Source organism: Lacerta agilis, chromosome 2 (genome assembly GCF_009819535.1).
Source record: "Lacerta agilis isolate rLacAgi1 chromosome 2, rLacAgi1.pri, whole genome shotgun sequence".
Taxonomy (NCBI): domain Eukaryota; kingdom Metazoa; phylum Chordata; class Lepidosauria; order Squamata; family Lacertidae; genus Lacerta; species Lacerta agilis.
In genome coordinates, this window is record NC_046313.1 from 1,465,271 (window position 1) to 1,728,060 (window position 262,790).

Here is a 262,790-nt window from a genome sequence, read left to right on the forward strand (position 1 = left end):
AATCCAGCCTCCTGGTACATCAGCTTTCATGCACAGGGGTGGGTGCATATTTTTTTTTAAATGGGGAAAGTTTCTAGTCCTTATGATTTCACTGATATGTTTGAGAGCATGTGGACAGTACCTGACAGAATCTTGGAAGCCTGATATGCTTTTGAATCCTATTTTCTGTTCAGAAAACAAGAGTGCCACAGAAACAATCAGTGTCCCTGGATGACATGCTAAGTATAGAGGAAGTGCAAAGGGGTCCCTTCTCTCACTTTTCAATGTGATTGTCCTGCTGTCATCTTCTTCCACAGCCACTATTGAGCTAGATGGACCAATGGTCTGATGTGGGAGAAGATAGCTCCCATGAACAGAGAGCTAGTTGGGGAGACAGAGAGCTGGGAAAGGAGCTGAGGGCGTTGAAGCTGACCAGGTCAGATGAAAGAGGCTGTCAAAGAACTTTCTGTGCATTCCCTGCAAGTTCACTGTTAATGGTGGGAGTGGAGCACATGGTGGAGCAGAGACACCCTCATGAAGCCAATGGGGCAGAAGAAGACAAGAAGATCCCTGCTGGATTAGGCCAAAGGTCCATCTAGTCCAGCATATGTTTCTGACAGTGGCCAGCCAGACCCATACGGGACCTAAGAGCAACAGTCACTCTCCCCTCCTGCAGTTTCCAGCAACTAGCATTCAGATGCACACAGCAGAGCCATCAAGATTCAGGTGGCCTTTCCCTCCTTACCCTCCATGATGGGATAGGAAGGGTTGGGGTTAGGGACACGCCTTTATAGTGCCACGGCCACTGCATTGGCTTGCCAGCATTCTGCCCCAGGCCTGTTCAGGAGAGCAGCTCCTCTACTCTGCCCCTGCTAGTTAGAGCCAAGCCCCACCATGTTTGAGGGAACAGGGAAGGATGCAAAAGTCTGGAGCCTGAATCTCAGTCTCTTCAACAAAATGGTTCAGCCGGCACCAACAACAGAGGTCTGGGGTCCCAGAACAAGCAGGAGGGGCCCCAAATGCAGCAGAACTGACTTCCCACATATTGGAGGAAGTGAAGTAATACACATTACCACCTAAATAGCACCCACCCACCAGGGTAAGACCATTCTGCCCAGTCTAAAATTATTGAACTATGCCATTGTGAAGACTCCTTAGAAGTGGTCAACCTGAAGATGGGTTTGCACACTAGAGGAGAGGACAGGAAGATGCAAGGACTCTCCCTTCCATGCCCCTCTTATCTCCTTAGGCTGAAAGAAGCCCCTTCTTTCCTCTCTCCCTCCCTTTCCACCTCCTGTCCCAGCTGCTTCTTGGAGGGCTCATCCACACGGCTGCTTATCCAGTGCAAAGGAAGCATAGGGCCCAGCTCAGAAGTGGCATGGGGCTTCTGCCCTGCACCGCTTCTGAAGCAAGTTCTCAGGACGCAGCAGCAGCCGCATCCCCCCAAGCTGAACAGAGCACACCTCATCTGAGGGTTCATCCAGGCTTCCTTTGGTGCCATGCTTTTCAGGCTCTGTGTCCAAGCAGTTTTCTTTTTTGTCCCATGACGTTGATGAGATATAGTCCGCTTGGGAAAGGGACCTTAGCACTGTGGGTGATCATAAGCTCTTTAGTCCTTGCCAAAGAGCCCAGGTTCAGTCCCTGCTATTCCCAGGTGTGTGTTTTCAACAGGGTCTCAGGTAGACGGTGATGTGAACAACCTCTGCTTAAGACCTTGGTGGAGAGCCTCTGCAAGACAGAATAGGCGAGATGGGTTGAATGGACAAATAGCCTGATAAAGTTGTTAGGACCTGTGCCAGAGGACTCTGGGACATATTTTACTCCAGTACAGCAGGTGTGGAGAACCTGTGGCCCTCTAGATGTAGCTAAACTAAAACTCCCAGCACCCCTAACCATTGGGCCATGCTGGCTGGGGCTGATGGGAGTTGGAGTACAACATCTGGGAGACCCACAGGTGTGGGCCCCTCCCGATCCTTGCTTCAGGTCACATCTTCTCAAATGCTGTGGTATTGAGTCTTCCAAAACCTTAGGGAATTGACTTTTGATCCTCAGCTTCCTTACGTGCACTAGCTACAGTACAGAGGTGTGTGAGGGCTTAGCACACATTCCCAGGTAGCCATTTTGAGATGTTCCTTCTTCAGCCAAGGCTTGCCTGTGGTGTAGCTCTACTTTAACCACAAAAGCTCTTCTCCACCAAGCTCGTAAGGTAAACATGAGGCGGAATCAGCTGATAAGACTACCCCCCCCTCTATAAAAAAAATGGAACAAACACAGAAACAAAGATAATGGCAGAGAGGCTCAGTAAATTGACCTCAAAAACACAGCTCCTGGATATCTGCTTGTGTCCGCCGTCTGTCAGGCGCACAGCCTCCCCCATCTTGCACGTCCACATGCAGATTTTGAAGAGATCCCAAAGTGTCCTGGTTCCTTATCTGCAGAAGCAAAGCTTTCCTCACCCTCCGTGATTAAGGAGACATTCAACTGTCTTCCAACCGCTGTGATAAAAAGAAGGTGGAGTGTTGGTGGGTGGGGTGAGGCAAGCAGGCAGAGAACATGGCTTGGCAGAAATAAATCCCTCCCTTGCCTTTTTAGATATGATGGATCAGCAAGGATGGATGAACTGCTGCCATCAGGGGGTGAGTTTGCACGTTGCCTGCTTTCATCCCTCAACGGCTATGATATTTTTGTCAATTAAAAAGCCTTCGATTGATCCATCAACCAGTTGACTCTTGCTGATTTGAAAGAGTAGGAGTAAGATCCGCAAAAGAGGGATCCTGGCACACCGGGAAGGAAGTTCCACAGCTGTGGCAGCAGATCTGATAGCTCATGTGTCTCTTAGACCTGTCTGCCTGACGCTGTATGTCACTTTCCATAACATGTTGTTTACTGGGCATAAAACAGAGAAGAGGCATCTGCACCCTACTAGATGCTGCTCAACTACGACTCCCATCATGATCTGTAGACCTGCTGGTCAGGGACTGATGGGAGCTGAGGCTACCATCGTTATATTTCAAATTTATGAAGTGCTTCACAGCCTGAAGCCATTAAAGCAGGGGCCAAAAATGATAAAAATGAAATACAGCCATACCTTGGTTGTCTTGGTACTCAGACATTTTGGCTCCTGAACGCTGCAAACCCAGAAGTGAGTGTTCCCATTTGTGAACTTTTTTGGAAGCCAAACGTCCAATGTGGCTTCCGCGGCTTCCGGTTGAGTGCAGGAAGCTCCTGCAGCCAATCAGAAGACGTGCCTTGGTTTTCGAACCATTCTAGATTATTGTATTTAAACATTTTGTTGGAAGCCGCCCAGAGTGGCTGGGGAAACGCAGCCAGATGTGCTTGGTATAAATAATAAATTGTTGTTGTTGTTGTTGTTGTTGTTGTTGTTGTTGTTGTTGTTGTTGTTGTTGTTGTTGTTGTTGTTGTTATTCTTGGAGTCAAATGGACTCCCAGAACAGAATAAGTTCGACAACCAAGGTACAAGTCCTAAAGAAATCCCAACAAACTCTAAACACAATAAAGCCATTTGTATGAAGTCTAAAAACAAGGAAACCATTTCTATAGGTGTAAAATCAATATCCCATAAATAAATGGGCCACATGTCATGAAAAGCCTTCTAAAAACGGTCTTCAAGTGAATGCCTAAACATCCTGATGCAGCTGGTAATTGTTTCCAGACTTGGAGACCAGCAACGTCTGGAGGGCCACAGGTCCTCCCCTCCTGGCATAAAGACTTCCACAACTATTACAGTTTAGCTCTCAAGTGCTACATGCCTGTCACTCATCCCAGGGCCTGGAGTCCCGGAAGGCGGGAGTAAGTTTTCTTCTTAATGGACAAGAGGGTCAAATGGAGCTTGCAGAGTCAGTCTCACCAGGCAGCTGCCACGGCTCATCGCTTTGGAAGGGGCCCCTGCTGCTGACTGCTTGGATCCTGTAACTCCTGTCTCTGCTCCTCCTGCCGCTGGCTCACCTGCTCTGAGCACCAGAAAGCCATGGGCATAAGCAGAAGGATCAGCAGCTGCTCCTGCATGCTTGCTCATCTGCCTTTTCCCTATGGGCGGTTGGTGGCAGACTTTGGGCTCTCAGATTTCAGTGGAAACTTGTGCGATGCTGAAATTCGGAGCCCTCCTCCACTCACACTCCATTTTACGGCACTGCAGCATTGCAGCCGGGGCAGCCACAGTGGTCGTGCTACCCTAAAACTGCCTCTGGACACAGTGGTGGGGCTTAGGACCAGAGGGAGATTGCAATATGCCTGAGGGAGCCAGCCCTCCCTCTGGGCTTCGTTACATGAAAAAATGGTCCTTACTGACGATCTGGTTTATAACAACAGAGGCCAGGGAGGAGCTGCAGCTTACTGATGGAGTATGTGTGTTCCCCGGTCAGAGCCAAGCTGAGCAATTCTTGGTGAAGTAATGGCCCAATCCTCATGCAGTCAAAAAGACGACTTTCTCAGATGTGTGCATTGGGACGTTCCACCGTTTCAGCCTGAGGTTCCCAGTGGCCGCATCAGGGCAGGACTTTGGAGCAGAGATCTGGGGGGCCACTGAATAGAATGAGGAAGAGGGCCCTGGAAAACACCATTTAACATGTATCCTTTAATCCAGAGTCGAAAAACACTGTACATACCCCGCTCTTAAGGCGGGACCTTTTCATCTCTGGATTGAACATGGGGACATGGGAAACTGGCTTATTCCAAATCAGACAGTTGGTCCACCTACCTCAGTATTGTCTACACTGACTGGCAGCTGTTCTCCAGAGTTTCAGGCAGGAAGACTCTCACAGCCCTAACTGGTGGTGCCGGGGATCGAACCTGGGACATTCAGCATGCAAAGCTGATGCTCTACCACTGAGCTACTGCCCTTGCCCAAGGAACCTCCGCTTCGTGTCAGGCTTCATTTGCAGCTCAGGCTGGTTTATGGTGCATTCCTCCCCCCCCTCCACCTTTGCTTCTGGAAAGAGGGAGTGATGCTGCAGATTATGAAGCAGAGCTGGGATGAGCCCAAGATCAGGCCGTGGGAAAGTGCACAGGGATTTGCAATGTTTGCGATTAACTAATCCAACTCAGAGCATGACTAGAAACCAGATCCTCTGGGCCTTGTGGGCAATTGGGTATCATCCCGGCCTTGCAAAGTGAGCTGCAGACCACAGATGGCTGTAAGCCATCGACACACCCAGGCCGCTACGCAGGACAGCAGGAGCCAAGATAGAAATATGTGCACACACAAACACACGCATTTCAAGAGGACTGTGTCAGTCAACACACAAACTTGAGCATGTGATATGACCACACACACAATGTACTTCCACTTACTCTCTAAGGGAGAAAAGGGGAACCTTGGTGCCTCTGCCTCCAGATGTTGGTGGATTGCAACTTCCGCTATCCAACAACATCTGGGGGCATCAGGCTTCCTCACCCTGGCATACATGGCTCTCCTCCCCTATTTTATCATCACAGCAGCCCTGTGAGGTAGGTTAGACTGAGAGTGCAGCTGGCCCAAGGTCACCCAATGAGCTTCGTGATGGAGTGAGGATTTGAATCTGGGTCTCCTCATCTTCAGAGGATCCCAAGTAGCTGGGCTGGCAAAGGTTGATAATCCTAGGACAGATTAGTGTGTGAGGGGTTAGACTTTGACCTGGGAGACTGGGGTTCGAGCCTCCCCACTCCCACATGAATGTCACTGGGTTGTGTGAGTTGTGTGGGAGGAGCTTCTGGGAGGCTATCACATGGGGCATCAGTGAAATAATAAAAAGTTCAGGTTGGCAAACCCCTTGCGCTAAGTCTTTTAATTTGGGCTCACTTTGGAGTAAGGGAGCAGAGACACCCGCTTTCCACCCCCACCAATTCCCAGGTTCTGCGTGTGTCTTTTTCCTTTTGTCTGCAGAAGGATCAGAACAGCACTAATGATTTATTAAAGGATGCCTTCTCCAGCGGAAATTAGAATGCAGTTTGGAAAAGATTTGCCATGCTTTGAGGAAGCCTTTGCTTTCCCTTTCACCGTGTACACACATTAATTTTGTTCCACAGGTTTTAGAGCAGCCCAGGAGGAGACAGAGTCTGTGACCCTGAAGGCGTTCTTGGGCTCCAGCTCTCATCAGCCCCAGCCAGCCTGGCCAATGGTCAGGAATATGGGAGTTTTAGTCCAACAAACATCTAGAGGGCCAGCAGTCCCACATCCCAGCCAGTAGGGCCAGAGGTGAGCCTCAGATGAGCGCAGGCCAGCCTTCTTTCAAACTGCCTTCATTCCTTTCAGTTGTTCAGTCGGAACAACTATGGGCAAAGAAGACATTGCAAAAAAAAAAATGAAAAATAAAAATAGAGAGAGCTCACAGCGGCTCTTTCAGTGGAGTGACCTTTAGCTTTGGCAACTGAAATGTTTATTGTTTTAAGAAAGAAAGGTAGGATAAAACTGATCAGGCTCTACCTAGAGTCCAGCCCTGGGAAACCCTAGATCATATTACATCCCTGTTGGAAATTTAAGAAGCTGCTTTATGCCACCTGTCTGTCTAGCTCTGTATTGTCCTACTCTGACTGGCAGCTGCTCTCCAGGGTATTGTGCAGACAGGGCGGTTTTCCCCATCACCTGCTACCTGATCCTTCTTGCTAGAGACGCCAGGGGCTGAGTCTGGGACCTTCTGCATGAAAGTATCATCTGCTCCATACTAATTCAGCTATGGCCCCTGACCCAAACGTTGGGGTAAACAGAACATCTCTGAACAGCTGAACAGCTGAATTGGGCAAAGGATTCTGTGTAGAGATAATTCTCTCCAAATCAGACTCCCCAGTTTGTCTGTGATCAGCATCTACACTTGGTCATGACAAAAGCCTTTGAGCAAGACTTCCTGCTGGGGGAAAAGAGTTTTCTTTTTGTTTTGTTTGGCCAAAGTCCTATCCAGAAAAGGGAAATGCTCTCTATGTCAATGGTTTATCTGAGATTCCTGTCTTTGTGGCCCAGGATCTCAACAATCCCTGGCTTTGCTAAGTCCCATTTCTTTTCTGGATTCACTTATACACACAAACGGAATAATCATCATCATCATCATCATCATACCACAAAGCAACTATGCAAAGCCTGAGTAAGGGCTGCTGCAATCCTCCTGTGTCCTTGTGCCAAATCCCCAAACCCAGGAATGGAAATTCACTTAAGGCTCCGGCATTCTCTTGAAACAAGCTGGCCAAATAAATTGTGATCCTCCTTGCCAGCTCATATGTTCCCCTATAATCCCACATACATTAGCTGCCACTTTTATCATCACAAACTACACCACAGTTATTTGCTCTGATCAGGCCTCTAAATCAGAGAGTCTGAGTTCAACCGAAAGAGCTTCCCAGAGTCAAGAGAACTGTTCAGCTGAAGCTGCCCAGTACCCAAGGCCTGGGGCATCTGAGGCAGAAAACCTCACAAGCAACTGTCCCAGGGAGTAAAAGGGAGTAAATTAAATGAATAATGAACTATTTGCTACCCTTTCTGCATACTCAAAATCAGCTGCATTGAGGGGGTCACAAGGAATGACAGAGGGATTTATCAAATTTTATTTGGCAGGGGGGAAATCCCAGGATAAAGCATAAATTATTAATTGATATTAAGGACAGAGGGGGCTTTGCGTTGCTAGACTTGAAACTTTACTATGAAGCATCCTGCCTATGTTGGATAAAAGAGTGGATAATCTTGCAGAATACAGATTTATTGGATTTGGAGGGATGGGACAATAGATTTGGATGGCATGCTTACTTAGGCTATGAAAAAGTCAAAGTACACAGGAGCTTATATAATCATATAATGATATTATATGATTATATAATATTATATAATCATATAATAAGGAAATCATTATATACAGTGTGGGATAGGTATAAAAACCTATTAGAACAAAAAACACCTTGGTGGTTATCCCCCCTAGAGGCCATTTTAGTAAAGAGGAAAAATATGGGGGAAAACTTGGCAACCTATAAAGAAATATTAGAGGAGGAAGAAAACCAATTAAAATAGAGAAAGTTTGAAGAAATCAGACATCATTTCACAACTTGGCTGCAGTAAAATCAAATAAATGACATTTTAAAATTAGATAGAAGAAAATGATTTGTGACAGAAGTTTCAAGGTTGGAAAAAGACTTAATACAAAATAAAAGGAAACTATTTTCAAAAATGTATAGACTCCTGCTAGATTGGGAAGTAAAGGGGAAGAAGTCAAGGAAGCAATGATTAAATGGTCAAAGGATTTTGGGTATACCATTCAGATGGATGCTTGGGAAAAATTATGGACTAAATTTCTAAAGTTTACTGCTTGTTACACATTAAAGGAAAACTTCATGAAAATGTTTTATAGATGTTACATGACCCCAAACAAATTGGCAAAAAAACATACAAAACAAATTTAAACATATGCTGGAGGTGCAAACAGGCTGAGGGAACAATGTAACACATGCGGTGAGGAATTTTAAAAAATGTTCAAACAAACATTTGTGAAAAGAACAGAAGCCCTTCTTCTAGGCATTTTGACAACATGTATTCCAAGTGATAAGAGAAGGAAGGGTATTCCTACAGTATACGCAACGGCAGCAAGAATGTTGATTGCTAAAGATTGGAAGGGAGAGAAAACTCCAACGAGAGAAGAATGGCAGATAAAACTCTTTGAGTATTTGGAACTTGCAAAGATGTCAGAAATAATCAGGAATCAAATAAACAAAAAGTTTATAAATGAGTGGGAGTGCTATAGAGGGTACTTTAAAAAACATTGCTCCCAAATAAAATATTTAGTGTGCTTTGATTAAGTTCTGCAAATTGCATGAAAGATGGATACTGTATTTTATTTGATGATGATAATGATTATTGATAAGGTGAAAAAGGATCCAGTTAAAAAAGGAAGAAAAGTCCCGCAGTGAGGTAGATGGAAGTCACATTAGAAAAGTAGAAGATTATTTATTTATGATTTAAAGTTATAGAGATGTTGAATATTTTTAATAAATAGGCCTAGGGATGTTTTTTCATGATTTTTTTTTCTTTTCTGTACTCTATGATATTTTTGATGATGAATGGAATAGATGTAATATCTAATGAAACCAATAAAGAGCCATGACAAGAGAGAGGGGGGGTCACACCACCCTGTCAAACAGTACAGCTGGACTCGTCCACCTTCCCCCCACCCTGAATCAACAAGAAGTCGCATGATGCATCAAATGTGTTGTGTCACATAAGCTTCTGTGAGCCAGAGCCCACTCAGGGGTCAGCAAATTTACCACACCTCGGGCCAGTGACTCCAGCGCCAATCGCACGCTGGCCAGAGGGTGGGGGATACACGTGCGCACACGGTTTCCAGTGCAATTCTGGGTCAGAGCAGCACTGGAAATAGTTTGTGCACATGTCCACGGGCCTCTTCCGACCCGGATGTGCTCTTTCTCAGAGTATACCACCTCAAGCACCCCCACTTTGACTCCTTGACAACTCGTTCAGTCGCATCGCTCCTTTTGAAGAGCTGGCAGGTTGAAATGTCGTATCCTGTTCCTTCCCTCAGCATCCTTCCACCAGTACGGTAGATATGAATCAGCCATTTAGCTTCAACTGGCAAGGCGCACCATATTTCACAGGGTTTCATAGCTACCACACTGAGAATTTTGGACAGGCAGTATTGAATGCACCAGTTAAATAATAGGTCTCTCTGGAGGGATTTGTTGGCACCCTAGAGCCAGGGACAGGCAAATATCAGGCTTATTAGATCTGCTTTGTTTTTCAGTCAGACCTTCACTTCCACTGCATGATCTACCAGCCAGAGCCACACCAGACATTTAAAGCACATTGCTTCCCCCAAAGAATTGTGCCCCTCACAGTGCTACAGTTCCTAGAACCCTTAACAAGCTATGGTTCCCGGGATTCTATGGGAGAGTGGTTATGCACTGGCGGAGGAAGTGGAGTGCGGGGGGAGTGCACCGCCCCCGGCAGGATGCCACCGCGGCTGCCCCCCAGCCCGCACTGGGTCCCCCGCCCCCGCAGGCAGCGCACCCCACCCCCAGGATGCGTGCCAGCCCTGCCCCCCTCTCCACCCCCACCCTGGTGCCAGAGCATGAAGCTCCACCACTGGTGGTATGTGCTTTAAATGTACTCCAAATGTATGGTGTGAACTGAGTCAGAGTTAGAATTAAAGGGTAGAGTGCCTCTGAGCACATTCTCAGCCCAGAAATTTGCTTTCAGTGCCTAAACTGATCCAGTTTTATAGTCCTGTCATGCAAAAGTCCACTCCTGGTTAGTTTTCTCATTCCAGCAACCTAATAATGAAAAAAAGTCATTGCATTGTTGCCATTGTTAAACATTTGGGAGCCAAAAATCCTTACCAATCCACTGCAGCCCAATCGCCTTCTCAATCTGGCCTGCGGACAGTCCAGGAATCAGTGAGTTTTTACATGAGTAGAATGTGTGCTTTTATTTAAAATGCATCTCTGGGTTATTTGTGGGGCATAGGAATTCATTCATTCCCCCCCCCTATAGTCCAGCCCACCACTGAGGAACGGTGGACCGGCCCACGGCTGAAAAAGGTTGCTGACCCCTGTGATAGACCCATCTGCTCAGCCCCGTCCTGGAGAGCATTGCAACCTAACCAGGAAAACAAAACCATTCTGGCTAGGTTCTCTGCCCCCATCCCCACCCCGCTGCCTCCACTTTGGGGGTCAGTTGCCTGAGAAGTAAAAGGTGATGTCATTACCCCTTACACTTTTGAATAGGCAGCTTGTGAACTGGGTTCCTCTCTCAAGCTCACCCCCAATAATCTCCCACAAGGAGTTCAAGGCAGTACACTTAGCTCCCCCCTCCACATTTTATCGCTGCAACAGCAACCCTGTGAGGTAGGTTGGGCTCAGAAGGAGCGAGTGGCTCAGTGAGCTTCATAGCTAAGTGGGAATTTGAGCCCTGTCCAATGCTCTGGCCACTCTGCCCCAGACTAGCAAAAACGAACAAATGGTTAGAGCTCTCTGGCCTTTGCCCACAGACCCTCCCAGCAGCCACAAGTCCCTCTCCTTAGCTATTTTTTTATTTCAAGAGTTAGCAACCCTAATTCTAGAGCTTGGCTCACTGGCATAGCCATTGGGGCTGGGGTTCCTGTGGTTCTCTAGATGTCGTTGGATTACTATTTCTGTCATTCATATCACTGGCAGCCTGGCTGTGGCCAAAGCCTCCTCTTTTGACACCAGAGAGAGAGAGGGAGAGAGAGAGAGAGAGAGATTTTAGGATGCACCTTTCTGTGACTGTAAGTTGTTTTCAACTGTTCTCATCATTGTGCTTTGAAACACCTGCAGGGCCACCCTCTGATTTAAGGCATTTCTTACTTGAAATTAAAGAGCTCAATGTTTGTTTGCTTGCTTCCCTCTCCCTCCTCCTCCCTCCCCAGCCCCACCACCGCTGCCACCTTCAACCTGGACCTTTCTTCTCTGGTTGTCTCCAAAATAAGATGTTCAACGGACAAGCCACCTCCTTCTGCAGGAGCGGACTTCAGGTGTCAAAAGCCTGGAGAGAAGGAAGGCGCCAGCAGGCAGGCACTGTCTGCACCTGCGAGTGACATGGGAAACGTGGTTTGCCTTTTGATCTGATAAGCACCCACACTGCAGGTGCAGAGCGGGAAAAGTGAGAGGCAGGCTTGGGGTTTTTGCACTTTCTCCTCCATGTAACTGCTTCCTGCCATCAGTGCTTTCCTTTAACCCTCACAGCACCAAGCAGGTAAGGGATGTAGGCTGTACACTGCATGGACTACAGGTCAGGGTTAAAAACGCAAGAACAAAGCTGTTGGATCAGTTGTAGGGCCATCTAGTCCAGAAACCTCTTTCCCATCTCGGCTGACCAGATAAAGCCCACAGACAGGGCACAAAGGCAAACAGCCCTTCCCTATGCTTTGTCCTCAGCATTTGGTATCAGGTATACTACCTTTGAGCAAGGAAGATCCATTTGGAATAGAGTTATCGTTCAGCATTTTGTCCAATTTTTGTTTTATTTTGTTAAAGCCGTCTGGGCTAGAGGTGATCAGGAAATCTTGTGGCAGAAAATTCCACCAGCTAATTATTTATTTAGTTATTTTATTTCTTAAATTTGTACACCGCCCTTCATCCAACGATCTCAGGGCATAAAAACACAAGATAAAATGCAAAGTGCATCTTTTGCCAACCTGGTGCCCTCTAGATATTCTGGACTACAACTCTCATCAACTCCAGCCAGCATGGCTGGGGCTGTTTTGCAGGGGGTTGGAAGATGACCCTTTGGGTCCCTTCCAGCTCCACAGTTTCATGACTGGCAAAGCCTGATCTCCTGCCTATGAAGTCCTGCTGTCAGGCAAGACACTCTCAACAGGTCCCATCCACCAGCCTACCCCCTTCTGGCCATTGTTGCTAGCGGTTGCTGCTCCTCTCCCCCCCCCCACTTCTTGCCAGGTGCAGCCACTGAGCAAGCAGGTCCAGTGGTTAGCTCCTCCCCCAGCTGTTGTTTGTTAGCAAGAGTGAGAGGCAAGTGAACAAGAGGTTGCAATGGAGAAGACAAAGTCCAGCGGGCTGAGTCGTCTCAATGGTGCCCCTGCTCAGATATGGACCTTTGGCAGGTGCCCAATCAGACCAACCTTTGATGCTGGCCCTGCCTGTTGTTTGCAATGAGAAACATTCCTCTCTATCGACTTTCTCCCCACCATTCATGATTTTGGAGATCTGTATCACCTCTACCCACTGGCCGTCTTCTTCTTTTCTTCCCAGATTGGGAGATTTGCCAGGGATGCTGTGAGGCAGAAGGGCCTGGCAACACAATCCTAGGCACATTTGCTTAGAAGTGTGTCCCACTAACGTCAGGGAAATTTGCCCCTCAGCAAGTGGGTTCAGGATTGCAGCCTTCCTATGTCTATGACCACTCTTTGAGCTTCTGGAATTGGTCAAGTGGTCATCCTAGCCTGAAGCCTTCAGATTCCTTCACCTCTTTTTGTGCGGGTGAGCAAGAATTGCCACTATTTTCCTGGCCCTGTTCCAAAACCTTTAATGGCAGCTTGAGACACAGAAATGTAGGAAGTGTGAGAAGCATTTCCCACAACATAATGGGGTGGCCAGGTTGGTTTCTAGAGCCCACTTTGTGTATTGTTCCATCAGCCTTAGCCACAACGTGGTGTCATCTGCACCAGCTTCTAACTCATTTCCAAACACAGTTCAAAGTGCTGGTTATGACCTTAAAAGCACCAAATGGTTCGGAGACCAGGATGTTTGAAGGAGTCCCTCTTCCCATTGAATCCAGTCCACCCATTGTACTCAACATCAGAGGCTCTGCTCTGCATCCCACCACCATCAGAGGTATGATGGGCTGGCACCTGAGACAGATTTTTTCTTTGGCGGCCCCAAGGTTACAGAACTTCCTCTGCACAGAAGCTTGGTAGGCTTCCTCTTAAGCTGTAGGTGAGTTGAGAAGACTAAACAACTTCTAGTGGTTTCATGTAGATGTTAAACAATATGAAAATGGGGGAAGAGCCCAGAATTTGTGACCCTCCAGATTTTTTTGGGGGGGGAGGGGGGCTCCAACTCCTATCAGCCCCAGCCAGCATGGCTAATGGTCAGGGGTGATTGGAGTTGTAGTCCAACAACATCTGGAGGACTCCAGATTTCCTATCCCAGCAGTGGGGGGGGGGTCTCCTGGTGCTCATGGCTCTGCAGTAAGCATCCAACCAACTCCCCAGGTTTCCCTCTCCATCTGCACACAGACACGGTCACCTTGCAGATGTCAGTGCACAACTCAGAAGATTTTGTGGGTTGTTTTATTTGTTGGTGGGGGGGGCGGCAGCACAGGGAAAGCAGAAACTGAATAGGAGAGAAAGGAAAGTCATTTAGAAGAAACACACTCAAAATGTGCTGGGTACTATTGAAATGGTGGGGTAGAAAAGATACAGATGAGAAGCACTGGGCAAAAGCACTTGGCGGGGGGGGGGGGGGGGAGGCACTGAACCAACCAGGCTTGTTCCTGTACCTTTAAACAGCCACTTAAGATGTACAGACATCAGCAGGGGAGCACTGCACATTTCCCCTTGCTGATATTTGCTTGCTTAGCTGCGGCTAAATGCCCAGCTGCAGGAACAGGTAGAAAAGTTGGCAACCCTACCCCAAACTAATGCTTCCCAATATGCCATGGGTAAGACTAGCCGTGGCACCATTCACCAGTAGAAATCCAATGAGGGAGATCTTGTGCTCTGCCTTGGCCCGTTTCCTAAGGCATACTTAAAAGAAAAAGGAAATTTCTAGAACTCTGTTATGGCCTTTATGAAACACACCCAAGCGCACACTGTGGGAAACCATTTTTCCTCTGGGGTCTGTGGGGTGGGGGGGTGAGTATGGTTGTAACTCAGGGGTGGAGAGAACGAAGCCATCAGGTCCAAGCTGCCTCTCCCTGCTGAGTCTCTGTTTAGTTTGCAAAAGTCCATCCATTTCCAGCTTAGTGTGATTTCATAGAATCATAGAGCTGTAGTGTTGGAAGCCCCCCTTTTAGCACCAGGGTGGGGAGGCTCTGGCTGGCTCTCCCCTAAATCCCTAGGTGGAATTCTAATAAAGTCTCTTTTTGTTTTTATTTTTTAAAAGCATCTGTGGACCGTTGTCTATTTCCTGAAGTCTGCTGGGCTTTCCCTATAGGGTGCATTTCTTTCCTCCCCTTTAGCAGCTGTTCCTCATTCAACCCCCCCTTCCTGTTTTGTTGGAATATTTGAATCTCCCCTCCAGGGGCTGCGACAGGAAAGGGGAGCAAACAGCTGCACATGTTCTTCGCAGCCTCCTCCTCATGCCCCTCTTTTTTCCTATTTGGAGCAGCTATAAATAGCTCCAGGCAGACCGAAAAATCGTGGATTCTAACTGGGGTTACTAGTCATAAAATGGAGATCAGCTGTCGCTGCCACACATTACAGCTGCTTCGGCTGCTTTGGAGCCAAGCTGTGTTTTGGCAGAGGGTGGCAAGAGGTGCCAGGCAAATGCATTCTTGTGCCCCATCTCCATAGAGCACATTGTTGCAGAAAATAGGAGGGAGGAAAGTAACCAGGGGCAATAACATCAGCTGCAAACTTCTCAGATACGAAATAAGGCAGTTTACTTCGGTGTAAGCCACCCACACTGAATCAGCAGGCTATGTTTTACTGATTTGATTTCTGCACCACTGCTTGTCGTCTGTGATCCCAGGGCGGTTTACAAATACAGTTGCTTATTTAATTAACAGATTAAAGCCAAACAACAGAGGAGCATTCATCAATTGCAACTGGCCAGAGCAAATCAGCCACAACCAAAAACAGGCACACAGTTGCAGCCTGTGCCACTGCAGTGGGGGGGGGGGGAGATGGGATCCTAGTCCTGCCCCAGGGAAGGTGACAGAGCAGCCCATTGGGTAGCTGCTGCTGCTGCCCAAATATGTCCTGGCAAACCCTATCCCCGGTTCTTTGTCTTTCACTGCCTGCTGCCTGTCTGCTGTCGGGGGTTCCAGGCCGCACCAAGGTTGGCCCCCTTGCAAAATGGCCACCTGGTCAGTGTTTGCTTGCTCCGTGCTTGGCACACCACACTCTCCGGATGGCAGCAGGAGCAGCCCAGGCCCACAGTGAGCAGGCACAGATGGAGGGAGGCGGGCAAGGGGTGACCCCAGTCCTCTCCACGGATGTCAGGAGGTTCATTCACCAAGGGCTGCATCAGCTGACCGGGCTCCCCACTATGCAGCACAGCATGTCCCCACTTGGCTCTGGGGGGGAGGGTGGTCCTGTGGCAGCAGCTTGCCTGCCCCAGGTGCCTGCAACCCATGCCATGCCACTGTGCCAGTGTCGTGGCAGGAAGACACACTCTGAAGAAAAGTGCATCTCATGAAGTGGACTTGAGTCCACGAGAGCTTATGCTGCAATAACATGTGCTGTTCTTTAAGTTGATGTTCATGCATGCAAGTTTTTTTGCAACATCCACAAAATGCCAACCGACAACTCATTTAACCCTGATAATCCTAATCACCATCATTAGATAGAGATAGATGATAGATAGATAGATAGATAGATAGATAGATAGATAGATAGATAGATAGATGATAGATACTTTATTGTCATTGTACGTAGTACAACCAAATTGAATGCCATCCCACATTTACAGCCATATATACACATTTATACATTTACAACCACACATACACATACATACCATCCATCATGACTCCCCAAAGATCATATCATTTGGTTACAGCATTTAAAATAGTTATGTTGTAGTTGTCATCGTTCAGTTGTGTCCACCTCTTCGTGACCCCATGGACCAGAGCACGCCAGGCATGCCTATCTTTCACTGCCTCCCGCAGTTTGGCCAAACTCATGCTAGTCGCGTCGAGAACACTATCCAACCATCTCATCCTCTGTCGTCCCCTTCTCCTTGTGCCCTCCATCTTTCCCAACATCAGGGTCTTTTCCAGGGAGTCTTCTCTTCTCATGAGATGGCCAAAGTACTGGAGCCTCAACTTCAGGATCTGCCCTTCCAGTGAGCACTCAGGGCTGATTTCTTTAAGAATGGATAAGTTTGATCTTTTTGCAGTCCATGGGACTCTCAAGAGTCTCCTCCAGCACCATAATTCAAAAGCATCAATTCTTTGGCAATCAGCCTTCTTTATGGTCCAGCTCTCACTTCCATACATTACTATTGGGAAAACCATAGATTTAACTATACGGACCTTTGTCGGCAAGGTGAAGTCTCTGCTTTTTAAGATGCTGTCTAGGTTTGTCATTGCTTTTCTCCCAAGAAGCAGGCGTCTTTTTAATTTCGTGACTGCTGTCACCATCTGCAGTGATCACGGAGCCCAAGAAAGTAAAATCTCTCACTGCCTCCATTTCTTCCCCTTCTATTTGCCAGGAGGTGATGGCACCAGTGGCCATGATCTTAGTTTTTTTTGATGTTGAGCTTCAGACCATATTTTGCGCTCTCCTCTTTCACCCTCATTAAAAGGTTCTTTAATTCCTCCTCACTTTCTGCCATCAAGGTTGTGTCATCAGCATATCTGAGGTTGTTGATATTTCTTCCGGCAATCTTAATTCCGGTTTGGGATTCATTCAGTCCAGCCTTTTGCATGATGAATTCTGCATATAAGTTAAATAAGCAGGGAGACAATATACAGCCTTGTCGTACCCCTTTCCCAATTTTGAACCAATCAGTTGTTCCATATCCAGTTCTAACTGTAGCTTCTTGTCCCACTATAAAATAATTATAGCTCTTGGATAAAAACTGTTTTTATTATCATTTGTATTTGAACTTTAGTTGCTTGATCTCCAAGCATAAGCATGGGTGAAAGCATATTATAATATAAACACATTTACACAAAAACATGTCCAATTCCTGAGACATACACAAAGCAGCCTTCAACAATAGCAGCAAAAGCTTTGTTTTTCTTCAAGTGAGTGGGCCTTTCTTACACATCAGATTTTCCACAGAAATGGTGCGTTACAGATTAAATCATAAAATAATATGGGATATCATTTTGATGAGGACTGTGCCATGTGGGTATCGTGCAAAACTTGCCATGTATGAGCAGCACGGGGTCCACAATAAACTGCCTTGTAGAACTACATGGGAGACACAGTGGATAGACAGGGGCAGCGGCTCGGGCACACTGCAGGCCCCACGGTGAGTGCTGCCCGGCATTTTGTCACCCCCTCTCAGTGGTGACACATGGGGCGACCCACCACCACCACCCTTCCTCCACCCCTGCTGCCATAAGTCCCGGGTATTGGCCACAAATACCTTCATACTTATCTCTACAATTTAATGTCTGACATGTTCAGTGCCTGCTCTGAATGACACTTCTCAGTGCCACAACTGCTTTGGAAGTGTGTGTGTGTGTGTGTGTGTGTGTTAACACTTGCAAAGGCAGCTAAAGGAAGTTCATACATGCCTATGCATCACATTTGTGTATGGATATTATAATGAATGCCTGGGAGAGACACGGTGGCTTGGGCCACCCTCTGCTTCCCTGTTGTAGGGCAGCTGAGTGAGAGGAGGCAGGCAGACTCCGGAGGCCCCGCGGTGTGCCCCACCCTCACCCCACCCTGGGCACGCTGCCCCAGGTGCCCAAGCGGCTTCCTCCGCTGCTGTATGGGGGTCAGCAGGTGGGATTTCAGAACTTGGCAAACCCTTTTGTTCTTTCCCTTGGTCTAGCATTGGTTTATCTGGCTCCACTGACCACTGGCATGTGGCCCACAGAAGGCTGCCCAGAAGGGAAAGTGGCCCTCAGTCTGAAAAAGGCTCCCCCCCTCCCTGTCCTTGATGAATCAGTGAGTCCTGATTTTGCCCAGAGAGGGGCAAGGAGGGGAGAAGGGCACAAATGCTTATTTCTGAAGCCACTTTGTTTCTGGTGAGTTACTGTAGAAGGAAATGAAAAGAGAAGATATTAAAGATGGTCCTTTCTAACAACGGCAGCTAGTTTTGCTTTATGGTGGTTTCTTTGGTTGTCCGCTACACATCCCTTACCTTTTTCCCAGGATAGAACTCAAAGTACCATACAGAGAATTCCTGACCCATCCTCACTGACCAGATGCAGCCCTGCAAAGGCTTAATATATCTCCATACCAGCCCCTGGGACCTATTAGAACTTAACCTGTTGTGTCACAATGCTCTAGTTCTGCATCAACCACCACACCCACCGCTTCACCTCATTGGCTGCTGAAACATCCCAAGAAGAAAGTTATAGCAGACACTACAGAAGAGGAGCTGGATGTGTGGTGTCATGCTTTGCAGCATCCGTAAGTTTACTCACACGAGTACGGACTCTAAAAATGGCATCTGTGCTGAGGTTTTGGTGATAGGTAAACTGATTTAAACTTAGTTGGTCAAAGGTAAAGGTAAAGGGACCCCTGACCATTAGGTCCAGTCGTGTCTGACTCTGGGGTTGCGGCGTTCATCTCGTGTTACTGGCCGAGGGAACCGGCGTACAGCTTCCAGGTCATGTGGCCAGCATGACAAAGCCGCTTCTGGCAAACCAGAGCAGCGCATGGAAACGCCGTTTACCTTACCGCAAGAGCAATACCTATTTATCTACATACACTTGACGTGCTTTCGAACTTCTAGGTGGGCAGGAGCTGGGACCAAGCAACAGGAGCTCACCCTGTCACGGGGATTCGAACCACCGACCTTGTGATCAGCAAGCTCTAGGCTCTGTAGACAAAAGGTAGACAAAAACAAATATTTTAAGTGGTTGACAGCTTAAATCATTGTAAGGTCTTAGAATTGCTTCCTCCCATCCCCTTGGGATAGAACTTGATAGTGCAGTGTGTATATCTGTTCTTACCTTCCTGCCAACTGTCTCTCTTAGACTCTAGGAGAGTAAATTTCTTGTGCTTGATTGTTCATCCCCAACACTACTGTGTGAGGTCCAACTGAGACATGGCTCTTTGGCTGGAGATGATACAGAGCCTCGCTCACTGCCTGCCATCTGCAGAGAGATGCAGCCCCTGGTGCCAGAACCCCAAATAAGAACTTCATTTCTGCCAGATTGGGTCAAACGCTTTACCGTCTAGCCTCCAGTTTCCTGTGACCAAGAACCAACCCCAGATGCACTAATCCGCTGCGAATCAATCCAAAGGTTTTCCAACCACAGGTAGCCTGCTTCGCTTGGCTGCTCCTCCCGCACTAGCTGGCTCCCCTGGAGTTATTATCATTCCTCCTTTCACTTACCATAGTGTGTCCAGATGATGTCACTGCCAAGCCATCATATTCCAGTGTTTTCCCCATTGGCCTTCCAGCTTTATTTATTTAAAGACCTAGTTTGTGGTGATTGTTCTGGCTTTGAATGCACTTGCAATGCCAATAAAGAGCTATTGCCCTTAGTTGGCCACTGCGAGAACAAAGTGTGAATTTGTAGACAGGACAAGGCCTTTCGGGGTGTAGACTGGTGGCTTCTGTTGCAACTGAGAACATGACCGGTGATATTTGCTCTGCATCTATAGATCTATCTCCTTACGATTCTGCCTTTTTCTTTTTCTTTTTAAAGTCATCTAGGCTAGTGACCTTTCTCACATCTTTTGGTAGAAGAATGACAACGTAACGCTTATTGGGGGTGGGGGGGGGAAAGTGCATCCTATTGTCTGTCCTGAACCAAACAAAACGTAAGGGAATCTCCCTGGGGTGGAAAGCGATATGCAGCTTCTTCCATGTTGTATTCATGGGGTATGCTCAAAGCTTCATTCATCAGCACAAAGTAGCCTGCGCTGGGGGGGAGGGGGGCGGAGTGGAAAGGCGGAGATGGGGGGGTGGATTGTAGGCTCCATATTTAGCACTGCAGCTTCTGTTCTGTGCCTGATTGAATAGGCCCTTTTCCCACGAGGAGATCCAATGACCTGTCTGGGGTGGGGGAAGGGAATGCCAAAGACCTTGCTTTGTACTGCCAGACCTCTTCACAAGAGTGACACCAGAAGTCGCAGTGGCTTCTACAGCTAATAGGGATGACTGATAAAAGCAGCCCTGTTTGCTCAGAGGTGGGCTGCCAGAGCAGCCATAAGCGAGGACCTTGGCCTTCAAACTATGCTTGTGGTCTTCCTGAATGCACCAGGGACACCTTCAGGTTTGAGGAAGCCCTTGGCAACACGCCATCATGTGGACCCTCCCTGACATTAGTGGCGGTTCCTGGAAGTGGCAAGATTGCACCTAGTTTCAGCTGGCCTCCCTCGGACAGCTGTCAGGGCTTCAACACCCCGTAGGCACCTCCCCTGTGCCTGATGATGGCAAAAGCAAGTGGCCATTTCAACTTCCCAGAATTCCTTGGAGCACCTGATTTAGTGTAGCCCTGGGGAAGTGTGGGGACCTAAAATGGTGATCTGAGTAGTCTGGGTTGGTGTCACCATCTGTGACATCCTGGGACAGCTGCCAGTGCTTCAGCAGAGCCTGCTAACACTGACACCAGCCATGGGCCCCTCCCCCCTCCTTGCCAATCAATGCACCACGGCGAGCTGCCATTTTACATTTCCCACAATGTTCCAGAGTTCCTGGCACAGCATCCCTTTGGGGCATCATAGGGAATTTAAAATGGTGTTTGTCTGGACACTGCATGGAGGGCACAGCACCCGCCTGAGGGGTAGCAGTCCCTATGGTTAAGTCTGCTGCAAGAGGGACCCACAGGAGGGGGCTTCCATGGAGGAAGCTATGGGCAAAGGCCTTTTGGGCGGTGATTCCCCATTGGTGGAACTCTCTTCCTAAAGAGGCTTGCCTGGTGCTCAGCCTCCTGTCTCCTCAGCAACAGGTAAATTAATAGGTTTTTATTTGCCCTGCCCTTTTAACGTTTTAATTTCAAATCTTTAATTCTACTGACCCCTTTCATATGATTGCAAGAGTACAGTTTTAGCTATCTTTGTAAGCTGTCCTGGCAGTAGCGTAGGTAGCCGGAGTGGGTGGGTGGGGCAGTCTGTTGGGCGCCACGGAGGTCTGTTGGGTGACATGCTAATCCCTAATGCGGCAACTTTGATTTCCTAATAAAAGTTCAACAACTTTGGTCCCTGCCCCTCTGCAGCTATGCTGCTGTCTCCTGGGAGATTTATTGTAAATTGGAAGGCAGGATACTAAATATTTCTCACTCACAAATGATAGAATAAAGAAATTAACTAATTGCAATACTCATTCTAGTTTCATTTTCTGTATTATGTGATATAATGCTGGGTCCTGCAAATGCTTTAAAGCCAGACTGCGGAACCTCCAGACATTTAGATGTTTCTTGATGCTCATCTTTGTTGCCATCTGTCTGTCTCAGGAGACCATGGAGGAGTGTGCCATTGAGGGCGAAGTCAAGCGGTTGGACGGTTGCAGTTCCTGTTGTGGCTGTAGAGACCAATATGGGAGAGGCATATTTTAGTGCAGCTGATGTGAACGAAGGCATCCAATTGTGCTGCTGCAGATGCACCACGACATTTCTTCTCTCTGTGCTCATCCCAGCAGTCATTCCTCCTCTGGTCACTGCTATGGATGCACAACCTGGCTGTCTGTCTCCAGGCACTGTGGTCCTCTGCAAGAGATTCCCATATGGCAGGGTTAATGTTGCCAGCCTTCACGCTTTGTTTGCAGACATCTTTATAATGCAGAGTTGGTCTGTGTGAAGCCAGCTCCCTGTAGAACATGTCCTTTGGTTCCTTCCAAAGGAAGCAACATTTTATCATATGTGGTGGGAATGCAAATGCATTAAAAATATTGGGAAATGATATACAATGAATTGGAAAAAAAATGTTTAAAATGAATTTTGTTAAACACCCTGAAGCCCTTTTGTTAGGTATCTCAAATCAAGAGCTACCAAAAGAAAAACGGAAATTATTTATGTATGCTACAACAGCAGCAAGAATCTTGATTGCACAATATTGGAAGATGGAAGAAATACCATCAAAGGAATAATGGCAAGAAAATCTGATGAACTATGCAGAATTGGCTAAGCTAATGGACAAACTACAAGAGAAGGACAAAAAGGACTTCAAAAGAGTCTGGGAACCATTTACAGTTTATTTGCAGAAACAACAGAATGGACTGGATTCACTGGCAGGATTTGAATAAACTTTCACAATTTCATTTGAGTAACAGATATTTCAGAGAAATGATAAGGGATTTTATTTTTGTGTAGGAAAAGCAGGATACGATAAGTAAAACTACTGGTAAATAACTCAGCAGAGGGGGAGTTGAGGGAAGTCCAGAGGAGGGGAGGAAGAATAATTGTAAATAACATGATGAATGAGATTTGTATCATTAATTGTTATAAAATTCAATAAATATTCAAAAAAGAAAGAAAAAGCACATGTCCCTTGGGGTCCTGTCATCTTCCACTCTGTGGACATGACCAAGGCAGTGTAGATGTCGCAGAGGAAGGAGTCTGAACATGCTGGGATCACCTGCTGACCATTAGCCAGGCTGGCTTGGGCTGGTGGGAGTTGAAATCCAACAACATCTGGAAGACCCAGTTTCTTCATCCTTATTTTAAAACCTTTCTCTCTCTCTCTCTCTCCCTCTCCCTCTCCCTCTCCCTCTCTCTCACACACATACACATCATATACTTTTTCTTCTTATTTGTAGCTGGTGCTGATTTCAATAAGTATAATCCTAGAGACAAGGCAAGCATCTGGTCTAGATAGTTCCACTAACAGATGTCATATAAGTGAATATAATGCCAGCTATATTCTGGCTTAAACTGGAATTTATTTTATTTTATTCAGAAGGCAGCAACATCATGTTTTCCTCATCTATTAAATCCAATATTACACGTATCTTAGCTTCCACACAGCCCTTCCAAATCACCAGCTTATTCCCAACACACAGTATTGGGTCATCACAAATATTTGGAAACAAATGTGCAAAAGGACCAAATGTTTGCATTGCATGATGAGATCTGCCAATCTTGTCTGGCTGCAGAGATTGTACATGGTAAACTGTTGCTGCTGCTGTGTTTCCAGATACCACTGCTGACATTTCCATTAAACTCTTTGCGTATGACATTTCTAACTGAATCCATCCTAGAGCCCAAAATTACCTGGTGTGTTTCTCTAACAGAGGCTTCCCACCCTGGTGCCTCCAGAAAGTTGGGATACAACTCATACCTTCCCTGGCCATTGGCCATATTTGCCAGGGCTGATGGGAGTTGAAGTCTGATCATTTCTGTGGGGCTCCTCCAGGCTGGAGATGGCTTCTTCAGTGGCCACATCTGCACCATACATATGCAGGGCCGTCTTGTCATAGATGTTGGGTGGCGCGGCGCACCAGGGCGCCGGGCCCCCCAGGGGCGCCCCCGCGAGCCTGCCGGCATACCGGGCGCCCCCTCCCCAGCCCGCCCCAGCCCCCACGGGCGGGCGGGCAAGCTGCAAGCCGACCGCCCTCCAGAGCCCCAGCTGGAGTGCTGGGAAGGGCACGCAAAGCCCCGCGCCGCTCCAGCGCCACGCCCCTCATCCCCCGCTCGCCCACCCCCCTCCCGAGGGGCGGCCAGCGCGGGAGGGAGGCGGGCGGAGAGGCGGCACGCCGGGGGCGCTGAGGGATCGTGCGCCACGGCGGCTGATCCCCTTAAGACAGCCCTGTACATATGACACACTCGGTGTGCATTTAAAGCATGTGAATCCCAGAAACTATAACTTACCCCTCACAGAGATACAATTGCCACCAAACTATAGTTCCCAGGATTATTTGGGGGAAGCCACTGTGTGTTTTAAATGGGCACTGAATGTGCTTTAAGTGGCTGTGTAGGCTCAGTGATAAAAATGCCAAGCCATAGACACATAAATTAGGAAGCCCTTTGGGGTTGGCCGCTGTAGCTACAGTATCAGATCTTCTTCAGTCACCTCCTAGACATGTCCTCAAATCCTGGGGGGCTGTATTTTGGCGAGGGTAGGTGCTGAAAATTCTCTGTTATTTATGTCTCACAGAACTGCAGTTCCCAGGATTATCTGGGAAATGGGATTGGCTGAAGCAGTTCGAGTCTGCTGTGTGTAGAGAAGCCAAAGAACACAACAGTACAGTAGTTTGTTTTTGTAGAGGCAAAAAGAATTCCATAATATCACCTTCATGTTTTTACTAAACTTTATTCTCTAAGAATGCAGGATGTGAAGAGTGTTGTCCTCTACCATTCTTAAAAGATGTGTGTGAACAGCACAGTTGTGAAAATGCCACTTCACACCCAGGCTTAGTTAAGATATTATTATTTCAGCCGGAATTCGCAGGAATTCAGTTCCAGCCCCTCTCAGGTGGGCACCATTGCCATTATAAGAGAGCAAGGGAGGCACTGAGTTCTAGCACCATTTCTCCCCTAGAAAAATAGCACTGATTATTGTTATTATTTATTATTATTTCTAATAATAACTTGGCACTTGTTATCCAAAGATCTCCAAGTGAAAACACATTGAAAAAACAAAACATACATTATGCCACTAGAAAGAATACCAAACATGCCACAAATACACAAAACAATCATTTATACTGTACTCTGCACCTAAATTCAGAAGAATTCACCCAGGGACAGAGAAGCTGTTGACAAAATCGCTCTGAGATACATTCTGAAGTACATTTTGGTGGTGGGGACCTGCCTGGACCACAAACGTGTCATTTGCACAAGTTCTTTCCTTGGAACTGGGCAGCGGTATGTCTTGATGTGTTGTGCCACTTGGGAATCCTCTTCTCTCTCTCCTTCAGCATATGTGTATGTGTTTTATTAGCCATAAATTCTCTCGGATTCTACGTACCACATTGGTAACATTACGGTAACACATTGCTAACATTTGACTCACAAGATCTTGGAAGGATGGAATGGAGTTGGGGAGAGAAAGAGAGGAGGAGGGTGTGTCCGAAAAATGCTGTTCCGATTCTAATGCTCTCTTTCTCTTTCTCATTCCCCACGTCGCGGTTTTTAAAGAAACTACTGTATATCTCATTTTATTCTTTTCGCATTTTTTTTTTAAGAAAGCGGAGTGGATTGTTGCAGATGTTCTCTGCCTTGTGTGTGACATGGTGCTTTTGAGAGGACATCTGCTGCCAAGGGAGGGGACCACAGCAGCTTGGCTAACTTTTTTTCTGTTCTGCAGGATCTCTCTCTCTCTCTCTCTCTCTCTCTCTCTCTCTCTCTCTCTCTCTCTCTGTGTGCCTCTTTTTCTCTCCGCCCCTTGTTCCCAGGGTAGAGTTGGCTGGCTGGTCTTTCTAAGTCTGATAAAGCATTTCCTTCCATTGTCATTCTATACGGCCTCTGGGCCTTTCTTTTTCCCAGCCCCTCCCCTTCTGCCTGCCTGCCCCTCTCTGCCTCTCTCTCATTCTCTGTGAACCTCGGTAAATCTTGTGGTTTAAGAAAACTGCCTCCTTCTTAAAAAGGAAGAGAGAGAGAGAGAGAGAAGTTATCTTCCAACGATGAGACGTTGCCCTCGAGGATTTTACTGAACGCTCCCTGGATGCATGGACTTCACCGGGGTGAGTCGTTGCAGCTCACACAGGTTGCTTTTCTTTGCCTAAGAGAAGAAAATGGGAACAGGCAGCCTTGGGGGTAGCTGGCTGCTCTTGATGTTTTCTGTGCGTCTTGTCTTGTGACTTCCTACTTTCTCACATTCGGCAGACAGATGCACTCGAAGGGTTGGTGGTGGAAACCACTAGCTGGGTAAGCATGGCCTGACACTATGCTGCCCATTGAACGTGGTGGGAGAGAAAGAACTCTGTGGCCTGGCTCCTGTGGCAGGCCTGGCGATGCCATAGCTGTCTTCCGATGCATGCCTCCGCAGCCAAACTCTGGATTTATGGATGTACATTCTTAAAACAAGTCAGTCCCCAGAATGGATAAAATGGGCAAGGCACAGAGCTGTCTAAGCTGTATTAACTGTTTGTTCAGCTATCTTTTATAGTCAGCGTTGTCTGTTGCGGAAAATTGGCAGAGTTCTGAGTTACACAGAATGCTACTATTGGGAGCATGGAAATAGAGTTAAATGCTTGGTTTTGTAACTGTTCCTTGAAGCGCTGAATGCATTGCCCATTGTACCTGACTGAAAAGAAAAGTTGCATGTGAAAGGGTCCATTCCTTTAGGGTGAGTCTGGTGAGCCTGTGGCCCTCCAGATGTTGCTGGACTACAACTCCTATAATCATTGACCATTGCCCCACTGGCTGGGACTGATGGGAGTTGAAGTCCAACAACAGCTGGAGGACCATAGGTTCTACACCTCTGCTTTAGTGAACCAGCCTCTTTTGTGGTTTAACCCTCTTTCAGTGGCACCCCAGCCTGCACAGGCAATGTGTTGTTGTTGTTTTCCTCCTGGCCTTCTCTTCTTGCCCTTCCTGAGTATGAGCTGGAATGCTGTTGCAATGAGCAAGGTGCAATCCTATCTAGAATTTTAAAGGGGATGATAACAGGGAAGGGGACTTTCAGGAGAGAGCCTCAGGCTGGATGAAGGCAGGAAGTTAATAACTTTTAAGCATGGTCAATATGTAGCCTGGCCCTGGGCACCCCCATGACAGGCACAGAGCCTTGGCAACTGAGGCGCAGCAGCGGGTGGGTTTGTCTAATGGGCAGGTGGATGGAGGCAGCGTGTGAGGAGACTGTTGGAGACAGGCTCCGTTTACCCTCCACATGGGCTCCACACATGCCCCTGGCACACGTCCCCATCCCAGCTGTCTAGTCCATTGCGGGCCCGCAATACTTGTACCACCCCAGGCACTAGCAACCTACGCTACGCCACTGGCAGTAAGTCCAGCTAGGGTTGCAATCTATCCATTGAGTTCAAGGGGGCTTACTCACAAGAAACTGGATGTACAATTGCTGCCTAATAGATCCTGAGCAGATCACTTTTTCCTCAGTGATGTGCTGTTTGCTTACTTTTGTTACCAGCTTCTTTCAAGAGCTTCTCATAGTTATTTGTTGCAATTGGCATGCATTGGGTTCAGGGTGTGATGTTTGCTACAAGGGTTTCAGACAGTGAGGCAAAAGCAGCAAAGCAGGGAGATTGAGGAAGCACAAGGAGTTTCGTGAGTGGAACGAATTCTTAGGTTGCTTAGAAGCATGACTGTGTGAAAAAAAAGGAAAGGCATACATATTTACATTTCTGAGAGCGAGAGAGGAAGCATGGTTTGATGAGAACAATAAAGTTGCGTCTGCACTGGCCAATTTAGCCAGTTCTGCTCTGCACTTGGCATTTGTGAATTGTGCTAGAATAGACACACAGGTAAGGCCCCCGCAGAATGGAGGCAGGCAAATGTTGTCCCCATCTTCAAAAGGGGGGGGGGGAGAGAAGACCCAGGTAACTACTGACCGGTGAGCTTAACATTGATACCAGGGAAGAACAGAGGGGGCTCTGAATTTGAATTCCATTTTTGAACATTTGAAAATGTTGTTTTAAAAATGGGTTTTTTTATTTATTTTTAATAAAATATTGTTCGTTAATAAAATATTCAACAACACTTTAGAAATCCAGTACTTTATATCTTTTACTTTTGAAAGTGTACACTTTGTTGTTTTATTTTTTTTGAGTATTTTATATTTTTTTAAAAATTAAATATTGTTGATTAACATGGTAAATCCATTATATATTCAATTGAAAAACTCTCAATGATCACAGCAGCATGAATGTTCAAAAGTACCAGGATGGAAATGAGAATTAGGTGAACATAAATTGTTTTTTATTTGTTCCTAAAAGTTACTGAAGTGTTGCTTGAGAACCCCCCCCCCCCCATTTATTCCAGTCCTCCTAAATGTGCATGCACGGCACTGGGTGCATGTAGAACAGCTTGTAAATGTAAAGGTAAAGGACCCCGACAGTTAAGTCCAGTCGCGGACGACTCTGGGGTTGCGCGCTCATCTCGCTTTACTGGCCGAGGGAGCCGGCGTTTGTCTGCAGGCAGTTTTTCCAGGTCATGTGGCCAGCATGACTAAGCCGCTTCTGGCAAAACCAGAGCAGCGCACAGAAACACAATTTACCTTCCCACCGGAGCGGTACCTATTTATCTACTTGCACTTTGACGTGCTTTTGAACTGCTGGGTTGGCAGGAGCAGGGACCGAGCAATGGGAGCTCACCCTGTTGCGGGGATTCGAACTGCCAACCTTCCTATCTGCAAGCCCTAGGCTCTGTGGTTTAGACCACAGCGCCACCCGTGTCTACAGATTTATTCCAGTCCTCCTAAATGTGCAAGCACTGGACTGGGTGAATGCAAAAGAGCTTGTAGCAAGTGGCAATTTACTCCCGTGTGCATGCAGCCACTCAGGGCCTCTCCCTTTCTGATGCAGTCTTTGTTATTTGGGCTCACACTAATACCAGGACAGTTATTCATGATCCCACTTTCAATACTGTTTGTGCACATGTTCCATAGCTTCTTGCTGAAATCCTGTCTCTCTTTTATATCCCAAATGTTCCAGTCTTATTTTCTGCCCCACTTTTGTTGTGCTCTAGCACAAGAGTGTCCCTCTAGATGACAATAATGCTGCAACATTGGGAGAGCAACTAATAAAGCCGAACGATGTGTCCAGTACGGATCCTTTGCCGGTGCAGTGTGATTGCATCAGTGGCATGTTGTAGCAAAAAACACCAGTCTGGAGAGGCACACCTGCTCAGAGTGGCCAGAGCAGCAATGGTAAATGTTACCTTTTTGTGGTTCCTATACACATTCACACATGTCCAGGCAAGCAGAATATTATTATTGGATATCAATGACACATTCCAACCAGGCAAAAACATTCCAGGATGGTGTGAGGCAGGGCCAGCAGAAGGTGGAGCTGGAAAGACGGTGTGGTCTTGAGAGAGTCCTGAGGGCCAGATAGAGGGACTTGGAGGGGTGCATGCAGCTTCAGCCCAAAGGCTCCTTATCCCTGTCCTACTGTATGGAATAGGTTTTCCTTGACTTTTTTTTAGAAATGCCATTTGAAGTCCAGTCCTATCTATATGTTCTCAGAAGCCCCACTCTGCAGCGCAGTCCTGCACAACTCACTCAGAAGCACATCCCATTGCATTCAATAGGACTCGCTTCCAAGTAAACCTTAAATTGCAATCGTGTGAATTTCCCTGTGGGGAACTTTTGGCTAGAATCACACTGCTAACCTCATCAAACTGTACATGGGACTGTGACCTAAATCATGGCTGACACTTCATATTGCTTCATTTCTAGTTTTCTCAGGCTAAGGATTGTCTTGTGACTTGTGAGATACCCAGCAACCTGGGGGGCAACGAGGCAAGAAGCCTGTGGCAACCAGTTGCTTTCCCTGCTAATGGAAAGGCCATAGCTCAGTGGTAGAGCAAGCACATTTTCTCCTGCTCTGGAGCAGGGGTCAGCAACATTTTTCAGCCATCGGCCGGTCCACCGTCCCTCAGACCTTGTGGGGGGCTGGATTATATTTTGAAAAAAACAAATGAACGAATTCCTTTGCCCCACAAATAACCCAGAGATGCATTTTAAGTAAAAGGACACATTCTACTCATGTAAAAACATGCTGATTCCCAGACCGTCCGCAGGCTGGATTGAGAAGGTGACTGGGCTGCATGGGCCCATGGGCCTTAGGTTGCCTACCCTTGCTCTGGAGGGTAGGACCCGAACCAATGACTTCAAGTACCAAGAAAGGAGATTCCAAGGAATAACTTTCTGATAGTAAGAGCTGTTTGACAGTGGAATGGACTCCCTCAAGAGGTGGTGTACTCTCTTTGCTTGGAGGTTCTTAAGCAGATATTGGATGGCCATCTGTCATGGATGATCTAGTTGAGATTCCTGCTTGCAGGGGGTTGGACTAGATGACCCTTCCCGCTCCACAGTCCCATGATTCTATGATTCTCTCTGCTTTGCATGAAGGAGCAGCCAAGTTCAGTCTCTGGCATCTCCAGGTAGGGCTGGGACTGTCCCTTGTCTGAAACCCTGGAGAGCCTGTGCCAGTTGGGGAAGACATTATGGCAGATTCCTGTGTCCCCTAGCCGTCAGTTGTAGCACGGGTGTTTTTGTTTTTGCTGGGGCAAGAACCTGAGCAGCTTTTCCTGCAGCCCTGGCAAATTCTTTGGGGGTTGACATCCTAGAAAGGAAACTGGACAAAGGGAGGAGGATGTTTACTTCTTTCTTTGTGGTGTGCTTCCTGGTGGGCTCCCTGGCTTGATCTTGCTTTGTCCTTGCAGGAGGAGATCTGAGGCCCAGTTAAGAGGAAAGCAGCCCTTAGCAGGAGAAAGAAAGCCATAGGCAGAAGGCTACACATGGGACAGCGGGGTGGGGTGGGGGCAGGGGGAGTCCTCATCTGTTCACTACCTGGCTGGTCCATTCTTATACACATATCCCGTCGTCGCCGTAGTGGATGGCTAGCTGAGAGGCAAATGCTGCATTACTCAAGGCATCTGGAGTTCATTGTTCAGGTCTGTATGCTCATAACAAAGGAATAGATCAGGGTTGGGGAACCTAAATGTGGCCCTCTGGAACTCTTTATCTGGCCCTTGGCACTCTCCCTAGGCTACACACCCTCCTCAGCCACATACCCTCACCAGCCTTTCTTCACACCCTCATCGAGTGCTGCCACCTGTCTGGATTGTGTCCTTGTACTCCATATCTGTCAAGTGTCCCTATTTTCCCATGACATTCATGGGATTACAGAAGCCATCCCAGCTTCTGATTTCATCCAGGAATGTCCAGTTTTCCCCGCTCCAGCGCTGCCACTGCCGAGCATAGGAGGAGGAGGAGGAGCTGGCACTTACGCTTAGCAGAGGAACCTTTGTAAAGCAGAATCCTTGTGTGCAGGGTGAGATGGGGCATTTTCCCACCAGAGCAGATGTGTGCAATGCTCATGCCAGCCCCTCTCTGCTGCTGCCAAAGCCACTGCTGCTGTCATGGTGGTTTGAGGTGCGGTGCAAGTGGAGGAAGCAAGCAAGGAGGGAAGAGACTGAGCAGCTGCCAGGTAGGGGCTGCAGCAGGGTAGGCAGCCAGCTGACTCGTGCATCTTTGGGTGTCGTGCTCCTGCTCACGCCAGCCGGCACACCAGCTGACACTCATCCCATTTTCTGCTGGAAAACGTTGGAGGGTATGGCACTCTGATAATGCCTCTTGCTTGCCTGCCTGGGGGATAGAAAGAGGGGTGTGTGAGTTTGTGTGGCTCTACTGCAGGGACGCGGGTGGTGCTGTGGGTTAAACCACAGAGCCTAGGGCTTGCTGATCAAAAGTTCAGCAGTTCGAATCCCCACGATGGGGTGAGCTCCTGTTGCTCGGTCCCAGCTCCTGCACGACTGGACCTAATGGTCAGGGGTCCCTTTACCTTTACCTTTACTGCAGATACTGCAGGCTACGGGCAGGTCTGCATCATACATGTAAAGTGCCTGACTTTCCCTCAGAGGATCTTGGGAAGTGTAGTTCCCACCTCAGAGCTGCAATTTCCAGCACCCTTGGCGAAGTACAGCTCCCATAATCCTCTGGGGAAAACCATGCGCTTTAAATTTGTGTTGAATGTGCTTTCAATACAGTATATGTGTCATTCTGTCCTCCGACTCCTATCATCCCTGACCTGGCGGGAGGCTGATGGAAATTGGAGTCCCTCAACAGCTGTAGGGCCACAGCCCCCCCCTAAAGCCTTTCCATGACTGTGCTGAGAAGAACGAGGGCAACATGGGATGCCAGTGTGGTGATGCATTGCTTTATTTTATTTTATTAAGGAGATTTATAAACAGCTTGCTCAGAAATATCTCCAAGTGGCCGACAGATGTGATTATATACAAAGCAAGAGTAAAATAGACACAAACCAATTAAAAACAAATGTACATGAAATCATAAGTTAAAGAAAAAGGTGAAGTCAATAAATATCTAAAACAGAAGTCTCAGGTGGATAGCTTTCAGCTATGTCATGATTACCCTACTGTTTTCTGTATACTTCCTGTGTTTTCCTGACTAGGAAAACCTGTGGGTTCTCCAGATGTTGTTGGAATACAATTCCCATCATCTCTGACCATTGGACATGCTGTAAAACATCTGGAGGGCATTAGGTTGGTGAAGGATGTGTTAATTTTTTGAGGTTTTCTTTTCAGTTTAGTAGGGCTGCCATACATCCAGATTTCCCTGGACGTTACCAGGATTTCAAAGGCAGAAATGGGGGTGGGAATTTCCAAAATGTGGCACTTTATCCTGGATCTTAGGCAAGTCGATCGGATAATCGTGTTGGTGTTTTGGGGTTTTTATAAAAAAAACAACTGAACAACTTTCAGGGTGTCCTGGTTTTTTAGACATGTTTTTAACCAACTACAAATTCTGACTTTTAAACAAATTTGGCAGTTAGCCATAGGCACAAGGACTCAGCTGAGTTGGGGGTTTTTTCTGGTCAGTTGACGATCCAAGCTGAGAAGCAGACTGCAAACAGGCAAAATAAATTAGATTAAAAAGGAAGAGGAGGAGGAGGAGGAAGAGTTGTTAAACTGAATTTGCTGTTTTCACAATCATAGCCCCAAACTTGTGTGAAGAAATGTGTCGCATGTCCAAGGGATCACACAGAATTTTCCAAGACTTCTGGGTAAAAACTCGCTCCTTCTCGTGGTTCTTTGGAGCACCCCCTGGCCTTGAAGCAAAAACAACAAAGAGTCGTGATACCTTCCAGACTGCCAGATTTATCACGGTGTAGTAAACTTTCATGGACTTAATGCACCAGTGGAGTCCAGTCCACAAAAACAACTTATGCCACAATAAATCTGTCTTAAAGTCTTAAAGGTGCCACAAGACTCCTGGTCACTTTTACAGCAACTGGATAACAAGGCTGCCCCTCTGGAAGTGGTTACCCCTTGGAAGTATCCTGCTCTTTAATCTTCTCTCCTATCTCAGCTCCTGCAGCTGCTTGATTGTTTCTGTAGCTCCTCTCTGAACGTCTGCCAGTTTATTTGCCTCTTGATAAAACAGTGCCTACAGCCAAATATTTATTGCAACCATGCTCTGTGCTTAGGACAGAAGCCCGTCTTGCAGGAAGCACGGACATAGAGCAATTCCCCCCTCCCCTCTGATTACTCAGAATAAAAATGGAGTCCTTTGAGAACCTTGTGCAGTGGGGAGCATCACAATATCTGATGTTTAAAATGGAAGCTGAGACATAACTCCCTCTGATTTCAGCAAGAGTGATTCTTCATTGAAAAATAAGTGTAGAATAGCAGTAATTGGGTTCTGCAGAATCGGGGGGGGGGGTCCACATCGCATCACAACTTGAGCGACAGCCATCTTGAACCGGATTGTGTGTGGAAGGGATGGTCTGAGCTTCTTTAGGTAAGAATTGTTAAGTATAATAGATTTAATTCACACAGAAATGAAAATATATGTGCATTAATGATGGTCTAAAATTGAAAATGGCTAAAGGTATATTGCAGAATGTTTAACGTGGTTTTTCCATGGGGCTATATTAAAGCCAAGGAGAGCAAAGCTCCTAATACCTGTGGATTGTTTTCTGTTACTCTAAACTGTTGTAACCTTAGATCATGTGATGAAGGTATTGAGTTGCAAGTCTCTATTTTGAAGGGAGTTGCCTTTGAGCCTTTGTCTCCCAAACTCATTTGGAGTGAGGATGTAAATAAAGGGAGAGTAAATAGTCTAAGGCAATGAAAGCTGGAGTGCAGATTGTGGAAAGAGAGGGACCTTTGTTTATAGGGCTGTTTGGATTATTTCATATTTTCTAAGATACTGAGCCTGTGTACAAGATATTGTATGGATAATTTTGGATGTATCATTTGATGTTCCTGTTTTATTTTGAAGAGTTCTGCTGGTAAAATTTGAGTAATATTTTCATGGGTCTCTAGATAATGCTTCATTGTCAGTTTTTTTAAAAAACATTTTTCCAAAGTTTTAATACATACAAATTTTAATTACCTTCATCTATTTGGTGCGTCTGTACTCCACCCCCACCATCTCTCCATGGTTTCCCAATTCCTCCTTGTCCTGCTGCATATCATTCTTTGCCACCATCTTTCACTCAGCTTAGTATCCTAATTGTTTATTACTGCTGCTCACAGTTCAGGTCCTACTGATAAATTTATCTGACTGTTACACTTCTTCGAATGCTCTGCAAAGGATTTCCATTCCTCCCTTAACAGTGCCTCCTCTTCGTCCCTGCTTGTAGCCCATGCACTAGTAACAGGGTCTTCTTATTTTAAAGTCAACAAACGCAAAAGTGACATGAACCTGTTTGCTAAGGGTGAGTATTTTGTTATCCCTGGCCATAACCTGCCACCTTGCCTCACGTCCCTCTCTGTTGCCTGCTACAGAAAGAGTTGTGGCAATCTGCAGTGGCAGCAAGGCATTTGGGAAGACCATGCCCCACTCCCTTTTCAGAGTGGCCCTCTGGCAAAACTAGTTGCTGACCAAGGTGCTGGTTATTTGGATAGCTCAAAGAGAAAATTATTTTGTGATGTGGATGTAAACCTATATACACACTTACCTGGGGCTTACTTCTGAGTTGGCATGTATGTTGATCTGTTAGTGTGTTGTTTGCTTAGCAGTGCAACTTTGCTATGTTAACAAAGATGGATAATGTCCAGATCTGGAAGCATAATCATAGAATTGGAAGGCACCCCAAGGGTCATCTAGTCCAACCCCCTGCAAAGCAAGAATCACAGCTAAAGAACCCCTTGGCTGATTAGCATTCCATGTCCTTTTAAACGTGTTTGGGGAGGGGGGGTTATGGGTCTATTTTGTTTTGTTCTTGTTTTTATTATACATTTTGTGTTTTTATTTTGTATTTTAATGCTGTGAATCACCCTGAGATCTTCAGGTGAAGGGCAGTATACAAATTTAATTAAAAATTAAAATAAAATAAATTGATCGATGGCCACCCAACCTTTGTCTGAAAACCATCAATGAATAATAGAATTATAAAATGTTTTAGTTTCTTTTAAAGCTCAGAAAATAATTCTGAATTCTAGACAGTTCCCTCAATTTTTGCATGGGCAAATATGGAAGCCCACTTGACCCAATTTGTGGGCATTTTGAGTGAGTTCATGCAGAGGGCAGAGAGTCTGAGGGTTGCTTCGTAGATGTTTAGCTATTAGTTGCCACAGTTTCCCAAGTATGAAGTAACTATTATATACATCTGGCATGTGATGTCAGATAAGAGTGTCAGCCACAAGTGGGAAAGGAGCAGGACCCTGCTTGCATATATTACTTTTAGGATGGGGGAAAACAACCATTTTCAAAAGCGTGGGCCCTTCATATCTGATTGAATGTGCATGCATTTTTGTTTTCAGGTTGTCACCACCCAAGTGCCAATAGTCATGCATGAAAACAGCTCTTAAATTCAAGCATGGCAAAGGAAAAAGTTAGTGGTAAAGCAGGCATATGAGAAAATATTTTGCAAAATGTAGTGGAAAGAGCTGAGAAAGATCAGATTCACTGATGACTTTGTAAAGTGTTTCCAAAGCAGTTTTGAAAATACCAGCAAAGAAAACACAGCATTGCCTAGGAATTAGAACCTTGATTTAGAGTCGTGATAAGATGTTTCAGTAATATGTTTTTAGAAAACCAAGTTAATACAGACAGGTAGATCTTCAGTGAATGACAGATATTAGCATTTCCGTTTGTTTTTTTTTTTTGCATGCATGATCCCCAGTTTAACCTAAGAATGGGAATCTTTTGTTTCATACAATCATAATAGGATTGTGTAGCTAATATGATACGTATTGATTGATAAAACAGCATTGACATAAAAGTGTTAAAGCCTTTGGCCTCGTCTTTGCATGTAGCAGAATGAGATGGCAGAATCTTGAGGGGGCCAGGTGGACTGTACCTGATGATGGTCGTCCAAAGCAACTACGCTATTCCTAACTTAAAAATGGTAAGCATAATGCTGGTGGTCAACAAAAGAGGTTTAATGACTGTCTCAAGGCAAATCTTAAAAAATGTAGTATAAACACTGACAACTGGGAAACACTGGCCTGCAAGCACTCCAGTTGGAGAACAGCCTTTACCAAAGGTGTCATGGGCTTTGAAGACACTCGAACTCAGGACGCAAGGGAGAAATGTGCTAAGAGGAAGGCACACTTGGCAAATCCACACCGTGATCAACTCCCACCTGGAAACCGATGTCCCCACTGTGGAAGGACGTGTGGATCCAGAACCAGCATCCACAGTCACTTAGGGACTCATTGTTAAAACTGTGTTTATGGAAGACAATCTTACTCGGCTACGAGTGATCGCCAAAGAAGAAGAAGAAGACCACTTCAGACCTCAGGAGAGGGATTACCATTTTGGAATGCTCCTTCACATTAATAAGAAAAATTCCCTGCATGTTTTTTAAAAACAAAAAACCAAGAACTATAACTTTGGAGAGAGGTGCGCTAGCTGAGCTTGCAACGTTAGTTTTCTACTTGCAGGGAGACCCCCCCCCCTCATTTGAAAGCAGTAGTCTGAAAGTATTACATTCTCTCATCCACTTCAGTCATCTGCCACTTTTTCTGCTCCAAATATAGCTTAGACCAGTGCTTTTTTCTGGGGGGACGGTCACAGGGGTACACATACCCCTAAACATTTTGTGAATCTAAGTTTGGCCTCATTGAGGGGCAGTATTTCAATATGAGTAGGAAAATGAGAGTACCCCGAAACATTTTTTTAAAAGAAAAAAGCACTGGCTTAGACTAATTAGTTTTTCCCATCTGGAAAACAGCAAGTAGTTTCCCTGGGACAGCAGGGGATGGGGCGGTTTTTGGTTGAAATGAAAAGGGTTTGGCTGACCTATTGACTAGCACAGGGAATTAATGCTGCCCCCTTCTAGGATATAGCAGCCTCCCCCTCCCTTCTGATCCTTTGAACTAGGAACTCTGCTGCAGGCCTGGGTTAGGAGCTCTGCCAGTAGGTTGTAAAGAGCCTTGCAAACAAACCAGTTATGTCACCTAAAACTTGTGTGGAGCTTGAATTCAGAAGGTAAGCTTCATCAGGTGACACAACAGAATTCATGAATCAACCACAGGCGTAGCTAATTCCACGGACCGTTCTTGGGGAGACCCTTGCCAAGCTTTATAAGAGCTTTGGGGGAGTGAAAGCAAACACCTCAATAGTTTTTCTGAATGTCACGAGTCTTCTGCCAGTAAGAAAACAGCTGTGTTGAAGTTCCTGGTACAGCACTTGACTTTTTTTTTTTTGTTAATTACAATGAAGTCCTTCTGTATTCTATATTCGAAAGACAAGCAGCTGCATCTGTAACCACAAGAAGGCCAGGAGGTTAAGTGTCCAAATTCAGCTTCTCTATACGGAAGGCATGTGTCTCAACTCATTTTTTGCTTTCCAAAAATATTAAGTTGATAGCTCAACCTTGGTGTTGCACAATGAGCTATTTATAAATGTATACATTTCTTATGTACATGCAGAGTTGGTACTGTGTTGGAGGCCAGCTGAGACTGACTGGTGTGGCAGTGAGAGCTGTGCCTGAAGTGGTGTTGTGGTGAAAACTGTGCTGAAGACTCCAGCCTGAGGTTGACCATAGGAAGCCCTAGAGCAAGGGTAGCCAACATGGGGCGATCCAGTCATTTTTGACTACAACTCCAATCAGCCCCAGCTAGCATAGCCAATGATCAGGAATAATGGGAGCTGTAGTTCAACAACATTGTTGGCCATCCCTCCCCTAGAGAGACTCAGAAGTGGTTTCTGATCATTTTTTTTAAACTAGAAGTGCCAAGGATTGGTCCTTCGACCTTCTCCTGGCAAAGCATGTGCCCTGCCACTGAGCCCTCTCACTTCTCAAAGTCTTTCTTTAAGAGCTACTTCTGCATAAGTAGAACCAGGTTATGGTGGGAAAGCATATGAAGCCACCACCTTGCTGAAGCTAAGCAGATCTGGATCTGGTCAGTGACTGAATGGGTGGCCTCCTGGGAAGAAAGGTGTGCAAATAAACATATGCAAATAACTAACAGATCAACCCTGAACTGGCCTTTATCTACACCTTGCTAGTCAACAGACTTTCCTCCCCCCTGTTCATTTCGTAATCTTGCCCACTCCTCACAATCCCATCTTGCTTGTCTAGCATGAGTACCGGTAATAGCTTTTTTATGACAAAAGCCCATAACTCAAGAGTCTTCTGTACAACAACTGTTCAAAGCCAGCATTAAAAATAAATGCAAGCTAATAATAGCACTGGCAATTTATGCAAATGATCACTTGCAAACGAGGAGGTAGCTGCAATTTGTTGGCACAGACTTAAAATATACGCACTCACATTGTTCTAAGCTCTGTACAAAAAAAGCAGGAGGAAATGCCATTAATAAAAGTATTGAATGAGAGTACCAGGAGGGCTGTTGCACCCCACCCTGTCTTAGCAGCTAAAAACAAACAAGCAAGCAAGCAAACAAGCAAACAAACAAACAAACAAACACTGTACACATTACAGTCAAAAGAGAAAAAAACAAGTCATGCATATAGAAAAGATTAATATGAACACCCACCCCACTCCCAGGATTCCAGTAAGCTTGAAGCATGCAGAATGTTGTGTCCATGCAAGATCTCTAGTAGTGGAGCACATGCCTTGCATGCAGAACGTAGCCTTGTACTGAATTGGGCTGCTGGTCCATCTAGCTCAGAATTGACTACATTGACTTGCAGCAACTGTGTAGTTCAGAGTCCAACCCAGGACTGCCCCTGAGCTACATGACCCTTGCTGGGGGGGGGGGAGCATGGATGACGACAATGACCTGTTTGAAATTGCACTGCCACTTGCCAGTTAGTTCAGACAGCCGTGTGCAAGGGACCATTGGTCTGACTCTCTATAAGGAAGCTTCATAAGTAACACTGCTGACATGAAGTGTGTTAAAAGACATTTTATCTCCTGCCCCAGGGAACTCTAGGAATTATAGCTCTGTGCCTGAGGGCCAAGGGATTGTTGTGAGAGTTCTCAGCTTCCACAGCCTAGAAACTCCAGGGTTCTTTGGTAAAATCCATAACAGTTAACGTCACATGCAATCATAGAATCACAGAATCATAGAAAATGTAGAGTTGGAAGGGACACATTGAGTCCAACCCCCTGCAATGCAGGAAGCTCAACTAAAGCATCCATGACCGATGACCATCTAACCTCTGCTTAAAAACCTCCAAGGAAGGAGAGTCCATCACCTCTCGTGGGAGTCTGTTCCATTGCCGAACAGCTCTTACTGTCAGAAAGTTTTTCGAATGTTTAGTTGGAATCTCCTTTCTTGCAACTTGAAGCCATTGCCTCAAGTCCTCCTTTCCAGAGCAGGAGAAAACAAGCTTGCTCCCTCTTCCATGTGACAACCCTTGAGATATTTGAAGATGGCTATCATATCTCCTCTCAGTCCCCTCTTTTCCAGGCTAAACATACCCAGCTCCTTCAAGGGCTCCTCATAAGGCTTAGTTTCCAGACCCATGATCATCTTGGTTGCCCTCCTCTGCACACGTTCCAGCTTGTCAACATCCTTCTTAAATTGTGATACCCAGAACTGGACACAGTGTTCCAAGTGTGGTCTGACCAAAGCAGAATAGAGTGGTACTTCCCTTGATCTGGACACTATATTTTTGTTGATGCAGCCTAGAATAACATTAGCTTTTTCTGCTGCTGCATCACTGCTGACTCATGTGAAGCTTGTGGTCCACCAAGACCCCTAGATCCTTTTCACATGTACTGCTAGTAAGCCAGGTGTCCCCCATCTTATATTTGTGCAGCTTCTTCTTGCTGCTTGTGCAGAACCTTACATTTGTCCCTGTTGAAATGAATTTTGTTTGCGCCCAGTTTTCCAATCTGCTAAATTCATATTGAATCTGGAATCTGTCATCGGTAGTGTTAGCTATCCCTCCCAGTTTGGTATCATCAGGGGGTTGGACTAGACAATCCTCAGGGTCCCTTCCGACTCTACAATTCTATGATTCCATAATTCTGTAATCTACACATTTGATGAGTATCCCCTCATCTAAGTCATTTATAAATATGATGAACAACAACAGGCCCAGGACAGAACCCTGCGGCACCCCACTTGTCACTTTTTTCCAGGATGACGAGGAACCATTAATGAGTACTCTTTGGGTTCGGTCAGGCAACCAGCTACGAATCCACCTAACAGTTACCTTGTTCAACCCACATTTTACCAGCTTCTCTGCAAGAATATCATGGGGGATTTTGTCAAAAGCCTTACTGAAAGCAAGCATTCCCCTGATCCACCAAGCTTGTAACTCTATAAAAAGGAAAAGAAAAGAGATTTGTCCGGCATGACTTGTTTTTAAGAAATGCATGCTGGGTTTTAGTAATCACACCATCCTTTTCTAATTGCTCACAGACAAACCAGTTAATTACCTGTTCTAGTGACCTTCCCTGGTATCAGTGTCAAGCTTACAGGTCGGTAGTTACTTTGGTCTTCTTTTCCCCCCTTTTTTGAAGTTGGGGTCAACATTTGCCTGCTTTCAGTCTGCAGGGACCTCACCTATTCTCCAGGAATTCTCAAAGATCATAGGCAAAGACTTTGAGATTACGTCTGCAAAATATTTTAGTCCCCTTGGGTGCAGCTCATCAAGCCCCGGAAACCTGAATTCATTTGAAGGACTACCTCTTTTCCTATCTTCAGTAGAAAGGGTCCCAAGTCAGTGCAAGCACATTCTAGGGCGGAAAGAATGTAACTCAGCAATAGAGCATGGAAACAAGGGGGGGGGGGAGTTGTGTGTGTGCTTTAAATGGCATCAATCGTTTTTATCAAATAGTTGGGTTTTTTTTTAAAAAAAATTTAAACTTTGACCCTCCAGGTGTTACTGAACTACAGCTCCCATTAGCCTTAGCAAGTGTGGCCAGGGTTGATGGGAGTTACAGTTGAACGGTTGAACGGTTGAATGTGTGTGTGTGTGCGTGTGAAGGAGAGAAAGAGAAACTTTTAAGAAGCCATAAAAGAAAAACAAGGAGGAAACGATCAGGAGGGAAGGAACTCTGATAGGATGGGATGCATGGCACAGCTTCGGGAGGGATGGTATTGATAGGACCCACTTGATCTTCACATGCTGATCTGGGGTTGAGCACCTGTATGACCACCAAGGGTGCCCTGGTGATTTTGGTGACCTGGCATCCCCTTAGATATTTTGCTGATGGGAGTTGTAATCCCAAACATCTGGAGGGGGCCGAGTTGGCAAAGGGTGCTGTAGGATGAAGCAGCAAAGAAAACAAACATGAAGGATTGTTCTGCTAACAGCGCTACAAGACTCCCTCCCTCCCTCCCTCGTTTCCCCAACAGTTGTGTTGACCTGGGCAGCAAGTGAGTGCTGGAGAGACTTTGTGGCCCTTTTTGTTTGTTTAATCAAAGCTATGCTTATTTTCTGATTGGAGGCGTCAGAGAGGGTTCTGCGTACTACAAGCAGGAAACAGGGACTTCCTGTTCACTCTCCTCATCGCAGGAAGTAGGGGCTGGCTGTGCTGCGTGTTCATTTTTCAAACAAGCCCTCCCTTCCCTCTCTCCATTGTTATTATTTTTTGGGGGGGGAGTTTTCTATGTTTATGTGCGCGTGTGTTGTTTTTATTTTCTCTTTCATCCACCGTGAACATGGTTTTGCATTGTCAGGCTCCCCAAGGGAATGATAACTGATGACTACAACCAAATAAGCATTTGCGAGGCTTGGAGGGGTCATAGCAACTATCCCCAAATATTTACCGTCCCTCTGGAAACCTCCGGCTGAGATTTATGCCTCCAGTAGACAAGAAAGGCAAGAGGTCTGGAGTTTGCAGAGGTCTCTCTCTCCATTACCTCTAGGCTTCTGCATATGCCGAAGAACAAGACAAACACTGGAAGTTGGCAACAGTATCTTTCATTTGACCCACTAAGAGGAAGATTTCAAGATTCTCCAGGGATTATTATCACCTCCAACAGGGAACCTGTGACCCTCCAGATGTTCCTGGTGGACTGCCGCTCTCATCATCCTTGTCCGTTGGCCAAGCTGGCTGGTGAGCGCTGATGGGAGTTGGGAGCCCAGGAGCATCTGGAGGGCCACGGGTTCCCCATCCCTCACCTACAAAGTGCAGTCAAAACCGCAAATGAGGCTTGTGGTACCTTAGTGACTAAGAAATATATTATGGCACGAGCTTTCATGGATCACAGTCAGTGCTGTCAAGTATCCCGTTTTCCCCGGGATTCTCCCTTATTTTAAGCAGTTTCCCGCTGCTCTCCCTTATTTTTTATTTCCCTTAAATTTCCCATTTTTAATGGAAGCAGCTCCTCCCCTGCTGGCCAGGGACTGGGTGGGAAGACCTCGCCTACTTGGAGAGAAAAGCCTCAGCCCTCAAAGCAAGTGGGAGCCGTTTCCCGTGCTTACAGGGGGGTGTATTCCTCCCCCTGGATCAGCCCCTATCCATTGCCGCCGTGCCCCTCAGCCGGCCAATAGGGTTAGCTGGTGGGCGGAGCCTGGCTGCCCTTGAGCAGCTGCTGCTTCCTGTCCTGTTTTGATGGGATCAGACAAGAAGGCAATGGGGCTCCATTGCGCAGAGCACATGGCTGCCCTCCTCTTTGCTGGCTGCCCTCCTATTTGCTCCGCTCCAAGCTCGAGGCCGCTTGGAGTTTACATTGATGCTCCACCCACTTTTGCTTCTGACTCCGCCCACCACTGACATGTGACTGTCCCCAGGATAGGTGAGACTGCTGATCCCTTATTTTCAAATCCGAAACTTGACAGCTATGATCACAGTCCACTTCAGATGCAGGAAGAAGTGGACTCTGTTCCATGAAAGCTTATATGCCACCATCAGTTTGTTAATCTTTAAAGGTCTCTTTGCTGAAGCAGACTAGCATCTTCCCTCTGGGGAAAAAAACTTACAGTCAAGGGGATGTGTAGATGCTGAATGTAGAATTCAGCTTGTATCGATTTATTGAATGCAATCAAATGCCAACAGTGCCCTTCAGCTCTCTATATTGGACAAACAGGCCAAACCCTACGCCAAAGGATAAATGGACATAAATCTGATATCAGGAATCACAAGACAGAGAAACCAGTAGGAGAACACTTCAGTATCCCAGGACATTCTGTACAAGATCTCAAAGTAGCTGTCTTAATACAAAGGAATTTCAGAAATAGACTGCAAAGAGAAGTTGCTGAATTGCAACTCATTATCAAACTCAAAACCATGGAGAGACCTGGTCTGAACAAAGACATTGGATTCTTATCTCATTATACATGACACCCCTTGCCTTTTCCTGTAAGACCAATTGCAGTCGTTAACAGGCTTTCCACACCTACCTGCCAATCCCCCATTCCCACCACCCTTCTGAGTCATACCCCTCCCTACCCTCTCACTATGTATAAGGGTCTGGTGACTTCTGTTTCAGTGTATCTGAAGAAGTGTGCATGCACACGAAAGCTCATACCAAGAACAAACTCAGTTGGTCTCTAAGGTGCTACTGGAAAGATTTTTATTTTATTTTGTTTTGACTGGCAGACCAACACGGCTACCTACCTGTAACAAAATAAATGAAATTGTGCAAGTCTGCTTGCTTTGCTTGCTTTGTGCAGGCCACAAAATCCAGATTTGCTTGATTTTGGTGCCCTGGGTGCACAGTTGTTGTTGTTGTTGCAGATTTCACAAAGATTTCAGAATATAGTGCAAAACAGAGTCAATATGCAACTGTATAAATAGTTTTCAGTGCCAGGGAGAGTCAAGTCCAGGAGATCTTCTTTGGATTTCTTTAAGCGGAGGCTTGACAGCCATCTGTCAGGAATGCTTTGATGGTGTTTCCTGCTTGGCAGGGGGTTGGACTGGATGGCCCTTGGGGTCTGTCCCAACTCTAGGATTCTATGATTCTAGACATGAAAGAGTACTTCTAAGCATGTACAGAGTGCTTCCACTGAGTCACCTGAAGGGGGAAATGACATCTGCAGGGTTCAGACTGAATACAATTGTTGTCTGATATGAGAACCCAGGTCAGTGTGAAATCCCAGTGTGTGGTTTTAATTGTGGATATTGTGAGACTTTTGCATAACAATTGACATGTGCCTCTCCCATTGTATTGGAGCTCACTCAGAAACCTCCATCTGTGCTGTAATGACTCCTTTGATCCTGCAAGCCTTTTACTTAAGTGTTGCAGTCATCATGCATGCATGTTGCAGGTGAGGAGCAGGCAAGTGTGAATGGCGCTTGTCCTTCAGAGGTATCACCAGCAAATTTATGACGGAATGGTACCATGGGTTCTGCTTGCATAAAAATCAAACCCTCAAGGATACATGATACATTTGCGGTACCTGTGCATCAAAGTACAACTGCTTAATACTGTCCACAAAAATGCTCACCCACAAAAAAATGTTTGCGTGTCTGGCTGCCCCTAGAATCCCCACATGAGTTATTTGTGGTCTAAAAAAGTGGCGGCAGAGGGGGGGCACACACATCAATTTTTAATATGTTTTCCTTTCTGGTCGCTTCTAGGTAAATTTTACTCACTACAGGCAATGAGGTGAATGGTTACTTGAAAGTCTGAGCTATGTTTCTTCTTAAACCAGCAAGCAGGAGACTATCAGTTGTAGTTCAGCAAGGTCTGGGGGCCAGAAAAGGTTTCCCACACCTGGTTTAACCCTTCCAAGGGACACTCTTCTGCTTTCCAACCTTTGGTGGTGGTCAGCCCAGCAGTAGAGCTTGAACCTGGTGGAGTATTCACTCTCACATCTGTGCTGTAAAAAATGGGGAGGGCTCCCCCCCCCGCTTTCTGTGTGGGCAGAGTTGGGGCTAGGGAGTTCCCTGCCAAACTACTGGGGATTGAAACCCCCAGATCCAACCCAAGAACCTCTTTATTTTTTCCCCTTCGGCATGAAGGGGGTGACCCTGGGGCAAGATGCACCAGAGCCAAACTTGGGTTTCTAAGGCAGATTCCGCTGACTCGCTGTAATCACCATGAGTCATGAAACTTGAGACCCTTTTGCGTCACCCCTGCTCTGAATTGTTTAAACCTGCCCCATTCCCAGCCGGAGTGATGTTTTTTGCCTGAGCAGGTTACGCAGCTGGGGCTCCCTCGCCTTCAGGCTGTCCAAAGAAAATATCTATTGGGTTGCGTTTAGGCTGACCACATTCTTGCCCCCACCTCTCTCGCTTCTGAAGTGACTTCCCACTCTTAGGCACCAGTTCTCTCTGGTGGCTGCCTTTTGGCAACATCACCGATGGTTGCTATGGGGAGCCATGATGGTTCAGAAACATGACCCGACCTATGGTTTCATTCCACAAATGTGCATAAAGGTGGGGGTAGGGGATGGTTTTCATAGTACATTTTGTGATGGAGCAGCATAGCTAAGCTGTGGCACACTGGGGTTTAGCCCAGGAATGCAGTTAAAGAACCAGGACTCAACCATGGAATCTGTGAAGCAATTATTCCAAGAAAGCCTCTGAGCATGCAAAGTGTGCTTTCCCCTTAGTGCTGAGGACATACAACAAGAGATGGGTGAACTTCCTTTGGCTTAATTTGAATTCAACTAAGAATACTAAAGTATTCCCCCTCCAAAATAATAATAATGGAAAACAACTTGTCCGTCCACCCCTGTCTCCCCCACTGCCTGAACCCATTCTTAAAATATAGATGCTATTGGGCTTGGTGATACAAATGGGAGCACGAGAAGGCTGGAATGCCTCCTGCTGCCCACATTTGATGCCCAGCAGTGTTACAGGCACAATGAACTTGGGACATGGAGTTTCCAGAGGAAGGACAATGATGGTAAGAACTCAGGTGCCCTGGGAAATGCCATGGGGTTCTGGTGTTGCAGCATTCAGCCACATGGAAGGAGGGGCTCAGTTTAAATCCTGAGTTGGGTAAGAGAGGATTAATGAGGAATGGTGCTTGATTTGTGATGCGGGGTGAACATGAGCTTCCAAGTGACATTGCTGACAACAGTTGACTTGCACATCTGGAATTTGGGAATGCGTTTCCAGGCCAGAGAGTGTGACAGTTACATGCAAGCAGTGTTGTGCCTTTAGAGTGCTTGCCACTGCTTGCATCTGTGTACATCTTTATTTTCCTATTTCATCTGTACCCTTCCCTTCCCTGAGATGCATAGCACTGTTTAGCCTTTCAGCAGCCCTCTGAAAGATATGATAGGGTTTTTTCCCCTGTAGTGTTATCTCTGTAATGACCCATTTCTACATGCAAGTCTTCCCTTGATGTTAGAGGGATGAGCACGCTTGTGTGTGAACAGGGCCTAAGTATTCATTTACCCAGAGATTAGCCAGAGAGAAGGGGAGAAGGAGCATGCAGAGCCGACCCACTATGTTTTGCTGCCTGAAGCAAAGGAGATGATGGTGTCTCCTGTTCCCCGTTCCTATAACATCTGGAGGGCCACAGCTTCCCCACCCCTTGCTTGTAGCACCTAAGCTAGTGCATCTTGCAGGACATCTGCATGACTTTGCAAACTCCCAAAGTGCTCCAGGGGAGTGGGTTGTTCAGGGCTGATGGTATGTTAGCAGGGGGCTCTTATTGCAAAACCAACTTGTAGATTGAACGTCATGGTAACATCCCAGCTGCTCAGAATGGGCTTTGGCTGTTGAATGCCTCCCTCATGGGATGGGTGGAAACCTTCTTCCTCAGCTTGTTTCGGCCTAGGTTGGACAGCGTTTAGGAAACAAGCAGTCAGGAACAACCCTCTTCTTCTTCTCCTTCTGCTTAGATGCTTGTGAAAGTGCTCCCCTCTTGCAGAACAAATCTGAAAAGGTGCTAACTTGTGTGGCCTGTCCCATCTGGAAACTGGGCTGCTATCTCTCTTTCAGACCTTGTATCAAGCGTGGGAACAGTTTTTCCAAAAGGTGGCAAGCTGATCTCAAAAGGTCCAGTCAAATAACAATAAACGGGAAGAAGTGGACTCTCCTTCCTTGGAGGTTTTAAAGCAGAGGCTGAATGGCCATCTGTCATGGGTGCTTCAGCTGAGATTCTTGCATTGCAGAGTTGGACTGGATCCCTTCCAACTCCATGATTCTACAAAACAGCCAGTGCACACAATAGTTGTGCTTCCTGCATTCATGTACAAGATCAGTACAAGCCACAGTCCAGTGCAGCCTTGCTTGAGAGTAAGTCTCACTGAAAGCAGTGGCATGTCTGGGTTAGCCTACAGGGGACCCTCTTGCAAGTTACCTACATTAGGATCCAGAATAGTTTGGATGCATTTCAGTGGCCATTTGGAAAGACAGGGCACAGAATCACAACCCATTTCTAATGCATGCCAATGGCTATTGGGAAATACACAGCATTTCAGAAGGACTTGATGCATTCCAGTGGTTGTTCTCTGTCATTTGTTTTAGATGCATTCCCCCCCCCCTTCCCAGCATAAAATGCTAAATTGAAGGTTCATTTCAGCAACAAGCTCATAATTGAATGAGCCGCATATGACCTACAGATTGCAACGTCATAAAACAAATAATAACTGGCTTATTTTACAGCATGTTTTCCTTTCATTGTCAGGTTAAAATAAGCCAGGTTTTTAAAAATAAATTATGCAGCATTCTTGAAAGTTTATTGCAAACACACACAAACACCTCCCATGCTTGGTTCCTTAGCATCCCTTCCCTTCCCTTCCCTCCCCACTCCCATCCTACCTTAAGCAGAATATCTCTGGTTGTGGGATAGTAGCAGAAAGAAAGAAAGAAAGAAAGAAAGAAAAGGGTAGAATAAAGGGTTGATAACTGGCAAAGATGTCATGATATGGAGGGTGGGTGACTTATTGCAGTTCTTATCATGTCTACTGTACTTTTTGTACCTGTAGAGCAAATGTGGAGAACCTCAGAGCCCAAATGTGGCCTTCCAGTGGATGGAAATAGCAGGAAAACAGTTTGGGGTTAAACGTTAGGAGAATGGTAAGAGCTGTTTGATGGTGAAACAAAGTGGTGGAACCCCATTGCCATTTAAGCAAGAGGTTGTACTAGATGCCCCCACCCCTTGTCTCTTCCAGCTCTATTCTGTGATTCTCTTTAAAAAAAAAATAATCTAAAGAAGAGGGTGCCTATTGGCTCTCTGCATGAGTTACTGTACTGGGTGGGTCTCCTTTCAATGGCAGTATAGCCAGAACAGTGACTCATGCAGAAAGTGGGTTCCTGTGAGTGCAGGTAAAGACTCTAAAGGAAATACTTTCCAGTGCAATTTATAAATCCAGTGATTTCATTTTTTTAAAAAAAGAGGGATGTATTTTGGGTATCAAAAGTCTAAGAGGTGCTGAGATATGGCACATGCAATATATCACCATCGTTGTCATCATCATCATCATTAACTGCCCTTCATCAGCAGGTCCCAGGGGTGGGTTGCAACAATTTGTATAGATATGCCAAGTGCATAGATTTTGGAGGCAGCAGCCACCCCACCAGATCTACTGCAGTGCTGCTCTAGTTGTTATTTGCCCTTGTGAGCAGAAACCGTTGCCAGCCATAGCTGAGAAACTGGCAAACTCCCAACAGAGCAGAGAGAAGAGCAGCCTGCTTGTACTCTCTAGCACAAGGCACACCATGGCGTGGGCGTTCGAGGGTTAAAAATAGACACCAGATTTTTTTTTTTTTCAGTTAGCAAATGTGGAGGAGGAGGGAAAACAGAGCGCTCTTTATCAGACCCAGTGCTTCCCCTGAGAGATTCCGTAATTAGTCAGATCAGAGGAGTGAACATAGCTGTGTGTGTACGTCCTGTGTTTCAATTTTAGGACAGCGATGTGACAGATGTTTCATTGTGTGTTGGACAAAAATTTCAGGGGCAGGCAGCAGAACTTCACTGGGTTGGGTGGAAATAAGTTCACCCCATTTCAGGATCCAGCATGTCTTATAAACGTTCTCCACACCTATTCTTACCATCCACATTCAGAGAAAGAATACAGTGCCAATGTGAGTGTGAAGTGTTTCAATGGCTAAAGGCAACTCATGCTGTTTGTGTACAATACTAACATTTGCAGAATGGTGTCAGGGAGATGTGGCCTTGTAATGTAGGAATGTGGATGGGCCGAGGCAGGATGTTGCAGGAGAAGAAAGTTGACGCAGCTTATGGGCTTCTCAGAGATATCCAGGAATGCATGGATCAGTCTGTTTCTCACACGTCAGTTTTGTATCTTTCCATCCCATCCCATTTCCACATTAATCTGTTAAAAACAGTAAGAACACCCGTGTTTTCTCTCAAAATGCCAATTAAATAGATATATTATCTCAATGTATGCACTTTTATTTCTAATTTACTTTAAAAATTAATATTTTTTATTTTTATTTTTAGCTGAAAACCATATCACAAAGTCTGGAGAATTGCAGCATCTGAAGGATGCTGAATATCATGCCAGCTGCCAGTGCTTTAAACTAGAATGGATCCTTGGTCTGAACTACCATAGGCAGGTGTTGTTGTTGTTGTTGTTGTTGTTATATTTAATTATGAATCACAGATTGAGGTTGAATCCTGACAAGACAGAAGTACTGTTTTTGGGGGACAGGGGGCGGGTGGGTGTGGGGGACTCCCTGGTCCTGAATGGGGTAACTGTGCCCCTGAAGGACCAGGTGCGCTGCCTGGGAGTCATTTTGGACTCACAGCTGTCCATGGAGGCGCAGGTTAATTCTGTGTCCAGGGCAGCTGTCTACCAGCTCCATCTGGTACGCAGGCTGAGACCCTACTTGCCCGCGGATTGTCTCGCCAGAGTGGTGCATGCTCTGGTTATCTCCCGCTTGGACTACTGCAATGCGCTCTATGTGGGGCTACCTTTGAAGGTGACCCGGAAACTACAACTAATCCAGAATGCGGCAGCTAGACTGGTGACTGGAAGTGGCTGCCGAGACCACATAACACCGATCTTGAAAGATCTACATTGGCTCCCAGTACGTTTCCAAGCACAATTCAAAGTGTTGCTGCTGACCTTTAAAGCCCTAAACGGCCTCCATCCAGTATACCTGAAGGAGCGTCTCCACCCCCATCATTCAGCCTGGACACTGAGGTCCAGCGCCGAAGGCCTTCTGGCGGTTCCCTCATTATGAGAAGCCAAGTTACAGGGAACCAGGCAGAGGGCCTTCTCAGTGGTGGCACCCTGCCATCAGATGTCAAAGAAATTAACAACTATCCGACTTTTAGAAGACATCTGAAGGCAGCCCTGTTTAGGGAAGCTTTTAATGTCTGATGAATTATTGTATTTTAATATTGTGTTGGAAGCCGCCCAGAGTAGCTGGGGAGGCCCAGCCAGATGGGCAGGGTATAAATAAATTATTATTATTATTATTATTATTATTATTATTATTATTATTATTATTATTACCTTTCATACAAATGTCAAGGTCTTGGAAGTCATAGAATTGTGGAGCTGGAAGACACCCTGGGGGTCACCTGGTCCAACCCTTTGCAATGCAGGACTCTCAACACACGATTCCCCGTGCAACTGGAAAAGTGATTTACAACCACCAAACAAAAGCAACTAATAACTAGTTTCAAAACAATTTTTAAAAATTAGGTTCAGAACATTACAAATAAACACCAAGGCAGATATCTATAAATGGAAAAGGGGGGGCAGGAAAACACGGTCTTAAGAATGCATGGCTGTGGTACCCTCTTGGGAGCTATAATCGTGTTTCCATATGTGAAGCCAAAATGGTTTTTAAATAAATGGTCAGATCAGTATATCCAGATTGGTGCTGAAGCATTTAGCTCCAAATTCCAGATGTATCTGCTGGCAAACCATCTGACAGTGTTCGCCCTCCGGCCTGTCAAAAACCCTGAGCTGCAACCGTTGCCTGGGCTTGTTTTCTGCTCTCTCTCTCTCTCTCTGCTGCTGCTGCAAGAGGCTTCCTGATTGACTCAACATGCCCCACCGAAACGACTCAGCTCTGTGTTTGTTCGCAACAACTGAATGGGTTCTGTTAGTAATTAAAGCATATGGGCTTCCCAGAAAGTGGCTTAGACCGGATATCCTTCATCAAAATACCCTAGGCATCACTACCTAAAAATAACTCCGGCAGAACAGAAACTAAATAAACAAGAATGAGAAGAGAAGAGGCCGGGAGCCAAGCAGCAAGAACTGGCTTCCTGGGACAGGGTGCGGCTCACAGGGTGCCTCTGCTGACCCTGAGGAGAAGAGGGTTAAAATGGAGTGCAGAAAAAAGGCTTTGAGATGTTGGTTCTAGGATGGCTTCAGGCAGCATCATCTCTTGGGCTGGCGCTGCTTTGAGGAAGTCTTGCAGTGTTTCCCTTAAACTGGGGTGGGGAACCTGGTGCCCTCCGGGTGTTGTTGTTACTCCAGCTCCCATCAGCCCCCTAGACAAAATGGCCGGTGGTCTGGGATGATGGGAGCTGGAGTCATAGAATCATAGAGTCGGGCGGGACCATGAGGGTCATCTAGTCCAACCCCCTGCAATGCAGGAATCTTTTGTGAGTATGATTCCCCCCCAGTATTTATAAAACTTTATAAAAAATTGTTTTGAAAACCAGTGTAATAGAATGCAATGCTGCTCTTTGAACGGAGGGTGGGGAGCCTGTGGTCCTCCAGGTTTTGCTGGACTCCAGCTCCCATCAGGCCCAACCAACAAGGGCAATGGCCAAGCACGATGGGCGTTGCAGTCCAGCAATGTCTGGAGGGCCAAGGTTCCCTATCCTTGCAGCACAGGGAAAACTTTTGACGGCTCAGCTTACACCTTCAGGAGTGAGGTAAGCAGCACAACCTCTCGCTTCCACACAAGGAGAGCTATGGAGGGTCCAGGTGATGCCCTCTTGCGGTTGGCCATCCCAGATACCTTTTGGTCATTTGGTTAATTTGCCTCTGTGTGCTTCAATAGTTTACCAGTTTAGGTTGCAGCACATGACAACAGGGAAGGTGCTGTTCTGTTTTCTTTCCTCCACTTGGTGCAGAATGTCTGAGCATGTGCAGGACACCTGATAGTACTGAGACACCCAAGCCTTCCGTGGTGCCATTAGCTTAATTAACCTAGAAGCAGCCATGATAGAGGCTGGCCTGAGCATGCTTTGTGGACCCGTCTTAAGAGATCACTCATGGATGCTACAATAGGTAAGAGACCTGCAGGGAAAGAGAGAGGTTGTAATGAAAGGGGCCAGTGCTTTTTTCTTCTTCTAAAAATATGTTTAGGGGTACTCTCATTTTCCTACTCATATTGAAATACTGCCCCTCAATGAGGCCAAACTTAGATTCACAAAATGTTTAGGGGTATGCGTACCCCTGCATCCCTCCAGAAAAAAAGCTTTGGAAGGAGCCATGAGATTAACAGGCTGGAGGAGATTTGGGGAAAGAATGCACGGTCCTCAGGTTATTTCCTGTTCTTTCTGCAGAACATTGGGGGAGTTAAATAGACATACAAAGTAATATAGTCAGGAGTAGTTCATACTTTTGCCTTTTGCTCTCTGTCCTTTACTTGGGCTATGGTGTATATGAGAGAAGGGTGAGTGAAAAGACCCCTCTGCTTGAGCTTTAGAAGACTGCGGTGTTCTAGGTGGAATTATTATTTTAGGCAATAAAAATAATAATAATCAGCCACACTGAAATGTTGTAAATCTTCTATATTAAAGTATGGAAGATAAATGTGTTGGCAGCTCTCTCTCTCTCTCTCTCTCTCTCTCTCTCTCTCTCTTTTAATTGTCTTTGCCTTGATAGTTCCCTTTTTGCACATTACATTTGTAAGGTGTATACATAAAGCTTTTAAAAATAACACTAGCAGACCGCTAAAGATGTAAGGCAGGGGTAGGCAACCTAAGGCCCGGGGGCCGGATGCAGCCCAATCGCCTTCTAAATCTGGCTCGTGGATGGTCCGGGAATCAGTGTGTTTTTACATGAGTAGAATGTGTGTTTTTATTTAAAATGCATCTCTGGGTTATTTGTGGGGCATAGGAATTCATTCAACCCCTCCCCCCCAGTATAGTCCAGCCCACCACATGGTCTGAGGGATGGTGGACCGGCCCCCTGCTGGAAAAGGTTGCTGACCCCTGATGTAAGGTGTAGGAGAATTAAGCAGTGCAGGTTCATCCATCAGAGACAAAGGAGTAGCCGTGGCTCCCCAGTGAGTACAGTTAGGGCAAACCAGTGTGTCTGGTGTGCTGTCATGTAGGAACAGCCTGCGCCATGCAGCAGTTTAGCCAGCAACATTTTCCAGATCTGTGTGAAGATAAGCATCACTTGCTTAACTTCTGCAGGCCAGCTTGCTGTTAAAGGCACAGCAGCACGGTCAATGCACATGGGCAACCTTAGGAATTGTATTTGGGATGGAGCAGAGATTTCTTCCCTAGTGATGGCTAGCAGAGGAAAGACTGTAGCTCATTGGTAGAGCACCTGCTTTGCATGCAGAAGGTCCCAAGTTGAGGTCCTGGCATCTCCAGGTTGGACTGCGAAAGACCCTATAAAAAATATGAAACCCGGCAGAATTGCTGCCAATCATTGTAGACCGTAGTCCTCAAATGTTGTTGGACTACGGTGCCCATCAGTCTTGTCCATTGGCTTTGGTGGCTGAGGCTGATGAGATTTTGAGTCCAGCAACACCAGGATGGCCACAGATTCCCCATCCCTGGTGCAGACAGTACTGAACTAGATCTACTGGCTGACTCTGAAGCAGCTTCCGGTGCCCTTGTGCCCTACTGAGGGAGTAAACTCCCCTATGAGGAAAAGCTACATTTGTGGGTTTTTTAGTTTATAGAAAAGGAGAGGCGACATGGTAGAATTGTCAGAAGAGCATAAAAGTATGCATAATATGGAGAAAGTAAGTAGAGAAAAAGTTTTTCTCCCTCTCTTACAACCCTATAACTCATGCTCATCCAATAAAACTAAATGTCGGAAGATGCAGGAAGACAAAAAATATATAATTATTCACACAGCACATAGTTAAATTGTGGAATTAGCTCCCACAAGAGGCAGAGATGGCCACCAATTTGGATAGTTTTAAAAGAAGATTAGACAAATTCCTGGAGGATAAGGCTATTGAGGGTTACTAGGCACAGGAGCCTCTACTGCTGGAGCCCGTCATTTGTTGAAATCTGCCTGTCTTGGAAGCCCACGGAGGAGTGCACCTTTAGGGGTGAAGTCAAACTCAAATTGTTGGAAGGCTGCAGAGACTGATATGGGAGAGACATGTTTTGTTGCAGCTGGGGCAGATGAAGGCATCTGGCTGTGCTGCTGCAGATGCACCATGGTGTTTCTTCTCCCAGTGGTCATTCCTCCTCTGGTCACTGCTGTGAATGTACAACCTGACTGTCTGTCTCCAGGCACTGTGTGGATTCCTGCATGCAGCGTTGATGTCGCCAATCTTCATGCCACATTTTCAGACACCTTTGTAACACAGAGTTGGTCTGCCAACAAGCCTGGTGCCTAAAGCCGACGCCCTTGAGGATCTACCACCTTCCATTCTGTGGACATGACCACATAGATGTTGCTGACACAGGAGTGCAAATGCCTCTGAATAACAGTTGTTGGAAACTGTAGTTGGGGGAGTGCTGTTGTGCTCAGGTCCTGTTTGTGGTCTTCCCATAATGGGCATGGTTGGCCATGGTGAGAACAGGATGCTGGACTAGATGAGCCACTGGCCTAATCCTGCCAGTTCTTCTTATGTTCTGTTGTCCTTATGTGCAGAGCCACTGACAGATAGGTAGAAGGGGACACATTTTTTGTGGGGGGCAGACAAAGTCCAAGTTCCTACATGCTCTAGTTCAAAAGCTATAAGGCAAAAGGTGACACCCCCACCCCCACCAAATTTCTGTGCAATAAACTAGGCTGACTGCTGTTCCTTGCCTTGCAAGGTTTTAGCCTGTCAGAGGAGCTGTGATTGGAAAGTGAAGGACACAAGCTTTAAACAAACAGACAAACAGGCCATTGACAGGTAATCCAGAGGGCAAACAAGGAGGCTGTCAGCAGTAAGGCTGGGTGCTGCTGTCATTCTGAAACTAGTCTTGGAAAATATAGTGGCTCTCACACAATGCAGAATGCAGACCACATGAGAGAACGAGATGAGATATAGACAGGGAGGGAAGCCCCCCTCGGATGGAGAGATGTACTGAATGCAGAGCAGACATTTGAAAGATACTATGCTGCTGACACGCACATGGGCACCAGCCACAGAAATAGCACTAGGTTTCTGTTTCTTGGTTCCCCTGAATTGTTCTGTAACCAGCGCTGTCAGGCTTGACATTTTGGCTGCAACCAGTTTTCCTGTTACTGTACTATCCTATGCTCCAGTGTCTACTGAGAACACTCTGATTTCAAGCATTTGTCCCCTGGTAAAGATGCCTGCTTCTTGGGAGAAAAGCGAGGATAAACCTCGACAGCATCTCAAAAAGCAGAGAACCACCTTGTTGACAAAGATCCGTATAGTTAAAGCTATGGTTTTCCCAGTAGTGATGTATGGAAGTGAGAGCTGGACCACAAAGAAGGCTGATCGTCAAAGAATTGATGCTTTTGAATAATGGTGCTGGAGGAGACTCTTGATAGTCCCATCGACTGCAAGAAGATCAAACCTCTCCATTCTTAAGGAAATCAGCTCTGGGTGCTCACTGGAAGGACAGGTCCTGAAGCTAAGGCTCCAAAACTTTGGCCACCTCATAAGAAGAGAAGACTCCCTGGAAAAAAAACCCTGATGTTGGGAAATATTGAGGGCACAAGGAGAAGGGGACGACAGAGGATGAGATGGTTGGACAGTGTTCTCGAAGCGACTGGCATGAGTCTGACCAAACTGCGGGAAGCAGTGGAAGACAGGGGTGCCTGGCGTGCTCTGGTCCAGGGGGTCACGAAAAGTCGGACATGACTAAACGACTAAACAACAACAACAAATCAGAGGTGGTTTTTTCCTCCTGTTTTTTTTTAAAGAATCCAAATTTGTGTTGCACACCTTCAACATAGTGTTCCCAGGGTGTCTCACAAGAAATATAAAATACAATATGGCATAAACAAAATGTACCTGCAGATCAAACCCTGGTCCCAGGGTACCTATGATTCTATGATGCCGTCTCTTTAAAAACCCACTTGGCACAATGGTCTCGCATCCCCAATGCACAGGAGCCTATCTGTCACATTGCAAGCAGCCTCCATGCACACAAGCTGAAATTCTACCTGCTGGTTCCACCAGGAGTATACTGTAAATCTCTCACCTTTTCCTTTCACCTTTGTGGGTTGCTGAAAGATGTCAGTAGATTCTTTCTCTCTCCATATATCATGGGGGATGGTGGCTATTGGGGTTCCCTCCAGATCCTGTTGGACTCCAACCCCAACTAGCCACAGCCAAAGCATGAAATCCACACTTCTTAGAGTTTTGTTACTCAGTCTTCCAACCCAAATGTGTATGCAAACATACACATTAAGGGGAAAGGATTCATTAGGGGGAATTTTGTACTTTCCAAAATATGATGTGAACCACAATGCAGCTATCCTTTGAAATTCACACTTCTCCAAATTTTGCCATGCAGTTCTCCAACTTGATAATGAGTGCAAAAAAAGCAGTATTGGGGGAAACTGTGCAAAATGCATCCTATTAGCAAAATCTTCTTGCAAACATGGCGAAATGACATGCAAAAATATTCACATTAGGGCAGGGATGAGGAAGCTGTGGGTCTTCCAGGTATTGTTGGAATTACAATTCCCATCATCCGTGACCTTTGGGTCATGTTGGCTGAGCCTGACGGGAGCTGTAGTCCAATAGCACCTGGAGAGCCACAAGTTCTCCATCCATAGGAGAAGCATATGCTAAAATGCTAACAGGTCTTTTATGGTAGGTGGGGGTGTTGCAAAATGACACAGAAGAGTGAATGGAATTCCACAACGGAAAAGGGAGCTTAAGGGCTGCATCCCAGTGATGGGCAGAGCCAGAGGGCCAAACACCGGCTACTGCACACATTCACTCAGCTTTTTTTTTTTTTTTTTAACAAAATTTTATTAGCATTTTCATAATATAACACAAACCCAACCCCACACCTACAAATACAAAAACAAATACAAATACACATAAAGTCAGGATTCTTCTTCTTGTTTATATACCTTACACACAAAAAAAAATTCTAGTTCTGAATCTTGACGTTTGACTTCCCCCGCCTTTTCACCTTCGGTTTTAATTCGATATACTATTTCCTTAACAACTTTTTTCTATAAAAAGATTTAACTTTACTTAAAAAAACAACAACATACTTGTCTCAATCTTTGCATTATAACCTAAATCATAACCAAATATTCTTATAGCTAAACTTATTTCTTCTGTCCTTTATCATGCTGCTTTTAACTTAAAATTCAATATCTCCTTGCTTATTTAAAATAAACTTGTAATTAACAAACTTCACACTCCGATTTCGGATACCATGGCAGACCATTTAAATTATACATTTAATACTTCAACCCACTCCCCCTCTATCCATTGTCTTTTTCTGTCTTTCTCCACAGCCAAATCTCCCTTTGTCTTCCTCTGAGTGTCCACAGATCCAGGCAGCGTCCACAACAAACCCAGCATCGAGCCTCAGGGCGTTCCTCATCTCTGTTCTGGGGTCCTCCGATTCTTTTCCTCCTTCTTCTTGTAAAAATCTTAATTCCATGTCCCTTGCCCCCGAGCTGCCACCTCGGGGTCTGGATATTGTAAATTTTCCCGTTTCAGGTTCCTTTTCCTTTTGGGTTCGCCCAGCCATTTCAGACCATTCTCCAAGCGCCCCTCCCAGCTCTTTGCCAAGGCTTGATTCCATTGTGTAAAACTTTTGAAAGGCCTCCTCTGTGGAAAGTACATCCTTTTTATGAATAATTCCACTCAAGACCTGTAGTTTCCGATTAAGCAATTCCATCTGCAAGATAGTGAGCATTTCCTCATCCCTTAAATCAGAGTTCGATGCCAGTGCAATCACAAAGTCCAGCATTTTAAGAGAGAGGGTGAGTATCAGATTTCAGTTCCTGTCTCTTCCTTCCTTTGTTTCAATTTTTTCCCACGACAAACCAAGTCGCCGCCATTTCTCCGAAGCCGGAGTATAAAGACCAAAACTTCAAACGGAGATATTTTTTCCCCAGTTAACCCCCGAAGGGAGATCTCAACAGACTCAGTTTTCAAATTCCAAGTACTTTCTATTGATTGTTGTAGCAGCAGTCACTTAAAGGGTTAATCTCTTTCCCCACTCGAAGGGAGGGAGGCGGGCTGCCTTTCTTCTTTCCCCCAGAGCGTTCCAGGAATACAAAGAGTCAGTCAATTACTCACAGCCTCTGGGTTCTTATCAGCTCCTTAATGACAGGTAGAACTTAGACGCTCATCACAGGCTTTGTCGCCGCATTTCCATCCCGGTTGAGGCATGTCCCCTATAGCCCGGCTCCGTCATCCCTTCACCCCCACTCCCCCTTTACAGGGGGCGCGGGGGAAGGGTTCGGAGCCACAACGGGCACAGCCGGGGAGCCCAGGGTGCGGGACGCTCTTCCCGCACCCCAACCGGAGCCCCGCTATGCGGCTGCAGGGCTCCTGACCCCCGGGATGAACTGGGTGCTTCGCAGCCGAAGCAACCCACGACCACCCATAATGGCGTCAGCCGCCGGAAGCCTCACTCAGCTTTCTCAGTTCACCATCCAGGCAAGCAAGAGGCATTATTAGAGTTCAAAGACATATCCAAGTCAGGCAAGAACATTTGCAGTTCAAAGCAAGACCAGCGAGGAGGGTGGATTGGGAATGTTTCAAGGGCCAGATAGCAGGACCCAAAGGGCCACATTTGGCCCCTGGTCCTGAAGTTTCCCACCCCTGATTTAGCTACTGAGCTTCATTTTGACCTATTAAGTATGATTACAGATGACATGGGACAATTAGGTTTTTAGAGGGTGTAGCTCCATTTTTGTTTGTGAATTATGTGACCAGATCCAGGCTGTGTCTAAATTGATTCTTATTGCTCTGAACACAAAATGTTGTTCTGCTGCTTTCCCCTATATGCTCTGCACAATTACCCATCCAGAAACTGAATACAGTAATGTTGAGGGTGTTTGAGAGAGCCAGCTATTCTATTTTTTACTAAAGTGATGTCTGCTGTAGTTTCTCCTTCTATCAGCGCCCTAGCTTTGGATAGTTGCAGAGATGGCTTTGGTTGGCTGGGGCTGTGGCCAAAATATCACGAGACAGGGAGCTATACTACCTTCCATTTTAGCAGCTAGAAAGACGTGGTGCATATTGGCTCATTGGTTCAGGAACTTAGAGAAGTGTGGAACAGGGAATGAGAAGGTTTTATACAACCTAAACATTGGAAAATTGCTGGAGGTTCCGTAGAGCTGAAATAGATTTAGCAAAAATTGTTATTTTGAGCATATTGGGATCCACAATGTTTGTATAGAAATATAATATATATAATTTATTATTTATACCCCGCCCATATGGCTGGGTTTCCCAGATGGATGCTCTGAATGTCTTGTTGAGCCATATGATGTGGGCCTGTTCAGTGATACATTCCTTATGTCCTGAAGTTGTAACTCACATCAATTTTGTACTGATGAAGTTAGGTTCTGAAGCCAGGGCATGTGCGTGACGTCATGATGCCACACACACTGGGCACCCATAAACTGGGGCCCAAGTCGGCTCCCCTGCCTCACTCCTCTCCTGCTTTAGCTTCTGCCTCTGATTCTGGACTTCTCTCTGCCACAGATTCTCCTAGCTCATTAAGCCCTGTTAACTCCTTGGCATCTGACACTCCCCTTTCCCAGTCTCCTCGCTCTGGCCACTTATCGTTGTCCCACCACCACTTCCCGGCTTCTGAGCCTTCTACCCTTGGGGGTTCCCCAGCTGCTTCCTTCCACACCACAATTCCCCTGTGTCCAACCAGTCCATGACAGCTAGTTTCTACACCCAATAAATCACACCTCTCTATCTTCTATTCAGACAAGCAAAAGTCACTATCAAAATTCAGGGGCACATTCTGGCCAGGCAGAAACACCCAAGGAGGGGGCAAAGCAAGTCCCGTCTGGGATGTGGCTTTGGAAGAGGTTGTGTGGCTGTGGAGGGTATGCAGCATGGGGAGAGCACCCAGGGCCAGCTAGAGAGGCCACATTTGGCCCCTAAGCCTGAGGTTCCCCACCCCAGGAATACAGGATGGAGCAGGCCAAGTCAAGTCTTGTTTACGGCAGTCCTAAGCTAGGCACACGCAGCCCATTATGTGCAGTGCAGGTTAGCCGAATTTAGCAGTGAGCAAGACTGGAACAAACTTGAGCTGCTGCTGCCTCTGCTTGCTGGAATCTTTGCTACCTTTTCCTTTTTGTTATTTTATTGCCTGTCAATCTGGTTGCCAGACAAAACTGGACTCTCAACATGTTTGGAAGCTACACAGCTCACAACCAATGAAATGATCCGCATCTCTCAGAAAGTGGACTTGTGTCAGTCCCACCCTCTGCCTGAGACAGCTGGCTGTACCGCTCTGATAGCTTTTCATTTGGCAGGTTTTTGATCGATCTGCTTTTCCTTGTCAGAAAGGCGGGAAGATGGAATGGGGCTGTTGAGACAGGCAGGAAATGTGGACAGGTGTCTGAATTTCCAAAAGCTGAACAAGTGGGGCCGCAAGACCAATTTGGAGGCTCTCTTTGGCATTCAGAGGGGTGCCTTTTAATGTGTGGGTGCTGAACAGGGAGTGAAAAGTCACAAGTAGTAATAAGAAGTTGTGTAACTTTTTCCAGGGATTTTTCAAAACACTGGACCCTAGATCTCGAGGCCTGAAATATTGGCCCTGGGTGTGTGTGGGGGGGGGGCAGGCAGAGAGAGAAGCATATGCAGATCCATCTGTGGTGTCTTGAGTACCAGATAGATAGTAGGCTACTCTGGAAACACTGGAGGACAAGGTGGGTGATAGACACAGACCTGGGATCCAAAGTCTCGGCTGATCAACAGCAAAACAGTGAAGGGAGAGGGTTGTGACTTGCAGTAGGGGTGGGGGGTCCCAATTTTTCCCGCTTGTACATTGAAGCCCTCACCATCCCTCACTGCCTTCCCCTTGAAAGTGACAACCATTCCAAGAGAGAAGTGGCTGGGAGGGAGGGGTTGATGGGAGGAGGCAGGAATGCATGCAGGGGGAGGATTAAGCACCCCCCCCCCCAGAACTTCTCACTCCCCTCACCACTTTGCAGCTGTTTGTCCAGAGCCAAGTGTACTGTATTTCCACTTCCAGTAGGAGGTGCTCTCTTTCCATAATTGGCACCACACAAAGCCAGCATAGTGGAAATTGTTTTATAGAATTGTAGAGTTGGAAGGTGTCCCAAGGGCCATCTAGTCCAACCCCTGTGATGCAGGCATCTCAACACATGGTTCCCCGTCCAATTTGAAACCATACCTAGCCCTGCTTAGCTTTGCAAATTTGCTAGTAGTTTTCTTGCAATGCCACTGATGAGACTGTTGTCTCAAATTGGTGTCCGGTGGAGGCTGCCATGAATGCATTCTATGCTGAGATCTCATAAAAATCTCAACAGTGCCTGTCTTATCCATGGAGAAACAGCTTGAACCCAGCACTTCAGATTCCAAAAGTGGATAGTGGTTTCTTACTGTTAATACCTACTGTGTCATTTCTAGAGAAGGGTGCTTTAATCTGGAGCAGGAGGGGGGGGGCATCATTTTAACTTTGGGCTTCGGTGCTGCCCCAGACTCTCAAGCTCTGATCTCTGTTCTTGAAGGCGTTTCTCCATCTCCTATATGCCGTCTCAGCCCCAGGGAAGTCCAGTATCAGACGATTGGAAGTGAAATGGTGCTCACTCCCCCATCTGCAACGGGAGATAGACACCATGCGGCCGGCGGAGGTGGAAATTGTTGTGGGCAACACAAGAGGCAATAATATGTTTGTGTGTGTGAACTTGAAGTGGGGGCACGTCTAGCAACTGCAATATGCTACTTATATTTATGAGATGCTTCGTAAAAATAAATCCCCTGGGCAGTGTACAAATAAAAAGAGAACAAACATGGAACCATGATGCAGTGAAACCACAGTAAGGCTAAGAGACAACCGGCATAAAAACCCAAGCACCATAAAACACTATATATACAGCCCAGAACTAAACCAGGAGTAGGTGGTGGACCAGCTGTGTCAGCCACAACAGCTGCTTGGCTCAGGGAGGAGATCATCTGCTTTGCATACAGAAGGTCCCAGGTTCAATCCCCGGCATCTCCAGGTTGGGCTGGGAATGCCCTCAGTCTGAAACCCTGGAAAGCCACTGCCAGTCAGTGTACTGTAGACAATGCTGAGCTAGAGGTTCCTACTTGGTACAAGGATCTGGGAACTCCACCTGACCTGATTTGGATGGGTCTTGAGTCAAATCAAGTAATTAATTAAGACGAAGGGCTTGTGGCATACCCAAGGATTCTTTGCTGCCTATGACCTGTTGCAAATGTTGAGCTAGTGGCTTGCTCAGCACCCAAGTCCCCTTCTGCGGGCATATTTATCCTTTTATAGTCTACCAGTTTTATATTGGTTTCACTGTCATGGCTTCCCACTACAGAATCCTGGGAAGTGCAGTTTTCCAGGGAGAGGAGAGGGGTTGCAGTTCAGTGGTAGAGCAGCTGCCTTGCATGCAGATGTTCCCAAGTTCTATGCCTGCCTTCTCAAGGTAGGACTGGGAGAGAAACAGGCCTGAAATTGCAGAGAGCCTCGGCCAGTCCGTGTAGGTAGTAGATGGGTTGGTGGCCTTCCTATATTCTGAAATCCATTCAAATCACACCGTGTGACTTTTTCCACAGCCGAAGCTGTGGAAGCTCAGGATCAATGACCTGGGTCTGCACTAAGAAATGGCCAAGATGGTCTCTGGCCTCTTCAGCAGACTCAGCTTTTGTAGCTGGAGTCAGTCAGGGCCCCTCCCTCCCAGGGTAAGGCTCGTGGAGGTCAGGAGAACCCCTATGGGGGGAGGAAGGGAATCATTCATGCACCATAGGGTGACGTTGAATTCCACTCACTGAATCCTTTCCCCAAGCCTGCTACATGATCTTTTTATCCAAAGATGTCAAGGATTGTACTTGAGAGCTCTGGTCTCTTCAACTTTGCGTACAAGCCAAGTGTTGAATAAATGCTATAACATCTTTTAATCTTGCAAAACTTAGCCGTGCAAGTGGGTGGATTTATTGATTTATTTCCTTGCGGCCCATGGAGTAAGCCTTGACTTTTCACATTGTACCCAGTCGATCACTGCTTCGTGGCAAAGATTGTGCAACTCCACGTAGTCCTTTAAATTCCTTTCTGGGATATTTTCAATGTTACCTCAGTGAAACATTATGTGAAAGTGCAAGATCAGTTTATATAAAGCGAGCACAAACTTTGGCGAGAAGCGACTACTCAGGAGCTGGTTCTCCTCGTCAGTTCTTGGAAGAAATCTTTTGGAGGAGACTGAAGTGTTGGTAGTTGCTTTGGCTCCTCCAGATGAAAGATGCAGACCAGATTAAATATCCACATATTTATTGGATGAAGTGTTTGCTTCCAAGGTCATGGACATGTTGAGCTGTTCTTCTTCTGCAGTTCTTGAGCTGTTTAACTCACTTTGTGCAGCAGAAGGGGATACAGAGCTGTGGGAGAAAGAAAGGGTAGAAGAGCTCTGATGGGCTTATAGGTTGGGATGCAGCCAACCTGTCAGGGTTTGTCTCAGGGCCAGCCCTACTATTAAATGGAGTGAGATGGCTGCAACAGACGGCTGGTTTTGGGTGCCAAGACAGGGCAGCAAGTTGTTATTTGTCAATCATCACCACCATCATCCCAATATTATTTTTTCCAATGTGTGAGATGGATGCTGTTGTTTTGGACACTTAACACAACCTGGGCATGACAGTGCTGGTTTTACACCTGTTGTGTGTCCTCAGTATCTGGCAGTCAGGGGTATACAGATTTTGGATGTGGAAATTCTACTTGGCTCTCATAGCTGATAGTTATTGATAGACCTCCCGTCCTCCACAGATTTGTGAAATAAAACTCTTTAAAGATAACTATGCCATTTCTCAAAAGTGAGTGGAATGGGTCTTACTCTTACTGTAGGTAATTGTGTGGGATTGCAACCTTATCCAGTGGTTATCTCCAAATTTTGTGGCAGTGAGTTCCATATGTTAAGTATGTGTTTGTATGTGTGTGCCTGTGAAAAAATACTTCCTCCTGTCAAATTTCATTGGATGGGCCTAAAGAGAACCAGCATGCTATACTGCTAAGAGTGTCACTTTGCCTGGGGTTCAAATCCCTGTTCAGCGGTGAAGGTCGGTCAGTATCACTAAGTCAGCTATAGCATTGCTGTGCAGAGGAAGTGGGAGAGGAGGACTGTATGTACTGCCTTGAGCTCCTCAGAGGAAATGACACAGGTGCAATAAAATAAATAAATATACTGGGGTGGGTGTGTCTGCCTCTCTTTATACCATTCATAATTTTATAAATCCCTGTCACATGCTCCCCTTAGGCTTCAATTCTGTGCACACTAACCTGAGAATAAGTCCCATTGAACTCAATGGATCTTACCTCTGAGTAGAACGACCACCTATCAGGGATGTGGTAGCAGCAGATTCCCTGTATTGACAGGGCGTCGGACTGAATGATCAGTGATTGTATTATTTCCCCCCTAAACAAAGGAACCCCACATGCCTTCGCTTGAGCCAGTTTGGTGTAGTGGTTAAGAGCTGTAGATTCGTAATCTGGTGAACCGGGTTCGTGTCTCCGCTCCTCCACATGCAGCTGCTGGGTGACCTTGGGCTAGTCACACTTCTCTGAAGTCTCTCAGCCCCACTCACCTCACAGAGTGTTTGTTGTGGGGGAGGAAGGGGACGGAGAATGTGAGCCACTTTGAGACTCCTTTGGGTAGTGATAAAGCGGGATATCAAATCCAAACTCTTCTTCTCTTCTTTTCTTGAAGCCAGGGGTATTCCTCCTACAGCATCTGATTAAAGTTTCAGGCTGGTTCACATATAGAGAGGATGACTTTCAAGTGTGAACGAGCCATTGCAGATGGAAAACCACAGAGGCATCGTTGGCATCACCCCATGTCAACCTCAAACAAACCCTTTTTCAGCTCAATCGCTTTACACCTTCAGCTGTCAGTCATCATCAAGGATTGAGTAATCAGGTGACTGTGAAGCAGCTCCCTGTTTCATTTCTTGCACTCCCTGCTGCCCCCAGAAGCTTGATAATCCCCTAATAGGGTGAGTTTCCTTATGCACAATTAGCGCTGAAAACATGCTGAAATTATTTGTCATATTTGTTCATTTACTTTTTATTTACTTAGAAATATTCAAGCTGAGAAGCAGGCAGCAGGCAGGCACTGTCAATCTTTGATGTATTTATGGAATTATTTCTTTCATAAAACATATATACCACTTGATCATAGAAAACCTCAAAGCAGTTTACAAACAGAATAAAGCAGTGCTTTTATTAGTAAAAAAAAATTAAAACTTTTTTTTGGGGGGGCAAATGAGGATCCAACAATAAACTAAAACCACATTGACATTCTAAATATCTAGGTAGGCTTGGTGAAGCAAAAATGCTTTTAGCAAAGGCTGCAAAGAGTAGAGTGAAGGCACACGCCTCCCTGGTGTCAATACTGCCAGTTTCCCTTGAATCCCTTTTTCTTTGGTCTCCTTTCTTGCTAGCCAGACACACATCTCTGTCTCTTAAAAAACTCCCTGTCCCCTTCAGCTCTGCCCCCAAGCAGGTGGAGGGTGTGTGTGTGTGTGTGTGTGTGGTGCAGTCTCCAGGAGCCACGGGGGGGGGGGGGCAAGCATCAATGGTAACTGACAAAGCACATGTGGGACCTGCAAGAAAATGTTGCAGCATGCGGTGCTTCTATTCATTGTTCCAGCCAGCCAGCCGACTCCATTCCACCCCCCCCACCCTATTCTTTATTTCCACACATGCAAACCCCAATAACACCCAGCACTGTCTGACCTCACTGGGCTGTTGGGGATGTGTGTGTTCCTTTCCGTAGTTCTGTTCCCCAAAAGATTTTTTTTCTACTTGGGACTCCTGCAAACTTGGGCGTAGCCAGGATTTTTTGTTAGGGGGCAGAACCTCAGCTAGCTATGTCATTTTACTGATTTTGGGGTGGGGCAGCAGCCCCTCCCTGACCCCCCCCTTGACTACGCCCATGCCTGCAAGTCTACTGGTGCTTCTTGGGCTGGGTGGTGGGTGGTGCATGAGCAAGTGGCAGCTTTCAGCATCCCTACTCTACCCTTTCACAGATGAATTTGCTTGAAATGTGGAAGGATAGAGGAGCCCTGTGGGGGCTTATACTGTATAAGCCCCCTTCCCCACAACTACTTATTTTTAGACATCCAGATTTATGGGTAACCATTTCAGACCAACTATATTATTGATGTTGATTTTGAAACAACAACAATATGGTTCTCTCTCTCTCTCTCTCTCTCTCTCTCTGTGTGTGTGTGTGTGTGTGTGTGTATAAGAATAAGGTTGCATCCTGCCTTGTTATTTTCAAAGGAAATACATAATTTCCAGTTGACATCTGCAAACTCATCTGATTCAGCTCAGAGCCTTCTGCTGAGTCGCTCACTGGGTATTCTGCAAAGGAAGCAGCGCCCAGCGGGTCAACGGCAGAAAGCTAACATGACTGAGGGGTCACAGAGCGAGTTAGTTTTTCCCCTTACGTAGAGGAAAGAAGAATGCTTTCTGTCTCAGAAACCATAGAAGAAAACCACTGAATAATTTTTTTTAAACTACAAGCTTGAAGTTAATAAAAAATTTATTCATAATTTATTAGGTTGTTTTTTTCCTATTTTGAAATGCATTTTGAAGTCTTCTCCACCATTTAAAAGATGTCATTGACATAGTATTACTATTCCCATTTTCTTTTTTTCATTATTACTTTAAATAGCAGTAACATATCTCATTTCAGTATTAAATAAATGGTTTCATGTGAACTACATTGTAGAGAAGCCATTGGAAATTCACCCCTTAGTCCAGCTAAAGGTAAAGGTAAAGGGACCCCACACCGTCAGGTCCAGTTGCGGACGACTCTGGGGTTGTGGCGCTCATCTCGCTTTACTGGCTGAGGGAGCCGGCGTACTGCATGACTAAGCCACTTCTGGCAAACCAGAGCAGCGCACGGAAACGCTGTTTACCTTCCCGCTGGAGTGGTACCTATTTATCTACTTGCACTTTGACGTGCTTTCGAACTGCTAGGTGGGCAGGAGCTGGGACCGAGTAACAGGAGCTCACGCCGTCGTGGGGATTCGAACCACTCTATTTCAAGGTTTTTATTCTGCAAGGTTTGAAATTGGTGTGTTATCTTGTATTGTGTGCCCTACCTACTGAAGCAGTGCTATGTTTCAGGGATGAGGGACCTGTGACCTTCCAGATTTTTCTGGACTAGAACTCGTGCCATGCTGGGTGATGCTGGTCAGGGCAGACAGGAATCCAGTGACTGGACGGCCACAGGTTCTCTCCCTGCTCTTTTGGAACAGAGTTGGCATTAAAGTGGTGCTTCCATGCTGCCCTTATTATTCTAAGAGGAGAAAGGCTTCTCAGGCAATATTTGCTGGTTGTTGATGATAGCAAATGGAAACCAGTGTCCAGTGAGGTCCAGTGCTTTATTTTTCTGCAGAAAAAAAATCTGTTTTTTAAGTTCGTTAGTAGCACTGAATTGATGCCACTTGCAAATAACTAGGCAAGCTTGATGCCACCTACAGTTGTTAGGCAAGCTTTTGGCTTTGTTTTCTACATGCGAGTAAAATAGTCAGCTAAAGTAGATCACTCTCTAAGGCAGGTATCCAGAACCTGAAGCCTGTTTGGGACTACAACTCCCATCATCCTTGACCATTGGCCAGGGCTGACAGGAGTTGGAGCCTGGCAACCTTTAAGTTTAAATTCAGTAAATAATAATACTATGCCCTTTTATAATGTGTTTTTTTTGGGGGGGAGCTATTGAGTTGTCGTTTTTATTTTTATTCTGTATTTTGTGGTTTTATATCTTGATTTTATTCTGTTAACCACCCAGAGTCCCCTGGGTATAGGGCGGGATATCAAGTCAATAAATAACAAATAATAACAATAACCTCTGGAGGCCAGAGGCTCCCCAACCTTGCAGTAGGGCATCACGAAATTTTCCAGCGCAAATTACCTTATCCCTAATTTGCACAGGAAACTTTTGTCCAATTCAAAATTTTCAGTGTCAGTGGTTTGTCTTGCCTAAAACTATATTGGAAGGCACAAAGCCTAGTTTTGTCAGTCTGTCAAAGCTGCTGAAAGATTTCTGGTGAGAGAGGATTGTCTTTTTCTTTTGCATTATGGGTGGAAGAGGTTGCTTTAGGGCTAGACCAGGGGTCCCCAAACTAAGGCCCGGGGGCCAGATGCGGCCCAATCCGGCCGGCGGACGGTCCAGGAACCATAAGTAGAATGTGTCCTTTTATTTAAAATGCATATCTGGGTTATTTATGGGGCATAGGAATTAGTTCATTTCCCCCCCAAAAAAACATAGTCCGCCCCCCCCAAGATCTGAGGGGCAGTGGATTGGCCGCCGTGGGTTCCAGGGGAGGGGGGGTGACACTTGGGCCGCCCCACCCCGCTGGCGGCCCCCGAGCAAGCTGCGGAGTGAGGCCGCCCCACCCCGCGACTCATACAGGGCCCGCCTACCGGCACCGCTATGGGGCTGCCTCACCCCTGCTGCATGAACCGCTGTGGAAGCAGCAGCGCTGGCCCAGACGCAGGTGCGCACGTGCAACATTCGTGCCACTTCCGTGGCGACGTTGTAAGCCCGCCGGGTGAAAAGGCAGCTTGTGGGGAGCTGCCAATCGCGCGCGGCAGCCCCACAAGCTGCCTTTTCACTCAGAGGGCTTGCAACATCACTGCACACTCCGTCCTGACACTGCGGGGGTGCCCCAGGGAGTGCCTCCTCTGCGCTGCCGCCCCGGGCAGTGTGGAGCCTTCCTCCGCCCCTACACCCAGCCCTACTGCGAAAGATATTCTACAAGGAAGCTTAGGAGGTTTAGGGTCAGAGTTTTCCTTCTCTTAGATGGACAAGCCCCATCTGCCCCTCACTTCCCTCTTCAGCACTTGCAGACACTGCCTTCTTGACCATTAGACCCGCTCTTGGTTCTGTCCCCTCAATTCACCAGAGCCTGTCTTCACATGAAGGGGAAGCCCCTAACGCACGGAGGGTCTGAGATCCATCAGCTACCCTGACCTGATTTAGCTGGCCAGTTGAAGCCTCTTCCCAGGGTGTGGCCCGACAGCTTCTAGGAGTCAAACAGGTGAGAGCTGAGTGCAGGGTGGGGACCAAAGGTGGACAAACTACCTCAGAAGAGCACAATGTGTCCCCTACCAGAGGTACTGCCCCCTCAGCACCCCATGTACTTTTATAAATAAATCAAAGGTGGCAAAATGCACCCTCTTCCAAAACATCCCCTATAAATGAGCTTCCCTTTGCTGGAAGAAGAATGAACATTAAAGAGGACGTAATGGTTCACTCTGATCCATTTTCTCACTGTGAGTATGTCTGAAGGGCAGTTTTCTCTTCTTCTCAATTTGGCACGCCAGGATGAGCGTGGGAAGCAGCTTTAAATATGCAAGGTATCTTTTTCAGTCTTGGCACATGCAGCTTAAATTTGCCCACACAGATTGGATGACTGGGGTTGCCTTACAGCCTGGCCCCAAGTGGTGCGAAAAGTTTTCTGTGTTGGATCCACTGCCCTCCTGAAAGAGTTGCGTGGATTCTCATTGGAAGTTCCATTTGCTGGCTTCTGACTAATCAAGACACATTTTGAGCTTATCTGCCAGCCTGGATCTCTCCAAGTGACTCCCATGACTTTACTAATCCTTTATCTTCAGGCACTCATAACTTTACTGTGTTTTGAAATTCTGAAAAACTTGAGAGGGAGGAATGGTATGGTGTAACATTCAGGATGCACAGATCCGATTGGTTACACAAAAAACAGCAACTTAGCAGGTTTAAATTGGGCTCCTCTGTCGTATCTTTACAACTATGCTAGATGCCTTAAGAGGAGGTGGCTGTGACATCATAATGGTTGCTATGTGATGCAGTGGTTGCTTACATGATCTTCTGTGCCCAGGATCAGTCCCTTTTCTGCCTATCGTACAATGAAACCTTTTCCCACTTCTCATAGAAGTAGTGCGTTTGGTGCAGCAGCATGGCTAAGAGACTGAGTTACAAAGTCAGATTTCCCCAGGCTGAATCTTCCAACTCTGTGAGAACTGACAAGGTGGACCTGGGCAAGTTGCGCTCTCTCTCTCTCTCTCTCTCTCTCTCTCTCTCTCTCTCTCTCTCTCTCTCTTCCCCCCCCCCCCCAATATTCACAATGTGAGGACTTTCCGTCCTTGCAAGACTATATTGTAAGGACTACAGCAAGACAATGGGTGTGAAGCATTACTTTCAGGGCCGGCACAAAATGTTGACGATTGAGACAATGACACCACCAACAGCCCCCCTGTTTCATGTTCCAAAGCCAACTGAACCGGCAGTTGCCTCTGACCTGAACACTGCTGGTGCCCTCCATTGTGCTGCTGAAGGCAGTGGGCAAATTTACGGGTGCAGGACAAGCTGTGGCACAATCCTCACCTTCCAGCATTTCCCAACTGAGGAAGCTGCCTCCATCTGCCTAACAGTAAGGCCGGCCATTACCACTTCAGCTCAAATGCTCATTCAGTGCTAAGCATTATTATTTGGCTTCCTTTGTTGAAAAGCAGAGGAATATTTAGCTGATCTTTCATGGCAGTCAGGAGCAACTGGTGTGGTGAGGCAGTGCCACGACGTTTACCAGGATGGTGGGGTGAGGGGCAAGGCTGTGGATCAGCAGAGCCACCCTGATGCTACACAGCCCGACCTTGGCACTGTCCTGCTATGTCCCCACCCTTTTCTGGTAAGTGTTAGCAACACCAATGCTGGAAGGCCGCCTCACTGAACTGGCCTCTCCTGCCACGGAGAAGAGAAGCTCCATTCACCCTCTGCCTCCTCCCCCCCCCCCGCTCTCCACCTAGGGTGTGCACCTGTCTCAGGCGCCAGCCACACACGCTACGCTGCTGCCCGGCTGAAAGTGTGCCTTTCAATTTCCATCCTACCAATTAGAGTTGGGATCGTAAGGGCTAGTGAATTAATCTACATATGAACATTACTATGGTTTGCCTTCTTGAAACACAGAATTGAAGAGTTGGAAGGGACCATGAGGGTCATCTTGTCCAACCCCCTGCAAGGCAGGAATCTCAGCTAAATCATACATGTTACCTTAAATTCAAAGCATGGTTGATGCCAACCCACACCTCATTTGCATATTGTGGCAGTGTCTAGTTCAGGAGTGGGGAGCCTGTGTCCCTCTAATAATAATAATAATAATAATAATAATAATAATAATAATTTATTACTTGTACCCTGCCCAGCCACTCTGGGTGGCTCCCAATCGAGTGTTAAAAACAATACAGCATTAAATATTAAAAACTTCCCTAAACAGGGCTGCCTTCAGTTGTCTTTAAAAAATAGGATAGCTGCTTATTTCCTTGACCTCTGATGGAAGGGCGTTCCACAGGGTGGGCGCCACTACCGAGAAGGCCCTCTCCAAATGCCATTGGACTCCAGCAAGTGTGGCTTAATAATCAGGGATGATGGGAGTTGTAGTTCTGCACCAATTGGGGGGGCCACCAGTTCCCCACTCTTGGTCTAGTCAAAGCAGCACGCAGAATTCACTTGGCTTTTCCCTATCTGTGCCCCAAAATGGCAGCCCGTGAAGCAGGAGAGGACTGCAATGACACCACATTGCACAGCTGCTGCACTGACATGTTTTGGGGGCCAACAGAGTTTGCTTGTGCTGTGTCAGTCGTGACGAAGGTAGCACATAGTTTGGCCTTTAGTTTTGGCAAGTAAAGCTAAGAATTGGTTAAAGGGGTTGAAAATGTTTAGATATTGAGCAGAGCTTACAAGAATGCAAATAACAGCTTAAAGGATTTTGTATAAATGTTTTTGATAGCTACATTTTTACAGCTTGTGTATTTTCATTTATCTGTTTTGGTTATTTTTAAGTATCTGGCAAGGGGAAGAGGGAGCCCATAAAGTGTAGCGAATAATCCGTTGCTGGACCGGTGCCAAGGAAGCTGGTGAGCCTCTCAGACTCAAAACTCACAGCTTAATTGGCAGGCAAATTTTAAGCTGCAATTAAAGCTTTAGCTGATTCATCTACCAATTAAACGGATCCAAAGTTTGTAACACTAGAAAAACAGATGGATGTTTAGCCAAAGATTACATGCTTAAAGTAGGGCAATAGGGATCATAGCCAAGTCTTGGCTTTCCCCCCAGATTACAAATATTATAAATTCATAAACGAAGCTCATAAATTGCAATGTTTTCTCCATGACCATCTAACACATCGTCCTGAAATTTCAGAAAATGTTGTCTCCGTATTTAACTGGCTATTCATTGCTCTAAGGTGCCAACAAGCCAATGCTGATGGGCTCCTGGATTCCGGGCTTCAGAATGTTTTCTGTCCTTTTTACTTTATTGTTACATTGCTCTGTTTATTCAGTTCCCAGGAGACAGGCACTGTCAAGCCCTCTTGGCAGAGGCTGGAGAAACAAATGATTTGAGAGATGTGAAATGCCACTTGCACAGCTGTGATAAATATGCTACCTATAGGGCAGGGGTTGCCAATGTGGTTTCTCTCCAGATGTTGGTGGAGTCCAACTCTCCTCACCCCTCACCATTGGGCATGCTGGCTGAGGCTGATGGGAGAGGTAGCCTGGCAGCATCTGGAGACCCAAGGTTGGGAAAGGCAGCTATAGAGTATCTCACCATGCCAAAATGGAAATTTCTATCATTATTATTATTATTATTATTATTATTATTATTATTATTATTATTGGAATGACTAGTGGTTAAACAATACATTTGTCATTAGAATCTAGTGAGGCAGTGAGGAAGTTGTGTAGCAGCAGCCTCCTTCAGAGGCGTTCCTGCATCTGGCCAGCCCACTGCCTTGAAAGAGGCTGGTAGATGGATGCATTCCTCACAATGCCAGTCATAGGTAGGACCATGTCAAGAGCGAGCCAGCAGTAAATCACACCCTGCAAGTTAGAGTTAACTCCTTATTAGAAAAAACACGATCAACAGAGGAGTGCCACAGGCCAAAGAGCACAGCAACTCATCTCCGGTAGGTCTTGCCCCCATGAGGCAGTTGCAGAGACTCCCCACAGCTGTCTTCATCAGCCTGACTCCTCTCTGCCTCTTGGCCTCCCTCAGCTTCTCCCTCTGATTCTGGGCTTCTCTCTGCCACAGACTCTCCCAGCTCACTAAGCCCTGTTACCTCTTCAGCTTCTGCCACCTCCTCTCCTGTCTCTGAGTCTTCTTCCCTTGGTTGTTCCCCAGCTGCTTCCTCCCACCATTTCTCTGCATCCAGCCAGTCCTTACATCCTATCCATTTGAAGAGATCCCACAGATTGTGGCAGAAGCAATTTGTATCCTCAAGCCTGCGCCAACCGGTGATAAAAGTACCATAGCTGTAACCATATCTATATCTTCTTCACCAACAATGCCAGGTGGCCTTTTTCTCCAAGCATATTTGCTGCTGTTTGTTTCCCCTCTTTTCCATCGCTGCAGCATCTTTGTTGCTGTTTTTCTTGTAAGGGCTTGTTCCTACTTTGCATAAAGAAATAGGAAAATACAAATAGATACACTGCACAGCAAAGGCCGAAAAGGGTCTGATGCTGGCCACAGAAGATCATGTAAGCAAATGCTGCATCACGTAGCAACCATTATGATGTCACAGCCACCTGCTCTTAAGGCATCTAGCATAGTTGTACAGTGGTACCTCGGGTTAAGAACTTAATTCGTTCTGGAGGTCCGTTCTTAACCTGAAACTGTTCTTAACCTGAAGCACCACTTTAGCCAATGGGACCTCCTGCTGCCGCTGCGCCGCCAGAGCACGATTTCTGTTCTTATCCTGAAGCAAAGTTCTTAACCTGAAGCATTATTTCTGGGTTAGCAGAGTCTGTAACCCGAAGCGTATGTAACCTGAGGTACCATTGCAATGATACGACTGAGGAGCCCAATTTAAAGCAAACAGCCCATATATTTCCTGATGTTGCTGTTTTTTGTGTAACCAATCGGATTTGGTTTGTCAGGGACTTATTCAGTCTGAGGGCCACATTGCCTTGTGGACAACCTTGCAGGGGCCGCACGTCAGTGAAAGATGAAGCTAGAGGCAAAAATGGGTGGAGCAACAGGTGTGACTCCAAACTTTGCACCATGAGCTACGTTCCACCCACACAAAAGCTGGAGGTTTCTGCGCACACCTCTTTCCATCCAGGCAAGCAAGAGGCATCAAGAGGGATGCCTCCTGCACTCGTCACCTCACTGTGTGGGGGCAGATACTTTCATCCTCTTTTGATGCAGCAGCTAAATTAAAGAAACAATCCAAAATCACCAACGGGAGGGTGCAAGAGGGTGCTTTTCAGTGCTGCTGAAAATGGTCAATGAAGCATGCACACCATGCGCCCATCTGGGCTTCGGTCTCATCTGACCCCAGAGACAGGGCCGGCTGAGGAGGTTTTGCAGCTTGAGGCAAAACTGAAAATACCTCCTGCCCCCACTGTTGCCACCTTCTCCTCCACAGCCCCCCCTGCATCTGCTGCTACCTGACACAACTGGAGGGGGCCAGGGAATAAATGGAGGCCAGAGAAGAGTGGGTGGTGGTGTGTGGCAGGCAGCAGCGGCAGCAGCAGAGAAGGAGGCCAACAAGCGGGGGAGGTGATCTGCCACCCCTCCCAGTTGTCCAGAGTTTGCCGCCTGAGGCAACCGCCTCACCATGCTTCATGGTTGGGCCATCCCTGCCCAGAGATAACCTACTAATGAAACAATTATTGGCATTTTCATGGGTGTGGCCACCACAGGTTTTGTTGGCTCTGGTTCAGCTTGCTTGCCCTGACCAGGAGCGTGGCTGAAACAGAGTTGAGTGTCCCAGTTCAAGGACTGGGAGCTCCTGGGGTGGGAGTGCACTGAAGGCACTGGGAGTTCAGATGAGAAAGACGGGGTTAGGTTGCTTCGCATCTCTTTCCAGTTATTGGGCGTGTTTTTCACTTAATTTGGCAGCTCCACCTGCAGCTCTCCTTGGCTCTGCACCTTATATGTGTGTTTTCTGTACTGGGAGAGGTCCACAGCCATACAGCCCATTGCAAACCCTGAGAAGCAGAGGATGCGTTGGAAATCCAGTATTTGCTTTGCATGCCTTTCCACCAACCTTTCACATCATACATGTCTCGGCTCGTCAAGGTGCTCCTGAATGAACCTCTATTTAAATTTCCCATGACCAGGAAGTGTGACAAATGCATCTGAGAAAGCAGAGGACGCATTGGAAAGTCAACCCACCTGTCCTCTCCTCACCCTTTCTTACCAGCCCTTCTTTTGGCTCTGCCAGTTTATGCCTGAGAAATTATTTATCACATTCCCTGCCCCCGATTTTCCTCCAAGGAGTTTCAGGCATGGAATAAATTTTTAAGCTATTTTATTTTCACAAAAGCCCTATGAGACAGAAGAGGCTGAGGGCCCGTCCAGTCACTCATGCATTACCTCAAAGTCCCCCTTTCCCCCAAGTTCCTGTACAAGTTTTGAGGGGAAAGAAGAAGAAGAAGAAGAAGAAGAAGAAGAAGAAGAAGAAGAAGAAGAAGAAGAAGAAGAAGAAACCAATTGCAGAATTTTATCTGCAAATGTGTGCAGTCTGTGCTTTAATTTGGCACCTCCATTGTGCCTCTACAGTCTACAGCATGCTAAATAACCCAACAGCATTTGGCTTTGGCCTCCACTATGAGTATAGGGGTAATTTTAGATTTCAGGACATGAAGGGTCTGTGATGACTCTTATTTTTGTCATTTTCTAGATTCGCTCGTCAAGTTAAGGACGGTTAGCAGCACTTGGCAGAAGGCTGTTATGTTGCTCCGGTCCATGCTTCAGTAAACCAGCTAGCCTAGAAGGGCTCAGGAAGCTGGTCAGTGGTCAAGGCAGTTGCAGACCCCTCAGCAGCAGCCAGTTTGTTTCACTTGTCTGCTACCGTTTCCCATCTGGCTCACGGTGGCATTCCAGTTGCTCATTCTCAGACTGGTTTAGACGCAAGTGATTTTTCGCATCCTGCTTCTGCTCAGTTGCTGTTTGCCAGAATTTGTGGTTTTATAATCACATTTTCCTATTTTCAAGGAGGGGGGAGGTGGGGGAAAAGAGAACTTTTTTTTAACTGCTTCCTGTTGCCGTGGGAAGGAGCTGCTTGAGTACCAGGGGAAAAGGTGACAGCAACAGACGTGTCTGGATGTTGGTGCCAAAAGCATCAGCGCCAAAGGCCAAAAAATAAACCTGATGTCCTTTCCCTGCCTTCTCTCTTTGGCATGGGCACACAGTGCCCACTTGGAACAACAGCTTTTAAAGCAAGCATTTACACTGGCCTTCTCCAATCTGGTGCCATGCAGATGCTGCTGGACTACAACTCCCATCATCCCTAACTGGCTGGTACTGATGGGAGTTGTAGTGCAACATCCAGAGCAGGAGGAGCTGATGTTGTGCTCTTCGGGGTGCCCTGCAGAGATGTCAGCTCCAGCCAGCATGGCCGGTGGCAAGAGATGGTGTCGTCCAGCAAAATCCAGGGGTCACCACATCGGCTGACTGATCTAGAGGATGCCAGGTTGGAGAAGGTTGATTTATAGAGGGATGGAGACAGCCAGACCCTCCCCCTTCTTATACCCCCTGCCCTACTCTCTCCATAATGGGATTGGAGTACAGCCTGTCTGGTTGTGACTCATGACCAAGGGCCAAGGGCCATGAGGGAACTGGGGTGGCAGCACCAGGCATTGGATCTCCAGTTCCATCATGCTTCAGCTCAGCTGTGACAAGAAAGGCTTGTGCAAACTGGTTAGCAATCTTCATTGTGTCTTGCCTCACAGCAATCGTGTGAGGTAGAACACTATTTTTCCTTTAAAAAATAATGGCATGATGAATAAGACACAATGGCTTACTCAAGTAAATCTGCCGGTGGTAGATTTGTGATCTTGGCCCTCCCGCATCATTGCCCAGTGCTCTGTTGGATGCATTTACTGTGCCCCCAACTGCTACACTGGATAAATGCATCTTCTTTGCCACCAGGGTGCTGAGATATAAGCCAGATTTTATCATTAGAGCTACACTGAATTTTTGTGAGGTTTGATTTTCCCTTTGGAAAATGATGCTTTGGAACACAGGGGGAGTTTTGTTCTAACTACCAGGACCCACCACCAGCAGGGAGGGGAATCACCTTTTCCTGTGAAATGGTGATTCCTCCCTTGCCAAGAAAGTGGGAGAATTGGGCTGCACATAGCACTAGTGGCAGCCTCCTTCAAAGCGTCTCCGTTGCTTTCTAGAAGTCCAATCTACAGCAATACTAGAGTGTGGTAGGATCAATCAGCTACACATACTGTTGCTGCAGTCTCCCTCTGGAAGGTGACAAATATGGGGAGGGGATCCCCTGCCAGGATGCAAACTGAAGACTTCCTTACACACACACATTTCAGATCAGCGGGGCTTATGGAGTGGGAACAAATACTCCATTCCACTCACGGAAGGAGAATTCCACTCTCAGAATTCCATTCACAAAAGGAGAATTCTGCTCGCAGGAGAATTCCACTCCTCCTGTTCACAGATTGGATGGGTCCTTTGGACCCCAACCAGCTGCTGAAACCTCCATTTGCCTCCTGATCCAGTCTGTACCTGGCTGATGTCAGCAAAATATTTATGGGAATCTGGCTGAGTCTTCATGCTGCACATCTAGAACAAAGTCTGTTCACAGATGGGTTTTGTGTTGCAAATCAAGTGCACTGAAAAGTCCCAGGCTTTGTGTGTGTGTGTGTGAACCCTGTGGCTGCCAAACACACCCAGCCCTGCCCTGCCCTGCGTCCCTGCTCAGCAGAAGCATGGCTTTCCCAGCTTCACTGGTACAGTCTTGTGCAAGGCAGGGCATGAAACCGCTGGTCTGATTCCTCTCCCGAACCATGCATCAGCAGATAATAATAATTAAGAAGAGAGAGGAAGATAGAGAACACCAGCTGTTCCTAGCCACCCCAGCACTCAAGTCAGTAGGTTGGGGGCTGCCCACCACTCTGACAGATAAACTTCTTTTCCTGAGCCGGTTGAGGAAAGCAACCCCCATGCTGGGGAACGGTGAAAAGCTGTACTGGAATAATAGAACAGGTGGGGAAATTGCTGGTCAATGCATGAGAAAGGGTCTCTGCCCGATTTTATCACTAGAGCTACATTGCAGGAACACCCCTGATTTGTAGCTTTTCAAAGTCCTTGAGCCATGAAGCTCACTTCACCAGTTGCAAGCTCTTTGGCCTACCTTGCAGGTTTGTTGTGAAGGTGCCATGGAAACCCCCTTGTGGGCACTGCCCTTAGTTCCTTGGAGGAAGGGCAAGATGCAAGTGTGATTAATAAGTAGGGGGCAATTTCATAAATAAATGTACCGTTGAAGATGGTTTGGAAGAGGACTTGAAGGTGACTTGGAATCACCCAGTTGGTAGAGCATGAGACTCTTAATCTCAGGGTTGTGGGTTTGAGCCCTGCATGAGTCAAGAGATCCCTTCATTGCAGGGAGTGGGACTAGATGACAGTTGTGGTGGCTCCTTCCAACTCTGCAGTTCTGTCATTCTATTATTCTGGTGTGAAGTGAGACTTGCCTGTTTCCTGATGCCTGGGAAACGAATATGCACAGCATACAGTATTGTTATATTGATTGCTGTAGTTGGCAGTTTGCTTCCGAACCCACATCTGTTGTTACTAAAAGTTCTTCATAGCGCAGATCCTGCATATTTCACACTGTAATCTTATGAATGTCTATTCAAAAGTAATGTATACCCGGAGTTCAGAGTGTGTGTATAGAATTGCAGCCTTATGGCTGGTCATTTATTCAGGCCCTGCTTCAAGGCCCAGCTCCTTATGAGATGCAAGCCACCATGGCCACAAGAAGGCTTTTTACACCTGTGCTGTGTAGTGGTTAGAGGGCTGGACTAGGGTTGGAGAATCCTGGGTTCAAATCCTCACTCAGTCATGAAGCTTACTCTCAGCCTAACGTACCCTCACAGGGTTGTTGTGAAGATAAAATGGTGCCTGTGTGGAACCGTGTCTGAATACTTAGAAGAAAAGTGAAGGGTGTGGATTTAATAAGGAAGAAATAAATACGTCAGTTGCCCCCAGGATGCGGAATGTCTGCGCCCCAGAAGTTAATAGTTCCTCCTGCTTCTTTGGCTTGTAAGCAGAGTTCGTAAGGCACATCTTTTCCATCCTGCCTTCAGTCCTGCTGGCTGGTCTTTGAAGATTTTTCAGAGTTATTTCTCTTGGATTTTGTCGTTTGTTTAAATGTGCCTTAACATTTATTTCTTGTAAGCTGCCTTGAGCCTTGGAAAGGTGGCATAGAAATATTGTAAATATATATACATATAAATATTATTTTTTCCCTGGGTTACTCTTGGAAAGTCCCTGGTTCTCAACACATGCTGGGGCTGTGTCTAATGATAAACTTCTGGAGACTTTTGTTGTGTCTGCAGGGCACTGATCCAGCAGCGGCATCCTGGGATTCTGGTTCAGCCCCCTCACAAAAACTGGAGATTTGAAGGCTCCTTGCAGGAAAGCTTCATTTGTTAACTTAAAACCAGTTCAAACTTTGAAACTCTACACACTAAGCACCCTCCCAAGAATTCTGGGGACTGTAGTTTGTTAAGGGTGCTGTGAATTGTAGCTCTGTGAGGAGGTAAACTACAGTTCCCATAATTAGTTTTGGGGGGTGGCGGCAGGGCTGTGATTTAAAATTATGCTAGGTACACAAAGGAAAGCATCAGTCCTGTAACCTTGCTTCTTCCAAGATTGTAGCAAGCTGTACGTCAGGAATGTGGTTGGTCAATGCATGAGAATGGGTCTCTGCCCGAGATTAGGGATAGGCAACATGGTCTCCTCCGGATCTCGTTGGCCTGCCTAAGGATGCCAGCTGCATGGATGAGGGAGAGTCATGGGAGGCATCTCTTACTATGACGAATTTAGCTGACCTATATCTTTCTCTAGCTACTCCCACAAACTCTTTTATCTGGCAATCTTCCCAATGCTTTAATCACATCAGCCAGGAACTGTACTGTATTCCTTCATAAGTGAAGGTGCAAAATGGCAGAGCTGAGGAGTGTATCTTCACAGGTTGACTAGCCCTGCAAATATACCCTAATTCAGATCAGCCAGACTGAGTAGTGTAGGGCCATACTATTTATAGCCTGACTAATACGCTTGTAAATACTCCAAAGTAAATTTGTACTTGTGTGTGGAGATCACCCTGTGGCTTCAGTGATAGGTCTGGTGATTGGCTCTGCTCCCTGACCCCCCCCCCATCTTTTGTGCATCTGGCTCCTCCCACAAGCCACTATTTTGAATTGTGGTTTTCCTCTAGCTCAGTGGTTCTTAACCTTTTTGAGGGTCACACAGACCCATTTCAGAATCTGATGAGGGGTATGGACCCCTCTACAGAAAAAATGCCCATTAACACATTTTTAGCATCCATCTGTCTTGACAATGGAAGAGTGTGCCATTGGGGGCAACGTCACTGTAATTGTTGGAGAGTTACAGTTCCTGCTGTGGCTGTAGAGACTGATACAGGAGAGACATGTTTTATTGCAGCTGGAGCAGATGAAGGCATCCAGTTTCAGATGCATCATGGCGTTTCTTCTCTGTGCTTCTCCTAATGTTCTTTTGTCCTCTGGTCACTGCTGTGGATGTACGACCTGACTGTCTGTCTCCAGGCACTGTGGTCATCTGCAAGGGATTCCCACATGGTGGGGTTGATGTTGCCAGCCTTTGTGCCACATTTTCAGACATCTTTGTAACACAGAGTTGGTCTGCCAATGGGCCTGGTGCCTGAGGCCAGCTCCCCATCAAGCATATCCTTGGAGATCCTGCCATCCATCTTCCATTCTGTGTACGTGACCAAGCCAGGGTAGATGTTGCAGAGAAAGAAGTGCAAACATGGGGGCTTGGGAGAGCACATCTTTGCTTGAAACTCTGTCCTGCAGTGAAATGTCCTAAATCTCCCTGACACAGTGCATATGAAAGGCATTGAGACATTGCTCCTGAGCGGGTGTAAACACATACACAAAAGCTTTTGTATGAGGATTTTTGTTTTTGTTTCCTCCTGAAGCGAAACCATGGACCCCTGCATCTAGTTGGTGGACCTTGGAATCTTAGTAAAATCAATGAATCAATCAAAGTAGACCCTGCAAGCCTGAAATCTGTCCACAGCTGCCTTACTACCATACCTCATTAGGTTCAGTGCTCCAAGGCTTTGCTGACTGAAGAGCCGATCTGTGGATCCATTTTACATCACCATTGACTGAGACTGACACCATAGCCTGGTTGCAGCAGCACCTACAGTATTATTATTATTATTATTATTATTATTATTATTATTATTATTATTATTATTAATATACCGCTCTATACCCGGGATCTCAGGGCAGTTCACAGAATAGAAACACTGATTGCCCATTCACCCTCTTCCTGACTGAAGGAGGGCACGCTCCCCAGGCCTGCCCCCTACTTTGGTCTTAATCTAAGGGCAGAACCTGGTGCCAGCAAGCACAGATTTCCCAACTGGACGGCCTCTTCTTTCCTCTTCATTTGCATCCCTCCTGTGGGTTGCAGCCTGGAGATTGCGCAATGCACTGGGGTGAATCACACTCTATTTTTCCGGATGCTTTCTTTTGCAATCGCGCTGTGAGCAAGGAAGGACTCGGATCTCCGCTTTTCCCTCAGCAGTGCCTTCCTTCCCCAGCTGGTGTTCTAAAAATGGCTTCCCCAAGCAGCCTTCCTTTGAGGTGTGGCGAGAAACCCACTTCTCGTGCCTTTCGAGGAGAGAAGAGGAACTCCACGCTTTGGAAACCTCTCACCAGAATAAACTGGTTTGGGTTCCAAAAATAACTTGTGGTGGTGCCCTGACAATGCAAAGGGTGGAGAGTGGTTTTGTGGAGCAACGTCCTTCCTTCTCCACCAAGGGTTTAGTTGCCAGAGTCACAGCAGTGAGCAATTGTGCTGCTCATGGGCTCAGATATGCTATTTTGTTTGTTTAATAAATTTATATACTGCCCTTCATCCGCAGATCACAGGATGGTTCACAACATAGAAAACACAAAATACAGTATGTAAGAAACCATACCAAACCAATAACCCCACTTCCCTCAGACACATTGAGAATGTTAATCAGTCAAGCGCCTGGTTGAAGAGAAATGTTTTCGCCTGGTGCCTAAAGATATGTAATGAAGATTTGTAATGAAGGCACCCGATCAGCCTCCCTGGGGAAAACATTCCACAAATGAGAAGCCACCACAGAGAAGGCCCGTTCTTGTGTTTCTACCCTCTGGACCTCTCATGGAGGAGGCACATGAAGAAGGACCTCAGTGGATGATCGCGGCATCTGGGTAGGTTCATAAGGGGAGAGGTTTGAGGTATTGTGGTCTTGGGTCATTTAATGCCTTGTAGGTCAAAACCAGCACTTTGAATTGGGTCCAGAAACTAATTGGCAGGCAGTGCAGTTGGGTCATGATCCGTTATATGCTTAAACTGTCTTGAGCATATAGCTGAAGTTTCCAAACCCTCTTCAGAAGCAGCTGCCTGTTTAATGTGTTACAGGAATCTAAACTAGAGGTTGCCAGAGCACAGACGCTGTAAGTTAGGCCATCCATGTCCAGATAGGGGTGCAGCTAAGTCCTGCCAAGGATTACAGGTAGATGTTCTGCAACCTCATTTCCTAGGAATACTCCTGTGCCAGGTACCACAGGGAGGCACTTAACCAGCCAGGCTTTCGTTAAGTTACAGCAAGCGCAAGTTATTTATTTTGTTAAATGTCTACCCTGCCCTTCCAAGAGTTCAGCACAATGGTGGCTGGTGCCCATTGGCACAGCTTTGGTGGGAGTTATTGAGCCAGCAGGAGGCCGGAGCCAGTGACAGGAAGAGCCACCTAAGGCTCCATTTACACTATACATTTAAAGAAGTACTACACCACTGTAAACAATCATGGCTTCCCCCAAAGAATCCTGGCAACGGTGATCTGTTTAGGGTGCTGAGAGTTGTTAAAGGTAAAGGTAAAGGGACCCCTGACCATCAGGTCCAGTCGTGTCCGACTCTGGGGTTGCGGCGCTCATCTCGCTCTATAGGCCGAGGGAGCCGGCGTTTGTCCGCAGACAGCTTCCGGGTCATGTGGCCAGCATGACAAAGCCGCTTCTGGTGAACCAGAGCAGTGCACGGAAACGCCGTTTACCTTCTCGCCGGAGCGGTCCCTATTTATCTATTTGCACTTTGACGTGCTTTCGAACTGCTAGGTGGGCAGGAGCTGGGACCGAGCAACGGGAGCTCACCCCGTGGCAGGGATTCGAACCACCGACCTTCTGATCAGCTAGCCCTAGACTCTGTGGTTTAACCCACAGCGCCACCTGGGTCCCGCTGAGAGTTGTTAGGAGAGCCCTTTTCCTATCACAGAGCTGCAGATCTCAGAGTTTCCTGGGAAGAGGGAACAACCATGCTGGGAATTGTAGCTCAGTGGGGGAAATAAGGGTCTGGGGCAGGGGGGAAGCCATGACTGTTACAGCGGTGCAGTATTGCTTTAAATGTATGGTACAGATGTGGCCAAGTTTTGTCCCCGTCCTCTGCATGCTGAGTTCTACAATGGGCTACAAGACAGAGGCTGCAGCAGAGGAAACTCACATGCTTTGCCACTCCCAGAACTGGTCGTAAGAGAGGAGACAGGAGACAGGCCGATGGGTGGTGGTGGCTGAGGGCAGGTTGAGGTTGGTGGGGCAGTGCCCTACTTGTTCTGATGGACCAGCCTCAGAGGTGGATTAGGGGAGTATGACTGGTTGGCCCACCCTGGGCACTGAGCTGAGAGTGCACAGCAGCTGGTGCAGCAACAGTGACTTAGAAATTTGAAAGCTCAAAGTATGCCACTAGCAGCTCCCCAGGCTCAGTGTGAAGAACGTGGTCCATTGCTCCCACCACCACCACTTTCCACTTTATCCTCTTCATTGGTTCTGCTGCCACATGCTGTGCCAGCCATGCCCCAAAGGCCTTCCAAAGGTCTCATGCCAGGGGTGAGTAGTCATAGGGTCACAGGAGCATGCAGGTGGGCACAGTTAAAAGACGGAGTTAACTCTTCATTAGCAAAAACACAATCTCCACAGACTTGGTTGAGTGCCAGGCCTAATGAGCAGAGCACCACATTCCCAGTGGTCTTCCGCTATGAAAATCAGTTGCCAAGACTGAAAATCCCTGCCTCCTCACAACAGTCTTATGTCTCCTCCTCTCCAGGGCTTTCCCCAAGCAATTGGGGACCAACCTCTCCTCCACCCTTTTCATACCACTTCTAGTTCTGGGAGACAAGCAAAGAGGGGAGGTTGTTGCAGCAGGAGGGGGAAACACCTGTGACTCTTCACCAGCCTGACTCCTCTCTGCCTCTTGGCCTCCCTCATCCCACACTCCTGCTTGAGCTTCTGCCTCTGAGTCTGGACTTCTGTCTGCCACAGACTCTCCCAGCTCACTAAGCCCCATTACCTCTTCAGCTTCTGCCACCTCCTCCTTCCAGTCTTCTCCCTCTTCTGCCTCTGACCGTCACTCCCCAGCCTCTGAACCTTCTTCCCTTGGGGGTTTCCCAGCTGGTCCCTTCCACCATTCCTCTGCATCCAACCAGTCCCCGACATCCAGAGACAAAGATGGGTGGAGCAGCTAATGCGAATTGTACTTGTGTACAGTAGGCCAGTTCCTACACATGCACACACCCTCTTTATCTTCCGCCAAGGCAAGCAAGAGGCACTATCAGGATTCAGGAGCACATTCCAGCTGCAAAAAACTTGGAGAGGTGAAGCAGGGTGAGGGAAGGGGAGAGTTCTAAGAGGCTGGGGGGAGGGGCTGCATTCGGATCTTGGGCCTCAGGTTCCCCACCCCTACAACATGCAGGCTCTCACCACAAGTGATCTGAAGGCACAAGATGGTGCAGCAACTGTGATGAAGCTCAGCTGGTCCAGATCTGGCCCACGATGGGATGGGAGATTGCATGGGAACACCCTGTCCATTGCCCTGCCTGAAGATCCACAAAGGACAGATGGGATAGAGAGATGTACCGGTACTCAATAAATAATTATGGGGAGAGCTTCTCCTGTTAAGTTTTTGCATGTCATACCACTGTGAACTGCACATGCGAACCTGTCAGAAGGAGGATAAAAAGTTGGCAGTCCCAGTCAAGGGAGCTTGCTCTGAACCTCTGTGTGATTGTTGTGTGTTTCTACCTTGGTTATTTATGAGTGTGGCTCCCAAGGCTGGGGGCGGGGGCACATCCACAACATTAGACCTTTTGCTAGAGTGTGGCTATGGTAAATGGGGATGGTTTGTGCAGGCGAGGAAAATCATTCACTTGCCCTGACGCTGCGGGTTCTAGCAACTGAAGCCAGGTTACAATTGCCAAGTCACCCTGGGCAGAGATGAGAAACAAACATATAACAAGGAAACGGGGGAAGCAGGGGCTTCAGTGTGTGGGCACAGCCGCAACCAGAGCTTTGGTCTTGGGGCAAAAATAGTGTCTCTGAGGTGCAAACTCGGGCTGGAGACCCATCAGGCATAGAGCAAGTGCAAGTCACATCGACACCATACATTTAAAACACATTTAAAGTGCATTTGGCTTTCCAGAATCCTGAGAACTGTAGTTTGTTCAGGGTGGTGGGAATTGGAGGGGTAAACTATAGTTCCCAGGATTCCTTAGGAGAAGTCATGCGCATGGGGTAGGTGTGGCAGTAACTACTGGTCAGGGATTCTAAATTTTAAGGGAAGAAATCTAGGGTACAGATGGAATGATAAATACAATTCAGATGCGTAATGTGCTTTACAGGCATTACCTAGTTGGAGTATTTGCAACAGCTCTGTTAGGAAACCAGTGTGGTGTCATTGTTAAAGAGTGTCCGGTGAGGACCTGGGAGGCCAGGATTCAAATCCTCCCACTGGGTCACAAAACTCACCGGGTGACCTTTGACCAGGTCACTCCCTCTTGGCTTAACCTACTGCACAAGGTTGTCGTGAGGATAAAATGGAGAGGAAGACAACTACATTCACCTTGGAGGAAGGGAAATAAGAAGAATGACCCCCCCCCCATACTGCAGGTGGAGGGGCGGGGAGGTGAGTGAGTGAGTGAGAGCAAGAGACTTCGCAAAGGCCATCTAGTGAGTTCACAGCACATTTGAACTGGGGACGCCCTGATCTGCAGCTCCTTCTCTTAGGCATTATGCTCCGCACGGCCCTGTGATGTTTGTGGCAAAACTATAATTGGCGCTGGGAGTGTCTTGCTGCCGAAGACAAGGGTGAGGCTAGCCATGTTTAAATGCTAATTGTGGTGGTTAAGGTCATTTGTTAATGGCGCACAAATGTAGCTTGAAGGAGGAAGGGCAGAGTGGGACTTTTGCCTCTCGCTCTCTCTCCCTCTGTCTCTCTCTGTGTTGACTTTTCTGAGAAAGATCCATTGGCCATAAAATAAAAGGTTGCCATGCCATGGTTTATATTGTTTGGGGCATGGGGAGTATGTTAACATTTCCGTCAGTAAATGATGTAGAAAGTAGGTCAGAGAGGCCCCTAACTATAACCAGACTCTTTCAGAGGAACTGCACTGCTGCTGCTGCACCCAGCTGGTTCTTTCACTTTAATTTCCAACATAGCATTTCTGTCTCTCCTGTTGGAGGAAAGAGGCAATCCTTTTTAAAAAGAAAAGAAAAAGAGTCAAATGATGGTGTTCATTTCTTTACTGCCATCTTTAGCTGAAACAATTTTGCAGGGTTGTTGATTTTTTTAAAAAGCACTGTGAAAATCTGAGAACAGAGACAGACAACTGTTTTTCAGAATGCAGAGAAAGTGGTTGGCAGAAGGCTCCGCTTCCTGTATTTTTGTTTGCCTACTGGTCAAACAGGTTCTGTAGGTTTTGAAACAGCAAAAACCTGCAAAGCCTGTTTTCCAGAGATAAAACTGTAACGGTACTATGTACATTAGGAGCACTGACCCCTTCTTCCAAGCTACCTACAAATCTCAGGTGGGGAGAAAAAACACCCTGTCATCTGTTTCCAAATATAGTGGGGAACTGGTTTTGATGGTTGAAAGAGAGTCAGACTGTGGGCATCAAGGAGTCTGTCACATCACCTTCACCCCTCTGAAAAAGCACCCAGCCCTTCACTTCTGCAGAGTTCCCAGAATGGAGAGGTAATTATAGTAAATCCTAGTCCTCTGTGATGTGGCCATGTCTCCAGGCTGTCCATTTGTACTGGGCTTTTCAAGTTTGTGTGTGTGTGTGTGTGTTAAATCAAAGCGAAGTCATTTAAAGCAAACCTCTCTCCTGTACCACTAGGAGACAGAGCCATAGGGTTGGGGCTGGGAAGGGGTCTCTCTATTCCCCTTAAACAGAAGATGACCCAAACTGTAACACTCCTGAAAGAATTAGAAAGAGGTGCATTTTGATCCATTTCAGCAGAGCAGTTGCTCACAGTCTTGTTTATTTGGAATCAAATGTAGGACACACATGCACTGCAGGCAACCTTTGCTTCTTTCTGGTTTTGATTTAGTTTGGGTGGATCCAGTTGCTTAGGTGCTGCTTTCCTTCTGCTCACTGCAGAGCTGCCTTCCTGAAAGAGGAACCCTGTGTTTCCCCAGCATTTCTTTTATAGTTACCCCAGAACTTTCAAGCATTTAACCTGGGCACATTCAGCTTTATGTGTGTGGCAACAAAACAAAACAAAACAAAACAAAACAAAACAAAACAAAACAAAACAGTGGAGGGGTTCCAGGGGAAATTACAGTTGGCAATCCCACCTGCCACTGAACCCATACACACAATTTTGGCTTTAGGCACAATCTGTGGAACATGACCCCCACCCAAGTTGCTGGCTTACAGAGCCATCCCTCTGTGCTTCTGCATGAGTCACCAGTCACTTCCAGGCAACCTGTTTACTGAGCATTCGTCCTGGTTACATTTACACATAGCTTGTGGGGAGGTTTGACGCTTTGTTGTTGTTCAGTCGTTCAGTCGTGTCCGACTCTTCGTGACCCCATGGACCAGAGTACGCCAGGCACACCTATCCTTCACTGCCTCTCGCAGTTTGGCCAAACTCATGTTAGTAGCTTCGAGAACACTGTCCAACCATCTCATCCTCTGTCGTCCCCTTCTCCTTGTGCCCTCCATCTTTCCCAACATCAGGGTCTTTTCTAGGGATTCTTCTCTTCTCATGAGGTGGCCAAAGTACTGGAGCCTCAACTTCAGGATCTGTCCTTCTAGTGAGTACTCAGGGCTGATTTCTTTGAGAATGGATAGGTTTGATCTTCTTGCAGTCCACGGGACTCTCAAGAGTCTCCTCCAGCACCATAATTCAAAAGCATCAATTCTACGGCGATCAGCCTTCTTTATGGTCCAGCTCTCACTTCCGTACATTACTACTGGGAAAACCATAGCTTTAACTATACGGACTTTTGTCGGCAAGGTGATGTCTTTGCTTTTTAAGATGCTGTCTAGGTTTGTCATTGCTTTTCTCCCAAGAAGCAGGCGTCTTCTGATTTCGTGACTGCTGTCACCATCTGCAGTGATCATGGAACCCAAGAAAGTGAAATCTCTCACTGCCTCCATTTCTTCCCCTTCTATTTGCCAGGAGGTGATGGGACCAGTGGCCATGATCTTAGTTTTTTTGATGTTGAGCTTCAGACCATATTTTGCGCTCTCTTCTTTCACCCTCATTAAAAGGTTCTTCAATTCTTCCTCACTTTCTGCCATCAAGGTAGTATCATCAGCATATCTGAGGTTGTTGATATTTTTTCCGGCAATCTTAATTCCGGTTGGGGATTCATCCAGTCCAGCCTTTCGCATGATGTATTCTGCATATAAGTTAAATAAGCAGGGAGACAATATACAGCCTTGTCGTACTCCTTTCCCAATTTTGAACCAATCAGTTGTTCCATATCCAGTTCTAACTGTAGCTTCTTGTCCCACATAGAGATTTCTCAGGAGGCAAATGAGGTGATCCGGCACTCCCATTTCTTTAAGAACTTGCCATAGTTTGCTGTGGTCGACACAGTCAAATGCTTTTGCATAATCAATGAAGCAGAAGTAGATGTTTTTCTGGAACTCTCTGGCTTTCTCCATAATCCAGCGCATGTTTGCAATTTGGTCTCTGGTTCCTCTGCCCCTTCGAAATCCAGCTTGCACTTCTGGGAGTTCTCGGTCCACATACTGCTTAAGCCTGCCTTGTAGAATTTTAAGCATAACCTTGCTAGCGTGTGAAATGAGTGCAATTGTGCGGTAGTTGGAGCATTCTTTGGCACTGCCCTTCTTTGGGATTGGGATGTAGACTGATCTTCTCCAATCCTCTGGCCACTGCTGAGTTTTCCAAACTTGCTGGCATATTGAGTGCAGCACCTTAACAGCATCCTCTTTTAAAATTTTAAATAGTTCAGCTGGAATATCATCACTTCCACTGGCCTTGTTGTTAGCAAGGCTTTCAGCCTTGACGCTATCAGCCACTAATTGTGCATTTATTCTCATTTGTTTGCAGGGAGGTTAAACAATGTTGCCTCAAGTACCCCACATTTTCAGGTGCATTCACTGTCACTTTCTTTAGCCAAAAAAAGTGAAAAAGTCTGATGGGGTGGGAGAACTCAGTGGGAATTTGTTTTGTCCCACCGAGAGCTGTGTGTGCAAAGCAACAGGCAGGCCAGCAATGACATTGGGGAAGCAGTGTCTCTCTTGCATCCCACTTTGATGTGTGACTTCAGTCTCCAGGACAGATTGAGATGGATACTTCCTGCCCATTTGGGGTGACAAAGATGCCTTCCTTACCTGCCTCCTGGTGTACATAGGTTCTGCATGTGGCCAAGAGAAGGGAGGGGAGCATACTAAGGGCAAACCTTTATTGCACCTCTGAGGAAACAGGTGCTTTTCTTCTTGAACTTCCATGCAGATTCTTGAACATCTTCAAGGACCACATACAGTCCTTAAGCCACAGTTTGCTCCTTCCATTAGCCCAGCCTTGTTGCCCTTTAGACGTTGTTGGGCTGCAGCTCACTTCATCCCTGAGCATTGGCCATGCAGACCAGGCCAGATGGGAGCTGTACTCCAAAACATCTGGAGGTACCATGTTGGGGAAGGCTGAATTGGACCATGCAGGCGGAGGCCTACAAATAGGTTTTTGGGTTGAGGAAAGGGAGTCTTTTAGGAGTCTGCTGAAGAGGGAATCTTTACCTGGTATATCCCTTAGAAAGGCAGATCCTGTATTTGCAGCCAGCGTTCTCTTTTGTGGACCCAGTTGCTTCTCATCTGCTGGCTTGAGCCAGGACGATCTCTTCCAGTCAATGGGGACGTTGAAGGAGACATTGAAGAAAAAAGCCCATGTGCATCCTTCCAGAGGGAGTCAATGGGTTTATTTCTTTCTGTGTTGTTCCTCCTTTGGAAAAGGGAAGTGCAATCCAGTGGCAAGGGAAACCTCATGCAATTCTGTTTGTTAGAAATGCAGTTCCTGGTCTTTCAGAAGAAGCTGAGTTGAAGCTGGTCTGTGTGTCACATCCCTCCTGAGCAAGAAGCTGGAAATTGCCTTTGCCTGGTGGCTTCTCCACTCTGTCACCATAAAGGGTGACTTGGTGGATCATCACCTTTGCACCTGGGTCATCTATACCGTGTTCACTCTGAGTGACCTTGCTGCACTTGCTAGGACCTTAGCATCTTGGGACTTCTTTTTTAGTTTCACATGAATGAGTTCTCTTGATTTGTATAACTCATTTCCCCCACTCCCATGATAGTCATGCTCCCTGGTATATATTTTCCTGTAATGATAATCCAATTAAGCTACCTTTTTGTGTCTTGTTTTTGTCTTGTGGGTATAAATAGCCGCATGAGAGCGGCTTGTGCTAATTTTATGCCTCTTCCCTTGCTGACGTAGTTTTTGGTTTTGGTTTTGATGAGCTGGGTCATATCAAATGTCAGAGAGGCGGCCACTTGAAAGGAAGTGTAACTCATAACTGAGTCCCCTGGAGACCATGCACAGGAAATGACAGCAGTGAAATGAAACACCTTCAGCCTCACTCTCATCAGGATATATGACAGCCTTGTAAAAAAAAAAGCCCAACAAAGGTATCAACCAGCCTACAAACAAACAAACTGGGGGGGGAGGGGCTGGCAGAGAAATATGTTGCTCCTGCAGGCAGTTCGCTGCATTTCTATGCTGGATATAGAAGAGGGGGTTTACCTCTTCTAGCATCCTGATTAGTTTCTGTGTGGAGTGCAGGGGAAGGTAAGGAGTCATCTGTTCCTGCTCCTCCAGTCCTCCCACAAACCTGCATGGAATTTCTGGTTGCTTACCACTTCCAGGCTAGTGCTTAAATGCAAGGTTGGCAGTGATCCAGCAAGACTCTTTTCACATACTTAGATTTTGAAAGTTTCCTCTGACTACAATAGTTTCCTTTTGCTGATGTTTGCTCTCTAGCAACCAGAGTCTGGAACAGGAGATAAAATCTGGCTATACCTGACCCTGAAGAGAAACTCTTCCCTCAACAATCTTACCTGAAAATGAAACATTTGAACTGGGGTAATAACCATTAAATTGCCAGTACCAAGTAGGGTGGACAGATGCAAGAAGCAGACGGGGATTTAATAGCTGACAAACTACATCTGCTAAAAATCCCATCTCTTATGCCACTCTTACAAGCATGCAAGTCCTCTCCTCTTTTGTATCTTTGCACCCAGATTTGGCCATTGGGGTTCATTGCCTTGAGTAGGTAGGGTTGCTAGAGAGACTACACTGGGGTCTTTTCCATGATTCTGTGATACACTAAATGTGGATGCTTATCCCCATCAGCCCAACCCAGTATGGCAAATGGTCTGGGATAATGGCACTTGTAGACCAGCAACATCTGGAGGACACCATTGAAAGAGCAGAGGAAATGGAAGATAACCCACCCAGTTTCTTCATCCACCCCCTGTTCTGCCCCATCCTCTGTACATTACTTTTGCCAATAGGGAAGGAGCAATACAAAAGCTCTAGTAGAGGAACAGGGCTGCAGAAGCTATTGCTTCAACATGTCTCACTTCCAGAAGAATTTTGCAAAACTGTTTTGCAAGGTGTCTGTGTTGAGCTGGCAGTTCTATGAGTGCTGAGATGTTCATATTTGAACAATGATCCAGCTCTATTGATAACCCTTTTCGGTAAGGGAGTTGACCTTTCCCCTGCTAAGATGGGGATCTAGCCCTCAAGGGGCTCTTTATGTATCTCTTGCCTAGACAGAACCCTCTGCATCACCCTGATGCTGGTTTTGATTCAAATACCTGGAATAACACACATGCATAGACACACACAAACACACAGCCTCTGTGTTTGAATAGCAGTCCCAGATCTAGCTGAACTAAAACAATTTTGTCTGCCAGTGAAGTGGCAAACTCATCACATAAGGCAGGCAGTGACTCAACCGCTGGGTAAAGGCTGGCCGGTTCCTTTCTTGAGGTGCCAGGTGATGACTCAGCTGCTGGGTAAATTCACTTCTTGGGACTGCTTTACTTTATCACACTTTGTAAATGCAGTGGCATTAAAGAGAACCCATAAGAAAATGCAATTAATGGAGAGTGTGCTGAAAGAATAGTCCCTTTTACTTTATCTAGAGAGCACCAAAGTTTTGTGACAGAATGCACATCCTTTCCCTAGGGCTCCATGAAGTGGAACTGGTGCCTTTTCTCATTTTCTACAGCAGAAGTGAGGAACCTGCTGCAGAACTCCAATCCCCATCAGTAAGCATCGCCAATAGTCAGAGACAGCAGTTGTTGTAGTCAGCATTGTTATGGTAATGGACGGTTGTTGCTCCTAAGAAAAACAGATATGCACCCTATACACACTTACCTGAGAGTCAGCCTCACTCAACATGATGAGCTTCTTTCTGAGCAGATGTGTATCAGACTGCCATCTTGGAGGCATGCTTTGGGCAGGCAGAGTGGTTCTGCAGCAGTCTCTTATTAGCCCTCTGCCTGCATCGCCCTGTTTGGTGAGGAAGGAGAAGATTGATGATCATCGGACAGCCACCAGCTTTATTTATTTAGAGGCAGTTCTACTGGAGCAGGAAGAACTTGGGATTTCAGAAGTGCACCTTTAAAAGTTCATAGCCAGCCTTAAAGTGCCCTCCTCTGCTGGTCCCTTGGTTGTGGGTGGACATATTTTTGGATGTTTGCACAGGTGTCAAAAATGCTAGTTATGGCACTGGTAGTAACAGAGAGAACTTGAGGCCAAGGGTGTGGCTTGCTGCATGCAGAGTATTGGGCAGGGTAGGAGATGGAGAAGAGGGGCTGCCTAGCTAAACACCTTCTTCCAGTGATACCAAAGGTGTGAAACTTTCAAGTTTTCACTCTGCCAACCATGAGGGCTGTAAACTTACTGAAAGAAGGAAAGAGATTTTATCAAGAATCTGGGACCTGTAAAAATGTATATACAGTGCTACCTTCTGGCAACCAAAGCCAACATTTCTGGCTCACAAGCCCTCAGCTCACCTCACCCTGTTTAAGAATGGGTTTAGTGAGCAAAGTCACAGCTGTAGTTCCTCCATTCTCCAATGAACAGGATTTTTTAAAAAATGGTGTTGGTGCATTATGGAATAGAGAATAACATTTATTTTGTTTGTCTATCCACCATAGTAGAGTTCCAAAGGGTAAAGTGAAGTGTTGCTACCATTCCACCCATAAAACTGCCCATTCCACGACAGCCTCTGTGTCACAAGGCACCACAAATTGATTTCTTTCTCTCTCTCTTTTTAATGTAGCATCTGTTTATTTGAGTTATATACTTGTTGTTGTTGTTGTTTAGTCGTGTCCGACTCTTCGTGACCCCGTGGATCAGAGCAGAGTTATATACTGCCCTTTGTCAAAAGATCTCAGGGCAGTTTGCAAGATAAAAACATAAATAGTTAAAACAGAAACAACAAAAGAATACCCCCAAACTTATTTAAAATGCTGTAGAATATTAATCAACCAAAGTACTCTTTCGCCTTCCTGGGTACATAACACGGCAATCTCTCTTTCTTAATGCTCAAAATCATACTTTGATTAAGCATAGATTGATCTCTCACAAAGATATCTGAAGCCAATTAGGTGTTGTAGTTTTTTAAAAAGAACATCAACAACAACTTGGGATATTATCCTTTTGGTAATAAAGGAATGAGAAATGTGAATTAACAATAGGATACTAAGGAAACAGCTCATCTCTTCAAGGCTGCCTTCCTAAGCATTAAGTGGAAGTAAATGCCATTAAAAACAAGTTTAGATTCAGTTTACGCAGTTTATGCAGTTACCTGTTACTAAGCCCCATGGAATTCAGCAGGACTTACTTCTGAATAAATATACACAAGTGTGCTATCAGTCACATTTAATTAACATTGAAAACAATGGGATTTAAATAATTATTAACCATTTGACTGGGACCCATGTCTGCCCCTCGAGTTCAGTGGGGCACCTCATTGGGTCTCCCCCTCCTCAGGTAAGCAGAGTGTGGCTCAGACTTGCATGTTTCCTTTCCTTGGAATGTGTGGGGAACGGTACCGTAAATGACTTCTATCAGTCTTGACCCTCCAGATGTTTCAACTGCAGCTCACATTAACCCCAGCCAGCAATCCAAAACATCAGGAGAGCACCAGTTTGGGGAAGGTTGCCTCACCTGTATATTTTGTTTGCCCGTTTTGTGTTTTTTTTTGTAGATAATTTCTATTTATTTTAAACAAGGGAATAGAAACCACACAGGTATTGTAAAAAGTTTATGACTTTTTTTTGGGGGGGGGGGGCTAAATGCAGACTTACATAACCAAAGAAATAACTTTAGTTTTACTTGAAGGAGAAAGATGGGGGAGGGTAAACAAGGTAATAACATGCCATACACAAAACAAAGGCTGAAGTAAGTCTGTGAGGGCACCGAGTTGGGAGTATGTATGTATGTGGGAGGCAGTGAAAGATAGGCGTGCCTGGCGTGCTCTGGTCCATGGGGTCACGAAGAGTCGGACACGACTGAACAACAACAACAACATGTATGTATGATGATTATTATTATACTGCCCTATACCTGCAGGTCTCAGGGAGATTCACAGAATAAAATCAGAATATAAAATCACAAATACATGACCAAAATAAAAACAACCCAACTATAACCCAATATTCTTCACCCACTCCTCAATCTCTGGCAGGGAGGGGCATTCTTTTGTCATTCACATCAGGTAGCCAAATGTCTTGGGCTGGCTTTGGTTGCCGTGTGTCCTCTTTTTCCAAGACATGTCCTCTTTTTCGTGAATAGAGTCATCATAGGAGTCCATAGTTCAACGTAGAAGTCAGCAAATGTGTTCTCTTTTTTGCTCTTCAAAATATGGCAACCCTAAATTACTGTAAATGAAGTTAAATTCAATTTGAGAATTCAGTGTGGGAATCAGTGTGCGCTTTGGGTAGCATAGTATAGAATCATATCACATAGTATCAAAATAAATTTTGGGGTATACAACCAGATACAGTATCCATGCCTCTCTCTCATCAGGAGCGTTGGCTATTCTTCTGCAGTTCTCCAAGTTGACATAATGTTGTGAACAGGGAACAAATATGAAAGTTCAGAGAGGCTTCTTTATGTTGACAAGTGTTTGTCTCAAATGGGACCTAATATAGGCTACATGAGATTACCCGGCTAAAGGCAACTTCACAGCTCTCATTGGGATTTTGCATACTTAAGGTCCACATGTAAGAGACTCATCATATATAATAATATTTTGGGAATGATTCGTGTCCTTATGTAGCTGCTTTGTTTTGTACTTTCTGGATGTCCCATGATCGTATTATAAAGCAGATGGGTTAAGTATTATAAATCTAGGAATCCAGTTGCTTCTTTTCCCCGGTGTATTTCTTATCAATAATTAATTCGGTGTGGCTCCAGCAATTTTTTATTCTGAAAGTCCGGCCCAGGACAAGAAAAGCTTTAGAGCCGCTGGCCACGGGGATGCTGCTGGCGACGGGGCTCCGCGCCAGAGATCCCGGCACCAGATGGAGCGCTTGAACAGCAAACTTTCCGTGAGCCCGCCTATTGGCTGCAGTTGCGCCAATCGCGAGCGCCCGTGGCGAACAATGCCGCTCTCCCCCGCCCCCTCCCGTGTGGGTTTATTTCTTTCTGTTGCGCGCCCCCCCCCCCGCCCTTCCCTCCTGCTGTTGTTCCTTGTTTGCCGGCTCCTCCCCCGCCGCCCTCGCTGCGCTCGCCTGCCGTCGAGGGGGTGTGAAGAGAGACGGAGCAGGCGAGCGGGCGGGGAGAATCGGGGCCGGGCGCAGGTGGATCTGGCCGCAGCTGCCGAGGGATGGAGCGGGCCGGTATCGCCGAGCCCCGCCGCTGATCTCGACTTTCTCTCCGCCGCGAAGGACAAAAGCGTCGCGGGCTTGATGGGCGCGGGAGCAGCCGGATCGCTAGTCCGCGCGGAGCCGTGGATGTGAGCTCCCCAGGCGGGCTCGACGGGTCTCCCGGTGCGCTCCCTGCCCGAGGGAGGCGGCCGGCGGAAGGAGAGCCCACCCATGCCCGGACTGCACCCTGCGCTGGGCAGCAGCAGCAGCAGCAGCAGCGCCACTCACGACGCCGATTCTCTTTTCTCCTCCGCAGATGGAATTAAAGGGCGAGCGGCAGACGGCGAGAAGGGCGTGAGCGCCGACGGCGACCGCGGCGCCTCCAGCCAAGGTAAGGAGTGAGCAGCGGCGCGCCGACGGCGACTCTCCGGCCAGGGTGGATCGGCCGGTTGCGCCCTGCAGGGCGGAGGGGTGGCGGCTTCCCGCGCGGCTGCGCTTGCGAAGGGCGCAAAGGGAGACGGCGGTTAGTCGGGGATGCGCGGCAGAAAGGGAAAGGAAGGAGAAGGCGAGGCCCGCCGAAGCTATTTTTTGCATCCCCCCCCCCGCCCGCCGCCGCGTGACTCGGCCTGTGTGTGTGTGTGACACGGCGAGGGACTTGGCCGGACCGCCCGCGAGAAAGAGAAAGGGGAGGCGGAGGCTTGGCTTTCCTTTCTCTTGCTCCGCAGATGGGAGGCGGAGAGGCCGCGAGCTGTTCCGACGGCAAAGATCGAGGGACCGGGATTAAGATCAGGCGGCGCTGGCGCTGGGGACGGTTGGAGAAGCTTTGTTGAGCTTTGCCTGGGGCTGCAGTCCCAATGACCCGTGGACTTCGAAGGAAGTCTCTCACAAGTTACTGGGGCTTCCAATGAACGCCAGGTCAGACTGCCAGTGTTCTCGTGGCTTCCTGGTGGTTTACCTCTTTCTCCATCCTCCGCCCGCCCCCTTTAAGCCGCGCGATCTTGCTTGGAGTGGCATTTCGCCCCAAATTACACGTTCTTTGGGTGCATGGCTTTGACATTGTTCATTGTGGCTTGGCTCACTGGCATGAGTCGTCTAGATCCTTTTGCTTCTCCCCAATCCTCCTTCCCCAGTAATTTGTTATATAGAATTATAGAGCTGTAGATTTGGAAAGGGCCACAAGGGTTTATCTAGTCCAACCTCCTGCAATGCAGGAATCTTTGGTTCATTGTGGGGCTCGAGCCCATGACCCTGAGATTAAGTGTTTCATACCGCCAATGGTATTTTTAAAAGTGTGTGTTGTGTTTTCAAAACACTTTTTATATATTACTTGATTGCAAATCTCTCCTCGCCCTATTGCATTTATCTACCTGTGGACACATACTAGTTTTGCCTAAGCTGTTCTCAGCATCCTGTGGGAAAAGCTTCAGAGCCAAAATAGAGCACTTGGACCCGGAGCTTGAAAGTGCAGGCTGTGCTGGAAAGCACATAGGCAAAAGGTAAGTGTTGATAATCTCATGGTCTTGTCCCTATACTTGGTCTTATGACTTGGTGCAGAAGAAAAGTCAACATACTTCTGGCTTTGGTAGTTAGTATGCACCCACCTCTGAATGTGATGCTTTGTTAGGTTGTTGTCATGGACACTCAAGTGCAATCTGTTTGAAGTTTGTGAAATGGTCAGGAACAAGAGTCCTCAAAATGTGAGGAGGACCTCTCTTTCGGGATGTTAACAATTTGAGGGAGTGTGGTTGAGCAACGGACCTGGCGATGTTCAGTGGACATGAGAACCTTTTTCTCATGATATTTGCATTGTAGGGCAGGAATAAAGGAAACTTTGACCCTCCAGATTCCAGCTCCCATCATCCACAATCATTGGCTGGGGCTGATACGTATTGGGGATCCAGCAACACCTGGAGGCCTGCAGGTTCTCCCTCTGTGCTGTGGGGTTGAGTGTAACTACACCATTGGTCCTGTCTCTTGACATTTACACATTCAATATGGACAAAAGGGGTGGACAGTTGTGAGCAGCGGCTCATAGGAAACTACTACTATGTTGTTGTTTAGTCATTTAGTCGTGTCCGACTCTTCATGACCCCATGGACCAGAGCATGCCAGGCACTCCTGTCTTCCACTGCCTCCCGCAGTTTGGTCAGACTCATGTTGGTAGCTTCGAGAACACTGTCCAACCATCTTGTCCTCTGTCGTCCCCTTCTCCTTGTGCCCTCCATCTTTCCCAACATCAGGGTCTTTTCCAGGGAGTCTTCTCTTCTCATGAGGTGGCCAAAGTTTTGGAGCCTCAGCTTCAAGATCTGTCCTTCCAGTGAGCACTCAGGTCTGATTTCTTTAAGAATGGATAGGTTTGATCTTCTTGCAGTCCATGGGACTCTCAAGAGACTCCTCCAGCACCATAATTCAAAAGCATCAATTCTTCGGCGATCAGCCTTCTTTATGGTCCAGCTCTCACTTCCATACATCACTACTGGGAAAACCACAGCTTTAACTATACGGACCTTTGTCAGCAAGGTGATGTCTCTGCTTTTTAAGATGCTGTCTAGGTTTGTCATTTCTTTTCTCCCAAGAAGCAGGCATCCTCTAATTTCGTGACCATCTGCTGTCACCATCTGCAGTGATTGTGGAACCCAAGAAAGTAAAATCTCTCACTGCCTCCATTTCTTCCCCTTCTATTTGCCAGGAGGTGATGGGACCACAGCTGCATGGTGGAGCATCTGCTTTGCATGCAGAAAACCCCAGGTTCAGACTCTGGCATTTCCAAGTACCTGCTCATCAGGGAAGGTAGACAATACAGTTGCTAGATGGCCCATCTAGCAACTGTATTGTCTACCTTCCCTGATGAGCAGGAGTCTGAACCCTGGGGTTTTCTGCATGCAAAGCAGATGCTCCACCATGGAGCTGTGGTTCCATGTTAAGAACTTGACTACTTTTGTGTAGGTGGTCCATGCAATCATGACCTCTGAATGAGTGGGGTCTCCAGTTATTTGCAGCATCCGTAGATGAGCAGCTGCTCATGCATAGCCACCCTTTTGCTGAATGTGCAGCCCTCATAGGAACATAAGAAAAGTGCTGCTCGGTCAAGCCAATGGTCCATCTAGCCCAGCATGCTCTTCTCACCAACCAGATGCCATTAGGAAACTCACAAGCAGCACCTGAGTGCAGGAGCAACTCTCCCCTCTGGAGGTTTCTAGCAACTGGTATTGAGAAGCATTTCTGCCTCCAGCCATGGACAGGCCTATGTGCACAGTCCCATTCCACTTTCTGCATGTGATCAAGGGCTTAAGGGGCTTTGGTTTCTCTCCTTCCAGAGTCAGGATACACACCATGCATTTAAAGCTGGTGGTCTACAACGGGGCACCCATGGGCACACAAGTTCCCACAGAGATCCCCCTGATGCCCACAGGATTCACTCCCCTGCATCTCCCCCCTCCTCTTGAAAGCAGCTTGAAAGAAGACATTGTGTTGGAGCCAGTAGAGTAAGTTGTGGTGTGCACTTGGTTGCAGGGTGTGTGTAGTGCACATGGGCTCATGGGCCCAAAAACGTTGGCAGCCCTGGTTCTAAGCTATCTACTCTAGAAACTGCTTCAGGGTTTCAAGCCTTAGTGTTTCCATCTGACATGTAGAAGAAAAAACCCAGAAAACGAGAGAGGTTGGAAACCTCTTACATTATCAAACATATTTAGGGTTTCAGTCCCACCAGACAGGTTTATCCCGGGTTGTAGGTGTCATTGACCTCTGTATCACTCTGACTTGTTTACATCTCTTAAGAACTCAAGGCTAAACAAAATAGGAAATTCTTTCCAGTAGCACCTTAGAGACCAACTGAGTTTGTTCTTGGTATGAGCTTTCGTGTGCATGCACACTTCTTCAGATACACTGAAACAGAAGTCACCAGAAGTCACCAGATCCTTAAAAACAGAAGTCACCAGATCCTTAAATATAGTGAGGGAGTGGGGAGGGGTATTACTCAGAAGGGTGGTGGGAATGGGTGATCAGCTGATAGGTGTGGAAAACCTGTTGACGATTTTCAGAGATGAAAGAATTCCACCAGGTGAGTTTCTTCCATCTCAGCAGCACTTGGGTGGGACAAGCCCCTCCTAGTGATATTCTCACCTCTCCCCTGCCCAGCCTTGATATGCAATTCCTAAAGGTGCAGGATGAGCCCTCTCCCATCTTTCTCACCAAATAAGATTTATGGCTCCTCTTGTTTGAGGCCTTGCTCATCTTTGCCTGTTATCTCATCCTGTTCTATACCATCCATATTTTGATTCAGGTTACTGGATCTGTTTTGTGTTTTCTAGAGTCAAAACGAGGGTCCAGGGACAGCCTCTTGATGCATGCCACCCGGGAGGGTGAAGAAAGACTAAGGAAGGGGAATTGTAGTCCAGCTGAACTTGAAGGTCTGCAGGGTCCCATACCTGCTCTAACAGGTGTGGGTATCTCAACAGGCTTTTGATGAGCAGCATCAGACGAATCCATCTTTTCCACAGAGCTTTTTAAACCCTTCTCATGAGTGGTGGTTGAGCTGGCTACATGTGAAAAGGGGACAGGAGGCTCCTGCACTTTTAATAGTTATTTAGTAGAGGGGATTTTGGCGTGCAACAGTTGAAGGTGATCCCTGTCTTCTCTTTGCACAATGGCAGGTTTTTTGTTTTGCAAAGGTCTAGGATGTGGAGGGGGAAATGGCTGTGCAATTAAAGTTTTAAGCACCCCAATTCCCTCTCAGCCCTGATTTGCGTAGGTGAAGCAGCCTTTAGGTTGAGTTCCAACCTGTAGCTCTGTCCCAAGTGTTCAAAGGGCCTTGTGTTTCTTTTGGTACAAATCTGTTTGTCAACACAGCACAACACAACACTGTGTGCTGTGCTGACCAGGCAGTCCAACCAGGAGCTGGCTGCTTTTTTGTTTGAGTTGATAACTTTATTCTAGCAAGACTCCTTGCTAGGCCTCAGACAAGATCTGTGTGCACCTGGTCCTCAAGTGTATGGTCGTCCCAACCTCGTTTCAGATTTGGTGTGTGTATGTGAGTGGTGCAAAAGCTCAGAAATCGCTGCTGTTTAATTGTCATGTGTCAAAGTGATGATCGGAGAGCACATGATGTAGCAGTCTTACTGAAGCTAGCCAGGTCTGCGTCTGGTCTGTTGGCCATTTGGTGGACCTGATCTAATTTGCTATGGAAACTACTGACTTTGGGGGTGAGGCTAGTACTTGTTAAGGTCTACCTTGTGGAAAGAGGCAATTAGATTTTGGCTTAGGAGCCCTGCCCCATGCATTGAACTATTCCATGTGCTGCTGTGGGTGGTGTTTTAGTGCCAGAGTTCCAATGGGGAATTCCATTGCCATGGCGATTCCATAAGGAAAATGCGTGAGAAGCTCCTCCTCAGTGTTGTGTCTGGTGTCTGCGATTGCCTTGTGGGATATGCAATGCAAGAAGCTTTGAGTCCTGCCTTTGCAAAGCATTCAGCACATCATTGGTTCAGAAGGAACCTCCGGCGTGTACACATGACGATGGCAACCTAAATCTGCTGAATTCCGCAAAAGAGGTGCTGAAAATGGTTGAAATGGTGGAAAACACTGCTCAACTTTCCTCTCTGTCATCGTTTTTATTTTGTGCTTGTATTAATAGCCAGACATGTGAAATTCATGTACTCTTGTGCTGTTTGGGTGGGTGGGGCAGTGGGAACTGGCATACAGCTTTTCTTCTGAGCAACCTCTGCTTTCATCATGGGTACGTTTACGTTCTTTGGAAAATGTTCAAGCGCCGTTTGCTGAAGTCTCAAGTGAGAGGAGGGTCAGTCAAAGCTCCTGGCATTCAGAGATTAGTCTCCTCTTTTCACACTGGGGAGATGGCTTACTATTTATCTGCCTGTGTGCCAGATAAGTGGAGGGGGAGATCGGCCTTGTTTCACAGGGAGCTGCAGCTAATCCGTGCTTCTTGCTCTGTGTCTACCACCCATCCACACACCTTCCTCTTCAAATGTGCAAATACAGGTGGTACAGCTGCTCCTGGATTGTACCATTTCAAATTGCTTGTTACCTTTCGGTGGGGTGGGAGAGACTATTAAATTCTTCCCTGTATTCAAAAAACAAACATAAAAAACTAGATGGCCCTGATATACTCATTTGCTTTCCTTACACAGGGTTCCCCTTTCCTCTCCACTGCCCCATGGCAAAGCATTCGAGCATGTGATTTCCCCACCTGCAGTCAAAAGAGGTACACTTCTTTCTTCCACCTCAGTCAGTGTTAGAAGCTCAGCTATACAAGCCAGGTGGCCCGTGGCTCCATAAACCAAGGTTACACTTGCCAAAACAGAACGCTTAGTTGCCATTTTGGGGCAAGACAAAAATAAAAGACAGTTTTATTTTTCAAATGATGGACTGACTGTGATAGATTCTCCGTGAAACATCTGCCTAGTTCTGATGACAACCTTCAACCAGGTTAAAAACTTTGAGAACTTAAAGAAGAAAAACCACTTGATCCAGGGATGGTCCACATATCCTTCTCTGAATGGTGTCTGCTCCTGATCAGTCTGCACAGAAAAAGCATTTTGGTTCCTGAAATTCATTCCAATTGTGCAGATAAAATATAACTGATGGAATTCTACATCATGGGCTGTTAGTGTTTAAAAACAGTCAAGCTGCAATGATCCCCCAGGTATGCACCTCCAGATGGTGATGTCAGGCACCATCCTGGTGCCCAGGCATCTTCAGTTGGTCGCAAGTGGTCAGTTGCAGTTTCATATCAATTTCACCCTATATTTCCTGTTTTTTTCTTTCTTGTTCTCATAATTTGTGAACCTTTGAGCAACATCAAACAACAGCCCTGTAAAGTAAGTCAGAATTATTATCCCTGCCCTGCCTTTTCCAGATTTGGGGGGGGGGGCTGAGACTTAAGAAAGAATGGCTGACCTAGAACCACCCAGTGTTTTCATGGCAAGAGGTGAAATTTAAACTAGGTACTATCCTGATTTGTAGCTCAGGCTGCGTATACACTATACATTTAAAGCATGAGGCTTTCCTGAAAGAATCATGGGAACTGTAGTTTATCCCCCACAGAGCTACAGTTCCCAGCATCCATAACAAACTACAATTCCCAAAATTCTTAGGGGGATATATGCTACACCAGCACTGATTCTTTCCTGTAAGCTGTACAGTACACTCAGTTCACTTGGGCCAGTGAGGAGATCCAGCTGTCCTGGGCAGTGCTTTGAGTACCGGTATGTGCCCTAAAATGTAGTCCCAACGTCCTTTGCAGTGTTCCTTAGCAGGTAGCCTATGTTTAAAGTATTCCTTGTTTGTAGAATGTTTGGAAAAACATTGCTGTCTATAACCCCTGGCCTTTTCATTCCCTTAATCCTTGAACTTGCCATGCTCTGTCAGGCATGAGATCTCCCAACATGGGCAGTCTTTGCCCCAAAGAGTCTACACTACATACAAAACAGAGGGAAAGGATGTATGATTCACCCTCTTCTCTCCCCCCTGCAAAAACATGATCTGGTTTCAGAATTAGGGTAATAGGAACTGGGGTGCAGTTGAAAAGGCTGTTCACTAGTTGAAATAATAATTTTAATAAAAAAAACTGTTGCCCCTGTGTAGAATCAGAGCTGAAATCATTGCTAGCTGTTTTCTTGTACTTTCCGCATTCTTGCCTCTGCCAAACTGTTCAGTGGCAAAGATTATTTCCTAGCGACCTATTTCCAAAAGTTTTCTGCTTTCAAGCCTTGTTCTGCTAAGGGTTAAGGTGCTATTGGTCTGCTCCCACCCCTTTAAGGTGTGCTTGAGAATTTTCCAAGAACCATTAGAAGCCGGGCATCTGGGTTCCAGCAGCTATTTATAGCCTGGATAATAGATCAGAAAGCCACCTGAGCTGCCAGCTGCCTTTTTGCTGGGTTTTATTTGAATGCTTTTCAGAGGCAACAGAGTGCATAACAAACAGTCACTCCAAAAAAACTCCTGTAGGCAGTTCCTGGTAGACCAAGTGACAAGGCTTGGCAAATGGACACTGTAAACCGAGGAAGTGGCTTTGGGAGGCAGCTGGGGAGCCACTTTCACTGGGCACCTAGAAATACATAATTCCAGATATGGATATTTTGGGGGCAGCGAGGGGGGACGACACATACATGCAGATATGGGGCATAAATTGAAATATTTGCAGCTTGACAGTATAGACCAGGCTTCTGGACAAAGAGTCAAAGCTGCCTTTTCAAATAACCAAATTTTGTGCTTCAGCAGCCTTTTGATTCCAAACCCAGGGGGGAGGGGGAGAGTGCATTTCTGGAAATTCTAGACACATGGTAATACATCTTTGTTTTGATGTTTTAAAACTGGGCCACTGTCTTAGTCACAGCCCTCCACTGTGTACTCCACCCTGACCAGCCCCCATTCTCCAGGTAGAGTCCCAGCCTCACCAAGGCTGAAAGCTGGAGGACATGAGGTACCCTTTAAACCTTTTGTGGCAAGAGGCAAATTCTACCTACTCCCTCTCATCCCCCCTGCTCCTTGTGGGTCGTAAGTCAGGCTTGAGGAACCTTAGGCCCTCCAGACCTCTCTGTCCGGACCTTATAACTCTTCCCAGGTCACACCCTCACAGAGAAGCTAGCCAATTACGGTATACAAAGGAAAAAATTCATGTTAGTGGCTTAGCCTACGTCTGCCCCCAGTCCACCCCCCACCCCCCGGTGTGTGACTCTCGGAAGGAGTGCATTATTTGGGCTTAGAAAGGTTGCCCATCTCATTTGGAGCAGCTAGAAAACACAGAGGGAAACGTCCGTCCCTTGATTATTGGACTGCTAGTGGGAGGCAACAGGTTGCTTCTAGTAGTTGGGCCATGGGGCTTCCGGTCCGAGGTTTCTGTGTTTCCCGTGTGCTGGTTCACTGTGCCCCTTCTGACCACGTAGGTCCATCCACTTCCAGGCTTGTGGAATCAGGCCCCAGTCATTGGTGGTGGTTTTCGCCTTTTAGGATTCCTGAAGTCTTGCTGCATGAGACGTGGGATTTGAAATGGTGCATTGAATACTATATCCTGAGAAATCCAGCTTTCAAAGAAGAGCAGTTTCTTTCTTTCTTTCTTAGCTGAAGAATTGCAAACTGTTGTACTTTCCGCACGTACAATCTCCACAGACTGTGTGTGCCTCAAAGGGCGTCTATTCTGCGAAGGCCCTTCTTGAGCCTCTGAGATGCGTGTTGCACATGGCCTCCTCCCCACATCCTGTTTCGGCATTCCTCTTTGACGCTCCAAGCGTGCCAGTCCTGGATACATGAAATTTCATGGACGGCATCTATTCTTAGCCCACCAGCTAGTTGAGCAAGTCACGTTGCCCAACAGCAGTCATGAGTTCAAGACTTTCGAGGGTGGGGAAGGGAAGCGAGATAAGAATAACAGCTGTAAACATAGAGAAGGGGGAGAGGAACATGACTGATTCCAGCCCAGATGTTTTAAATTCATGATCATCTAGCTCATTTGACAGGAGAGCTATAAATTACGGGGTTGTGTCTGTATTAACGGAGTCTGTTTGAGAGTGGAATTTTGTAGAGTTCTCTATCTTCTATAGCTGCAACAAGAGGGACTTTAATGCTGGATGTTCTCCCCTCCAGATTGCAAGCCAAGCCTGTTCCCACCTCTGCTCTGACCTTTATTTCTGGCCATTCTGACCGCGTTTAGCAACAAAGAGCATGTCTTTTGTAATAGCCATTGTGACCTAGTGGTTCAATAGGATGGGGAAACCTGTGTCTCTCCCCCCCCCCCCCGATATTGTTGGGAATCTGTTAACCCAGACCAGCATGGACAGTGTTCAAAGATGATGGGAGGTGCAGTCCAGAACAATCAGGGTTAGTGTCATGTGAAGGCCTGGGTTCAACTTCCTTCCTCGGTGGCCTTGGGCCACTCATGTTCTCTCAGCCTAACCAACCTCTTAGGGTTGTTGTGAGGATCAGAAGAGAGCCTTGGGTGCTACTCTGAACAACTTGCAGGAAGGCTGGGATGGAAATGCAGCCTATGTGCCCGGATCAATATAGGTGAATGCATGGACCATGCTTGCTTACCCCTTACTACCCCCTTAAACACACAACATACATGATTCTAGCCAGAGCCTCTGTTGCAATCTAAACCTAGAGCTGCTGCTGGGAAACTGTTCCCCTCCTCCTCCTCCGCTGCCCCCCTTCTTCTGCCCAAAGGCACAAGCTGCTGATTGCCCCTACCAGCTCCTCGTGACTCTAAATGGGAGGAAAGTGCCTATTACTCTGCAAATGTCTCATCTGTGATTTGGAAAGAGAGGGATGGAAAAGTGCCAGACCTGCAGTTTAAAGTAGTGAGGCTTTACTGAGGACTTGGAGCAAAAGCCCTAGGTCTGTGCAGTGACGAAGCGGAGAGCAGGCGGGGGCGTGGCTGGTGCATGTCCCGGGGGTGTGGCACGCTGCCTGCGGGGGTGTGACATGCGTCCCGGGGGTGTGGCGCCTGGCGCGATGGGTGGGGGTACACAGCGCGTGTCCGGGAGGCGGCCACGATCGTACCCCCTCCCCGATGGTGCCGGGGGCGGTGCGCTCCCCCCACCCCACCCCCATTCCTCCGCCAGTGGCTCTGTGGGGATGGTGTGAGCCAGACTGTCTTTCACCCTCAATTCCTCAGTGTGCAAAATTGGCACATGGGAGAGCGCTTTCTCCAGATATCATGGACTCCTGTCAACCCAACGTGCTCAGAGAGCAGGTGATGAGACCTGCAGTCCCAGGTTAGGGAACAATGTTGGATGTGGAGCTGGGCAGTGCAGGCTCAAATCCTCTTTCCAGCATGGAACAGATGTGGTAGCCTTGCCAACCATTGTTGATCTTCCAAACCTCCTAATAATCCTCTAAGCAACTCCTGGGCTGCATGTGGCAGAGTTTGCCGTGTGGATTTTTTATTAGCTGACCCAGAATGTCAAGTAGGTTGATTTTGTTTGTTTGTTTGTTTGCTGTGTGGTTTCACTAAGGTGAAACTGGTCGTCAGTAACGGTCCCTGGGACAGTTAGGGCTTGCATAACGAGTGCACACCTCTTAGCTTGCTCCCAGTGTCAGCACACCTGATGTATATGCAGAGGTGAGCATGAGTGACAAGGCTCCAGCCCAGCCTTTGTGCCTTTCTGTAGAGCGAGTGGCTTCTGTCCCAACTGTGTGGGTGATGCAAATCTCTCCTTTGCTGCAATCAGATGAGGCGAGTGATAATGGCTTGGTGTGTGGAAGAGGAAGGGCAGGTTACAGGGTGGAACCTGGGGGATGCTATCTCCCTGCCCACATCGAGACATTTGCCACCTGTGCTGATCTCCTCCCACAGTTGTGACTGGTCCATGGTCTGTGGGAACTTCTTTTTTTAGGACTTTTGCTGTTTGCCTGTTGTTTTGCAGCTTGCCAGGGCAACCTTCCCCCACCCCACCCCAACCCCCACCTTCTCCTTATGCACCCAAAGACTGCATGAGAGCAAAGCAAGGCTCCAGGGAGGAGGACAACACAGGCATTGCTAGCTTCTCTTCAGAGATGAATAAATGGCAAATTCTGTGCATAGTTGCCAGGAGTGTGTTGCAATCTCAGGTCACAGTGCATAAACTATGTATAAATGCCAGGGACTCTTACTACTGTCTTATTTCTGATTGGATATAAGGCCCTAGCACTGGGCACGATCCAGACAAAAGTTAAGAACTGAAGTCCACTTGCAGATGAGTCTGTCTTATACTTGCCAACTGTTATCTACACTGATTAGCAATGGTTCTCTGGGATTTCAAGGAAGAGGTCTTTCTTTCCCATCCTTTTGTACCAGATCTTTCCAACCAGAGATGCTTTTGTCCCTGATATTCAGCAGGTGCTTCCCTATGGAAATCAATAGCACTTTTTAAAGGGGGCCATGTTTGGGCTAGACTGCTGCCACTGTTAACAATTCCTGCTTTGTCCTTGTGTTGCAGGTTTTTTTTTAAATCTCAGGTGTAGGAGGCTTGTGAGGGAAGCAAATAACCAGGCAATAGGTTTTTGCCTTTTCTGTTGATCACACTCTGCCCAGCTGTAGGAATGCCAGCTCCTGAATGGGATTACGAGAGGCTCATTTCCTGGTGGGAACTCCATGCGTGTGATTTTACAGTTCTGCAACCACATCAGTGTCTTTTTCTGAACGCCAACTCCCATGCCACAGGTTCTATCTTTTGTGCCTTCCAGCTGTGCTGGCACATGTGTAGAGAGCAAGAGAGCCTTTGGTTATCTCCAGGGATAGGATACCTAAAGATTTCTTTATCGCATCTAGCACAGAGCTTTCCAAACTGTGTGTCGCGACACGTTTGTGTGTCTGCCACAGTGTGTAAGTGTGTCGAGCGAATGCTCCCTATGCTCCTCCCAGGGCTGGAAAAGGTTTAGTTTAACTTCCGGTTTGCTAGTAAAACTGAATTACTGTGTTGCGAAATGATGCATGTCTAAAGAGTGTGTCCCCAACATGAAAAGTTTGGAAAGCTCTGATCTAGTGGTTACATTTGGGATCGCTGCAGGTTGACTCACTGTGTATAGTCGTGGACTTCAACATTTTCAGACCTGGGACCCACCTTTTAACCCTAATGTACATTTGGGGACCCATTTATTTTCACCATATATTTGTATAGTGGTAGTTTTTTGTTATGAACCACCTTAGATCAGGCTGGGACCCATCAGTGTAGGGATGAGGAAATGGTGGCTCTTCGGGTGTTCTTGGGACTACAAGTCCCATCACTCCTGGCCATTGGCCATGTTAGCTAGGGCTGATGGGAGCTGTAGTCCAATAGCACTTGGAGAGCCACAGGTTCTGCCCATCCCTTTAGTAGTGAGCTCTGACCCATCAGTTGAAGACCAGTGCTGCCTGAGTACCACAGGTAGGGTGTCAGCTACAGTTTCTGCAAGTGCAGGATTTGGTTCTAGATGCAGGAGAGGGCAGGAAGATGGTGAGTGGTCTGGAGAACAAGTTCTGTGATGAATAGTTGAAGAAGGGGAGACTTGTGACGTGATAGCATTCTTCAGATTCCGGAAGGTGCAAGGAGTTGTTTTCTGCTTCCTTGGAGGCAGAAGTAGATACCGGTATGTTATTTTATCATTGCCTATTACAGTGGTACCTCAGTTTTCGAACAGCTTAGTTCCCAAACAACAACGCTGCAAACGCAGAAGTAGGTGTTCGAGCTTTGCCTCGGAAGCCAAACGTGCTCCTGAGCTTCCATTTTCACTGTTGCACAGCTCATTTGAGTCCCCTCAGTCAGGGTTTCCCCAAAGAACCCTCCTTGTGATTAGCTGTGCTAGAATAAGTTCTGTAAAACAATTTCTTTAAAAAATGGAATGAATTCATTGTGCTGCATTAGAGAAAATCAATGTTTTGCATAATTTCTGCTTGTCCAGAATCCAGCCTTTCCTTGGCACAGAATTGTTAATTGATTGATTTTAGAACAAAGTTTTCACGGTCCAGGCAAGGAGGATGGTTGTAATCAGTTTGTAGTTTCAGTCTTCAGAAGATTGATTGGGTGTAACCAATAAACCAAAGCTTTGATTAAAGTTTAAAATTTGATCTTGATTGATTGGCATTTATAATGCAAGAGAGAACTGTGAAATTTATGATTCCTGAAGGACTTTTTTTCCTGCTTTGCAGAGCACACCTTGAGCCAGATTTTATGAAAAGGAATCATTTAGATTGCTTTTCTTTCTGCTTCGGTCCAAAACCAGCAGATGCCTTTTGCTGATCATACTTTGAATTGTTGTTGTTGTTGTTGTTGTTGTTGTTGTTGTGATCACCTTCTGCACAATGCACAATAAAGATATCAGAAAACAACAGAAATATTTAAAACAGAAAACATGCAAAATAGACACACACAGGGCTGGGGAACCTTTAGCCCTCAAAATGTTAGACTGCAGCTTCCATCGGCGCCAACCAACATGGTCAGTGGTCTGGGATGGTGTAGTTCAGCTGCATCTGGAGGGCCACAGATTCTTCATCTGTACAATACACAGTGTTGGAAACTCCGATACATAAGCTAAGTGCCAAATGGCTCCTAAACCAATGTTAGTCACCAAAACAGAATGTCTAGTTGCCATTTTTTAGCACGACAGCTCTGAAAACATGTGTTTTTTCCCCAAAGGATTGACTGACTGTGATTGATTCTCAGTTAAAGCATCTGGCTAGTTCAAAGGGCAACCTTGAGCTCAGTTAAGAACTTTGAGAACTTAAAAACGAAAAGTCACTTGTCACATATATATTATTCTCTTCCTTCCTCTTTTTCTTAATGTTGACACAGACCATTTATAACATAGGGATATTATTGACAACTGTGAGCAGCGCAGTGGGGTGGAGTAAGCGAAGACAAGCTCCAACAATTAACTATCGTGTTCACTGCTCCTGCTTAAATCATGTCCTTCTAGCTCCAAGGGGGTACTTTTTGCTGAACATGAGAAGAAATCTCTTGTTGATAAGGGCAATTCAGCAATGGAGTCAGGGATAGGGAACCTTTGACCCTCAGATGCTGCTGCACTCCAACTCCCATCATCCTTGATCTGGGGCTGATGGGAGCTGGAGTGCAACACCAACGGGGGGGGGGAGCAGTGCTGCAGGCCTTTTAAACAGAGGTTGGACACCCCTCTATAGGAGATGCTCCCAGTCTCTGGATTCTCTGCATCCAATGGAAGTGAGCCCCCCCCCCCAAGTGATTTGATGCCTCTTCCACCGGGATTAATTGCTTTGATGCTGGATCAGTTGTTGTTGTTGTTGTTCAGTCGTTCAGTCGTGTCCGACTCTTCGTGACCCCATGGACCAGAGCACGCCAGGCACGCCTATCCTTCACTGCCTCTCGCAGTTTGGCCAAACTCATGTTAGTAGCTTCGAGAACACTGTCCAACCATCTCATCTTCTGTCGTCCCCTTCTCCTTGTGCCCTCCATCTTTCCCAGCATCCATGAAGGGGGATCAGTACTTGATCAAAATGCAAATATTTCATCTGTGAAGTGCCCTAACAACTAGTCAAGAGTGCTGGGGGCAGCGGGGAGAACACCAGCTTTTGTAGACATGAAAAATGAGCTGCTAGTTAGGCATAACGATATGAACTGATCCAACATCTGCATAGCATGCACCTGACCTCATACCAAGTGTTTTGCCTAATAAGAAGAGGGGCGATGTTATCGCTGTGTGCAGCGTTGGTAAGTCATGGTTGGAATACTTTTGTTCAGTAAAATTATGATGTTGACAAGTTGAAAAGGATTAAGAGGAAAGCTATGAGGAAGATCAAGTATCCTGAAGAGGAAAAGCCAAAAGCAGCGGATATGCTTGTTCTGGAGAGATAAGATTAAGGAGAGAGATGTTGACTTGCTGTTGTTTAAAAAAACCAAAAACAAAACTCAAGTATTTAAAGAAGAATGTAAGAAAGGGGGGAAATAGGTGAATAGGAAGATAAAGGGTTTAGATTATTGGATGGGTGAAAGCAGATTTAGAGTAAACATAAAGAGATTTGGGCAGGTGGGTGGGGAGGAGGAGGAGAGAGAAATCATGACTATATAAGAGCAATTCAATGAGTTGTGGAATCTCCTTCCTTGGAAATGTTCAAAGAGAAGTCAAGACAGATGTCTATTAAGGATGTGTTTTGGGTGTAGGCTGGCCTGTCTTTCTGGCATAACTTTAACCAGAACAGGTTGTGATAGCCCAGCCAGTGATGCTTCAAGCATAGAAAGACAGGAGGTCTCAGGTAGAAGGTCTGGGACAGACTTGGAATCTATGTTTGAGGACATTGCTGCTTTAGGGACTAGGTGGGTCATTGATTTAACTAGATGGACCCCTCATCTTGCACAGTGGAAGGTAATGCCTTGATATGTGTCCTTCGCCCAGATAAGCTGTTCGCCAAATCCTCCACTGCTTATTTCAAGCTGCAGTAGAGCAGTGTTTTTCAACCTTTTTTGGGCAAAGGCACACTTGTTTCATGAAAAAAATCACGAGGCACACCACCATTAGAAAATGTTAAAAAAATTAACTCTGTGCCTATATTGACTATATATAAAGTAATTCTCTTGAATTTTTCAATTTTTCCCACGGCACACCAGGCAACACCTCGCGGCACACTAGTGTGCCGCGGAACAGTGGTTGAAAAACACTGCAGTAGAGGGACCAGCAAGCAGCCTTTATTATTCAATGTAGCACCAAGCAGTTCTGGGTTTTGCTTTTGTTTTTTGGCTTGCTTGAGGTCAGGACCCCTTTGTCCTTGGCAGCTCCTCTCGTCATTATCTCAGTTCTGGTCCTGAAAGAAGCATCATTAACTTCCCTCTCCCTGTTCCCAGGCCAGTGGACAGGGGCCCCAGTATTGGCAGGACAGTGGGTTCGTTCCTAAGTGGGAGATGTCCAAGAACATATCTGCACGCTTGGCTCCTGCAAGGGGACCCTAGGCATCAATTTGCCTTCTTGTCTGCTGTGTCCTTTTGTGATCTCCGTGTGGCATGAGAGGTGCAGCCTTCTTTGCAACCCAGTATTGGTTTCCTATCCTGTCCCTTCTTCCAAGTCACGTCAAGGCAGAGGTTTCAGAAAAGGCCCTTAAGTGCATTTGAAGCATTTCCGTGTATGTGTGTGTGTGTGTGTGTGTGTGTTTCCCAGCCATGTTTGGAATGGAACCTGGGATCTTCTGCATGCAAAGTGTGTTCTCCGCTGCTGAGCTACGGTGGTTTCCCTTTCCCTGGCAGTCAGGATCACAAGAGGTACAGCATCCATACAGGAGCCTGCATGATCAGCAGCAAGGCTCTTCTTCACCATGGAGCTTCAGTTCAACACTTCCTTGCTAAACTGGTGCACTTAAGTAGTAGGTTTAAACAGCTAGACAGTGAATATGAGGATACTCCTAATTTTGTTGATATTTATTTTTTTAAAGCTTTTATAGCTCGTGCTTTAGCTTAAAAGGCTCTCAGAGCAGCTTACAAAAGTCAGTGCTAAGACAGTGCCTGCCTTCATGCTCATGATTTAAAAAGACATGACACTTAAGGGGAAAGGGCTAGGAGGGAGGAGGGAAAAGTAAACTCGAGCACATGCTCTTAAAGTTAGTTTTTTTGAAAAAAAGAGACATACCAAAAGCCATGTGTATCACAGTTGGGAGAGCTGACATGCTTTGGGGGCATATGCCATAAGAATAATCTCCAAATTCCTCTTTTAAAGGCTTTTATTTGTTTATATTTTTTTAATAATGTGTTTCTGCCGAAATCTCAGAAACCATCTTGAGGTAGCCTAGACCCAAGTTCACCACACTTCCCAGGTCAGTGTCTGCACTAGCTATCCAAAGTTGGTTCACCCCCACTAGCTCCTCAGCTTGTGTTTGCTGTGTTAGTGGAATGAAATTGATACCCATTGTAATCTTTCAACAGCGATGTGTTTGGTTGGTTGGTTGATTTTAAAGAGTGTCTAGCTCTCTGTAACTCCTAAACTGTGTGCTCGTTAATGAAAAATGAATTATCCATAGCTTCCTGTGACTCTGAAATACCCACACAGAGAGGAGGTTGCCCAGTGCATCTCTGCAAAAGATTTGGTCTCTCCTCGTTTCAATCAGCCTTGGGTTAGAATAAATCATCTATTTCTGCCACATCTATTTTTATATCGTAGCATTCAGTTTCTCTTGAGACACAAACACAGCAGAATCATTGGCTCTCTGAAGATGCTGCTTGTGTCCTTGCCATGAGTTGAGGCATCAGGTTTCCTCCCTTCTGGTCAGGAAGGACACTGGGGTCCTCTGAGGTGGGGTGCAGAGGTGGTGCTAATTCTCACCCTTACATTTTTGCAAGGCAGAGAAAACTGGCCCCCCAGACTTGCTGGATTTCAGCTCCCATCGGCACCAGCCAGCATGGCCAATGGTCAGGGCTGGTGGGAGTTATAGTCCAACAACCTCTGGAGGGCACCAGGTTAGAAAGGCTGACCTACTGCACTCTTGAGTGGGAGGGGGCCCAGTAGGATTTTCCATGATGAGAGGATAGGTGCCAGTGTTTTGCATGTCTCTATGAGTAAGAGGAGGAGAATGAAAGATGCAAAGTGGCAAGTATATGGAAATTGGTGTGGGTTGTGCAATGTAGAACAATTGCAGAATTGTAACTTTACTGGCAACAGATTAGGATGGCCTCTGTGACCTCAGATGATTCTTCTTTGCCTTAAAATTGAAGGTTTATATGTAAGTTTTCAGTATTCCCACATACAAATCCAATTCTAAGAGGCAAACATCAGGTGATAAACGTAAGAAGGACGTAGCTGGATCAGGCCCAAGGTCCATCCAGTCTAGTGTCCTGTTCTCACAATGGCCAGCTGGGTGCCTAAGGAAGCCTGCAAGCAGGACCAGCACTCTTTGGAGGTGGGCTGCCTGCGACAGTGGAGGGAGGACACCGTGGCTTGTAGCCATTGGTAGCCTTATCCTCTTTCAGCCTGTGATGCTCTAGGCTGAGCGTGTTGGCCTCCAACTCCCATGGCAACACCTGGAGGGTTCCCCATCCTGATCTATATATGGGGAAATAGGGAGATACGTATCCAAACTCTTTCTCTTGGAGGGCTGAGGCTCCAGATCCAGTGGAGAAACATGACTGGGCAGTGCATATGAGTGGGTTGGCATGCCAGCTTCTTTCACCTTCACTGTAGTCTCTGTGTTAACTCAAAAGCAAGAATGTAGGCCAGGTGAGGGTGGTACCTGGAAGAAGCAGGCTTCATTTCTCCTGTGCCAACCCATCATCTGCACTGGGGCATTGACTGAGGCTGCAGCAAGACATGGAAGTGTGGTTGGACTGAGGAAGAACTGGGATAGTCCTGGTGGCTTTGAGTGTTCAGAAATCTAACCATAGGATTATGGGGTTTCGGGGTTTTTTTGTTTTTGTTTTTGTTTTTTGAAGGCTTAATATAGTTAATAGGTATTTCATAATTTCATAGACCACAAATATATAATTTTTTCAAGTTGTGTAGAGCATATTTAAAAACAGTACCAAATATGGAATAACAAAGATAAAAGCCACCCATTTGAAGGACCTATAATGAAAGACAGCATTGCTATAAAATAAAAGCATTCAGAACCAGCAAGTAGTTGTTGTTGATGGCGATAATAACAAGTCAGAAAATTTGGAAGAGTAAATCACAAAACGACACACATCATCGAAGCAGGGGTGGGGGTGGGGTGCTCTCCAGATGTTGTGGGACCACAACTCCCTCATTTTTTGGTCTTGATGTTATATCATTGTGAACCACCCTGGTTGGTATAGAAATGTTTGAAAATAAAACAAAAAACCTAGAGAGGGAGCACAAGTTTCTTGAAATGTACTGCTTTTTTTGCAGCTGAACACTGAATGTATCCAAAGCCAACTTTACAACTTGTTGAGACTGTCCCGCTTCCCACTTCTGCTGGAATTTCTTCCCCCCTTCCTTTCTTATATAAAGGAGAGGAAGAGGAGAATATATATAACAAGCTGTGTAAGAGTACTTAGGCAATCATTGGCAGTTGTTATAAATAGACCAAATGGATTTTCGTCAATGGTGGCTGAGTGGATCTGCTCTTGGAGGCTCCTCCAGGATTGCTGTGTTCCAGTTGTGCATCCTCAGAAGGGGCTGCTGCTTCCTCTGCCCACAATAGCTGGAAATGAGAGGATCCTGGGTAAACTGGGAGGGGGGGGGAGAGAGAGAGAGAGAGAGAGAGAGAGAGAGAGAGAAGCACCCAAACCACTTCCTGCCAGACTCCCCAAAGAGACATTCCTTTCCCTGCTTAGTTTAGACAAGTTCAGAAACAAATGTGTGTTGGCCGAGGGGGGGGGGCTGCTTGGGGTGAGAGAAGGAATGATTTTGCCAGATGGGCTTAGGACAGCAGCCTTGCCGGGAGCTGGTGGTCTGAGCATCTGAGCATCGTTGCCTGCTTTGCCTAGGCAGTAGAGCCTCAGGAGCCAGCTTAGGCTTTGGAGGTGTGCAGATTTTTGCAAGCTGCAGACTATGGGGGACGGGGCAGCAGCAGCATGTGCTGGGAATTTGGTGCAATACCAAGTTTGGCTCATGGCATGGGGACTGAGAATCTGGAAATGCGGCATTTAGCACACCGGCCAATTGCTTGAGCGGTGCTTCTTTACCCACCTGCCTGCCCCCATAACTTAGCATAGTGTTTCTCGTCCTCGTATCTTTTTAAATTATTATTATTAATTGCCAACAGAAGGTGTAGGTGAAGGTTGCAGTAATCTGCAAGCGGGATTTGGGGACAGCCTACATCTGATTTCTTCCAAATACACGCTGTTCTTTTTCCTTATTCACAGCTGCCCATTCCAGCCCCAAGCTTCCAGCTGTGCTTAAAAAGGGGAGGGAATCCTGGCTGCTTAGATTTGGATTGCTGGACTCAGAGGTCTCAAACAAACTGGACTGGGGAGGCCAGTCCCTGCCCCACCAACGCATGCAGCAACTGCTTGCAGATTCCTTACAGCACAGTTCTATGCATGCTTACTTGGAAATAAGCTCCACTTTGTTCAGTGGGGTTCAGGGCTGTCTTAAGCATATGCGGCGCCGGGGTGCAAAGATCTGCCCGGCGCCCCCCTCCCGGTTGCTCATTCACAGCGCAGAGCCGCCCACAGCAGAAGAGCCTGCCACGGTGCTCCAACCGATGGGCAGGTTCTTCCCTGGACTCAACTCTTGGGCCCCGGACTCTCGGCCTGGTGCCCCTGAGAGCCCAGTGCCTGGGTGCCCCGCACCCCCAGTGCCTATGGGTAAGATGACCATGGTGGGGTTTCTTCCCAGCTAGATGTGCATAGGATTACTGTTCTAGATAGGCCCAGCTCATGCTAAGCACCTTTCAGTTAAGTTATATACAAGCATTCTACCCATAGCATTACGCTGGGGCTAGTGCTCCTCGGGGTCATGGGATGGGGAGATAAACACACTGATTAGGGCAGGATGAATGAGGTTTGTGTATTGGATGGAGTACATAGCCAGTAAGATCTCTCTCTCCCATTCCATTTAAATCAAGACATTTCTTAAAATGGGAACTGTTTTGGTCAGGGCCAGTGGATGAGGCTGGATTAGATCAGCCTTGGCTAACCTGGCATGCTCCAGATATCTCTTGACTACAGCTCCCATCATCCCTGTTTTGGCTGGGCTTGGTGGGATTTGGAGTCCAAAACCCAAAACCCTGGAAAGCAGTAGTTTGGAGGAAAGCACGGTTAGATGGTGGCTGGTGTGAAAAGTGTGGAGGGTGAACTTTGGATGGTTGCAAGATATGCTCCTGTAATTATGGAGAATAATATGTGTAACGGGAGAGAAAATAATCCCAGAGGTGCATGTTTTAATGGCACAAGCATGGTGGGTGGGGGAAGCTGTCACTATTGGTTTATTTGCATCCACAGATGCCTAATCACTTGCTCAACCACAGGGGTCAGCAAACATTTTCAGTAGGGGGCCGCTCCACTGTCCCTCAGACCTTGTGGGGGGGCGGACTATATTTTGAAGAAATATATATAAATATATATATATTTATATATATATATAAATAACCCAAATAACCACAAATAACCCAGAGATGCATTTTAAATAAAAGCACACATTCTACTCCTGTAAAAACACGCTGATTCCTGGACCGTCTGCGGGCCGCATTTAGAAGGCGATTGGCCTGGGCCTTAGTTGGGGACCTCTGCTCAACCACATTCCATTCAGGACTTCCAACAAGCAAGGGCCCCGCTAGCTGAGAGAAGAATTGCATTTTCCCAGTGACAAAATACTAGGATCTGAATGCTGGAGAAAGGGTTCCCCCCCCAATGGGGGCTGTGGATTCTTTTGGTATTGCTTGTTGCACAGAAACACCATGGAGATGCCCCTGAACCCCGTTCAGTCTCATTCCATGCAGGAATCGCAGTACAGTGGTACCCCGCTAGACGAATGCCTCGCTAGACGAAAAACTCGCTAGACGAAAGCATTCGTCTAGCGGGAGGCAGCCCCGCTAGACGAAAAAGTCTATGGGGCTGCCTCGCAAGACGAAAAAATTTCGTCTTTTTTTTTTCTTTTCGTTTTGCGGAGCGCGGCTCCCATTGCCGCTCCGCAAGACGAAAACCCCGCTAGACGAAAATTTTCGCGGGACGAATTATTTTCGTCTAGCGGGGCACCACTGTAGCTTTGAACAGCCAGCCGGTGTTGCCTTTTCCCAGATACAGAATACTGCACTTTGGAGGAGCTGGCAAATGTGGTGGTTTCAATCCAGTGTAAGTCAGTTGTCTCTGGATCCCATTGAAATCAGTGTGAAAAGTTAGCTAGTTAGGTTGGTATCCAATTCTGTATCCCTGCACAGGGAAGAATAGTCTCATGAGATTGTGGAATTGGCACTATTCCAGGTGCCACAGAATATCCGTTCCGCCTTTGTAAGAAGAACTCGATTGTTTAATGTGCAGCACTTGCACTTTGGAACTCCCTGCCTATTGAGAACCAGCAGGTGCCTTCTCTGTATTCTTTTCAGCACCTAGTAAAAACGTTCTAGTTCATCCAAGCCTGCCTGCCCAGGTGTTTAGAAGTTGATGTGAGTTTTAATTTGTTTTTGTCTATTTTTTTGTATGCTCTAAATCATTGCTGTAATTTTTTTAAGTGAACATTTTGTTTTATCTTTTTTGTAAACAGCTTTGAGGTTGTTGTTTTTTTCCAATTAAGCAGTCGATAAATTTTATGAAATAAATTCTTGAGAAGCTAGGATGACTGTGCAACTTTGAAGCACAGAAGTCTGTTGCTCCATAAGCTGAACACACTTGGTGGTTCTTACTCCTAGGTAGTGGTACATGTGGTTATAGACAGTGCTTTTTTTTCCTAAAAACAAATGTTTAGGGGCACTTCCATTTTCCTACTCATATTGAAATAGTGCCCCTAAATGAAGCCAAATTTAGATTCACAAAATGTTTAGGGGTATGTGTACCCCGGCATACACCCCGGAAAAAAGCATTGGTTATAGCAGGGGAGGGGAACTTGTGTTGTTGAGCTACAGCTGACCATTGGCCGTGTTGCTTGAAGCTTATGGGGCTGGATTCCCCATCCCTGGATTGCAGCCTTAGGCCTCAGCCAGGCTGCAGAGAGATGTCCTTTATTTTTTTCTTTAGCTTGGTGCACTGTGCTTTTGAATAAGGCTGCCTATGAGTAAGTTCCCAACGAGATGTTGAGAGGTGGCGGAAGGGGGCTTGCTCCAAAATGACCATTGCCAGCCGCATCTCTCCCTTGCATTTCCCAGAAGAGCGCCTAGAGTTAATCATTCAGATCCTCAGGGGATTGAGGGGAGGAGGCAGGAAATATATGCAGCCAACAAGCAGCAGAGACAGTAAAAAAAAAATGGGGGTTGCTGGGAAGGGAGCGTGTACACACAGCCGCAAAAGCAAGGAGGGCCTGGGGGGTGGAGGGGAGGAGGAGGAGGAGGACACGGAGAATGTGGTCCTCCACTGAAGAATGGGGCAGGCATTCAGGTGGCCAAGTGTCCTGCTTTGCAATGAACAGTTCTCTGTTTGAAGGTGTTCTGCCTTTGATGGGCGGCTTCTGGTCCACAGCTGGTTTGAGGATCAGGAGCCATAAAAAGGCCCAGCAGGAGCCTTGAAGTTGCCCATCGCCCCTTGGCATGCATTGCATTTCTGCTTAATTTACAGTGATGATTTCCAAATGTGCCCCAAACCATATAAATTCGGCTGCGCAAAACAATGCAAATGGGTGTCCTCTTTTATCCTGTGTGTGTATGTGATGCATTTCCTTGTGTAAGTTGGCCACCTTTGCAAGCATGCTTCCTGCAGGTAAAGATTTGGAGAGTTCCTTTGTCAAACTCAGTTTTCCTGGTCTTTCCTCACCTGCCCACCCCACATCCTGTATAGGCCCCCTTCTCTCTCTGCCAGCCTTCTTGGCCTACTTTCCCCATTGGACTTTCAAACTCCTGAGCTCCTGCCCTGTGGGGGCTCTTGCTTTTCAGCCAGCCATGTTGGCCTCCCATTTAGAGCACCACAAATAGGTTTGGCTGCTTCTATCTTGAAAGGGGCTAGAGGGCCATGCCTACCAGTGGGACCAGCCTTGGATTTCACTAACATTGCCTTGGGGCCCAGGAGTTTCTCTGTCAGGAGGATGTTTCCAGGGTATCTCACCCCCCTCCCTTTAAAAAGCAACAAGTTTTTATCCCTGACAGTTGTGGAGATGTGCTTGAAAAAGACTCTGGGCTATGCCCAATGAAATCTTAAAAAAAAACAAAAACCCACTGACCATGTTGTGATCAGCATGAGTTATACAGGTCATAAATTTAGTTGTTATAAGATTTGAGCATCTGTGGAATTCACTATTTCTTTTTAAACACTGCACTCCCTCTCGCCAAATCATGCTGTGATACCATTCCGCACAATTCACCATGAGCATAAAGAATGTTTGACAGACCTACAGATATGTAGGGGGTGGGGTGAGATTTGGGCTAGAGAGACATCGCCCAGAGGTGGTGGAGGAAAATTACTGTTATAAACACGGCAGGTTATATCTTGGAATCCCACCTCTTAAGACCAGCTCCTGTTGCAAAATTATTACAAGGAAGGTTGCAGTCCCTGTGTAGATCATGAGATGCTCAGACACACAGGTACTGGCACCCCCCGTTTTGCACATGGGTTATGTCCTGGGCAGGGTGGATTTGATTTAAATCACTAGTCAGTAAGGCTCAGGGCCGATTTAAATAAAAAAAATCTGATTAAAAAAAAAATCCGATTTAAATCGGATTTTTTTTTATTTAAATCGGCCCTGAGCCTTACTGACTAGTGATTTAAATCGTGATTTAAATTGTGATTTAAAACAGTTTGATTTAAATCAAATCCACCCTGGTCCTGGGTCATGGTCCACATTGGCGGAGTGGTCCAAAAATGGCCCTTGCATGTACGTTCACACATTCTTTGAACACATGCAAAATGGGAGTGTATAAAAAGTGTATAATGAAAGCTTCAAACAACACAACAGACAAGTTTGATACGGATCCTGGTAGGATGCAGTTAGTCACTGTTGTAACAGTGTTAGTGGTTAAACAACCCCCACCCAAAAGAGAGAGAGAGAGATTTAGAATTCCTATAGCAAAGCTTTTCAACTTCTGCCTTCATGCAGGTGAAAGCTGAAACATGTTGCTATAAAAATTTAAAGTGTCTTTTCCATTATAAAATAAATGTGTGCGTGTGCATGCACATGCACACAGGGTATCCTTGCAACCCAATCAAAGGATGCTTGGGGCTAGTTTTCATTCCCTGGTGACTGCAATGAATAGAGCATAATGGCTATGATGCCACCAACAGAGCATTCATGTCTCCCCCATTGCATTGGCCCAGGATCCTGGGTTTGGGTGGCACAGCAAACCAAGCTTAATTTTGACTTCACTGCATTTTCCTCCTGTTCACACAAGGAGATGCGTGATCAGGCTGCATGTATCAATGTAGTGGTTATTCATGGTAAACTAGCAGCTTATTAGGGACACAGGTGGCGCTGTGGTCTAAACCACAGAGCCTAGAGCTTGCTGATCAGAAGGTCGGCAGTTCGAATCCCCGCGATGGAGTGAGGTCCCGTTGCTCAGTCCCAGCTCCTGCCCACCTAGCAGTTCGAAAGCACGTCAAAGTGCAAGTAGATAAATAGGTACCGCTCCAGCAGGAAGGTAAATGGCGTTTCCGTGCGCTGCTCTGGTTCGCCAGAAGTGGCTTGGTCATGCTGGCCACATGACCCGGAAGCTGTCTGCGGACAAACGCCGGCTCCCTCGGCCAGTAAAGCGAGATGAGTGCTGCAACCCCAGAGTCATCCGCCACTGGACCTAATGGTCAGGGGTCCCTTTACCTAGCAGCTTATTCTGACATGTGAATGTGAGCAGTCCTTTTCAATGGAATACGTTCACACATTCAGCTGCCGTCAAGTGTAAAGAAATGAAGCAGTGTTCCTGCATGGGTGAGCCAGCCCTGGGAAATTGGGTTTGAGAGCAGGACCAGCCCAATGGTCCGAAGAGTTACTGGGGAAAGTGATGGATTTTTAGGGGTGTCACTGTCCATCTTGAAAGGTATCTCTTCTCTCTTCCCCTCGCCCATTTATCACCTGCAGTGTAACCAGCAGTATCAGAGATTAACATTTGTTTGTTTCACCAAGTTTCATCTGCTGCACTCTTCCAAGCAATCTGAGGGATGAAGGGTAAGGATATCTCTCAAAACATGCCCTGTAATGGCAAGAGGAGGTCACCTTGATTTGGAGGCAGGAGGCCAGGAGTCAACTTCTGTAGCAACCACTCATATGTCTCAACAGCTGCAACCCTTGTTTGAATCCCTGGTTCAATGTTATCAAGATTCTTAAGAACTAATTGGAATATATTACACGTCCCTTATTATTCCATTGCAAGCCTGCACATAGATACTGGAACCTTAGACTAATCATGCAGCCTTTCAAGATCTGCTGACAGAGCAGTGATCAGGGTATTTGGATTTTTTAAAAAATGTATCTGAACAAATGCCCTTTATAATTCATGATGCGAGGGTCATCTGCCAGAACGGCTGATCTCCATGGAAGCTGCAGTGCTATGTGTTACCCCCTCTGGTTATTATTGGCTTTGCTGCTCTGATGTCACAGAAAGGCTTCTCAACTTTCAGCTAGGAGATGGGATAACTTGAAGTCTAAAGACTCAGTGAGTTCCTTTTGGTACATCCCATTCAGTGCAGTGCTATTCAGAAGTCAGCCCCCTGGGGCTTATGACCAGATTAATTGGGTACAAGAGTACAGGTTAAGCCCAGGGGTCAGCAAACTTTTTAGCAGGGGGCTGGTCCTTAGACCTTGTGGGGGTCTGGAGGGGGGAAATGAATGAATTCCTATGCCCCACAAATAACCCAGAGATGCATTTTAAATAAAAGGACACATTCTACTCATGTAAAAACATGCTGACTCCCGGACCGTCTGCAAGCCAGATTTAGAAGGCGATTGGGCCAGATCTGGCCCCTGGGCCTTAATTTGCCTAACCATAGGTTAAGCTATCTAAATTTGACTGCAAGACAGTTGAGCTGCATTAGATAGAGCCTTTCATTAAAGCAGGTTGAAGCCAAATTCTCTTTGCTTCTTGGTACATTGAAACATAAGGTGTTTTATTTTGTCCCTGATGCAAACAAACTATTTTCTCTATATCTAGCCACTCATAGCAGTTCACAGTGGCATTTTGTCAGTGATGAAGCCCATTGTGTTGAACTTGAAGGGTTTCAAACCCTTGTTACCTTTCTGCCAGATGTATTTGAAATGGTTGCTTAAAAAATGGAAATCTGATAGTCTGAGAATGAATGCTTCTCCCCAGCTTCATGGAGAAGAATAAAATACATTATCCGGAAATCCTACCAGCTTTGGCACATGTGCAAAATGCAGCACTGTGGGCAGATATGACTGTTACTACTTAATTTCCCCAAACGTGGAAGTGTGACGAAAGATACAAGATTTAAACGAAGTCCCAGCCTGCATTGTGGGCCAGGCTTCCTCCTGGCTTTGCAGTTCACGTGATGGATGCATTCACAGTTGGCCTGCAACTTACGTGGGGATTCAGGTCAAACGGTAATGTGTATATGTGAAAAGGGTGCTTCCCTTGGAGTCACCCATGTCTGGCCAGCCTGCCGTCTATAGGGTGGCCAGAGAGGAGGAGAGCGCCCCTACCAGTCACAGAGCTGGCACACCGAGTGGGTCTAGCCTGGGAAGCAAGGCTGAGAGCTTGAAACCTCTTTTTGCACAGGGTGACCCCAAGGGGATGCAGCACACAAAAACCCTTTAATCTCTCAGCACCTGTACTGCACGACAGCTCCAGGACTGGAAGGGCTTTTCTCATGAGATCTCACAGTACAAGCTGACTTTGCGCGAGGTCTTGCCCACGCATAGTTGGAATCCTGCAAGTTAAATGCACACACCATGCAGCCGTACTGTGCCAGCAAATCAAATGTTTGGTTCAGCAGTTTGCCTTTGTACATGCGTACTCCCTCAAGATGGGCTGCTGTCTACCCTATATATTTTCCCCCAGTGCTACGTATATTTTTAGTCATTGTTTCCAGTCATTCATCACCTCATGTAATTTTTAAAAATGTGAGTTTGTTTTAAAAGTTGCTGGTGAATCAGTGCCATCATTTAATTACCGATACTCCCAAAAAGCTGAGGAATAGGGGTGGGTCTTTTTTTAAAAAAGGAGTTTTCTGGTCTCACTTTGGTCGGCCCTCATGGCCCTTCACTTCATCAAATCTGGCCCTCTTTGAAAAAAGTTTGGACACCACTGATCTACATGGATTAGTTGCCCACCTGCCCATCTATCCCAGTGTAAGACGTTGTGCACACCACACATACCTGTATAAAGCACATGGCTTTCCCCAAAGAATCCTGGGAATTCTAGGTCAGTGTTTTTCAACCACTGTTCCGCGGCACACTAGTGTGCCATGAGATGTTGCCTGGTGTGCCGTGGGATAATTACTTTATATATAGTCAATATAGGCACAGAGTTAATTTTTTTAACATTTTCTAATGGTGGTGTGCCTCGTGATTTTTTTCATGAAACAAGTGTGCCTTTGCCCAAAAAAGGTTGAAAAACACTGTTCTAGGTTACCCCCCTGCAGAGTTGCAATTCCCAGCACTCTGAACAAACTATAGTTCCCAGGAGTCTTTGCAGGAAGCCATCTGCTTTAAATGTGTGGTGTGGATGCAGCCCAGGACGCTGATGGCCTTTTTCCCTCTTGGAAGGGTGGGCAAGGGTAGAGAAGCAGCTCTCATGTAATTTGCAAATTTTTCTCTAGCTCTTCACCTTAGTGGCAATGGTTACTCACCACAGAAGAGTAGGCGAGTAGCTATTTACAAGCTTGCCTGAATGGGGAGTCTGACATTGCTCTCAAGAACTGAAGCGAACTAAAACTTTCCAATGTGTTTAAAGCCAGAAGTGGAAATTCCATGATGTTAGCTGGGCCTAGAGGTGTTCCTTTGATTAAAATCTCAATATTCAAGCGGTAAAGGGGAGCTGGTTAGTGCTGAGGTCACTGCACTTGAGAAAGTTACGGCCCTAGGCAGGGCTTTTAGCCTACTTTTTCACCTCAGTTCATTGTACAGCATTTACACCAGCCAGAGAAGCAGACACGGGGCAATGGATTCAAACTACAAGAAAGAAGATTCCACCTAAACATTAGGAAGAACTTCCTGACAGTGAGAGCTGTTCGACAGTGGAATTTGCTGCCAAGGAGTGTGGTGGAGTCTCCTTCTTTGGAGGTCTTTAAGCAGAGGCTTGACACCCATCTGCCAGGAATGCTTTGATGGTGTTTCCTGCTTGGCAGGGGGTTGGACTGGATGGCCCTTGGGGTCTCTTCCAACTCTATGATTCTATGATTCTATATGCCTCGAAATCTTAATTTGAACAATTCATTCCCGTCTGCTTGGATTGGAATAGTTTCACAAATAGATGTTTGTTTGTTTTTAAAATTGCCAGTAGTTCCTGGACCATAAACACACAGCAGGTGGTTAATGGCAGAACTGGAACTTGCCTGAACTTGGGAGATGACTGAGATCATTCATAGCTTGGAAGAAAGGCAATTTCTGTGGAATAGTCATCTGGATAGCGGCCACACACAAGGAGAGGATCAACCCCCCATGCTAACTGTGCTGTCGATTAAGGCTGTGTCTATTTCCAGCATCAGGGATGGGGAAAGTAAGGCCCTCCAGCTGCCCCCCCCCACCCCAGTCAGCATGCCGGGTGATCAAGGATGGCAGTTGGTGTGCAGTCCAGCAGCATCTCAACACTCCTCCTGTACTGAGACCGAGAGCCCGGTTCAATTTAAGGGAGCTTTCTGTGTTCCCAAGAGGCACTTCTGGGCATCTCACAGGAACCTAAGAAGCTGCCTTGCACCAAATCAGCCCGTTGGTCTGTTGAGCTCGCTATTGTATGCACTCCCCAGCAGCACCTCTCCATGGTTTAAGACAGGAATCATTTCCCTGAAGACGCTGGGAATTGAATCTGGGACCTTCTGCATGCAAAGTCAGTGCTCCTCCATTGAGCCACGGTCTTCTTCCCTGTAGCTCACAATGCTTGTGTATACAGCAGCGAGCGGCAGCAAGAGTTTTTGCATGCGACGTGTTGGTGGGTCCCAGCGTGGCCTATGAGATATTATTATTTATTTATTTATTTATTTATTTATTTATTTATTTATTCCCCACCCATCTGGCTGGGTTTCCCCAGCCACTCTGTTCGGCTTTCAGCAAAAATATTAAAAATACAATAAAACATCAGACATTAAAAACTTCCCTAAACAGGGCTGCCTTCAGGTGTCTTCTAAAAGTCAGATAGTTGTTTATTCCCTTGACATCTGATGGGAGGGCGTTCCACAGGGCGGGCGCCGCTACCAAGAAGGCCCTCTGCCTGGTTCCCTGTAACCTCATTTCTTGCAATGAGGGAACTGCCAGAAGGCCCTTGGAGCTGGACCTCAGTCTGAACGATGGGGGTGGAGATGCTCCTTCAGGTATACTGGGCCAAGGCCGTTTAGGGCTTTAAATTAAACACTTTGAATTGTGCTTGGAAATGTACTGGGAGCCAATGTAGGCAGTCACTCCCACTCACCAGTCTAGCTGCCACATTCTGCATTAGTTGTATCTGCATCCTCCAACCACCTCCAGAGACTCACACAGGACCTTCACCGCCTTCACTGATTCTGATTTAAAAGAGAGGTAGATGAACATACTGATAAACACCCAGCTCAAACCCCCTGATGATCTCTCCCAGTGGCTTCATGTAGATGTAAAAAACCATGGGTGAGAGGACAGAACACTGAGGCCCCCCACAAGAGAGAGCACCCAAGGGTTTGAACACTCATCCCCCAACACCACTTTCTGGACACAGCCCAGGAGGAAGGCGCGGAACCATTGTATCCCGGGGAGGTATCAAAGGCTGCTAGGAGATCCAGCAGAACTAGGAAACAGCTTTCACCTTTGTCCCTAGCCCGCCGGAGATCATCAACCAGTGCGACCAAGGCAGTTTCAGTCCCATGATGAGGCCCGAATCCCGATTGCAAGGGATCCAAATGGTCCACATCCTCCAGGTGTGCCTGGAGTTGTTCAGCAACCACTCGCTCAATCACCTTGCCTAAGAATGGAAGATTGGAGATTGGGCGATAGTTGGCCATATTGGCCAGGTCCAAAGATGATTTTTTAAAGAAGCAGTTTAATAGCCACCTCTTTCAGCAGGGCTGGGAAGACTCCTCCACAGAACCCATTGCCCAGCCCTGCCCAGCTCACTTTTATAAGTCAGGATGGGCAAGGATTAAAGAGGCAGGTGGTTGGTTTCACTCGTCCAAGCAGCCTGTCCACATCCTCGGAGGTAACAGATGGGAATTGATTCAATGTAACTCGACTAGACAAGACACTAGCACTCTCCCCGCCCCGGCCCTGCTCCCCTAGCATCCCTATGATTGCTTGATTAAAAATGTCTTTAATTGGGTTGAAGCTTGAAAAGGAGCCCCTTGTGTTCCAAGGAGCTGCTGTTTATGGGGTAGAACCCAATGGATTCTTAGAAGTCAATGGACACCAGGCTCGACTCCGCATATGACTAATGCTGGATGTTGCCCATTGTTATTATTTTATTTTGCTCTTCCTTATTGACTTTGTAAATGTGATGTTGACCTTCGGGCTCAAATTAAGTCATGGCAAAATCTCTTTCCCAGCTCTTCCAAACAGCCGCTGGCTGTGAAAGGCAGGGATCTCTGAAGCAGCCTCTACCACCTCTGTGTGGCCTTCTCTCTGACGCAAGCAGCACGTCTGCCTGGGCGCAGCTGCAGTGTCCGGAGCCTGGGCTGCGAGGTCCCTGTGGTGCTGTTTGCTGCCTTCACGTTGGGAGGGAGGATGAGCTAATTCAGCAAAAATGCGCCCCCTTCCATTTGGGGAACTGCTTCCAGCACAAAGAATGAATACATTTGTTCCTGAAAGCAGAGTCATCCATGTGCGATTGCAACACCCTGTGTTTCCAATTAATGCACTCGATGTGTCCTGGGTGCTTCTAAAAGAGGGGGACGAAGTGAGGGGGGGAGTTAGGCCTTGTAGCACAGAGATAATCCTGGCAGAGGATCCACTTTGGAATGCACACAGGGCTGGCAGGAGTGGGATGGAGCAGCCTCAACATGTTGGATCCACACAGCCTTGTAACGTTTTGTGCGGGATGTGCGTCACTGCAGTGCCCTTTGGCGAGGGGCATGGCAGGGTGGGCGGTGCACATGCCGTGTGTGCCAACAGCGGGCTTGGCACTATCCTGCCTGCCATGGGAAATGCTGGGACCCTGGGCTTTTTATTTCACCATGCTTCTTGGGGTGGGGAAAATGTGTGCAAGTTTTATTTATTCCTCTTTTTTTTTCTTTCCCCCCTTGGATACAATATGCAGATGCTGAATTTGGCCAAACTTCCTTAGGGTTGCAATGTGGCTTTCCTCCCCATCATACTCTTCAGCGCTGGCAGGGCTCCAAAGACCTGTGTCTTAATATCTGCATGTTCCAAAAACGGCAGACTCATTTTGAGGAAGCCTTCCTACTCATGTGTGTGTGTGTGTGTGTGTGTGTGTGTGTGTGTGTGTGTAAACACATCCTGATGTCATTATCCTGTTACATCACCCCCTTCCAGTACCAGCAGCATCCGATTGCGTGGAGGAAGGGTGGAGAAGCACTTGGTGGCGTCAAGGACACTGCGAAAGTAAGGGCCTGGGGCTTCCTGGAATTTCTGTAGCTGCGCTCATTGACCTAATATTGCTCCCCTAGGGCATTGTGGCCTGGACACCAACTCCCATCAGCCTCAGCCAGGACAGCCAATGGCCAGGGATGATGGGAGTCGTGGTCCAGAAGCATCTGGAGAGTTGCAGCTTCCGCCCCCCCCCATTTTTGGCTAAGGGTTGAGAGTATACGAAGACTGGACAATGCTTTGGTACAGAAGTTCCTCCTGGCTGGCTGGCTGTGTGCGTGAGCCAGAGACCCGGTCAGCAGGAGAGGCTGTGTGTGACTGAGCCCAATAAACAAAAGCCTCTGCTGTGCGTGTGTGTGTGTTTGTGTGTCTGTGTGTGTATGGACACACATACCCCACTCCACATTGCAGCTGGTCTGACTCTTGCAGGTCCATCTGCCAAGACACAGCTGCCGTCACTGCCAATTATGATTTTGCCTTTTGTGGAAGGGGAGGGTGGGGCTTTCCTCGCCCCGCTCGGTGAATAAATATCCAACGTATAGCTAAGTTTTTAAGAGCTGAGTGGAAGGGCAGGTCAGACTGAATCCCCATGAGCCAAGCACATTCTCTTGCTGCAGGGCTGTGGAAGTCCCTCCCCCTTGGGGCTGGGGATTGTGCAAGGCAGCTCCTCGGCTTAAATCTGGACATTCCTTTTGTCTCCTGTGTTGTTTTCTGTGCAAACAAGCATTGAAATTGGATCCGGAGTGGAGCTGGGGAGCGTCCCTGCTGGGCGGAGAGCACTGCCGCAGTGCCAGAGCCAATTCAAACGTTCTCATGGAAAGTGATGTCAGCAGCCATCACTACTCCTGTGCAAAGTCTGGGCCTCACCCTTGTCCCAAATATTTTTCTTTTTCTTTCTTTTTGTGGGGGTTGGGGGAGATGAAGGAGGTGCTGGCTGGGCTAGGAGTGCTGCAGAAGGTTAGAACAGCTCCAGAAGGCATGTCAGCCAAGCTACCTTCCAATTTGATAAAATCCAAGGTGGCCTCAGGTGAAATATCTCCATTTCGCCTCTGCCAGGAAGAAGAACCCCTCTAAGCATAATGCTGATGGGCTGGCCCCTGCGCCCGTCACAAAGGTGCCCCCCCCGCCCAAATTTCAGAGCACCTTTTAAAGTGTAAAATGAAAGCAGGGGAAGTGCTGAACAAATATTTGAGCATATAAACATGGACTCCTTCCTAAGCATGGGAGCTAGCAGAGGATCGTAAGGCTGTACGCAGTGCTTTTTTCTGGCACCTCTCAGGTGGGCGCCATTTTGGCCTGGCACTCCCCCTGCCCACTTCTTGCCTTTACATACTTCTGAGAAGCCAAAAACAAACATTTCAAGTCAAAAGGGAAGCTGGCCAGCCTGTGCGAGTCTACCCTTTTTTAAGATCTATGTTTTTTGTTGGACAGTTATGACCCTCATCCCCCAGCAACTTTTAAATTTTTAACTAAAGGAGTAATTAAGCTTTTGGCTTTTAAACCAGTAGAGAATAGACAGTTGGAGAGTAAATGACTGCAAGACGGTTGGGGAAGAGTCTTCAGGAATGTGCAACAGTGATTGAATCTGAATCTGGATTAATTCATTTTTGTTGTCTGCCCCCCCCCCTTTGATCCGAGAACTTTGTAAAATACTTTCCAGAACTCACCTTGAAGTTGTTACAGTAAGTTGCTAGAGCAGTACAGTGGTACCTCAGGTTACAGACGCTTCAGGTTACAGACTCCGCTAACCCAGAAATAACGCTTCGGGTTAAGAACTTTGCTTCAGGATAAGAACAGAAATCGTGCTCTGGCGGCGCAGCGGCAGCGGGAGGCCCCATTAGCTAAAGTGGTGCTTCAGGTTAAGAACAGTTTCAGGTTAAGAACGGACCTCTGGAACGAATTAAGTACGTAACCAGAGGTACCACTGTATATGCTCCATTTCACTTCAAAAAAGGAGACTGGGTGAGATCTTCAAGCGTCCATAGACTGGGGTTCACAAAGCAATTCTTGGTTATAAGAATGGAGTGTTGCTATAAACATCTTTCTGTTTGGCAGATAGTTAAAGTAGCAGCATTTAAAGAACCCTCCCTTTGGTTGGTATGTATGTATGTATGTATGTATGTATTTATTTATTTATTTATTTATTTATTTATTTCATCAATGTATAGACTGCTCAACATGCTAGTTTCCAAACAGTGTACAATGAAGGTTTAGAAGAGAAATGATAGAGAAAATCAGTTAAAATTAACCATAGAATCAGAAGCTTGTAAGCTCACTGGACCTAAGACTTTTTAATGTTGTTCTTAATGCTATAACCCACCCTGGGACCTTATAGTGAAGGGTGGGTGATAAATAAAATAAAAATAATAGATAAATAATAAAAAGGGTCAAGTTAGCATTGAAGTACACAATCATAGAGTCAAGAGGAACCTCCAAAGGACATCCAGACCAGCCCCCTACTGATTCATGAAATCCATTGCTGCAGCATCCTTGACAGTTGAATGAAAGCTATTACAGGACTTTTCCGTACATATTTGATCCTGGACAAGTAACTTCACAACACCATTTGTAGCTTGGTAGCTTTTTGGATCCCCGGGTCTCGCTGTATCTGGATCCCTGTCTTAAGACAGACACCAAGCTTCCAGGGTCTACCTTGCTTTCTTTTCAACTAGCACCTCAAGGTCCATCCAACAAAGGAGAGCTGGGTTGCAAAACACTGACTCGGGGGCACAGCGCCCATGGTTGATTGCACCCCATCACATGCCACCCACTGGGACGACCTGCATGCACAAGTCCCAATTGCTGATCAGAGATTACAACACACTCTTGTCTGAGTGTGGATACAACCCCTGTGACTGAGAAGCAATTGGCAATTGCACAAACTACTGCAAACCACCCTGCTATCCCAACAGATCCTGATCTGCCTCCTGTCTTGAGAGTTTTCAGTTATTATTATTTTTCTGATTTTCATTGCCGCCTGGTTCATTTCATCTAATCCTAGCAGTCTTTATTCCTGGTGCACCTGGTGTCATTCCACAGGGCTCTCCCTCTCTCCTAAGAGCCAGCAGGCAAGGCACAGACAAGAGCACTTCTCTTCCCTCTCCCTCCCTGCTTCTGCATTGACGTTGGCGAGAACTGCCTCTGCCGTCACTAGCTCTGTCCCAGAATGGCATCTCCACTTCCCCCCCTCCCCAGGAGGCCTCCTGCCAAGGATTTCAGAGAAAGCAGAGAAAGCCATTAAGGAAGCCTCCTGGAGCTTCAGAAGAGGAAATAGTAGAAGGGAGGGGGGATGAATCTGGATGAGCCTCCTTTTCTGATCTGCCCAGAGATCAGTATTCATTAACACATCTGTGCATTTGCCTAAACAACTCTTATGGTAGCAAAGGGAAGTAGGCTATAAATACTTTCAAGACTGCAGGGCCCTCAGCTCTGCTTCTCTTACACTTTTGCAGGTCTGGCTGCTTTCTAACTGGGGTTCCTAAAAAACTGTTTTCTAACCCAGATTCCTTAAAGGACAAGACCCAACTATTCTTCTTATTACTTATTAAATTTGTATGCCACCCTTCATCTGTAGATCTCAGTGTGATTCACAACATTCAATTACAATATAAAAACAACAAAATGCATAATAAAAATAAGAACTACAATAATGCCACAAAGAAGCCTCCATAATGGGCTGGATGAGAGCCAACAAACTGAAGCTCGATCCGATGAGACTGAGGCCCTGCTACTGGGCTGTTCCCTAGACCAGGTAGATGGGAGGCTGCCTGCTCTTGGTGGGTTTACAGTCCCTCTGAAGGAGCTGGTACAAGACTTGGGGGTCCTTCTGGATCCATAACTGTTGCTTGAGGCTCAGGTGACCTCAGGCATGGAGTGCCTTCCATCGGCTTGGTGGCCCAGCTGTGCCCCTGTCTGCACAGATGATTTCAGAGCATCTGTTGTAGGGGCGTTAAAGTTAAAGGCCAAAAGAAAAACCTATAAAGTCTTGCTTGCTTGCTGTTCTTTAGATTCTGATTTATAAAATGAGCCAGCAAGAGACAGCTTACGCTCTGGCACATGCTGTCTTGCCCGCAGAGTTTGCTAGATCTCGGTTCTGCTGTTTCACTCTTGAAAGAATTCCTCATTGCCTCATTGGAATCTGCCATGTACTGCTCCAGGCCAACAGCCCATCTAGTTCATTGTAATGACTGACAGTGGCTCTGCAGGGTTTCACGAAGGAGTCTTTCCCTTCCCTACCTGGCAATGTCAGGGATGGAACCTGGGACTTGGTGCAGGCAATGCAGATGTTCTGCCACTGAGCTACAGCCCTTAAAGAAATGGCCAAGCAGAAGGAAATGGCCACTGGGGGGGGGAGAAGCTTTTTGCCTACAGAGCCGCATAAGACGCTCTCAGTTCTCTTCCAAGGAGTGGCCAGCTCTGCTCCACTGAAGTTCCTCCTCAAGCTGGGAACTCCCTAAGGGCCTCCTTCCTTCCCCATGCAATAAATTGGGAATCTCTGGAGTTGCCAAGCACTGGCACTTCGTGCTGTTTTCTGCTCTAGGTATATTCTATCTGAGTCCTGGGCTAAATGGACCAGAGTCCTAGTGTTAGACCTGGGCTAAATGGACCAGAGTCCTAGTGTGGGACTGACAAAGATGTGAGGTGGGCTGTAGGATGCCGTAGCTCAGTATGGAGGGCCAGGGAGCCATTACCAGCCAGTGTAGAGCAGCAGTGGGGAGGGAACCTGAGGCTCTCCAGAGGCCCTTGGACTCTCATCTTCCTCAGCCATTGGCCGTGTTGGCTTGGGCTGGTGGGAGTTGGAGTCCAGCAACACTTGGGGAACTAATGAAGGCTGCCCAGGTCTAGGCAGGAGTCTCTCAGCCCTGCGTGGAGATGCCAGGGATTGAAAACCCAGGACCTTTGGCATGCAAAGATTGTGCACTGCCACTGGCCTCTGGTGTCATGTAGTCCATCTCAAGAGTTCATGCCATGGTTGTGTCATCACACAAGCATGATATGCCAGTCTCCCCTGAGCAGACAGGATGGAGGGATTTGCAGATCTGTGTCAAAAGCCCACCTGATAAGGGATCTAGTGGGGCTGTTGGCAGGGCCAACACACTCTGTTCTGCTGCCGTAGGTGGAAATGATTTTTTATGCTTCCAATGGCCCCAGAACTAGTTGTTGTTGCATTTCACCTTTAAAAGTTTTGATTGTTTTGATTTACAAGACAAAATCCAGCTTTTCCACCTGAAGAGACACAAAGCTGGCTTATAGAAGTGGAAGTGCAATAAAACCATTAGAACAGCTGGACGCAGTTGCCATGCGGTAACATCCTGTGTTAGCCGTACTTAGCAGACCCATTGAAATACAGTGGGTTTATTTATTTTTTGCATTTATATGCCAGCTTTTCTCTGTAAGGAGCTCAAGGCGGGGTGCACGTTTCTCCCCCTCATTTCACCCCCACAACAACCCTGTGAGGTAGGTTAAGGTGAGGGGCAATGACTGGCCGAAGGTCATTCAGGAAGCTTCATGACCAGGTGCGGATTCGAACCCTGGTCCCCCAGGTCCCAATCTGACACTCCAACCACTGTGCCACGCTAGCTCCTGACTCGCGTTACTCAAGTCCATTGACTTGAATAGGTTTGTTCTGAGTGTGACTTAGCTGGATATCATCACCCATAAAAAGCAAACCATTAAAAAAACAGCAGTGGCTAAAACCAGATCTTAAACAGCAGGTTAAAAGGCAATCACAGGACAGCATAATGTCTCAGGGAATGGGGGAACCCTCACAGATTAAAGGCACACTAAGAGAAATTGGCCAATTTCAGCAGTTGGGCTCCACAGTAGGAGTTATGTGGATTGCAACCTCAGCAAAATAGAGGTGTGTGTGTGCCTTTTAATTATTTACTTTGATGATTTGAAGCGATGAGAGTTAATAATACAATTCTCACAGCTTGGAAACCAAGAGCACCCCAGGCAGAAGCCACAGTGGTTAGCTGTGGTTGTTGGAGATGTGCAATAGTAGTTTGGGGCAAAAGAGATTCCGCTCCCAACACACACACCCCGGGCACCTCCAAGTTGCAGCACATTCACCCAAACTTCACTTCCTCTTTTGCAAGGTGCAGAAAAAGTGGCCATTCACAAGGATGCTCAGATGGGTACCCGAGGCCAGCTAGCAGACCCCATCTGGAACTTTGAGTGGAGGATTCTGCTGTGATTAAATAGAACAGCAGAGAACTCTAAAACCAGGAGGAATGCAAACAAATGGCAAGTTATCATGTTGCACAGATGTTGCCCACAGAAGCACATTGCACTTCAAGCAACAAGCCACAAATGTAGTGCCTTTTGCTGAATCAACTATGGACAGTGTGCAGGTTTTTTAGTTTGCAGAAAACCTCACTGTTGGAGAGTTCTGTCCAAGCTGAAAATCTATGCGGTGTTTGCGAAGCCTCAATCCTGCCTTCATTTGTGGTTTGCTGTTGCCTCTTTCTTTCTTTCTTTCTCTCTCTCTGTTTTATAAAAGAAATATAAAGAAAGCTGTGAACTCTGTGACACCCAAGTGATTTAACAGAGTTGTTTCCTAGGTGTTTGAAGGTATGCTGTGTGCATCAGTGGCTTACACAAAGACAGATACCAGTGAAGGCATCCTTCCCATTGCAGAAGGTTGGACTAGATGACCGTTGGGTCTCTTCCAGCTCTACAGCTCTATGATTCTAAACCCCCAAATAATGTGATCCCTTCCCAGAAGGCAGGGAAGTGATTTTTCTGTGGCAGCTCAGAACCATAGACCTTAGATGCATAGCCTGGGACACATGCCTATTTTCAAGAACTCCTTTCTCATTTCAGATGCAAGATCTCCCCTTCTTGGTCCTGCTCAGCTCCTTTGGGATCATCACACTGAGGCACTGCAGGTGACAGCTCCCGACAGAGCTGACTTCCGTCACCCTCTTGCCGCGCTTCAAGGTGCTCCATCCAGCTTCTTTTACCTTTCCCGAGGGAAGCGGCGAGTCCGTTGGGAAAGGCGAGAGAAGGTGGCTTGAACTGCTTTAGAGGAAGATGAAAGCCAAGGGGGTGGGGAGCAGTAGAAAGATGGTGGGCTGGTTCAAAAGATTTCGTAGGCTCATCATGGGCCACCTTTTCCATGCCCCTGTAGTATTCCATTGCAGTCTTCCTCACAACAACCCTGTGAGGTAGGTAGGGCTGAGAGGCCGAGTGGGGATTCGAACCCTAGTCTCCCAGGTCCTAGTCCTGCACTCTAACCACTACACCATGCTTTGGATGGTGCCCTTTGTCCTGGAGGTCACACAGCAAGGTATTCTTCGGGATTGTTCCCTTCCTTTGCAACTCCCTAGCAAAGCTTGGAGCTTCATAATTTCATAACAATGTGAGATCCTTTATTTGATAGGTTTGTGTGCTTCTTTTGTGGTTGTAGACTATTAGGGTGTTATATTGCTGGTATGGTTGTTGGCTGAAGCTGTGTTTTGACCACTGTACTCCTTAAATTAAATGTTGGGTCTCTCATTTAGCAGGGTGGGCCAAATGCTAAAATAAATAAAAATGTAAATATCCTTGCACTGGCGGAAGAGGTTGCCCTTTTCTCTTTGGCATTTCTTATTCTCTGCAGCCGATCATGTCAGCAGCTGTCTATGCAAATGGTTCCCAAGCAGGGCTGCAACTGGTTCCTCTAAGGGAAGCTCATGTTATGCTTTTGAGAAATGCTGGTACATGCATTATAGCTGCCCTGTGCAGGCCCTTTTATGAAAACAAGAGAAAGTTGGGGGATATAGTCAAGGTCTAAAAAACCAAATGCTCAGAAGCAGGGAGAAGAAACATGACCGTGTGAGGCCACAGGGAAGGACCTTCAGAAAGCAAAGCAAAGCAAAACAAAGCCAATATCTTGTAAAAAGAAAATGTGCTTTAACACAGTCTATCCCCAACCTGTGGCCTTCCAGGTGTCACTGGGCTCCAAGTCCCATCAGCCCAGCCAGCATGGCCTGCAGTCAGGGATGTTGTAGTCCCCAACGTGGAGGATGCAGGGGCTGCTTCCAGACCACTTGTTTATTGAGCACTAGCTGACCCCGCCACGCCTTGCTGAGGCTGATTTGGTGAAATGGAAAAGTAAGATACAGTATGAAAGAGAAAGCGTGTGCTTACCTACACCTGATCTCATTGAAGTTCAGCCTGCGTGTTCTCCATTTGCCCCTCCTGTTTTTGTCTTAATTTCTACAACTTAATATTACTACTATTTTAGTCTTCGAGGTTTCAAAAACTCAGAAGCGGAGCAATTAGCGTTTTCAGGCGGCCTCGCTCTGCAGCAGGGCGAGGCGAAGCCCCAAATGTGAGTAGCGGCGTTGTCGTCCGGCTTCTCTCTACACCCAGTTGAGACAGCGCCACAAACCATGAAAATGGCGATTCCGCCTGTCGTGGCTCTATACCCGGCGGCGGAGGTGGCAGCAGCGTTTGCGGCCGGTCTGCCTGTCGATTGGATGGTGGCAGTGACGTCGGGAGAGGAGGCGGAGGGGTCGGAAACGGGTGTGGTGTGCCGTGCGGTTTAACATCCACTTGAGGGTGCTATATTTTTTTGCACAAAATCACATTTTTACCTGGGAAAGGTGTGGTATTTGTACAATGTAAGTAAATATGATCACTCCCATATGGCCATGGAACGTTGTGTCCAAATTTGAATGGAATCGATCAAGGGGTTATGGAGAAAGGCGATCGTTAACAAACATCCAACTTGAACGGTTTTATATATAGATAGATACTAGCTGACCCGGCCACACGTTGCTGTGGCTGCTTTAGTGTAATGGGAAAGGAAGATGCAGTATAAAAGAGAAAGTGATGTCTTACCATAGGTCTTTGCATTGAAGGTGAGGTTGTTTTGGTTTTCTTTTCTTGCTCGTTATTGTTTTTGTGTATATAACTCATTATTAGTATTGTTGTATTTTCTTATTCCCTTTTTTGAATTGTTTGTATGTCTTGGTTTGATGTTGTTGATGTGCATTGGAGGGCAGTATATCTGTTTGTAGAGTATCAGGTTAGGCCGTCCGAACCCGGAAATGGTGGACAGGACGTTTGCAGCCGGCCTGACTGTGCCGTTGCTTCGCTGTGTACCTGCCGCTTCTATCAGCAGGCTATCTCGGTATTACCGGGCGGCTTAGCTTTCCTACCGATCCATCTGCCCTCCCAAAAGGCGGACGGGACGTTTCTGGGCAGCGTGGCTATGGCGCAGCTTCTCTCTATAGCTGTTGCAGGCGGCATCTAAAAGCCACCAAGGCCAAACTCTGACTTTGTATGCGGGCTGCCTTTTGCGAGTGGCGTGCCTGTTGATTGGATGGTGGCAGTGATGGGGGGGGGGGATCGGCAACGGGTGTTGTGTGCTGTGCTATTTAACATCCACTGGAGGGCACTTTTTGCACAAATTCATGGATTTACCTGGGAAAGGTGTGGTATTTTTTCAATCTAGGTACCTAAGATCCTTCCCATATGGCCAAGGCATGTTATGTCCAAATTTGAAGCCAATCGGTCAAGCGGTTACAGAGAAAGGCGAAAACAAACAAACATGCAGCTTGAAGGATTTTATATATATAGATATCCTGATACGTTTGCAGAGAGTTTGCAGGTTGGCGGTTGGCTATTTAGGGAGCATTCATTTCGGTTTGTTTTTAGGTAGGATAGATGATGTTGTGTGAAAGCAAGTGCTATCTCATACTTTTCATCACTTTCTTGATCACAAAAAGCCTGGTTGGTTGGGTTTGGTGAACCTGATTTAGTTGCACAAGAGCTCCAAATGAACCCTAACTGAATGGGCCAGTATGTGGCTGAATCCTACGCAAACACAGTAGCAGTCCAGAAGTGCCCTCAGCTGTTGGATGGGCGGCCTGTGACACATTAGGACAAGAGCAGTGTGGGCGTTATAGCACCTCCTACTGGCCCACCTGGTGCTGCGGTGCTGCCTGCCACTGGTTCAGCAGGCTGTAGTCAAAGCACTAAGACACAAAGGGGCGGGGCAGGTGGTGCATATGTATCGCAGCACACTCTATTTAAGTCTTAAAACATTTATTTGTTTTAAATATTTCATAATCCCCCATATGATCCAGTGGCTAGGATTCTTGGTTTTCACCCAGGCAGCCTGAGCCCGATTCCCAGTACAATTATACCTAGGAAGTCGGAACGGAATCCATTCTGGAAGTCCATTCGACTTCCAAAACATTCAGTTTGGTTCAGAAACCAAAGCGTGGCTTCTGATAGTAGGAAGCTCCTGGAGCCAATCAGAAGTCACAGAAGCCCCATTGGACCTTTAGCTTGCAAAAATAGTTCGCAGACCAGAACAGTCACTTCCAGGTTTGCGGTGTTCGGGAGCCAAGACGTTCGAGAACCAAGCTGTTCGAAAACCAAGGTACAACTGTATAGGAAAGGTTGGATTTTGGAGGAAGTCACAGCTCAGTGGTAGAATATTGTCTTCCAGTTCTCCAGGTAGGGCTGGGAATGAAACCCTAGAGAGTGGCTGCCTGTCCATGTTGACCAGCCTTTCTCAACCTTGGGTCCCCAGGTGTTGCTGGACTACAACTCCCAGCATTCCTAGCTAGCAGGACCTGAGATTAGTAGTTCAGCAACATCTGGGGACCCAAGGTTGAGAAAGGCTGGTCTAGACAAAACTGAACTAAATGGACCAACAGCCTGTTTATCCATTATTCTATTACTACGGTATTTTTGAAAACTTATATTCTGGCACATGCCACAAAAGTGCTCTCAGGGCAGGCAAAGACCATGTTAAAAAAAAACCCAAACAGTTTTACACAGAACCTCCCCACCCCAATTAAAACATAATTGTGTTGTGTTCTGTTTAATCTTAAAATTTTACAAACCTCTGCAACATCACCGCACAAATGTAAATGTTAGCCAGAATAAAACAAGGAGTTAGCTCTGCAATCAGGCATCTTAAGGGAGGGGAGATTTCATAAGGTCCATGTTGGGAATAGGCAGGCTGGAAGAATCCCATTTTTGCATATTTCTATATGAAATAACCTTATCCGTACCTCTGATGTGCAGCTTTAAACTTAAGTCATCCAGCAGATTTCATACTCCTGCAAATGTTTTGATGCGGCTCTTGGCAGTTTAAATGTGCTGAAGCAGGAATTTAAATAGTTATTGTGACAGAAGAAATATGGAAAGGACAGGAAGTCATAGGTTGATGAAGAAAATTTAATGTCAGAGAGTTTGTAGCTTTTTTGTTGGTGTTGGTGTTGTGATGTTTGACAATTTTGATATATGGATAATAATGAATGAATGTTTATGTTGTACAGATGTGTTAATGAACAATAAAGCAGAAAAGAAGCAGCAAAAAAAGAAAATGAAAATGTTTATTTACATACTATTAATGTGCAAATGGAACAGAACTGAACCACGAGTAAAAACACGCAGAAGTGATGTAGAACACAAATAGACAGATTCATCTATCACTGCTTGTGACAGCTTCGCCCGCTGCTTCCGCCAATGTAACTTCAGTCCAAAGCCTCCTTCAAAGAACTGAAAGCACCACGTGAGGAGCTGGTTTCTGGTGGTAGCAGGAGCGCCCTGACTTTCACTGGATGAAGCCTTTTTAGGGGTTTAGAATTCAAACCAGGAGCACCTAACCCCCAGGACAGACCCATGTGACAGCACCAGTTTCCCCAGTACCGCATCTGGGGCCAGGCTTGGCAGACAGGAGTCAAAGCCACTGCAGAAGGTCCCACCATCTCCAGGTGAGGTAGGGACTTTCCCATCTGAAACCCCAGAGATCTGTTGCCAGTCAGTGTAAACAAGGCATGGGGAACCTTTGGCCCTCCAGATGTTGCTGAACTACAGCTCCCATAATCCTTAGTCTTGCTGATTGGGGCTGATGGGAGTTGTCATTCAACAACATCTAGAGGACCAAAGGTGGGAACCACACCTGGCATGGGCAGTCCTAAGCTAGGTGGCCTAATGGTACAGTAATGGCACCCCCAACGCCCAATCTAACCAGAGAGCGTAGAAGGAGACTGCATTCAGTGGCATCAAAAGCAGCCCAGAGGATGTTCTCCCTGTCTGTCTTTCATCCACCAGGGTAGCCAAGGCAGCTTCAGTACCAAAACTGGGCCTGAAGCCAAACTGATAACAATCTGAACAACTCGTTTCATTCAGACATGTCTGGAGCTGTACTTGCCACCACATAATCGAATCACCTGCCCAGAATTGTTACATTAGAGATTGCCCAGTAATTGTTCAGATCCAGGGAGCCCAATAATTGCTTTGGATGAATGAATGAATGACTGCTGAAGATCTCACAAATTTCTCCTTCAAATGGAAAGGAATTAGCTGCTGCCCGCCCTTGCCCCTGCTCCCCAAATGAAGTGAGCCACTGATCATCCTGGATCACCCCAGCCAACCAAGCCTAACTAGCAAAGACCAGCAGCCAGGAGGAACCTGGGTCAGGTTCTTGAGGGGTTGGCTGGAATGTTCCAGGGGCCCTGCTCACATCCTTAGATGCCAACAGTTGTGAAATCAATCCAATGCAACAAGTGACTTCTCACAATCAGCCTAAGGTTCGGAACATACCTGCTGTGCCTCCTTCCTCCCCACTTTTCCTGTAAGCAGGGATGAGCACAGAGTGGTCTCATGTACTACCTTTATGGGGCATGTGCATATGATAAGTTGGCATAGACAGCATAGCAACCAAGCACCTCATCTTCCTGCTCCTTCCTTGGTTCCTTGGTGTCTGCAGATTTATCAATGGCTTTCTAAAGTGAAGTACCTGATCCTGGCTTGCTCAGCTAAATGGCTCTCCACCCCAAGCTGGTGGCAGACCACTAGCTGCATACAGTATTATGGCTTTCTGGACACTTGATAACAGCCCACATGCTTTTGCAGTTCCTATGCATGCTCCGAAAAAAATCCCAAAATACATTATTACTGGGCCACACAGTGGGTGGCTATTGGCTGATTTTGACTTGGTGGATCCACAAGCTGTACAAGCCCAAATTAATCTAAAACTATTGTAAGGGTTAAAATAAAATAAAATAAAATAAAATAAAATAAATCCTTCCAGTAGCACCTTAGAGACCAACTAAGTTTGTTCTTGGTATGAGCTTTCGTGTGCATGCTGTCCTGGCCTGTTCCTGTATCTTTAGAAACAGCACCTTGATGTTCAGAATCTGGCTGGTGAAGCTTTTTCATCACATGGGATGGAAGGGTGGAGGAATGTGTGTGTGCCTGATGAGCAGTTCTTACCTCCTGAAGTTTTCAGGCTAAAGGCACTGAAAAGGCACTGTGGTTAAAGGCACAGGAGCAGAGAACAGTACAGAAGCCGACAACCCTAAACTCCTTGGGCCCCACGGAGATCTCCAGTTGGGCAGGATTTGTTGGCTTGTGATCCACAACCCACCCACTTACCCTGCCTTACTCCGGTCATAAATCCCTGCCCACTTGTTCTGCCCAAGCAGATCAGCTTATGCTTCTGGCCTCAGGATGCTGCTGGCAGTTTCCCCTCAACTTTGCTAGTTAGACTGGAAAGGTTAGAATAGGCTGAAAAGTGGGAGCACTTTGCTAGGTGTGATTAAGATCAGCTGGCTGCCTTGCCAGCCCTCAGGTAGGCAGGCTATAAGGAAACTGAAGCAGGGAACTTGGCTGGCATCTTTTCCCTTTTCATAAAGGATAATGCCTTTGATCCTTTACCATTAAAACTTAGCCAACCAGTTTTTTTGCTTCTGCCTTTGTTCCTTGCATGTTCTGCTGCCAACTGGCCGGGGCAGGGGGGGGCGATCTTTCGCAGGAGCTCAACATAGAGATAACAGCGGGAGGATATTTTCACAGAATAGAGATAAACATAATAGAAAATTTAAAAAAATCCTTCCAGTAGCACCTTAGAGACCAACTAAGTTTGTTATTGGTATGAGCTTTCATGTGCATGCACACCTCCTAACATCTGCTTGTTGAGCTTTTGTTAAAGGCTCAGGAATATGTGCCAGTAAAATAGGGGGAGGGGGAGCTGGCAACCTTACATACAAGGAATTATCACTTTGCCTAGAGCAGCCATCGTCAACCTGGTGCCCTCCAGATGTTTTAGACCGCAACTGGCATCAGCCCCAGGCAGCATGTTCATTTTGTGGGTGACAACATGAAGCAAAGATGATTGGATTTCTAAAATTTAAATTGGATTTTGTTGATTTTAATTGGATTTTGTTGATTTAAATTGGATTTTTATAAAATAAAATGTTTTTGGAGGAAAAATCTTTCTAAAGATAGTTTTCTATTTTTACATTATAGTCCAAAGACTATAATAAGGATGTTTTAAAAATCCTTATTTCCATCAGGAAATAAGGATTAAAAAAAAATTATGTAGCATGAGGCTTTATATGCAATGTTTAGGTTTTTTGGGTAAATGAATTTCTTTAATCCATTCACAATGTCATGCTCTTCCAGAGGTTTCTGTAAGATTATTTGGGCAGTTTTTCTAATGAGAAGATATTATCACAGATGCTTGTTTTTGCAGTTCTCAAAAGTGTAAATTTGTGTCTACAGAGATAGCATGCCTTTTCTTCACAGGAAAAAAAATGTTATGAAATAAACATACAGAGTTGAGGAAAAACCTTAATCCCATTGTTCCTTTGCAAATTTACATACACAGAATCAACCCCTTAAATGCTAAGTTCCAAGAGGTTCAATGAATAGATTGTTTGGAGTGGAATAGATCTGCACAAGTAGCTAAGTGTGAAGCATTGACAATGAAAGTGCAAACCTTGTGAGCCGAATACTCCACAAGTCTTGGGATCTTTGTGTAACGGTTGTGCAAGTCAGTTGCATGTCTGTGCAACTCAGACTTGAGGCAAGTGTGGGTCTACGAGACAGTCCTCCCCCAGTCCTCCCCCACCCTGGGGAGTCTGCCAGGGCCAATTACCCCCATATCAACCCTGAATTATCGGCACGGCTGAGGTCCCATCGTATGGGAGTCAGCCACTTCCCACCACCGGAAACAGGAAGAACCCCCCCTCACACTTAACTGTACAGAACAGGCACCTGAATTTAGAGGCAAAACTACTCAGAAAAATTATTATTCCTAAAATGAAACCTTTATCTGGTTGTAAATATTAAAATTATACTCGCAGCAATGAGTCTTTCTGTAAAAAATAAAATAAAAAATTAAATCAAGTCTTACTGACTAGTGATTTAAATCGTGATTTAAATCAAATCCACTCTGCTCAAAGCACAGGTTGTCTGGCAGTGACCATGGAGAGTGAAAGCCACGCAGAGCTGTTAAATGCTACAGCCAGGTATCTCCATGATCCTTGGTGGAGGATGTTTGTTGAGGCAGGATGTGAGCCCCATTTCACCCAGGTTTGGCACACTCACCACACATGCATTTGTGTGTACACACAAACACACACACGCACACACACACAGACACAGACACACAGGCTGGGAGCCTCAATGGCACCCCTCTGGAGGCTTCACCCAGGGCAAAAAACCCACCTCCCCCCTAGCTACAGCTCTGCTTTATGCTTGCAACAGTTTGGAGCATTTTATTTTATTTTATTTATTTTTTTAAAGACTGCCTACAACCTTATGAGCCTACCAGGGCTTGAGCTCATCTTCAGAGACCATCTTCTCAAGCCTGCCACCCAGAACAGTCGGGGTTCAGAAGCAGCAGGGACAGGACTTTCTTGATGGTGACCCCTCATCTCCCTGGTTCCTTCCCTCAAGAAACTCATTTAGCCCCAGCTCAGCACTTCAGAGTCTTCGGCCAAGCGACAGAATCGCACAAGAGAACATAAGAAGATGGGCTATGGCCCATCCTTCTCCCATAGACATAGAATCAGAGAACTGTAGAGTCGGACAGGACCCTGAAAATCATCTAGTTATGATGCCCTGCAAGAATATGCAGCTGTGCCACACCAGGATTGACCCTGCAACCTTGGCATTATTGGCACCATGCTCTACGCAAGGAAGCTACCTCATCTGGTTGGCCTTTGTGAGAACACGTTGATGGCAAGCCAGACTTCTGTGTGCTTCTGTTCCTAGGTTTTATTTGTTTCATGTGCTGGTCTGCATTTTAATTGTATTTAATGACTATATGCTGTTTTGGGAGCGCTTCCCCAGAAAGGCAGTTGCTGGGGTGGGTTATGGCCCACACACTGCTCTGGTCCAAACTGTTCCATTTCTTTTCTGTTAACTTACGGATTTAGAAGCTGCTTTCAATTAAATAAATTCCAAGGCAGTGTACAACAAACAGTAATAAAAATCAGCTGAAACCTTTATAAACAATAAGATGACAAAGCAGACACGGGTGACAATAAACAAAAAGCATTAAAAGAATAGTAAGATCGTTTGAGTTTAGCCAGGCCATTTTGCTTAAACTCTTAAAGAGAGCCTGTAGAACATGAATATAGAAACTCTAACCCTTAAAGGCTCTGAAAAGACTCGGTAGCACAACAAATGGCCAGCACATCCCTCTCCCCCACAGTAATGGCTTAGCATTGGGTGCCATGAGTCTCTGATGTGAGCATAAGATGGCACATTGATGGTGCACATGTGTGTAGCCTTAGCTCCTACAGGTATTGCTGAACTCACATCAGCCCCTGCAGAAGCCGGGGGTGGTGGGAGTTGTAGTTTGGCCAGGGGTTCCCCACACCTGGTGCAGAGCAAGGGGTACATTCTTTCTTTCACACGCAGATGTGTTCTTGCAGTGGGGCTGGTGCGCCTTTTGAACAAGCATGCATCCAGCATCCAGAGTGAACTTCCAGCCCAACCAGTTGGGAGATCCACCCCTGCTTATGCAAATGGCCGTTAATAGGACAGAGGCACTTGTTTTGCGTTTGATCTTTGTTCTGCTTCCCTTGGCACCGCTGCGCATCCTCCCAGTGCTGATGTAATCAGCCTGCAGTCGGAACCCATTGCATCCTCCAGGGGGAAGCGCCGGCTCCCTTTCCCTTTCCCAAGGTGATTGGCTCTTCTCTCCCGACTAGGCAAGCCAGCACTCTAGGCAGAAGCCTCCCTTGCTGGGGCTCCCGCCAAGGCTTTGGGCTCGGCCCTTTTTGACAGCGTCTGTCCTGCTGCCAAAGCCACAGCCCCACAACTTGGGGGCCAGGACTTTTTCCGTGTGCAGGGAAACACATGCCGCTTTCTCCAACGGCCCGCTGGGAGCTGTGTCAAAGGAAACCACCTTCCCCAACACACCTCCCCAGCCACGGCAGTAGTGGAATGCCTGCTCCCCGGCAGGTGCGTTCATGCATGTGGGGCATGTGCACATAGAACGCCTCCAGGACGACAGCTCCCACCTGCTGTGCTGACGGGGGCAGGTGGGAGTTGTGCTTCAAAACATCGGGGAGACACTGGCTGCCAAAAGGCTGGGAGAAAAGGATCTGGATATTGGGGGTTGCGGAAGGGAGGGTGCTTCTTCTTGGTGATTGCTGCGGCCCTAGGAGAGTCAGCGGAGAGATCTCACATCTGAGTTAGCCAAGCAGAGCAAAACCCACTTGGCATATTAAAGAGTGTGCCCGTTGCCATCCGTTGGGTGGGGAGCAAAGCCGGCTCCTGCCCCTGATGATCCCAAAGTCTGAAGTGAAGGTCAGAGTTATGGCTGTTCTGCACTTGCCCCATAGAACAGATAGGGGTCCTTTGGAAAACAGAGGCCCCTTGGATTGCTTGGGAACTCTCTGTTGGTGTTGAGCTCCACTGTCTCTCAAGTAATCTGCCAGGGTGTGTTGGTGAACAGCGGTGGACTTTGGGATTTCAGGTTTCAGCGGCGCCCTGTGAGAGGGCAAAATTTAACCAACCCCACCCTCCGCCTCTTCCTCTTGCCTTCCATTCTGCTCAGTTCACTGCATCATAGTTGTGGCACCCTGTGGCACCCCCTCGGCCCGACCCCCAGTACAGGGGAACTGGTCATGCTGCCCTATATCCAGCACTATTTGAATGCCAGTGGGTGGAGCCCATGGTGGACAGGGGCTAGAGATAGGTGGGTCCAGGGTCAAAAGGGGGAGGGACCAGAGAGGGGGAAGGTGGAGCTTCACCATCTTCTCTCCCCCCTCTCTCTCCCCCTCTCTCTCTGTGCCTTTGCTGTTGCATCACCCCTGCACCCCAATCCGCATGAAATCAGCCAAGGTTGCCCACGCCCAAGCACTGGCTTTTATCTAATGGCCCACTCCAGAAATGAGAGCTACCTGGATGGTGGAAGCAGAACTCTTGGGTAGCCGCATATTTCATTTGAGATGACCTGTGACTATCCAGGTGTTATTGGACTCCCAACTTGCACCATCCCCAGCAGCCAGCATGGCCAATGGCCAGGGAGATGGGAACTGTAGTCTTTCAGCATCCAGAGGACATCAGCTTCCCCACCTCTGGATTAGAAAAATTCATGCTAAAGCAGAACATCCATGTTTGGAGGTAGTATACCTCTGAATTCCAGATGTCAGGAGAAAATGCAGAAGGCAGTTCTTCTATTCCACAGAAGTAAGGCACACCTTCCTGAAAAACTCTCACAGAAGGACCATTCATAGCCAGGAAAACAGGTGTGGAGATGAATTTGGGTCACCCAAGCCCCCCACACCTGCAGGCAGCGTGGTGTGCTTTATGAGTCTTTTCCCAGGCACTGCAGACATTTTCTCATACTCTTTCCTATGGCCTTAGGGCCTTAGAAACTTAGTTTTTTTAGAAAGAAAGAAAGATCACACAGAATACACATGCAGGGGAAGTGGGAACACGAGAAGCAGGCCCATCTTTGCTGCTGCTGCTGCTGCCACCACATGGCATCATGCCCCGAGAAAAGACAGTAGGGAAGAAAAACGGACTTCCAGAAATCTGATTTGCTTCCAGAGATTATGTATACCCGGCTGCCCGGCCCTGGCCTTGGGGCAGCAGCTGTTGTTGGGAGAATCTGTGGGAGGGCGATAATGCCTCATTAAACCACCCACGGCAGCATCCAGCTCAGCAAAATAGAAGCACATACCTGACGAAAGAAGTCATCTGCGTAACAGTTGTTGGGAAAGATTGGGAGATGAAAGAGGTAGAAGTTTGTGTTCCTGCGCTCTAGGGATGGTGCTTCTCTTAATTCCCAAAAAACGACAGTGGCTTTTTTGCCCATGGGATGAGCCCTGGACAGTTTGTATGTTTAACAAATGGCAAAGCCTTTCCTGTACAGTGTTATTTCAGGCAAGCATGTGCCTTTGTGGAAAAGGGGTGTTTGCACATAGAAAACTTGTCAGGGAGAACTAGCAGAACTCTTCTTGCTGACTTGCTAGTTTCTCTGGCTGGTGAGAAGGATGCTAGCACCTGCACCCAAACCCTGTTGCTATGCCAGATCACTGGCAGGGCAACCCTATGCCTTGTCTTCTGAGAAGTAGGTCCCACTGAAAAAAAGGGGTGGGGGTGGGAAGTAGGTCCTATTGACTTCAGTGGCACTTGCCACTAAGGAAGTGTGCCTAGGACTGCTTCCTTCTCAACTTGTCTGTGCTCTTGAAGACCCTGTGAGGTTTTGATCCTGCAGCATTATGATGTGCTGGCAATGATTTAAATGCTGCAGCAACTCTCCTGAGGCACAAACGTTCGGCCACATTTTTTATCAGTGCTTAGAAAACATCCACCCGCAGGCTCAATGGGCATCGGGGTGGCAATGGAAGCTGCTAATAGCAGCTGGCAGAGGGCACCATTAATCTGAAAATGTCACAGCACTCTCAGCAGGGTCTGGTTAATGAGACCCTGGCAGAGCATTCAAAGTAAATAAACTAGCAAGCAAGAAGTGGTTTGGGCCAAGCCGAATTCAGGGCTGAAATAATGAGCAAATGTGACCTTCCCCAGGGACCTGACCTCAGGAGGCTGCCTAGGTTGGCCTTTGGAAGAAGAGGCCACAGTTGCAGCCCATTTGGAGGCAGTATCTCTTGCTTCCCGCTAACAGGATCCTGACCCAGTGTTCTCCCCTGCTGCTTTGTGGATGCACATGAAGCTGCCTGTTGGACTTACTTAAGTGAGCCTATTCTTCCATCTGCCTCATGGGTAGGCAAACTAAGGCCCGGGGGCCAGACCCAGCCCAATCGCCTTCTAAATCCAGCCCACAGACGTTCCAGGAACCAGTGTGTTTTTACATGAGTAGTATGTGTCCTTTTATTTAAAATGCATCTCTGGGTTATTTGTGGGGCATAGGAATTCATTCCCCCCCTTCAAAATATAGTCCGCCGCCCCCCCACAAGGTCTGAGGGACAGTGGACCGGCCCCCTGATGAAAAGGTTTGCTGACCCCTGCCTCATCTGGCCCCATAACTCCTGCTATCTGAGATGGTGTAGAAACTCTACAGATTCTGCTACTGATCTCCACAAAGGAAAATCTGTGGCTCAAGAACAGGGTGTGTGCATTGCATGCAGAAGGTCCCAGGTTCCACCCCCAGTTAAGGCCAGGAGAGAGGGCCTGCCTGAAGGCCTGGAGCACCTGGGTCAGGCCGTGTGGACAACACTGAGGGCAAGATGAGCTAATGGTGTGATTTAGCAGAAGGCAGCGAGGCAGAGGATGAATGGCAGAGGAGCAAAGGCAAAAGCATGTTTCTCTACAGATTAACCATGGTGTGCAGCTATCAGAAAACAGGCAAGCAAAGTAGATGGCCATCCACACTGCAGGGGGTTGGACTAGATGACCCTCAGGGCCCCTTCCAACTCTACAATTCTATGATATGTGAGCTAGTGTTTTGTTTTCCCTCATACAAATGAATAGCATCTATTCAGGGGAGAAAATCAAACTCTGGAATACTGTTTTTGAGGTGGGGAACTAAGCCTGTCCTCTGCCCTAGAACGAGGTGTAGGATTTGTCTCCTGCCCAGTTGCTTCTCAGAGTTGCAGCTTGTTGTGTTTCTGCATGAGTCACTGTTGGGAACCTACCTCCTCTGGATTGGGAATAGGCTGTGCTGGAGCAGTGACTCGTGCAGAGATGCAGCAGGCGACCCACTTCGTGGATGGCTGGTTTCATGGAAGCCTTTCCTTAATTCATTTCTCGTGCTCCACTTTTCTAAACCTAGTTATCCTGTTGGCCCGACACACGGAAGGAAGTTTGGAATAAGTTAACAAAGACAACAGCCTCCAGCCAGCCTTGCTTCTTGGGCAGGGCAGGGCCGGGGTTCTTCCTGCTTCCCTTCCTGCAAGTGCCCTATTGCCTGCTTCTCCTATTCTGATCCAACTGGAGGTGGGGTGTGTGTGGGTGTGTGTGTGTTCATATTGGCTCTGCTCCCAAGGATCAGTTTAACACCAAAAAATGTCAGATCATGTTAGATGCTACAAAAGCAAGCCATTCGCTAGCTGTCAGGGTGGTTTTGGTGGGCTTGTTCGTAAGTGTCTGGAGGGAGAGGATGCGATTAGTGGTTTTGTTTTTCTGGGGTGGAATCTTAAGCTGGCTTCCTTTTGAGGCTGCTTGATAGCTAGTTGGGAGTTTCTATAAGGAAGCGCAGCATAACCAGGGCTAAGGACACTCTGCCATCTCTTCACTGCCACCCACAATCCACAGTCTGTGCCAAACCGACCCAGATTCTGCCCCTGGAAAATGTCTGTTCATGCCAAAAGGAAACTAATATGCAGATAACCTGGGAGGGGACAGGGAATGATATATATCACTCACTCCTGTCCAGCTACCTGCTGAATTGGAAGTTAGCCCCAGTCAAGGTGTGCAATGCTTCCTGAACGATCTCCACACCTGTGAAGGCTAGATTTTAAAATGAAAGCAGAGGCTTCCAGGATGCTGTCTTCTGTGCCAAATATTGAATATTCTGTGGCATGATAAAATGATAAAAACATGCACAGAATGCACTTGACTCTAAATGCAGCCAACTGCCCTGGTTTTGTTTTTTAAAAAGGAGGTTTAAAATTAATGAGACTAGTCTCTTGGCCAAACCAAACCTCTTGTTGATTTCATTGGGATTTGAGCGCACCTGGTTTTCCGTGGATCAGCACCACTAGAATAATAATAATAATAATAATATTTATTATTTGTACCCCGCCCATCTGGCTGGATTTCCCCAGCCACTCTGGGCGGCTTCCAACAGAAATCAAATACAAAAATATCAAACATTAAAAACTTCCCTAAAAAGGGCTGCCTTCAGGTTTTTTCTGAATGTCAGGTAGTTGTTTATTTCCCTGACCTGTGATGGGAGGGCGTTCCACAGGGCGGGCGCCACTACCGAGAAGGCCCTCTGCCTGGTTCCCTGTAGTTTTGCTTCTCGCAGTGAGGGAACCGACAGAAGGCCCTCGGCGCTGGATCTCAGTGTCCGGGCTGAATGATGGGGGTGGAGACGCTCCTTCAGGTATACAGGACCGAGGCCGTTTAGGGCTTTAAAGGTCAGCACCAACACTTTGAATTGTGCTCGGAAACGTACTGGGAGCCAATGCAGATCTCTCAGGACCGGTGTTATGTGGTCCCAGCGGCCACTCCCAGTCACCAGTCTAGCTGCCGCATTTTGGATTAATTGCAGTTTCCGGGTCACCTTCAAAGGTAGCCCCACATAGAGCGCATTGCAGTAGTCCAAGCGGGAGATAACCAGAGCATGCACCACCTTGGTGAGACAGTCCGCAGGCAGGTAGGGTCTCAGCCTGCGTACCAGGTGGAGCTGGTAGACAGCTGCCCTGGATACAGAATTAACCTGCGCTTCCATGGACAGCTGTGAGTCCAAAATGACTCCCAGGCTGCGCACCTGGTCCTTCAGGGGCACAGTTACCCCATTCAGGACCAGGGAATCCTCCACACCTGCCCTCCTCCTGTCCCCCAAAAACAGTACTTCTGTCTTGTCAGGATTCAACCTCAATCTGTTAGCCGCCATCCATCCTCCAACCGCCTCCAGGCACTCACACAGGACCTTCACGGCCTTCACTGGTTCTGATTTGAAAGAGAGGTAGAGCTGGGTATCATCTGCATACTGATGAACACCCAGCCCAAACCCCCTGATGATCTCTCCCAGCGGCTTCATATAGATATTAAAAAGCATGGGGGAGAGGACAGAACCCTGAGGCACCCCACAAGTGAGAGCCCAGGGGTCTGAACACTCATCCCCCACCACCACTTTCTGAACACGGCCCAGGAGGAAGGAGCGGAACCACTGTATAACAGTGCCTCCAGCTCCCAACCCCTCTAGCCGGTCTAGAAGGATGTTATGGTCGATGGTGTCAAAGGCCGCTGAGAGATCCAGCAGAACTAGGAAACAGCTCTCACCTTTGTCCCTAGCCCGCCGGAGATCATCGACCAGCGCGACCAAGGCGGTTTCAGTCCCATGGTGAGGCCTGAATCCCGATTGGAAGGGATCCAAATGGTCCAGAATGGCTTTGAGATCTTGATTACATAGAATTTTGCATGGAAACAGAATTGCAGCATGGATTATTACGTTACTTGGAATTAACTGAAGCGGAAACAATGCACAATGATTCTAGTCCTCAGTGTGGCTGCTTTGACTGACTGGCTAGATGTCAGATAGATTTCTAAGTCTCCTTTCAGCTGGTGCTTCCGAGCTAGCCAGAGGCAGTTTTGTTTGGGAAAGGCAGCGTCTGCCACGGGGTCTGATCTTTCTGGCACCAGATAGTCTTCTGTGGCCAGGAGGGCTGTTTGCTCTCCTTTGCAGGCTCTTGGTCATGCTTCCCTACCCACCTGCATCTCCTCTCTGCCAGTTACGCATCTCTTTGCCTTACACTAAGGTTAACAGATTTTTTTCAATGAATCCGGGGACACTTTTCAACTTCAATGCATTTTTTATGGGGACTGATTTGTAAATACGGGGACTGTCCCCAGGGAACGGGGACACCTGGTAACCTTACCTTACACCACATGTCTCTTCCGCAGCATGAACAAACCTGCCCCTTCATTGTGGACATCAGCTGAGGCCCTGCTGTGGGTGCTGCCACCTTTGGGAGTTAGGTGGGAGCTACTGAGGAAATGGCCTCCTGCGCCAGTGACCTGAATATGGAATAGAGTACTGTCCCCAGAGAATATAATAATGCCATCTCTCTGGCATTACTGCCTGTTTTGCTGGTTTTGCTGGTGGTGGGTCTATTGCTGGAGGGATTTATGTGTAGGCTGGACATCCATCTAGAGGTGGTCCAGCTCTGAATTTCCTTCATCAAGGAGGGGCAGGACTAGTTTAGGGGAAGGGAACCCTTTTGGAGGGAGCGCTGAGGGCCACATTCCCCCAGTGGAAAGCTGGCAGTAGTGGAGGGGACCAGACACACCCAGACACTCAGTCATATATGAAAAGCTATTTTTCATGGAAACAGAGACATATATTCAATTCTTAAAACAAAATAAAAAATTCTTTCCAGTAGCACCTTAGAGACCAACTAAGTTTGTTCTTGGTATGAGCTTTCGTGTGCATGCACACTTCTTCAGATACTTCTTCAGGTATCTGAAGAAGTGTGCATGCACACGAAAGCTCATACCAAGAACAAACTTAGTTGGTCTCTAAGGTGCTACTGGAAAGAATTTTTTATTTTATTTTGTTTTGACTATGGCAGACCAACACGGCTACCCACCTGTAACTAATTCAGTTCTTAGGAACTCTGATCAGGTTTTACCTTTCATTTTCTCCATATATATATATTTTTTTGGGGGGGGGGTTAAGTTAAAGCTCAGGAGCATCATTTTCTGGTTCAAAAAGCAGAAAAACTGGACAAATGCAAATAGCACCAAGGCCTTATAGCTATTCAAACTTTGAAATGCAATTGCAACCATTGAACTTTCATGCTTGCACTTACAAGTACATGGACAGTTTTTGCATGTTGGCAAACCTACCTCTCTGCTAAGACATTTCCTCCTCTGCTCAGCAGCATCAGAAGGGCTCTCTGGCGAACAGTGGATGAGAGAGATGCTCCACCCCTTGACTAAATGGCCTGCCAGATGTGTTAGTGCAGACATATCCAACTGGTCAATTGCGGGTGTGATCCTGGTCAATCGTGGGATTAGATAAAGTGGGCAAGGAATATCGCCGCTCCCCAGCGCTGGATCCCTCCATTGCCACAGCAGCAGCAGGGAAGGCCAGGCCGGACGGCAAGCTCAAGGAATGTTGTCCAGCCCAGCCTTCACTGGGGTGCTGGGTCCTTTTGACAATGGGAGGGAGGGGAGGAGGGGGCAGGCGCAATCGGGGTCCGCATCAGCTGCACAGCTCCCTTTGACGGGGGAGAAATCTGACTTGGGGGGGGGGGAGAGAGCTGCTTAAGGGGAAAGAGGGGGGCTGGCTTGGGGGCGGGAGAGAGAGAGAAGCTGACTGGCTCCTCAAAGAGAGAATTTTTCCTCCTTTTCCTCCCCCCTCCCGCGTCCAGTTAGCCACCTCCTTCTACACACGCACCTCGCACATGCTCCTTGTTCCTCCAGTGACAATGGGTAGGTCACTGCCAGTTTTTTTATACTGGGAGTAGATTGCAGTCTCTTGGGAGTTGCACATGTCTGTGTTAGTGTATTTGATAGTATTTGGCAATTGCTTTATTTTGCTTTGTTAGCCACCTTGAATACCTTGCAGTGGAAAGGTGTGGAACAAACGTGTTAAATACATATAAGCCCCCTGGTGCGCCGGAAGGTGTTGAACTGCAACTCCCATCATTCTTGACTATTTGCCGCCCTGGGTGGGGCTGATGGGACTTGTAATCTGAAAACGTCTGGAGGATGCCAGGTTGGAGAAGTCAGCTGCAGAATGCTAATCACTATTTTGTGGTGGGCATTGAAAGTGATTCCTGGTAGATGTGAGCCGGCTGTCTTTTGGAGAAGCCTGTTCAACAAGGCTGAACTTTTCACTGGAGAAGCTTTGCTAGGCTTCCTATAAATGCCACCATTCCTTGGAACTCCGATTGCAAGCCACTGGACTGCAACTTCCTGGCTGGCGATGATGGGAGTTTGTAGTCCAACCACATCTGAATGGCACCAGGCTGGGGGAAAGTTTGTCTAAGGCATACAGCTTAGTTGAGTAAAAGCTCAAAGTGGCACAAAGGGCAAAACCTAATAGAATCTGTGATGGGCACATACTGACCAGTGCATTTCCCTGACATTTCCACAGCCGCCGTGAAGCTCTGTGTCTCCTTGCGGGTCCCCCAGACCATCCCCATGGACCTGCGGATTGGACAGCGTCTCGCCAAACCTGGCCCTGACACTGCCTTGCTGGCCTTGAAGCAGACGCAGCAGCTGCAGCACCAGCTCTTCCTGGCTAGTTTGCACCCCCGACTGGAGTACCAGCAAGTGGAGCAACTCGCCCACCAGCACCTGCGGGTCAGTATCCTGCACTTTCTCAGGGTTGGGCGAGGGAAGCAGGTGATGCATACATATACTGCCCCAGTCAGCTTTGCTTCAGTTGCCTTCCTGGTGCTTCTCATGGGGCTTCTTTGGCAGAAGTGCTCCTTTTGCACCATTAGGAAAGATTGTTTCACGCGCATGGACTTCTCCCCTGAAGCCAAAGACTTCCTGTGGTATTGAGCCATGCCTCCTACATTGCAGGGGGTTGGACTGGATGACCCTTGGGGGTCCCTTCCAGCTCTACAATTCTATGAAAGAACTGTGGTGCTATAGGGGACTCTCCATAAGCCCCAGGAGCTGCTGCTGCTGCTGTTCTTCAGTCTGATCAAGGGGCCACCAAGTTCTCTAGCCTGCCTCATCTGCTCACTTGGTTCCACAGACAGGACATGCAGTTTCCTCAGTTTATATATACCCAAAGCAAATTTGTACCATTGTACGTTGGCAACTGAAGCCCTGTCATATGGTGGCTGTCTGTGACCTTCCTTCCCCCAAATGATGCAAAGTGTTCATGGGATGGAGAAGGTGCCAGCAGTAGCATGTTGGCAAAGCTCAGCTTCTGTGAGGAACGTCAGATGGGAGACAGTCACCCCAGACAGGGTGTCACCCCAGACAGGGTGTGAGGACAGGAAGAGAAGGGGTTAACAAGGCAATGGCAGGTGAGTGGGATGACCTAATTGCATGTAGGAACTGGAAGGGAGGGGAGCAATGAAAGTGGGTGGTAGATTGAGAGACAGGAACCTGAAGGGAGTATGGGTCCGGTCACCATGGGCAGAGTGCATGCTTCAACTGCAATACCAGGATCAGTCCCTGGTATTCCGGTTAAAGAAACAAGTAGAAGGAGATCCTGAAAAGCAGGTGCCATTTAGGGTAGAAAGATCCAGACTCAATGGACACATAAGCCTGTAGGTTGGGTCTGCCTTGATGCAGCTCCTGAAAGTGAGTTGGGTTGGTAGATGGAAGGAGTTTGGACGCTTCATGCTCCTTTGCAGCCCTGGAGTGTTTTGAGTCACAACTAATGCCAGAGATCACGCTCACACTAAAAAGAATCCAAATAAGAACTCTGGCCAAAAGTTTTAACCAAACAACATACGTTTACTCGTAAGTAAATCCAAATGTAATATCAATTCTGTAAAGAATTACAGTCTTAAATCAAAAGTAGTTTCATATTGGAAATTTTCCTTAAGAGTCTTTTAGAAATTTCCTGTGTTTTCTGGCGTTTCCTGAAAACACAGGAAAACACAGGAAAACTTCTTCTAAGACACTATATCCTCTTTAGGAATCAAAGAAATAGACACCACATACATTTCGTACACTTCTATCATATAAAACAAGCTGAAGAAGGCATCCATGCCGAAACGGGGCCCTGTCCTGGTATCCCTGGTTTACATCTGACACGCATCGGAGAAGCTCTGACATCAATTTCTAAAAGACTCTTAAGGAAAATTTCCAATATGAAACTACTTTTGATTTAAGACTGTAATTCTTTACAGAATTGATATTACATTTGGATTTACTTGCGAGTAAACGTATGTTGTTTGGTTAAAACTTTTGGCCAGAGTTCTTATTTGGATTCTTTTTAGTGTATTTGGCAATAAGAACTCAAACTTCTTAGAGATCACGCTCACAGCGGGGCACCATCCTGCCTCCTCATCAGTCTCCCGCCCTGGGTGTGCCATTGATCCCTGGTGCTAGGAACCGAGGCGTCTCAGACTTGGGTGTCAAACTCCAGGTGCGTCATTTCACACAAAGCTTTCTTGACTCACACGAACACAGGAGGCTGCCTTATGCCGAGCCAGGAAATTGGTCCGTTGGGCTCAGGGTTGCCTCCACTGGCTGGCAGCGCCTCTCCAAGGTCTGTGGCAGGGCACATGTCCAGCCCTACCTAGTGGTGCTGAGGATTGAACCAGGGACCTTCTGCATGCAAAGCACATGGCCCCTCCCTTGGACTCCATCCTTGATATGCTCATCAAACCTCGTCTTCTCTGCATTTGCAGGTGTCGATGGAGCCACCGCCTCAGGATCCCGTGCCTGGGAAGCAGGAACAGGAGCTGCGGCTGCTCTTGAATAAAGACAAAAGCAAACGCAGTAAGAGCCACTCACTTTCTCCTTCCCCCACGTCCCCCTGACTGGAGTGCCCACGGTTCCTTCCTTGCTGTTCCATAATCTTGTGTCACCTACTCTTTTCTACCTGATGTATCTAGCAATGGCGACTGGCACCCATTGGACTGGTAGGGCGAGAGGCTGGTAGGCCAAGGATAGGGTGGATCCAGAGCCAGAGCCAATCACAGGCAGAGCCGACAGATTCTAGGTTTCTCCTCCTGGCTCAGTTCCACAAGGGGCAAATCAGAGACCCAGGGGGAAGCTGGCAGCCAGTGCTGCCCCCTAGAAGGTGGCGACTGGCTGAGGACAAAATGAGTCTTTTGCTGATGCTGCTGTTACATGTATTACCTGCCCTTCACCAGCTGGTCCCAGGGTAGGTTGCAGCAATTAAGAAAATGTAAATGGTTGACAGTCACAGGAACAGGGTGAGCCCTGAAGACACACATCTCAGGTCTCGAAAGGGTGGGGTGAAGAGGTCTGCAGCATTCACTGAAGAAGCCAGACGTACCTCTGTGGGGAGGGAATTCTACAGCTTGGGGGCTACCACAAAAACATGCCCTCTCCCATCTCCCATCCCAAACTTCTTTGGGTGGTGCAACTAGCAAGCGGGTCTTCTCTGGTGAGCTTAACCCCCAGGAGGGTCTGTAGGAAAAGAGGCAGCCTTTCAGATATTTGGGGCTGAAGTCACTTGGACTTTGAACACTAATGTGAGTGCCTTGAATTGGGTCTGGAAACAAACTGTCAGCCCGTACATTTTTTTAAAGCATGGGTTATATGAATTCTGAAGACAACCCTAGCCAAGAGTCTGGCCATTGGTGGGGCAGTGCCCCATTTGCCCTAGTTGACTATCCTCCATTGGTACCCAAGGTGGGAATCTGGTCGCGCATTTACAATGCAATCCTGTACATGTCTACTGTAAAATAAACTATACTAAGGGCTCATCCACACCTATGTTTGCCATGCTGCCTTCCCCCCGGAAAAAAAACACTCTTTACTGCTGAATTGGAACAAATGGCAACCAAATTTTCTGCAGATTGCTGTTCGTTCTGCTTCAGCAGTAAAGAGCATGTTTTTCAGGGGAAAGCTATGGGGCAAATGCGAAACCACTTGGACCCGTGCTTAGAAACTGTGGGACAATCAGAACACCACTGGGACCCAACGCTTTCAAGGCAAGGAGCAAGTGTGGAGGAGCCCTGAGTTCAGTAAGACTTAATTCCCTAGTAAGGGTGTATAGGAGTGTCAGTTTAGAGATAGAAACTTTCTGGATTTATTGCAGACACAAACACAAATTTGTTTAAATTTGTAAACAAAAATTCATGTCTTGAGAATTGTTTGCAATATTTGACTATAGGTAACCTTGGGAATAATATATAGAGATGCTTTCAATAGCTATCATTTCTTAAATTTTTGCTGTGAAAAGTTCACATTCCCTCTTGTGTATAACTGTAGATATGGCAGTATGTTTAAAAATAATATTATTGAATGTCTGTGTGAAAAAATGGATGCATCAGACAGGGAACAGTTAAGTCATTTGCAAATAATAATGCACAACGGATGCATAATAAAGGTTGATGTCTTCATAGAGAGACGTCTGATATGCTTTTGAATGAAAACTCAACACACTGTTAATTCAGTAGCAGATACAATTATAAACAGGTGCATAACAATAGTATGGATCCAGTTTGCCCACCCCCTGCAAAAAAAAAAAATCAAATCAACCATCTCTTTTGCAGATAAATATCCCAAACACAAAATACCAGTAAGTAGTAAGGTGCAAATCCCCATAGAAGTAAAAGGAGAGCTTTCACAAATCCTTAACCATATGTGAAAGATGTTGTTGTGCTGACAACAAAACATAAATTCCACTGAAACTATAAAGACTCAGATTTAAAGCATGAGTATTATGTTTGCTCTCAGTTGTATCTCATGCCTATGAGGTAAAAAAAGGTAAAGGACCCCTGGAGGGTTAAGTCACACATCTCACTTTCAGGCTGAGGGAGCTGGCGTTTGTCTGCAGACATCTTTCCAGGTCATGTGGCCAGCATGACTAAACAGCTTCTGGGCACCATGACGGAAACCAGAGCACATGGAAACGCCATTTACCTTCCCGCCACAGCGGTACCTATTTTTCTACTTTCAGTGGCGTGCTTTCGAACTGCTGCGTTGGCAGAAACTGGGACAGAGCAACAGGAGCTCACCCCTTCGTGGAGATTCGAACCACTGACCTTCTGATTGGCAAGCCCAAGAGGCTAAGTGGTTTAGACCACAGCGCCACCTGTGTCCCTATGAAAGCTAATGGCGCAATCAGGGTTGGATCCTGACGGTGTTAGTTGCACTTTCCATTGAAACCAATGATTATTCAGACATGACCAACTTTTCACATTGACTTCAGCGAGACCAGAGTATAACTAACTTTGTTTGGATGCAGCTACTGTTTTTTCACAATACTCCTTGTTGTTTTCATTGTTTTCATAAATTATCAAAAAGAATCACAAGTCAATTCGGAAGGCAACATAAAAAATAATTGACCAGCTAACACCTCCAGCTTTAACATAATGTTATGTGGGGGGGGGGCGGCATTGAGACCCTCAGCACATTGGATGTAGGTTTCCGTCTCCCTCCTCATTTACTTGTGTTGGGATCTATTGACCCCATTTCCCTTTTCATTAACCCCTTAAATGTAAGCATACATGATACACATCCAAAGCAAGGAAACACCTCAAAAATTAACCCCCTTAAAAATAGAGAGAATTAATGAAATATGAAATTCCTACAGGTGGGTGGGAATTTTAGATCTTTTGTATAATCCTTGGGGTTAAGCTGCAACTGCAAATGCAGAGGAAGGTTAAACCAGGAAACAGGGGGAAATGAAAAACAAGCAAACCGCCCTCCTTTTCCTCCAGTGTTGTTTTTCTCAGACCCTCCTATCGCTAATTCCATCTCTTCCTGCCTGGCTGGCATGCAGGAGTCATGATAAGGCTGCATGAACATTGTGCTAAATGTCTGCTGCTTCCCCCCCCCCACCTTTTTTTAACGTATGGATATTGTAACAGAGCAAAAATCCCACAAGTGTTGAGAAACTCGCCTGCTTTGGCAATAGTCGTTTGCTGCCTGCAGTGATGATGTGAGGCAGATATAGGTCCCATCTGTGCTGTGTTACTCCTCCAGCATAGCAGCGCTTGCCTAGGAACAGGTGTGGGTGTGTCAGTGCAGCACAAAATTGGAAGAAATGTTTGCTGGCTGAGTGCCCCTGCACACACCTCCTTTGGCCACTAACGGATGCAGTTTTGTAAGGTGCAGGACATTTCCACGTAACCAGCATGTTCCATTGGGCACATTCGTCAGGGATGCAGATGGAATCAGTCAAACCTAAGCTGCTTCAGCAAGGTGATAAGGGAGCTGAAAGGGTGAACTTGCTCCCCCCAAAATCGTCAATCAGAAAACACCAGATCTCATTGTGTTTCGAACCAAGTTGCTTCTCAACAGTGGGTATTAAGAACAGTGGTAGTGGGAAGAGTGGTCTCTTCAGCAGTCAACCTTAAGCAACCATTAAGAAAAGCACAGACTTCAGAGGCTCCATAGATCCCTGCACACATGAATTCTCATGCTCCTGGGAAGGCCATAGCTCCGTGGTAGACTTCATGCTTTGTGTGTAGAAGATCCCCAGAGTCGTCTGCGACTGGACCTAATGGTCAGGGGTCCCTTTACCTTTACCTTTAAGGGTCTCACCACACATTGCATTTTAAGGCACACACCTACCTATTTAATATGCACTTTAAAAAGCATAGCATGAGTCTATTCAGTGTGTCTTCCCAAATAGCTGTACCATACAGAAATGTCTGTCAGGTGCCTAGGACTGGATGACACATTAACAGACCCAGGTTGGCCCTTGTATGTGTGAAAGCAGCCCAAAGAATCCAGGACTCTTTCATTTTGTGTACTGCTGCTCCATGTGGTGAAATATGGGAACTATATAGGTATCTGAAGAAGTGTGCATGCACACGAAAGCTCATACCAAGAACAAACTTAGTTGGTCTCTAAGGTGCTACTGGAAGGAATTTTTTTATTTTTTATTTTGTTTTGACTATGGCAGACCAACACGGCTACCTACCTGTAACTGGAACTATTGGAACTACAGTTACAGGTAGGTAGCTGTGTTGGTCTGCCATAGTCAAAACAAAAAAATGAATTAATTTTTTTCCCTTCCAGTAGCACCTTAGAGACCAACTAAGTTTGTTCTTGGTATGAGCTTTCGTGTGCATGCACACTTCTTCAGATACACTTCTTCATATATGGGAACTACAGCTTAGAGCCACTTCCTTGGCAGTAAGTATTGTCAGGATCAGGACTGGCCCTGCCCACCGTGGCTGGTCTTTGGGCAGTCCTAGACAGGAAGAAGGCCTATAAAAGGCTTCCTGTTTCAACTTGGAAGCTGCCAGAGAAGTAAAGCCTTTGGTTCTGAGTCTGCTGTGTCCTTCTGCCCCTGAGTTTATAGCCACAGTCTTGATACAAGAGCACAGCGCACATTCCCAGCCTTCTCCATCCTAGTCCCTGCCAACTCTTTCAGACTACAGCTCCCATCATCACTGATCATTGGCCATGCTGGCTACTGCTGATGGGTGTCGTAATCCAAAACATCCAAAGAGCACCAGGCTGTGGAGACCTGGCATAGCCTATGACACATGTTAAATTTGGGAGCACAGGAGAAATGGGTGACCAGAGCTCAGCATCCTGCTAGGCACCTGCTGTTCTTAACTCAGCCAGCACCTTCCTGGAGCACTTTATGTTCATGCCTGCACTTCCCTCGTGGCATATAGTGGTCCAGGCGGTACAAGCAATCATGGGGAAGGCTGATGCCTTGGGTCAGGGTGTGTACTTGAGCAGTGTTGCAGCAGCCCTCCGTGAAGCACAGCAGTGCAAGGGAATAAATAAGCTGTGTAACTCGCCCTTGTTGCCCCGAGACAGGATATCCTGTGTCTCAAGCATTCCTGGCAGATGCCTACCCAACTGTGCCATGAAACTGCCCAGCAAAGAGATTCTATAGCTTCCCCCATTTGGTGTCTTACTCCATTGCTGGACTACTATAGCCCACAGCTGGTGTGCTCCTGGAATGGCACGATGGCCACTTCCCATGGCTTCCTCCTGTGGTGTTCCAGTGAAGAAGGAATCCTGGAATCGTGGGATGAGGTAGATCATGGCTCTCAGGTTTGGGGGTTGGGAGCTGCTGCCATGTGCTGCACCCATCCCACATGATTCCCAGCTTCCCAAACTGCGTAGGATCGAGACCCAAGAAGCAACCACAGCACTCCAGAAATGTGTGAACCAGGATGAAGAGCAGCCTAGTAGCAGAGGAAACTGCATGGGTTGGGTTCTGGAATCTCCTTGCTAGGCAAGTTTGGGAGCCTACCTGCAGGAATGCTTTAGCCCAGGAGCAGAGAACATGTGGCACTCCAAATGCTGCTGGACTAGAACTCCCATCGTCCTTGACCATGCTTGCTGGGGCTGATGGGAGATGGAGTTGAACAAAATCTGGAGGGCCATGGATCCACAGTCCCTGCTTTTGATACAGAATATCAGAGTTAACTGGGACAAACGACATGTCCCATTTGATGACTCTCATCTTGGTGATTCACCTCCATAGTTGCTCTGATGGCAAGGTAGGGAGCTAGTGGCATTTCTTAATCTTCAGCCTGGTTGTACCTTCCTGTAAGTCTGACTCCAGCTTCTTTACATCCCCAGTGGGTGAAATGAACAATTCGTCCCATGCGCTTTCTGGCATCCTTCAAAGGATTGGCCCGTAATTCTCTTTTGAGGGCTGCATTCTCCAGGGGTCAGGGCTGCATGCTGGCACTCCATTTTGTCTCTTGCTGCCACCCCTCCTCTGCTTCTTGCCACTCACATGAAGCCCACCCCCTGCTGTAATTCAGTGTAACTCAAGTTAGTGCAACACCCGGATGCAGAGTGGAAAAGGCCACGAGGGGCAGCACTCCTGTATTTATCCTGTAGTTTACTCTGTGAACCGCCTGGAGATCTTATGGTGAACGGTGGTATATAAATCAAATAAATAAATAAAAATAAGCTGGAGGGAGTGTGTGGATGGGGCCTGTGAGTTGACCAGCAGGACTATTCAGAAGCAGATGGATGAGTCTGGTGGTTGCTCAGGTGGATGGCCTTGCCTCAGTAGCCAGCTAATTTAGGTCTCTTGCATTTCCAAGATGTTTAGGTGGTCCATGTCAGTAGCAACCAGGGGCACCCAATTTCTCATACTGCTGATGGCATCAGTCCCCATATGTTAACCCTTCCTGCCATCTAGCGTCCAGCTCTAGAGCTGCACCTTCCCTGTTTCACTGGTTTCTGTTTTCCCTTCCTTCAAATCACCTGTTGTTTGAAGCTTCTTCTCCCTTAGTCTCAGCCCATGCGATGCACTGCTTAATGGTCCGAGTGAGCTGTGTTGCTCTTGCACTGTAAGTGTGTTCAACTCCACAGATTCTAAAATGGAGAGCAGCTTCATCTCCCACCATTTCCCAGAATATGTCTTCATACACATTGTGGAAAGAAAGCTTGTGAGGTCTGGAGCCTGCACCATTTGAACATTATAATCTCAAATGTTTTTCAGACCAACAAGTGACTCACAAAGTTACACCCAGCTGTTGTTGTTTTCAGATAATAACACTCCAAGCAGCCCTGCAGATCATAGGATCTGCATAAGATCCTGAGATTTTCAAATTTAGAACAATGGGCTGGCTTGCACCCATCTCTTCCTGGATAGATACAATTCTCCTATTTTATTTTATTTTTATTGAATTTATATGCCTAGGGGTCTGGTGTATATGTGTGTGTGTGTGTGTGTGTGTGTGTGTGCATCATACCATCATGTCATATAAGTTTGACCCTAAGAAGTAACACAGCATAAATTATAGTAGAGAAAGAAAAATGCAGATTGTAGAGTCCAATCTTATATGTTGCTACTCAGAAAGAAGTCCCATTGAGTACAAGTTGGCATAGGGCTGCAGCGAGGATGACTCTTCCTGAGCTTTAGAAACCTTTACAAACAGTTGCAGAGGGTTTGGGAAACTGTAGCATTGGCAAAAGAAAAAACTGTCCATATTGTATAAAACCAAGTGAAGGGATATTTTAAGAAGAGGTTCTTTGTTCCTGGCTGAATGCCTTTTATTTATCACCAGATCTTTGGTGCAAATTAAAGTTTTAACAGTATTGCCGTAAGTCATAATGTTTTTTTGTTGAGAAACGAAACATTGTTGTATTAAGATTATTCTTTGTCATGTGTACATCTCATTGTATTAATAAAAAGCATTTGGTAGTGACAGTATAGGTAGATGAAAGGATACATATTAATCTGAAATCCCTGTCTTTAGCTGAGGATGGCAGACTTACTCTGTTGTAAATGAAATTTCTTATCTAGTGGGGCTGTAATGTTCTTACATTGATTATTTTTAAAAAATAAAAATAAAAAATGTAACTTTAAAAAACCCATACATGCCACTTATTTCACAACCACCATTGTGAGCTGGGTCAGTAATGCACCTGTTTTACACATAGGGAACTGAGGCTGAGACGGTGACCTAGGCAGTCCTTGGTTAGGAGGAATGTGAACTGCAGCCCTTTGGCCCAAGGCCCATGCTGTCATCCATAGCACTCTGCTGGGATGGTTTTATAGTGATAGGAAGCAGCCTACTTTCTGGCTTGTACTCACACCTCTTTGGTCACTAGAAAACGATATTTCAAAGATCTGCTGAGAGACACCCCTGGGAATTCCTCTCAGTCACTGTGTCAGCACCTTGGAGGTGGTGTTGTGCCAGCAGAATGGCACAGCACAGTTCCGATACTGGAAACAGCAAGCTGGTTCTTGGGGAGACACAGGAAGGGTGACCTCATCCAAGTTCTGAGCTTGTTTTCCCTTAAAGCAGTGTTTCTCAAACTTAGGTCCCCAGCTGTTGTTGGACCACAACTCCCATCATCTCTGACCACTGGTCCTGCTAGCCAGTGCTCCCCACCCCCAGGGGCACTCAAGGGTACGCATTGCCGGCACCTCATTTTTGTTGTTAAAATTGTGGCACTTAAACAACTTCACGATGAGTACCAACACCTATTTTTTTTCTAGAAAAAAAGCATTGCTGCTAGCTAGGGAAGATGGGAGATGTAGGCAGCTGGGACCCAAGTTTGGGAAACATTGCCTTAAGATTCAAAGAACATAAAGAAAAGTCCGACCCTTCTAGTCCAATATTTCATTCTCACAGTAGCCAACCAGATGCCTGTAGGAAACCTGCAAGCAATTCCACATAACATAAAAGTGCTCTACGGTATATGTGAGAGTGTGCGCTTTCACAGCCCTTGCCATGCCTCCCACAAACCTGCACTTCTTTGAACAGCGATGATCAAAGCAGCGTAGCTCCTGCACACAGCTGGCAAGTCTTCTCTCTGATCATTATGATGTGTGAAGTAGGCATCTCTGCAGCTCTAGGTCAGAATGCCCCCCTTCTGCCCCCAAGGCCACAGCACCTGGAGCCATGCTGGGCCCCACAGCCAATCAGGGAGCAGGATGGCTTTGCATTTGAGAAAAGGCCAAAGCATTTAGAGCTTCTTACTTTTGGGGGGAGGGGTTCATGGGAGACATGGTGGAAAGTTGTATGAATGGTGAGGATACGGGCTGCGGGGGGGGATTGTGGTACGAGTTGGGCTGTTCAATGAAGGAGGTTGGCAGAAATTGGTTTGGACAAAGCTGCTGCTGTGTGGTAGAGCCCACGCTGTGCAAGCAGAAGGTCTCAAGTTCAGTCAATGGCATCTCCAGGTAGAACCAGAACAGGATGGTTCACCTTTGGCTGTCCAGATGTGGCTGGACTACAAACTCTCCCTGACCATTGGCCATGCTGGCTGGGGCTGATGGGAGTTGGAGTCTATCAACATCCAGAGGTTCACAGGTTCCCCATCCTTGGTATATCTACAATACTGTGGTAGGTGGGCCCATTGGTCTGAGTTGAATTAAGATGACTTCCTATGAAAAGTGAAAAAACTTTGTGCGTTGCTAACTTCTGCAACTTACTATCACCACATGATGAGGATTAAAGGGGGGAACATTTGCCTTCATGTCCTACCAAATGTCTCTTTTGACAAGTGAGAATGGCAGACTACTTCTTTTAAAGCACACACTCTTCTTAAGTGAATCCATTCTTTAATTACTTATTGAAAAGTGTTAGCATGCATTTTGAGTTTAATCAAATTCCCAATGATTTGCTACCAGCAGGTTGATACAGCTTCGGGGGCTGTGGCTTTTGCTGAAAGGAGCCGAAGCCTAATTCCGATGGGTGGCAGGTGCTAAAGATGGCTCTGAGCTGTGTCTCGGTAGCATCATCTCATGATGGTTTTTTGCTCAACAGGTGCTGTAGCTAGTATGGTTGTGAAGCAGAAGCTGGCTGAGGTCATCCTGAAGAAGCAGCAGGCCGCTCTGGAAAGGACCAATGCACCAGTCATTACATACAGGTGATCTGGTTATAGATGCATATGGGACAGTACATACATGTATGCTGGCTGTGCCCTATGCCAGGTCTCATTTCTTGTTAAAGCCCAAACCCCAAAGAATGTAAAACAGGGATGCCTTGGCTATTGATCTCCAGCTGGTTGGATTGATTTTATACCCTGGGTTTCACCCTGATATATCCAGATGTGAGCGCCCTTGATTTATACCATTTTCACACACAGCGTATGCTCATATCATTTTCTGCACCCATACTATGAACATTAAACCTCCTTTGGCTAGAATGGGCATTCTGTATGAAGAAGACAACCCTGCATGCTCCTGGTCCTTGGGCAAGGCCCACTGAACAAAAGCCACATTCAGGCTCTGTTCTGTGTTCAAGCAGCTTGTGGACAGTGTGTGTTCCACTCCCTTCTTTAGCTGCTCCACCCTGACCTTCCCACGGTTGGGAACCCTGAATTATCAGAGTTCCCAATCGTGAGGAATAATCTAAAAAATCCCCTTCAGAGCTCCCTGCTCAAGCAGGAAAGTCGGAGGGTGGGGCTGGTGCACATGCCCATATGCTGCCCCCCAACACAAGTTGCTTAAATATAATGGTTGTGATGCCTGAATAGTGCTGTGATTCCAGGTAAACATACAGAGGATCATGCTTCATATCTTGGTTCCGTGTTATTTTTCCACGCACTTGGTTTTACATCTCTATAATCCTCCACCTGCTTTCTGTGGGTGTTTGGCGTGCTGGCAAAACTGAGCCAGTTCACACACCCCTGGGATCACGATTAGCCTGTCTGGTGTTACACCTCCCACCTCCTGTGCTCTGGCTCTTGGCACACCATTGCCTTGCCTGGGCACATCTCCAGTGACCTGCTTTCACTTCTATTATTACACCCTGTGATAGAGTAGTTGGCCCATTTACATCACCAGCATTCAGGGTTATGTCACAAAAGAAGCACCGGCCACATACATGCCAACATACCCTGAGTGCCTGTCATTTCTCATGGTCCTGGTCTGGAAGGTTCACGTGGAAAAAGGACTTCTGCTCCTTCTGATCTGATCTTGCCCATGGACACCAACAGAAACCTCCATCCTATTCCACTCATCCCAAATATTTTCTTTCTAAAATGTTTTATTTTGGGGAATGGGGGTACCAGGGTTTATGAGGTGGGTATTGCCTGATTTTTTTGTTTTGTTTTGGGGTGTTTGTAGATGTGTTGCCTCTTGCCAGCACCACCAGTTTTTCTTTGGTGAAAGGAGCGTTATATGGTGCCCACAACACACAGTTGCTTAGTCTGGAGACACATTTCCAGATGTGTCTCCAGACCCAAAAAGAATGGTGGATTGCTGTGCTAGCTGCTCTCCACATCTGGAAGAAAGAAAACCTGTAGTAGCCTGTCAACCTGATGTCCTCCAGATGTTTTGGATTACAATGCCATCCATTCCAGCCAGCATGGCCAGTGGTCACAGGTGATGGGAGTTGTAGTCTAGCAACATCTGGAAGGCACCAGGTTGGAGAAGGCTGCTTTGCCGGTGGGTGGGTGGCAGGACTCAGGAGGCAGACGTACTTAAGTTTTATGCTTGCTAGTGCAGGGCTTTGATCCTGAGTCCAGCTGCAGAGATCCCTGTAGTGCTTTTTCTAACTGCTCAAAGTCACCCTTAGCAACAGCCCTGTAAGACAGACCAGTATTCGCATCTCCTTGTTGCAGGTGAAGGGCTGAGGTTGAGAGATAGTGGCTAAGGTTGGAGAAACACTGTTGTTTGGAAGTGAGTTGAAAGTGGTGTGATAGAGGTACTGTTGCTGATGTCGTCCACACAAATCTCTTTTGCCCCACTTCCTTCTCCAGTCAAACATGTTTGACAGGTTTTCAGGATGCACTGCCCAAACCTACAAGACCTGTTTACCCTCCAAACCGATAAAGTCATGTCAGCCAAGTTTTTCACAAGAGCATGATGTCATAACTAGAAAGAACGCTGAAAAATTCTGCATCATTTAATTTGGTCTTCCATTCTGTCTAAAGCTTTTAAGTCAGAGAGAATGGGTGGAAGGTTTTGGTTTGGGATGACAGAAGTATGAGAATTGAGTCAAAGTTCATTGACCTATATCCCAAGTAGGTCTAATAAATCTGAAGAAGTATCTGAAGAAGTGTGCATGCACATGAAAGCTCATACCAAGAACAAACTTAGTTGGTCTCAAAGGTGCTACTTGGAAGGATTTAATAAATCTGAGGCACTGATCACATGGAGAGCCCTAAACCATCAGCTTTCACATCTCAAATAGAATGTCATTAGTTTGCACAGAAGTATGAAAGTGTAAGCCAGCCTTAGCCAACATAGTGCCCATCAGTCTCTGCCAGTGCTGGCTGGGGATGATGGGAGTTGAAGTCCATATAGTCTGGAAGGTGCCAGGTTGGCAAAGGCTGTTGTAAGTCATTGGGAATAAGACCGGTTTTGACTGTCACTTCCCATGCAATGTCGTTGGAGATAGGAAGGAAAAGTGCTATGTATGAAGTGTCCTTTCTTGGCTGCAAGAGTGACATTAGCTGTTCCTGGGTGGATGAACTTTGCCGGGGGGGCGGGGGGCGGACACACATGACCCAAGCTCAGTGGTAGAGAAAACACTTGGTATACAAAAGGTGATACCTCAGTCCCCAGCATCTCTGGCTCTGAGGGGTGTAAATACTTTACAGGTAAATATGCACAGTAATACCAGATTTGACACAGCAACTGTCTCTCTCCAGCCATAGTTCACAGCGGAGGTGAGATTTGAAGTGCAGACTTCCTCCCTGGCTGCTCATTCCCTTAACCACAATGTGGCTCAGGTCAAACCAAGTCAGCAGCAAACCTCTCTCTTCTCCTCCATGCAGATCTTTGGAACCGATGGAACATGAAGGCCCATCCAACCCTGCCCTCCCCAGTTTCTTCCCTCCTGTCTCCAACAGCTCCGGAGACTCCCCAGAGCACTTTCCACTGAGGAAAACAGGTGAGGGGGAAGAGCAGTGTCAGAGAGCATTTTTGTGGGGTTTTGTGGCGGTGAACCAGGGAGGGGCAAGGAGGGCAGGGCTGCCAGCCTTGGTCTGAGCTGCAGAAACCTGGTTTTCCTGGCCTGGAAAGGAATGTGATCAACTGCTTATCTGTGAGACACATGGCTGCTGGGTTAATCATTCACTCATTCATTCATATCTTTGTCTGCTGCTTTTCCACACACACAAACAGATTATGCTCCAAGTGGCTTACAAAGAAGAAAACAGGGCTGTACAAAAACAGTATCATAATTAGGGAGACTCAAGGGTAACAGGCAGGAAGCATTAGAGAAATTCCAGCTGCATTGGAAGTATAGAACGATCGGGTGAAAGCCTGGAAGTCTCTTAAGATGTGTGCGCACCAGCAACTTTCCATGCAGTCTCATGCAGGCTAGCTTCAGAGGGGGAGATGTGAAGCAGGGTCTCCCCACCACCTCTGCTGAGAGGGCTGGTCCTTTGGCCTCCTCACCCCTTCAATCTAGTAATAATGACAAGGGTGCTGATAGTAAGAATCACAGAGTCAAAGAATTGTAGAGTTAGAAGGGACCCCAAGGGTCATCTAGTTCAGCCCCTGCAATGCAGGAATCTCAGCTAAAGCATCCATGAAAGATGACCATCCATTGTGAGATGAGATGAGATGATGAGAAATGGGATTGTGCTGTGTGCAGATGTTGCCTATCATCAATATTCATTCATTCTACCATATGGCATACATTTGGATTCTCTGCCTCAGGGACTAGCAGAGGTCCTGAGATTTGGGCTGGCCTTGGTTCCACCAGCCCTGCATCCTCCCCATTGTGGAGTTGGGGACGTTCTCATCCTCATCCCCTTGTGCTGAGCCTGCCTTGCCAGAGCAAGGACTTCCTGACCTCCAGCTGCCAAATATGGTGGTTCTCACCTTCTTTCCTGAATTTGCTGCAGCATCTGAACCCAACCTGAAGTTGCGCTACAAGACAAAGAAGGCCGGCGAGCGGCGCAAAAACCCACTGACGCGCAAGGAGAGTGCACCCCCTTCCTTGAAGAGGCGCCCGGCAGAAGCCATTGGTAAGATGGGAACCTGGTGGGTGTGATCTTGCTTTGGAGCTCCAGGGTTCCAAGGATTAATTAACTGCCATTGTTGGGAATGCAGCGGGACCATAGTTTGTGACGCAGCTGAGCTAAGAACGAGCTCATTTGTGAGGAAGCCCACACCCAGTCAGCTGAGATGAGCCCATTTGAAACAGAGGTCTGTGGAGCTTGCTCACCCCAAGCTTAGCTTCCCCCTTCGTTTCAGTGCTAGTGAATATGGGGGCTCCTGATACTTCCACTGTGTATAGCTGACAGGTCACAAGTTATGCGTTCCAGTATGGTTGTGGTCAGTTATCCAGCATGCACAAATAATGAGTGTGGATCCTGGTGTCACCCATAAGGGAGAAGTATCAAATTTATTATTATTTATTTTATTTTATTATTATTTATTAGAGTTATTCCCTGCCCCTTCATCCGAGGATCACAGGGTGGTTTACGATATGACAACACAAAAGTATACAACATAGTAGCAAGCAAAAACAAAAACCCGCACCACAACACAGTTATTTTTAAATTAAAAGCTCAGAGGAACCCAAAAGATGGCAAAAGTGCCCCCCCCATTAGAAAAGAATCCTGTAAGGCGGGAGGGAACCTAAAAAAAAAACCCAAGGAGAACTGAGCTATGGAATACTGTTGGGGTTTGGGTCCAAACCTGGGAATCTAGGACAGAATGAAGTATTCTGGGAAAAGAGATGGCTTATAAGATGGAAAGGTTGTGTACTCCATGCAGCTGGGCATAGGTATCACATATCATGGGCATCTGTTTGCACAGGGGAGTGACACTACCTGAATTTATACTGCTCTGGTTAAAACAATTCTACTTGTTTGATAATTGTAACACTTCCACATTTTTATAATTGCATACCATATTGTCATATTGTCGTAACCCACCCTGGGACGGCATGATAAAAGGTGAGTATGAAATCTTAAAAATAAACAAAATAGAACCTGCTTAACTTCATGGTGAACTTGCATGATTGGTTCGGCATACCTGTGTGGCATGAACCAAGGATGAGAAACTTGTCCCCCTCCAAGTACCACTCCCATCATCGCTGACCATTGGGCATGCTGGCTGGGGCTGATGGGAGCTGAGAGTCACGCAACATCTGGTGGACCACAGGTTCCCCATACCTGATCATGACTGCATCCAAGACTTACGACATTCCTCCAGTAATTTGCAAGTCTCCCATGACTGTGTACCTGAGCATTCTCTTTCCCCTTCCTTAGCTTGTCCTGGTCTTGCTGTAGCCAAAGCTGTGCATGTTCTTTCTCACCTGCAGATTCATCTCCCAGCAGCAGCAGCACCCCAGTGTCTGGGTGCAGTTCACCCAATGACAGCCTGGTGCCAGAGCACGGAGCCCTGCCAGCCGCGCCAGGGCTTGCACAAGAGGTATGGACCCTGTAAGACTGGAGACTTGAGTTGATCCCCATAGAGTCTGTGATTGGTCCTGTGGGATCAGTAAGCCAAGAAAACCTGCAGGAAGAGCAGGTTTCTTAGGCCTGCTCTGCACCCACCCACCTACCCAACGCTGGCTTCCACCTACCAGGATCGCACAAAGAGGCAGTTGTGTCTTGTAACACACAAACACCTTTCCAGCTGCCTTTTGATCATTTAAATTCTAGTAAGAATGGCTCCATTTCACTCCCTCTTCAGGCCCTTCTCCCCACACAAAAGCTCCCAATCTTCTCTAAGCTTCACCTTATAATTGAGGGTTATTTGCACTACGATTTTGCAAATTTTAAGTCAATTGCAAAAAATGTCCTTTTCACCACTGTGCCTCTTTCAGCAGGCCCATTTGTTAAGCTGTTTTTTTCTGTCTGGTTTTATCTACTGCTTTTTTCTTTTAGAAATCTTTCTTCTTCTTCTTCTCCTTCTCCTTCTCCTCCTCCTCCTCCTCCTCCTCCTCCTTCTTCTTCTTTTGAAGAAGAGCCATAACTCAGCTGCTGGGCATATATTTTAAAGCAGAAGGTCTCACATTCAGTCCCCTGCATCTTCAGGTAGGGTGGGGCAAAGAGTCCCTGCCTGGAACCCAGCAAAGCCCCTGCATTACAGCTGTAGATTTGTATAAAAAAAACTGAGTTACGTAGACCAACCTGTGGTGCGACTCCATTTAAGGCAGTTTTCTGTGTTAATAAGTTATTGCCAATGGTATTTTTGTGGTTGTAGATGCCCTTTATTAGAAAATTGGGGCAGAAAGGCGTAAATATGGCAACTTTCTTCTGCTTTTGCGACACCAAAGTGGTTGACAAACAGAGTGTTGGAAAGTGAGTAAATGTGTTGCTCTACATACAATTGGATGCACATTCCCATACACAAACATGTCATTATGCAGATCCCTTCTCTTTTGCTGGTTCTCCTTTGTAATATGTGACGGAATCAGGGTGAATGGGCATCAATGGGTGGACTCAAGATTCAAACAAGATCAAAGCCAGGATCCACCAGCAATGTCTGCTGAGGATCTCCTGCAGACGGAGGATTCTGGGAAGTGTTCTCACAGGCACACATGATTCATGCAGATGGGAAGGACCAGTCTGTCTGTCAGAGGGACTACATAACCTGAGCAGATCTCCCAGAATCCTCTCCGCCATGCAGTGGTTCTATGGCAGAAGAGCAACAATGGAGTTGCTTGGCAACAGCTCATGCATCCCATTGAGCCCAGAAGCTTGAAAGTCGCTGAAGTTGATTGATTCTCCCACCTGCTATCTTTAATGCAGACACCCCTTGCTCAGCGCCTGAGAATGCAGGAGAGCTCATTGGCTCAGTTTGCTCTTCAGACCACTGGCTCCCTCCCAGCGCTCACCCTTGGACTTCCGACCACTTCTGCAGCATCTGCCAGGGTATGTCTAGAGGGGCTGTGGTGAGGGGACAAGCATGATAGAAGCTTCTGGAGTCATCTGGGTTGGTTGCAGTGGGAAACAGAAAGCTAAGCTAGATGGTCTGTAGCTCAGTGGTAGAGCATCTGCTTTGCATGCAGAAGGCTCAGTCCCTGGCATCTCCAGGCTGGGGGAGGGGGAACCCTGCCTGAATCCATGGTGAGCTGCTGCTGGTCAGTGTAGACCAGGCTGAGCTAGATGGACCAATGGTTAAAGCAGCTTCCTGTGTTCCTCTAGGCCTTGGCCTGATCCAGCAGGGCTCTTCTTCTGTGTACCTGGGACTGTTTCTAGAGTACCAGGCATTGTCAAGGGGCAAGTGATCTGGGGGTGGTACTCTGCTGTGGTTTACTCAGAGTAGACCCACTGAAACCAGTGGGCCATGAGTAAGTTAGGCCCATTGATTTCAGCTGAGGGCTGGTCTGGATACCCCTTGGGCTCCCTTCCAACTCTCCCGTTCTCTGAGTAGCAAACTCAGATTCTCTCCTGAAGTGACAGTATTTTTATGGGGCAGAATCTCCTTGCCTCCCTCTACAATCTCCTTTCTGCCCACCCCCTGATCTGAACTAATCCCTCGTACCTCACCTGTTTTCCACCCACCTCATCGCTTTGGTAACTTTGTGGCCAGGTAGTTCAGGGCTCAGGGAGGTGCTCTTGATCCACCGCCTCCAATTCTCTCTCTGTAGGGCGATGGAGATCACCGGACACACCCAGGCCTTGCACACAAGGTGCCTGTCCTGACTAGCACTCATGCACCCGTTTTCCTGCCAACCAGCTTGGAGCAACATGAGCCTGGGAACCCACTGTCCACTCGGCTGCAGCCTGTTATAATCTTGGAGCCCTCTCTCCCCCATTCTCCTCTTGTGACAGGTGCGTACCAGCCCCTCACATTAGGGTAAGAGGGCAGGGAAGGGTCTTGCTTAATAAGATACTGGTGTGTGTTTGCATAGACAAAAGAAAACTGTGTTCAGTATTCCTCAAAGTGTAATTGAAGACGAGCAAGATGTGAGGGAGAGAAAAATAGCACAACATGATGGGTTTTGTAGTGTTTATAGCAGATTCTGTAGCAGCAGAGGGATTCTAGGGAGAAGAATGCTCTAGGCTACTCTGATAACGTTCACACTGAACAAGCAGGTTATATAGATGTTTTTGCACTTGTCAGTTCCTCATTTTGCTGCTTTGATGATCACCACAAATACCACAATAACCATCATGCTATGTTCTTCATTGTCCCCCTTACATCTTGGCTTTCGGACAAGATTGCACCACAAAACCCTACGTAATTAAATGCCATGCAGAGAGGCAGCTCACACTGCATTATTGCAAGAACATTTGTTTTGATTGCCCCACATGACACCTTGGGGGAAGGAGGAGGAAGAGGAACTGTGGTCCCCCCTTAAGTGTTCTCTCATGCCGCTCCTTCCCTCTGCCCCATACATAGAATGGGGAGAGGAGGAGAACATCATGGACAGGTTTTCCAGACTAACCTTGCAGCGCCTGAATTCTGCCGCCCCAAGCTGTGAATGTGCCTCCCCCATCACTGCTCCTCTAGACTTTTTAAGAAGAAGATAGAAGCAGATTTCTGGCATTTAAAAAAAAAACACCTAAAGATTTTGCTCCTTCCCAGTTTGGAGTAGGTTATCAGAACAGAATTCAGGAATTTGTTCTTGTTTTTTCTTCCATTCTTTTTTTTATTATTGCAGCCTGTGATGAGTGAGGCAGACAAAAGCCCCTTCCAGGCCACTTTGGCATTTCTATGGATTCAGCAGAAACTGTTCGCCTGTTTTCTTGCTGTGTTGTTGTTGTTGTTGTTGTTTTAATCTTGTGGGATGGAAACGTGAAAATGGAGGAACTATCACAAAGTGACACTTAACTCACTTTGCTGAATTTCCTTCCCACTTGTGCTGTGAATGCAGGGCTTGCTTTAGCTGGAAATGTACACAGGGTTTTTAACATTGCTGTCTCCCACTTCCCCAGCTATGGGAACAATACTGACAAGCAATGCATTCCAGATTATATTCTCAGCTTCTCTTCTTTCCTTTGCAGTTCCAGGGCTGGGAACGGTCCCTTTCCACTTCAGCCGCTCCCAGCTGCTTCCCCCAGAGCGATTGTCGATGCCTACGCCCCACAAGCCCTTGGGAAGGACACGCTCAGAGCCTCTGCCGTCCAGCCCCAGAGCTGTCCAGCAACAACTGGCCTACCAGCAGCACCATGCGCTCTTCCTGGAGAGGCTGAAGCAGCAGACCCAGCTGGGCAAGGCAGGTCTCCTCCAGATGGGGAAGGGCCGGGTTCAGTTGTGAAGTAGGGCTGGGAATGTTCCCTGCCAGAAACCTGGGAGAATCGCCGCCAGTCATACATATATGCATGCACGCATTTGTATGCTGCCTTTCCACAGTTACAACCATGCTCAAGGCGCCTAGCATAATTACAAATATAACAAAAGTAGTCCTAACCAATAAAAGACATCAAAAAGTACACAATCAAACCGAAACAATTTCCACGTGAATCATAACATCTAAAATAAAGTTACAAACAAAATTAAAGTCGATAACCCCCCCCCCAAACAATCCTCCAGCCCAAGAGTCGTTCAGCAGCCTCAGCATCTGCAGCTGGAGTCAGTCCAGGTCCTACCCTCCCAGGCCAGGTGGAAAAAGGCCTGCAAGGCAGGCAGCAGATCTTCCAGGACTCGCAGCCAAGATCAGTGTGGACAATGCTGAGCTAGGTGGAGTGCTGGTCCCACTTCATATAAAGCAGCTCTCTGTGTCCATATGTTGAAGGGCCACTGACATAAACAACCTCTAGGCAGCATTCCTTGTGTGCTGTTGTGGTAATGCAATGCAGGGGGGCATGCTGTAACCCCAACATCCAAGGTTCTGTTTTCATCTTGGCTGTGAGTCCTGGAAGAACTGCTCCCTGCCTTGTAGGCTTTTTCCCACCTGACGTGGGAGGAAACGGCCCTGACTGACTCCAGCTACAAAAGCCGAAGCTGCGGAACAAACTCTTGGGCCGGGGGATTGCTTAGGGGGTTTATTGTGGGAAGGGGGTTGTTGCTGTTGATTTTTGTATCTTTGGATTTTATGATTTATGTGGAAATTGTTCTGTTTGGTTGTGTGCTTGTTGATGTTTTGTTTATGAGTACTTTTGCTATGTAATTTTTAATATATTGTAAGCCACCTTGAGCATCTTTTTAACTCTGGAAAGGCAGCATACAAAGAAAATGATTAATTCACTTGTCTAACAAGCTCTTGAGGAAAGGTGCCTGGCCATTCATCGGTATGCCATGCATTTCAGATACAGGATGCTAAACTGCCTATGTTTGCAAAACCAGTGAAGTTTGTGGGGTTGGTGATTTTGAGCCCGCATAGCCCAGATTTACTCAGTCTTCTCTCCCTTTCACCCCAGCGCATGGCCAAGTCCAGCGAGAAACCGCGGCTGCAGCAGATCCCCTCTTCAGAAGACATGGAGGCAGAGGCAGGAGAAGATCCGAGCGGCCCACCCCAGGCCCAGGCGGAGCCTTTGCCAGCAGGGGGAAGCAGCAGCAAAGAGACAGAAAGTCGCTCCCGGTTGGGTCAGCCTCAGGAGGAGCATGTCCTTCAGCAGGTATTGGAAGAGAGCAAAAGGGACACACGGATAGGGGGACACACACACAATGCTTTCTGCATTTCAAAATGCTATGTCAGCAAAGATAATCCTCAGGTTTGGGAAGACCCATACCTCATTGGCTGAGCATCAGGTTTGCATGCAAAAGGTCCCCCCACCTGATCAATTCCCAGCTTCTCCAGGCAAGGCTGGGAGAGAACCCTGTCTGAAAGAGATGATGTTGAGCCACTGCCAACCCACGTAGGCGGTACTGAGCTGGATGGACCAATGGTCCGACTCAGCCTAAGTCAGCTCCCTAGGTTATTGCTCCCAGCACCCTACAGTTTAGTTGAGATTGCTGCATTGCAGGGAGTTGGACTAGATGACCCTCAGGGTCCCTTCCAGCTCCACAGTTCTATAACTCTGGTCCTTTTTAAATGTTCCTGATTTTGCTATGTAAGTCCACACATACAGTGGTGCCTCGCAAGACAAAATTAATTCGTTCCGCGAGTGTTGTTGTATAGCGGAAATTTCGTCTTGCGAAGCACGGTCGGAGGAAGCGCGGTTTTACGGGGGGGGGGTTCATTTTGCGAGTCACGGCCATAGGAAAATTCGTCTTGCGAGTCACCCTTTCGTTAGCGAATGCCTTTCGTCTAGCAAGTTTTTCGTCTAGCGAGGTACCACTGTACAGGAAACAGCAGTGATCTTTGGCTAATAGTAAAATATTTTGTGACCTCTCTTTAAGCTTCCTGGCTCCAAGGGGTCAGGAATTACCCCTTTTTCCCCAGGGGTATTTTTCTGCTTACACCTTTTTCCTTCCAGGTGTTTTCTCAAAGCGCCTAAAGCCCTTCCTCTCTCAAAAACCCAGATTCTTTAGCCTAGTTCACCAAATGGGATACACCAACATTAGTATGCAACTGCAAAATAAAAACTCCTAATTAATAATGTGAACACACACATGCTATCTATGTATATGTATATGGGGAAACACTCTCCAGGGAGGCTCGCCTGGTGCCGTCATTATATATCTTTCGGCTCCAAGCAAAAGCTTTCCTCTAAAACCAGGCCCTTGGGCTTAAACTGTCTGTGGACTTTTAGAAGTGGGTGGGGTGTTTTTAATGTATTTCTTTGTCCTCTTGGTTTTAATGTATCTCTGTAGGGTTTTTCATTTGTGTGCTTGGTTAACTCGTCGTAAATTGCTTTGGGTTTCCTCGGGCAAGTTAAAGCAACTAACAAATAAATTATATATAATTTCCCAAGGAAAAAAATTACCACTTGAAAAAAGAAAACATTGCCATATGCTGAACTAGGGCAAATGCAACAAGTCGTTGGAGACCTCCGCAGATCCACATTCCCAAGAGGAAAAAAAATAGAAACAAATTCTTAAAAGCACACTTTAAAAATAAGAGAGTAAACACTTCCGCAACACTCACAAACCAGCGAAATAGGGTGACGTTGTTTCTGTGCTCCATCAGTATGACTAGACCCCACCACCCCACTTCCCTTGACCAAAGGGACTCTGCCTATGCAAGGCAAAGGCACTAGAGGGCAGCAGCTACCCAGGTGCGAACTCCGTGTTGCTCTGAAGGCAGGCATCCCCGCAGCTGAGCTTCAAGAGGAGTAGCAGGGGACACGAGGGGGTTCCCCGTTTAACATGGTGCCCCTCTCAATTCGGTCAACAGGCCCAGTACGTCTGGGAGCAGCAACAGCGCATGCAGCAGCAGCAGCTCCTGCGGAGGCAGCCTGACTCGCTGCTCATATCGGCAAGCCGCGGCTCCCACCGGCCGCTCTCCAGAGCTCATTCGTCACCTGCCCCTGCCACTGCGTCCCACCTGAGCCAGGACACATCTTCCAAGGCAATCCCCCTGCCGGTGCAAGAGCAGTCGACCAAGCCACGCTTCACCACAGGTAATGCAACAGCTTTCACGCACAAGCCAGGGACTCCCTACAACAGGAGTGGGAATGCGTGGTCCTCCGGATGCTTCTGGACTCCAGCTCCCATCAGCCCCAGCTAACATGGCCCAATGGTCAGGGGAGAGGGGAGGTTTAGTCCAGCAACATCCAAAGGGCTCCGTGTTGCCCTATTCCTGCACCAGCTTCTTGCTCTCTGCTTGATGTTCCTGGTCTGCATTATCCCCCCCCCCCCCGTCTTATTCCCCTGAATACTACTTGTTCCGTAGTAATAATATTGTTGTTGCTGGTGTGCGCCTCTGGGAGTGAAGCCAAACCGGTGGAGAGTCGCAGTGCCTGCTGTGGCTGCAGAGACTGGTACCTTGTAACCGCTGCTTCCGTGTTGTTGTTTTCTGCATTAGCAGCACCAAAGTGGCTTCTCTGGGGCGCAATCCTGGGCGGTGTATATGGTGGTCCTGTGCTGCCCAGGCGACAAGACCACAGGGGAAGTCCCCAACTCACTGAGGGTTTGAGACCCATTGGCTCCCCTCACCTGGTTTACCTGGGCAGTTGAAGCCATTCCCGGGATTGTGACCACTGTCTCATGCTGACAGCTTCTAGGAGCCACAGGTGGGAGCTGAGTACAGGATGGGAAGCAAAGGTGGGCCGAAGAAGCAGGACAAGTTCCCCACCAGAGAGTTTATTTACATGAGTAAATATTGCAGTTCCTAATTCCGCACCTGCAGTCCTTACTGCATTCTGGAAGGGCTGCACCACGTGGTTTCTGTATGCCCGGATTGGTTTTCCGGTGCTCAGCAAGCCCAGAGAGAGTTGCAGCTTTGTGAGTGACCTTTTCGTTGCAGGCATCGTGTATGACTCAGTCATGTTGAAACATCAGTGCTCATGTGGGGACAACAGCAACCACCCTGAACATGCTGGCCGCATCCAGAGCATCTGGTCTCGCCTGCAAGAACGTGGCCTACGCAGTCAGTGTGAGGTAGGAGGCAGTGCAGGTCCAGGGTAATGACGGGAGGGTTTTCTTCAGAGACTGTTTTGCTGTAGCTTCGGAAGCCTGAGATGGGAAGTTTGCGTGAAATCTGCACACCCTCCGAATTCTGTGTTCTGAACACTTTCTTCAGACAAAGCATCCAGGGATATATTTGCTTGGCTTTTCATAATACATTCTGCTTCCTTTTCATTTTTAGCTCATTGGGATACCTTTATCTATGCAAGGAAGGAGGTGGCAGAGAGCAGAAGAAGAAAGGGAATTTTCTGCAACCAAAAGTACTAGAGTTGAAGCATATAATTTATCACAGTGCCTATTAACTCCTCTTATGACCAGTATTTTTTACTTTTGGTACATCTGGGAGCAGGGCTTTTCTCTTATCTTTGGATGAAGGAGTGGCCCTTGTGTTCCAAGTGGCTAGAAAATTTAGAGTAACTGTTTCAGAAACTATAGTCAGGAAACACCCACTGGTTGCCTGTTGCACTTTCAGATGCTCATAGAAGATCACGATGGAAGTAATAAGAGGAAGATAATGAAGACCGAGGAGTGTGTGTGTGTGTGTGTGTGTGTGTGTGTTTCAAGTTTCTATTGTATGCTGAAGAAGTAACCCCCTTTCCAGTTTAAATTGAAAGAGAGAAGAGACTTCCACCTTCAGCCGTGCCTGTGGCTGCAGTAGAAACTTCAAAGAAACGCTGGACGTGTGCTCAGCTCTCCCCACTAATCTCATGTGGCTTTATTAGCTCATGGTCTCAACAAAGAAATGCATCTGTTGAGTTTAATTTGGCAGCTGCTTAATCATGCTTTCGTATGGTGGCTGAGAAGTCTGGAAATAGGACAGAGCACAGAGAACCAGCAAACCCAAATTGTGACTGTCATCTCAACAAGGTGCATTTCCAAACTATAAACATATATGCTGTTGTTGTTGTTCAGTCGTTCAGTCGTGTCCGACTCTTCGTGACCCCATGGACCAGAGCATGCCAGGCACGCCTATCCTTCACTGCCTCCCACAGTTTGGCCAAACTCATGTTAGTAGCTTTGAGAACACTGTCCAACCATCTCATCCTCATATAAAATGCATATATGCATTTTATATCAATTCAGCAAGGGTTGCCAACTTTTTACCAGACTTCGTAGCTCTGTGTTTAACAGCTGCTTAATCTGCATACCTTTACAGGTGATATCTCCACACTGTGAAAAGCTTCTTCACCTTCTGATTTCTGCATATCTAGCCACTGTGAAAGACACAGGAGAAGGCTCATTTTCCTGATCATTTGTCTACCCTCCAGTTTTTAACTATAATGTTTTCCCCCAAAATAACCTCAGGAATTGCAGTTTGGTGAGAGTGATGAGAATTCTCCAGTAGAGACCTGTAGCCTCCCACACAGAACTACATTTCCCAATGTGGTGTAGTGCTTAGAGTGTCGGACCAGGACCTGGCAGACCAGGGTTCAAATCTCCACTTACTCATGCATCTCACTGGGTGACCTTGGGCCAATCACTGTCTCTTAGCCTAACCTACCCCAAAGGGTTGTTGTGAGGATAAAGGGGGGGCCTATGTATGTCACCACCTTGAGCTCCTTGGAGAAAAGGTGGGGGACAACTACTAAATAAAATCTACAGGAACTGGCATGATTAGTGTTTTTTAAAGTGAGCCTTTATTAGTTTAAACTTTTATAGAATGGGCCAAAAAACAAGCTGCAAATAAAAAAGTATGGCTTTTCCTGAATCTACCCTATTCCTCCCCAACTCCCCAACAAGCCTGTGTTTGAGTCTCTGTGTGTGTGTGTGTGTGTGTGAGAGAGAGAGAGAGAGAGAGAGAGAGAGAGAGAGAGAGAGAGAGAGAGAGAGCACTATAAGAGGAGAGGAGAGGAGGAAAGTTTTTGAGGCCCTCAAGCCAAGATGAACCTGCTCTTCCCAGAAAGACAATCGTAAGACAACAGGGACCCTGGATCCCTAGTGCTGCCCTTGTTCTCTTCCTTATTCTAACCAGTGACTAAGATGCCCTTCAGAAAAGAGAACAGTAAAACAATGCATATTTCCACAGTTAAATGTTTGTTCCCCAACGTGCACGTAAAATAATTATGAGTGTCGCAGGATGGCCTTGTTAATTCAAAGGTTGTTGACTCACTGAGCAGCGAAGCATTCTCAGGCTCTGTAAATCCTCTCCTGCAAGTGAGCACTGCCACATTTTCTGAAGACGCCCGCTTTGCAGATGCTTTGCAGATGCTGGGCAGATGTGTGTTCCACCAAAGCGTTCGCACATTTTTGGGAAATTTATGAGCAGCCATTTTTCTTTTGGAACAATTGGATTCCCTGTGTAGATCCTTTTTCTTTGCTCCCCTCTTTACCTGGCAGCTGCAAGGCAGGCTTTAGAATGGTCCGGGGAACCTCAGCCCTGGGTGCCAAACATACCTGCCACTTAAGAATCAAACTGGACTGGCCCAGTCACTCTGAGGTTGCTAGGCGATGGCGGTTTACTTTTTCCATGCCATCGAACCAGGGGGGAAACACCCAGCCAAGGCTGAAACACTGTGGCATCTTGGCAGGTGAAGTGGCAGCAGAAGAGGAGGACTTAAGAACTCATTGAGTGTGGGGAGGCAGCTGGGGGGAGCCTGAGATGAAGAGCAAGGCCAGTCAAGACTTTTTTTGGCATGCTGCTCATTTGAACAATGCTTGCGTGTGGAAAAATTCCCCTCCATAGATTGCGCCCCTTGCGTCAGAACCACCTAGACTTGTGCTCTGATCGGCACTCCAGATCATGGCCTGCCACTGGCCCTTGCGCTCTCTTGACTTAATGCAGCCCCTTGTTTCTCTGCCAGTGTCTGCGGGGTCGCAAGGCCACTCTGGAGGAGCTGCAGTCCGTCCACACGGAGCGCCATGTGCTGCTGTATGGCACCAACCCCCTCAGCCGCCTGAAGCTGGACAACGGGAAGCTAGCAGGTAGGAGCCAAGGCATGCCACCCCTCGCCCCCAACCCAAGGCTGAGAGGAAACAAAGAGGCCTGGAGTCAGAAGGATTTACAACGCAGCTATGCACATAAAATGCTCATCTACACCCTCAGTCTCTTTCTTCTTCTCTCTTTTCTCTCGCAGGAATCCTTTCCCAGCGGATGTTTGTCATGCTGCCCTGTGGTGGGGTTGGGGTAAGCTTCTTCCCTGTCAAACCAGATTCTTCTCACCAAACATGCCCTCCCAAACCTTGCCTCCCCCAGTGAGGGGCTCTCCCGAAGGTTGTGGGCTAGGCTGGCACAAAATGGAGGAGGCATTCAACTGAGATACACGGGGGTGGGCGGGTGTCGGGGGACAGCTTGAAAGTTTAAGCAGCAGTGACTTCTGGCCTGCAGCCTAGCTACCCCTCCCTGGGATAAGGATAGGAAGTGCTGTAAGCAAGAGTGGCCAGTGGGGAATGGAAGGGGGTGACGGTGGGGGGGGGACCCATGTTGCACCAATGCACTGGCTCCTCATTGCATCCACACGGCGCCTTCCTCCCCTGCCTCCTCTCCCCGCCAGCTGTTCCTTGATCAGCGCAGGCAAGCGGAGGATATGACTAAGGGGGTGGTGCAAGCCTTGAGCTCCGTCAAAGGAATGGGGGATATATATTCCTGTCCTGTTCTTTCCCATTCTGGCTGTCCCTGTCTCTCACTACAGAGGGTCAAGAGTCCTTCCCCAGTCCTTGTTATGTGGCTGCCCACCACACCCAGCCACCCTTGCTCACCAGCAAGCCTTTCCTCACCAAAAAGCTCTTGTTTTGAGGAGGCCCCTCTCTGGCTCAAGCGAACAGGCCAGTGGAGAGAGCCCCCTTCCCTTGGGCTTCTCTTTGTGCCCAGCCACTTACCTACTTCTTCCTGCACCTGCCGTGGACCTCTTTCCAACATCCTGGCTGGGGTGGGAGCTTTAGTAAAGTGGAGGTGCCCCATAAACCATCCCACAGAGAGTCAGATGGCCTCCACCCCAAGCGGAATCCACCCTGGTGTGTTCTGGCTCCAGCACTGTGTCTTGGCAGCATCTTGCCACCGGATAAAGCAGGTTCCAGTAAGGCTGTTGGCCGTGCTGGACTTTGCTACACACAGAAAGGGTTCTCCAGGACATTGTGAGGTCACAATGACATTGTTGGTGACACCAGATCCCACAAGAGCTGCCTCTGGGCATTTGCAGTGGGGCCTGGTGATCACCCTGAAGATATCCAGAACACCAGCCAGAGCTTTTGGTGGGATCTGGGTGGATGTCCTTTAAAATCTGATTCAGCCAAAACATTTCTGAAGCAGGACCAAGAGGTTCAGCCCATCCTAGACAAATGCTCCCTTCCATATGCTCTCCCCATCGCCACCTCGCTGCCGCCACCGGTAGGGTGACTGAGTGCAGAAAAGGACAAGCTCCCCAGACCTTTGGGCAGAAAAGGGCATTTCACCAGATATTATTCACCTGACATCCTACTGCTGGTGAAGCTCTGGCTTCTACACAGCAATTGTCCAATTTTTCAGCTGGCCACCTTACTTCAAAGACCTGCTTCTCACTAAAGTCTTAAACTGGTGCTGCCCCACTTCAGACTGCAGATGTGGTGGGAAGGGGGGGGGTGCTCACATGGCAGGATGCTCCTCCATACATTTGTCAGCATAGGAAACCAGATGCCAAGACGAGGCTGTTCCATGACATCTAGTGTACTACATAGGACAGGTTTCCATTATTTTTATTTGATTTTTTGTATGGGGGAGGATTTTACCAGGTGAGCCTCCTCTGAAATGGTGCAGCCTGTGCATGTGCTTACCATCTCTGTTAGAACTAGGCCTTACGCTTGCAACTTCCAGAAATCAGTAGCTTTAAGGGGGTGCTCTATGTGATCGTCCACACATCGCCTACATCTTCAAATGCACATACATTTCCATTGTGGCTGCCTCTTCAGCTTTGGAGCTCAGACATGGCCCTGCCAAACCTACAGCTCCCCCCACCCACAGAAATTGCTGAGGATTTTGACAGACTTAATGGTTCTGTTGTGCCTGTTTTAGCAATGTGCTAGATTTTTAATTTGCATCTTTATTGCTTCTTTTGTTCCTTACATTGTATTTTATTGCATTACAAAATGAGTCCCATAAAATACAATATGAGAAATAAAAGAAGCAATGAAAAGACAATTAAAAAATTAACATGAGTATTAAATGCGGGCACACCATGGGCCACCTGAGTGAAGCTCACAGACTGCGCGTGCCCCCCCCCCCCCCGTCGCAGTTTGGGAGCCCCCTCATTGCCTCTGGGTTGGGAATAGGGTTAGTTTTGGGGGGATCTTCCCCATCCCTCCTTCTCTCTGTCTCTTGTGTCCCCCCTCCCTCTGGGCGCTCTGCCACGCTCACTTTTGTTCATGGCCTTCTTGCGTGCCTCTTCTGTTTTCTGTTTTTGTTTCTTTTCTCGCTCTCTTTTCCAGGATGCTGCCTCCCAGCCCAGCCCTGTTCTCCTTCTCTTTAACCTCTTGCGCGCTCTTTCTCTTGGGCCTCTCTGTACCTTCATCCCTCTTCCTTCCCCTTGTCCTTACGGATGGGCCTTGGCTCCTCTCTCCCCCCCCCCGCCCGCCCCCTGCACCCGGAGAGAAAGAGAGGGAGAGCGAGAGAGAAGCGCGCCCGGAGCAGTCAGGCAGAAGGGGGGTTCTGCTCACACATGGAGTTGATCAGAAGAGAATCTCTGAGGTTTTCCGGCTCTTACTTTGCCGATGACGTGATCCTGATCAAACCAAGATGTTTGTTTTTGAAAAAAAAATATCAAATAGAATCAAGAAGGTAAAAAGAATGGGTTCTTCCTGCCCCTACTTTGTTGCCTAGAGGGGGTTGTACTGGGCAAGTCGAGCCCCACTGGAATGCAGCCTGGGGGGGGGGGAGAATGGTGTTAAGTCTGTGGGAGCCCCACAAAAACTTTGGTTTGTTGGGGACCGCATTTCCATGGTTAATCATGAGTGAGCACTTGTTGCATGCAAAGTGCCCTCACAACAGCCCTGTGAGGCAGACTCATTGAGAATGCCTATTTTACAGGCAGGGAACTGAGTTTGAAAGGTGACTTATCCTAGGCCATTCAGTGAGCTCTGAGCTGAGTTGGTGTTTGAATCCAGACCTCTTTGGTCCAAAGTTAAAGGTCTGCCCTGGGGGGTCTTTCTAGTGCTTTTATAGCCCTCTGCCCTAGCTACTGAGCTGTAAGTGTGCTCCTATCCTGCCATTGTGTGTTCTGGGATTAGATGGGCATAGGCACTTCACGCCATGGCACTGTGGGCTAACCTCTCTTCATTTCCTCCTGCGTCCAGGTGGACAGCGACACCATCTGGAACGAGCTGCACTCCAGCAATGCGGCACGCTGGGCAGCTGGCAGCGTCACCGAACTGGCCTTCAAAGTGGCCAGCAGGCAGCTCAAGGTAAGAGGATGGCAGGGAAGCAGGGCAGCTCTCCTTCCATGAAAGAGAAAGTCTCTGCAGATTCTGCGGCAGAATCTCTGAGCAGAATTGCGCAGAATTTCAACAAACCTCTCCACCTCGCCACAGCGCTGTGTCTACTTTTGCCCTTCTCTTTCTTTTTGCCGCCACCACCCAAATTGTTGGGGTGTTAAGAGGGGGAGAAAAAATTGCTTGCAGGTGCTGGATGAGGCCCCCAAACCAGCCACCCCCGGTGTATAGGGCTGCGGTCTCTGCAACAGTTTGTAGGCTCTGAGTTCATAGCAGAGAAATACACTTCTGGAAGTGGCTTGGAGAAGACAAAGGCATGGAGATGATTCCCGCAAATGCATAGACAGGCTATTTATATTTATATTCTTTGTCCTCAGCATCTCATATTTCTTTGGGGGATATCCATCATTAGTCATATGCAGAGCAGACCCATTGGAATCTGTGGGCTTTAGGTCCACTGATTAGAGTGGATCAACTCTGGTTATGACCCATGTTGGCTATAACCCTTCCTTCCTTCCTTCCTTCCTTCCTTCCTTCCTTCCTTCCTTCCTTCCTCCCTTCCTTCCTCCCTTCCTTCCTTTCTCTTTGTGTCTAGTCCTCATTGTTGCCCGGGGTGGTGGGTGGATCGAGGAATGCCTTTCTATACCTAGTCCTTCGTCCATTCTGCCTCCAGTTTCACTGTCAGATATTCCAAGCCATTTAACAAACCAGGAATCTGAAAAGCTGGTGCAAAACTCAGCAGATGTGTGGAAATAGATGTGATTTGCGATCTGATGAGGCTGATTAGAGTTTCTCAAAAGTTTTGATTTGTTATGGTGCAGAACACACACACGCATCTGAAGAGAGGGGAGACTGTTCCAGTAGACTTACTGTGAGAAATTGCTGCTATTAGGAACTTACAGTAAGGTCTTGCTCAAAAATCACATCCTGCAGTGAAGTCACAATGGCAGCTGGGAGGAGGAGTGCCTTTTCTGTAGTGGCCCCAAGGCTTTGGCATAAACTTCAGAGGAGATGTAGCAATGTTTCCTTTTGCTGGGTTTTCGGGGGGGGGGGATTGCCCATTTCTATTCACAGGCATTTGGCAATTGAACCAGGGAGATTTTAATTAAGGCTAATCTGAATGTTTACCTATTTCCATTTTCAGGCTGAATTTCTCTCTCTCTTGATGAGGGAAAATACTCCCACCCCACCCCACCCCCCAAAAAAAAACCCACCCCTTAATCTTTCTGAAGCCTATTCACTGCTGCTCATTTCTCTTCTCATTGCCTACTTCTGGCACATCCCCGCCCCCAGCAGAGTGAACCCAGTCACTCAGGACATGCATAATGGGTGTGATGGTGTCACATTTAAGCATTGATGACATCACCAAGGGCAAACAAAATCAGCTGAGAGTGAGGGCAAACATTTAAATGTTTAGCTTTAATCCTCAATGTGGTATATGTCTGTCAGTATCAAATTGTGTTTACATGGGTTTGCTGTTATTTTCTTTAGATGTATAGTTTGATGGAGTGAGCAGCGTTGTAATTGATTTTATAAACCCCCCCCCCAACTGCAAGAGAGGCAAATAAATCAGAAACAGCATTTGTTTAAAATGAATTATGCCTGACAGGTTTTATAACATACTATCAAACCAGAGTTACGTATTTCTTAGATCATGTTCTACAAAACACCTTTCTCAAAATGCCAGTATTTTCACCAGCACATTTTGTTTAATAGGTTGGATCCAGAGCAAGCAAAATGCACTTGTGTCCCATTGGAAATCAGTGGGACACATCTGAGTCATGACTCAGTTTTCACATGGATTTAAATGGGAACTGAGTTAAGCGCTTCTGTGTCTAACCATTTCAGTGGAGTAGTTAAGCACATTTTAAAGTCTTTCCCACCAAAATCAGCCAGATCTTACCCAAAGGAACAGCCTTCTTGGTATGTTGCTTCAAAAATCCAGTGAAGAGTGATATGGCATCTTTAAGGCCAAATCATTTATTAGTGGGGGGGGGCCCTAACACACACACACAGACACACCAAACCTCATTTATTGTGTTTGGGGGCCAAAGCCCATCTTGTCAGGTGCTAGAAATAGTCACCTAAGTCTGACTACAGAGAGAAGAAGAGCTTCGCTTTGGCTGTGATGTTCCTATGAAATGCAATGAATACAGTAAGTGCAGTAACAACATCCAAAGAATAATAAGACCAAGGCAAAAGAAAAAGAAAGAAAGAAAACAGAAGAAAGTCCAGTTATTTAACTTACAGCCACGTATATTCAGACATGATTCCAAACAAGCAGAAGTCAAAAACCACTTCACTTATGATTACTCATCCAATGTCTATGATTTGATACTGGGACCTGTAAAATATCATTTAAGCAATGTAGATATTGGTAATGACATCAACAGTAATAAAAATGATGTCACAATGCTGTTTATCAAACCAGTCACCCAGTTTTTGTTTTTTATAACATTTTTTGCAGAATGGCTTTGCTGTTGTACGACCTCCTGGACACCATGCAGACCTCTCAACGGCAATGTAAGGATTGCACCTCTCTTGGGGAGGAATTCACTGTTGTGCTGTTATGATAGTTCCATCTGTGCAAGTGTTTCTGCTTGCCAGGCAGAACAACCTCCACTCTCCTCCCCCACATGCTCTTTAAGGGTTTCTCCCGACCATCCAGAACCACATTGTGCTCACAGGGGGCTTTGTGCAGCTTGCGCTAGCTTGCCCTTCGTCCAATCTGGCCCTTTGTCCTCTCCTTCCTGCATCACAGCTTTTCATCCTAATGGGAAGGTGCCCTTTGAGCCCATCATCCCAGTGCTCCGGACCTAGCACCATTTCCCGGTTGCAATCCAGGCACCATTTGAGATGCTAGTCTTAACCTATAGAAAGTGCTAAAAGTCTTGGCCTGTACAAGAAACAACGGCACTTGAAGAATTCCCCCTGGTGCAGACATGTGAGTTGCATCACTTCAGTGCACAGCACCTGCTGGCTCTCAGCTTAGCACGTGAAAAGATTCCAGTGTAAAGCATAGTGTCTGAGGCAATGTGAAAGGTTTGCATGTGGTGTCTGACCCCTGGTTGCTCATTCGCACATGCATGTCACCACCTGATGCTGCAGCTGTGAAGCGATGAGCATGATGTCGGAACCAGAGGAATTTTGAGCTCGGGCTTTGGGAAGTCTCCAGGAGAAGACAGTTTTCGGGTGGGGGGGTCAAAAATGTGTCCTTGTGATGCACTTGTGTGGAGTCCAAAAGAGGTGCATGAATGGAATAGTGCAACAAATTTCATCACCTTTGCTGCCTGTGATCTGGTCCTCTTGAGGAATGTCAAAATTTGGTCCATATTATAAGACTTGCCTTTGACCAGGGACAGGGAGTAGTCCATTCCATGGAGGCAATGGTGCACAAGGGAGGGACTTGGGTGCCCCAAGTGTTGGGGGTGGGGGGGAGTACCCCAGGGCACTGCCTGTCTTGGATGCTGAACTTCTTGCCTTCCTCCTTCCTTGCCAGGGGCTTCTGCTTCTTCAATTCAGTGGCGATTGCAGCCAGGCAGCTTCAGCAGAAAGGGAAAATCAGCAAGATTCTTATCATAGACTGGGTGAGTCTCCATCCACCAAGCTGGTCTTTCTCCCTCTTCTCAGACTGCAGGTTGGCTTCCCATGATTCTTGCAGAGATGTAGAATGTAAGCTTAGGGTTCAGCAAGCAGGCGAGGCAGTGAGAGTAGATGGCCAGCGGCTTCCCACTCCCACCCCTACAGAATGAGGTACATCCAGCATCCTCTTTCTGTACTTTTCGTTGGATGCTGAAGATGCATCTCTGTACACACCTGGCCTTTAACCCCTGAGATATTTATTTTAGGGCACCACCCTGGTCTCTGGATTGTAATCTGTTTAAACCGTTTCTAATATTGCATTTTTAAATTGTTGTAACCCACCCCGGGACTTTGTAGTGGAGAGCAGATCAGAAATCTAATCAGTAATAATAATAATAATAATGACAACAGCATTCTCTCCCATTGTCTTGCCCTCTTCCTGCTCCTCCTCAGGATGTTCACCATGGCAATGGGACTCAGCAAGTGTTCTACAGGGACCCAAATGTCCTCTACATGTCTTTGCATCGCCATGATGATGGCAACTTCTTCCCCGGAAGCGGAGCAGCTGAGGAGGTGAGCTTCTGTTGAATGAATCTCTTCTTCCCAACCCTGGAATGACAGCCCCTTGTTCGGGGAAAGTGGGTAGGAGATAGGACAGGTTTGGGGGACCTGTGGCCCTCCAGATGCTGTTGGATTGCAGCTCCTATCATCCCTGACTATTCACCATGTGAGCCAGGGCTGATGAGTGTTGGGAGTACAGAAACATCTGGAGGGGCACAAGTTCTGCATCCCTGAGGCAGGAGGCGTCTCAGAATTGAGGGGTGCAAGCAACATTGTTTTATAGTCAAATAGATTTTTTGCTTCTGGAGACCTGACTTCAAATCCTGTCTTAGCATCTTTGGGTAGAATCCAGTGTGGTGCTAAAGTGAATGCCCTGTGGGATATCTTTGGGAGAATAAACAGCTAAGGAGTAAGCCCTACACAAGTCCAGAGTGGAGCTCCTAAGATGCTTGTAAGGCACCTTGCACTCCTCCTTCTGGCAACCCCTGCAGCCAGGCTGGTGCCCAACGTCTTGCTCTGCTTTCCTGTGGACCACATCACTGAGGCTTAGAGGGGGGCTTGTCACCTGGGCAGCCCAGGACCTCCAGACACACTGCCCAGGCTTGCATCCACTGTGAAAACAGTGCAGGAGGTAGCAGTTGCGAGTTGCCAGTCTCAGCAGCCACAGAAGGAGCTGTGATTCTCTAGGGGTTTGACTTCACCCCTGGAGGCACACTCCATTGTCTCTCGAGACAGATTAGATCAGATTTCCTTATTGTCATTGTACAAGTACAGTGAAATTAGATGCCAACCCATACAAACAACTTGGGGGGGGGCAGTTTCAGCTGCACATACATATACATACATACCCATCAAAACTCTCCAAAGTCATATTATCTAGTTACAGTATTTAGGATGGATGCCCACAGGAAAGCTAAAGCAAACATTTCATTGGTGCAAGGATTTCTACTTGTGCAAAGGAATGTTCTCCCTCTCTCCTCCTGCTGCCCACATGCCCTCTAAAGATCTGTTCAAGTAAGCAGATTTGGGGAGAGAGGGGGGTATGAGGAGGAGAGGGGGGAAGTCCCATTTCACAAGTGCTGACAGGTCTCATCAGTAGAACAGTGCCACCTGCACTCACCATGTGACCTTGAATGGATTGCTACATCACAAGGGCCCAGGAATGATAGGTGTTTGGGTGCCTCCACCAAGAAAAAGAAAGAAAAGAATATGGGTGATGCAAATGTATCTTCTTGTTTGTCTACAAAAGACAGCAAGTTTGCATCATCCACCAGATCCCTGAAATAAAACTAGCCCAAGAATTGACTGATCCATTCAGACTGACAAACAGAACCCAGCACACTCTCTCACTGCTTCTTTACAATTGCCCAGTCACAATATTGCGGAAATGGAAGATGGAAGAGCTGGCAGAATGTTCCCTTCTGTTGGAGTCAAACAACATCTGGAGGGCCTCCAGTCCCCATCCCTCTCATAAAAGCACAGGACCCTCCCAGGGGCAAGCCTACCAACCTCATGCTCTCTTATCTCCATGGCCCACAGGCCTCAAGCCTCTATTTATTCCACCTGCCCTTCCTTCAAGTTTCTCTGTTTCTCCCCTTTTCTTTCAGCCACCCTTCCTCTGAGCACTCTGACCTATAATTTCTCTACTTTCTAAGGTCTCTTCCCAACCAGCTTCCCATAACTTAGTCTTACCCAGGTAGTTCAGTTTTCCCACAATTTTCATCCTGACTGACCACTGTCTGTTCCCAAAGAAGCTGGACTGCGAACATGTGCCAGCAACTTCGTTCCCTGAGCAACTGGAGCATTGGTGGACACATCAGCTCAAGCACTCAGGAGGTTACACTGTCTGAAGTGCAATGCAGTATGAATAAGCCCTTGGAAACCTACCAGGATTTAAGCAAAGGCTGCTTCCAGTATTTACATACCACATTCACCCATATTCACAAGGTTTTAAATGACAAAAAATCCCAGTTAGGAGCAGAAGAGTCCTCTTTGAAGGGCTGGGGAAAGCATTCTCAGGGGAGAACTCCTTACGGCAACACTGGAGAGCTCTAGCAGGAGATGGTGGGGATTCCTGCAAGCCAAGGCTTGGGGAGAGTCGGCCGAACTCCCTTTGTCATTTCAAATCCATCATGTTTTACAACCTGCTTTCAAAGGGGCTTAGCGCTGAGAGTGGCCAGAACTATAGTTGGCTCCCATCTGGTTCTCATCTTTCCCTGTGAGCAGGAGATATCAAAGGGGCTGAGGGATTGTTTATGATGCTGTGCGAATCCCTGTGAGACTGTGGCGTATCACCCGAGGCTCCCCTCCCTGCGCTTTATGAGCTGTTTCCCCCTCCTTCATCTGCCCCACTGTCTATTTTGATGTTGCAGCTCTGCTGAGACGCAGGACTGGAGCAGAATTCTCAGGGCCTCTGGTATGGGTCTCTCTCTGCCTCCCTCCCATCTAGCATACAAGTTAAGATATAGATGTGCAGAACTACAAGCAACAACCATTTGGGGGGGGGGCGTGTTTCTGACCCTCACACGCGTCAATGCCCCCACCCCTGTTATGCCCCTTCTGGGTTGGACATGTGTAAATTTGTCGTTGCCTGTACACCAAAGATTATCTCCTCCCTCCCACCCACCCACTGCCCCCATCACCCATTCCCATTTGATTTTGTTTGATTACTCTTGCTACCATGGAAAAAGGCCGCTGCTCTGGCCCCTCCTGCAAAATTCTTGTCCTATCCTGTCACCTGGGCTTGATAGTTGCTTTTGCACACAGAGCCAGCCAAGTCCTGGTTGCATCCTGCTGCTGTTTTTCCTGCTATTGTAAGCACTCTACTGATGCCCAGTGTTGATGAGAGTGTATCCAATTTGCCTGGGTCTTCTGAGCATGCTAGATCAAGAAACCCAGAGTGGCCACCATGGAGCATTCAATTTCTCATGTTTCTCCCATCACAGCTGAATGCAGGCGGGTGGGGGAGGGGAGGTTGAAGTCTGACTCCTCCCTGATTCTCATATATATATATATACATGCAAGCTCCCTTTGTATGGCTGGCTGAGATGGGCCAGAAGAACACACTGCATAAGGAGCCTCTGTGTTGTTTTCTCTTTTAGGTGGGCTCTGGTGCTGGAGAGGGCTTCACCGTCAACGTTGCTTGGACAGGGGGCCTCGACCCACCCATGGGGGACCCCGAGTACTTAGCTGCTTTCCGGTAGGCCTCCCCTTCATGCCACACTTCCTGTTTAGCTTGTGGGCTTTAATGCCAGTAGAGTCTTCTTGTATTAACCTTTCGGTTACATTCGGAACAAGTGGAGGATTCAGGGTCCCTCCAGACATCCTTTTTATTGTGCATATATGATGATTAATGCTCATTATATTATCAGGGTGGTTATATGTGATCAAAACTTCAATAATGCTTGTGCCTTCAAAAGCTTTGGGGTGGACATACTGTTACATTTCCAATCTGTGCATGCTGTATAGCTTCCTGCTGAAATCCTGTAACTTTTTATACCATTTACGTTTGAGTTTATTTGTTTGTTTTCTCCCACGTTCGTTGAACGATAGTGCAGTAATGCCCCTCCAGGCAGCAATTATGTTATAACTGTGGGGAAGAATCACAGAACATTAAAGAAAGCAGGCTGGTGTGTGGACTGTCCAGTGTAAATCCACTACTAATGCATTATCATTGTGTCAGTGATGTGTTACAAAATACACAAATACACACCACCATTCTGGAGGGGCCCTCACAGTTCTGTTTCTCTTTGAGAAGCATTCTCTCCTTATTCACTACTGGTGGCTTAATGAAACATTGTTCTTCATTTATTTAAAACTAGCTGACCCGGCCATGCGTTGCTGTGGGTTTTGTTTTTTGTTTTTTTAAAAAAATTCTCCTGACCCCGAGAGTATTCTGGAAGCTCCTGTTTTCATTCTTCCCTGTCCCTTGAGAGCAGGGATCAGCAACCTTTTTCAGCCGTGGGCTGGTCCACTTTCCCTCAGACCATGTGGTGGGCCGGACTATATTTTTTTGGGGGGGGGGGGAAATGAACTAATTCCTATGCCCCACAAATAACCCAGAGATGCATTTTACATAAAAGAACACATTCTACTCATGTAAAAACACCAAGCATGCGAAGTTGCGGCAGCCATTTTAGGTGAGGGCACTGACGACCTTAAAGAGCATTCTCCCCTACCCCAGTCCCAAAATTACCCAGTCCCAAAATCACACACCCCAGCGACACAATCCCCTCAGAGCTGGTCTTACTCAGTGCAACCTCTCAGGCATGCCTCCTGCTCCGTGTTTTTTTTTTCTCGGCACATGCGAAGCTGTGGCAGCCATTTTAGGTGAGGGCACAGGCATTGTTGCTCTGGCCAGGTCTGATGACGTCAGCAGGCAATCCGCCTTTCTATTGGATGCTGTTGGAGTCTTCATTCCTTTTGCTGGTGAGGTATAATAGGCGCACCATTTTTTTGGCCTTTATTCTATATTTTAGGCATGACAGGTGTGTTTTTTTTAATTTTTATTATGCTAGATCCTTCCCCCATGGTCATGTTACACTTTGTCCTAAATTTGATGTGATTTGGTCCAGTGGTTACGGAGCAAGGTGGTGTCGGCCGCACACGCAATGGGAACATTTATATATATATAGATATTTGTTCCCCACCCTTCATCGCAAAGCAATCTAGACAGAGAGATATTAATCAATACACGCACACGAGTGTTGCACTACAACCAGGAAACTAAAGCATAATGACAACAGATTCAGGCCACTTCTAGGTTGTCACTATTTTGCAAGTGGGATTCAGTTGCATACTGGCAAATTCAGGCTGCACACTTAAAGTGGATTTGGCAATCAAACCCACTCCCAACCCCCCAAATGGACATTTTTTGGTAAGGAATGTGACTGCGGGGAAAGCACTGGAAAGTGCAGGATAACTATTGTTCAACAAAGCACCATATAACCTCCCTGCAAACAAGTCAGGATGAATGCTGTATAGACAGGTTGTCTGGAAGTGACCTCAGGCATTAGTACCCATTAAATGCCTGGTCGGAAATATATGTCTTTACCTGGCATCTAAAACTGATCAGGGTTGCCAGAGGCCCTAATTCAGAAGGGTGGAATTCCACATTTGAGGTGCCACCGCCAAGAAGACCCTCCTTTGGATTGCCACATGGTGAGCCTCCAAAGGTAGACTTCTGTTCTGAGTTTACAATCTACAGTAATTGGGGAGGGAGATATAGAAGAACGAGGAAACAGGCACAAGAGAGTAGCACATTCTAAATTAAATGCGCTCTGCAGAACCTGAGCTGATCCTTGCAAAACCTCAGCTCCTAAACAGCTGTGCTGTTAGAAATCTTCAGTTTAAGATTCTGCACACAGTCTCAGTTCTTTGCTACCTAGCTAAGTAGGAGATACCTCAATCTGACCTGAGAAACTTAGTAGAACGAAAGCTTCAGTCTGCCCTTTTGACTTCACAACATGGCAATATGAACTGTTTGAAGATGGTTACTGGTTTTATATTATCTGAAGGAATGCAGAGTTGCCTGGTTTTCTTTTTATTTTCATCACGAGGGGTGGGAGTGGGGGTTGGTGGGCAGGAAGAACTTCAGAGTCAGGAAAGGAAGCCTTAAGGCTGCAATATTTACTTGGAAGCGACTCTCATGGAATCCAGTGGGACTTACTTCCAAGCAAACATGATTAAACCTAGGACCAGGCTGTAAATTTCTCTTTCCTGGATTGTCAAAAGTTGCACGCACACCTCTGCTGACAGCTCCAGCACTTCCCCCAACACACAGGCCCTGGCCCCCATCCCTGGCTGCCCTCTAGCAAACCTTCTGGAATCCTTAAGCCAAGACCCAAAGTTCTGTTTGGCCCCTTCTCACATTTGCTCTGTTGCATTTGCTTTGCTGCAGCATGGCTTCTCCTGCTAGCCTGTGGTTCTCTGGATGTTGTTGGACTACAACTCCCATCATCCCATACCATTGACCATGCTAGCTGGTGCTAATATATCCAGCAACATCTAGAGAGTCCCACATGGGCTAGGCCTGCTGTGGAGGTAATGTCAAAAACGTGGTCACAGTTTCTGAGAGATTTTGGACTTCCCATGTAATAACTGCAACAATTCTCTATTTTTTTGTACTTTTGGAATATTCAAAGCACTGTGCAGACATTGTCTTGTTATAGTTATTACAATGGCTCTGTAAGATGGACCCGTACTCTTCTTATCCCTATATTTTCAAAGGAGTAGGGTCTGGGGCTACCCAGTGACTTAATGGGAAAGGCAGAAGTGAGACCTTCCTGATTCATAACTCAGCCTCTCGTGGCCAAGCAAGGCCTGATGCGTTTCACACAATTAGCAGCTGTGTTAATTATGTGAGAAAAGTATATAGCAGGCACACATCACATATGTATCTTGACCCTGTCTGGGAGGGTAAGGAAGCTTTTAACTCTTCCCACTCCCACAGTGGTCCCAATCCAGATCACTCACACACACCATGCCTGCTCTTTGCACTGTGTCTGACCTGGACTGAAGCTCTCCTTACAATGCAAATAAGCTAGCAAACCTAGGCAGGCTGATCAGGGTCTGGAGCATAGAGGGGAACAAGGGGTTAAAGCCCCCCCCATGCCCTACCTTTGTGATGCAGTTTGGATCAGGGTCTCCATAGGTGCTATTTCAAAAAACATTCACCCCATTGCGCGACTAATGTCACGTGTGGCTTGGCCTTTAGCTGCTCCTATCCACTAGCTGTCAGTTACCTTCTCAGGGTGAGAAGGAGTTGCTCCCCAGTGGCTACACACAGAGAGAGGGACAAGGGGTCCTCAGCCTCTTCTTAGCCACATGGCCAGAGCCTGCACTTCTAGGACTCCGTCCCCGTGAATGAGGCTGAAATCGCTTGGCACAACCCCAGTTTGGAATCTCAAATCCAATACGTGCCAAGCTTGGGCTTTGGAAAAAGGCCGCCCTCCCACAGCTGCCCAGCATATGTGCTTTGATTGCACTTAAAAGGGCTCTATAAATAGTTTCCCCCCATCCTCACTGTACACAGAAATGCAGCTCCCAGGCCCTATGGATATCGTGCCTCTTTTGAGTTGCTTGGCAAGCATGACCCAGCTGATGGATGGGCCTTTGGAGAAGGCTGGGATTTCATCCCAGTGGGCAAGATTGCAGTCCTGCTGAACTTTCTGTATGAGAGCTGGGAAAAGCTTGCGCCGTGGAGCATTTAAAAAGGAACTCAAGCCTGAGCCAACTTACCCTTGGCGTTGCTGGGAACGGGTCCAAGCCCGTGAGCTCTCGTCATTTCACAGGCAGCACTACAGAACAGCCTCCTGATGCAAACAAGGGCTCTGGGTTGCTTTCATCCCAAGGCAACTGGCAAGGGTTGAGAAGTGGTCCCAGAAAGCAAGTCTGGCAACACAGGGCTGAGAAACAACTCGCCTCTGGCAGAGTGTCAAGGGGAAGGGAGGGAGGCTGAGCAGCTCAAAACATCTGAGAAACACTGAAAGAGAAGAGGAGCAGGGAGAGAGAAGCCATAGGCCACCGGGTCCATGTCATACTACAGAAACTCAGGAAAGAAAGATAGCAAAAAGTAGAAGATAGAACTGCGCGCAGCTGGAGAAAGAGTTCTAGCCCATAAGTTGCTAAAGTGAGCTTTGGAAAATGCGCAAACAATGGCTGCCAATGTCTCTGATGCGAGAGAGTGCGCAACATTGGCCAAGCTATCCATGTTGCTGAACCGCATTCAGAAAATAAAAATCCCCAGAGTCCTGTTCATTTATTCAGGTTTGGTGGGTGTGCTGGTTTGGAGTGAGTGTTTTGGACTGCTTGTTTGTTTAGGAGATGCAGCTACAGTCTCTTTTGAAAGACCTATGCTAGGTCGGAGAGTGCATCTCAACTCTCTCCCCTCCAGACATTTTTCTGCCTAAACTTTCCTGCCCTCTCCTGCTTTACAGAAAGAAAGGAAAAAATGGTTGATTAGCCATGGGAGAAATGCTTCAGGAAAGGTTTTAGGACAGAAATGCACACTTATTTGTTTCAGATTTTCAAGGGCCTTCCTGGAGGTACCCTGTCAACATTTTTTCTTGTCCGTCATAGTCAGCAGTGCAGTATACTGTATTACGTTTAACCGTTATATGGTGAAAACACCTCGATACATGTCCCCTTTTCCTATTTCAACTTTCCCTTTTATTTTTTGTTTGTCTGGTACTTCAATTGTATTGCTCAAAATCTGTAATAAAAACCTCCTGTTTCATTTTGTCTAAAAACAAGCAGACATTCTGTTACTTAGCTATGACCCTTCCATAATTACTTTATAAAGCAGCACCTTGGGGTAAAAATTCTATATGGCCCATTGTCTTCTGTTGATTGGTCTTGAGATTTCATAGAAGGTTGTGTGTCTGTGCCTTGTGTTCTGTGGTTTGCTTTATTTATTGTCCACTTTTCATCCATAATAGCATTGAGGATTGTGGATTGCATTCATGGGGTTCCCAGGTGATCCCCCACGTAGTCAGGGACCAGACCCAGACCCTCTTAACTTCAGCAAGGTGGCTGAATGATCAGGTGCCTTCAGGCCATGCCATGTGTAGGTTTTTATTCCTCCACGTGACTTGCAAAAATCAGGATGAATTATTGCAGAGAGAGAGAGAGAGAGAGAGAGAGAGAGAGAAAGAAAGAGCAATATGGACAGTCTGGAAGCAGAAGTATAATGCATCTTAAAAGTACACACAGTTCTGTGCCTTATGCACTGAAGGCAGGTCATGAATTTCCATTGCAGAATTTTTGGTAGGGGTTTGATGCAGAATTCTGTGCCATCCTTACAGCTAGAGTGTGTTCTGCTTTACTCTGGGAGCGTTGAGTGTGCTAGCCCAGTGCCAGTGATGCTAGCCAGTCTAGACTGTTGTTGTTTTCCCTCCTCTGCAGGACTGTTGTGATGCCGATAGCCCATGAGTTCTGTCCGGATGTGGTGCTGGTGTCCGCAGGCTTTGATGCAGCTGACGGCCATCCGCCCCCACTGGGAGGCTACAAGGTCTCAGCCAAATGTAAGGGATGCTAACAGACTGAAAAACTCAACCTTCTTTCCAGATAATTAGAAATCTGCCTCCATCACCTAAGTCTGATTGGGGGTCCAGGTTTGGTCACAATGATGGCATCCTCACCTAGCCCATGTTAATGATGTCACAATCAAACACCAGGACCTCAAAGCCCACTGTGGCCTTCACACCATGAACAGGGTGTCCTCCTCACCAGCCCCTGGTTATGCATGACTGTGGTGGATCTGAAGAAACAGGACCCACAGGGTAGCTAAGCAGGAAAAGTGCTCTTATCAGGACCTCAGGGACTGTAATGGAATCTGGGTTCCCAACCAGTTTGTCCTGAAAATGGCCAGAAAAGGAATCCATCAATTCGGTTATATCCAGAATGCGTTTAGAGGTGGGGGCATCGATGTCTGCTTAGTACTTCACTCAAAAACTTCAGTAAGATTACTTGCTGGCGGGGTGCCAAATATGGATTTAGTGCACTCGGGTGACCCATTGATCATTATGCCCACGTCAGCCTAGTCTGACTACAGATGTCACTCCTGCTTGGGGAAGGAGGCATTGCAGAACTTGCCTTATGAATCAGCCACATCCACTTTATAACTGGGAAGGGGGTTCAGAGAAAGTGGGGTGCAGAAAGGGAGAGGGAGAAGTGTGGAATGTCTGGGTGTGTTCAAGAGGACAGCGTGGGACATCTTCCATGCACAGGGAGGGTGCTCTGTCTGTGAGGGCCATAAAGTCTAATTCTCCCATTTCCTTTGGCTTCCCTCCAGGTTTTGGCTACATGACCCGGCAGCTGATGAGTGTGGCTGGAGGTGCTCTTGTCCTTGCCTTGGAAGGTGGCCATGATCTGACTGCCATCTGCGATGCCTCAGAGGCCTGTGTCTCTGTCCTGCTGGGCAATGAGGTGAGTGGAGCCCATTCTTAGCAGAATCAAGGACAGCTTCCAGGGATTAGAATGGCATATTTAGGTAACTTCCCGTGCTTTTTACTGGGAATACTCAAGACCAGCAACATTTTTTTTCCAAATGCTAAAAGTGTGGCACTTATTATAGCAACTTCATGGTGAGTACCAGCACCCCTCCCCCCCCCCAAAATGAAGCATTGGTAACTGCCATCTGTGTACAGGCTACAACTGATTATTGCCATCATGTGTGCATACACAGCACCAAACCCAGTGGCCCAAAATGTCACTCAACACGTGATGAAATGGGTGGTACAGGGGTGAAGCAGGACATGCACAGGGGCCAGGGACAAAACCCCCATGCAAAATTGCCATCGACTGTGTATAGCACTTTACAAAAAACTCCAAGTGTAATAGGACCCAATCTCATGAGGCTCACAATCTTAAATAGAAACAGAAAAACTGACAGTGCCAGGGACCAAACCTGAGACCTTCTGTAAGCCAAACAGGTGATATCACCACTCACATGTGGCCACTCCACAAATTTATTTCTTCCAGCCAGGGCTGGCCCAAGACATTTTGGCACCCGAGGCAAACCACAGAATGTTGCAGGACCAATGGTCAAGGATGATGGGAGTTGTAGTCCAGCAACAGCTGGGGACCCAAGTCTGGGAAACGCTGCCTTATAATGTATCATGGATGGGAAGCCACAGGCTCTTGCCCTTGGTATTCCCCCCAGCACTCACAGGAGCTGATCTGTACTTGCTTGGGTGGTTTTGCCCAACTGGATGGGTCCACGCATCAAGACAGCTCTGAGGAATTCTCTTGCCCGATTGCCCTTGTCTTTACTGCAGCCTGCCCTGCCCTGGGGTCTTCCTCTGACTTTGCTACCAGGCACCAGAGGGCAGCATTTCAAACTGCCTCCCTGCTCCCCCTCAGTGCTGCAGAAGGTCCTCCCTCCCCATGTCTCTTCAGCCTGAGGCAAGTGATCTGCTCACCCAAGAAAGTCTTTTGCCCCCAAGCCACTCGGCCTTCCTCTCAAGTCTAGCACAGACCAACATGGACCCAGCCTCCAACCCACAGGAGAAGCGGACACGGGGCAATGGATTCAAACTACAAGAAAGAAGATTCCACCTAAACATTAGGAAGAACTTCCTGACAGTAAGAGCTGTTCGACAGTGGAATTTGCTGCCAAGGAGTTGGACTGGATGGCCCTTGTGGTCTCTTCCAACTCTATGATTCTATGAGTGTGGTGGAGTCTCCTTCTTTGGAGGTCTTTAAGCGGAGGCTTGACAGCCATCTGTCAGGAATGCTTTGATGGTGTTTCCTGCTTAGCAGGGGGTTGGACTGGATGGCCCTTGTGGTCTCTTCCAACTCTATGATTCTATGATTGGCACCAACTCAATAGCACCTGGCCATTTATACCCTTCTTGTGGTCCCTCTAGCCCAGCACCAGCCAATCACACAGTCCAAATGAAAATTCTAAGCTTGTAGCCACCAACCAGAACATCCCTCTTTTGCTACTGAGATATGTGCCTCCACCCCTTCTGACTTTCACCTGACCAGACAGAACCACAGAATTGTAGAGTGGGAAGGGTCATCTAGTCCAACCCTCTGCAATGCAGGAATCTCAGCTAAAGCACCCATGACATGTGGCTGTCCAACCTCTGCTAAAAAACCTCCAAGGAAGGAGAGCCAACCACCTCCCAAAGGAGTCAGTTCCATTGCTTTTACCATCACAAAGTTCTTCCTGGTGTTTAGCCGGAATCTCCTTTCTTGTGACTTGAATCCATTGGTTCGGGTGCTCCCCTCTGGAACAGCAGAAAACAAGTTTACTCCATCTTCCATGTGACAGCCCTTGAGTTATTAGAAGAGGGCTATCATACCACCTCTCAGTCTCTTCTTTTCCAGCTCCTTCAACCATTCCTCATAAGGCTTGGTTTCCAGACCCTTGATCATCTTGGTCGCCCTCCTTTGAGCATGTTCCAACTTCCCCCATCAAACACTTTACAAATACAAATGGCAGACCACCTTGCACCATACTCATTAAAACACGGTTTAAACAAGCAGGATTATTTTCTACAAGGGAATATTGCCTTCAGGCTGAAACCCCTTGCTCTGTATGGCTAAAACAGTTTTGGTAAAACAGTTGCCTGCAAGCATCCTTTTTTCTTCTCTGAGGATTCCTCCACACTTTCAATTGTCCCACATTTTCTAGGCACGGGTCCAAGCGATTTTGCCTTGGCCCCTCTGCTTTCCCCCAGAAAACCCCTCTTTAGCGCTAAATTGGAACAATCGGCACTCCACAGAAAACCCGATTATCATGTCTTCTGATTCATCACTAGACCATGAGTTTTCCCAGGGGGAAATGGTGGGGCAAACAGAGGTGTGGATAAGCCCTAGTCAATCTCCATGGATAAAGCTCACTGTGAGGTCCGGCTTATGTGCAAAGCATTCATAGCACAGTCTGAGAATGACAGTCACATCCCAGCCTCTTTTGTTCCCACAGCTGGAGCCTCTCCCTGAGGAAACCCTGCAGCAGAAGCCCAGCGCCAATGCAGTGCGCTCCCTGGAGGCAGTGATCCGGGTACAAAGTAAGTAGGGTGAAGGCCCTTCCTTCCTGCACAGCAGGCTGGCAGGCATGCAGGAAGGATGGACTGACAGGCCGCAGCTAGTTCTGTCATTCGCCTTTTCTTTGGTATCTCAGAGTTCAGAAGGAAAGGCTTTGCTTTCCTTTTCCTCAAGACCACAGCAGGAGAGAGAAGAGGTTAAATTCCCTTTCCACGCTTGTTCTGGTGCCATTGCAATACACCAACAGATGCAGCTTGTTGTTTAAAAACCTGCACATGAAATGCAAAGGTGTATTTACCGTCAAGTCTCGCTTTGCCCTGAGTTACCATAGGCTGCCATCACAATTCAGCTGGGAGCAGCATCCTGCGGTTGTGGAGTTGGGTGAACAGGTTCTGCCCCTCAAAGAAGCTCCTGTGCCCTGACTGAGTACTGGGGACGAGCCAGGCACTGATCCTGCCTCTCCTGTTTCAGGCCAGTACTGGAGCTCTGTGCGGCGCTTTGCCCCCACTGTGGCCTATTCGTTCCTGGAAGCGCAACACCACGACACAGAAGAGGTGGAGACGGTGACAGCACTGGCCTCCCTTTCGGTAATGGCAGAGAAAAGGTGAGTGCATGCCTCCTTGGACTATGAAAGCGGTTTCATGGGTGAAAGTCGGTTTTGCAGGCAAACTGTGGCACGCATGCACACACACAGCTATAAATATGGCTGCTACAACATTTAATTCAAAAGATAACCACTTGAAAGAAGGGAAGAAGCAAAATTTCCTAAATGCAAATCCTACTGGAGCTCATGTCCCCTTCTGGGAATTCCATCAGACTTTTGTTTTTTTAGGAACGGCTGAAATGCATCTGCTTGCAGGAGGAAACATTTCAAAACGGCCATCCAGTGAGGATTGCAGCATCTGTTTCAGTGGAGGCTCACACTTTGAAGAGACAGCCACCACTTTTAGAAAGAGCCGGGGTGGTATATTAGATGAGAATATTTGATTTAAATCTGGAAAACTTGGGTTTATGTGCACACTTCTCTATGAACCCACTGGGTGGCCTCGCATCCAGTCTGTCTCATAGGGTTGTTGTGAGGACAGAATGCAAATGCAAATCCAACAAGAAACAGACAAGGATATGCTTATCTTTTGTCACTCCATATTTGGGGCTGGAAGTGAATTTACTCCTAGTTCAGGTTGTGTGTTGACCCTCAGCTGTTCACAAATTACACAGCACAGATGATATATGGTCTCCCACCCCAACCAGGAGGTCTGTTTTTGCTGCATTCTGCACCTTCTGAACAGTCTTCAAGAACTGTCCCATAAAGTGTGTGTTGTGGCAGTCAATCCTTGAGGTTACAAATGCGCGTATGATGGTTGCCAGGTGACCTGCACAATCTCAACATTCTCCAGTAGAGAGCCCTGGCTCCTTAGCCACCTGTGATTTTACAAAAGTATTATCCTAACTGATTTCCTTTGCTTTTAGGCGGCAGGATGAGCCGATGGAAGAAGAGCCCATGAACCAGTGAAGGCTTGCTTCATCCTTCTACAGGAACACAGCTTCCTTCGTGGCTTCTTACTCATATCACAGCCCAGGCTCCTGCCTGCCATGCAGCCCACGTTCCCCTGGAAAGCAGACTAAAAGTTCAGGCAGAGGCTCTGTAGAAAGGGCCTGTGGCAGGTCGTCAGGATTAATTGGTGACTCTGGGAGCTGCCTCATTTGGAACTCCACAGGGCAAGCGGTGGTCCCAAACCTGAAGTCCTCTCTGGAATCATCTTGGGTTGAAAATCTGACATCACAAAGGGTTCCCAGTGAGACACAGGGGGCTAGATGCAGAACTTGAGAGTTTGCTCTGACGTTGGGGTGGTGCCTTTTCCCCTCCAGAACCAAAGACTCCCCCCTGCCAACCACTGCTTGGAAAGAGCCTGCTGAGGAGGAGCCAAGATGCTATTTCCCTTTCTATTCCTAAGCAAGACTTTGCTACCTTATACCAGGATGCCCCATCATCATGGGAGCTGGGTTTTGCAAGGGGAAAATTTTCAGAAGAAGACATTTGGGTGTCAAACAGCTCCCGCTAACCACTGTCCCAAACCTACCCTTTTTGTCTAGGACTTCCCTAAGTTGCACTATATACAGATGATACAGACACACACTTTGTCTACCTTCCATAGAACTTTGTGGGGAGCAATTGCACCTCCTTGTGGACTCAGAGCCTTTGGACCACTGTTTAACCATCATCAAGGCGCTATGTAAATACACAACCCTACTATGGTGCTTGCAGCTGGTTGGTTTCTCCCTGATCCGTGAAAACAAGCAGCCTTATTCCAAAAAGCAAATTTGGGGTGGGGGTGGAATGGAAAACGTGAGTGAGGAATTTTGTCCTCTGTTATCCCAACCAATATGCAGACTTTGGATTCTTGTAAATCTAATTTGTTTGGGATTTTTTTTCCATGTTCCTTTTGTTTGTTTGAAAGACAGGCTTCTAGTCCTTATGTTTTAAAATGTGCAGATGCTTCATTATTCAGACGAGCAGTGTTTCTGTCCCACATAGCTGCTTTATGGTTTTATGGGATGGTAGATAATTATCACCTGTAAAGGGCTGCTACTGACACAGCAAACTTTCAACGAAAACAAAAAAACGAAAGCACTTGTATGTAGAGAAAAGGCATGTCGTCTTCATGCAGATTGACACATGACAATTCTGCACACTTCTGTTTTGCTGTGTGTACAAGCAGTCTATGTATATTGGAAAGCTGCAGTCAGTAGGTGTTGGGCACCCATGGAAATGATCCCAATGCCATTTTTTCCTACGCTAAGGAATTTCCCTGTCCTGGAAAATTGCCATGTTCATTGGGGCCGTAACCCATTGTCAGTGGCCAGATTTGAAAGGTGGGCGGTTGCAGCACTGCAGGGAATGGGGGTGGGGGGAAGATGCAGTGTACAGACCATGTATAGAAGCCATTGGATCTCAACCAACCAGTAAATTGAGCCTTTGCTGCAACCCATGCATGTTGCTTCTTGTAGCCCAAAGCTGGACTGTTCTTCCATGTGTTTGAGCTCTGCTTCCATTTCTCAAACAACAGCACAACTAGAACCAGCCCTACCAGAAAGGGCAAAGCAACCTGCTTTAGGCAGCACCATGAGAGGTGGGTCCTGGGGGCGGGGGTGAAGGCAGGAATTGGTGTCCAGACCTTCTACTGAATCAGACCCTAGGTTCTTCCAGCTCAGTGGTGTCTAGCATTTCAGGCAGGGTTCTCTCCCAGCCCCACTTGGAGATGTTGAGGGTGGAGCTTAACGCCTTGGGGCTGCAGATCAGATCCCCTACCACGGCTGAGCTACGTGTGGCCCTTCCACTGGTGCGGAGGGGGGAAATATTATTGAGGAGATGCTATTGAGCTCTGTTTCAGGCAGCACTGAACACAATACACTAGCCTTATCCAAGATTGGTACTGGCACGGAGTCACTTCCTTCAGGACTTGCTGCACTGCAGTCATTCTGTAATGACAACCTGCTGGTCTAAACAAGTTTTCTCTACCTCCTTCCTCCATGCTGAACTGAGACAGCCTGCATTGTTCAGAAACTGTGGGCACCACCAAAAAGCAGGGTCGGGTAGCATATTTCAGTCTGACTGCATTCGCTCATGGGAAATCTGCCAGGGAGGCAAAAACAGGCCAAGCAAATGGATGATTCTTTCCTTAGTATGGTAGTCTACATTCCGACAAAAGTCAGAGGTTTCTCCATTTACACACACGTTTCCAGTCAGGCAAATAGTTCATAGATGCATCCCAACCAGGGGGAAAGCACTCAAGGGAGGGCATGGAGCAATCTGGGGAGGGGTGTGGTCTGAGGAGGAGGCGTGGCCTGTTGATCTGCATTTGGCCCCCAAACGAGGTTCCGCACAGCTGCAAATGAAGTTTGTTGTGGTTTGGACTTCTCTGACTTCAGCCTCCTCCATCAAATGCATGAAGTTGGCAAGTGTTTATTTAGATACACGTGTGAAGCAGGGGTGGTGAACCCTTTTTTGGACAGAGGGCTGCCTTCAACTTTGCCAACCTTCCAAGGGCAGCATACCAGCAGCGGATGTGGGTAAATGTCGCTGCACACAAAGGTTCCCCTCCTTGACTGATCCAGTGTGTTTTGGAGCTCTGGAAAATCAAGGATCCAAAACATGCAAAGCCTCCATGAGTACAGAAGGCTTCCCTGCTGCAGACAGTTCAGGGGAAGATGCAGAGGGCAATGGAGACAAGGATGGGGAGGAAGGCTAGCACACTTGCGCATGCTCCCCCATCATCACACATTGACAAGTACCTCAAAATGCATGAACAGGGCTGGTAGCTCCTCCACAACCTGCCTTAGGGTGACTAGGTAAAAAAAGACCCAGGGCTCCTGCATCTTTAACAGAGGTATAGAAGAGGGGATTTCAGCAGGCATATCCTTGCACAGCATTTTTACCGGTATTTAATTTTAAAGTATAGCTGCCCTAACCAGCCCCAACAGCCATCAGGCGGCTTGCTGATAAACAGCTGTTTGTTGAAGCAGATCAGCAGAGTTGAAAGTATGAGAAATGGGCTGAGTGCTCCATCCCAGGTGTGGTGGTGGTGACAGTAGCAGTGCTGGTGCTGATGCTGAGAGTGGTGGCTATGCTCAAGGTGCTGAGTCCTCCATTGTGAAGTCGTCTTGTGCTGACCTACCTCACCTCACATCATAGCAGGGGCCACCACAAAGAAAGCCTTGCTGCACTGCCTAGTTTCATGGTACAATGAGATGGTTTCTTCCTTCCAGGGACTGAACTTGCCTGATCGATGCAAGACTGGGAAAATGAGCTTCCTGGCTAGTGGAATTGGCAAGGGTGATTGGGTCTCCTGGGACTTTCTAGGGCCAGACAGAGCATGCATGTGCAAATGTGCTAAACCGTTGACTCACTGATTACCAGTCTGGAATCGGATGCTCTAAGCAGGGAGAGGTCACAAGGTTTAGGTGTGTGTTTTGTTTGGGGTGGGTTGAGGTATGCCAGACCTTATTAAAGAGTCCTGCTGCTGGCTAAGTGGGAAAAGGAGAGGCTGCTTCAGCCTTTGGAGGAAGGGACGAGGGAGCTGCAACAGGAAGTCAGATGACAAGAGTGCGGAGACATTTAATTATTTCCAGACGTGGCGGTGATGTTGTTACACATATTAGGATGCAGGACTGACTCACACTCGCAGGGGTATCGGGATTGTTAGGGTGCTGGCTGCAGCATGAGCCAGAAAGCCAGAATGTTAAGCACTAAAATTCCCCGATTACTAAGAAAGTCTGAGAAATGGGGCATTTTTGACACCCAGAGGTCAACCTCTCTACATCATCATAGAAGGCGCTCCAACACAAAGCCTCTTGCAGGAGGAAATGCTGGTTGATGGGAGTTCCAGGGCCCCTTTCACACACTTCGTGTTCCTGCCAGCCTTGGAAAGTGGGGGATCTTTTTCTCATTGCAGCATTATAAGATTCCAGGGTGCTGGGAATTGTAGCTTTGTGAGAGGCAAGCTATGGTTCCCATGATTCTTTGGGGAAGTCATGTCTTTTGAGTATGAACCTGTGGGTGAAAGGAAGGTGCAAAGAGTTGATCTCCATTAACGATTGTGACTATGCACCCAGCGTGCTATTATTTATTATTCTTATTTATTGAGTTTATATAGTGCCCTATACCTGCAGGTCTCAGGGTGGTTTACACAGTACTACTCTTGATTAATGCCTAATATGTTCGGCTCTCTTCACACTCGTAGGTTAACAAAAATCCTTTAAAAGACCACACACACACACACACACCCCACTGTGAAATCCAGAAGCTGGCACTCTGAAGATACACAGCAACACCTTACGCCCAGGATTTCAGGTTTTGCTATTTATTAGCATTATGTTGTGGTCCTTGAAAACCCCACACGTACCATCAGCAGTACAAATGGACAAATAACCTCCATAGTTTATTCATGGACTAGTGATCCCATCCATTTCTCCATAACCACAATTGCTCAGCCCAGAGGTTTTTTGCCAGCCATTTTATTAGGCATCCTTTAACTGGAGATTCTGGGCATTTAACCTGCGACCTTATTTGTGCCAAGCATATGCTCTGTGACTCTTGAATGATGGCTTCTCCCAACTGAGGGGTGTATGTTTGTTATGCTTTTAGGGGAACAGAGAGATGGTTCCATGTCATCAGGGGTTCTCCATTTGTGGAGGGGGACTTCCCCAGGGAGGTTTCTTTATAACTCTTCCCAGTTAGCATCTTCTCTGGGGAGAAAGATAAATGTCAGCTGGGGTTGCCACCTTTGTATCTAAGATCCGATCTGAACTTTTTTCTGCACGATAAGAAGACATTCTATAGGTGCAGTATGACAAGGTTGGACCTCAAATTTTCAAGCTACCTGCTCTCAGTCACAACCATTGAATGTGGCTACACTCAGCCCCTTTCCCTCAACTCCTGTCTTTCTCCCCAGGCTTCACAACATCCCTTCTTTCCAGATACCACCCCATTCTGTTGATAAAAATCACCCCCGGCAATGGGCTGTTTAGTTTTCCAGGAACTTCATCAGTGTAGCTTCCTAGAGGAAAACGATATCTGATGGATTTCTGCCTATGCAGCATTGACATCCTACAGCTTGTGTGTGCTGCTGCATGTGGGCAGCAGGGGCTGCTCTGAGTCCAGCAGCACCTGGGGGCTGTTCCACATACCTGAATCTATCCCCCTCCCAGATGCTTAGCATCTCCTGTACCTGCTTTTTTGCTGCAAGAGGCTAAAACAGGAACCCTTCTGGGAACTGATCGCATTCATTCTTTCCTTTTCACATATACCACCCTCTCTCCCCACCCCAACCCCCACCCCCCAACTCTCTCTAGGTTGTTGTTGTTGTTCAGTCGTTCAGTCGTGTCCGACTCTTCGTGACCCCATGGACCAGAGCACGCCAGGCACGCCTATCCTTCACTGCCTCCCGCAGTTTGGCCAAACTCATGTTAGTAGCTTCGAGAATACTGTCCAACCATCTCATCCTTTGTCGTCCCCTTCTCCTTGTGCCCTCCATCTTTCCCAACATCAGGGTCTTTTCCAGGGAGTCTTCTCTTCTCATGAGGTGGCCAAAGTACTGGAGCCTCAACTTCAGGATCTGTCCTTCTAGTGAGCACTCAGGGCCGATTTCCTTGAGAATGGATAGGTTTGATCTTCTTGCAGTCCATGGGACTCTCAAGAGTCTCCTCCAGCTCCATAATTCAAAAGCATCAATTCTTCGGCGATCAGCCTTCTTGATGGTCCAGCTCTCTCTAGGTACATTTGTACAAGCCCTGATCTCAGGTCACAACAAGTCCATTTTTCCATCTCAAAAGGTAGCCTTGCAGCAAGATGTAGCTACAGCCCGCTTAGTGGTGGATGGGGCTCAAAAGCTAAGTGAGATGTGTTTGATTGGTGCAATCTACTCTGAGGTCACAATGGCCTGAATGGATGAAGTGAACTGCCGGGAAGGATGCTGTGCTCTTTCCTAGGCTTAGTAGAGGAGAGGGGAAGAGACAGCAGGAAGCAGGCTTCTCCTAAGAGCTCTTCTAGGAAAATGGACTTGGGGAAATGGAGGCAGCAAGTCCCTCAATTTGCAGCATCCTGCTGAATGCTGAAAAGCTGCTCAAGGAAGGTGAGTGTCAAGACTGACTTTGTGGAATATTGGGGCTGCGTTTTAGATTCTGAAAGATGTGTGAATCAGGTTGCTCATATACAATACAATAATATACACAACAATACAATAATGTTTGTATTGTGTGGAGCGGGGAAGAGGTGATGCCAGGCTAAGTTCACATCCACACTGCACATCTAAAGCCTGGAATTGTATATCTAGTAAAATTTGTGACCAAAGGATTGCCAGCGTTATTATTGGCATTTCCTGTACCTAAAGTAGCAACTCATCATGCAGATATTTAGCACTTTGTTTTCACGGCAGGAGCCGCTCTCCTTGCTTTCCCTCGAAGTTCCAGGCTCCCGCTGAACTTTTTAAAATGTTTGGTTAACTTCAACAGTTAAAGGCAGATGAGCAGGAGCAGTTCAGAAATTTGACAGCCTTGTTGGTAAGGCTTTCTAAAAAAAACATTCTTAGTACAAAATCACATGTTATATTGAGTGGAGGATGTTGGCTTGTTTTTGAATCCTGGAAAATATATTAGGCTTATCTGAAAACAAGGGCACCATCATAGCTTTTATTGTGTTTTGAAGTGCTTGAGATTTAGCAAGATCCAAAAGCCCTGAAATGGGGGGAGGGGGGAATTAAACAATTGCAAAACAACTTTTTTAAAAGTCTCCCTCTGTTTCTCCATATGTATGTTTATACATCTACAGCATTATCAGAGCAGAATAATTACAAAGTACTTCCTTCCTGCCATTTGCAAATGGATTTATGCCCTTTGAATGTCTTTCTAGGGACCCATATAACCATACATAACAATAGTCATTTGTCTTGTGGAATCAGGGAACTGTTCAGAGATACAGGTGCTTTGTGTTCTTTGAAATAGGGTTGCCAGCTGTTTTATCACCCTCTTCTGCTGTGCCTGTATAGCAATTGGATCTGCAGGCATGAGCCAGCAATGATACAGCTGGCAGTGAAAAGCTTCCCATTCTGGTTTTTTGCAAATAATCAAGCTACTTCTATCTGGGAATGGGAACTGTCTGCCTGCTTCCCACATCTCTCTAAATCAGGAGTGGAGAACCTTTGGCCCTCCAGAGGTTGCTGAACTACAACTCCCACCAGCTCCAGTAAGCATGGTCCGTAACCAGGGCTGTTCCCCACACCTGCTCTCTATGGTATGTGTTCCAGTGGTCACCTCTGGCCTCATCCCTTTTGCAACCCCCCAGTTTATGTACCATAATTCATCTTACAAGCAAGGGCTCAGCAGTTATTCTGCCCCCTGTAAAGCAATTCAAAGAATGTGTCAGTTACATTTAGTGAGGAAATTTCTTTTCCCAGCCTTAAGCCACCCAGCAAGGGGAATGATGGGATATTAGCACAGTTGCCAAATAACCCTGGCAAAGTTCGAGAATGTAGAAAGCTGCCTTGGACCAGTCAGGCCATTTCCCAAGGACTATCAACTTTCTTCCCCCACCATCAGCTTCCTGATCCTTCTACCTGGAGATGCCAGAGATTGAGTCTGTGACCAGAGCCGGCTCAAGACATTTTGGCACCTGAGGCATACCACAAAATGGCGCCCACCTCCTTGTCAGGCGTGAGTGAAGATCTACATCGGGAACAAGGGTGGCCGGAGGCCAGCAGCACCTCCTCTTTGCCCAGAGGCCACTGTAGAGGCAGCATGGGGAGGACTGTCAAGGAGGCAGCAGATCTGGCCTTGAAAGAGTGTGCCACGTCTGTCGCTGTCACATGGCAGCAGGCAATGCATCCCTTGGAGGCCGGATCTGCTAGCCCTGTGTATCCTGCCATCTGAGGCAATCACTTCTCCTTGCCTGCTGGGTGGGCTGGCCCTGTCTGGGACATTGTTTGCAAAGCATTATTATTATTAAAATTATTAATATTATTATTAGGACTTCTATACCACCCTTCATCATAAGATCTCAGGGCAGTTCACATCATGTGTCCCACCACTGAGTTGCAGTCTCTCAATGAAGGTCTTGTGTCCTTTGCAACCCACTGTGTTCAGAAAAAAAATGAGTATGTCTGAAGTATAAGTTTGGGTTTGTTTTATAGGCTTCTTTAAGATTAATGGCTCATCCAGTCCCACAGTTCCTGGGAATTGTGGTTTGGTGAGGGTACTCAGAGTTCTCACAAAACTACATTCTATGAGTCCCTCAGTTCCCAGGGTTCCCTGGGGGACAGAATGACCATTGCACCATAAGCCTGCGGTGCTGATAGATAGATACACACCCACCCCAGAAGCATTTGGTTTCTCTCATTTCCCACCACCATATGGTGACCATTTAGCAGCGGTGAGTAGCTGTGTTAGGCAAGAGCAAGGTGTGCTTATCCCAGTGAGACATGGGCCAGAATGGGCCATTGTGGGATCACTAGAAGGGGCAGGCTGACCTCAATGGAGGAAGCTGGGTCTCACTAGGCCAGGGCAGGACCTGCTTTTTTGGGGCAGGATTTAGCCTTGAGTCATAAACTAGCACCATCAAAGGTGGTGTGTTTCTGAGCATGTACAGAATATGTTTTTCTGGCAGCAGAATAACCATAACCCCATTGGGAGAGGAGGGAGTGAGGCTTTTACAGCTCAAGCCCTTGTTGAAGGAGGGTGACAGGAGATCACCTCAAGAGGATTTAAGACATTCCTGTTGTTTTGGGTCCTAGTGGATAACTGAAGGAGAGCGGGTGTAAAGAACCTCCTGGGAAGCAGAAAGCTATTGAATATAAAACAACTCTTCTTAAAACCTGCAAATTCAAAAATAAATTAGCTCATTGAAAGAGTTCTAGATATACATTTTGAGATCAGCTTGTTACAAGCAAAAGCAGTCTGGGGCCTGCTTTGAATCGCTGCCTCGCTTATGTCTGCAGTTCTTCCCAGAGTAATGGTGGAAAGTCTGGATTCCCCATCCTAGATCTCAGCTGGGCTCTCTTCTCTCCAAGAGGATGGTGATCACGTTTGGTCTCGTTTTTTGAGCTGGTGATGGAGAATCATACAGAGTATATGCCCTGAGTTTCTCTGGAGAAGAGTTCCTCTGTTGCTGCTCTTGGGTGAGGCAGAAGCATGTTACCTGCTGGCCACCTTCCTGAATGGACCTGGAGAAACACAACCCACAAAAAGAAATCAGTGGCAAACTCAAACTCACAACTTACAGGGGGTATTTGTATGGGAGAGGAACAAGCAGCCTGGCCTACAGAAGGTCTGTATTTATATTGGATGCAACAAATGCTATCTCCATGGCTCCCCCCCCCCCCGCTAAGCAGAACGGATGAGGCCATCTTGGTGCCTGGGTGTTCATCTCTCAGCAAGTAGCTCTTTGCATGGTAAACAAGTTTCTAGCCTCTACCACAATGGGAGATGGCAGGACTGAATACACTCAACCCGTCACATAGAAAACCAGTATGTCAAGAAGGGTAAGCTAGATTTCTCTGTGCACGGAGGCATTAAAAAAATCATTTGTGCCCTGGTTCGTTTTTTTAATGCCCTTATTGTTGGCTGGTATGCTATATTTTGCCTTTGGGCAGAGAACTGCATTAAGAAATGCAATGTGTAATAATAAAATTCCCTGTCTCCAGTCTGAAGTGATAACAATCAACTGAACAGGTTAAACTATCAGCTGTTTGTTCAGGGTAGTTTCAGGAGGTTAGGCCCAAACCTTCAAGGATATTGACATATGGAAGGCATTGGCCTGACCTGAAGGTCTTCCTCCCTTTTGCTTCTGTTGGAAACCCTTCAGGTCCAAAAGTTGCACCTTCTGATTGGCTGGCCTGGCTCATATTTAGTGCCTCTCTTTCCCCCAGTCCTCTCTGGGGCCTGTTCTCCAAAGGAAATTAAATGCATAAAACCCCTTTGAGATGAGAGAGCTGATCCTTTTGAACTGCATTTCCTTATTATTTAAATGAAAGCAGCTGAAAACCATCATCCTTCCAGGGATCACAAACCAGATGAGGATTATATATATATATATTGATCAGCAAGTCTTTGTAACTCTATCTTGCTTTTAAGATTTATCTGCTCCTAACGAGTGCTAAGTACCTACAGCTCTTTATGTTACAGGAATACTCCACTCTCCACCTTACATGTAGCACTAATGCACTGTGTAAAGATATCATCAAAGGTCTCTACACACCATCACACTCCCAAAGCCGGTCTGGGGTGGCAGGGCTGCCACTTATGCTAAGTGAAAGAGGCGTCCTTGCTTGCCTCCTTCTGAGATCCTCTCAGGAACCACCATCCTCATGGCCAGACCTGTACCATTAGGCAAAGTGAGCAGGCACACAGCAGGGAGAACCGTGTTTCTCAAAATTGGGTCCCTGGCTATTTTGTTGTTGTTCAGTCGTTCAGTCGTGTCCGACTCTTCGTGACCCCATGGACCAGAGCACGCCAGGCACGCCTATCCTTCACTGCCTCTCGCAGTTTGGCCAAACTCATGTTAGTAGCTTCGAGAACACTGTCCAACCATCTCATCCTCTGTCGTCCCCTTCTCCTTGTGCCCTCCATCTTTCCCAACATCAGGGTCTTTTCTAGGGAGTCTTCTCTTCTCATGAGGTGGCCAAAGTACTGGAGCCTCAACTTCAGGATCTGTCCTTCTAGTGAGCACTCAGGGCTAACCTGGCTATTGCTGGACTACAACTCCCATCAGCCCTGACCACTGGTCCTGCTAGCTAAGGATGCTGAGGGTTGGAGTCCAGCAACAGCCGGGGACTCAAGTTTGAGAAACACAGGGATAGAGCATCTGATTTCTGTGCAGAAGGTCCCCAGGTCAATCCCTGGCATCTCCAGAGAGGGCTGGGGGAAGACAGACTGTCTAAAATGCTGCCAGTCAGTGCAGACAATTACAGATGGACCAATGGTCTGAGGGATAGCTCAGTTGGTAGAGCATGAGGCACTGAATCTCAGGGTTGTGGGTTTGAGCCCCACGCTGGGCCATGATTCCTGCATTGCAGGGGGTTGGACTAGATGACCCTTGGGGGTCCCTTCCAACTCTACAATTCAATTATTCTAAGGCAGCCTCCCTGTGTTCCTAAGGTGTTTGAGGATAGAACTCTCTATGCCCAGCAGTGACCTCCCCTTTCTTTGCCCTGTAAGCTGGTCTGCTGCCCTTGGGGGTGATGGAAGATGCTGTCCCTCAACAGCTTTGAAGCAGTGGCAGAGCTTCATGCTCTGGCACCGGGGGTGGAGAGCAGGTGGGGGTGGGGCTAGCACGCATCCCAGGGGGCGGGGGACACGTTCTGGGGGCAGGGTGTGCCACATGCAGGGCGCGGTGCCCAGCGCAGGGGGGCAGCCGCAATGGAACCCCACCGGGATCACACTGCCGGGGGCGTGCGCCCTCACCCCCCCCTTCCTCCGCCCCTGCTTTGAAGTAAGAGTCAACCTATAGTTGACCTATAGCTAGGCTATAGTTGGAGCAGGGAACACTTGTCCTTTACCTCACAAAATCTTGCTTGATCAATAGAACAGTGTTCACTCTTGAGCAGATGTGGGGAATGGGCCCCCTGTGGCGAGGGGAGCAACATCTGGAGAGCCCACGGTTCCCTGCACCTGCTCTTGTCACACACAGCCAGGCCAAGGAGTGGGGCAGTGGGTGGTTTTTTTTTTTTGCTGCCCTATCTAATGTAAAAATGTTGTGCACACATAGACCTCTTTGCTTGTGATTCTTTTTCGCCAGTGGTGCCCAAAGTGGCGAATACAACAAAGTGTGTTGAAAACAGCCATAAGAGACAGATAAAACATCAGTAAAATAAGGTTACCAAACCTCCCCGTTTCCCAGGGACAGCCCCCGGATTTACAAATCAATCCCCTGACAAAATCCATCTATTTAGTAGTACAGTGGTACCTCAGGTTACAGACTCCACTAATCCAGAAATAACGCTTCAGGTTAAGAGCTTTGCTTCAGGATAAGAACAGAAATCGTGCTCTGGCGGGAGCAGGAGGTCCCATTAGCTGAAGTGGTGCTTCAGGTTAAGAACAGTTTCAGGTTAAGAATGGACCTCCAGAACAAATTAAGTACGTAACCTGAGGTACCACTGTAAGTTGAAAAGTGTCCCCGAATTCATTGAAAAAAATCTGGTAACCTTACAGTAAAAGCATCCTGTTGCAATGTTTGTTTGTTTGTGTATTGCATGTTGGCTAATGGGCCAAAAGTAGAGGAAAGAGAGAATAAGACATTCTGAACCTTTTGGGAGTTGCATGGGAGAAAGGATTTCAGCAGCTGTGCCTACCAGGCCTGCCTGAGGGTCCTTCCACAATGAAGTGGACTTGGGGCAGTTTCGTGCAGCATCTACACAACACCCTCATCAAAATGCCACCCTCTTTTATTTTCCAGTTGAATCTTGGTTAACTGTTTCCACCGAAAATCTGATTAAGTAAAATCTTGCTTGCTGAAGGTAACTAGAAGTGGGGCTAGCCAGATCTCTTTTGGCAAGGACTTGTGGAGCCTGGGATTGTAGCCACAGAGAAGGCCCCCAGCACCATAAATCATCAGCACCTTAAATTACTTGGACTAAATCATCAGCACAGCCACATCACATTAAACTACTTGGATTTTCTTTTCGCACTTTCAATGCCTGCTCCTTCCCATTTTTCCCTCTTGTGTCCCTCCTGGAATGCAAGGAAGGAGGAGAAATGGACCAGCTGATGAGCTGCTAAGGTGGCCAACTTTCAAGCATGCCAGTAGGGGCTGAACTACACATGACAGCCTTGGCTGGGTCTGCAGTCTGTAACTGACACCCTAAAAGCACAGTTGAGTGTTTCTCCTGCCATTGGTGTGAAAGGCAACAACCCATTTTTAAATGTTCTTATACTGTCATTATGCATCTTCAAAACAAAATAAAAAATAAAAAAATTCCTTCCAGTAGCACCTTAGAGACCAACTAAGTTTGTTCTTGGTATGAGCTTTCGTGTGCCTGCACACTTCTTCAGATACACTGAAACAGAAGTCACCAGATCCTTAAATATAGTGAGAGGGTGAGGAGGGATATTACTCAGAAGGGTGGTGGGAATGGGGGGTTGGCTGAGCCAATGTGTATCTGAAGAAGTGTGCATGCACACGAAAGCTCATTCCAAGAACAAACTTAGTTGGTCTCTAAGGTGCTACTGGAAGGAATTTTTTTATTTTTTATTTTGTTTTGACTATGGCAGACCAACACGGCTACCCACCTGTAACTGGAATTATGCATCTTGTGAGTGGAAGTACCTGAAGCCCAGTACTTCTTCCCACCATTTTTGTATGGCTGTGTGCATTTGGGAATGGGAACGGCTTCCTGCTTCCTTTCTCTTTCATTTATCTCCATACGTATAGAACACTTCCAGACGAACTGTTTGTGGAGAATTCATCCTGATTTGTTTACAGGGGTGTTAGACAAGGGTGGTTATTTCATGAGGATTCATTCTGGTTTGTTTGCTTGGGAAGGTTGGATGAAGTTGTGTCAAAGCAAACGTTGCCTCACACTTGCCAGTGCATTTCCATCCATCAGTTTCCTTACCACAAAACTCCCATTTTAGTGGAAGTGGGTTTGTTGAGCAAGACCTCCCAATAAACTATAATTGTGCAACCTGAATTCACTGGTGTGTGATTGGATTCCATCTGAAAAGAGTGGCAGTGCCCCCCCCATCCCAATCTTTCTCTCTTTTTCGTCTTTTCCTCCCCCAACAAACTATGTAGGAAAACCATGTCAGTTTTCACCAGTTTCTCCACCTACACCTTTTCTGCTTTCTACTGAAACGGGCAAGTTTAGGGGAAACAATGTGGATTTCCTTGATGCCCGTTTCCCTCCAAGTCTTCCTCTCTGCTTTCTCATGAAATTGATCAGACTTTCCTCAGTCTTGTCAGTTTCACTGCAGAGCTCTGTGCGTGTGAATGAAAGTGTTGGAGCAGGCTAGAAGGATACCTTTTGGGGTTGTACCCAAACTTAGATGCAGACATAGGAGCCATCTCCTAGGGGCTGTGGGTGGGGGCTTTGGCCCTCACAATGAAATATTTGAGTGGGCTGGGCCCCCACAAATTTATGGGCATTCCACTGCATCATGTGATTGATTATGCAGGGCAGGGCTTACTTGGGCCCCCACAATATTTTGTTCAAGTTGGCACCCCTGGATGCAGAACAGTGTGAGCCAAGTTCCCACCCAGGGAAAGGGAATGTGATGACACCTGAAGGCGGGAACAGCATAACTTCTGGATGGCGCCATGCACTTTTGGCTGAAGCTGCCTCTGTGGGCTTTTTCCAAAACTACAAAGCAGTGGCTTTTTTCTCCCTGACAGCTGAATTCAAAATCGAAAATTCTTTCTAGTAACACCTTAGAGACCAACTGAGTTTGTTCCTGGTATGAGCTTTCGTGTGCATGCACACTTCTTCAGATACACTTGTATCTGAAGAAGTGTGCATGCACACGAAAGCTCATACCAGGAACAAACTCAGTTGGTCTCTAAGGTGCTACTAGAAAGAATTTTCGATTTTGTTTTGACTATGGCAGACCAACACGGCTACCCACCTGTAGCTGAATTCAGGCACACTTAAAAGTGTTCCTCTGTTTCTTCCTAGCAGTTGGTTCCTGTGATGTACCGGAAACTACTTTTGAAATTCCCCATTCAAACCCAACTTTGGGCTGCTGATGGTGTGTATGTTTAAAATTCATGTTGTATATGCAGAGCACCCTGCTCCTCCCTCTGGATCACTACTTAAGTCACATTGGCCTAGCCAGCATGGGCAATGGTCAGGGATGATGGGACTTGTAGTCCAGCAAAATCTGCAGGACCACAAGCTCCCCACCCGTGACCCAAGTTTTGCTGGTTAATATCTTCCCTTGCAGATATTTATTTGCCAAATTCATGCTCGCCTCCTTTGAAGAGTGTGTGCACGCACACAACACACAGGCTCTGTGGACTGCCTTGGGAGCCTATTCACTTCAGGACACAATTTTTCACAAGAAGAAGAAGAAGAGGAGGAGGAGGAGTTTGGATTTGATATCCCACTTTATCACTACCCGAAGGAGTCTCAAAGCGGCTAACAATCTCCTTTTCCCTTCCTCCCCCACAACAAACACTCTGTGAGGTGAGTGGGGCTGAGAGACTTCAGAGAAGTGTGACTAGCCCAAGGTCACCCAGCAGCTGCATATGGAGGAGCGGAGACGCGAACCCGGTTCACCAGATTACAAGTCCACCACTCTTAACCACTACACCACACTGGCTTTCATGGCTTCATTCAGGTCTACCTTAGGGAGCATCTTCTCTAGACTGAATCCTCTTGCCATCACCTAGATCTAGGCCTTGAGCTGGATTCATTGGTTCTCTTAGGGCACAAGACCAGGGCTTTCTTGGGGATGCCTCCAGAGTTGGAAGTTTCGAAGGTTGGTTTTAAAGTTTCCTCAACTTTTGGGGAGGTGTGTTGAGCAAGACATGTGGGAATTGGACAGGAGTGGGCTGATGGTCCCAGAAGTGGTTGCTGGAAGACTGCCTTATTTTCTGGGAAAACTACCAAGTATCTCCTTTGTTTGGGAAATTACAGGTAAACAGCCCTCACAAACTGACTCACTGGGAAGTAGTTGGAGACTCATCTGGAAGGGAAGATCCAGTATGGCAGATGAGGAGCTTGGGCTGCAGTTTAAGGAGATTAGCTGATGTGAGAAGAGTAGGCTTTGGGCTGCCTGCATCATTTTGAAATGTGCTTCTCCCCACACTCAACCTGTATGCGTGGAATTCTATACAGCACTAAGTGGAATGTTTATGGGGGAACAAGGTCTGCCCATGCAGTGAGACTCCCCTCCATATACCTCCACCCTGTTTTAGGGACTCCTCTAAGGTGGTGCAATGGGTCAGTGTGTCTGATGGTTACCAAGAAGGTTGGTGGTTCAAGCCCACCCAGGGATAGCTGTGGGCAGGAGGTTGGACCACTAGATGACCCTATGAGTCCCTTCCAACTTATAATTCTGAGATTCCATGATTCAGATCCTATTTAGTGGACGTTTGGGAGGTGGAGAAGGGGGAAAGCCCCGTTGAACCCTGCACCATATTTGTAAATAAGTGCAACATTACAAAGTGCCAGTAGGCCACCAGTGGCAGCACCATATGTGAAGCAGCATCTGCTTTAACCTTTAGAAGATCTAAAATTGCAGACAAAGGAGATCCACATGTGTTTGTTCTCTCTTCTCCCCCCCTCCTTCCCTCCCTCCCTCCCTCCCTCCACCACCACATCTCCCAGTTCCAAAATGTCAAACTGCTCTTGTTTGGAAGAATGCCCTTAAAAGCTTGTAGGGTGGTCATCCAAATCCTAAAATTCTGCATTCAGCTGGGATGTGTATGTTCCTACTTCTAGTTACAGATAGCTGACAGTGTCTTCAACTCTCAGGGTTGGGAACTGTGATAGGAGAGGTATCCCTGTGATAGTCGTGAACACACATCCCAACCTTTTTTAAAAGGCTCCTGTAATATGCCAATGGGAGCAGAAAATCTGCTTGTCAGCAGTGCTGGGTTACCAAATAGGCAGAGGAGGCACCGGTCTATGGGCCCCATGCCTTTGAGGGCCCCCACAACAACAGATCAAAATAATATTGATTTGATATTGAAATTGGTTTACTAAAATTGTTGGTTAGTAAAATCCAGAACATATTAGGAGATAATTTGCGGGTGGGGGGCCCCCTGAGATTTTGACTGCCTAGCAGCTTCCACAAGGTTTAATCCAGCACTGCTTGTCAGCGTTGCTTAATTCACCAGGCCAGGTGGGGCAGAGCCTGGCTTGCTCTTTCCTTTTCAAACCAACTCAGCATTTTGAATCAGAAACAAAGTTTAAAATACAGGTTGTAAGAAAGAAGAAAGCAACAAGATCACTAACTAAGAAGGGAAAGGAAGTTGAGGAGAAGCTTGGTTCTCCGCAGTCACAGGAAATATTTAAGTTTCCGTCTGTCTGGTGTGGTCAGAAGCTCTTGCTGTACTTGCAGCAGCTTGAGGTGCAGTCAGTTGAGTAAAGCTTTTCACACTGTGAGATAAGCATCTGTCTCTGCTAGTGTCTCTTAGACACACAGTTACGGTGACCTTTTTGAAATGGCAATCCTGCTGCTCATCGCATCAGTGGTCACCGTGGGTGGGCGGTGTCCCATCAGAGCAGGGTTGTTGCTCCGACATTAAGCCTGCTTGCGTAAGTAATCCGTTCATGTCAGCAGGGGCTTTTGAGCAAGCGGGATGCGGGCAGATCGTTGGGATGGATTCACCGCTTAAATGTTTTTCAGAGTTTTCTCAAATCTCTTTGAGCTGAGACATGGGATGAAATAAATGAGTGTGCACACCATATGATGCCTCTAGTCGTGGGACGCTTTCACGTCCCTGAGTCTAAGGCTGAACACTGGTGTTGAAATTAGGAAGCAGTTGGGCAGAAATCCTTCTTTTGTTGTTTCCCCAGCTAACTATGTCGTGCTAGCAGGGGATTAAAAGTTGGCACAGAAGGTGCCCTCCGGATTTCAGTTGGCAGGGGATTCCATAGCACTGGGCCAATGATGCCAGAGGCTCGGTTTCTTGTTGCTCTCAAGTGAGCGCCACCAACTCAGGGAACAGCCAATGATCCTCCTCAAGATGATCTTAGTAACTGAGCTGGGGTACAGGGTTCAGGTGATCCCCAAGGTACACTGGACCTAAGTTGTTCGGGGCTTTGTGAATTAATACAAGAAGCTTGAACCCGGCTTGATAGTAAAGGAGCAGCGAGCGCACTTGCCACTTGTTGCAGAATGAAAGGAAACTGAACCCAAAGAGCCCCGTGCAGTTAAAATTCCAAAAAACAAAAAAAAACCCACCTAAAAAAATGCCACTAGCCCCAAAACACTGGATCAAATCGCATACAAATTCAAGTGCAATTACCTGTATAGTTGATTGGAGCTGTTGCACAACAAACCAATTACCCCAAAGATGGGAAATTGGTGAGGAAATGCACAGGATCACACTGGCTTTGCTATAAAATCCACCTAACCTCCCTGAAAACACATTCAAAGGAATGCTCATTAAATAGACAATACTGGCTAACCCCACTGCAAACAAATCAAGACTGAAGCTCAATAAACGGGTTGTCTGGAGGCACCTGCTGGAAGCACCCGGCTCTTTAAAGGTGATTCTGAGTCGGCAGAACCTGTTTGCATTGTCTGTCTACTTTGCTGGGTTTTTATTTTTTCTGACTGCTGTTGTTTTAGTGAGATCCCACTATTATATCCTGCTTCTATGTATTTTATTTTATTTTTGGACTTTTACTACCGGTATCTTGTTTTGTTGAAATCTTTTGCATTTCATATTTTAGCATTTTATGATTGTTTGCCACTTTAACCTAAAGTGCAATGTGTGAAGAAATACATATTAAAAGCATGTTTCCCCACCCCCACCCTCAGATCTTTTGAATAATTGTTTTGGGGTGGGGGATAAACCACATTAAGAGTTTTCTCAATGGGAGGCACATTTCCCCCCACCCTCCTCCATTACAAATGATATGTTGATTTGTTTATTTTAATACGCATTTTTGCTCTGTTCAACTTGTATGAAGTGAGGGAAAAGAGCTGCAGTTAACAAAGCTGGGGGGGCAAGGGAGAGTCACAAAAGGTTGAATGGAAGTTTGTGGGGGGGGGGACTGATGCTGTGGTTTTCCTTTTGGCCTGGGAGCCTCTGCAATGCTGCTGCCCTGGACCAGCCCACCTCAGACATGAAAAATCTGGAGAGCCTTTGTCCTTGATGGGCAGTTCTTGGAAAGAGGAACAAATGTGCCCCATTGACATTAAGGCTGGGGGGGGGGATCCAGGGAGAAATGCTTTTCCCAGTGGGGGGGGGGGAATTGGCAGAGGGGAACATTAAAAAATGTTCAGTAGTAGCGTCCCTTCTGCAAATACCAACTTTCAGGGAGGGGGTTGTTGGGGTGGTAGTACGGGGGGGGGGGCACACACCCACACAATTTGCCAAGAGCCTGATCACTCCCTTCCCATGAATGCCATTAAACAAGAAAACAATGTAGACAAGTGAAAATCAATCATGCATTGGAACACATGGAATAGTTTGGCCTTATGTGTAGCAATAACTCACACCTTCCTGCTTTCAAAAGCGAAATGCTTGGGATGCGAGAACGATGCACCAGCCAAGATTTTTGAAAAGCTCAACCTGGAAACCCGTCTCCCTTTTAATCTGCTTGCAAGATTTAACAACGCCAAAGTTGTGTCCCCCCCTCCCCGGCAAAAAAACCCAAGCCAGCATTTACTGAGATGGATGGACCCTCTTTGAAAACAGGCTTGGGTCTTCCCTTCTCAGTCGGCCACATCACACTCTTTCTCTGTCCCAAGAGAGACAGGGCTGCAGTACAGCTCTCTATCCTTTGCTGGTACGGTGGTCACTTAATGCACCACCCCAAAATGACCCTGCGGTCGCTGTCTTCCAGTGCCACAGCTCTGATTCAAATCTCTCTGCACCCTCAAAGATCATGTAGACCATGTCTGCTTTTCATAAGAATAAAATCGGATGGGTATTCTTTCCACTCACGGAGTTCCACCATAATGCAGTTGTTGAACAAGCGATTCTAACAGTGCAGCTTTAGGCATGGATTCATGGGACTGTCCAGTTCTTTAAAAATAAAAATAATAAAATAATAAAAATCTAGTCTTGTCGCCCTGAATGTTGAACAATGAACCAGGAAGTTCTTGGTTTAAATTGTCTCTTCCATAAACTTACTGGGTTCTCCTAAGCAATTTATTTATTTATTTTTATAATAATTTTTATTGGTCTTTCCAAATATTTTCCATCATAACATCAATTTAAAAATAAAAAATTTAAAAAACCCATTTGGCTATATAAGCCTAGAACTTCTCTCCTCCTCGACTAATGGTTTTCCAACTTAATCTCTAATATGCATTTTATTCTTATTAATATTACTATTAGCTCCTAATCTTAAATAAACAATTTGTAAATTACATTTAGTAATAAATGATAATTTAAGTCTACAAAGGTTCTTGTAACCCTATTAGTGATGTCAGTTGTTTACAGTTGTCTTTCAAATGCAACATAAATTTGTTCCAGTCTTTCAAGAAATTCTGGTCCTGCTGGTTCCGAATTTTCCCTGTCAATTTCGCCAGTTTGGCATAGTCCATTAATTTCATCTGCCGCTCTTCTTTCGATGGTATCTCTTCCTGTTTCCATCATTGGGCTAATAATATCTCACTGCAGTTGTAGCGTATAAGAATAATGTTTTGTTATGCCTGTGTATTTCTCTACCTACAATTCCTAATAGGAAGGCTTCTGGTTCTCCTAAGCAGTTTAATGATGATCCTACTGGTCAACCTTACATCTGTGCAGCAGCAGACCTGCATTTTTTGGGCCCTGGAGCTTGAATTGTCATGGGGGCCCCTTAGCAACCAACAAGGTTCTCTTCTTCAATGGGGGTTGTTGCATGACAGATCACAACACTTTTACAACATCTGTGCTCCTGACTCTCAAACCCTGGGATTGTTGAAATATATACAACAACAAAATTAATTTGAGTCGTGCGACACAAATTGGGTCTACTTCATGCGGATGAAGGTCGTTTGTGGGGCACCTCCAGGCAGAGGCATGGCATGGGCAAGTCTGGGGTGCCATAACCCCAGGTGCAGGGTTTTTTTATGGGGGGGGGGTATTCCTCACAATGTCATCCAGCTGGAGAGTGGGTGAGAAGGATGCAACAGGCATGAGCTGTGCCAACCCGCACTGTTTTTGTGAGTCTCGCAAAGTGGTGCTGGGCTTGCAGGGCGCTGTGAGTGCGCCCCTCAAAGCAGGGTGGCATTGGCTGGGCAGGCAGTGCAGTGCAGCCCCGCTTAGCTCCAGTGGGTGGGGATCGTTCCAGCAGTGCACTCTACCCCTACAACGCAAAGAATGCTCTGCCACTGCCTACAGGATCAGTGGGAATGAAGCTTTAAGCTTCATTCGTTTCATAGGAGACCTTCAAAGGAGATCTGTGAAGTGCTCTGAGCACTTTGAAGCACAGCGGAAGTGCTAAATATGATTAGCTGGAGTGGAACAGATGTTCAAGTAAAACATGCCGTATTGGGCTGACATGTATGATCAACAGCCACTCCCTCTTCTCTCGCCCCCTGCCTCCTTCCCCCAGTAGCCCTGGGAACTGTAGTTTAGAGGGTGTTTGGTATTAGCATAGCACCCTAATGAAACCACAACTCCCAGGATTCCTTGGGGTGCAGGGAAAAAACCTTAGTACCTAAACTGGTATAAAATGTAGCAGTGTAGACGTGCTACAATCTGGGCTGGGAGGTCCTCCCTGTTTGCCAAGCTCCCTTTTCTCCACCTCACCCTGCGACCATCTGCTTCCGCACAATCTTTCCAGCAGAGCAGCCATTTTGCTGTGCTTCTCTGCCTATTGTCCAGAGACGATCCCACCCTTAAACTGATCATCTAATCCATTGGTCCTTTTTTCTCTGCGCTACTCTTTTAGAATTAAAAAGTAGCTAGTGTCGCACTGAATTTTTTTATTGTTAACAAAAACAAACAACTAGCAGTGCATGATTTATAGCACAGAACCTAACTACTTTATAATATGATCACAGGACAGCCAGAAAGTATAAAACAATGCAGCTACAGAGGAACATGAATCATTCCCAAAATATAATTATAAACGAGCCTCTTGCAATAAGTATGTCTTCAAACTCAAGGAGAGGGGTGCTTGTTTTTGCTGGGTAATCTCATTTACATTGGGTCTAACTTGAGAAAAACCAACTCTCCTCTCCTCAACAGAAAAAGAAGCCTCTCTCTTTCCCAGTCTTTCATATTTGTCTGAGTTGAACATCCCTGTTCACAACAATATGTCATGAAGAACTGTAGAAGAGTAGCCAATGCTCTTGCTCTCATTTTGAAAAAGCATCTATCCACATTCTGCAAATAAAAAATTATTTTGATACTACACTACACTGAAAGGTTTAAATGTTTCTTTGATTGTCCTTGGATGTTCCCGCCACACTTGTCATCCTCTCCTGCCACATCCTTTGAGAACCACTGATCTAATCTCCCAGTTCACTAGATATCTAAAGCTGTCCTGAGTGGGGAAGCTTCTGACCTTCCAGAAATTGCTAGACAATGGCTCTAATAAGCCTTGGTCTTTCTGGCTGGGTCTGATGGGAGGTGGAGTCCTGCAACATCTGGAGGGCAAGATGTTCCCTATCCCTGATGTAGATGGACCATAAGCCCTCTGGGCACAGACTTCACATGTTCCATGCTCTGCACCGCCCCTTGCCGCAGGCTTGCCACTTCATTGCCCTTTAATATGTTGATTTAAAAAGAGAGAAAGGGCAGCTGTGGCTCCTTCCTGCCTGTTCCTTCCGTGGCCCTTTTGCTTGCCCCTTCTCGCCTGCCACGAAAGGTGGGGGGCAGGTGCCTGAGGGAGGGAGATCCTGGGTACACAGGCCATGGGAATGTATCCTAGTTGTGTTTAGCTGCTTGAGTCTGGCTAGCTGCATCAGGAGGCAAGGAGACCTCCTGCATCACCAAGACCACATCCCTCCAGAAATAGCAGGCTAGGGCTGCTTATATCTTCAGTCTAAACTTGCACAATGCGTGAGAGAGAGAGAGAGAGAGAGAGAGAGAGATTGGTATAGAATTCAGCATCCCTGTGGCTTGCCTGCCTAAAGATAATTGATATGTGAATCAGGCTAGATTCTGGTCCCACTGTGAAGGCTTGAATTGAGCTATACAGTGGTACCTCGGGTTACGTACTTAATTTGTTCTGGAGGTCCGTTCTTAACCTGAAACTATTCTTAACCTGGGGCTCACTTTCACAAATGGGGTCTCTCAATGTTGCTGTGCCGCAGGCACACGATTTCTGATCTTATCCTGTAACCCGAGGTACTACTTCCGGGTTAGCAGAGTTTGTAACCTGAGGTGTTTGTAACCTGAGGTACCACTGTAGTTTGCTGGAACATTATCTGTGAAACTTGTTTTGAATGCCTGGGGACAACCTGGGAATGTATTAAGCACAAGGACAAAACTTTCTGCCACCTGGTGCCTTTCTTCCATTAACTGCCGCCTGCCCCACAGACACAGGAAGCTGCCTTGTATCCCATGAGACCCATTGGTCCATTTAGATCAGTGCTGTCCACACTGACTGGCAGGGGCTTTCCAGTGTTCCAGCCGAGGGATGACTGGAATTTCACTTCAGAAGAAATGGTTTTTTTTTTTTGCTTTCAATCAAATGTGAAACCTGGAAAGGAGCCAGTGGTCACTTCCAGACAAAGCGAACATTGAGTAATCTCTCCGATTTGCTTTCACGGAATTTGTGCAGACGTTATACAACATCACTGCCGAGTGGTTTTTATCTTACCGCACAAAGTCCTACTTATTTCTTTACTGGAAATGGATCCGTTATGCAATAGCGCTGTTTGGCCATTGTTATTTATTGCAACGTAGCCTTTTTCTTTTATGGTGAGTTATGAAGATGCATTCTTATTGCGCAAAGGGCGTTATCGGCATCTACTTGAATATTTGTGTGTGATCCTGGCAGAAAGTGCTACAGTCCAGAAGCACCCACTAGCCTACGTTTAACAACAGCAGCAGCAACAGCAACACAACCCACTAAGAACCAAACCCAGATCCGAGAGGCTTTGGCTTCATCACACAGCGACAAGCCTAGACTTCTCTAGGGTCTGAGTTACCGTATATAGCAGCCCCTTCCCCGGTGCTCTGTCATGATTTCTGAGCACCATCTCATACACATGCTAATTCCTTCTGGGGCATTGGCAGTGACTGCCCTTTATTTTCATGGAACACTTGCTTTTTAAAACATTTTGGGTGGCATGGGTGATATTAAGGATTGATAAATATGCCAATTTTCTTTTGCCTCAGTTTCTCATCTTTTCAACCTTAAATTCAGCTTTCCACATACTGGCAGCCATTTGGTTTAAAAAAAATAAAAAGATAAACAAAACAACATGAAAACTTTGTCAGCATTTTTGTGTGAAGTTCTAATATTATTGAAAGCAATTTCAGCTAATGTAATGCATTTTTTGCATGGTGTTTTCACAAATGTATGCATTTTATGCACATTTTCCCTGAATATATGAATTTTGTACCCATTATTAGGTTGAGGAACTGCATTGCAAAATTCAGAACAAAATAAAAAAATAAAAAAAAATCCTTCCAGTAGCACCTTAGAGACCAACTAAGTTTATTCTTGGTATGAGCTTTCGTGTGCATGCACACTTCTTCAGATACACTGAAATAGAATGACTGAGTAATACCCCTCCTCACTCTCTCACTATATGTAAGGGTCTGGTGACTTCTGTTTCAGTGTATCTGAAGAAGTGTGCATGCACACGAAAGCTCATACCAAGAACAAACTTAGTTGGTCTCTAAGGTGCTACTGGAAGGATTTTTTTGTTTTTTATTTTGTTTTGACTATGGCAGACTAACACGGCTACCTACGTGTAACTGCAAAATTCAGAAAAGTGCAAATTTCTTGTGTTTGGGTTCAAGGAGTGTGGATTAGGTAGTCTCTTATTAAAATGCAAACAATATAGAATTTCTCCCACATCCCTAGTGGTATTAATATCTCATGGAATGCCTTACGCCATGTGCTTCTGTCCAGACACTGTGCTTGTCGGGAGAAACCTTTTGAGCAGAGCTCTGTGCTCTTGATGTCCACTCCAAGATAATCGGGAGCAAGGTGTTGCAGCACCTGCCTTATGAAACACCTTTCCTACTTATATTAGGCAAGCACCAGCCGTGTTAAGCTTCAGACTCTTGCTTTGGTCTTTTTCTTTTCGGGGGCTTTCCCTGAAATGTGACCTCAGAGCTATGTACTGTGATTCCTTTTATTCTGAATTTCATGATTGGTGTTATGCAGCTAAATTTTGCTCAGGGCAGATCTACTGGAATTAAATGACCTTAAGTTGGTTATGCTCATCAATTTCAAGGGGGTCTACTCTAAGTAACACTTGGTTGAATAGCACCCATTGTTGATAAGGTATGTGGTATTCTCTTATTCAGCATCACTTTGATATACAGTGGTACCTCGGGTTGAGAACTTACATTCGTTCCAGAGGTCCGTTCTTAACCTGAAACTGTTCTTAACCTGAAGCACCACTTTAGCTAATGGGACCTCCCGCTGCCGCCAGAGCACGATTTCTGTTCTTATCCTGAAGCGTTATTTCTGGGTTAGTGGAGTATGTAACCTGAAGCGTATGTAACCCGAGGTACCATTGTATAACTTGGGTAATAATTAAAGTATGAGAACAGTGAGCATGTGTTTGTGCATGTGCTGGGAGCATGCAGCAGGTGGGGAAATAGTGTTGCATTAAAACATTTAAGTTAAAGTGATGTTTGCCAGCCACAAAATGATATTTGCTTCCTTCGTGCTTCAATGAAGCATTGGCAGCATATGTGATCATGAAGGCTGGGAAGTGACTTCCACCTACGGTAATCTGGGCCACCTACTATTTGCTTTCCTTCAACAAGCAGGCTAAAAGTGGGGATGGAACTGGCCTTTGGGGACGCATGCTGTAACCAGGCATGCATCTTCTGAGACACTTTCCACACACACATTCCCAATTTCCTTGGGATTGTAGTCCAGTTTGCAGTTTGGGGTTAAGAACCTGTGTACACTTTATTGGCATTAAGCTCCATTGAACACAATGGATGTACTGTAGCAACAGGGTGATTTCCCTTCTCCTTTAGTTATTTATGGTGCAATCAATCATATGCATGCTCACTCAGAGAAGGGAAATCACCCTGTTGCTACAGTACATCCTATTTGAGGGCAGTTTCTACAAATTCCACCGCTTGATGATACAACATACATCCAGGGAATCCCACCCTCTATAGACCCCTACAGTACTTGTATGTGTAAGCTTTGTGCATTTTGGTTTGGGTTTTAAATCCAGTAGCAACAAATACCACGGTTAATCAAGTTAGTATCTATTACAGCTGTAGATCATTTCAAATCTGTTCTAGGGAAGGACCATCATTTGTTGGAAGAGCACCAGCTTTGCCAGCAGAAGATATCCGGTTCAGTCTCTGCCATCTCCACGTAGGGCTGGGGGGAAAACCTCACCTGAGACTCTACCACAGGGGTGGTGTACCCCCAGTCTGCATTTGGCCCAGGCATATACAGTATAAAGGCTGCAAAGCTCAAAAAGGTGCATAAATCAAAGTCTGGAAGATGTGGAGCTATATCAAAATCTCTTAACTTGGTGGGGGAGTTTGTTCGCCGTTAAATATTGGCATTACCCCTATTTACCAAGTTCCATCTTATTTAACATCACTCACGGTTGCTTCTCATCGATACGCCTTCATTAAAGCTAGGTTTAATGCTTTCCCATCAAACGTGCTGAGTCACAGATTTACTAAGGGCCAAGTTTCCCCCATGTGTGCCTGTGAAAATAAATCAACTGAATCTCTACAGCATGTAATGTTCAATTGCCCTATGTATAGTTCGATCCGTGCTAGTATATTAAATCTGATAATTCAGTCTTTTGCTGATAAGCCAGTTGACCTACGTCTTGCTTGGGTTCTACAAGATGTGGACCCTTACATAACCCTACAGGTTGCTAGATTCCTAACAGCCGTTATTTCGTATAAGAGACGAAATGGGATGTTAGCTGATTAATGAAATTATAAATATGTTTTCCAAAAGGAAATTAGTCACTGATTTTAGTTTGATGCTTAAATTTTAACTTTAAAATTTTTTCTGAGATATGCTTTTATGGAAATGTTAATATTGGTCCTTGTGAGTTGTGTTCTTTTTTGCGGCTTGTACGGTGCCGTTGTTTTATTTGATTCTCTTTTGTTTGTTCTGTTTTGTATTGTATTGTAAGATGGGCGCAAATGCCGAATAAACATCTATCTAGGCTGCAAAGCTACTTCTGGTGGCCTAGCAGCCTTTCCCAAAAAGGGGGAAATGTGCAAAAATCTTCTAGCAGCAGTGATGTGCAAGAGGGTGATTTCCTCCCTGTTGTAGTGCTAAGCTAGGAGGAGAGGTTCCTCTTCTAGCCCAGCCCAGCCCAGCCCAGTGCAGTGAAGAGGAGGACGGACAAGGTCTCTTGCTCTGTGGGGACTATTTTCTGAAGATCAAGAGACAGTGTTTCTGCTCCTCCCTTGATCTTCAGGGAACAGTGAGAGCTGCTAGAGGCGGCACTGAGCTAGATGCCAGGGTCTGGCCTAAAGGTACGTGAGGCAGCCACCTGGCAGCAGCTAGGCAGGTCTGGGTCTGTTTAGTACCTGAAAGGGTGGCCACCTGGGAGTCCAATGCATCACACCTTGAGTTCCATGATGGAAAGAGGCTGGGATACAAATGCAGTAAATTTAAATAGATGGCCCAGTGGTCTGACTCGGTATAAAGTAGCTTTCCATGTCCTGCAATGCAGGACTTCTCTAATCTTGTTCTGAAACTTTCTCCCAATGGTAACTTGATGGAATGCAAGCCTTGCTACATTTTGGAGGTGGCAGGGAAATGCTTTGCTTGCTCTTTCATTTTAATAGTGATCATGGATGGGTTAGGTGGCTCTGAATTTAGCTCACTGTGTATTGGTTTTTACATTTTTGTTGCAATACAGCTTCATCTTTTGTTTTTTTTAAAAACTGAAGCCGTTTTGCTCCTTGTGTGCTCACGGCCATGAGTTGTTTGATTGGCAGGTTTAAAAATGGCAACAGTCCAGAGGAAAATAAATTAAGTGGGAAAATAAATAAGCAAAATGCCACTTAGACCAAAGCACCCAGGTGATTAAATGGGAACCAGGTGGCATGTGGTTCCACCAACATTCCTTCTGAAAACATCTGAAACTCAAAGGTAGTGTAGTGAATCTGGGGTGAGCCCAGGACCACAAGAAGCTGCTTTCGACAAAGGCATACCGTTGGTCCACCTGTCTCAGTATTGTCTACACTAATTAGCAGCAGCTCTCCAGCATTTTGGACTGAGGTTTCTCCCAGCCGTACCAGGAGATGCCAGAAACTGGACATGGGACCTTTTGCATGCAAAGCAGATGTTCCATCTCTGAGCTACGGCTCTTCTGCTGCATGTTCTGAATTCTATATTGGTAGTCCAACCAAAGAGAGAGCAATGCAAGAAGTCTAACAAAGAAGCCACAAACAGAAAACTCATTCAAGTTAGTGCAACAGGACAATTTCAGTCTTTAAATTTCTTTGGCCAGGCTCCTGTAGATATTGATGAAAATAGGTCCAGTCAGATGAAATATCAATGATGATACGCACAGATGTTAATAGATGAAAGTATACGGCTTGACAGGTTAACTACGGTTACCTGTTCTTCCCTCTGTCCTGTCAAGCAGCAAAATCTGTCAAGCCGTATACTTTCCCCTGATGAGGTGAAAGTGCTTAATCTAGTAACTTTCGTGCATAACATCTTCAATATTTCATCTGATTGGACTTGCTTTCATCTATTAACATCTGTGAGTAACATCATTGATATTTCATCTGACTGGACCTATTTTCATCAATATCTACAGGAGCCCGGCCAAAGAAATTTAAAGACTGAAATTGTCCTGTTGCACTAACTTGAATGAGTTTTCTGTGTGTGGCTTCTTTGTTAGACTTCTTGCATTGCTCTCTCTTTGGTTGGACTACCAATATAGAATTCAGAACGTGGAATGGTTTGGTAGATTTGTGTGCGCCGTTTTTGTGCTGCTTATTGTATACTTATTTACCACGAGTATTGGCAGCATAGGTTTATTTTTTCAGCTTCTGCTGCATGTGGCACAGTGAAGGAGCCACAGGACAAGTGGAAAAGGGGACACTAATGCAGCACAGCCAAGAAGTCCTAAAGCACGACCTTCGCAAGTCCCATTGAAGTGAATGGGTGCTTCAGTTGGGGGACCAGGCCTGTGGCATAACTACAGCTACTAACACAGAAGTCTCCCATGGGTTGTGCAGCTCCAGCCTTTCTAACAGAATTACAAGAGCAGAAATAACTTATTTGCAGCATCCAGGAGCAGAAAGTGCTCCAAGATTTCCTGGCCTGATTAGGGGGCTTCTCTTTATTCCCCCCCCCCCCCCGTGTTTTGGATATGTGAGAGTTGCTTGCACTGCAAAAGGAAAAAGGAGGAAATGTGTAGGGTAGTAATGCCTCTGGTGTCTGCCCCAATCGGGTGCTGCTTACTCGGGTAGCAATACCCGAGATGGATCTGAGCAGGACCGAGGATTGTTCCTTATGCACTCACAGCCCAGCCAATGTTAGCTGCTACTCTCATTGATTCTAACGGAAGGACTGAGCACGTGGATCATGGGACTTACAGGCTACAAAAACCCAGTACATGCTAGATATATTTGGAAATTAAGCACTTTGCGCTGGCTTGCAAGGTGCCGATGATCATTGTCAAGATATGAAGTGAGAACCAACCTAGAGAAAACGGAAACCTCCATAGGCCATCAGTCTCAAGCTTGCATCAGTTCTTGTTGGAGAAAGAGGGCAACTAACTGTAGGCCAGCTGAGGGGTGTTGTCCTCCTGACTGAACGACCCTGGAGCTAATGTTGCCCAGACTCATCCTGAAGGTTGAGGGGCCAAGGGGAAAGACTCAGGTTGGTTAGATTCCACCCCCCCCCCCTCCACGCTTCATCTCTCCTTCCTCCGGCAGCAGACAATATTTTCCCAACATATAGCAGCAAACAAAAACTGAAGTCACTGTTGTATAATAAAAGGGGGCTGAGCGGAAGGGGGGGCATAATGAGAGGCTTTTGAGGTTATTGCCCTGTGGGAGAGAGTAGCCACAGGGTCAGAGATCAGGCTAGGTCTGATATACTTTCCTCTTTCCTGGTGATACTCTGCCTGCAGCAATCTCAAAGAGCAATCACCGTTTTCTTTGGCATTAATTGCCCTATTTTGTTTTCATCCCATCCCAGGGGCTTCAGCCATGGATGGGACATGCTAACCAAGAAGATTGTTCCAGCATGTGCAGAGCTGATCCTGGAGTGTGTGCTTTTGAATGTACACTTTTGTGGGCGATGCCACTGTCCGAGGTAAGATTTGGCATTTCCAGGGTTGCACCTACCGGTACATGTTTCTGAAATTCTTTTTTGGGGTGTTGGCAGGGTGATGCATCAAATTTGTTCCATTGACCCCACTAGGAGGACAGGGCAAACTACTTAATTCAACCATTTCTCATTATTTTGGTCAGGTTTTCAGGCTGCAGGTTGTGCAAAGAATTGGGGCCATTTCCTGTTTTCACAAGTATTGATTTTGATATATACAGGTGAAACTCAAAAAATTAGAATATCGTGGAAAAGTTCATTTCTGTAAACAATTGTTTTCATTAGCTACTGGAATTTAATATATGAGATAGACTCATGACATGCAAAGCGAGATATGTCAAGCCTTTGTTTGTTATAATTATGATGATTATGGCATACAGCTGATGAAAACCCGAAAGTTGAAATTGTTAATTTGGGGTTCTCATCAGCTGTACGCCATAATCATCATAATTATAACAAATAAAGGCTTGACATACCTCACTTTACATGTTATGAGTCTATCTCATATATTAGTTTCACCTTTTAAGTTGAATTACTGAAAGAAATGAACCTTTCCACGATATTCTAATTTTTCGAGTTTCACCTGTATATATTTGCTTGCTAGTTTTCAATTTGAAATCAAATGTTACCATTTTTATACAGGTGTTGGTCAGCTGCTTTGGGGAGCAGCTGGTCCAGAAAAGCAGGCTATATACTGAAGAAGTCAACAGAATGATTGGAGGTGGATGGGGTTGTCTTTTAAAATGTCAAGCAGGATTCTGCAGAAACCTCTCCTCACTTGGGGGGGGGGACAGACCTGCAAAATTGGAATATTGACTGTGGAATTTGTAGCACAATTCTGTGCAGCTTCACTTGGAAGTAAGTCCAAATGGGACTTAACTAACCATCTAAATGTAAGTAAGTCCATGGGACTTAACTAACCATCTAAATGTGTGTAAGATTTCAGCCTTCATTTTTGAAAGCTTCTATCCTTTCCGCACTTTCTTGGAGTTTTGTTAGCCCTAAAGTTCAGTGAAACTTAACTTTGGAGCAGAGGAGTATTTAGGAGGTGGCCTAGAGGGCCCATGTCTCAGGTCTTTTGCAGCGGACCTCGGATCTCCTGCCTCCCCTTTTTAAAAAGAAATATATATTTACTTCCCCTGTTTCATCCTGGTGAGACCCACCTGCCATTGCAATTTATCAGAGGCATCTATCCATAGAAATCAGCATATGCAAATATTATGCAGAGTTGTGCCATGGGCCTCCACCCAAAGTCTTTAAGCACTAGAAAGCAGAGTTGTAATATTCATAGGACTGGGCCACATAAATTTTGCTTGCTTGCTTTTTTCATAAGGCATAGGAAGCTGTTCCCGCAAAGAGAGATGCCTGGTCCATCCAGCTCAGAACTCTTGGCACGGATTGTCATTGGCTCTCCAGGGTTTCTGACAGAATTATTTCCCAGCACTATCTGGAGATGCCAGGATTTGTACCTTGGGACCACCTGCACAGAAAGCAGATGCGCCGCCACCACTAAGTGGTCTTCCCCTAAGCTTTCTAGTCCTTATGGTCGCAACACTATGCTTGCTGAACCAGAGTTCTGGCGACCAGAAGACTGGGCTTCCCTGCTCTGTCACATAGCTATTTGCATCACCTCATGATGTTTAGCAGGTGCAGGGAAACGTATGCAAAGGAAGAATAAAATGCAGGATAAATGATGCAAAAGAAGAGAGGTTATGAAATATTGCTTACTGTTGCATATCTTATATGGGTGAAAGAATTATGCTTTCCTTGTTGCAGAATTTTGGGGTACCTTAGTGCTAGTTTCCTTTTTTGTGTGTGTCTTGGCATAGGATACCTGTTTGATATGAATAAGTAATTCTTTAACTCCATAGGCAACCTTGGTGGCACCCAGGACCAGATTCTTCTTCCGTTTCTAAATGAGAGAAATCCAGGTGTGGGGGGGGCAGGGGAAGGGATCACAGCTAGTGAAAGTCTTCCTTAAAGTCCCAGCAGCCTTGTCGGGGTGTCAAGCAATGTAGCCAACTAGGGGTGTCTAAAACCTGCCTCAGTATTTCTGCCTCCCCACATGCTGTCTTACAATTATTCTGTTTTGCAATGCAGATCTGAATCATTGTTCTGCAGTGCATTTCATGTGCATCTATTAACTGAGGCAGGCATATCTGTGCACATGTTTCCTGTTCAAGAGCATAGAAGCCTTTCTCTCTCTGATTTGAATCATGTGCGTTTAGCTTGTTTGCGCAACACCCTGCAAAAAAATTTGGCTGGCTGTGTGTGGATCTGATGGTGATAATCGCAAACTGGCTCCCTGACTATTCAGGCTATGAATTTTCAGCAGGAAATGTGCAGTTTAATGCACCAAAACTGAGCCAATCATACCATGCAGCAAAGTGATGCAAGCTGCTTCGGACGGCTGAATTTTGGGTGCTTTTCAAGAGCAGCATTTCCCCAAGCCTGCCATGATTTTTTTAAACCATGTCCAAAGGAAATCACTGCCCTCTGCAAGAAAAGAATAGATGAAGGCAGGAATTTATGTCCAAATGGTTCAGTGAGACTTTTTAAAAATGTTGACCCTAACTGCAGAGGGAAGTGGGGTGGCATTTAAGGTCTACTTGAGGCAGCAAGGAGCGCTTAAATATTTGTGGCATCCCAGCTTAAAACCATATCTGCAGTGGTGCACTTTTCATCCATTTACAGGTAGGCAGCCGTGTTGGTCTGCTGTGAAGAAAGCTCATACCGAGAACAAACTTAGTTGGTCTCTAAGGTGCTACTGGAAGGAATTTTTTTATTTTTTATTTTGTTATTTCATCCATGTTTGTGATTACACATATGGAAGCAGGAGGTGCTAGGTGTTTACATTTATATAATGCCGAAAGTGTGGTTTTATTCTGAGGGAAGTGTGCATCATTTTCACACATAGAAATAATGTTATGTCTGTGAAATGGGAAGAGCAGAGCTGGCTTCTCTTGCAGGAACATGAAGAGGGTGACAAGATGGTTTGTGCATAATATAAAAAAAATCAGGATGTTTTTGCAAGTCATGTTATGAAGTGTGTTTGGGGCTCTGGCATGCCTGTTTGTCTCATTATGAATGTGTTTAATATGGAGGGGAATTGTGGGGGTTGAATGTACATTTCAGTGAGTGTAGGTTTTATATTTCTATCAGAAATGGATGAATGCAATCTGTCCCTGGTGATTATAAAGGCGATATGGAATGGGTCTGCCATCCAAACACAAAATAAAGATAAAACATTGTATACAACATTAGTCATACTCCCAAGTAGAAGGCATAATTTAGTCCTCTCGATTAATTTCAGTGGCTCTACTCTAAATATGACTGACGTTGGATTACAACCTACAGCCAAAACAGAAAGCAATTTGTACTTAATTCCCTATAATCCAGCTCTTCATTTAAAAGGATAAAAGGCATCTTCTGGGCCTGTCCATCTCTGAATTTATCTGGATTTGTGGGCAAGTCATTGGCAGGGATCGGTATCTGAATGGTGAAGTGAGACTTTACAAAAATGTTGGTCTCAGTGGGCAGAGAGAGAGAGAGAGAGAGAGAGAGAGAGAGAGAGAGAGAGAGAGACTTGGTTGGGGCTGGCACTACATCAGGCACAGAAAATGATGCATATTTGTGGCATTTCTGCTAACGTTAATACCATTTATAGAAATAAATGGTTCGTGAAATTTGAATACACACAGACATGTAGCTTAATCAAACACCAAAAAATGCCCAGCTGACTTCTCAAGCATGTTGGTTTCAGCCGAGATCCAGCACCTGCTTGGCATACCCAGCAGTTTGTGGTGGATTTTGCTACTGAAATCCAGGAACTGCTCAATTTAGGAAGGACCAAAAAAACACCCAGGCCTATTTCTAACAAAAAAAACAACCCAAGTTGCTGACCCAAGTTTACCTCCCCACCCCCACCCCAGGTTCCATGCAAAGTGCTGCACAGTCATAAGCATCGTCTTTCGAATGCAAGTCCTACCAAATGCAGAGGGGCTTACTTCCAAAGAAGTGTGCTAAGGGTGTAGTTCTTGTATCCCTACTCAATCTCTTTATGAAATGCCATGGGATTTTTTTTAGTTTTTGTACAGGGGACAAATGACAGTGTGCACATTGTTTTATGCTGGTGTCTTAGAGAGAGGAGTCATTTGCCTGTGGTGTGGTTATTCCTCACTCGCTACCTTCTCCTGGCAAGCAGGTCTGGGGACCAGAAGTGACTGCGGGATAAAAGAAAGGCACGTGTCCATCGGTTGCAGGAATGTGCCACTTTCAACTTCCACATTGTCTCTGTGTAGTCTAAAACTGCTCAAATCTAAAGACCGTCAGGGTACCATGTTTTTTCACCCTTCTGACCAGAAAGCCCTTTTGCCTAGTTGCAGATATCTGGGAGCTGGTTATGGTTGTTCACTGGTGATTGGAAAGATATTTTGCACATGCCCAAAGTAGTGCTTTTTTGTATGTACACTATAACTTTTTACAGTTAAAGAGCAGTCTGCAGCTAACCATGCCCTGGTCTTGGGATTCAGCCTAGAGAAGAAGCGCAAGGTAGGAGAAGAGCATGGAGCAGGACATACCTTCCCGGCGGGTCTCAGTGGGATGCTGACATGGACCAGGCCCCTTCCATCCTCCAGACGGAGAAGGCGTAGCTGAGCCTCTCGTGGGCCAGGTAGTTGCAGCTGGAGATCTTGTGGTCGAGCTCATCGCTCTGCAGAACCTGGTAGAGGAAGTCGATGTACCGCGCTGCCAGCTTGAGTGTCTGGATCTTGCTGAGCTTGTCGGAAGGCAGCGTGGGAATGATTTTGCGCAGCTCAGCGAAGGCATCGTTGAGCGACTGGGTGCGCTGGCGCTCCCGCACGTTGGCAATCACCCGCTGCGTGTGCATGTCCTCGAAGGTCTGTGGCACGGGGCTGCGCTTGCTGCGCTTGCCCTGGGGCGAGGGGGCACTGCACTCCTGCAGGGGAGCCGAGGCCAAGGGCTTCCCCAGTTGGGTCCTCTTGCGCAGGCCTTTTTTGGGGACCCTCTCGCTCTCCTCCTCGCTGGTCACCAGGCTACCCTCCGGTGAATCTGGGCACATGCTTTCCTCTTTCATCCTTCGCGAAACGCCTTCCCTTCCCTCTCAGCAGACGCGGCAAGGACCTGGATCTAGCAGGCCGTGGTGCATCCAAGCCAAGGCGACCTGAGGTTCAAATGGGGCAACCTTAAGGGTCGGACCCTTCCCCCCCAAAAAAGCCCCACGGCTTCCAGAGCGGCAGAGGCTTTCTGAGTTGCTCCAAACTTCAAGGATCTGCTTATTCACCCTCCTTTCCCTCCACCCTTCCTAAAGGGCTAAAGAGAGGAGGGACGTTATGAAAATGTTCATGCCCTTTACGGATAGGGTAAGGCGTTCCAGGGGAGGGGCCGTGCACAGACCAATGCAGTCCTTCACAATAATGCAAACATCAAGAGAGCTTATGGGTTCCAGATTGCCTTCCTTTCCTCTTCTCTTCTCCCCCAACATCCTCCCCCCCCCCAGCCCTTAGGCACAGATGCTCTAGCCAGCCGCTTGGATGCCAGAGGATGTTTCCCTCACCCACTGTAATTGACAAGGGTCTGCCGGGACTGACCCCTGCCCACAACCTTGTCAGTGAAGATTGCAAAGCAGTTGTTGCATTGGGTTGGTGCCTTTGCTACTGATCAAAAGAGAAATGGTGCCGCATTTGCTGCTGCTGCTGGGTGGACTCTTTGGGGCTACTTATTGCAGTGCCGCAAGCTTATAACTATGCAGGCTGTTCTCAGGAGGAACAAATCGATATAGATATATCTGAGAGAGATGGGGTGTTTGCCATCTTGGTCACAGAGGATTAATAGTAGGTAAAGTGGTCCCTTCCCTTTGTCAACTTCTATTTACACAGGAACATACTGGTTTTAGAGTTAAACCAAATGCTTTGGCAAAAAATGACCGAAAAGGTTGTTTTTTTTCCATTAGAGACACAAGCTTTCCGACCCAACCATATGCTTTTGTTCTCATAAATGTCCCAGAGTTCTCTCTGGGACTTGTAAATAGACTCACGGTACTCTTTACCGAACAATCCTCTGCAGTTACAGGTGGGTAGCCGTGTTGGTCTGCCATAGTCAAAACAAAATAAAAAATTCTTTCCAGTAGCAGTTTGTTCTTGGTATGAGCTTTCATGTGCATCTGAAAAAGTGTGCATGCACACGAAAGCTCATACCAAGAACAAACTTAGTTGGTCTCTAAGGTGCTACTGGAAAGAATCCTCTGCCGGTTTGCAGTCCCCATTTTGTTGAGATATCCCCAAGTAAACGTTCACAGAATTGCAGCCTTGCAGAGCAATTGTAAGGAGGGGTGGAGCCACTGCTGTTTCCAAAACCCGGCCAGCTTGTGTCAACCAGGGCAGAAGGAGCAGGGACAGTTTTGATTGTTTGTTTTTCCCCACAGCTGGGGGCCCCAAGGTTCCCTTAGCCTGAAGTGTCTGTCTGGGGACTTTCCACCGGCTACTGGTGGTGGGTACAGCCAGAGGTAGATCCTCTCCATCAGCCAGCAATTCTCTTTGCTGTGCATCCTAATGAACCAACCACCCCGTCAACGGTGAAGGTGGCACATAAGAGTGGAGCCTAAAGCAAGGTGTGGCTGTAATCCTGTTCAGGCATGTGCCTGGAAGGAACTTCTGTTGAGCTCAGTTAAGCTGATTACTGATGGACAATTTTAATCAGAGAGGCTGAGACGTAAAGGTGGGTTTGTTGTGATGGGGGTTTCTGTGATCCAAAATGGGGGGAAAGGAAAAACAATGGCATGCGGTCCCCTAAAAATGGCTTTTGATTGTTAAAATGATAGGTTTCACATTTTGTTCAGTACCTTGAAAAAGGCCTGCCGAATGCTGTTTGGGGAATATATCTGTACATAATTAATCTTTGTAGCTGCTGAGAGAGAGAGAGAGAGAGAGAGAGAGAGAGAGAGAGAGAGAGAGCAGTGATTGAAGAAATCTGTCAAAAGCAGCCATGACACCATAGAATCATAAAACTGTAGACTTCTAAGGGATCCAGCGGTCATCCAGAGACGGGCCTTGGGCAACTCCAGAGAGCTGGCAGATGGGGTGGGTGAAGGTGGGTGTGTTGGAATGTGTACCTTCCCAGAACTGGGGCGTGGGAGAGAACCCACGAATCAGCCAAGAAACCAGCAAGCCCTTACTGAGCCATTTCAAAGGCTGACTTGGAAGCCTCTGTAACCTTACCAAGTCAGCACCCAGTACTCTGGCCCTAGTGCACCTCCATTGCAAGGCAAGGCAAAATCACTTTTAATATGCATGCATTTCAATGAATCAAAATATGCAAGTGATCCGTGGCTTCGCTCTCTCCTTGAGAGGTAGCAATCCTCTATGGGGCTTTGTGGGACAGAATGTGGCAGATGTTTGGCATTTCAAAACATGACTCAGCATTGGGCAAGCCTCTTGTCTGGTTGCCTCTGGCAAGCATAAACCTAATCCAGGTGACCATGCAAGCCAAATTCCATTTGATTCTGTCAAGCCTTCAATGTGCCACAGATAATTTAGCAGCTATGCTAATAAATCATTGTAGGTGTATGTCGTCAGATGGGCTAACAAAACCTAGTGTGGACTAGTGACTCTGGGGGTTTGTCTTGTTTGGCAAGACTAGTGTGGGACACTGGGATCTTAGAAAGGGGTAAGCCATGACTGTTAAAGTGGTATAGGAGTGGATGGTGTGGATATGACTCCAGAAGGAGGAAGCAGGAGAAGCAGGAGAGAGGAGGCTGCCAGTGCCCAGCAGAGGGAGAGACGTATCACCGTCACTTTTGGCACAGCTCATATTCTCAAGTGCACTTTGCTACATTTCTCCATCCGTTTGCATTATTAAAGTTCATCAGCACAATGTGCATTTCTCCTTATCTACACTTTTTTGTGCAGTTTTGCTTAAAATGATACATTTTATATTACTTTCAGCAAGATGTGCATTTTAAAACACACTTTCCCCAAGTGTACACAATTCTGTTTGCAATTTTATGGCTGGAGAAATACATTGCAAAATTCGGAAAAGTGTGAATCCTGAAGGATGGCTCTGTTCACAGTATTGTTTTGGGATGTGGGTTATATTCAAAGAAGAACCAAATCCTCCATCCCAGTTCAACTATTCATTCCAAATATATCTTTTTAAAAGCGGCTTTGCCCATATGATTGCTCAAAGCAATGTTAATGGTGTCTCTGCAGCTTAAATTGTTAAAATATGTAGACCTTTTCCAGTCTTAAGAAGTGCCGTGTATGGAAGTTGCATTTTCCTGCCTGAGGTTAGTGAATGATTTATATTATTTCCGGGACCTTCAAGTTGGGAGGAAGTGCCTTTCGATGGCTGGTATTGCAGTACCTTCAAAGGAAGTGGATTGGTGCTGTCAAAGCTGGGGAAGCCCGAGGGATTTGATTTTTGGGAATTCCAGTATGAACTGACCTCCCATAGTGATGTGGGATTAGTATGCCTCCCATACTAATGTGGATAATTTAATGTTTTAATTGTGCTTTCATGCGCTGCAAACTGTCCCTGAGACCTTTTGTGTGTGTGTGTAATTGTTATTATGGTGGTGGTTGTTATTCTTATTACTGCGGCTCAGAATGCTGTTATCCTTCAGATTTTGCACATCTCCAAATTTTGCAGTGCAGTTCTCAGATTAAAAAATGCATCAAAACACATTTAGGAATGCATTCAAGAAACTGAAATTCACTTATTTAAGTGTGTTTTTTCATGGGGGGTTTTTTTTTTAAAGCAAAACAAAACACAGATCAATGTGGAAATGGTATGGAATGAATATATGTAAAAGCAACATGGGGCTGTATCTAACGTTATTCCTACTCAAATGACAAATTTTGATCCATTAATTTCAATGCAGCCTATGGGCTGTGGGTTGCTTGTATGTGCTCTGTCGGTAGCAGTGGCATGCTTTGACATGCTGGAATCTGGCTGGATTTGTACATCCAATTTTGCAACATTAATATTTGGATGGGGGGGGGCAGCGGGGTCTATCAAAGATATTTTATGCATCTTGATCCCTATTCAGCTCTGGGCATATGTTGTACACTCAAGAAATCACCTCAGAGAGGATGCAGGCACATTCACAATGCTTAAAATCCCAATCTATCAAATTCAATGGGACCCAAATGAGTGTCTGGGTACAAATACAGTGCATAGCCACATCTGCCATAACTGTGTTTCAATTTACTTATTGCAGGGTTGGGGAATCTCAGGCTTGGGAGCCAATTTTGGCTCTCCAGACCTCTCTTTTCAGTCCTGTGGGCTCTGTCTAAGCTCCAACCCTCTCTTGCCCTGCTGCACATCCTCTTTGAGTGCTTTAGCCTGGTTGGAATGCATCCCTGACCTTTGATGATGCCTCTTGCTTCATTGGATGGAGAGATATGTTGTTGTGCAGAAACCAAACCTCTAGCTTCATGTGGATCTGAAATGTACCAAACTGTCACAACCTACTTGTGCTCCACCCATTTTTTGCAGCTAGCCCTGCCCACCACTGGCATGGCCAATGATGGTTTACCTGGGAGGGTGTGTGCTTCAGAGTCTGCTTTGCCAAACTGTTCTCTGAAGTACCTCCTTTAAACAGCTTGCCTGGGCTGCCTGCCACCAACACTGCTTGTTGGTTCTCCTGCCTGCTGTTTTGATATCATTCTGGAATTACATTGGCCACCTATTGATGGCCATGCAAACTGCAACGTGATGACAGGCTTACAATTCTATTACATAGTAAGATACGTGTCTTTAATGGCTTTTTGGTGGCTGTTGCCTATTAGTTAGCTAGTAATGTGCACAACCTTAGTGGGAGGTGGAGAGAAACAGCTTGGAAGATATTTGAGGTTTGCAGCTGACTGGAGGCTCCAAGCATATCCTTTGGGAGTAAGTGATGTTGCTTTCACTACTATTACTGTTGGCCTGGGTGCTTTACCGTATTTTCCCTGTATTATCAGTGTTTCTGCTCATGCAGAAAGTACTACATTTTTAAAGGAGATCACAAAACCCCACCATTACTTTCCAATGTGCCCCTCCTTGCAAGAAAACTCTTGATCCTGTGGCATTTGCCTCTGGAGCTTCCTCAGTGCACCGAGGATCCATGAAAAATGCCACTTCTTTATTTTCTTTTGACAAATAAAAGCTTTATAAATGCCCCTCTTTTTTAACAAAAAGCCTTTTGGATATTGGGTTTTTGTTTTGTTTTTTACTAAGCATTCATACAAATTTAGCTAGATTACAAATCAGAAAAACATGTCAGTTTTCAACAGAAGGCAGGAAAAATAGGTTATGATTTCAAAACACTTCAGACAGATGGATGAGCATTGGACAACATCAGGAATTTTGTGAGCCAGACACCTTCCCCCTAAATACCGTATTTTTTGCTCCATAAGACGCACTTTTTTCCTCCTAAAAAGTAAGGGGAAATGCCTGTGCGTCTTATGGAGTGAATGGTGGTCCCTGGAGCTGAATTTCCCAGGGGCCAAAAGAGGATCATGCTTTTTATTTTACAAAGAGAAAAGGGAGTGTTGAAAGGACCCCGCTCAGCAGCTGATCAGCAAGAGATCGGGAGAGAGATAAGAGTCCCGGCTCCCTTTCAGCCCCGCCCTCCTTTGTTGAATGTGCTGCAGAGGGAGGTTGTTTGTTTCCCCAGGACATGTGACTGGCTGATTAGATTATCTGTCTGGAAACTGTAGAAATGGCTCCCTTTCCTTAAGATTTTTCAGAAATGTGAGTTAAATCTCATAAAAATGGGGCTTTTCCTCTTTGCTTTTCCCCCTTTGCAAAAGGAGCTTTGCTTTTCCCCCTTTGCAAAAAAAAGCTGCAAAACCTAGCTGATCCTCGGGGAAAAAACCCAGGGCTTTTCCCTTTGCAAAAAAAGCTGCAAAACTTTTAGCTGATCCTAAAAAAAGCCTTTTGCCTTTGCAAAAACAGCTGCAAAACTTTTAGCTGATCCTCAAAAAAGCCAGGGCTTTTCCCTTTGCAAAAAAGCTGCAAAACTTTTAGCTGATCCTCAAAAAAAAAAAACAAACACAAAAAAGGGCTTTTAGAGGAGGAAAACCAGAAAAATATTTTTTTCCCTTGTTTCCTCCTCTAAAAATGAGATGCGCCCTATGGTCCGGTGCGTTCTATGGAGCGAAAAATACGGTAGCTTTATTGCAACAGTGAGGAAGGTGACAGAGAGATGAATAATCTCTCAAGGGCTGAAAGGCAGAAGAAAGTTTGGGAAGTGGAAAGGAATTTAGAGGGGGGAAATGAAGGCTTTTTAATGGGTTCCTATTTTTGGTGTAATGATGAGTTAAACTTGGAATTTGCTCCCACCAACTTGGATGGCTTTTAAGAAAAGAGTTGGCAAATTCATGGATGGCAAACAATGGCTCCTAGTAGGGCTGGGCGATATATCAATATATCATCCAAAACTGATTTGAAGTGCATATCGTGATATCAGTTTCATAATTTTTGACCTGGCAATGTATTGTGAATTGTGTGTGTGTGCTATGCAAAAAATCACAATGTGGAAAAAACCATGACAGACACTGTGATATATCAGTATATTGCAATGTTTAGCTGCTTATCTATCACAGTGTTGAAAACCAGGTGTTGCCTAGCCCTAGCTCCTAGCCACGATGGGTACGTTCTATCTCAAGGATCAGAGATGCTTTGCCTCTGAATACTGGATGCTGGAAATTGCAAGTGAGTGGAGTGCTGTTGCGCTCAGTTCCGGCTTGCAGGCTTCCTGTAGGCACCTGGTTGGCCACTGTGCGAACAGGATGCTGGACTAGATGGGCCACTGGCCGGATCTAGCAGGGCTAGTACCCATATCTTATGTTCCCAACTTGCCAAAATCCAAAGATCTATCAAAGCTACTCGGTCTCTGTCCTCTTCTTAACTTTTCATGCTCAGAACGACAATTCTCATCATGCTGTATTCTCAGTTCACTCACCACACCTTTGAGCAGTCCAAGCCTTTTTGCTCCCACCATCAGCTTCTCTTTCACAGCTAATGCCCCCCCCCCATCTTAGGGAACACCGATTTGCCCTGATACAGCAACTGCCACCCACATGTGCAATAAAGTTTCTCCTAGCAGATCTGTTGCATTAAAGACTCTCATCCAGAAGTGGAAAGTAACAGAGGGAAAGCCTGGTTGTGATGTGGGCCAGTATGATGTGCCTGGAGTCACAACAAGTTTGCTGGGGGGGGGGGAGCTTGGCCAGAACCAACTCAAAGCTGCATCCCATAATTTCACCCTCAGCCTTCAGCAGGGGCTTGTGACACACCACAGCCACAGCAGGAGCAACCCTAGAGTCTGGATATACAGTACATGGGGAAACCTATAATCCTCCTGATACTGCTAGACTACAACTCTCATCATCCCTGATGATTTGCCATGCTGGCTGGAGCTGATGGGAGTTGGAGTCCAACAGCTGAAGGGTCACAGGTTCCCCATCCCTGGTAGAGTGTCAGAGCAGCATTCCTGCTTGCCTCTCGTGTGCTGTGCTGCTGCTACTGCAGCAGCCTCCTCCATTGCTCAGTAGACCAGAGCAGTGGCTTTTGCTGTGTGCTAGAGAACCCTGGGCTTCCTCAGATGCTCGTCAGGGGGCTTTTAAATGAAAAGACCACTAATGGTGGAGAAGCTTCCCTGAAATGCATATGGGGGTCTGCTTGAGAGTCAAGCACAGGACTTGTCTCTCTGTTACCATTGTGTTGCCTTCCAGAGTTTGTTGGACTCCAGATCCCATCAGCCCCAGTCAGCATGGTCAACAGTCAGGGATGATGGGAGTTGTAGTCCATCAACATTGGGAGAGAACCAGGTTTGCTACTCCTGGGGCAGAGAAGGGTGAGCTAGGTCAGTGTTTTTCAACCACTGTTCCGCGGCACACTAGTGTGCCGCGAGATGTTGCCTGGTGTGCCATGGGAAAAATTGAAAAATTACTTTATATATAGTCAATATAGGCACAGAGTTAAATTTTTTAACATTTTCTAATGGTGGTGTGCCTCGTGATTTTTTTCATGAAACAAGTGTGCCTTTGCCCAAAAAAGGTTGAAAAACACTGAGCTAGGTGGCCCAATGATTCTACTTGGAGCAGCTTTGTGTCTTTAAACTCCACGACCCCCCCCCCCACACACACTGCCACCTGCACCAAAAAAATGTTCAGCCACCACCCTTCTAAAGACATCCAAATCCATACCTTATGAGTGCAGGCTATTTCTTTTACCAGAAAGCAGTTCAGAATACAAGAGTGATTTTTAATCAAGAAAATCAGGACACCCAGCAGTACCTGGCAGAGAGTCAGGAAATTATCTCTTAAGTGAACAAAACTGGCTAAATGCCTTGCACCAAGAAATTAAAGAAGACATAAATAGCCACTTCCTGGTGGGTGTGATTGTGGGTGTGTGCGTGTGTCCCCGTGTGCGTGCATACATACTGGGGGAGGGGTTGCAGGCAGCAGATTTGGGTTTGCAGGTTTTTCTTATTATTCCTGCCGAAGAGTGGAAACATGTGTGGTGTGAATAAAAATGCAAAGCATCCGCTGGAGCATGCTGTTGCTCCGGTAACCCCAGGGAACATGGGCATGCAGGATCCCGGGGAGGCTAGCTGTAAAGGGGAACTTGAGCACTCGGTGTCCCTTTGATCCTGGCGCCTGCAGCCCCTGATCGATGATGGCCTCTCCATTCATTTCCTTGTCACTGTGACATCTCCTCTATGGAACTCCCTCCCCCGCTGCTTCTCCTTTTTTGGAAATGGATGGAAACCTAAAAGATGCTGGCTAAAGCCTTGGTCCTTTCCCCCACCTATATATAAGGCAAGAGCTGAGGAAGCTATGACAGCTTAACCTAGGCAGGGCAGGGGGAACCTGTGGCTCTCCCAGATGTTGCTGCACTCCAACTGCCATCATTACAGACCACAGGCTATGCAAGCTGGGGCTGATGGGAGTTGGAGTCCAGCAATGTAATGAAGGCACCTGGTTCCCCATCCCTGGTTCAGAATGGAGGGAGGAGGGGCCCAAGCCACTGATGTTCCCTTACCCATCTAGCAGAAACAGGGAAGCTGTGGTCACTGGACCATAGCTCCTATGGGGCTGAGGAGATCTGGAAGAAGAAGAAGAAGAAGAAGAAGAAGAAGAAGAAGAAGAAGAAGAAGAAGAAGAAGAAGAAGAAGAAGAAGAGTTTGGATTTGATATCCCGCTTTTCACTACCCGAAGGAGTCTCAAAGCGGCTAACATTCTCCTTTCCCTTCCTCCCCTCTGTGAGGTGAGTGGGGCTGAGAGACTTCAAAGAAGTGTGACTAGCCCAAGGTCACCCAGCAGCTGCATGTGGAGGAGCAGAGACGCGAACCCGGTTCCCCAGATAACGAGTCTACCGCTCTTAACCACTACACCACACAATATTGCAAAGTTTGAAGGTTTCCCAGCCTTGCTGCTCTCCATGAGGACACTGTCTAGGGTGGTCTCACCTAGGTGGAAAAGCCATCACTTTTGACAAGGATAATAATTTTCAAGTAGGCAGTGACACCTGGAATTTCCAGGATTTTCAGTGAGCGGAGCTTCACTATGACTAGCGTGAGCAGAATAAATTAAGGAAGATAAATCTGAGTAATTTACACTGTACTGCAAATCCAACTTTTCCTGGTGCAGAATTTTTAATTTATTTAGGTAAGTAAGGAAAAGATGAGCATCTGAGCAAATAATATTCCTTTGTATTGATTAGCATTGCTCATTAGTTTCAAAAACAAATGTAAAAATCAACCAGAGGGTAGCTGGTGTATAGACTATAATGCCCATTAGCTGCAGCTAGCATGGCCAAACACTGAGGATAATGTAGGCCAACCACATGTGAGGACACCCTGTCAGCTGCCCTAGAGGCAAAATAATGTAGAAATATTCATTTCAATATGAAAGTAATGCAAAAACTGGAACAAAGATGGGTGCCTCCATTTTAGTTTTTCATGAATTTCAGATAAAGCTTTGCCAAATATCCCAATGTTTCATAGGACAATTCATCTCCCACGAAAGTGGGGGGGGGAGATACTCTTTGAATTTGGGACATGAGTGGATTTTGAGAATTTTACACGGGTGTTGGCCTTGCTTTTAAGGGTTGTTACTTTCTTTTAGAAAAGAGGAGGCTGAGAGGAGATAGGATAGCCATCTTCAAATATCTGTCACATGGAAGATGGAGCAAGCTTGTTTTCTCCTGCCCTGGAGGGTAGGACTCAAACCAATGGCTTCAGATTACAAGAAAGGAGATTCTGACTCAACAGCAGGAAAAAACTTTCTGACAGTAAGAGCTGTTCGAAAGTGGAATGGTCTCCCTTGGGAGGCTGTGGACTTTCCTTTCTTGGAGGTTTATAAGCAGGGGTTGGGTGTCCCTTGGGGTCCCTTCCAACTCCACAATTCTGTGGACTTCATTCAACCAAACTGGCTCCCTTCAAGCACTGGGATAAGGTGGTGCAGAAACCAGCCCTAGAAAGAGCGAGCAGGAGATGTGTGCAAGGACTGCTTTGAACACCATATGCGTCCAAGGTGCAGATGTGCTGTTCCTCCTTATGAGCATGTAAGGAAGATTTCCTGCCTTGGCTTTTTTCCGGGCTGCCTTCACTTTTTAAAAAGCCACTGAAAACATCTCCAGAGCAAAGTTCCAGATGCACTGCTTTTCTTCCTTGCCTTCTGAAGCATTTGTTAAAGGCTGGGCAATGGCACAGAGAGAGAGAGAGAGAGAGAGAGAGAGAGAGAGAGAGAGAGAGATGTCCCCCCTTCTCCTTCAACATCAAACAGGGTGAAAGTGGATGTGAATTTCCCTCTGGTAAAATCAGTAAAATTCATTGCTCCTACAGCAAGGCAGCAGTGGTTCTGACTCTGAGACCCCAAGCAGTTTTTGGAAACCTCTTTGGGTTCTGCAAGAGATGGAAGTACGACAAATCTTTTGAAATTGTGTATGTATATATTCATTCCCTGCAACTTCTAACCAAAACAAAGCATGTCTGAGAGAAAAGTTCTTGTCCAACCTTGTGCTAGAATTGTATTTGTTTCCTACATCAGAAAATGTGAGCCCTGCCCTGCGGAATGAAGCAACACGTTCCCCTCTTCTCATCAAGCTATCTTGATCTGCTACATGTGCTGACCAGGTCTAAGTGTGGCATAGCTGTAGGTAGAGCATGAGGTGCGGAGGAGGGAGGCAAATCCAATGTTGGGCGCGAAGCTCACTGGATGAGTCGACATTTCCTAGCGCGGCCTACCTCGCAGGGTTATTATGAAGTTAAAATGGGGGGAGAGAAGGTCTTGCTGTGCTTTGCCAACCCCTTGCCAGACCACCTCTCCTATTGCCCAAGGCAGGTTACAAATAAAAATAAAAAATAGAACTATTTCCAAACCATAAGCTTTCAAAAGCCAGTTGTCAAACAGGAGGCAATAAAATGGCTAACTCAGCAGAATCAAGTCCACCATTGATAAACACCCGTAATGAACATGCGAAACAAATAAGCCTTGCATTTAACAAAAGCAGAAGGAAACGCTCAGGAAGGAGGGAAAAAATCTTGCCATCCCGTGTTGTGGCTGCTGCTACCCAGGTATTTCTGCTTCTCCCAACTGCTGTTCTCATTTCTCCATGAAGGAGGGGCCAAGCTAGGTGTGGCGTGCAAACTCTTGTTCTCAAACTTGACCACTGCTTTGTTTATAGAAAAACAGTTTTCAGGAGGAGCTGGTTAACAGCAGGGAAGTAGCAGAGTTAGGTCATCGTCATTTACTTCCTCTTGTAAGAATTGCCTCTTTCTTGCTTTTAAAACCTATATGTTTCTCCTCTTACTCTGGGGCTTTGGAATGGAATAGCAAATGTGACCCTATCCCTTCCTGTGTCTTATTTGGCTTGGTTTGCACAATATAGCAAGCCCAAAGGTGGCTTCTTGGGGCCACACAAACCTGCAGGCTCCCAGAGATCTGCTCATCTCTGCTTTGCTCCTCCCTGGTCCTTTTTGCTGCCATCCTAAGCGATAGACCCACAGTCACTACACCTTTAAAGCAATATCAAATCACTTTAAGCAGCCATGGCTTCCCCTAAAAGAATAGTATTTTGCTAAGGGTGCTGGGAATTTTGAGGCGATCCCGATTCCCCTCACAGAACTACAGAGTTCCCTGGGAAGAGGGATTGACTGTTAAGCCACTCTGAGAATTTTAGCCTAACAATTTAGTGCCCATAACCAGCTCCACTTCCAGGGATTCTTTTAGGGAAGCCAAGGCTGTGCAAAGGGCTTTGATGCTGCTTTAAATGTACAGTGCAATCAGGGTTTAAGTCAAGGTTCGGCTCAGTGTGCAAACCAAACCGGCATTCATGGTGAACAAATCCTGGCTACAGCTAAGAGTGAGGGGGAGATTTGGTTCAGTTCACATTTAAAGGTGAACTAATTTGCTTAATCCATGTCGGCTGAAACATGGCCACCCTTCATAATTCACACTTATCTGAACATTGCAGTGCAATGCTCCTGCTGAGCAATATGTTGAAAGGAAGAGATATTCCAGTTAAGTGTGCATGGAAATAACATTTAATTGGTGAAAATAATGTATTAGGGGAAATGGCTTTGCAAAAATGTGTATATTGGTCAAACTTGCATGCACAAATGTGCATATTAGGAGAAATTAGCACTAAAATGTTGATGGATTTTCATTTCATCTCAAGAAGGCGCAAACTGATAAGCGAATGCACAGAACTTAAGCTTGGGGGAAATGAGGAACCGAAATTGACAAATTCACCCATCCCTAGATAAGCTTGTGGTGAGCGAAGAGAAAGCTTAACTATGAGTCCCAGTTGTCTAAACCCCCCTTTAAATCCATATCAATGAAAATAAAAGAACTCGCCCTGAAACTAACCTACAGGTGGTACCTAACACCAAGAAAATTAGCATTAATACACCCAGGAACCTCACCTAACTGCTGGAGAGGGTGCACCTCCACAGGCACATACCATATTTTTTGCTCCATAAGACACACTTTTTTCCTCCTAAAAAGTAAGGGGAAATACCTGTGCGTCTTATGGAGCGAATGGTGGTCCCTGGAGCTAAATTGCCCAGGGGCCAAAAGCAGATTGTGCTTTTTATTTTACAAAGAGAAAAGGGGGTGTTGAAAGGACCCCGCTCAGCAGCTGATCAGCAAGAGATCGGGAGAGAGATAAGAGTCCCGGCTCCCTTTCAGCCCCGCCCTCCATTGTTGAATGTGCTGCAGAGGGAGGTTGTTTGTTTCCCCAGGACATGTGACTGGCTGATTAGATTATCTGTCTGGAAACAGTAGAAACTGCTCCCTTTCCTTAAGATTTTTCAGAAATCTGAGTTGAACCCCATAAAAATGGGGCTTTTCCTCTTTGCTTTTCCCCCTTTGCAAAAAAAAAGCTGCAAAACTTTTAGCTGATCCTCAAAAAAACCCAGGGCTTTTCCCTTTGCAAAAAAAGCTGCAAAACTTTTAGCTGATCCTCAAAAAAAAAAAAAACCGGCTTTACCCTTTGCAAAAAAAGCTGCAAAACTTTTAGCTGATCCTCAAAAAACCAGGGCTGTTCCCTTTGCCAAAAAAAGCTGCAAAACTTTTAGCTGATCCTCAAAAAACCAGGGCTTTTAGAGGAGGAAAACCAGAAAAATATTTTTTTTCCCTTGTTTCCTCCTGTAAAATGAGGTGCACCCTATAGTCCAGTGCGTCCTATCGAGCGAAAAATATGGTACTTCCACATGTGGTGGGAGTGCCCCAAAATCCAATGAGTCTAGACAACAGCCATACAAGAAATATGTAAGATAACCAAGCAAGTGCTAGAAATCACCCCAGAATTGGTCCTACTAAACATCTTCCAAGACAATAATGCCCACTTACACCACAAAGAACTCATAACCCACTTACTCTCAGCAGCCAGAAACACCATAACCAGGCACTGGAGAGACTTGTCAGGAGTAAGCATGGACCAATGGTACCAAGTCGTATGGGAAACAGCCCTACTAGAAAAGCTAACCAGCAAGCTAAAACTGACACAGGGTCAATCAGAAGAAGATGCCTTCACCCCGGTATAGCTTCCCTTCATCACACACACATCCCAACAGGACAATGACAAAAATCTACCGACAGAATACAAATCAATATGGCTAACCTGGTCAAAAACACTCATCCACCCCATTCACACAGGAAACCAAAGAACACCACAGCCAACCACAAAAGAAAAATCACGCCCCATGCCAACCCTCTCTCACCACTAAAGGAGCACAAGCGAACAACAGAGAACCTGCACAAACAATGCTGACACCAAACCCTACATGTACTAAGTAAAATAGAAACATCGCCACCCCACCCCACCCACCTCCCCATCCCACCCACCTCTTTCCCCCAATGTCTCTATAAATGAAAGTGTTTTGTAAAAATGTTACATGGAAAAAATACGAGAGAGACATTGCACATACCTTTGTAAATCAAGAAAATCTTTAATATATATATATTTTTAAACTATGAGTCCCAGTTGAGGGTCTACCGTATTCTTTCAGGTGTGATACGTTTTAAACTGTTTTAATGTTGTCTTTTACATTGTTGTAACCTGCCCTCTTGGTGAAGGGCGGCTGAGAAATGCAAATAATAAGTGTCAGTATTATTCTCTTAAAATGTCAAATAACCCACCCCCTTAGCACTGTGGTTCTAATGAGAATCAAGCAGCATCTCACTGGCAACACACACACCCAAAGGGCAAACATGCACAGCTGCTATTGACACTTAAAAAATAAAACCTTGAGATCCAGTTCATGGCTCTTCCGTGATACATCTAGTTGCCTGTCTGCAGGAAAGCATGAATGCGCCCCGTGAATTGCTCCACTGTTCATAGGAGGGGAATCTGCCAAACAGCCACAAGGACTCTACTAAGTAGAGGATGAGCAGTCAAGGAGTGTTGCCTGGATCCCATGGGCGCCTGCAGCTGCTGCCACGACCTCCCCTTTCACCCTCACAGTAGCATATATGCAAGGAGCTACCTTGGGTCACTACTGGCCACTGCTGGGCTAGCACTGGCCCATAGAAAAGCAAACAGCTCTGATGTTTGCACAGCTGAAATTGGGGCAAAGGCAACCCCAGAGAAGGCAGGGCGTCCCTGGAGTGGCAGCCCAGTGCTGCTGTGTGTTCTCGGGTTTGCATCCCTGGTCAGGAGGTCAGGATGGAGGAGGAGGAGGAGGAGACTGGAAGTTGTGGGGGTGGGGGAGCTGCCTAGGCTTGTGGGCCACCCCCTCTATTACCTTTCTCCAGCAGCAGGAGAGAAAGACCAAGCCTGGTTCTAAAGACTAACCCACACATTCAGGGGGGAACATATGGCACATGCAGTCCGATTCTAAGACTGAGCCACTTCATAAAACCCTCCCAGCTTGTGTGAGAGGGCAAAATAGTCCAGACTAGATTTTAGGGGGTGGGATCCCTGATTGTTTGGACTGTGCTTAATCTGTTCATTTGCCAATCTGCTGTTTTGAACTAGCAGGTGTTGCATGTGTGAGCAGGCGTGAGGAACTTTTGGCCCCCCTAATGTTGCTGAACTATAATTCCCATCAACCCTGGCAAGCATGCCCAGTGATTAGGGATGATTTGTAGTTCAGCACCAAAAGTTCCCCACATCATATCTAAGGCAAGGGTGGGGAACCCCGGGCCAGGGAACCTAAAGTGATCCTCCAGCCCTCTCTTTCTGTCCCTCGGGACTCTCCCCGACTATTCCCCCTCCCTGAGCTACACCCCTTGCTTGCCTTGCTCTGTACATATCAGAGCTCAATAGTGCTTTCTAGCTGGGCAAAAGCACTTTAGGGAGAGCCAAGCAGGGACAGTGAGGGGACAGACAGGGGTGTGTGTGGCCTAATGAGAGTTTCCAAGAGCCACACAGAGAGGGCTGGAGGGCCACAGTGGTTTAGATGAAATTTCGTACTATTTCACTTCAAGCTTTGCTGAGGTAGCCTTGCTCTGCTGCCCCCCCCCCCATGCCAGGTCCTCTGAGTGGGGTGCCTGGGCATTTGCCCCCAAGCCCCTGCAGGGCTGGTTGCTCAGAAAGTCCTTCCGCAAGGCATTTCCTTGCTAGGAGAGATTCCGCCCCAGGAGGAAAGAAGCCAGGCCTGCTGCTCTGGCCGCTCTCCCTGCTTTCCTTCTCCCCACCAGGTTGGCCCCTGTTGGCATGTGGGCTGTGGCGGGGGGGGGGAGGGGGAGGGAGAAGCAAAGAGCGTCAGCGCCTGGGGCTGCAGGGGGGCGATTCCCCTTTGTCTGACAGAGAAAATAAGGTTCCATTTATTATGTGCGAGAGAGAAAGAGGGAGAGAAACATCAAAGGCAGACACTTCAAAGGCAATGTCTCCTTCCCCATTAACGCGTTCCACATTGCGCTGTTGTACGGGATCCAGGCGCACGATGCCTCGGGGAGGACAGCCAGCCACAGTGCCCCCTCCTGGAGCCTCAGGCATGCACTGAGACACAGGCAGAAATGGCCAGGGTTTGTCAGGTGGCTCAACTGCCGGACGTACCTGGGTTGCCTTTCCAGTGGGTGGACTGTCATGGATGGATACCTGCCATTTTCAAAAGGTTGATTCTTACTACATTGAACAGGTTATTAACCACCAAATTTATTTAGCTTTTTAAAAGAATTTTTTTTCAGATTTCTATTTTTTAAAATAAATAAAAGTGAGGTAAAGAAAATGCTTTCTGTTTTCGTAACCAGACTGTCAGACAACTTTGAAATGGAGTGTATGCCGCTGTGAGTGACAAAACCAGAATTGACCATGACAACGTCTTCAGCATTTAGCCTGCTAATGCAGTAAAGTCACTTCCAGAAGGGCTGTTTTTAATGAGCGTTCAGATGGATTTGTGGGTGGAGAGGTGACACCACATCAGCTATCTGATTAGCATTTCGCCCAATTCCTTTGTGGGGTGAAGAGACAGCCCTTGAGTCCAAAGCAAGTGTAATCTCCACACTTCCCAGTTGAGTGCATTTTCCCAGTCACTTTTCTCATCACAAATGATTCACAATATTTTGGGGTGAGTGAGTTTGTTTCAGAAGAACTCCATATCAGCTTTAATCATGCCATCTGATTTTTCTGGGATGGGATTGAATCCCACCCAAAAATAAAGTCTGGAAGCACCGCAAGGGATATTTGTACTAAGAAGTTGCAGAATGGAATCCTCTTGCTCAACATTCTTTGCAGTGCTATTTTTCTAGAAAAAGAGGTGCAAGAACTCACCATGAACATCTCCCTTGTTCTCTTAGAATGACAACCACACCCACTTGAGAGGTGCTGGAACTGAGTTCCACCAAGTTCCAGCTGAAAAAAGCCCTGCTTTCCAGCCATGCCCTCTTTTGAGACATACCATTCCATTCCTCACTCCCCTTCAGTTTTCTCTCCCCACCCGCAACAGTTCTATGTCTACTAAGCATGCATAGTCCTCATTGGGCACCTTTGGCCAGGAGGTGGGGGGAGATTGTTCACTTAAAAAACACCCTATATATTTTGAGTATTTCTGCAAATCTTGTGGTTCCCTTTGACTACATATTGTTTAGCACTCCAAGAATGAGTTTGCTATCTGTATATAGGCCATATGAGAGAGAATCTTTTCTCTAATCATGGTGATAACCAGCAAAGCTGCTGAATTCATAAAAACATAAAACTGCCTACCAAAACTAGTCCATTAGCCAGTCCATCATGTTTGTTTGTAACTCCTGTATGTGTAATGTGCCCTAACTCTGATGAGTCAAAATTGTGCTTTGTTCATATTTTTTAAACAAACAAACAAACAGACTTATTACGAATTAATCCTCTATTTTGCATCTCTGCCTCCTGCACAGCTAGTATGGAAAAGCAGAAACAGTTGGTGGTATTCACCATATTTGCGCATCTGTGGTCACTTACTTTAACCCTTCAATTTCTCCATGTCTATCTAGTGGTTTGTAAACCAGGCACAAGCAAGTAAGAGGCTGATCTGTTGTGCACAAATGGGCAGAAAAGTAATATGATGCTCAAAGTGCTGTGTTCTGAAGGAACGCTTTGATAATGTGCATGCATGAAAAATTCAGCCACAATTCAAATGCTTGGGAAATCAAGGAGTTTTTCACCTGGTGCTGGTAAGTCACATCTGGTTCTGAATTTCAACAGGGGTGCTTGGTTCACCTGCCCACCAAAACAGGTCAAACCTTGTTTTGAGACACCAGCATACTTGCTTTACAAAGCTAAATACAAAATAAAGATAGAACGAAAATTATCAGGGTACTGTATATGCATGTACAAACCAAATACAGTACTCCTGTTCCTGGTCTTCTGAGAGGACAATGTATGGAGGAAAAGAATTTATACAGAGCTAGCAAGGAAGGGGGGGTGATGGAGAATCATTCTGACCCAGTTCTCAGACATTGACACTACAGTCATGATACATATTCCTTGGAAGCAAGTACTGTTGAAATCAATAGGCCTTACATCCAGGTTTGGACTCTGATGGTACATTCCATGGGAGTGTTACAAACTCTATTGCTTTTTTGCCCGTTTGTATTGCCTTTCAATTGTTGGGATTACATCATAAAGGCCAGGAACGATTAAAACTGTGGGGTATGGCAGGTATTATTACCCTCACTGGGAGGTTGAGACAACAGTGAACTGTTTCAGGCCACGCAGTAGAATGGCCACTTACACAATGCCCAAGAGAGGACACAGATTTGTACAGAGTTTGCATGTGCTACTTGGTAGGTATAGATAGGTGTGCATTCAGAGTGTTATGTATTGGGTTTAACACATGTTATGATTCTAACCAATCGTAGAAGCGTAGGTGGACGAAAGTTCTAATGGCAAGCTCTGTCAACTGCCAACTGCCAACTGGCAGTTCTTGTTGGGGCTTTCAGAGTGTGTTCTTGTTTTAATATGGGATTGAGCTGTTGAATAAACGAAGTTACATCGGGCTTCTGACTTTTCCTGAATATTTAATATTGGCGACGAGGATTGGATTCATGAGCTCCCGCTAGATACCAGAGGCCTGAGACTGCAATGCAGCACAGCCGCCTGCGAAGCCCCGGAAACGAGACCACACCTGCCGCATCTTCGCAACGACCCATAATCGCACAAGCGACTACTTCAGGTCTGAGGATGGCCACCAGTCATAGCCGGCCGCCACCGGACTTTGATATGAGCCATCTTGCAGAATGGCCGCAGTGGCTCTGCCGAATAAGGAGCTACGTCCGACTACAAGGCTTCACTAGGGAGGCAGACAAGGTGGATGTGCTATTGACAGTGCTGGGAAGTTCCGCCATCACTCTACTGGAAGGTCTGATGGCACCCAGGGACATAGAGGCCTGCACTTTCGATGAGCTGACACAGGCTATGACAAGACACCTCGCGCCTCAGCCAACTAAGAACCACTGCCGCTACGACTTGGCGCACAGAGTGCAACAAGCGCAAGAGTCAGCGAGTGAATACATCACCGCACTCTGGGCAATTGCGATGTATTGCCAATTCACTGACATCGAGGAACGACTTCTCGAAAGATTCATCACTGGCGTGAAAGACAGCTGTCTCTGCCGCAAGCTGCTGGCAAAAGATGACATCACAATGATGGAAGCAATAAATATGGCCACAGCCTTTGAGAAGGATAACGCCCATGAGGCGGCCTACAGCCTTCATGCCAAAGTGAGAACTCACCGCATACAGCGAGACCGGTCATCTTCCGTAGATTCCCACAATGAGGATGTCCACCGAGCTTTGGACAGATCTGACCGACAACACAGCTCCCAAGCGACGAGCACATTGTCAAACCAGCGATCATCTGACGCACCTCAAGGGACCTGCGCCAGCTGCGGAGAAAACCACGAGCGGCGGACATGCAGGTTTCGGGATGCCACATGTTGCCGCTGTGGGAAAGCTGGGCACATTGGTCGAGTCTGCTGCTCCAAGACCTCTGGAGCACCACCCAAGCAACGTGTCCATGAGGCCTTCATAGAGGAGGAGTTACAGTCCACCTCTTCAGCCAGGGTACTGCAACTTCTGTCCCCGGGGCCCAATAAGCTTGGGGTGCGACTCAAGATAGAGGGATCCACGTGTACTATGGAGTTGGATACCGGCTCATCCTACTCCATAATATCTGCTAAGACTCTGAAAGAGCTTTGTCCTGACGGTGGTCCTCCTCTCCGCCCAGCCCCCATAGTGCTGCGGGACTTCCAGAGGAAAAGAATACAGCTAAAGGGTATGGGCACCTTCAAGGTCCAGTTTAAGAAGTACACCAAGAATTTGAACCTCACCATAACTAAAGGCCCATTCACTAGCCTTCTAGGCCTAGCATGGTTCGGGCCATTAGGCTTAAGCATTTCAGGGCTTAATCAGATTTCCCCAGGGGCAGAATTCGAATCAATCTGCCAGGAGTTTCCATCAGTCTTTGATGGAACCCTGGGCCTGTACAACGGACCCCCGATTTCCCTACGGCTGAACCCCACAGTGCAACCCATCCGGGTCAAGGCCCATAGAGTCCCGTTTGCGCTGAAACCCAGGATCGATGAGGAGCTTGGTCGCTTAGTCGCACAAGGGGTCTTAGAGCCAGTAGATTCGGGAACCTGGGAAACCCCAATTGTCACACCGGTTAAGCCAGACGGCTCAGTCCGTATTTGTGGTGATTACAAATGCACCCTGAACCGGGCCTTACAGGACCACGCATACCCGGTTCCAGTAGTGAACCACGTGTTAGCGACCCTGGCTGGGGCCAAGATTTTCGGGAAGTTAGATTTAGCGCAAGCTTATCAGCAGCTGCCCGTTGATGAGGCCACCGCAGACACCCAGACAATCGTGACTCACAGGGGTGCTTTCAGGGTCAAACGCCTACAGTTTGGAGTTTGCGTGGCCCCAGGGTTATTTCAGAGCCTAATGGACCGTCTCCTTAAAGGCATCCCCGGAGTCACACCGTTTTTCGATGATGTGCTGATTGCCGCATCATCAAAAGAGGACTTTAAAGCCAGATTAAGGACAGTGCTCCAACACTTCCAGGCAGCAGGACTTAAAGGAAAGCAGAAAAAGTGCCTGTTGGGAGTTAGCAGTGTGGATTTCCTGGGTTGACGCGGACGGCCTGCATCCAGCAGAGGACAAAGTGCGCGCCATTTGCGATGCCCCAGACCCAAAGAGCAAGTCAGAGTTACAAGCCTTCTTGGGACTTCTTAATTTTTACCATGCGTTCCTGCCACACAAGGCAGCTGTAGCTGAGCCTTTGCACAGGCTCCTGGACAAAAAAGCACCATGGGTCTGGGGCCCTCGACAGGCCAAGGCTTTCCGAGGGGTCAAAGACTTGCTTGTGTCCAACTCAGTGTTGGCACACTTCCATGAAAAGCTTCCGGTGGTGTTGGCTTGTGATGCTTCCCCTTATGGAGTGGGTGCAGTACTGGGCCACCAGCTCCTGGACGGGAGGGAAGTTCCAGTGGCTTACTTCTCCCAAACTCTCACGTCAGCAGAGCGCAACTACTCCCAGATCGACAAGGAGGGTTTGGCAATAGTTAAAGGAGTCAAAAAGTTTCATGACTTCCTTTATGGTCGGCCTTTCACAATCGTTACAGACCACAAGCCACTCCTGGGACTCTTTGCGCCCGACCGCCAGACACCCTAGATGCCTTCGCCACGAGTATTGCGCTGGTCCATTTTCCTGGCCGGGTACCAATACTCACTACAGCACCGACCTGGGAAAGCCATGGGTCATGCAGACGCGCTCAGCCGCTTGCCACTGCCGGAGACAGTGACCCTGACCCTGCTCCTGCCCACCAGATCCTGCGGCTGGAAGACTTACCTGACCAGCCCCTGCATGTGAAGGACATTGCCGCCGCAACCGCGAAGGACGGACTATTGGCCCGCGTCTCGGACTGGGTGGGGAGGGGGTGGCCTGGGAAGCCGGGTCCAGAATTTTCATGTTACACAGCCCGCAAAGACGAGCTGTCTACTCACCGAGGATGCGTGTTATGGGGTAGCCGTGTTATAGTTCCCACCCCGTTAAGAAAAAAAGTCTTAGAAGGGCTGCATGTGTCTCACCCGGGAATTGTCCGGATGAAGGCATTGGCCCGTAGCTATGTGTGGTGGCCAGGCATAGATGCGGAGATAGAGGGTTGGGTGAAACGTTGCGAGCCCTGCCAGGTCTCCCGGCCAGATCCACCCAAGGCTCCAGTACAGTCCTGGGAGTCCACACAGTCCCCATGGTCCCGGGTGCACGTGGACTTCGCGGGGCCTTTTCAGGGCCAACACTTCCTAATAGTGGTCGACTCTCAGTCCAAGTGGCTAGAGGTGGTGCCGACCTCAACCGTGTCCACGAGAGCAACTATAAACACGCTTAGGAAGCTATTTGCAACACATGGCTTGCCAGACACGCTGGTGAGTGATAATGGGACCGCTTTTACTTCGGCGGAATTCAAAGAATTTGTAACAAAGAATGGAATCCGCCACATTCATTCCGCTCCTTTTCACCCAGCCACTAACGGCCAAGCTGAACGCATGGTCCGTACTACCAAAGATGCACTTAGGCGCATAGTGTATGGTGACTGGACTCTCCGGTTAGCGGTGTTCTTATTGGCCCAACACACCACCCCAAGCGCAATGACTGGCCGGAGCCCAGCGGAGTTGCTTATGGGAAGGAGGCTCACTACCCTCTCCTTGATTGTATGCACCCCGACCGGGCTCTTGAGCAACGGCCATCAACTGTGGTGCGGGGGGCTCCTAGAGGGTTCTTCCCAGGGGACACTGTGTACGTCCGGAACTATTGGCCCAGACAGGGTTGGGTCCCA

General features: G+C 46.8%; 2 protein-coding genes across 3 annotated transcripts; one reads left to right on the forward strand and one right to left on the reverse strand.

Annotated features, from left to right (window-relative positions):
* Positions 1-96,478: 96,478 nt before the first annotated feature.
* On the forward strand, positions 96,479-205,924 carry HDAC7 (histone deacetylase 7). 2 transcript variants are annotated; one of them, XM_033136778.1, is made up of 25 exons: positions 96,479-96,895; positions 155,129-155,337; positions 157,356-157,446; positions 166,857-166,959; positions 169,816-169,931; positions 170,893-171,015; positions 172,320-172,429; positions 173,755-173,877; positions 174,597-174,780; positions 175,957-176,168; positions 177,313-177,510; positions 179,172-179,397; positions 180,243-180,376; positions 183,205-183,325; positions 183,478-183,527; positions 186,665-186,772; positions 189,267-189,322; positions 190,299-190,386; positions 190,835-190,954; positions 194,044-194,141; positions 199,847-199,965; positions 200,736-200,869; positions 203,376-203,460; positions 203,909-204,041; positions 204,908-205,924. In XM_033136778.1, exons 1-25 carry the CDS (start codon positions 96,736-96,738, stop codon positions 204,948-204,950), a joined length of 3,144 nt encoding a protein of 1,047 aa, XP_032992669.1. In that variant the 5' UTR covers positions 96,479-96,735; the 3' UTR covers positions 204,951-205,924. The 2 variants fall into 2 exon arrangements, with proteins under 2 accessions (XP_032992669.1, XP_032992678.1); XM_033136787.1 differs by lacking the exons at positions 96,479-96,895; positions 155,129-155,337 and adding an exon at positions 155,971-156,017.
* A 7,880-nt stretch (positions 205,925-213,804) lies between these two features.
* On the reverse strand, positions 213,805-240,408 carry LOC117039619 (twist-related protein 2-like). Its single transcript, XM_033136799.1, has 2 exons — positions 239,601-240,408; positions 213,805-214,149 (listed from the first exon to the last, which is right to left on the reverse strand). Exon 1 carries the CDS (start codon positions 240,113-240,115, stop codon positions 239,615-239,617), a length of 501 nt encoding a protein of 166 aa, XP_032992690.1. The 5' UTR covers positions 240,116-240,408; the 3' UTR covers positions 213,805-214,149; positions 239,601-239,614.
* Positions 240,409-262,790: the final 22,382 nt, after the last annotated feature.

Bases quoted from the DNA above. Each gene is read 5' to 3' on its own strand.
- HDAC7 (XM_033136778.1), top strand. From the start codon at position 96,736: ATGCCCGGACTGCACCCTGCGCTGGGCAGCAGCAGCAGCAGCAGCAGC. The intron at 166,960-169,815 runs GTGATCTGGTTA...TCCTCCATGCAG, and splicing joins GCACCAGTCATTACATACAG to ATCTTTGGAACCGATGGAAC. The intron at 180,377-183,204 runs GTAGGAGGCAGT...TTTCTCTGCCAG, and splicing joins GCCTACGCAGTCAGTGTGAG to TGTCTGCGGGGTCGCAAGGC.
- LOC117039619 (XM_033136799.1), bottom strand. From the start codon at position 240,115: ATGAAAGAGGAAAGCATGTGCCCAGATTCACCGGAGGGTAGCCTGGTG.